The sequence below is a fragment of the Bacillus rossius genome, chromosome 1 (assembly GCF_032445375.1).
Source record: "Bacillus rossius redtenbacheri isolate Brsri chromosome 1, Brsri_v3, whole genome shotgun sequence".
Lineage (NCBI taxonomy): Eukaryota > Metazoa > Arthropoda > Insecta > Phasmatodea > Bacillidae > Bacillus > Bacillus rossius.
In genome coordinates, this window is record NC_086330.1 from 2388958 (window position 1) to 2648388 (window position 259431).

At 41.6% G+C, this 259431-nt stretch overlaps 2 protein-coding genes and 1 long non-coding RNA gene across 10 annotated transcripts; all 3 read right to left on the reverse strand.

Annotated features, from left to right (window-relative positions):
- Positions 1 to 2325: 2325 nt before the first annotated feature.
- On the reverse strand, positions 2326 to 31923 carry LOC134531152 (sulfotransferase 1B1-like). 2 transcript variants are annotated; one of them, XM_063366785.1, is made up of 8 exons: positions 31869 to 31923; positions 15135 to 15344; positions 13729 to 13828; positions 11752 to 11947; positions 9647 to 9773; positions 7942 to 8036; positions 4834 to 5017; positions 2326 to 2571 (listed from the first exon to the last, which is right to left on the reverse strand). In XM_063366785.1, the coding sequence occupies exons 2-8, from the start codon at positions 15340 to 15342 to the stop codon at positions 2465 to 2467; spliced, it is 1017 nt and encodes a 338-aa protein (XP_063222855.1). In that variant the 5' UTR covers positions 15343 to 15344; positions 31869 to 31923; the 3' UTR covers positions 2326 to 2464. The 2 variants fall into 2 exon arrangements, with proteins under 2 accessions (XP_063222855.1, XP_063222846.1); XM_063366776.1 differs by having other exon boundaries at positions 2331 to 2571; positions 11752 to 11968; positions 31869 to 31908.
- A 5001-nt stretch (positions 31924 to 36924) lies between these two features.
- On the reverse strand, positions 36925 to 238489 carry LOC134531121 (multiple C2 and transmembrane domain-containing protein). Of its 7 annotated transcripts, none has more exons than XM_063366700.1 (21): positions 238375 to 238475; positions 223601 to 223651; positions 204570 to 204745; positions 199379 to 199550; positions 197034 to 197134; positions 193639 to 193731; positions 179704 to 179812; positions 178641 to 178783; positions 170767 to 170846; positions 150156 to 150264; positions 64748 to 64896; positions 63962 to 64117; positions 62872 to 63058; positions 62299 to 62495; positions 61614 to 61827; positions 56679 to 56824; positions 51140 to 51269; positions 45305 to 45394; positions 44426 to 44532; positions 42861 to 43068; positions 36925 to 40119 (listed from the first exon to the last, which is right to left on the reverse strand). In XM_063366700.1, exons 1-21 carry the CDS (start codon positions 238388 to 238390, stop codon positions 40036 to 40038), a joined length of 2718 nt encoding a protein of 905 aa, XP_063222770.1. In that variant the 5' UTR covers positions 238391 to 238475; the 3' UTR covers positions 36925 to 40035. The 7 variants fall into 7 exon arrangements, with proteins under 7 accessions (XP_063222770.1, XP_063222764.1, XP_063222777.1 ...); XM_063366694.1 differs by having other exon boundaries at positions 197034 to 197137; XM_063366707.1 differs by lacking the exon at positions 223601 to 223651 and adding an exon at positions 205868 to 205988 and having other exon boundaries at positions 197034 to 197137; positions 238375 to 238446.
- LOC134531142 (uncharacterized) lies at positions 66652 to 78337 on the reverse strand. Its single transcript, XR_010074949.1, has 3 exons — positions 77870 to 78337; positions 77300 to 77735; positions 66652 to 66684 (listed from the first exon to the last, which is right to left on the reverse strand). It is a non-coding gene; the product is annotated as an uncharacterized LOC134531142 (long non-coding RNA).
- Positions 238490 to 259431: the final 20942 nt, after the last annotated feature.

Sequence of the window (259431 nt, forward strand, 5' to 3'; positions counted from 1 at the left end):
TCTGGTGGTTGGATGTTATGTGTAGTGTGAGTAGATTAAATACAAATTTAGTAATTTTGAGACATTTTTTCTCTGGCTATTCTGAAATCCTAGAGTGCCCCCTCCGAGGTGCACCTCTGGATCCGCCACTGCATCTGTGTGTGCAAGGTTTTTGTCGTTTACTGAGAAAAAAAACTGCTAATTTTCTTTTGTTATTAGATACACGAATAACAATTATTGCGCATACGGTTTAACGATAACTGAACGTTAGCATACAAGATGTGAATTTTAATCATGACAGTGTTCTCGGTCACATAAACAGCTATTCCAGTAGGAATGCTAAACAAAATAACACGGAGGATACGGCTTTCCTATTCACAGCCTTATCTCCATCAGTTTGCAGTCCTGTGGACACTTTCAAAGCGACCCGCTTCTGACGCCCAGGCAGCAATGGAAACCACTGAGCTAACAATGAGTAGAGTGCTCACTCGAGCTACAAAAAAAAGGGGGTTTGTCTGTAAAGTAGGTTTACAGGTGATAATTTTACGTGATAACGCCATAAGAAAACATTGATGAAAAATTGGATACTTTTTAATTTTCAAATATTATTTACAGTTTTTTTCAAATTTAATTTAAATAATTTGTTTAAATATAACCACCAACAATTAGTTATAGAAATAAACTGAAATCAAATCAATTAAAATAAATTGTTAATTTGAAATGAAAAATTGGACAAATAAATCAAATTTTTTAAATTGCTGCTTTTAAAAAGCCCGCCTTAACCTGTTTGATATTATAGAAGATTTTCTCGCACGGTAGGTTGGCCGGTTCTTGCACGCTCGGCTCAGGCGGAACGTGATGAGTCATGCTTTTTCGTGCGTGCAGCCGGTAGTTCATCGATATATAAGACGTGCGTCAAAAAAATTGGAATTATTCTACTAACGTTTCCTCCCCTCTGTAGCCATGCTCTACAACCTTTGGCGGGTCGCTGTTCGTCTTCCCTTCCAATGTGCTTGCAATGAAGCGGCACAGTAGTGGTACACCTATGACTGTTTATAATGTAGGTGAAGTCATTGGAAAAACCTTTTTCTCAGGCTTTCACTCCTCATAATATTGTGTCAGGTTTCAGAATAACAGGAATACATACATTTGATGAAAACATATTAACTGATGATGATTAAGTGAGAGCTTCAGTAACTGTCAGGCCTAATCCGACCTTACCTGCTGAAAACATGCACCCAAATCGTAAATATTTCAAGGAGGTAGTTCTGGCGATGTATATTTTCAGCCAGGAATTTCTGATAACGGAACTTTTAACATTAAGTGTTAAATATTAAACGGCTTACTTGCCAGTACAACGTGTCAGAAACACGTTTCATGGCGTACATGCTTGACGCATTACGGAGTTTATAAATAAATCAGCGTCCGATTGTGCGTCTGCAGTCTCCCTGCAGCCCCGGTCGAAGCCACGTGCTCACGTGCTCACGTGCTCACGTGCTCACGTGCTCACGTGACAGGCAGTCGCTGCTTCTTGAGAGTGCTCGTCTCGCAAGGATTCCACAAGTTCCGGGTCGCAAAAGACCACCAGATCCTCACGAAGTCGGTAAACTTATAATTTATTATTAATAAAGATTAGGAAATATTAATTTTTTGTCAATTAGTTGCAAAGCCAAAACAGTCTATCATCAATACCTTTCAATAAGTCTTCTCTATTTTATATTAAATTGGCTATGAAACCAGAGAAGCCTTCTTTTCACAGACGAGGGAGCCAAAACCCGAAGTTCATGTTTTTTCCCCCGTATCTTTAATGTAGCTATCCAAAAAAAATCAACCGTCCACAATGTTTTAAAGTATTTATAATGTAGCTAACCTAACCTAATTGACCATTAGTATCCTTTTATCAACACCGCCATATGTATTTACAATGAACAAAAAAAAAACCGAAGATGCACGATTGGACGTTTGGTTTCTCGTCTGTGAAAAGAAGGCTTCCCATGAAACCACAAATATTACTACTGTTCGAATATACAGTTATAACCCTCTACTGAAGCAGCCTCTTCAACATCTAGGGTCATTTGAATATTTTCCAATCTTTTGTTTTATATTTAAAATAGCGATGTAACATTACCTGGTGGCTTATACCAGCCTGGGGCTTAGCACAAGACTTCCTCAAGGCCGTGAAGCATCATCGTTCTCGAAGGTCAGAGAAGTTTATAAGCTCCTAACAATCATTTTCGCAACCCATACATGGGAATTACGATTAACTTGGGTGACACGAAGTTTTAATGTTTATCAATTTTTTCTAGAAAAATTTTCGTGATAGTGATACAATTTAGTATGAAGTACTTGTGTTTGATTAGTAAATAATTTTATTTCTGTAATAACATACCATATACAAATTGAATAAAAATCATACATAAGATATCATTAAAAATGTGTCATCTAAAAAAAATATATGCAAGTACACTAAAATTTAATTCTATTTTTACAAAGGAAAACGGAGATCAGTTTTTGACAAATTCTCTTTCATCCAATTCTCGGCTTCTACAACTATTTCAGGTGTGAATTCTTCTGTCCATCCGCCAGTTTTGCCTGAAACACGAATAAACATGTTACAAGAAAGATAGTAAATTTATCAAACTTTCCTTAAGATCTGAATTTTACGCCGAGACTTAAATTTTAGCATTCAATCCCATTTACTTTGAAACTACTTTTTTTTAAATTTTCAATGCTTAGGTTACAATTTTTAATACCTATTTATTAAGTGGCCGTAAGGTCTTTAGTACTATGTGGCATTTATTTTGCAACATACTGTTACGATCGCACTTGGCTGCAGTGCTTGGCGTCGCCGCACTCGTTCGGCCTGTCTGCGCCCCCTTCCACCCGCATCCTCTCCCTGGTATCTCGTGTCATACTATCTCGCGACATCCTGACCGTCGCAGCGCGCACCTGCCTCAGATCGAGTTACTTAAAGAGGCCGCACTGCGGAATAAAAGGACTCAGACATGTTTATCGGCGCGTTTTGTGGGAACCCGATGCTTGTTGCGTTTATCGGCGTTCTTTGAGCAGCCGCCGCGTCCTTCGAGGACTCACGACGCGTTTCTGGGCATTTCGACGGCGAAGGTCGCGAGATATCTCGGAGACATGCCCGATTGTTCTGGATGGGAACCCAAGGGCTATTTAAGGAGGTTGGGCCGACCTTCGAGTCAGTCAGTCAGTCAGTCGGTGACTGAGTGAGTTCTCCCGCGGCGGAGTTTCCGGGCGATAGTGCCGCGGGTGCGGCAGAGTGGCGAAGTCCTTGGACGAAGGTTCCAGGGCAGGGAGTGAGTGAGTTCAGTGGAGTCGGGAGTTTCCGAGCGATAGAGTCGCGGGCGCGGCGGAGTCCCGAGTGAAGTTGCGAGCGAGTCGTCGTGTGGGATCTCGGCGAAGGGTGTGACGGCGGCGGCGGAGTGCGGCGACGGAGTCCCGCGGCGGAGACCCACGAGGGGTGCTGCGGCGAGAGTTGCGCCGGAAGTGCGGCCCAGCGAGGTGTGTGAAACGAGTGACTGGGGAATTGATATTTATTTACCTGTAATTAATTATCTGCCAATTTAGAAGATTATTTGTAAGTGACAAGTAGTAGTAATAAATAAAACAGTGTGTGTGATAAAAATCTTTAATTGGGCTATCCTTTACGAACCCGCGGTAAATCGTAACAATACTCTACAGTTTGACAGATAAGGCATGCCAAAATCACGAACTAAGGGTGAGTGAGGTAGAGTAGGAGAGTAAGAATTAAAAAAAAAAGAATAATTAGGCATAATATAAGACACGGACAGTTCGTATTGTTAAGGCGGGGAAATCATGCGTGAGTTCTAAAATAAATTATTTATCAATATAAATAATGTGCTATTAGACTAAATACAATTACGTGCAGAGTATAGGATCCAGAACTTCAATTTCCCAAATCTCAAAGAAGTTTAGCCACGTTCCAAAATAATTCTAGAAACAGGATTCGTTGAAAATAGTTCTCAGATTTTTGCAAGTGACAGCTGGAATGTACCTAATCAGGAATGGAAACAATTGCGTATTTCTCTGAGCAGTTGCCGATGTCGAAACGATTCAATGGATATGTTTTAGAACGGGAACTATTCCGGTTCAGACACGCTATGCCCTGTGCTTGTGGGTTATTCGTTACACGTTTGCCACCCTTTCCTACCCTTGCCTACCCGGGAACACATGCGGTGCGCAGAGCTCCAGGTAAAACCACGCTATTTAAAAAAATTACTCAAGATATCCGAGTGTGGTCTGCTTACGAATAGCATTTAAGAGTTCGCTGAGGGCCGAAAAGTACTTTGATTTTGGATTAAGTTTTTAAACTGTATTTTTAGAAGAGTTAAAATGGCCAAAACGCATGTTTTCAGAGTACATTTTAGGCGTAAAACAACCGGTACAGATTCTTGAAAGCACTTAAGAGACTTGCAATACACCTTTATCTTGATTTCTCCGCAATATAATGTTACATTCACCGCTCAAATTTCACAGTTATCCTGTGACAATGAGAAGACAGCGCGCCAGTTCAGAGCCTTGCGCTTAGAGGCGATACCGCACTTAAAGCCCCAACGAACGTCGCGCTTATCATCCCGCCTCACTAACACATATACACCCCTCACAAAGCGGGACCCTTAAACAATGTTGCCTAGAGTGTTGTTTTTGTATTCAACTGAGTTCTTCGGCACTTTTCTGTCCACTATACACCAGTAAAACTCTACTTTTGATGTGCCAGTTTCTTTATTTGGCCTGGGTAGCTCTGCGTATCGGAAGTTGTTACTTGGCCGGGGAATTGGGCAATCTCGCTCCAAAGGTGGGCCGTACCTTTCCTGACGAAGTCCTGGGCATCCTGGTTGACGAGACCCACCAGGCGCTGCGAGTTGGGCTCGATGGCGGGGTTCTTCCTGAAGGTGTCTATGTGCAGGTGGGCGGCCAGGGCGGCCACCTGCTCCTCGGTCACCTGGGTGCCCAGGAAGTCGGCCACCCGCCGGATGGCCGCGCGCATGTCCTGCCACAGTCGCAGGAGTGCAGGATCTGCCAAGCCCTCCTTCTTACATCTGTGTTCCAGGGGATCTAAGGCAGTACCGATCATGGCCCAGTAATCAGTACGAATCACTGCCGCTACAGTGTTAGGAACTGTCTCTGCCATGTGCCTCGAATGTGATAGTCGCCCGAGGAAAATTACATATCATACTTTAGGCGAGCCTTATTATGCACAGGCATTGCAGGAGAAAACACTTCCAGATTAGGAAATGCAGTTTCTATCGGAGTACATCTTGTAATAAACCTGTGTTCCTGTAGACTTAGTAGGTACTTAAAAAATCAAAAAGGCCTAGAAATGTACGGGCCATGGCATACGTCAAGAAGACATGAACAGTGAACAGAGGCGGAACACAGGTAAAATACAAAGAATTTAGGTGTTAACACCCCAAAAGGTTGGTGGGTGTTAAGGTGGATCGTAATCTATAAAAATATAAATAAAACAATTAAATCTGGTTACTTCTAGATTATTTTAATGGTTAACTTATTTTATTTTGAACAAGCCAGATTTTTCATAATAGGTATGGTAGTAAATACTTTTGGTCACCACTTTAATGACTTACAAACTAGTGACAATATATATTTTTATCAAAATCCACAGGTTCAGTAAACTCAAAGTTTAGTACATTAAATTATAATAGAATTGAATTTTAACACGCGCAGGCCGGCCGCGGATACTTTGATAATTACTTTACAGATTACATTTATTTTAAAGCAAGTTGCACAAACAAGGTTTCAGAGTAATAAAATCAAAAATAAACAATTTTTCATTATTTGGATTGACAAGTACTTCTCATTACTATATTTTATACCTTTTTCTTTAATTTGTAGTTGAATAGTTCGCAAATTGTTCGTAGAGAATTTAAAACTTTAAGATTTCTTACATTGTGTCTTCCAAACATAGACTTAGCTGCATGCGAAGTGCTGACATCCGAACGGCGTGACGGGGCGGATAGCGGACTACAGTTGACAGCACGATGCGTGGAATTTAGATGGCCGAAATCAGGAACTCAGTGCGGGTAGATGTGGTTGTCTACCCATCACTGGGGATGGAAAACCCCACAAATTGTGGGGTAGGTCGGTGGTACTATCTATCCATGATGGTAGACGTCCACTAGCGCGGTTGTACGCACTTAATTCGCCAGAAAAACACTAACACTAATATGATGTTTAAACTTAAAATTGTAAGGGGATTTTCCCCTGGTCGTCGCGACTACATCCTATATTCTTTGATGTCCGACTTCTCAGTAGGAGAGACGCGGTCGCGATAGAAGTAGCGCGGCAGATGTAGGATGCTCCCTGTACCACAGTAGATTGTCGACTCTCTCTACTTGAGAGAGTCCCTTAGTTCCTGCATGGGCTCAAAACCGAAAAGGGGGAGGGGGGAAGGGGTGCTCCCTGGCGGGAGAAACTGACATTAGCATGCTTAGTTTCGATTGTGCTCGAGAGATCGCGCACAAGCCTCGTGCGTGGAGCGCAAGCATAGGCGTGGCTTGTTCCTAAAGGAGAGGAGGGGTTGACGAGGGAAGGGGCATGGTCTAGCCTCGGTCATGGTTCCTGGAAGCATAGCAGAAAACCTAAGAGGGCCAGGGGTGGCGGGGAAGTGCTTGTTTTATGCCGAGACCAGCACATCCGCTTTGCTCGCCAGGGCCTCGAGCCTGGGAAAGCGAGCTAGGCTCGCCTGACGAGGCAGGTACCCCTGCGTGAGAAACAAGGCGGAAGGCACGTCAGGCAGGGAGAGTTATCATGTCTGTTCCTGCATGCCGGTGAGATAAAATTGCCTCGGCTAGCCAACGCTGCGTGTAAGCGTCTGCATGTCTCTGTTGAGACGTTGAGACTCTCTAAAACCCACTAGTAAAGTTTTAATATGTATAGCCCTGGGTGGTATAGATGAGAAAATAAATTTTGATGAGGTACTCTAGCTTATGGGAAAGCAAAAATATTTTAATAAATAAAAGTTGAAAAATTGAGCCAATAAATTACTGATTTTCGGCTCAATCTTTTCGTATGAGTATTCCCAAAATAGCGTGACAAATGTAACTGTGTTTTGGAAATTCATGCATATGGCGTTTTGAAGCATAATATGGATTCCCCCGGCACTGTTTTAAACACACGTCATTTTTATTGTAGATTGCATACTTTTGCAGCCATCGTCTGATAAACTATGCTGGCTTTCGAAGTTGCGTAACGTCGAAGTGGTAGTGCTTACCGATGTTTCGGTCTGTACTGCAGCCGAAATCAACAGAACATACTCGCTAACACTGCCTCGCGGCTTAGCCTAGAAATCCAAGATAGTTTAACATATTTAATGTTGGTCGCTTTTCTCAGTCCTTTAAAAAATATTCCCCTGTAAATCTGAGATCACTTGAAAAGCAACCCTATAAAACCAGTTGTTGCCTAAGTAATTTGTTTTAAATAACTGAAACAAAGGTCTTTGGACCTCTAATAGGGTGAATACACACTAAATTTCATATTAAGAATTAAATAAAACTATTTTAAAGATTAAAAATGCTGTGATCAATTCGAAAATGCCATTTTAAAAATATCCAGACAATCCATGGAATATTTTTGTGAAAAAAATTCTAATCCTGTGATCACCAAGAAAGAATTAAAAAAGCAACGTACTCCTTATTTTAACAAATAAATTTTTAGAAACCATATTAAACTCATTTATGTATCTGCGTCCTAAGTTTTTATCATATTTATAATGATATGAATGTCGGCAGGAGACTTAGACATGCCCTGTGTCCTGCGACATGCAAGGATGCACTGGTCTCGCTGCAACAGCCTCAGTGAGGCAGGAGCGGCGAGGTGTATCACCGAGGGAAGTCCACACGGACCACGACTGTACCTTGCAACAGACGCTCTCTCTGGAGCTGTGCGAACACTCACCTTCACGATGTCCTCGTAGAAGAGGAACAGCATGTTGGGACTGTGCCTCTTTCCCCAGGCCTCGGTCACGTGGGCCCAGTACGGCGAGAACATCACTGCAACAGCCAGGCGCCTGCGTGCGTCACCATTCAACAACCCTCGTCAGTTACGTCACGACATGGATGTTCGTCTTATTTGCATGGTTTCAGCACCAGTATAACTGGCAAAAACACGATGCATGCGTTTGTTTAGGTCTATATTAGGAATTGAAACAGACCCAAACTGTTGTTAAAATGATTATCTGTGTAGTGACGATGCAGTAAATGTTTTAATGTGCAATTCACAACGTATCAATGGGGACTCGAAAATCAAAGTACTCTAATATTTGATGATAATCCAAAAATATCAACGATTTTCCGAATGGTACGAGTTCTTAACATTCCTTTTTGGAACATACACAGTTAAATGTTGAGCCTATAAAAGTTTTACTGTGCAAATCGCATACGCACTTTACCTCATTGTACATCGCAAAATGTTCCCACATGCGACCATAATACTAGTGGAACCGAGTGACGGACTCTTGTACTGGTCCCACGGTCCACTGGGTCACGTGCCAGTGCGCGGGAGTGAGCACGGGTGGTCCGTACATTCACAGGACACTGGCAGGCCACTCTGACCTCTTCTACCACGGTTCACAAGTACCATAGAGTGAAGTACAAGTATAGCGCGGGTGAGGCTGCGCAGCGCCACATTTTCGTGGCCAGCATCTACCGCGCCTTAAAAAGAGCGGCACAGTCGTAGACTTACAATTGTCAATATTTCGTGCCGACAAAGAAAACAGTGGGAAACAGGATTTTATCCTCTTAATAAATCAAGGTGCTGGAATTCGGGTCCTGGAAACTGGGACATCCATCATCAGAACTCTGGCCCTGCTAAGTAGCAGTGGTTGAATGTACCGGGAGAGGAAAAGAGAGCACCGCGAGTCTCCAGGAACAACGTCCACCTCGCCTCTTCCTCGCGAGGACTTGCCGGTCTCTGGAGGTCGTGCTGGCCGCGATTAGCGCAGCGTCTCGTGAACACAATGGCGACTGAGGGAAACAGGTCACAGTTGTTGGTGAACTGGTCTGCTTGTGCCGTGAGCAGAACAAAGCTACACGGAGCGAGGACATAACTGCGCTGGAATAAGGCGAAGGCGACATGATGGCAATACGAAGGACAATACAGACACGTTCCTACAGTAGAAGTTTGGAGGAGACTTGGAATGCAATCTTGGCAGGTGCTGAACAGGAACCTCAGCAACAAACACATTAGTGGATAAGATTGATGCTCACGCAATCTCAATCAAGACAGTGTGTGGATAGTTGGAAGAAAAATACTGTTGTCTGATGCAGTAAAGTACATACATTTGTGTCTGTGCGAATAATAAGAGTGAAATAGGTGAAGGTAGGGGAGTAGGTGTAAACATAGGAAGATAACTACCACTGGAGGAGAAAAAAGGTGTATTGAAGCTGGCTGTGTCGCTTAAGAGTAGAGACTCTTTTCACTGCTTTTGTCCTTATTGTCTGCGATCTGCGAGCGAGCATTCTTCGCGTGGGCCAAAAGGAATAAGGAGCCGCGATGGAGACCCGTGTCCACTGGCGGTCATTCCTTGTCAGCCACAACTTGGAGAAGAAGTTTGGCCGAAACAGTCTTACTAAATCCAAATGTCTCGACATGACTCACTCACCTAAATCTTTCTTGAAACAGTTCCAGTACTTTGGAAAATCTCCTTTGTAGCCAACCAACTCGAAGCGGCGATTGTGGTGGTAACCAGACACCACGACGTCCAGGGGATTCCTCGCCACGTACACGACCTGGATGACAGAGGAGACTCTCCCACAGCTGTGCATCTAGTTCAACACAGATCAGGAGTGATTCTTCCTGTGCCAACTAGGGTTGAAACTGGCTAATGCACCTGGGCAAAAAGTCCTTCTATATTCCCTTTATGTGCAGGAAGAAGCCCAAACCAAACAAAATAGCCACTTTTCAGGAACACTAAGATTAAAAGTGCTCTCTGCTTGTAAAAATAACAGCCCGCCTCTCTATGATCCATCTCCCTCAAAGCCTAACTTTCTGAAACTATCATTAGATAAGCCTATTGTGTTATTTTATTTGTTTTCCTCTAGGTAATGTTTTTAACACAAAAAGACTACGTTTTCTTCTTAGCGCCCTACCTCCACTGGTTTGTAAACCAATGAAAGCCCTAAACTAGAATTCTAAATCATGCTCCGATTACAATAGGAATCCAACCATTTTATTTATTCAGTAGATAATGTCAAATTCTTTTGTAACCTAATAGAAATAGAAATAGGATAACTTTGAAATATGGGAAAAACTGAAGAATGATTTAGTATTTTCCTACTTGTAGTTTATGCTGGGGAAGTAACTATTAAGGTTAAAACACTATAATCATCCAGATGTGTATTTAAAGTAATTAAAACTTATCAAGTTTAAACTGAAACAACTTAAACCCATGCTCGAGAGTGTTTGGGCGTCCTGATCGAGTGGCGTCCCAGGCAGCCCGGCCGTGTGGAGCACACCTCGCCATTATGTAGTTGGCAATATTTTACTAAACTCGCTATTTTGAAACTAGTGTTTTTAAATGCTCGCAATACAAAGGAGAAGTAATATATTTCCAAGCTTCGCTGTTATCTTCCGACGTTGATGGACAAGCTCCAGATTGCAACTGTCACGCCTCGCGAGTGGTTTCAGGTGACACAGGCGCGCAGTCAGAAGGGGAGGGACCCCCTATCTTCAAAGATAAAAACAAGCTATGTATTGAATAACACAACTATAGCAACCTAACTACATAAGGTTAAAGAGAAATTATTTTGGAGGGATTTTATTTATCCTTAGTGGGCTACGACAATGTACATCCTCGCCAATATATGTTTCAAAGTAGTCTATATGTGATTTCGGTTTGCTCACGTCTATTTGTAGGCATTGTTTTTATACAAACTTGACATGAGTGTTTAATGTATTTAGTAATATGAAATTATGACTTGTTTTAAGGAATTCTTAAATTAATTGACTTAAGAACCAAATATAAAAACAATTAAATAAAAACCAAAATATAAAAAGGTTCAGGTTTCTTTTCTCAAACCAAAAAAATATATGCTTAACTTTCTGTGTGTAAAAACCGGAGCTTTAAAGGTTCACTATTTCCCCTTAATTTAGCATGCCATTCAATTTTCTTTTAATATTCAATTATAAAGTAAACTTACTCATACTAAATGATACAATTGTTAAACCGGACCCCTCCTTCGCAAGATCCTGGCCATGTCCCTCGGTGACTTTAGTTCCACTAGGCCATGACCCTGGGGACACTAGTTACCCTAGGCCATGGCCCTGGGTGATACTAGTTACACTACACCATGGCCCTGGGTGCCACTAGTTCCACTAGGCCATGACCCTGGGGACACTAGTTACCCTAGGCCATGGCCCTGGGTGACACTAGTTACACTACACCATGGCCCTGGGTGCCACTAGTTCCACTAGGCCATGACCCTGGGGACACTAGTTACCCTAGGCCATGGCCCTGGGTGACACTAGTTACACTACACCATGGCCCTGGGTGCCACTAGTTCCACTAGGCCATGACCCTGGGGACACTAGTTACCCTAGGCCATGGCCCTGGGTGACACTATTTACACTACACCATGGCCCTGGGTGCCACTAGTTACCCTAGGCAATGGCCTGGGTGACACTAGTTACACTGGCCAGGAATGTTGAACTCATGGACGGCCACTTGCAAGCTGGTAGTCACAGCGCCGGCGCGGCATGACCCGTCACCTTGCAGCCGGCGGTCAGCAGGTCAGGCGGCAGCACGTCGAGCGGCAGGTGAGTTTTGATGAACCGGCCAGACGTGGCCTGGTCCAGCTCCTCGGTCAGTGGCCGCGACATCTGCTCCACCCTGGCCCGTCGACTCGAGTCCTGGTTCAGGTCCTGCAGGTCCTTCAACACCTCGTCGTGTATCAGCATCGGGAACCTGCCGTGCACAGCCCGTGTCCTGCCAGGACTCCGGCAACTCAGCCTCGAGCAACAACTCGGAACTAGCTGCGAGACTTCACATCTCCTCTACGACTGCACAACGACTCATCAAAGATGAACAGAAAGGAAACGAACATGGACTACAATAAAGAACCACCGTGCACTACATGGAGTGATTGCAGGAACCAATGGGAAACACGAGATCAGGATGGCCAGACGTGGCGAGTGCAATTCCTGACCACTGCACCCAGTGGTGAAGCCATGGGGGAGGGGGGGTTTAGGGGTTCAACCCCCCCCCCCCTTAATTTCTTATTTATCACTCAAACAAATTTCATATTAAAATTAATAAAGTTTTTCCCATTAAAATATTTAAATTTAAGTACCGATAACTGCTAAAATAGCACTATTTTACACCTTAAAATCCAAATTTTCCCCCGCTTTAATAAGGGGGGGGGGGGGGCATGCTTCTTAACACCCCCCATACACAAATCCAGGCTACGCCACTGACTGCACAACCTCAAACCGTAGGTTTGTCTTCTCAACTTGACGTTATAAAGAATGCCACGTTTAAGATTGATGCCGTTGTAATTCGTCTGTATTATTTTTTCACTTTGATCTGCGTATGTATAAGTACTAGTTGCTATGACCACGACAATGATATTCAAACATAACGTGTAAAGATACCGGAAGAATAATTTGAGCAGAGCTCCTGAAATTTATATAAATATAATACCGAAACAATTTATCCTGTTAATATTCTGTTATGTACAAATATTATGCAATATTTCTAGGCTCACTGACAACTTAACAAAAGTTTGTGATTATTTACTCGCAGTAACCGCATAATTATTTCTTCTAAATATGATTTCAATCAATTATTTTTGATTATCGTAAATTTTCTATGGCAAACAGCGTTAAACTACAATGGCGAATGTCTAAAAAACTTCATTACATCAAAATTTCCAATTTCATGATGAATTAAATTGGTAGTGTTTGGAACTTCTCGAATGCACTATCTAGCAATTTACTGCTACGCGTCTGATGATGAGTAGAGATATAAACTGTGACTCATACAGAGTATATGAAAAGCTACTCAAGCATGGTGATTCTGCAGTGATTGTGCTGACGCCTTGTCTAGTATGAAAGTGAAGGTGTACATCTTAGCAGTCGGACTGTAACACTCAGAAATATACCTGAATATTTGTTGTGATTTCAATTTATTGTCATATTGAAAATGCCAGTAGCAGAAACATATAAAGTATACCTAATGTGTAATAATTTTGTGTAATGCCAATATAATTTGTGATACATCAGGCAAAAATTCTGTGTGTTCAGCCATTGCATTGTAATAAAGCCAGAGCTAATATGCATAAATATTAATAGTATGTTTTCTATTATTTTCAACAGTTGCCTGTCTGCGTAGGCGAGCTATTCGCCAGTCATGAAAGGAAGCGAGTATCAAGAGAGAATGTGCAGTGTCCGGGTTACATTTCTGCTTTTGTCTGACTTGGACTTTGAAAATAAAATATTTCTGCTTTTACACATTCGTTAGTCAATCAAAAATATATTTATTTTTGTTCCTTCCGAGCTGCAACATGCTGGCAGAGGAAAAAAAAACTACGTTAAAACTGAAGCAGAGAGAAGACAGTTATTATTTACCTCTGACAAGACTTTCTGCCCATAGCTGTGCAATGAAAAGAACTTGACCTTTCCATTAATTGTAATTCTGACTGGTTCCTACTTATTGAATCTCGAGGTAAGTGGTGGTTCCGCACTCACTCTATGAACGGAAACCGGCTGTTGAGTCGAACCTCGCTGGCTGTCTTGTAGTCCAGGTTGTTCCCCAGCAGCCACACCATCTCTTGTGTCAAGGTCGTGCCTGGAAGCAGACCCTCAGCAGTCCTCTAAAGCCACATCTCCACACTAGCGTAACGAACACTTACACACAGTTGTGGCTGAGCTTCCTCGTGCAGCTCACAAAGTTCCACAAACTTTGTTAAAAATGGCTTATGCGATTTTTTATCATTAAATAGTTATAAAATACAATGCGAGGGTCGAAATGCTGTTGCACTGTGGTTACTAGGAACATAATTGACCAGACATTATCATTGATTTTCGAAATTTTCACACTGTTTTTAAAAATAAAGCATATCTTAAACTAAGTAAGTACATAAAGACTTACAATTATTTTAAAGCAGTAATTATGGACTTCAGTTTAGCAACAGAAAGTCTGTCTGTGTTACGAAAAAAACCATACTTTACCAGAATGCAATAGTAATGTGCTCACAGTGAGCAGAAAAGTTAAAGGAAAAGGGACCTCAAATATTGTAGCGAGCTCAAAGCCATTCGGATAACGACTTGATTTAAGTCACACCAAATGTTGGTTCAGAACTGTTCTGAACTTTCCAATTCGATAAAGATACATAAAAGTTTTCGTTTTTTGTTTCCTGTTATAGCAAGGGGTGTCTTATGTCGTTCTCTTGGCTCCCGTTTAGTTTTGGCAGAATTTGCAACCTAATGGGATCAGAGTGTGAACCCACTTCGGTGATGCCAATTCTGCACTACTGTGCTAGCCTAAGTTTAAACGCACGATAGACCAACACATTCCGAGTTGCTTCGGCTTGTGTGTTCACGGCAATCAGCACTAAACGTGTCCCGGGGGGGGGGGGGGGGTCGAGTAGGCAGGCCACTCACCTCTCATCTCGGCAGTCCGAGTTGTTATCCCAGTGACGTCAAGTCCCTGATCTTGACGTGATCCATATCCACATCGTCTAGTCAGTCCCTCCCCCTCCGAGGAAATTGAGGGGATGAAATTTGACATAAGCTGTGAGGTTCCTCAGACAAGGCACATACCAAACAGCCTTCAACTTTTCCCCATTAGAGGTAAAGTCAGTGGCATGGCCGACGCAGTTAGACAGCAGTTAGTTCCATCCCATTATTTGAAATTTTACACTAATAAAATTACTAAAACATAAATATAATAATATAAAAAAATATTGGGTTTATATCGCTCTTTACACCTCAATTGTCATAAACAGGATACTTGTAAGGACCACTTCTCTAATATAGTAAAGTCCTACTAGTTGTGTTGTGGTGCATTTAGCGGTTGTCCATGTTGTAGATTTAAAGACAAACAACTGCAGCTGAATACAGCTATTCTAATTGGGGCTCTGCTCCCTACGCACCTGAGCGGGGGAAGGTGACGACCCAGGTGTCGTCAGGACGGACTCTGAAGTTGTAGAAGTCGCCCGCCATGCGGCGGTACTTGCTGGGCAGCAGCCATCTGGAGCGGCCCACCTGCACGAAGCCCGTCCTCTCGCCGTGGAAGAGGTGCAGCAGCTCTCTGTTAGTAGCAGAGTCCACGTCCACTATCTGGTGCGGGAAGGCACTCATGTCTGCAACACACGCCACTCTCTCTCTACTGCTAGTAGGCAGCAGCCATCTGGAGCGGCCCACCTGCACGAAGCCGGTCCTCTCGCCGTGGAAAGGTGCAGCAGCTCTCTGTTAGTAGCAGAGTCCACGTCCACTATCTGGTGCGGGAAGGCACTCATGTCTGCAACACACGCCACTCTCTCTACTGCTGACACTCCAGACTAGTAGGCAGCAACTGACCGCGAAGGAATACCAGCGTTGGCCTGCAGGTACTACGGTTGCGACTCAGACGTCAAAACAAAATACTTCAGGATCCTCGGAATATCTCAGCTAGCTTCAAACCTTTCTGGGCTTTTCTAGAATTGTTTCAGAGGAGATGGTTACTACACGCAGGACATCCATATGCCAACCTCAATCTGTGCCTTATCGTTGTCCTGGCCTCCCGTTTGGATGTCTCATGGAGATTTCTCATGAAGTCAGAGTTCTTAATAGACTTTGCAAGGACTTCCTTCATTTACTGTCCACGAACATCGCTAGTGGATTGCCCAGGAACATCAGGTCATATCTCCTTATCCCAGCCCCCTTCCCAGTATTAAGCACGTTTTGAAAAATTTGAATTCTAATACGTGTTTTCTTTATTTGTTCAGTTATCTACGGTTTGTTATAGTTCAGCTCAATTTTATTTTCACTTAAATATATTACCAACCTCCCCCCCCCCCAAAAAAAAAGTAGGTAATTTTTTACTATTGGTGCTTCAATTTGGCTATTGGAAAATGGTGGCCATAGTGTTTTTTTAGGTAACTTGGAAACCTTCATGTGTTAGGTAACTATAATATCATAATTTGTTGATATTGCTGATATAGATCACATTGAACTTTATTTTTAATTTTTATTTTAAAAAGGTATAATAGGAAAATATTAAACAATCATCGTTATAATTTAATGGCTGTACATAGGGATATGAAATTCGGCAAAACATTCAGTAGTCAGCCACTAAGGATGAGAAAATTATAAGCATTTTGCACTGATTGTTACTATAGAAACGATGCATTGTTTTTTTTTTATTTGTCGTAGTGGGTAGCAATTGTTTAAAAACACCAGTGGTCAATCACTTGACTTAATAGGGCCTGTGTATAGCTGACTTCTGGTTCTGCCACAAATATTTAATTGTTGTAAAGGTATTTTAAGTCAAAATTAAGGGGCCCGCCTCGCGGCCGATGTTTTCGCGCTCGAGCTCAAGAGGTGTAGTTTTGCCTCCAAGCAGGGTGGCGAGTCTGAGAAACACACTGCGCAGGGTGGTGGGTCAGTCGGGGAGTGGGGGGACACAGCTCCGGCCACCTTCCTCGTCCTTCTTCCTTGACGCGACCTTGAGCGCAGCGCGGGAGGAGGGGAGGAGGAGAGAATGAGCAGGCCGTGGTGTCAGGTACGCGTAGCTGGCGACCGCTCGCTTCCCTGTCCCCAGCAATGCATCTTTTTGTTTGTATAATCTACACGCCAGGCTATCCCGAACAAGACGCACAGTATAAGCCTGTATTACGCCAATAGTTTCCCTAATTATAATGCTCTCTATTTGCTACATTTTTTTTTTTAATTTTTAACACTGCTGCATAAATAAGGGTTCATTACAGAAATTCAATTATTGCAATTTTTTAAGATCGATATAACATTACCTAAACCTACAGACCTAACAAATTACTGGTAACTGGATGATAAAATTTTTTAAATCTGCTTGAACCCATAAATGTGCCTAGTTTAATACTTTTTCCTGTCATTAAACTTTAGCGTAGATTTAACATATATAGGTTTTAAAAACTCTGTTCGAAAGGGGAATATGTTTGGGTAAAAAAGGTAAACATAATTTTTGATGAAAAATAAATTTTTAAAATTGATTTTAAAGAACTTTGAAAAAAACATTTTATCTATTTAGTTTACAACCGAATCTGGAACATAAGATTCGTACTTTGGCGTCTCTACTTCTTATACTTCAGAATTTAACTATCCAGTTATTGTTGTTGTAGGTTAGTTCCAAATATTCTTCACGTAAATTAAGCCCATTCCACATGATGCCAAATTTCTGCTATACCTTCAATTATACCCATTGGGATAAAAATAGGCATAAAAGTTTATCTAGCAGAAGAGAAGAAATAATTGGTTACTCCATACACACGATACCTAGAATACTAACAGAAAACCAGCCAATGTAGTTGCCGACAAATCAAGCTCATCAGGCTAGGATACATTGTAATGTCCATTTAACCAATTACTGAAAATATATTAAAATTTCACGTGTGTATTTAAAAAATAATGTAACCAGGTGAATGAATTTTGGTATTTAATCTTCTACGCTTCACTTGCAAAAAAGTCAGAGTCATTTAAAACTAACGAGGATGCATATTCCTTAGAATGTTTCAAAATCTACTAATATAAAATTAAAAGGATACAAGGGAACTCGTGTTTGCTAAAATGTAGTTTATTTATTATATATTCATAATTTTACATTTATAGGACAGCTCATCCAAATAATTCACAATATTAATTGTTCTATTTTTATGGTACTAGTTCCAAATGGTACCGATTCGCATATTTTATATGTACGTACATACTGATTGGTTACTAACTTATCCAACTACTTTAAAAAATTGACACTAACAATTTTCGTTAGCAAGTAAGACAAAGAAACACGCTCAGTTTAACGTAGTTGATCGCAAAGTAAACTTAAATCTGAAGTGAAGTAAAACCGTCTATCATTTTCGTTTAGGTTAAGAGTTGTGGGTTTCTATGAAGTGCTAAGTTTGTTCAGTAATAATATATGGAGATTAATTTCCTATTAAACGTAGAATATTAATTATTTGTTAAAATACTTGTATGAAATAATCAAACCAAAGGACTGAGCTATGAATTTAATATTATTATAACAATTCTATAAACAATTAAAATATATTAGTAGGTATTTGCTTTGAGCACATTTTTAAATCAGTAATATTTTATCAAAAAATAAATCAAATTATTTTTCAGTACCTAGGTTGAAAAATAGCGCACTCTAACGACGCACAACCAAGACTCTGGGAACTTTAGGAAGATATTATTTATTATTAATAGAGCAATGCAAGTGGTCTTACGTATTTCAAAAATTGAAATTACTTCTTTCTATGACTATTTAAGTTTACCAAATAAATTTCAGAGTAGTTTCAATATCATAACATTTCATTTGGCACACTTTTACGTTCCCTTATGTTTACAGTAAATATATACAGGTTTATGTTCTTACACGCGGGTCCATTATCTTGACAACATTGGCTCGTGGGTAAAGCAGAAAAAATAGAACATGTTCTAGTACGGTTTTAGCTAATATTTTCGGTATGAAAACCTTTATTCCCAGTTCCAAACCCCTTGAAAGGTTGCTGAAATGCTACCCACACGGGAGCAGGCGCACTAACAGAATTTTTTTTATGGAAACTGCTAAGGGAATGGGCATCGTAGTGGTCGCAATCGTAAATGTATATATGCATACATTTTATATGTAAATATGTGTATGCATTTACACATATATACATATAAAGTGTGTGTGCATATAAAACTAGATTTCTTATTGTTCATTTTTTTCACATGTATTGTACAACTGTGGAGTTGGTTGAAAACCAGTGATTTTAAACGATGGACCTTACAGTACAATAAGTTCAAATTAAATTTAAATCTACCAAATTTAGACCAAAGTATCACTCACTCAGATTTACTACACCTCTAATTTACGTCATAAACAGTAGGAAATCAGTCATGGCATATCTCATTTTTATCTTTCATGCTTTGCCCAAATTTATGTTTCATAAGGTATGTGGCAGTATTGTTTTGTTGTTTACTACATAATTGACACTCTACAGGTCCCATTTCTGTATAGTTCTAACTGAACTGCTACAACGACAAATATAATATGTGATTACGCTAGATAAATTGTAATTATTTCGTATGCTTTAGCCCGAATCTAAAGGAAAGGAACTTGTGTGTCACTGTCATATTAAAACTTGCTTAAGCTTTTCCTATTCAGAATTAAAGTAGTTCAATATTGCTGTATGCAAAGTTACTTGCTTACGTGATCCTCCAACATACACTGACTGAATTTCTTCATGGTACTTACAGGCATAGTTTTTTTACTGTAACAATATGTAAAGCAATTTCGGTTGCGGACAATCCATTTATACAGAGAGCCAAGATGTTAAACATCAAAAATTACAACTCGATCACAAAACATACCACTCAGTCACACTCTTCTTGATAGAGGTGCCTCACTACAGAGGTGTAAAATAGCATAGTTCGAGATTCTCAGCCTGTACCTAATTATTAAGTGCACATCGAACTCGGCATATAGACAACCTTACTTGGAAACAATAAAATAATAATTCAGAATATAAATTACAAAACATTTCACAGTATTAACTTACGTGACATAGCGTTAGCCTAACAAACACTCTCCGAGCGACTGGCTCGGCTCGCCGGGCGCAGAAATGCACGACACAGTGCAAAGCACTTAAGGTCAAAATATCTAAAGCGCATTATCTGTTTTGTAAAATGACTGGCAGAAGATAAAAGCAAAAATAATATACAGAATGAAGCACCCAGTGAAATGCATTTTTTTAAATATAAACATTAATGTTTATTTTCTTATGAATAAAGTACGATTTTTAGAAGTTGAATAATGCTATTAAGTTAGATGAAGTCATTATATTATTTTCAGCGGGAGCATTTTGAAACATTAGGCAGCGCAAAGAGACACGATATATTTGTATGCAACTTCGTCATATTTTTTGAATAGCCTACTATGTCACAATAAGTGAAAAAAATAATGGAAAGAAGAATGCAATTCGACGATATTATAAGGATGAGAATATTTTAAGAAAAATATATTAATTAAATATTTTTGACAAATACAATTTTTTTTTGTGAAGACGCATGTTGTAGATTGAAAAGAAAGGTCCATTTACAGTTTTAAAATTTTCATTAGAAAATTTTAAGTTTTCCGTACCATGAAACAACTAGGGTTGGCGTTACATTCTACATCAGCATACAGTATGTGCAAAAGATTCATCCTTGGATCGTCTTTCATCAGATACACATTCTTAAAATAATTTCATTTCTAGTGATGCATTTTAATTGCACGTTTCCTTTGAATAAGCACAGCAAGTTTAAAAAGGAATGTTGCCTCAAATTTACATATATGCGTATTACAATAATTTAACGAACGATTGTTTCGTCAATAGGCCATACACGTGTTATTATTACATTATAGGAAAGTTTCACAACAAATGCTGATAATCCTTAGATTGTTTAATATTAGTTATATAGAATACGTTATACATAAAACATGTAAAAACGACATTGTTCATGAATATCGTAAATAGAATAAACCTTATATACGACAACGGGCCGGTTTTATTAAACCTTTAAAATTGTTATTATTATGAATATCGATGTTAATGACGGTACCTAACATAAAAAAATCAATTTTAAAATTTGAGATATTTGCTAAATATTTTCATTGCAGGGTTTTAGGTAGTGAATGTTTTTTTGTATAATTCCAAAGCAAAATTAACGATTGCAGTTAGCGTAGCATCGGTAGGCAACACGTAGTTCATAGTCAGCAGTCCGGAGTCGCCAGTCAAAATTACATAACATGACCAAGGGAGTATTTGATTAAACCACATAATCGCGAAAGATTTTCTGATAGGTGAAAATATTTTGGCAGCTGGCGGTCTGGCAGTCCGAAATGAAGTTCGATGATATCCCGCTGCTCCACTGGCGACTGCTGGACTGCTGACTGTGGAACAGTTTATCTCCGACTGCCTGCTGCATGCCAGTTGTCACACTGCGGACTGCGCATTGGGAATAAGGTCCTAGACGCCGAAACGTCCGGCGTCGCCTCTTCGTAAGCAAAAGAAACTAAAAATTGAACATTTTTATCCAAATGGTTTTATTCTGCGGGCTATAATGACAAAAATCTACTCAGGCATGCAGTCCGACTGCCGGGCTCGGGTGCTTGATGAGAATGTAACGTGAGACGAGTGGAACGGTATGTGCACAGACGATAACTTTTTTCTGCAATGCGTAACACGCCAGCGCAGAGAGAGATTTAAGAGGGCGATAAAGGGCTTCATTTAGAGCTGTTTTAGTGGTCAATGCGACGGCAAGTAGAGGTCAAACCAGTTAATGCAGATGAATGAGATTTTTACACATCATTGAGGAAAGGTATAATGACTGATCCCAGTTGTCAGAATGCGGTTAATATTGTTATTAATAAGCAAAATTAATTAGTAAAAAGGTTTATATTAGCGCAAATTAGACAACTTGCAGAAAATAAAGTGATTGGAATAACAAAAAAGTAAAAACTGAACGATTTACATGTAACATTCTTTTATAGTATATGATTTTTGTAAATAATTATTTTGATACAATTGCGAATTACTCACACACGCGTAAGTCACTGCACATTCATGTTTAAGCCGAAAATTTGCCACTTCACTGTTTGGAGATAGGACACTTTTATTCCATCCCTTCAGCAAGACCCGAGAGCTGCAGATAATCCTCGCCATTAGAGTGGTCGGGTTCCTGCTGTTATCTGTCGCCTTGTTTACGAATGTGTGGAAGGGGTGTAGAGGAAGGTCTGGTTTTCGATAACACATGTCTTGTCGGGTTACTCTGTATTTCTCTTGTCATTGCATTCGCGTCCACCTCATTTACATTATTCGTATAGTATTCTTTGCACATATATATTTTATAGTACCGTTTATTTACAAATATTTAACTGTATTGTGGATATACAAGTAATAATTTTTAGTTGCTTTTAGGTTACTTGGCATACATCTTATTTTAAACCAAATAATAATATTTGTATAAAAATTAAATGAACCAAATATACCGTGGGATATTACTTTGCAAGGCATTTATTGGGGGATAAGTTTTACAGATTTTGCAGTTCCAACACTAAAAGCACAGCACAAAATACGAAAAATTACACAAAACTGTAAAGATGATTTGTAAACAAAATACATAAGTTACAATATTTTACCTCGCGGCAGGGCCGGCGCGTCCATGTAGGCGAACCAGGCAACCGCCTAGGGCGCCAAGTAGCTGGGGGCGGCGCAGCACGACACATAACAGCTCATATCATATGTTTAACGATTATTGAAACTAGTTGAAAATGGATTTTTGTAACAGTTTGGAATGTTTATATTCATATAAGTAATTATTTAAAGTCCACGGTGACCTGTTTATGATTTGTAATAAGTAAAAAAGTAAAAAAAAAAAACACAAGCTTGCTTACATTTGATTGTTGACAAAATCTTAGGCTTACGTGATGTACTGGAAAAAAAATTTTATGGTGTCCGTTGGCGGGGGAGGGGGGGGGGATTAAGGTTTTTCGCCTAGGGCGCCAATTTACCTTGCACGGCCCTGCCTCGCGGTTACATACAAATTGATAATATACATAAAAATATTACAAGTTTTCAAAGCTATCATGTTGTTTCATTACGTAGCATATAAAAGTATCTCTTGTTTGTATCCCATTTAACACTAAAATGTATTTTATATATAATGTATCACATATATAACACATGTATATTTCATGAATAGTAGTTACTGAAGTAAAAAGGTTTTTCCTTTATTACAAAATAAAATACACAATATAAACTATTCATAACGTAATTTCTTCTTGCTTTTAGCATTCTCAGATGTAGTTTCTTCAATTGACGTACTTTCTTCAGTCTTTGTGCTTTCCTTTAACCTTAAATCAAGGTAAAAAAAAACACATGTTTTTATTAATAACACTGCCTGAAGCTATACACTGAAAACGACCCATCAATACTATAAATAATTTGTGTACTTACTTATTTTTCTCTCTCCAATTTGCTAAATTTTTACCTCTATTCCGTTTTCTTCGCACAGACAAATGCAATTTACCACGAGCATTACCTTTTAAAAAACGTGCGTTTGTTTTCGCCATTTATAAACGAACATCCATTCATATATTCCGAGCTAACACAGTGACAGCAAGGAAAACTAAATCCGACTGCCTCGCAGTGCCACCCCACCCCTTTCGGTCCTTATCGTGGGACTGAGAAGTGTCGTCTATCGCGAGGGATTCAGAGCAATATCGGTCTAACGTACAATATCAGGCGCACATGTTACGCTTAAAGCAGCTGGAATTTCTAGTAGCTATTTATCCCACTCTTAAGTGACACGAGATATTAGTATAAACACAGCGTCTTTTTTTTTCTTCTTATTTTAGCGGCGGCTACACATTACACGTCTCTCAGTAACCTGTGGAATTCGTCAAGGTTGTGGCCGGCAGGGCCACATTTTTACTTGTAATTTATTTTTGTTGCTGGTCTCTAGTTTTATATGGTTTTTTATTTCACGTATTTTTACGCCTTTTTTAATTAATGTTAATTTATCTGTAAATTTTTTTAATTATATTTGTTTCTGTTAATTAGTTATACGCCGTTTGGTAGCTATCGATTATGAGTTTAAGAATATCGATTGTGTTTCACGTAAATACCACTTGGTGAGCGCCCGGCGGTTGGCTGATGACGTCAGACATTCGGCTTGCCGGGAAGAAAAAATCAGCTGGGCCGGCGGGAGAGTTGGTGCCGAGCGACCGTCGAGGACAGAGCCATGTGACGGCGCGGACCGGTATGCCGGACGGCAACGGGCGACGGAGAGTATTGGGTTGGAGGCTCCACGATGGGTGACAGGGCAAATGGATTGCCCTGTGGTACAGAAGAAATCAAGGTAAAGAGAGGCCGCGATTTTGATTTTTACCCTCGTGGTGCTGCACTGGTTTTTGGCAAACCTAGTGAACTGTGTATTTTCCCATACTAAATTTTATTTGGACGGAACTTTTATTAGCCTGTTTGGTGAAGAGGCCCATTTGTTTCACACGTTGTTCCAGTGTGGGATTTTTTAATAAGGTCGCCCGTTTGCCTGTAGTTGTAATAAAAGTATAAGTTTGGAAGAAACGAACATTTTGCAATTTGTTTTTGAGACTTTGTCTTCGGAATTTGCATACTTAAAGTTGCATTTAGCTAATATATCAGCTTGTGCAGTATAATTAAATGTATGCGATCGGTATTGGACTACATGCGCAGCCTGATGTTGGTTGGTTGGTGCGGCCATTCTACGTTTTTATGAAATCATTGGCAAGTTAATAAAGAAGTAAGACTTTGTTTGAAGCTGATGATAAATACTTCTGTGGTAACATGGTTATGTTACGTGAAGAGTTTTTGCTACATTTCCCTTAAAAATAAGATATTTTTTTTTCGATCATCGTTCACGCCTTTGTGAATTCGTACCTATGGCCCGGCGTGGCATTAGACTCTGGAGTTGGTGAGGAAGGTCAGGAAGCCAGCGCACGCCTAGGATATTAACTTTGTTTTTTTGGCAAGTCTTTAGCAACGAACATCTGAAGAAAGACTAAACCGTTGATTGAGAGTTTAAGAACTTTATTTAAATAAATTTTTTGTACTTCAGTTTTATTATTGTAAAATTTTTTTATATATTTATATATTATATTGATTGTCTTGTTTGATTTTTGGTATTAGGGCAGTCAGTATATTTTGATATTTTATAGTGGCCACGCCTCACGCCCTTATATATTTTTATACTTGTTGTTATCAGTATTTATATTTTTACGATTTTTTAAAGGTTATTGTTAGTATCGCAAATGGGGATAAGATGCTGCCATTATTAACGTCAGCTTTTGTAACTAAGCTTGTATGGTTATGTATAGTAAAAATTATTTTTGCAAATTTCTATTTTTTAATAACATACGTCCAAAGTCTTGCCTCTTGTTTGTTTAATGGTTACTCTACTATTATATCCTTTGAATTTTTTTTGGCCTGACCCCTGGGCAGTGGTGTGGGGAATTTATATTGTTTAGCTTTTTATGCCTGGTTTTAATATTTATTTTTTCCCTTCGCGCCCAGAGTGAGTCGGGGACGCAACCCCTCTTCCAATTAAGGAGGAAGAAGGGTTACAAGGTTTTACAAGTAGCAGCGGCGATAATGCAATATGATACTTTTTTTGAACCGCTCTCACGGAGTTCCGTTTGTCAACTGTGAGTCTGAGCTTAGCGAGATTGACACGTGAACGTCTCCGAACGCATACGCTTCTAACTTCTAGAACCGCACGTATGGATGGAAAAAACATAGAAGTATGTACTAATCGTGCGCCCAATAATAACATGCAACAAATGCTATTTATGACTTTTATTATTCTTGTTTGCTGTATAAAAGTTTTCAAATGTGTAGAGGTGTTCCCATTACTAAGTATCACAGTCAGCCACGGACAGCCGGCAAAATACTATTTGTTTTAATTGTGACTATAATGACAAGCTTCTATGTCCAAATTAAACTTACACTGTCTCAAATACTGCAACATTTATGCATGTTTGCACACACCGAACAGTTTGTAGCTAATTGTTTTGGGCACCAAATTCTGCTTACCAAATAAGAACCCCCTTCCCCCCCCCCCCCCCAAAAAAAAGCTTTTCTTATTCTTACGTTTATTCACCATTGCAGTTAAAAAAAAATACTTTTTTTAATGTTACGTGAAATTCTTTATTTCAACTTGACGTTTTAAAAATGGTTAAATGCATATTTTGGTTAAAAGTGTTAATTGCATATAAATGTTTACCATTAAAAATATTAATGGCCACATATAAAATAAAATTAATAAATACGTAACTAACAAAGCCATATAAAATCGATTTGAATATATCACTTATATAATGAAATATTACTTATTCCCAACGATTTGGCGTTTCCTTCCTTTAATGGTTTTGTTCTTCTTCCGAGGTGCATTCTGTCGTAACCTTGCCTTATGACCCCGCCTGCAGTCACGCTGAATTCCCATGCCGTTCGGCCTCAACACAACTAACTGTGGAATACGCGTGTACTCAGCCCGATGTGGTGTCCACAGGCCCGGCCTAGCCGGGGTGGGTATTCTAGAGGTGGGTCGAAAAGTATCAACCTGATACTTTGGCACTGATACGCGCCTGTATCAGGAACGGCAAACGAGTACACTTGAAAAGTATCAAGTACTTTAGTATCAGTTCAGAATTCGCCTGGAACAACACCACGGCCAATGTGCGCAGAACCCGATCGCAGATGACGGTCACTTGGGCGGAGCTTGTGAAAGGGGAGGGAGCAGGAACGACGAATAAGGGATAAAGAAGGGAAATAATGTAGGGGAGGAAGCGCAGGGGAAGGCGTTGAAGGAGAGGCGCAAAGCGAAATTGTTACGAGTTATTGTCCCACATCAAAGTACGCTCAGAGCGCAGTGCGTGCACAGACTCGTTCAATAATAAAACTAATGAAATTTTAATATTAAAAAGTACATTAATACAAGATATAATATTTATATTTGTGCACCTAACAGCTATGAAAATGCAAATAAATTCTCAGTTGACACTAATAACAGATGTAATCAACATTAGGACTTTTTTTTCCGAAAACAATTAGTAACTAGTGTTTTCATACATTAAAAGATTACGATTTTATAAAAAATAAAAATTAAAAAAAAACAGATATGTACATTAGTGAGCATACTATATCAATGTTTACGTTTCAAATGTTTCTTCAGATTAGTCGATGATGATTTATAACTCAGCTTTTGTTTACACAAATTACAATTAGCAAACTCATTATTTTCCGTAAAAAAATTCCACACAAATGAAGTCTTTTTCCTGCACTTATCCATTCCTTATTTCACTATAAAGATACTAACTACAAAGCATGACAGCCCGCAACAATGTACATGGTGGTGATTAATACACGGCCAGGACGAACTGCAGTGAATGTTGAACTGATTGATACTGGCTGTATCAGGCGGGCATGAGAGTAACAGAGGTAGAGAATTACCGGGCGTGATAAATAATGTATCAGATTCTCCTTCCGGTCGCACGGTCTGCGTACGCGGAGCTTTGTTGCTTCCTGGGACCGTCTGATACAGAAGTATCAGAGACTTGTAACTAGGTACATTACTGTATCAGTATCAGGTTGGAACAGATACCGAAAATTGCTGTAACAACCCACCTCTAGGGTATTCAGTTCGGGCGAGCGAAGCACAACTGAAAGAGGACGGGAAGAAGAGGCTGCGCTGAGAACCCCCTTCCTCCCGCCCTATCATCCAAAGTCAAGCGGCCGTGGTGGCGCCACATGCCAGGAAGAATATTCGTGCAGTACACGTCGTAGAAATCACGGGTTTTCTCAAAATTTTCCGTTGTGACCAAGTGCAAATTATATACGCAGCGAAAGAGAAAGGATTGGTGCACTATCCAAAAGTGGTTTTACGCAATAGTAATGAAAACTGTGAGCTTGGCGTGCCTCTGAAAATACGCTAATTAGGCTTATTCGGCATGCATTTACTAATCGACTATATGTCTGAGACATCTTAAACAACTTTAGGATCATGCCCGGTACCTTAATCTCTTTCATATCCGAAATCGGTAATCGCATGTCAAATAGTTTCGATAAAAACACTTAATTGTTAAACCTCTGCAGCTCACTTTGCACTGCATGTAGGCGGGCCCCTTAAGCAAATTTGATAAAAAATTTCTAATACATTCTTAATTTTTTTCTTAACCAGATAATTTGTTGGTTTTATGTAGCATCTTTCAGTTTTAGTTAACCTATGTTAAGACAAACAAACATTTTTAGTAATTATGTTGTACCTATTAAGTTACTTATCCCAAATAAACTTAAGGTTGACTTATATTAAGACTAAAATATGTATCATCTCAATATTAATCAAAAATATTATTATCACAGGTGTGGCACAACCAGATATCATAAAAGTAAAGAGAAACACAAGATTTAGGAGATGGAAAAATTTAGAAAATGTGTCATCAACAATTACACTAAAGATGCTCTGGCTGAAACTTTAAAACATGCAATAAGGGAAAAGTAACTGGGAGTTAAAGCAGCGAGTCGTGAGTTTGGGGTGCCAAGAGGTGCACTTCAAGATCTGCTAATGGAAGAGTTCAAGAAGGTCCGCCCAGAGTTTTGACAGAAGAAGAAATGAAACTTGTTACTTGGCTAATAAATTTAGCTAAAAGTGGTTTACCCAGAAAAAGGAAAGAGCTGTTAAATTCTGTGTGAAAAATAATCAAGGCATCAAACAGAGAAACACGTTTTAAGGACAGCAGCCCTGGGAAGTTATGGTCTACTGCATCATAAAGCGACACTCAGAATTAGTCTCGAGAACTGCTGAAAGTTTAACAAAGGGCCGTGCAATTGTTATGGAAGACTGTATAAGAACATGGTTCAGAGACTTGGAAGAAAATTTAGAAGAGTGCAATGCCAAAGATATCTTGCAGGACCTAATTCGGATACTGAATGGAGATGAAACAAGTTTTTGGTTTATGACCAAAATGTGTCAAGAGTGATAGCTTCCAAAGGGTGGAGAGATTTGTAAGAAATAAAATTAGGAAACGAAAAAGAGACTATTACTGTCCTTTTGGTTTTCACAGCCAGTGGCCAAACTCTTTTCCCAATGGTTGCATATGTGAGGCCTCTTTGTGAGGTGATTAACAGTGTTCCTGAAGAGTGGTTTTTAGGGAGAAGCGTAAGTGTCTGGATGAGAATTTTTTATTACTTAGCATAGTAAGTAAGTGGCTGGAGAGCGAAAATGTTACGAAACCCATTCTTTTGTTTGTGGATGGCCACAGGTCACATTTCACATTGGAGCTGAGTGATCATACTATATGCTTTACACCAAAAACTACCCAACCAGCAGATGTGAGTGTTTTCAAGCCACTTAAATGAGAGTGTGAACATACATCAAGGGAGTGGCAGCAGCGCCCAGAAAACACAAATACTTGCGTGACGAAGCGAATATTTTGTCCATTATTAGCAAGTATACTTGAACATCCTTCACTACGGAGTGCGTTCAGAATGGTTCCCACAAGTACTGACATTACCCTTTTGAACCAAATGTAGTAGATCACCCCAAATATGTTCAGAATCGTTGAAAAACACAATTAAATTGAGCAAATGTGACATTACCAATATGAAAGTCTTCTTAGAATCAGAAAGTTCACCAAAGTGCCATATTATAGACCAGATCACAAATGAATATGACGATGAACAATGCAACCCTATTTTGCCTTCCCAACAAAGACATGGCAAAAGGCATGAACGCTCTATAAACATATAGGAAGTCACTACAAATTCGTCAATAATATACCTACATCACAGAAATTGTAAGGCATGCTGAACCTCTGTCATCTGACATGTGACAAAACCAGAGTTTAAAGAATCCTAAACCAGCAATTCAATAGCAAAATACTTACACAAAGTGACTTAGCTCTATCACCTTTTAAGAAACACATATTTTACACAAAACCTATCAGAAATATAAAAAAAATTATCAATAAAAAAAAAAGAGCACCAATTGCTATTTCATCGATGAAATGACAATAATTTATTAAGAAGAAAGACAATTAAAAGCAGATGAACTTGATAAGAAACGAAAAAGATATGCTAACAGAGAAGATCAGAAAACTACAATTAAAAAGAGAGAAAAATATTAATGAGAATATAGACTTTGATGAACCTTGAAGTTTACCAGAGAATGTCACTATGAAGGAAAAATCAACTCCAAACATATGGAAATTTGGCAAGACTTTCGCTTATGTACAACCAGTTGGGGAAAATGAAGAGATAGACACAGGGGCGTAGCCAGGGGGGGGGGGGGTTAGGGGTTCTAACCCCCCCCCCCCCCTTAGCCATTATTTTTTTTCTTATCTGAAAGCAGGTTAGCTAAAAGCCTGGGTGTCTTACTGCTATCACCGGCCACTGCACTGGAGGGGAAGAGTAAGCGAGCCCTACCGATTCTCCTTCCCTTCCCCTACCACTGTCACGAGCAGAAGCTATAAGGTTGTGATGCCGTGACGGGTCCCAAGCTTTCAAATATCTTACACCTACTGTATTTAACCAGCGCGGTAATTACAAGCAGGTGTTGACTGGGCTTCCAAAAGTGTAGTTATCGTTGTGTGTGTATAGAATTGAGACGACGACATGGTGTCATGTAACTCTTCAAGCTAAAGCTATATGTTTCCAGGAATAGATCAGTTCTGTCGAAAACCAACCCTTTTTATTCCTTTTTTTTTTGTATTGTCGAGGTACGCGCATGATTTATGATTTTGAGTGGACGTAAACAAGGCACTTGGATTGATAAAAATATATTTAATTAATTTCTTACTTCATCACTCAAACAATTTTTTTATTAAAAAATTAATAATATTTTTACCATTACAATATTTAAAGTTAAGTACCGAAAACTGCTAAACTAGCACTATTTTACACCTTAAAATCCAATTTTTTCCCGGGGGTGGACCCCCGGACCCCCTGCTTTATTAGGGGGGGGGGAACCATGCATCTTAACCCCCCCCCCATACACAAATCCTGGCTACGCCACTGAATAGACACACCTTTATATGCATTTAACAATAATAAGCTATTTTCAATTAACTTGTGTTGAATAGTCCATTTTGTACACTCAGTACTAATATTAGCAATTCTTAACTGGATTTTTTATTTTTTTTTGTAGAATATGGACGTAATTCAAGGAGATTTTTCATCGGAAAAGTAATTCGACTTAACGACCAAAGTCCACACGATAACATTCTGGATACGTGTATGGCTTTCATTGATGAGTATCTTTTCACAAAAACGATATTGTGGGCAGACTACAAAATCCTGAAACTTATAAGGGGACTTTACAGATTTAATTTTAGCCACAAAGACATTCACTCAACCACATGTTTTACATAGGGACTCGATATTTTTCTAGATAAAAGGCAACACTGAATTAAACATATATTTAATTTTAAATAATTAGTTTTATATAATGAATAAAGCATATTTTTTGTGTCGTAGGACCTACTGAGTAAATTAGTTTGCCAGAAGAAAACACCTGTCGTGTTGCTGGACTTCTGGGTCGGTGTGGCTGATAAAGAGCCGACTGTCTGAGAACTGTTTAGTATGGAGTTTTGAGATAACTTTTTAATTTATTGAAATTCCAATAAAAAATTATCATAACATGGACATGTTGTTACGTCTTTCACTTCGACATCAATAGGACAATCTACACGCATAAGTCTTAAATTTGGTAATTTTTTTTACAAAGATGGTATATTTACTGCAAATTAATACAAATGGTCTCTCGTCCACTTTTAACATAGGCTACACATAAATGCCCAGGAAATCAATATTTTCTTGTGCGAACATTTCCAAAACTAGATATGCTTGTGAGGAAAGCATGACTGCAAGGGTCATGCACTGTGTGTTCCTTTGTGTTTTGTGAAGTGATTGTGGCCTAATTGCTTTAACTATTATAAATAGCCAATGACAGTGCAGCTCTGCCGTTCTTATTTACTTATATTTACTTCCAGGCCGCTGCCCCCAGCTCGAAGCAGAGAGTGCCTCGTGTCACGTGACCGAACCAGGTTCAATACGTGTATCAACGTCCTAATGAAAGCTTACACTTGAGCTAGTTACCTGCTTCTGCTCGATGAACCTGCAGCTCTATCCTCACTGGGTGTCTGAGCGCGGTAGGAATACCGCGACAATAAGAAGACACTAACGCCATATTACATAAAATGATAAAAGCACCGAGACAAATCTCTTAAGACTTAGGCTCCATTGTTCAAAATTTGGCTCAGGTGCGATAACCTAGCTTGACGGAGCACCTGATAATTATAGTTTATTTTTGAAAATAATTGCGGAATTAATGCTTTTATTTTATTATTGTCTGGTTATGGAAAGTGATAGTGGTTTTTCAGTCTCATACCAACAATGTTTTGCGCACTATGTAACTCAAAGCAAACTTACACCTTGAATTCGTTAACTGTGAAAAACAGCACCGTCTTCAATAAAACCAGGAGTCAAATCCCCTACGAAAGTCATTTGCAAACAAACAATACGCGTTTCAGTAACCTTTAGGAGCGAATTGATTACAGCATCCTTGCCTGACAAGCCTTGCCTGACATTGTGGAATATTCCTTCTTTCCATGCTTCGTCTCGTCAGACACATTCGTTTTATTATAACTGAACTGATACCAAAGTGTCTCAGTGGAAGGGGTCGCAACTAAGCATTTAATAGTTTTTGTTTACGGAACTTTTAAAACACTTTTCTCTAATATATATGTGTGTGTTTTTAAAGAGTGACAAACAGGTGAGATATTTATCTCTATCTATCTATCTAAAAATTATTATATATACTACTATACAAACTTATTTCTTTAACTAGCAAAGTTGAATTACATTTGTGAGTTTCAGTAAGTGGTTATGAAGACATTTAAGATGTTCCACTATTATTATTATAATTTTAGGATAATTTTTGTGCCAAAGGTAATTTAAGCATTATTTTTAATTTCTGTTCATAAAGAGGTGTTTCCGGAAAAACTAATAAATCAGCAAAAAAGTGACGATTTATGAATCAATTCACAGTCCAAACTATTACAATATTATTATAATGATATTTTATACTAAAACTATTGATAGTCATCCAACAAGGAGCTAAAAGTGTTTTTCCTCGAAAATATTCAATATAATTTCATCCCAACAAATCATTCCACCTATTTAAGCGTTTAAAAGGATTTTTTTTAAAGCCAATATTCAGTTCCTATAATCTGATTAGAGCTATTCCAAAATAATATTTCAAAATAATCTAAGTAATATTCAAATATTTAAAAAGTCTTTCAGAATTGGCTAAATTCCATATAGTTGAGGTAAAAAGAGAGTAAAATAAAAGCCAAATATTATTTTCCTGTTTCGCAACGGATCCAACTGAACTACTACAGGTAGACCATGCATGACTTAAAGGACATAAACGGGACATTCTTATTTCGAACGTCAAAGTATTTTCCGCTTACATCAGCTGTAAGTCCGTTCGGTAGTTCTCGAGACGCTGCTCAGCTTACAACTGAGTTTTTTTTCCTGTGCTCGTCAAACCAATTATTGTAGGAAGCTCTGATAGGAGACGATTTAAATATCGGTCCGAATCGAGGCATAGCCATTAAAGTTTCTTCTGTGTCTGTAGAGAATCGCTTAGCATGTTTGTAGACTTATCAACCATTACAAAGCTACCGTATGTATGTCTGGTTTTATAAACTTTAGTAAATAAACACGTAATTAAGCGAGGGATTTTTTTGGGTTTATATTCACACCTCAAAAAACGTTTTGGAATACCGCCAAAACGAGTATTCCGAGATATTCCATGTCACATTGACATAGGTAAGTTCTTCGTTAGACTATTACAACCCTGAAATTTGACAGTGTTAACTACAGGCATGCTTTGTACTCGTACACTACAGTAACATGAGTGATGCAGCAGTTGGTGCATTGTCCTATATCACCAAATGCTACAACCAGTTTGTGTTCAGCCTTGTACTGACACGCCACGTAGATGCATACAAATGCTTGATAGGTTTCCGATGATGGCTTTACTTTCGGCAAGTGTTGCAGTATCTCCAAGATAATAACTCGAACGGATTGGCCCTCTCACAGTCCCCACACCTGATACAATTGAACTTGCATGAGGCATTTTAGTCCGTCCAAACCCACCGCACAATCTTCAGTAACTTACAGAAGCTGCAATAGAGGAGCGAGACAGTTTGCCCTAAGACCAACTTGATGACCTTGACGTCGTACCGACCATGGCCTTTAAGCCCGTGCTCCGCACCGCCAGTACCGTATCCCGTTTTCGGAGCGCGCCCCTTGCCCAGCGAGCGCCCCGGGCGTGACCCCAATAGACAACAAACCTCATTAACAGTCACCGCGGCCACTGGCCTTAATTAAAATGCCCGTGACTATGATCGTGTCAGATTAGAAGAAATCCAACTAAAACAGCTCACAGTGAGACAATATGTTGATAAATTTACAGTCGCCAACTTGATGCCACAATTCAAATAATTAAATACTACTATAAAACAGTTGTTAAGCCTTAAGCACACAATTACCAGGTGCTACCTTTTAATTGAGCACCTGGAACGTGTTTTTAGCTTATAATAGAGCAAATTAAGTTAATATAAGTTTTTTGACGCCGACTCACAAAGAAGAGAAAGTTTCACTTCCTTGCGAGGCGGCCATGTCCGGCAGTCTCGAACCACTCCGCGCCGGGAACAGACGTGTGTCCGTGGGCAGCATCCAAGTTTTCTTTCTGTGGTTATTTTATTCTATACTAAATATTTAAATTCAAACCTCTTATTAATTCATAGCTACCCACGTCGACTCGGCGCGTATTTTACGGAACCGGGCCTATCCCGACCGTCTTCAACGTGATACCGCGCTGCAGATCGTATCACTCACGTAAGTGTTTCGCCGAATTTAGGAGCCCGCTCATAGAGCCCCCCCTGCACCCGTTAATGTTCGGCGTTGACCGTCTCCAGCGAGCATCGACCCGCGTCCCGCGAGACTGCCGCGGTAACCATCAGTGTCGCGTAGTGTTATGTTTTTTTTGTGTTAATTGTGTAACGGCTAGACGTCGCCAAGTGTTGGTGAGAGTGTTTTGTAGCGGGACTAGATTAAAGGTAATTCTCACCAACCCGTGTACACTAATTTTCCGGAGTCTCCCGTCCTACACACGGCCGAGCGGCCTTCACAGTCAAGGGAGAGCCATTCAGGGTAGATTCAAGCCGTGTACCTGGCGGGGCACGCGGGGGCAGAGTACCCACGACCCAACACCAACGGCCTAGCAGCCCGCTAGCCTGGCGCCCCTCCGGACAACAAGAGCACCGCGACGCCCGTAGCGCCCGTCAGGTACCCCCCGGGCCTTTCACATAGGTCGGGTGACGGCAACCTCAACCGAAGCATGCCTCACAGGGTGGAGGAACTCATCCATATGCAGGTTGGCCATACCAGTTACGTGCTGTGAAGAGAGTTACAAAGTTTTTTGTCTGGACTTAATTTCAGAAGTTGCCATTAGTTTTCCTAGTTCGGTATTAACTCATCCGTGCCCACAGAGCAATATGTAGAGATCTCACCTCAGGGTTCCTCTTCCGTTTGGCCGGGCCATCTTCCACATCGCCTTAGTGTCCTGTCCTGTCTTTGTGGCTGACGCTGGGTGGTATTTAGGCTCCACACACTCCTTAACTACACAACCACGGTTTTATTTAGCTATTATTTATTATTCACTGCCATTATCCAATTCCCGTCGCTCACTGAGCGTCCGCTGCCTTTTTCTCGACCCTGTTCCCGATACTCTCTATCCATTGCTTCGACCTCTCGAAACCAAGCTTCCATTCCGAGCTGACTTCACGGCAGATGGGCGGCGGACAGATCGCAGACAAAGAAGGCCCACGTCACTAGGTATATATTGTTAAAAATGTTTGGTTCGGAGGGAAATTAGCTTATTTTGTTAAATAGTTATTGTACGACCAAAAAATAATTGACTGCAAGAATCCAATATAAGTAGTGGTATTCATGTTATCCCAAACATTTTTTTGAGCAGTGTAGATTTTTAGCATTCAACTCATCCAAAATTATATAATTAAATATTGTTGTGACAGCTGTAACAGTCTGAATTCTCTCAGTTCGTCCCTACATCACGTAATAAGAAAATTGATATTTACACAGATTATGCACAATGAAATATATTTACCCAAAACTAAAGTTGTGTAGATTTATTTACACACAGGCTTATTCGTTCATCTATACGGAGAAGTAAAAAGTTCATAGATGAAAGAGTCACAATTTTAAAGGAGCTATTACGAAAAACATTACTTTTAAAATATATAACTGAATTATAATAATGGTAGAGGTCATATAAGTTTCTAATTACTGTCATGTTTAATGTGGATCAAACTGAAAAACTGTAATTTTTATGCTCAAGCTTTATAAATACATGTCCATTTTTTTGTCTACACATTTTAACATATTCAAAGAATGATTTTCCATAGATATTGGACAGTTAGAAGTATACAATTGACAAGCTTTTTGCTGTAGAATGTTTCAATGTGGTTGCCAAACTTGATTACTCAGCACTCCAATAATTAAAAATTTTTCATCTATGTACATACATCTGTATAATAAACCACATGAAGGAGTTTGGATTGGTGGGGGGGGGGGGGGTGGAAAAGGGGGGGGGGGGCAAGTTTCCCATGGGAAACTTTAGGTTTAAATAGGAAGCGAACAGCCCAAATTGTGGAAGTTTGCGAGCAAAGCCACTAAGGGAGATGCAGATCCCCCAATGGTTTGTTTGGGGGTGAAGCCCCCAACGAGTTAAGCGAGTGTGTGTCTATACACATACACACACAATGTTTTCTTCTGAGCATTATGCCATCACTGGATTTAGATTTGCCAATATGACTGTCAAGACCACTTGAAAAAGTAACAAAAGACTGCTAATTACATGTTGAAATTTCAGCTGACATCCCACCTCTGTACCAGGTGTATGGAAAGTAAACTGCTGTCATTCTGCTTTTCATATGAGTTGTAAGGAATACATAGCCTACCTACATGCTCAAACTTCTAAGGTATAGGTTATATCGAGTCTTTCAGTTTTAAGGAAATGAATAATGGAATAAAGGAAAAAGGAATAAATGAAATCACTGTCAAAAGGCACACAAAGACATTTAATACATGTACAAATATTTTAGGTAAAAAAATTTGTTTGAACATACATAAAAGTAGGACTCTTCAACAAGTTTATCAACATTTTTCTATATGTACACATTTATCAAGTTCTGAAACAACAGTAGGTAACAGTAGTGAATAAACAACTGGAATGTTGGAAGTGCAAACGACTTGATGTGCGTCAAAGAGATCAAATCGCAGAAACAGCAGATCACACAAGACTTAGTCATGCATCAGATGGCTGGCAGTTTAGGCCTGTGTCACACTTGCAGGAAGCTCTGTGATCTCCATGACTCAAACTACGAAGTAACAACCATTAATCGTTACAATAAGTTTAATGTACATGCGAGAAAACCATTTTCCAGGGGAAGAGGTACATATTGCAGTTTCTAGCTTGAAAAAAAGAAGGCATAAGAAGGATATTTCAAAAATGTAAACAACAAAAGGGCATACGTTTTTCTAACAGTATAATTTGGCTTAGCTGTGGATGTGTGTGGCAGTTTTTTTGAAAAGCCAAATGAAGCACGCACAATAGAAATATTGTAGTAATTAATAGTTTTATGTTTCTTATTAGGGCTGTCGTTACAAACAAAGCTAGCTCTTGCGTAAATGACCCATTAAACCTCAACCATGCTATTTTAGGGTTTATGTAAACAAGAAGACTACGCGATGATATATAAGATAACCGCAATGAAACGAATGGCATGTACCAAATAAGACGTTGTGTTATGTTCTTGAAAGTTAGATAAGATATTCTGGTAAGGCCTGGTTTTCCTTAATTGACAAGGGGAAGTTGTTCCTGGCGAACACGATAAAAACAAGCTTCCAGGAGTACTACTTCAATGACTATGGTTTGGACCACTGGAAGAAGCCAAGAAGTGCGACACTGTGTAGTGTAGAGGAACAGAACTCCTCAAGGGTCCCGAAAGAACAGACAAGGGAAGCACTATGGGAAGACAGAGAGAGGGGCTAAACTTCCGGTCCAACAACAAGAAGGCAACAGGAAATTACTCGAGGAGACAACGCTAACATAAACAACAAATGATTTTAACAATGTTTTTCACAAAACAATGACATTTAAAGACACTGGTTCTTAAACTGCTGGTATAGCCATTCAAAATTAATGCTCGTGAAATAATTCTAGAAGTATGTCCAGGTAGAGTAATTATTACAGTACTTATAGTCGATAGTCAATTTTATGCCAGTTTTAATAGTTTCTTGACACTGAGGAAAATATATTGTTTCAAAGGGCGGTAATAAATTCAAGTCGGATATTACTTGCAACCAGCAAACAACAATTGCAAAACAAAAGATTATTGTCTGTGAAATGAGAACATAAAGAGATAATGAAAGTAGCATTTCGTTGCAAATTTTAATGCAAACTTAGCACCTTTTAAATGTTTGTGAACACTTTGCCGAGAACATAGAGATACCTAATGAAAGTAGCATTTCGTTGCAAATTTTAATGCAAACTTAGCACCTTTTAAATGTTTGTGAACATCTTGCCATGTCTTAATGGCATGAATGAAACACGCTGTGCATTGTGCAGATAAGTGAGACTACTTACTGAGGAAAGAAATTGCCGTGTGGCTGACCATGCATGGCAGTTGACCCACTCCTGAGCCTTCGCCCTCTGATGCACGACTAGTTTACATCAAGAACACCACCAATAGTAAACAGCAAACGTGCTCTCTCCACAGAGGCTAGACCTACTGCACATGCTTCACTTGGTGCAACAGGAGCAGACAGGATAGAGAGGCTAGGAAATGGCTTTAGTTTACTGTAGGTTCGACAGCGCCCTCGCCTGCCTGGGCTTGTATTGTGCAGACTCACGCAGACAGAACCACTCACGATGATCACACATTTCTATAGAAAAAAGCTAAAAATGAAAAAAAAAAATTATCATAAATAATTATGAATCAAGAAATGATAAACTGGGCATGGAAAAATTAAATAACAATAGAATATGCAAATATATAATAATAAATAAAACATAAAATAGGTAAACATAAATTAAGAAACTAAAATGACTAATGCATGGTGCACTTGCGACTGACCACCAGAGAAAGATGTTAGTCCTAAGCACTATTCTACTTCCGCCCTGTTGCACCATAAGCTGTGCAGCTGGTAGCCACCCACTGCTTCCTCCCCAATAGCTGATTCGACGTACGCCACTTGCTGTGAACATATTCCAGGATGATGATCAACAACGCAAGTGAAACAGGCTTGAGGAACCTCCGCTACACCCAGTGCTGCACCTATGAGAACACTGGCCGATATCTGATGATCGTGCCTGGCATTTCTGTAGCGAATACTGATTATTGCTTCAGTACTTTCTACCCGTATAGTGCCAAAAGTGTAATTATACCGATACGAGCCTAATGTGTTTCTTATGGGGAATGGCTCGTTGGCCTGATGGCTTGGCAATCATGAATCATCGACCTTGATCGGGAGTGTCCTTCGCACAATGACCAGGCTCGGGAGCTCGACTTCAGCTTCGGTCACCTTCAGTTTGGATTTCAGCAGGTTCCCTTGCATAATGGTATTTTGGCAAAGTGCTCCCTTGGAATTGTGCGGTACACTCCAGATCAAGGCCGAAGATCCACAAATGTCAAGCCATCAAGATATTAAGCCATTGCCCCATAACAAATACATAAAGTTAGTATCAGCAGCTTAATAACACAGCTTATGCCAGCCAAAACACATATGAAGGAGGGTTGATGATCTATAATAGTTTCTATTTAAAGTCTTTAAGTTAAGATCTAAAATCAAACGATTACTCCTTGTGTTCTCAGAGAAAAATGCTTGTAAAAGACTGCAATTTTAAGGAACACATTAACATGGATCCTCTCTAAGGAGGAACACAATAAATGTTATCAAATGTGAATACTGACAAATGAGCCGATATTTACTGAGAGCTTTCATGATCGGTAATCGGTACAGTGACATCGGCGCAGCGACAACGGTGCAGCACTCTCAACTGTTATCTCGGCACAGCGACACAGCACCAAAGCAGCAAATCTGCTTGCGGCTAGGCGAGACTCCGACCCAGGTCCAGGAGTGGAAGATACCCCTGGACCATAGCCTCCCACTACGACACCTTGTGCTTCTTCTTCTGCTCACGCCGACGTTCCACGTCAGAGGTGGGGTGAGGCTTCAGCTCCCTGTAGTCCAGCTGAAACATACACCACTCCACTGAGAGCTGTCGGCTCTCACTACCTCCTGCTTCCTGCATACTTGTACTCCTGGGTGTTCAACAGCACTAACTGCACTAGCTACCTCCACTCCCTCATACACTCCCAGTAGTCCAGCTGCAATATACACCACTCCACTGAGAGCTGTCGGCTCTCGCTACTTCCTGCTTCCTGCATACTTGTACTCCTGGGTGTTCAACTGCACTAACTGCACAAGCTACCTGCACTACCTCATACACTCCCGGTAGTCCAGCTGCAATATATACCACTCCACTGAGAACTGTCGGCTCTCGCTACCTCCTGCTTCCTGCATACTTGTACTCCTGGAAGTTCAACTGCACTAACTGGACTAGCTACTTCCACTCCCTCATACACTCCTGGTAGACCTGCTGCGACATACACCACTCCACTGAGAGCTGTCGGCTCTCGCTACCTCCTGCTTCCTGCATACTTGTACTCCTGGGTGTTCAACTGCACTAACTGCACAAGCTACCTGCACTACCTCATACACTCCCGGTAGTCCAGCTGCAATATATACCACTCCACTGAGAACTGTCGGCTCTCGCTACCTCCTGCTTCCTGCATACTTGTACTCCTGGAAGTTCAACTGCACTAACTGGACTAGCTACCACCACTCCCCCATACACTCCTGGTAGACCTGCTGCAACATACACCACTCCACTGAGAGCTGTCGGCTCTCGCTACCTCCTGCTTCCTGCATACTTGTACTCCTGGGTGTTCAACTGCACTAACTGCACAAGCTACCTGCACTACCTCATACACTCCCGGTAGTCCAGCTGCAATATATACCACTCCACTGAGAACTGTCGGCTCTCGCTACCTCCTGCTTCCTGCATACTTGTACTCCTGGAAGTTCAACTGCACTAACTGCACTAGCTACCACCACTCCCCCATACACTCCTGGTAGACCTGCTGCAACATACACCACTCCACTGAGAGAAGTTGGCTCTCGCTACCTCCTGCTTCTTGCATAAACTGAGTGCTGATGGCCTTTTATGCTACCTGCATACATGCACTCCTGGTATATCAAACTGCATTGTCTGCTGTTTTCATGTACTCTCCAGAAAATATGGAACAGTTAGGGCACTCTTTATGATCTTAGAATTTTTTTTTAGTTTTATTTAGGTGGGAAGCTGTATAAAAATTGTTTTGTATATCCTCCCCAGGAAATTTCTAATTATTTCAAGCGGCGATAACCAATGTAATAATAAATAATATGTTCCAAAAATGTAGACTCGGGATGTGCCTTTTCTTAGGCCCTGTGCTCGGTTGAAATATAAAAAGTAATATGGAAGCTAATGCAAGTTAAGTCTTAGCAGTTTGAAAGTCCATAATCGCAGGACCTAGTTCTCTTTAAGGTGACAAGAACTCCACGACTGTGGCGGGCTTATAAATACTTATGTACCGACTCGGCACTCGTAAATTTGATTCACGCTGGAGGTTTTATCGAACTCATGAACCCTTACCACATGAGTGTGATGAGTTTACAATCATGGGCACTAGGTTCCCCAAGTGGGCTTGTTCAGTCTTCCAGCCTACTGCACGTTGTCACTGACAGACTGCATACAGCCCAGGGTGCGTGCCTGTGTGTCCATGAACAATGGGGAAAGAGGCGTACTGAGAAGAGATGTTTCTGCACTCGGCAGTCGCTATCTGGCCTAAATGTTCCCCATTCAGGAAAGTGAACGCAAGCAAACACCAGCAATATCTATCGCAGCAGCGGGATCCATTACGATGAAAGAATGATTTATGTATTGACACAGTCTACACATCGCACATTGTCAATACAGGAAACATCCACAAAACAGACACTGACATTTTAAAAAGTGTGCACCGACTTGAATGCGTAGTAATTCCAATGGGCCTGAATAGCGTATTTCTAAGAGTTCAATATCAATAAATCTATAAGCCTAACACTAACCATACAGTTATATGAACTACAATTGTATAAAATATTCAATATGTATAAATGAGAAAAGTCATTTATTGAAACACTTTCAACTTCCATTAGATTGTAATAATTTTCAAATTAAGAGCCCCATTTTGAAATCAAAATAAGTCCTTAGCTTGAAGTAGCTTGACTTCTGGGTTGTAGCCATATCCTAGGCAAATAATTCACCAAAATGTCGGTCGACATTGCAGTCGCCATCATCAGGGAGCAGTTAACTACAGTAGGTAACTGCTCCCTGATGATGGTGACTGCAATGTCGACCGAAACGTTGGCGAATTATTTGCCTAGGACACGGCTACAACCCAGAAGCCAAGCTACTTCAGACAATGGCCGTGAAAGTCTGGGAACATTATTAAGTCCTTAGCTTGATTCACAATATGGGTTCATTACTTTTTAGCTGTTGGTTGTAGGAAAAGAAGAAACCCTGTTTCGCCATGCTGCTTGCCCACAGCCCTTAGAAACTCCTTTTGAAAGGGAACAAAGCATCTTTGTTTATACAAAACATACGAAAATAATCATCCTTGTATAAAAAAAATGACGCGGATTTGTCCTGAACGCTGTTTGCCAGTTATTATTTTATTTAATGTTACACCCCGCACACAATGAGTACCGCTCCCTTTTGGGTGGAAGATATGGATGGACGCACTGAGAACACGACCAGGTGTTCCGTTACATCTTCAGCCGCACCGTCGGTTAACCATCAAGGTGCTACTGCCCGGTGGAGGACGGGCAGACAGGGCAGGCACTCACCAGGTCCTCGTCGTCGGGCACCCGCGACAGCAGGTCCAGCACCTCGTTGTTGGGGACGGTGTGCGGCCGCACGAGCTTACGGGCAAACTTGTTGACGCCCCACGCCATGATGAGGTAGCGCACCGAGACCAGGTACAGCACCACGGCCGTGGAGCCCAGCATCGCGATTGCCAATACGCTCAGGTACGGCACCGTGAAGTTGAACGTGCTGCAACACGGCAGCCCGACCACGTGATCCCGAGTTGGAACCAACGTGACAACTTACACTTCCCCACCTTAGAGTTCTGACCACCCTAGGCTAATTACGAGGACGCGCTCCCGCCAGGTGTGTGTGTCACGGTCGGACCTAAAAAGTAGTATATTAGTTTTGACTTTGTTTACTAGTGTGAAAATTTTAACATGGTTCATACTACCTATAAAAGTTTTCAGATCGATCTGCAAGCGAAACTAACATTGTCCTTTAATCTGCACGACCACCAACCGATTCGAGTGACAAGTCAGTGTTTGTTTTACGTGAGCTTTTTAAAATGTCCAAATTTATTGTTAAAATCAGGGAGTCCCAAGCTTTTTCAGTTCACAGCGCATTTAGTTTTAGTGTTTTGTCTCGGTCTAGTTGAAATATGTAGGGTAGATGCAATGATGCTAGATTAATAGTGCATGCGAAGACACGATTTTGCGCACCCCCCCCCCCCCCCCCCCCGATCCATGCGCCCTAGGCTGCAGCCTAATTAGCCTAAGGGTTAATCAGGCCCTGACCTTGCCAGCAGTTAACCCTGGGGAATTTGGCCAACCATTCAAGAGTCTTGACCACCAGTAGAGATTGCCAGATTAAACATAATGTACTGGACCCAAAATGTATGTGTTTGTTATAATATTGCTATATCTGCCCACACGAGCTAGAAGGAACTCAGCAAACTAAACAAGGGAGTTCAGGAATGGGAACCAAGTAAGACACAGGATCAAGTGAAGAACATATATCCAACAATACTGAAGACTGCGTAACGTTGACAAGATGTAGCCTATGAGTAAAGTGTGAGTGTGTGATGTGAAGCATCGAGTGTATCTGAGAGCAATCACAGTAATGGTGCACGTGCAGACACGAAAATGGCAACTCTGGTTTTCTATCATTATCAACCCATACAAATAATAAAGCAAAAAAAAAACTGTGAAATTAGTATCTTAATATCATTACTTCGTCAAATAAATTAACAGGTTGTAACAATGTGGGACATAAGCCTGTACCCACCTCACACGTCTTTATGCATTCTATGAAAATCTACATTAAGATACATACATGTAGTATAGAGTTTTACTTCTATTGTTATTAACAGGGGCTTTAGACAGTAGCTCCAAGATTATCACGTGTTCTGGACTCACTGGGTTACTGACACAGTTCTCGTAAATGTGAGTTATGGCGGGGTGTTGGGACCTGACTCCAGAACCTTCGCCGCATCAGCAGTCATGACCACTGAAAACCCTTCCTTCAGTGGCCGGACAAAGTTAGGCTGGATCAAAGTGTAGTTATAAAGCACTGACAGTGCGACACACTGAGTCGCAGCACTCACTTCTTCACGCTCTCCCCCAGCGAGGCAATGTAGCCAATGGCATTCTGGACACTCTGGGTGACTTCCTGGATCGCCTGCAGTCGCTCCTTCAACGACTTCTTCTCCTCCTGGAAGCACATATCGCCACGTGTGTGCGCAGTAGCCATCGAGCTGTCGCAAGACCGAAGGTACACTCATGCCCTTTCTAGAGTTAACATAAACACTGTGCCACCCTGGGATTTTATTAGACCAATTAGACCATATTTTGCAGCCATTCCATAAAAATGTATTCATGGGGGAACTCATATGTTGAAACAAAGACTAATCATAAAATATTAACTCAATTGTTAGTGTGGAAGATATCCTGCCTCATGCTAGGAGACTCAGGCATGCCCAAGACCAGACTTGAATGCAAGATCCCACACTCACAAGTAAGAGACCGGCTAGTTAGTAACAGTCAATTAGTAAGATAGCTTCCATTAATACTGACAACCAGACACTGCGCACAACCGCCTGCTACTCAGCAATCTATACAGACAGTTGTATGGGAGACGAACCTTACACAATGATGCACTGAGTTGTAAAATCTTGAGTGGGACTGGACACACTACCAAACTAGGCAAGTGTTTAAAATTTGATGTATATTTCTAGACAGAATGTTTCTCTTATAAAGCAGCGAGCACACAAAGCGACTGACAAGTATAAAATATATAAGTGCCATTGATTGATACAATTTGTGTATCGCTGTTAATCTCGACTTTAAGCTATACCATACAAGCTTTGTGTTCACGCTTTCATGTTTGCTGAGCTACGACCGTTAGGGGAAGTTACAGCTGTGTGCAGGTTGCGGCATGTCGGGGGACTCTATAGCAGCTGCAGAGTAGGAGGCAGGAGTCTCACCTTGTCCTTATCATCATCGTCGTCATCGTCGTCTCCCAGCGGTTCCTCTTCTTCCTCGTACACGCCCCACGACCCCGTCAGTGACATCACCTGCACAGCCGCCACACTCTCACTTCCCACCTCTCACTCCCTGCCCACTGCCAGCATGTCATCTGTACACCCAGATGCCTTGAAGCACTGTTCTCGTGAAACACTCGTACATGGTAATACGCTCTCCTGACAGTTACCGTCCCTCTACAATTGCACTGATTCGTACAGAAGCATGAAGAATACGCGAGCTCACTCGGTAACAAGGTATTTCTGAAGTACGTATACATATTATTTTCACTTTCACTGATGAACCACGGTTTTCTTGACCCGCTCTGGACGACCTAGAGACAGTAATGAACAAGGAGAAGAATTCTTGACCCAATCATATGAAACCCAGAACTTAGGGCCTTGGTATTTGCCAATGAGTACAATAAAATGGCTTCACTGTGCATTAGCCAATGTCAGTCTCAGGAGTACTGTCTCGAGCACTAACACACCGTGAGTAGAGATCTCTCTGAGAAGGCACAGCAGTAGCACCATGACTATGCCTCCAGAGGATCCAGGCTCGAACCCTAGGTCAGCTTTCCAATTTTCTTTTCTTCACAGTTTACAGAAATCACTACTGACTATAACTATGACTATACCATGATTATGTTGTGGTGTATTTCTGCCTGTAATGACCACAGTGTAATGAATCTGGTATGCGCACATTACTAAAAGTGACATGTGATTTGACAATGTGTAACCAATGCTGCATGCATATTTTGTTTTAAAATTCATACTTCAATAGACATATGCTTTTTTAAGTTATTATATAATAAATAGTACATAAATATTTGCAAATCATATTTAAAATTGTACACACCAAATGCTATTATTACATGTCCTGTTTACTGCACACAAGACTGTTTACAACTAGCGTTGGTACGCCAGACAACCAACATACCAAACACACACACACTGCCAACCTAACACAACCACACTGTTTGGAACAACACACAACAGTTTCCGGACAATACACAATAGTTCCCTTCCTCCTAAAATGTTACATAGTCCTGCAGTTTGATGGTCTGTCTTCTCTGGCGCTCCGAGTGTCCACGTACTGCTAACGCGGCATTTGGCTCTGCTGGAAACCCTCTAAACGGAGAAGATTCACTGGCCCGAACTGGGCTGGACCGATGTTGGTGTCTCGGGTAGTTGAGTTGCTGTACCAGATTTCCCTGGAACGCCGCCGGCAGGTGAAGAATCACTGAACGCGACTGGGCTGAGCAGCTCCCGGTCCTCCTGTTGTGACGAGGGAGCAGTGCGATGTCGTAATTGGTCAACATGCCTTCTATATTCATGGCCTTGTTCATTCCGCACTACAAAGATTCTGTTTCCTTCCCTGCCTGTGATCCATCCCACTAACCACCTGTGCCCGGCTGCGTAATTCCGAAACCACACCTCATCACCTGAGTGGAACTGTCTACTTTTCTGGGTGATAGCAGCATTTGACCACTGATGGTCATCTACCCATGAAGACGGGTGAAGTTTGGTCAAGGCAGTCTGTAATGACCTGTTCATCAACAGTTCGGCAGGTGTTTTGGTTACGTCCGCGCTAGGCGTTGTCCACAATGACAACAAAATGCGCGCCACCCGTGTTTTCCAGTTATCCTGTGTAATCTTCCTAAGCTTTTGCTTAACAGTCTGTACCATTCGCTCCGCTAAGCCATTACTGGACCGATGGTAGGGGGGAGCAAACAACATTTTGACACCATTATTCGCCAGAAACTGTTGCAACTCCTGTGACCGGAATGCTGTTACATTATCTGCTACTAGCACATCTGGAAGCCCGTGACAGCTAAATATGTCATGTAGTTCTTGTACGACCACATTGGCTGACATACTTGTGGCCCGTCGCACCTCCGGCCATTTTGAGAATGCATCCACCACAACAAGGAACTGCATTCCTTGGAACGGCCCCGCAAAATCCATATGTACCCTGCTCCATGGCTTCCCTGTTGGCAGTCAAGACCCCTCGACCTTCGGTGGGTTATTTCCACACCTCTGACACCCTTCGCAACCACCGACTGCCTCCTCAATCTGTGCATCTAATTTAGGCCACCAAAAATAGCTTCGTGCTACTGCCTTCATCCGGACCACCCCATCGTGATTCGCGTGAAGTATGGCCATCATGTCCGGTCATAACTTGAGGGGCATAACTACTCTGTTGCCCCATAGCAGACAATCCTTGTGAACCGACAATTCGTCCCACCTCACATAGTAGGGTTTCAATTCGGGCGCGCCTTTACCTGGCCATCCTGTCTTGACAAACTGTATCACGGCGGATAACACTGAATCCTTTTCTGTTTCTCTTGCTATAGCCCTGGGCTCCAGGATCAGACGAGGTAAATCTTGCAGCATCAGCACCCGTGTATCTTCCTTCAACAGCAGAACTTCTGGGGGATTTGGCACTTGAACCTCTGGGACCTGGACTGGCAATCTACTTAATGCATCCGCATGACCTATTTGAGATCCTGGCCGATATTCAAGATCGTATTCAAACATGGCCAACTGTTAACTCCACCGCAACAACCTTGGAGATAGAGACTCAGGAATGGCCTTCGTTGTATGCAGTAACCGAAGCAAGGGCTTGTGATCCATTACAATATTGAATGGTCTGCCAATAAGGTATTGCTTGAACTTTGTCACTCCGAACATTACAGATAAAGCTTCCTTATCAAGTTTTGCATAATTTCTTTCACTTCTCTGCAATGTCCTGGATCCAAATGCTATGTGTGCCTCCGAGCCATCTTCCATCTGGTGTGTCAATACTGCTCCAACTCCATAGTCCGAGGCATCACATGTCACAATCACCGGTTTATCCAAATCATAGTGTACCAACACTTGGTCAGACTGCAAAAGCTGTTTCGCCTTCTCAAAGGCTTCAACATGTCTCTCTGTCCATTTCCAACTAGCAGCATCATCCAGTAACCGATGCAGCAGTTCCAAAACTTCAGTTCAACCTTTCAAGAACTTGTCATAAAAGTTTAGCAGCCCCAAGAAAGCTTCTTGTTCTGTGGCACTGGTGCCTTATGTATGGCTTCTACTTTGCTTAGAAGGGGGTGGACCCCATTGCCATCCACCAGATGACCCAAGAAGGTAACTGCATTCACTGCAAACTGACACTTTGACCTTTTTAGTACCAACCCTGCATTTTCTAGTCTCCTCATAACTTCCTCAACGCGTACCATCAATTCCTGTTCATCCCTATCACTGACCAAAATATCGTCCAACAATACCACTGTACCAGTGACTCCGGCTAGCAACATGTCCATTAGCCGCTGCCCAAAAGGCAGTCGCCATACCCGAAACAACCCTTTCATGGTGTTAACTGTTAGTAACTCTGCCGTCACTTCATTCACTGTCACCTGCAAATAAGCCTTCTCAAGGTCAAGTTTCGTAAAAATCTGTCCACCTTCCAGCATTGCAAAGGCTTCGTTGATAGTAGGCAAGGGATAAACTTCCGCTAACGCAACATTGTTCACTGTGCTCTTATAGTCCCACACAACCTCACTGATCCATCACGTTTCACTATAGGCACCAATGGAGTTGCCCATCTGGAAAAAGCTACTGGTTCATACACACCCCGTTCCACCAGTCTATCAATCTCACAGCGAACCTTTTCCCTTAGTGCAAACGCTACCGATCGGCACTTCCTGAACACAGGTTGACTGCCGAGTTTTACCGCTAGTGACACTTTTGGTCCTCTGTACGTCCCCAGTTCATCTGTCCTGAACACTAAGGGGTATTGTTTCAACATAATATCTAACATGTTGTCATTGCAGCACACCCCAACACTATTAACCCCAACTAGTGTTATGCCTAGTGGCTCTAGCCATAAATGGCCCAACAAACTAGGGCCCTTACCTTGTACTACCAACAGTTCTAGAGGTATACTTTTCCTGGCCCTGAACTGCACCTCCACTTGTTTAGTGCCCAACACCTCCAGTGGTTCTTCCGACCAAGTACATATCACTAAATTACCCTTCATCAGGGGCGGCTCTTCTGGCCATAACCGTTTGAAAGTCTGTCTACTAATAAAAGAGTAACCTGCTCCTGTGTCAACTTCCATAGTGATTGGTTTCCCATCCAACCTAACCTCCACACACAGTGGACCACGCCTGCTTTTATCACTCATATTATACAAGGTGTACTCACCCTCATCTGTGTCAGATATCTCCCCATACACATGTTGTACCTGGTGTGCCTCCTTCCATGTCGCGCCCATTATCACCGCTCGAGGTGGCACTTGACTAATCTTTTTTGTTAGACACGCCCTTTCAATGTGACCCCGGTTATTACAAACCGTAGAGGTGTGCCAGCATTTATCGGCAGAATGACTGCCATTACAACGCCAACAAGTTCTGTTATGGGGTAACTGTGCGCCCTGCTGAGCTTTACTCCCTCCTAGTGGCTTAGTTGTTGTGCCCGCTGTGACCTTCCATACATCACCAGATGATTCCGGAATATCTTTGCCTCTCAACTCGACCAGGTCCCGCCCGGTTGCCTCTGCTGCCGTCGCAATGTCTACTGCATCCTTGAAGGTTAGTTTATCTTTGGCCAACAACGCCCGTTGTACCATGCGATCTTTAACCGCGCAGACCAAACGATCGCGCAACATGCGTTCGAGATTCGGAAAATTGCAGTGAACGCTTAATCTGCGCAGCTCAGCCACATAAACAGCAATATATTCCCCGTCGGTTTGGTCCCGCTTCAAAAACTTATACGTCTCTACAATTTCACTGGCTTTAGGTTCAAAATGGTCCATAAGCTTGCTGAGAACATCGTTAAGTGATGTAGCATCCATAGACGGTGCTAGTAACGATGTCACCAAATTGTAAGTTTCAGCACCACACACAGTAAAAAATACAGCACGTTTCGTAGCATCATCGTTAATTTTGTTTGCTACAAAATACAACTGTAGCCTTTCGCGGTACGATCTCCACGATTCCCGACCCAAATCAAACTCTCCAATTGAGCCAATTTATGCCATTTTCCCATTTCCCTGCGGAATTTAGCTGGAATATTTAATCCTCGTCGCCACTATTACATGTCCTGTTTACTGCACACAAGACTGTTTACAACTAGCATTGGTACGCCAGACAACCAACATACCAAACACACACACACTGCCAACCTAACACAACCACACTGTTTGGAACAACACACAACAGTTTCCGGACAATACACAACAGCTATTAACTTCTAAAAACTCAAAAACCCATTGCATCCTCCATGACATGTGGTTTTGAAGGTTGATGCCGAACATGTTCTACTTCGCAGCTTTAACGCTGCCTAGAAGATGGCAGACCCACGCGGAGAGTCGAGCAGCTAGACAGAGGCAGCGACACTCACCAGGTAGTTCTTGAGAAGGTCGAGCAGCCAGACAGAGACAGCACCACTCACCAGGTAGTGCTTGAGAAGGTCGAGCAGCCAGACAGAGGCAGCGACACTCACCAGGTAGTGCTTGAGAAGGTCGAGCAGCCAGACAGAGGCAGCGACACTCACCAGGTAGTGCTTGAGAAGGTCGAGCAGCTAGACAGAGGCAGCACCACTCACCAGGTAGTGCTTGAGAAGGTCGAGCAGCCAGACAGAGGCAGCGACACTCACCAGGTAGTGCTTGAGAAGGTCGAGCAGCCAGACAGAGGCAGCGACACTCACCAGGTAGTGCTTGAGAAGGTCGAGCAGCCAGACAGAGACAGCACCACTCACCAGGTAGTGCTTGAGAAGGTCGAGCAGCCAGACAGAGGCAGCGACACTCACCAGGTAGTGCTTGAGGAAGACCAGCAGCATCATGACGGGCAGCATGTACGGCTCGAAGTAGTAGCACATCAGGATGAAGAGCAGGAGCGCCACGGCACTGCGCATGGTGGACTCCCACTCGAAGCACGTCCTGCGGGTGAGAGCGCTCTCTAGAGGAGTATCCCCAAAGCACTGGGGTCACTGCTGTGTCCACACCGAGCTGTATACTCGTTCAAACTAGCATTTGGAACCATTCTCGTATCATGTCCTCACGGCATTGTGAATGTTTTTTTATTAATAATATACAGAACACTTTCCCTTTCACTCTTGTATAAATGACAAATCTCTCAACAATGCGAAGTTTGTTGTCACAACTTTACTCATTACCAATCTTGCTTACTATCCATGGCAACATTATAATAAACATACGAGATAGATGCCAAACATCCTTAAGTCAAGCATCGCCTGCGATAACATAATAAAATGTTTAATTCATTTGAAACCATTTAGGGTCGAAATAACGAAACAGCCTAATTATTTTAATGTGGATTGTGTCTGCTAATTTTTTCTCCTGTTTTAGAGTATCCTAAGGTATATTAAACATTGATAAAATCACACCACTTCACTTTGGAGAGAGATAATATTTATTGTCGCAAAACTATATTAATTGATTTTAACCCTCTTATGTGTAGTATTTAAATTATACAAAAATCCTTACTAAAAATGTAATACGATAACCCATTTGTTTTCTAGTAATGCTGAAAAACAGACAAAAAATTTTAAAATGAAACTTTGTTAAAACTGAAAGGGTCAGTAGATACAAATACTCATCAAAGCATAACGATAAGTTCAATGTTTAGGTGTGAGGTGCTGGAGGATAGTAAAACAACAGCGCAGAGTCACACAACTGTAAGATCATTCATCGGTTTCTTGTAGCCATAGTTGTAACAAACATGAATCTACTATCAGTGCGAACCTTCCTTTTCACTAGTTAATAATTTAATGGAATACTAAAAAATCTTAAGGAAATCTTATTGGTGCTAGAGTAATATAGTGCAAGATTTTAGAATATCTTATGTAAGCTAGGTTGGTTTCTGCTATCTATCTGCACATATGATCTAATTTTCCGCAGTAGGTGGAGGGTGATAGTTCCAGGACACATACAAGGGGGGGATACTTTAGGAGGTACAATTATATAACATCTAAGAGATTCGTCCATGTTCTGAAGACCATGTGGTCAAAGGCATAGTTCTTCCACACCAGAGGTCGTTCTGGGCTTTTGTGCGAAGCCATCCTTCTGGGAAAATATTTTATAGTTGAGGCGTGACCCACTCCTCAAGCCTTTAGTTAATTTATTATTATTTTCTCAAATTATTTTTGTTCCTTATTTCCTTGTGTTGTAAGAAAGTTGAATTTAATTTTGCCTTCGGTAATTTTCTCTTTGCTTTCATTTGATTAACCTGGGCACCTGTACTGTGGGATGCTACCGCTAGTACCAGGTTGGTTTTCTACATGGGCGCGGCGCGGCGCCACCATCGACTGCGAGCCTGGCTCGTGTTCAACCTGACTTCACCTCGGGGAGTCCCTCTACGGAGCAGCTTGTGACTAGACGTCAACCCGATCCAAGACATGGCGAGCCCGAGGCGAGGATGGACATCCTGCATGGTTACAGGTAAGGTGTCGGCACAATAACCTGGCTTCAGTGTGCGCATTACCTTTGTGTCACGGGCATAAACCCAGCGCCAGTTTGCTTTCCTCGTCTCATCATTATGGGAGCCCTGAAGCACTGGCATTTACGACTGTGGTTTCCTGGAGCACGTCTATTCATGAACAGAACTGTACTGCATTGATCTTGCACCGTGTAGAAAGACAGCAGTTGACTGTACGAGACGCAGAGTCACGACTTTTACTAGATCATGGTGTGACGAAAGTGCTGATAGTTTGGTTTCGTCGTCATGAATCTATCTACGGCACTTTTAGACACGGAGTTTCGAACTAGTGCCAGCAGTCTGGCCTCGTGTCCAGTGTTGTATGGAGTGTTCCCTAGTGCCAGCAGTTTGGACTCGTGTCATTTTTGCGCGTGCATCCGCCATACAGTGCCCTCCGACTATACGTCAGCAGTAATTATTCCTTGAGATGCCTTCGACGTGCCCTGTGTCAGGTGGTGCAAAGTTAGCCCTTAATCCACCACCTAGCGCCCATTCCATTTATTATTTCCTTTTTTCCGACTAGTCCTATTATTGCGATCCCTCCCTTCCAGGTACAAGGGTGGAACGACAAGTACATATTAGCGACTTGGAGTACATAGCCATTTGTGAAGATTATTATTTACTGTTGAAAATTAGTTTTGCTGAAAAAATGTTTTTCCCAAGAGCAGTAACTACTTAAAAAATGCACTGCATCTTTTATTGTAACCTAGTATTAAAACAATGTAAGCTCAGAATGAATTTGCATGATGCAAAACCCGTATTTCTACCAGACAAAACATTGCAGGAGTAGCTTGGCTTCTGGGTTGTAGCCGCGTTCTTGGCGAATAATTCACCGACGTTTCGGTAGACATTGCAGTCGCCAACATCAGAGAGCAGTTACCTACTGAGGTTCTTAACAAGTTATCTTGCCTTCATATACTCTCGCCTGAGGGGAAGGTGCTTCCTGATTGGCTGTAATGTCAACTGAAACGTCGGTGAATTATTCGCCAAGTACGCGGCTACAACCCAGAAGCCAAGCTACTTCAGACAATGGCCGTGAAAGCTCGTGAACATTAAAAACATTGCAGAGTCATATTCAAGTTAAAAAACCAGTTTTTAACAACATCTGTTAACCAAACGAAAAAAAAGTCGCATAACTGATAACATCATCGTGTTTAGTTATTCCTTTGGCGATTCCTGAAAGAGAACGTGCAGAAATAGTGAATACAGGTTGGTCGTGTGTAATGCAGGACCGTACTACGAGCTACAGCCGGCTGCGACAGTATCGGCGGACACTAGGCACACAAGCCTGAACGGGCCAGACACAACACTCGGTCTAGTGATGTCTGCTGTGGGCCGGGCAACTGGCCGAGGCAAATACTTACAGCTTTGAAAGAAAACTTGGTTCGATTCTCACATTAACTGAACGCTATCGTTAGCTGGGGCAAGGGGAAGAATCCCCAACTTATCGTTTTATATTTTAAAAAAAATGAAAGCCTATTCTGTTGTTACAGCTGACTTTTATTTCATTTCACATTGATGGGTGTTGCGAACCTGGCCTTGATGTCGCATGCATAGTCCTGATGGAAGGAACTTCATCTTTTGCTCTTCTAAATATGAATACAGCGGGTACAGGAATACTTTCTAGCAGCCAAGCAATGCCACACTAAACTATTTAACTGTGAATGTGCATCAACTTATGAGGAAAAAAAGCAAGGGTAGTACTTTCTACAAAATATATTCTATAAAATACCACCAACATACAGGGTTTGTCCTTAAAGTAATGAGGCTAGGTCTGGTAAAAAATAATTTATTCATCCGATCGGTAAATTTTGTTAAAATTCTTCAAAATAGTCTCCTTGGGCGTCGGCACACCGTTGCCAAAGTGATTCCCATGCTGCAAAGACTCCCTGGAAGTCAGCTGCCGTAACCTCTTCCAGAGACTCTGCGACAGCCCGTGGGATGGCGGAAACTTCTTCGACACGGTGACCTTAAATGATTCTCTTGAGCTTTGGGAACAGGAAGAAGTTTGGCTGGCTCACATCCGGGCTGTACGGTGGCTGCGGCAAGGTTGCAAACCCTATCTGTGCCAGGTAGGCGCTCACAGCGGAGGCGGTGTTTTTGTTCATAACTCGACACTTTTGGCACCAATTTCGCACGAACCTTCCGCATGTTCAAAATTTCAGAAATAATTTTGTGAACTGTTGTTTCGCACATGTTTAGGTCTTCAGCGATTAATCTTACACTCGAATGATGATCGTAGTCCAGGGGATGTTTTTCACCTTGGCCACATTTACATCCAAACCACCCGTTGAAGGGCGACCAGCTCACCCCATGTCATTAACTGTCTCCCGTCCATTCTCGAACTCACCGAACCACCAGGAAACCTGGTCCCTTGACAGGGCGTCCTCTTTGCAAGTCTCCTTAACATAGGCAAGCGTCTCGGAAGCGGTTTTGCCCAGGCGAAAGCAAAATTTAATCGCTTAGAGCTGCTCCAGCGAATTCTCCATTTAGGACGTTTTCTGCCGTGACAAAAACTCAAATACAGTTTGTGTTCCACGCGTGATCCTCACCGCGTCAGAGCTCGGACACGACTGTCACCAGGTCCGTGCATAGTTTAGAACCACCACCCCCCCCCCCCTCCACTATACATTCCCCTGCCGAGGAGTGGCCAGTCTCTATTACCTTACGGACAAACACTGTACAATTAAAAATTCAGTCAAACTTATCATGCAATAAAATTACGGAATGTGGGACACAATTTAAGACTTTGTTACACTAAAATGCACACTGTATTAACTATTAATCAGCTGGCATTGAGAAACTATATTAATACAACATGTGCCACTGCTATTTTAAGTTTTGATGTGTTGTCGTCAGCCGGAACAAGGTAGAGAATATAGCGATGTCTTGTGTGAACCGCGGAGTCGGTACCTCCACGGCAGTACTGGACCCGTGAGAGACAACCCTAGGCAAGGTGGCAGAGCTCCGCCGGTGCTACCGGTGCTACCGATGCTACCAGTGCTACCAGTAGGTACTACCGGTGCTACCGGTACTACCAGTGCTACCAGTGCTACCAGTACGTCTCCTGCCACACACACTCCAAGGTGCAGCCTGGACCATGTGCATGCTGCGGTGACTCGTGTACAGCCCTCGCCATCATTGCTGTTGTGTTGTCTCTACTTTCTGTCACCGCCATGTTATACACATCATGAGGATTTTTTCCTTTGTACTGTTATTTAAATTATTTTGTGATATGTCATAGTGTTGTATCAGTGTAATCATAGGTGTTTTATGTACCTTACTGGTAGTCTTTATTTTATAACATAAAATACATCATATGAATCAAAATTTGTATAGTAAATATATATTACATATATATACATTTACTGAAAAATACCAAAAGATCTTAGTGTCAATAAACTATTAATGTAATCATTCCTTTGGAAAAAAATGATATTTTGTTGTCGTTCTATATGGCAGCGAGCTAAAATGAGAACGATCTTATTTTCATGCAAATAGAATAAGCCACTTTTTTTTTTAAAAAAAAAGCACAGCAAGATTAGAACTAAGCATTTAAAGGCAATGCGGAAGTCTGAAGTGGCTAGTATCTATGTTCAGCGCTGATTTAAGTGGTTATGGCACACTAATACCTAACGCCGAGAATAGGAACTTAGTTCTCGTACATAGCCATACAAGCATACAGGACAGGTGCGACCTCTACTCATGCAGCCTCTACTACTCACTCTACCCAGTATGCTCTACGCCGCGCCGGCCAATACCCATGCGGTTATGTCTTACTTGGCTTATTGGCGATAGAACGACACTGTTATCTTCAAAGAGGAATAGACACTACCACGAGCACTACTTACTGAATGTACTTTCCCAACTCAATGAAATACATTATGATGGCTTTTAAACGCATTACATTCCTCACAAACACTTGTCTTTTGAACTTCACTTCTGTCTGCATGAACTTCTCTTCCTTGGGGTTCAGGGTTCGAATACAGGCACGGATCTGTGAACAAACAAAGCCACGTGAACAGACAGTGCCACGTGAACAGACAGTGCCATGTGAACAGACAGTGCCATGTGAACAGACAGTGCCATGTGAACAGACAGTGCCACGTGAACAGACAGTGCCACATGAACATACAGTGCCACGTGAACAGACAGTGCCACGTGAACAGACATGTACATTAGGTTCACACCTCAAGTTTACATCTATGCTCCCCCAGGCAGGTAATCCTGTTTGGGCATAATCCTGGTTAGGAGAAAGATGGATCTTTTACATGCCAGACACTGTTACCAGAGCCTAACATGGGTTCCTAGAACCGGGAAATAGATTCGCCATTTCCAATCGCGGCATGTTACTGGAGAGCGCCCAGCTAGGTCGAGAGGCTGAGGAGACCCATCCCAACTTCGGCCCCACCGAAACACCCCCAGCTCCGCCGTCCACCCCCAGACCTCCAACAGAGCCAGCCCCCTCTGAGGGATCTGAGTAGCAACGACACGGAACCATACCTCTCACATCCCTGGGACCCCTCGGTCACCCAGTTACTCATTATCCAGCTGAGGCCTATCCAACCTCTACTAGCTCAGCAGGCTAGTACCCGAGCTTAAGTAGCTCAACACTTCCACTCGTCAGCAGGGCGGGGACCCTTCGGAGTGTTCTTCAAGCATAGGAGGACCACTACCACCACGTTTCCTACTCCAATTCTGATCCTGAGCCATTAGAGGAAATCTCAGCAGGGAACTATCACAGTAAAGGATCAGTCCCATGGCACCCTTCATCTTCAGGTATAGTGCTTTCCCAGGCAGCCTCATAGCGGGAGAGCACCCCCTAATCCGGACTAGGATGTCCTTGGGTACTTCAATATCAGCATATCCCCCGCCCGAAGGTTACAGATTTGCCAGAGCTCGGGTAGGTATGGTAACACCAAACCAAGGATTGCCTTAATTACCATCCCTTAGACTATCCACCGCCCGAAGGTTACAGCTTTGCCAGAGCCCGGGTCGTCGCTGAGGTTGCATGCGAAATTGGCTCTTGTGTGGTTGTGATTCTCGAAACTTAACCTTTCTGAGCGCCAGCTCGCATGACGTCACTGGCAGGACTCAGATTTGGAGCTGAGTCAGTGACCAAGTGTTCGAGTCCCACTACAACCTTTGAGGAACCACTCTGCGTAACCATGTGACATGAAAGCATACTTTAAGGTATAATTTAATAGTTGAAGGGAGAAAGGGTACTGTCACATTATACACTTGCACGCATCATTTATAACTTTCCAACATCTTAATTTATAATTATAAGTTGCATATTATTTAGCAGAATGCCGTAAATACTTGACAACAATCACGGTGACGCCTCTGCAAGTAAAGGCCGTTATGCCTGATCGCCACCCCGCAGGGGAGAGATGTGCGAGTGGCTGAACACACTCTGTGCTGCGCAGTACATTACATCTCGACCTTCGATTTTCGCCAGTCTGATAAACGATATAAATGTTACTTGTCTTTTATGAGCCATTTCAGTAATTATTATAAGAGATAACACTTGTAGTTGCCGAAAATGCTATGCTTATTTAAAGGCTTTAATATATGTCCCACAAAACTCATAAATTTCCGCGAGGTTTCATACATGTCTCCAAAAGAAGGAGGATGTCTTTCTGCCCGCCAGAGGAAGGAGGTCTCTCCCGCCAGAGGGAGGAGGTCTCTCCCGTCAGAGGGAGGAGGTCTCTCCCGCCAGAGGAAGGAGGTCTCTCCCGCCAGAAGGAGGATGTCTCTCTCGCCAGAGGAAGGAGGTCTCTCCCGTCAGAGGGAGGATGTCTCTCTCGCCAGAGGAAGGAGGTCTCTCCCGTCAGAGGGAGGAGGTCTCTCCCGCCAGAGGAAGGAGGTCTCTCCCGCCAGAGGTAGGAGGTCTCTCCCGCCAGAGGGAGGAGGTCTCTCGAGGTCTCTCCCGTCAGAGGAAGGAGGTCTCTCCCGCCAGAGGGAGGATGTCTCTCTCGCCAGAGGGAGGAGGTCTCTCCCGCCAGAGGAACGAGGTCTCTCCCGCCAGAGGGAGGATGTCTCTCTCGCCAGAGGAAGGAGGTCTCTCCCGCCAGAGGAAGGAGGTCTCTCCCGCCAGAGGGAGGATGTCTCTCTCGCCAGAGGAAGGAGGTCTCTCCCGTCAGAGGGAGGAGGTCTCTCCCGCCAGAGGAAGGAGGTCTCTCCCGCCAGAGGTAGGAGGTCTCTCCCGCCAGAGGGAGGAGGTCTCTCCCGCCAGAGGTAGGAGGTCTCTCCCGCCAGAGGGAGGAGGTATCTCCCGCCAGAGGAAGGAGGTCTCTCCCGCCAGAGGAAGGAGGTCTCTCCCGCCAGAGGGAGGATGACTCTCTCGCCAGAGGAAGGAGGTCTCTCCCGCCAGAGGAAGGAGGTCTCTCCCGCCAGAGGGAGGATGTCTCTCTCGCCAGAGGAAGGAGGTCTCTCCCGCCAGAGGAAGGAGATCTCTCCCGCCAGAGGTAGGAGGTCTCTCCCGCCAGAGGGAGGAGGTATCTCCCGCCAGAGGGAGGAGGTATCTCCCGCCAGAGGGAGGAGGTATCTCCCGCCAGAGGAAGGAGGTCTCTCCCGCCAGAGGGAGGAGGTCTCTCCCGCCAGAGGGAGGAGGTATCTCCCGCCAGAGGGAGGAGGTATCTCCCGCCAGAGGGAGGAGGTCTCTCCCGCCAGAGGTAGGAGGTCTCTCCCGCCAGAGGGAGGAGGTATCTCCCGCCAGAGGAAGGAGGTCTCTCCCGCCAAAAGAAGGAGGTCTCTCCCGCCAAAGGGAGGATGTCTCTCTCGCCAGAGGAAGGAGGTCTCTCCCGCCAGAGGAAGGAGGTCTCTCCCGCCAGAGGGAGGATGTCTCTCTCGCCAGAGGGAGGAGGTCTCTCCCGCCAGAGGAAGGAGGTCTCTCCCGCCAGAGGTAGGAGGTCTCTCCCGCCAGAGGGAGGAGGTCTCTCCCGCCAGAGGTAGGAGGTCTCTCCCGCCAGAGGGAGGAGGTATCTCCCGCCAGAGGAAGGAGGTCTCTCCCGCCAGAGGGAGGATGTCTCTCTCGCCAGAGGAAGGAGGTCTCTCTCGCCAGAGGAAGGAGGTCTCTCCCGCCAGAGGTAGGATGTCTCTCTCGCCAGAGGGAGGAGGTCTCTCCCGCCAGAGGGAGGAGGTATCTCCCGCCAGAGGGAGGAGGTCTCTCCCGCCAGAGGGAGGATGTATCTCTCGCCAGAGGAAGGAGGTCTCTCCCGTCAGAGGGAGGAGGTCTCTCCCGCCAGAGGAAGGAGGTCTCTCCCGCCAGAGGTAGGAGGTCTCTCCCGCCAGAGGGAGGAGGTATCTCCCGCCAGAGGAAGGAGGTCTCTCCCGCCAGAGGAAGGAGGTCTCTCCCGCCAGAGGGAGGATGTCTCTCCCGCCAGAGGAAGGAGGTCTCTCCCGCCAGAGGGAGGATGTCTCTCTCGCCAGAGGAAGGAGGTCTCTCCCGTCAGAGGGAGGATGTCTCTCTCGCCAGAGGAAGGAGGTCTCTCCCGTCAGAGGGAGGAGGTCTCTCCCGCCAGAGGAAGGAGGTCTCTCCCGCCAGAGGGAGGAGGTCTCTCCCGCCAGAGGGAGGAGGTCTCTCCCGCCAGAGGTAGGAGGTCTCTCCCGCCAGAGGGAGGATGTCTCTCTCGCCAGAGGAAGGAGGTCTCTCCCGTCAGAGGGAGGAGGTCTCTCCCGCCAGAGGTAGGAGGTCTCTCCCGCCAGAGGGAATAGGTATCTCCCGCCAGAGGAAGGAGGTCTCTCCCGCCAGAGGTAGGAGGTCTCTCCCGCCAGAGGGAGGAGGTATCTCCCGCCAGAGGAAGGAGGTCTCTCCCGTCAGAGGGAGGAGGTCTCTCCCGCCAGAGGTAGGAGGTCTCTCCCGCCAGAGGAAGGAGGTCTCTCCTGTCAGAGGGAGGAGGTCTCTCCCGCCAGAGGAAGGAGGTCTCTCCCGTCAGAGGAAGGATGTCTCTCCCGTCAGAGGAAGGATGTCTCTCCCGCCAGAGGAAGGAGGTCTCTCCCGCCAGAGGTAGGAGGTCTCTCCCGCCAGAGGAAGGAGGTCTCTCCCGCCAGAGGTAGGATGTCTCTCCTGTCAGAGGGAGGATGTATTTCCCGTCAAAGGAAGGAGATCTCTCCCGCCTGAAGGAGGAGGTCACTCCCGCCAGAGGTGGAAGTTTCTTAAACTCATTTAATGAACCTACTAAAATATTATTACTAATTAATTTGTTTTAACAGTTAAAAAACTATAATTTTATGAGTGGTGTGCATTCAGAAATACATGCTCATGATTATCTCTGTACTTACATAATTACCTGTGGTAAAATAGTAAAATTATATATTACATTAATAATTATTTTATTTATACTTTTAGGGGTGCCCGACACTGACTCTTCACTAGCCTCTTGGGGTGGCGGGGTTTCTCTAGGCAAACACACACAATAAGCACGTCGCTGGCAGGAGGATTGAAATTTGCCGGCAAATTTTATATGTTGAGGGGTCGCCTTACATCAGGCTTATATGAAAAGTGGGGGTAGGGGGGTTGCCCCTGAAAGACGGCATTATGTTTCTTGAATGTCAAAGATAAATGATCACCCATTTCAGTGGTAAATGATGTTATGGACAATCAAGTATGTAAACTTCGCTGTAAATCTTTCGCGACACATGTAATACTATACCAGAAATATTAGTTAATTTAATTTTAATGTATTGAAAATCTTGGAATTACTTATCAAATCAAGCTCTAAGATGTATACAGGAGCTAGGAGTGCTGGGCAATGCATGCAGGAACTGGGGAATGCACTCACAGGGTTCCACACGACGGTCAGCTCCATGAGGATCTGCGGGCAGTTGCCCTTGGCGCGACTGCGCAGCTTCTTGTCCTTGAGCGCGTACCACTTCTTCTCGGTGTTGCGCACGCGTAGCAGCGGGATGGCCACCTTGCCCAGGAACTCCACCTTGTGGTCGCGGTCCTCGTCGTACACCGTCACCTCCAGCACCGAGTTGATGTCCTTCACGTTGCTGCGCACACGTCCCACTCGCTCAGCCAGCCGGCCCTGAGCTACCGCCAGACACACCCGAGCACACTGCCGGACACACCCGAGCACACATACAAGTAAAGAAACATTCCCAAATGTCATTTAAAGTCGGGGGCACCAACGTTTTCTTTGCCCAGAGGGGTCAGGAGTCCTGAATACGGACCTGGGTATATGTATGAGTTATTTTGATGTGAAAGTACAGATGCTTATGTAAATTTCTATAAGATGTAATTGTGAAGTTCTAATTCTTTCTTAACCGTGAGATATTTTACACCAGGAACATACTATGAATTGAAAAAAAAAATCAATTTTCGATTTTCAGTAAAATATTCCACGTGAAGTGCAAATAATATGATATTATCAATAACTGGCGACCTCCCATGGTACAGTTTCATGAAGGATGGAAGGTCGCGACTCACTGGCTGAGAACCACTCACTACAGCGGGGCACGTACAAGGTGAATATCTTCTGCCAGGACGGCATGAGTGTCTTGTACTCGGTCTGGGTCTGCAGGCGCGCGTTCACGAGCTCCAGCACGCAGAAGGGGTCTGACTTGCCCCCCAGGTCGGCCGCGGCCAGTCCCTGCGCGCGGTACACCTTCGCCGTGAGGTGGCCCACGTCGCGCAGGTTCTGGAAGGTGTTCCTCAGCGCCTGTGCACAAGCACGCTCCCTTCGCACACCTCACCAGCCACTCATGCGCCACTGGTCTCTCGCTACCCTTTCGGCTGGCTTGCATGGTGGTGGTGGTGATGCCCTTTTTGAAATTCCTAATAATGTAATGCAACAAGCCAAAAAACATTAATCCGGTATTACTTTACATTATCTTTTACTTTAATACGGTAAAATTTCCATACCTAACTTCTTATAAGCATATCGCAGTTCCGATATGTATGCACGCGTTGATTATGTACGAGATATAAATTTTAATCAACAAGAATAAGCATACATCTGTAACATTTCCCATTGCCAAGGAACCAACGTTCTTGAGCTGGTGCCAGCTAAACAGGGACTAGGCCTGGGCACTCACGTAGCGCTGCTGCAGGGCCTCCCTCTCGCGAGGGTTGTCCTCGTACGTGGTGAGGTCGGAGATGGTCTCGGAGGCCGTGGTGCCGCTGATGGTGAGCAGCAGGAAGATGGAGCCGGCACCTTCCTCCAGTTCCAGCCACAGGCGGTGCGTCTTCTCTCTCTCCAGCTGCGACAGGTCCAGCACGCACCTACAAGCACGCAGCCGCTCAACGACCACACCCTGGAAGGAGAGCCGCTGGTTCCACACTGGAAGCTGTGGCACGGGAGGAACTTACTGGCAATGCCCACCATGAGACTGACCTGCTCCACATTGTGTCAAACTTAGTTAAGGAGTATGAGTACCGAAAGAGACAGTCAGCAGAGCAAAAAGGGGCTATAAAACCCAGGGTCGTGTTAAGGGATGCCATGGTGGGAATATAACCCTCCTCCCCAAATGCTAAGAAACTTATAAAAATCTAAAAATCAATAATATTGACCAAAAAAATAATTGAAAGCAAACAGCAACCAAATGGTTCTATCCCACCTTCCCGAAACAAAATTCTGCATACGCTCCTGCTACAACCCAAAGACGTTTTGTGTTATTCAGGAAATTTTACACAACCATAACAAACAAAGGTATAAAGGTTGTGTATAAAAATAATTTTTTAACATCACAAAATATTTGCAAAAATTTTTACAGTTATTTATTTAACGAAAATGTTTCTCTTATTTGATAAAATTAAAATTAATATCTAGGTGAACAATTAGAACAGAAAAAGCTGCAGGTCAAAGAGAGAAGGAGTTACCAACCCATTAGGCCATCCTTAGCACTGTCCTTGTCCCATACAGTGACCTCCAGCTCTTAGCTCAGGTCATCGTACAGGTGCAGCTCGAACAAAGAAGTTACCTGACCATTAGGTCGTCTTTGGCACTGTCCTTGTCTCATACAGTGACCTCCAGCTCTTAGCTCAGGTCATCGTACAGGTGCAGCTCGAACAAAGAAGTTACCTGACCATTAGGTCGTCTTTGGCACGGTCCTTGTCCCACACAGTGACCTCCAGCTCTTGTTTCTGGTCATCGTACAGGTTCGGGTCAAACAGAGAAGGAGTTACCTGCCCATCAGGTCGTCCTTGGCACGGTCCTTGTCCCATACAGTGACCTCCAGCTCTTGGCTCTGGTCATCGTACAGGTGCAGGTCGAACTGCTCCAGCCAGCTGGGGTTCAGGCTCTTGTACACCACATGGCTCTTGTACTTCTCATTGCCGAGCCTGAAACATGCCTTCATAGTCAGAATATTGGCTCTCACATGTTTTTCGCTCAATTGCGACAGCAGTCACAAGTCAAAAAATTAATTAATCATTCGAAACAATATGAAATGTTTAAATTAAAAATTTGAAGGGGGAGGTAAGAATAATTATCTCTCACCACGATGTTTCGGGGTCAAACGCGAAAATTTCATAAATTGGAATGAATTTGTATAATGCGGGGATGCTAGTTTCCCCCGAAATCTATTCAATCGCTGCTTCAATTCAACTTTTCACTTCTCATTTGTCAAGGTAGTTTTAATTTCGAGTTGTGCTGTTGGCATTGTAGTCAACACAAGTTTTGCTGCACTTTGCAATCAAAATTGTCAATGCAGAAATTTGAGTCAGTTGGTGCTAAAAGCTCTGTAGAGAGACACTGATGTAATGGTTGGATGCATTTCAACAAATCTTAACACATTTAGATGTCTTGACAATTGTTTTCTCTCAGTCAACTACTTGTCCTAGTACACATTGCTAGGTGAACCATGCATAAGAAAGGCTTAAAATTGATGTTGCGCACTATAGACAGTTTCAAAATGACCAGATTAGCTACAAGTCATAATAATTAGTAGTGAAGGCCGAAGGCCACAGTACCTGAACTTGGTGTAAGGATCGCTGAAGCCGTCCACGTCCATGGGCAGCAGGTTCTTGCCCTCCACGAGCACGATGGTCACCACCGAGCTCCATATCTGGCTCTTGAGCCGGCGGTTCACGTCACTCAGCTTGGTGCTGCGCTGGAAGTACTGCAACAACACCGCCCGCTCTCTTACTGGAGCCACATGGTCTCTACTGCCCATTACACGTCACTCTGCTTGGTGCTGCGCTGGAAGTACTGCAACAACACCGCCCGCTCTCTTACTGGAGCCACATGGTCTCTACTGCCCATTACACGTCACTCTGCTTGGTGCTGCGCTGGAAGTACTGCAACAACACCGCCCGCTCTCTTACTGGAGCCACGTGGTCTCTACTGCCCATTACACGTCACTCTGCTTGGTGCTGCGCTGGAAGTACTGCAACAACACCGCCCGAGCTCTTACTGGAGCCACATGGTCTCTACTGCCCATTACACGTCACTCAGCTTGGTGCTGCGCTGGAAGTACTGCAACAACACCGCCCGCTCTCTTACTGGAGCCACATGGTCTCTACTGCCCATTACACGTCACTCAGCTTGGTGCTGCGTTGGAAGTACTGCAACAACACCGCCCGCTTCTTATTGGAGCCACATGGTCTCTACTGCCCATTACACGTCACTCAGCTTGGTGTTACGCTGGAAGTACTGCAACAAGCACCACCCGCTCTCTTACTGGAGCCACATGGTCTCTACTGCCCATTACACGTCACTCTGCTTGGTGCTGCGCTGGAAGTACTGCAACAAGCAAAACCCGCTCTCTTACTGGAGCCACGTGGTCTCTACTGCCCATTACACGTCACTCAGCTTGGTGCTGCGCTGGAAGTACTGCAACAAGCACGACCCGCTCTCTTACTGGAGCCACATAGCCTCTACTGCCCATTACACGTCACTCAGCTTGGTGTTACGCTGGAAGTACTGCAACAAGCACCCCCGCTCTCTTACTGGAGCCACATGGTCTCTACTGCCCATTACACGTCACTCAGCTTGGTGCTGCATTGGAAGTACTGCAACAACACCGCCCGCTTCTTATTGGAGTCACGTGGTCTCTACTGCCAATTACACGTCACTCAGCTTGGTGTTACGCTAGAAGTACTGCAACAAGCACCACCCGCTCTCTTACTGGAGCTACATGGTCTCTACTGCCCATTACACGTCACTCAGCTTGGTGTTACGCTGGAAGTACTGCAACAAGCACCACCCGCTCTCTTACTGGAGCCACATGGTCTCTACTGCCCATTACACGTCACTCAGCTTGGTGCTGCGCTGGAAGTACTGCAACAACACCGCCCGCTCTCTTACTGGAGCCACGTGGCCTCTACTGCCCATTACACGTCACTCTGCTTGGTGCTGCGCTGGAAGTACTGCAACAAGCACGACCCGCTCTCTTACTGGAGCCACGTGGTCTCTACTGCCCATTACACGTCACTCAGCTTGGTGCTGCGCTGGAAGTACTGCAACAAGCACGACCCGCTCTCTTACTGGAGCCACATGGCCTCTACTGCCCATTACACGTCACTCAGCTTGGTGTTACGCTGAAAGTACTGCAACAAGCACCAGCCGCTCTCTTACTGGAGCCACATGGTCTCTACTGCCCATTACACGTCACTCAGCTTGGTGCTGCGCTGGAAGTACTGCAACAAGCACGACCCGCTTTCTTACTGGAGCCACATGGTCTCTACTGCCCATTACACGTCACTCAGCTTGGTGCTGCGCTGGAAGTACTGCAACAACACCGCCCGCTCTCTTACTGGAGCCACGTGGTCTCTACTGCCCATTACACGTCACTCAGCTTGGTGCTGCGCTGGAAGTACTGCAACAAGCACGACCCGCTCTCTTACTGGAGCCACATGGTCTCTACTGCCCATTACACGTCACTCAGCTTGGTGCTGCGCTGGAAGTACTGCAACAAGCACCACCCGCTCTCTTACTGGAGCCACGTGGTCTCTACTGCCCATTACACATCACTCAACTTGGTGCTGTGCTGAAGTTTATATGCTATGGAAGAATAAAAAGACACATCAGGAACTGTGATGGACTGGTTGCACATTCATCGGGACCAAAATGTATTTTCTGCAGAAAGACTTTTGTACACATGTGAGAGGAATCATGAAATATATCACTGTTCCTTTAAAGAACCCGGGAACTCTGTGCTGTGTGCTGTATGTGGTAATCAACTGTCATGTGGAGATGCCTTGAAATTACATGCCAATGTATATAAAGAACTTGCTTTACACTCTAAGAAGACTGCAGAATTCGAGAAACGCTTGTAATATGTTATTCTTTGTACTTGTAGTAATGTAGAATTTATGTAATAAATTGTTTGTAAAAGAACTTGTAGTATTTTATCTCTTAAACATGCCAATATTATGGTAAATATGGGATATTTAATCAAATTATTTTTTTGGAATTGAACAAGGATAACAGCAAGGTCAGGAATCCATCGATTCAACCATTAAATTAATTAGTGATTTTTTTACGAATTTTTTAATATTTCCCGAATTTATAGCTAAATAATTACAGATTTTCGACAAGATGGCGAATGGCATGGTATACTATTGCGGTTAGTGGCTAAAAATTAAACTAATATGGTGACAGTGCCCTCTAGCAGATGGTGTGTGTACTACATAACACTAGCCTCCTTGTATCAATTACTGAAAACAAGATGGCAGCGGCGCCCTCTAGCAGGTGATGTGTTTTAACTAGCACTACTGGTAACTAGTATTCAAATAAAAGATGGATGCAATGAGCTCTAGCATGTGATGCTATTATTCCTTCAAATTAAAAAAAATACAAGTCAATATGTGTGTTTTTTGTATATCTTCATTAATACTCGGTATTGTAAGTGTCTCGATGGACATGCGGTCAGTGGCATATGTTTTTCAAGTCAGAGGTCTGATCTGTAATGGTTAGAACCACCATGGTTCCAATGTATGTTGTATAAAAAAAACTTCATATGTCTATGAGGACCACTATAAAATTGGCAAGGTAATGGAACATCAACCTCAAATGCCTGAGACAGAGCGATGCTGTTGCTCTCTAGGAACAATCATCAGAAACAAAGAATTCAGTATCCAAGATGGTGGCCTCCAGCAGAAGAGAAAAAAACAAGATAGTGGTCGTGATATCATCCAAGATGACCGCCTCCAGCAGACGACAAGATGGCGGACTTGTCAGAATATAAAAAGTGACAGTGAGACCAGATACAATATAGCGGACGGTACCTCAGAATTAAAGATGGCGGCCGTAACGAAATTTACAATGTTCTATAATCCAAAATGGCGACCGTAACGAAAATTCAACGATGAATTCATAAAAATTCATAAAAATTCAAGATGACGAGCATAACATAATTTGCAACATTCGGTGAGTGTGGCGTTTCGATTACGAGAAGGCAAAATTCGAGATGGTGACTGAGGTAAAGTTCCAGATCAAAGGTCAATGTAATCCAAGATGGCCGCCGTGACGTCAGCTCACCGGTCGGTCATTGACCCCCACCTCACAGCTCAGCCTGGAACCTGCGCTCGGACATACGTTTCTATACTACTTCGAAATATTTGTTTGAAATATGTATATGAAGATTTATTTCGCCAGTTATGAAGTATTCCGATGTTGAGTGTGGTTCCTCCTGTCCTCGCCAGAGAGCTGTCAGGAGCCGAGCTGAGCCGAGCTGACAGCAGCAGTACAGGGTGCACGTCAAGTTGCAGCGGCTCTGTCCGAATACACAGGGATGCCTCCACAGCGCACACATCCCTGCATCCCTTAGCAGTTGCAGCCACGGGAAGCCTTCATTTCACAGACGAGAGAGCCACACCAGAAGTTCCCCGAAGTTCATGCTCGCTTTTTTTCCCCCGTACCACAGCAGGTGTATTTATTTGGGATGTAGCTTACTCATACGTCATACGCCGTTCTATCTCATTGTGTAAACCAGTGTGGCATTAAATTTTGCGGTCGATTAGGATAGGTTAGCTGCATTATAAATAATTTAAAACATTGTGGATAGTTGGATATTAGGTAAGTATAGCTACATTAAAAATACTGTAAAATCATTTTATGGTTGCTTAGAAAATAACTTTTTAATATGTAGCTATCCAGCGCTAGGAAACCGTTTACATGATTTCACAGTATCTTTAATGTAGCTATCCTAACCAAATCAACTGTCCACAAAATTGTGTCTTTCCTTTTATGAACACCGCCATATTTATTTACAATGAACAAAAAAAACCGAAGATGCACGATCGGACGTTTGGCTCTCTCGTCTGTGAAAAGAAGGCTTGCCATGCAGCCACGATGTAAATGACCTGTTTCTAAGGGATGGATAGTATCCGAATACTTTTACTGCGAGCTCCACCTGTTTACAGTTGGTCGTACTAATGTGCACGCAGCCTTTTTGAGCTGTGTTATCAAAGTGATATCTACGAATATTCAGCAAAATGAAGAAAAAAAATTAAAACAAAATAATGTAGTGTTGATGTTATAAATGTTAGTGATGAAGAAGAAAAATTTGTTCTGGATCTGAAAATATTAAAAAATACTTATAATGGGTATTAAATACCCATATAAGTTGAAGTTGACCTTATGGTAATTTTTATTAACGTTTTTATTTGTCTCTATATGAGTTATCACTTACTCTTACAATGTTTTAAACCAATCTCATGACACAAATCCGAAGCAATATTATATACAAACAAAATGAAACGCGATCTTGAAGATAATGGATGCAGGGCCGCACTAGTGGATCCGAATGTTGCATCTCTGCAAACCTCGATTCGAGTGGATGCATGTGGGGATGCACCGGCAATTCCTTTGTGAGAAATTCGGAAGCAACCCAAAGATGGCCGCGTCGAGTACGATGCACTTCTAGTGAGTCCCCTAGCTAGTGTTCGGGTGGAGCTAGTGAGTCCTGGTTGGTCCAACTCCCGGCAGACGGGTGACGTCACAGGAGTAGTCACGTCAGGGTTAAGGGGCCCGCCTCGTCAGGGGTGTATGTGTGTCAGTGAGGCGGGATGATAAGCGCGACGCTCGCTGGTGCTTCCAGCGCGGTATAGCCTCTAAGCGCAAGTCTCTGAAATTGTCGTCACAGGATAACTGTGAAATTTGAGTGGTGACCGTAACATTATATGGCGGAGAAATTAAGCTAAAAGTGTAATGCATGTCCCTTAAGTGCTTTCAAGAATCTGTACCGATTGTTTTACGCCTAAAAATTACTCTGAAAACATGCGTTTTAGCAATTTTAACTCTTTTAAAAATACAGTTTAAAAACTTAATCCAAAATCAAAATTACTTTTCAGCCCTCAGCGAACTGTTAAATGCTTTTCGTAAGCAGGCCCCACTCGGATATCTTTTAGTAGTTTTGAAATCGCGTTCTTTTTCCTGAAGCTCTGCGCACAGTGTGTGTTTCCGGGTAGGCGGCCACTCATGTAACACATTCACATCTTGGTCAGTTCTGCGATTGAAGTATCTCTACTGGTGAAAATACCAACACTTTATTATTGAACACTCCGTATGAATCCGAACAGCGACCGGCGGTGTGTTCCGGTCCGGTGAATAACGGAATGATGGGACTCGAAGAAAAGTATTTGAGTGCCGGAGACAACTGAATCTGTTTATCACTGGTACTTCCTGCAAGAGAAAATATTATTATTTATTCAAAAATCAATGGGTATTTATGAAAAAAAAAAAAAAAAAAAAAACATACATCCATTTCAGGAGAGAGGAAAAACGAGGCCAACAATGGAGAGCATTGTTACCGTGAATTTCGTAATTCTGTTGTTCTCCAAGGACTTTCGGATGTCGAAAGTCCAGTCGGACTCTGCGGTTGCATTATTACTTTAATGTTGTACACCATGCAGGTACGTTTTTCAGCGACATTGGTTCTGGGTATCCGTAAAAAATAGTGTTCGATACGTTTTTTTTTTACCAAGAAAGTGATTGCTAATGCCCTCATCATGAATCCGTGCTTCAAATAAGTGACGTACATCGGGTTGGAGGCCTCCTCGGCCGTGTATGGTCCAGACTGCGCTGTTGACGAGGAGCAGCTGTTACAAATCACCGCTCGCGGATCCACCACGCCTCATGGAGCCGCGCCAGTTCGGGAGCTGCGCCCTCGCCCAGTGCGCTCTCGGGCGGCCGAGGGCAAGTGCGGAGTGTGCGTGCTCGGTCCCGGCCGGCTCGCGAGTCTCCACTAGGCACGTGGTTCCGTCGTCTTAGGCCCCGCCAACACCTCCCCTCCACGAGTAACAATGTGAATGTTCATTCGTTAAGAATCTGAAATCTCCGGAAGTTCTTCACCAATTGATTTGAAATTTTGACACAAAGTTGCATTCGAATACGCACGATTTTTTTTACATAGGTATGTCACGCCCGTGAGAGGTAAAAATATAGATTTTTAATATTTTCATTGCTATAATGTGACATATCTAGAGATATATAGGTATATATATGAAATATGTATATATATAATTAGAGATAGATACGGGTAGATAATATTTACATGAAGATATAGAGAGACAGAGAGATATAGTGATATACATAGAGAGGTAGGTAGAGAGAGATATATATTTAGAGGGATAGAGAATTATATATATATATATAGAGAGAGAGAGAGAGAGGTAGAGAATGAGAGAGAGAGAGAGAGAGATGTTTTGTGTACATGTACCTACTTCAAACAAATTACAAAAAAATTACCGAGGCATTGCAACGCATGTCGGGCATCAGCTAGTTTGAAATAAAATAACTTCACAAACAATTAAAATATTATAGTTCGAAGGTATTTACAAACTCACTTCTCATATCGCTGATGTCAATGCACTGGTGCCCTTTCCCGGAAGTAGGGTCGCAGGGGTACAGAGGAAGGGGGGGAGGGTGTTGCTTCCTTAGCTGCCAACCCCCTGTTGCAAAGGTCACGTCGAACAAATAGCTACCACCTAATCCGTCACTGTTCCCATGGGGCGCTGTGCGATGCTCGAAGCCGAGCGCTGTGGTAGTGTCTAGTCCCGCGCTAACAGCCACGCAATGAGTGACTGTCAAGTGGCGGTAATGAGTGATGCTTGGTGCCGCCTCGGCTTATGGCGCGCGCTTTGGCCACATCTACAACACGTTACGAAGAACTAGGGCCGTGCTTTTTTTTTCCCCCGAAAAGATTCCGAGAGCAGCTGGAAGTTGAAACACTGTAGCATCCATCGTCTGTGTTTCGTGAATAAATGAGGTTCTTCCAGATTCCAGATAACATGTCTACTGTTACAACACTTAATTGCAGTAATTCAGTGCGGAAGCAAACACGTCCTGAGTGGCTCGGTCAAAAAAAAAAAGAAGAAAAAGCAACGACTTCTCTTGCATACGGCCGCCAATCACAAGGAAGATACTGCTGGTGCAGGTATAGCTAGTTGCAGTCAAATAGGCGTTCAGATATATATATATTTTTTTTTTGCTAAAAATACCTGCCCCTACTTATCAGCCCTCAGCGAACTCTTACATATTTTCGTAAACAGACCTAGAGGTGGTCCGGGCACAGACCCGTTTATTTTTATCTCGGTGTGTGAAATAAATATACATACTCGCTGTGGTTATTTTAAAGTAAAATCATTTTATAAATAAAGCTTAGTTTGGACTTACATAACAGTTACCACGATTATACCCTGTATTTTATGGTTAAATAACATTCTAAAAAGAGTGTAGGTAAGAAATAACCATGCAATTATAATGTAGCACGTGACTGTAAAATATTTTTTTCTGGGGGGGGGGGGGAAATAGAGGGCGCGTCTCCGATCCTGGGTCCATAGGGCCCGCAATCGAATGTGGGGGTCATGAGGGGCCATTAATATTAATTAATACATATAATAATGTATACTGTGTATGTCGCACCTAAGAGTGTCAGTTGAGTGAAGAGGTGGTGAGGACAGACTCCACGGAGCGAGGTAGCGACGCCATAAGCAGGCTGGATCCCAGAATACCGACTGCTGTAAACAAGCGCAGGTCTGGCCTCGGAGCGCAACCCAGCTGCCTTCTTGCAGGCCCTGCAGACTCACTGGCGGACATTCCGCGAGACATTCCGTTCCGACAACGAAACTGATTTGTTAGTTTCGACGTGCTTTTCGACAGCCACCGATTCATCATATTGCCATCCGGGGTAGTAAGCGTGGGCGAGGCCAGAAACCGAAGTTTCTATAACTCGCCAAGTGCATAGTAACTCAGGTGCACCCCACACTGGTGTAGAATCATTTGAATCGACGGCGGGGGCGCGTGTCTTGTGGGATAGGTTTGGCACACGGGCCTGTGTGTGCGCTGGTAGGTTGTGTAATGCTATAAAAGTTACGTGTACCTAATTCGGCGGGGGAGTGAAGCTCCCCACCAGTTAGATCGGCTAACTGGCGTGATGTAGTGTCGTGTTGGTGTGCATTAGAGGCTTGTCGGTGTGCTGTAATTTCAAGTGACCTAGTTAAACACGGGTGAGGCGTGTAGTGTACTTTGGACAGCGTTCCTCTAAAATCGACCACATCTGTGTGTTGCTGCTGGGGATGATGGTCAACAATGTTTTCACACGTGCCATAATCTGTGTTACAAGAAAAAAATATTAACGTATTTGCTGCTTAGCTGCAAGAAGTTTTCGATATTATTTAAAGTGGTATATTATAATATTTTTTAAGCGGTCATTACTCCGTTGTTTATCACTTCAAGGAAAAAAAAGTTAAAAACACGTTTTGATCTAATTTTATCGCAGGCGTTGTCGGCGTTGTTATAAACATCAAGTGTGCGTATTTAGGCTACAAATATGCATGTCTATGATACAGAAATTAAGGGACTCCCAACCCCTAATTCTTCTCTTCTCAACAAATATCCAGATCCGCCTCAGTTGAAAATAAAACAGTGTTTGTACGTACCTCGCCTCCTACCACCACCTCTAACAAGATCTATTCTACAATACATCAACCTATGAGAGTAGACAGTCAAGTTAATTGCAGAAATTTATTGCGGAAGTACTTTATTTGATTAATGAATACTCGGTACGCAAAAAAAAGGTTTAGTGGTAAGAACTTGTGGCAAAACCTCCATCATTACATCTTCTGAGCCTGTGTCCTTTATTGTAGATACACACATGCGCGCCCTAGAACAGCGCACAGGAACTAACGTCCACGTGTGTATTGTGTGTACACTTTGTGTCCTCTGTGTGTATTGTGTGTCCAGTGTATGTACTGCGTGCCAATTTATTTTGTCAAATGTGCTTTAAAATATGCTTCCTTTTTTTTAGTGTGCTTCCTTTTTTGAATGTTGTTTTGACTTGTGTATTATAGTAAATGGTTCTTGTTTTGACTATCATATTATCCAATCGGTTGCGAGAATATAATCGAGTACTCAGACGACGGGACTTTCAGTTTATTACGGACTGCGACGATGTAAGAACTACCTAGTCATACAGTGCTGGCTGCAGAGGAAACCTCTATGAATGACTTTTCGCCGTCGATGGAGACTTCAAATTGCTGGTGATTTTTTAACAACTAGCGAGCGTCAGCGACGTTATTGTGAAAATAATTTCTCAAACAACAGTAGCTAATGCTCGACAACAGGAGAAGAGAGAATAATCTACCTCGCAAAACGTTTGGCTGTAAACAATGTCACGAGAAAATTTGCAAGAAATGATAAGTTGAAGACATGCAAAGGTCCTGCTGCGAGACAGAAAACAAAGGTTTCGTTCGCTACAACAACGATTGATTGATTTGCTTAAGAGTACCCAGGGAATTGGTACAACTGCAGTAACATCAGTATCCGGTTCGGGTCTGAAAGGTTCGTCTTCTTCGTCGACTAGACATCCTTGCGGCTACTGTGATATGACGTTCGCATTTTCCCATGATGCACGAAGACATGAGAGGAGTAAATCCATATGAAGAATCCATCTTATATGAAGTTTCGCTGCTATAAGTGTCATTTTTGGTTTACTTGTATTAACATTTTTAGACGAAATGCGATTTTTTTTTTAAAGGTGAAGTCCGTGTGCCTACTGTTGAACTACCTGCATAAACTTCGACTTCTCGCTTTAGATTGGAGACTTGTATGCGAACAAGTACAAAAACAGACGTTCAACAACCAATTGCGATGAGACCTGGACATGAATCTAAGCCTAAGACTGATCTTGGTGCATTATAGGTAAATTATAATGGATTCATCTAGACGAAATATGCATTTCGTGGAATGTTGAAATACTACTATTATGTAAATACATTTAGTGAGTCAATAGACATTTGTACTTTTCTTGATGATATCAAGAAGAAATAATCAACCAGCTTACAGATGAAGTAGCAACGTACGGAACTTAAAAATATAACTCGTGGTTGGACTGTGTATATGGCAAACCATATCCATTTGAAAACAAAGTGAAGAAGTGTACATTCAAGACAGTGAATACTCCCATGTATAGTTCCAACGATCTGAAGCTGTCTGTTAAACACAGTATCCAGAAACTTTTAATACTATGTAGGTAAAGGATCTTGCTGGTCTCTGTCTTCAGTAAACCGATTGTAGCTATGAATCAGTCAGTTCAAGCCAATGCAGAACTAAATGTTAATTAGATTGATAACTTTAGCTAGGATTTATGTAAAAAATTGTATTTGAAAAAAAATGTTATTATTTTTAGAACCTGTCTCTTTTATGTTAAATTGATATAGGCCTATTTAATTAAATGTATATATTTTTTGCCTTGACCAAGGATCTAACTGAGGAAGGATGTCGTTCGAATAAGTTAGTACATTAATGAGTGAATTTTTGATGATTTTTGGAATGTTTTCCGAATTTCTAGATCAAATATTATGAATTTGCAAGATGGCTGCCATTATGTCATCATTGACGTATTGGTTTTTGGTAGTATAGGAATTTAAGCATCATTTAGGATTTTTTGTTATTTTTATTGAATAAGTACTATAGCCTATTTAACCTATAGTTAACTTTTTTCTTGATCGAGCAAGGATTGAACCAAGGACAGGAATCCATCGAATCAATTAATTAATTGTCGATTTTTTAAAATGAATTTTGGAATTTTTTTCCCGAATTTATAGCTTTAAAATACAGTATTCTAAGATGGCGGCCAAGGGGGCTGACAAATGTCGGGCGCTCTGGAAATAAATAATTACTGCATTCTAAAGGATGAAAATTAAACTAATATGGCGGCAGCGCACTCTAGCAGACGAAAACAAGAAAACTGTTTTTTTTTTCTGTCGAAATAGAGAATTTTTTTCTGATTTTTTAATTTTATTTTTTGGCTGAACTATTTTTCAAAAATTGCAAATTTTGGTGGATTTTGGCGAATTTACGGAAAATTTTGGAAACTTTTGAAGTCAAGGACATGGTAAAAGGTCAAGGTCATCCAATATGGTCGCCGTAAGGTCACAATCCAAGATGGCGGACATAGGTTCAGGCTCCACATTCCTACTTCTGGGCTCAGACCGGCTATCCTATTTTACTACCGTTTATTTCATTTCCTGTCTCGACCACAGAAGATCACGTGCCACCAACACACAACACAGTGTCGGCCAGTTCTGGGACCCGTGTGTTACAAAGACACAGCTGGAAACAGCCACAGTGTCAGTGCTGATACGCCTCGACTCGCCGCAGCTGCGCCCACTTAGTCACAGTGTGGTCTTCTCGAGGAACGAGTTATTAAATCACTAAACAAAATTGGTTGTCTGCAAAGTCGGGTTACGGACGATAGTTTAACGTGACAACGTCATAACAAAACATTGATGAAATGATTGCATACTTTTAGGAATAAAATTGAATCATTTTTATTGAATTATCACTATTTTGTATGGATACAAAGAAGGAGTGAAATTAAATCTACAATTTAATTGATAAATTTACTTTTATTTGCACTCATTAATTCAAATATGTTTATTACTTTAACGAACAGATTATTTTAACTATAACTTTTATACATGTTTGCTATTTAACTTCTTGAAAAGTAGGAAACGAATGGGAGTGTTTCAAGTTTAATGTGCCTCGAAAATGTCAAATCGATGATTGTTCCAATCGAGTGGAAGAGAGATAGATGCGGCGCAAGCGTACAATGAGCGTAACGGGACACAGCGTAATGGGACAATGTGCGTAACGGGGCACTTTTTCGTGCTTGCAGCCGGCGTTCATCGATTTATTAGACGTCACGTCAAAAAAAAGTAAGTGTAATATGAATTTCAGCGTTTCCTAAATAAGCAAGAACGTAATATGGAATCTTAAGTAAGCTTTGTTTTCGTTTTGACAATAGGAAAGACCAGCAGTGCTTTATTATACAACGTTCCGTTTATCAACAGCTCAAGATTTATTTTAATTGTTTCTTGCTTTGATTGGCATTTCATAGAATATTCAAGTCTGCATTGTTAGTATTTTTCTCGTTTGTCTATAAACAGTTGAAATAGATGACACTGAGATTTTCATTGCACTTTAATGAATCAAAATTTAGCTGCATCTTCACCAAGCATAAAATATTTCGTAAAACAAAAACTAATAAATCCTAGGTTTATCCTGCCAAAATATACCTGCTGAGGTGTCTACCAAGTTGTCCACGACAGCTCACAGCGCGATACTTGAATGCCTCGCCTGCAGGAACCTCGCTTCAGGCTCCCTCATTGGTGCAAGTACCGCGCCACCGCCAAACATACCTACCAACTTAACAACACTTTAGAAGTAATACAGTGTCGTGTTTTCCATAGACATCCACACATAACCTCTATCTTACAACAAGAGGCAGCGGGACTCCTCATAGGGCCTTGGTTCGATGCTCGGATCTGGCACACGGACCACGAGGCCTGCAGTGGCTGAGGTGACAATACACTGTGTTGCGGTGTTGTCTGGCCGAGCCAACAGTCTGAGCACATTGGAGATGCCTCTAATCGTCGTTACCGCACACCTGACCCATTCCGATACGTCTTCACTCGCCAAGCACGCAACAATTGCAAACGCGTCAACAATGAGCTGTGACAATGGGAACGGAGAAGCCATAAGGGTATTGTCTTTCTCAAATGGTTGAACAATAACAGGTTGAACACTGATGAAACGCGATCCGCGTGATGCCGGGATGCGAACCAGCGACCCGGCAGGGGCCGTACCTTGTGCACGCGGTCTCCTTGCTCTCTGAGGCGCTGCACCAGGCCTTCAGGCGGACTCAGCGCCTCAGGCGCAGTGCACGCCCTCTACGTGTGTCAAGTTGGCGACCACACATTGGAATTTCAAGGTCAAAATTTGACACGAATTAGTGCTCAATTTGTGCTAATTTGTGCCGTAGAAATCAGAATTTGTGCTGCATTACGTAAAAAGTTATAGCAAATATTAAGGTGGTCGCCAACTTGACGTCAAGTTGGCGACCACCCAAAGAAAATATCAATTTTTTGGAATGAATTTTATGTCACGAATTAGTGCTCAATTTGTGCTAATTTGTGCCGTAGAAATCAGAATTTGTGCTGCATTACGTAAAAAGTTATAGCAAATATTAAGGTGGTCGCCAACTTGACGTCAAGTTGGCGACCACCCAAAGAAAATATCAATTTTTTGGAATGAATTTTATGTCACGAATTAGTGCTCAATTTGTGCTAATTTGTGCCGCAGAAATCAGAATTTGTGCTGCATTACGTACAAAGTTATAGCATATATTAAGGTGGTCGCCAACTTGACGTCAAGTTGGCGACCACCCAAGGAAAATATTAATTTTTAAGAATAAATTTTATATCACGAATTAGTGCTCAATTTGTGCTGCAAAATGCCAAAATTTTGTGCTTATCGCAACGTAAAATAAAAAGTTATAGCACTTGATATGTTTGAAGCGAATTGACAGCTGGCGACCACACATTGGAATTTCAAGGTCAAAATTTGTCACGAATTAGTGCTCAATTTGTGCTAATTTGTGCCGTAGAAATCAGAGTTTGTGCTGCATTACGTAAAAAGTTATAGCATATAGTAAGTTGGTCGCCAACTTGACGTCAAGTTGGCGACCACTTAAGGAAAATATTAATATTTTGGAATGAATTTGATATCACGAATTAGTGCTCAATTTGTGCTGCCAGATCCCAAAATTTCGAGCTTATCGCAACGTAATTTAAAAAGTTATAGCCCTTGATATGTTTGAAGCGAATTGACAGCTGGCGACCACACTTTGGAATTTCAAGGTCAAAATTTGTCACGAATTAGTGCTCAATTTGTGCTAATTTGTGCCGTAGAAATCAGAGTTTGGGCTGCATTACGTAAAAAGTTATAGCATATAGTAAGTTGGTCGCCAACTTGACGTCAAGTTGGCGACCACTTAAGGAAAATATTAATATTTTGGAATGAATTTGATATCACGAATTAGTGCTCAATTTGTGCTGCCAGATGCAAAAATTTCGAGCTTATCGCAACGTAATTTTAAAGTTATAGCCCTTGATATGTTTGAAGCGAATTGACAGCTGGCGACCACACATTGGAATTTCAAGGTCAAAATTTGTCACGAATTAGTGCTCAATTTGTGCTAATTTGTGCCGTAGAAATCAGAGTTTGTGCTGCATTACGTAAAAAATTATAGCATATAGTAAGTTGGTCGCACCACTTAAGGAAAATATTAACATTTTGGAATGAATTTGATATCACGAATTAGTGCTCAATTTGTGCTGCCAGATGCCAAAATTTCGAGCTTATCGCAACGTAATTTAAAAAGTTATAGCCCTTGATATGTTTGAAGCGAATTGACAGCTGGCGACCACACATTGGAATTTCAAGGTCAAAATTCGTCACGAATTAGTGCTCAATTTGTGCTAATTTGTGCCGTAGAAATCAGAATTTGTGCTGCATTACGTAAAAAGTTATAGCATATAGTAAGTTGGTCGCCAACTTGACGTCAAGTTGGCGACCACTTAAGGAAAATATTAATATTTTGGAATGAATTTGATATCACGAATTAGTGCTCAATTTGTGCTGCCAGATGCCAAAATTTCGAGCTTATCGCAACGTAATTTAAAAAGTTATAGCCCTTGATATGTTTGAAGCGAATTGACAGCTGGCGACCACACATTGGAATTTCAAGGTCAAAATTTGTCACGAGTTAGTGCTCCATTTGTGCTAATTTGTGCCGTAGAAATCAGAGTTTGTGCTGCATTACGTAAAAAGTTATAGCATATAGTAAGTTGGTCGCCAACTTGACGTCAAGTTGGCGACCACCCAAAGAAAATATCAATTTTTTAAAATGAATTTTATATCACGAATTAGTGCTCAATTTGTGCTGCGAGATGCCAAAATTTCGTGCTTATCGCAACGTAAACTAAAAAGTTATAGCCCTTGATATGTTTGAAGTGAATTGACAGCTGGCGACCACACATTGGAATTTCAAGGTCAAAATTTGTTACGAATTAGTGCTCCATTTGTGCTAATTTGTGCCGTAGAAATCAGAGTTTGTGCTTCATTACGTAAAAAGTTATAGCATATAGTAAGTTGGTCGCCAACTTGACGTCAAGTTGGCGACCACCCAAGGAAAATATCAATTTTTTTAAATGAATTTTATATCACGAATTAGTGCTCAATTTGTGCTGCGAGATGCCAAAATGTCGTGCTTATCGCAACGTAAACTAAAAAGTTATAGCACTTGATATGTTTGAAGCGAATTGACAGCTGGCGACCACACATTGGAATTTCAAGGTCAAAATTTGTCACGAATTAGTGCTCCATTTGTGCTAATTTGTGCCGTAGATATCAGAGTTTGTGCTGCATTACGTAAAAAGTTATAGCATATAGTAAGTTGGTCGCCAACTTGACGTCAAGTTGGCGACCACTTAAGGAAAATATTAATATTTTGGAATGAATTTGATATCACGAATTAGTGCTCAATTTGTGCTGCCAGATGCCAAAATTTCGAGCTTATCGCAACGTAATTTAAAAAGTTATAGCCCTTGATATGTTTGAAGCGAATTGACAGCTGGCGACCACACATTGGAATTTCAAGGTCAAAATTTGTCACGAATTAGTGCTCCATTTGTGCTAATTTGTGCCGTAGAAATCAGAGTTTGTGCTGCATTACGTAAAAAGTTATAGCATATAGTAAGTTGGTCGCCAACTTGACGTCAAGTTGGCGACCACCCCAGGAAAATATCAATTTTTTGGAATGAATTTTATATCACGAATTAGTGCTCAATTTGTGCTGCGAGATGCCAAAATTTTGTGCTTATCGCAACGTAAACTAAAAAGTTATAGCACTTGATATGTTTGAAGCGAATTGACAGCTGGCGACCACACATTGGAATTTCAAGGTCAAAATTTGTCACGAATTAGTGCTCCATTTGTGCTAATTTGTGCCGTAGGAATCAGAGTTTGTGCTGCATTACGTAAAAAGTTATAGCATATAGTAAGTTGGTCGCCAACTTGACGTCAAGTTGGCGACCACTTAAGAAAAATATAAATTTTTTGGAATGAATTTTATATCACGAATTAGTGCTGAATTTGTGCTGCGAGATGCCAAAATTATGAGCTTATATCACCGTAAACTAAAAAGTTATAGCCCTTAATTCGTTTTGCACATGTGTCTAGTTGGCGACCACACATTGGAATTAAATGTTCAAAATTTGTCAAAAAATAGTGCTCAATTGTGTTAATTTGTGCTGTAATTAACAGAATTTGTGCAACACTACATAAAAAGTTATAGCATATAGTATGTAACTATCCAACTTAACTTCAATTTGGCGGCACTCTTAAAAATATCAATATTCTGAAATCAATTTTATATCTCGAATTAGTGCTCAATCGTTGCTGATAATAGCAAAAATTTCATAATTTCAGCTGCATTATTTTAAACGTTATAGTGTATAGTACGTTCGTCAATTCGGGACCACCCGTTAAAAATATCAATTATTTTGTAAAAATTCAATGTAACGAGTTAGTGCTCAATTAATGCTAATCACAGCCAAAATTAAACTTAACGTAAACTTTATATACAGCAAGATTATTATAAGTTTAATTATAATTATTGTGCAAAAACAATAAGCGTATATTTGATAAAGGCCATATTCCCATTATTTTCCCACGAGTAAAACAGCTGGGTATTATGTTTTCTATGTCGGTACGAGAAGAAGAAACAACTCTGTGCTGATAGGGGTATTTGAGCTTTAGCATTGAATATATGTAACGTATAGAAGTCGCGAGCCCAGGCTAATTTTTCTGCCCGGTTTCTCAGAAGAATTGTTGTAGTTCCAAGCTCCACCGCTGCGATCGCTTCAATCGCTGGGTATCGACAGCGCACGCCCCTAGCGGTCTTAGGGCGTACTAGGTTAACCAGCCATTCACCCTCCCATATACGGGAAGCTGGTATCAGCACAGTTCGGCGACCTTGACGATAAGTATTCCTTACTGTCTTTTAGTTATGGGCAGAACGGATCTTTTGACCGAATCGGTTCTTTTGGATCAGTTCCGTGAAATGATTCGTCCAGAACGATTCGTTCATCTCGGTCAATTCGTTCTTTTCTGTGTATGGGATCTGGCTCTTTTATCAGGTGTCGTAACTCGTTCATCCTTTAGAGTATTACGTACGTGTTTTTGTATTTGAATTTGAACATTGCTTTCCGTAGCCAGTGAATCACAGTTGCGTATATGAAACAAGATTATTTATATTTTATTACTTTTTAAGTTACAAATATTAATATATAGGCTATTTACACTCTAGTGACAGTAAAGTGTTTACATGTAGACCAACACATTTAGGGAAAAAAGATAAAAATTCAATACTACTACTGTGATTCAGTATGAAGAGAAACAAATGAAGTACATTAATTAACCCAAAAATGGTAAGTGTGATCATTTGTAGTTACTTTCCCTGTTATTTTTTAATTCATACGGTTTTTTTTAGTTTTTTATTTCCAAACTTGTGTATGTGAATATGAAAAAGCAATTTTAAACCACTACTTAACAGTTGACATTTTCAGGTATAGATACTTTTCATGTTACCCTGTTTTATTTTATCAGTTATCGTTTGCTCTTGTGAACATGCGCACGTTGTGATTACTAATTCTTCAGACTCTTGACGTCATGAATCATTTCACGAACGAATCAGACCGGGCGCGTGGCCGGTTCTCTAATCTCGTTCTCTCGTTCTCTCGTTCTCTCCGCGTTTTCTTTCTTCCGAATCTTTCAAGGTACCGGCTCTCAAAGAGCCGCACAGACTGGTATTTGAGCTAAAAAGCTGGCCAAAAATATTTTTTTGTGTTTTTGTGCCCAGGTGTTAATTATTCAATTAAAAACGATTTATATCAATAAAGTTATAGTTATATACATACATATAGCCCAGTTGTTTACTCAAGCGCAAACCATATAAATTATACTGGCTACAGTCTTGATTGGGTGTATAACAAAAATATATAATGAAATAATTTTTAAGTGCAAAACTAATATATATTAAATAGACACGGGTTAACAAAAGTTACAATACAACTTTATGTATATCAATAAACTCACGATAGTTATAGTTATATAGATACTCTAGGCTGATTACTCAAGCAAAACCCATATAAATTAAACTGCTTTCATGTTTGATTGGGTGTATACCAAAAAAATTAATGAAATAATTTTAAAGTACATATATTAATAGATATTAAACAGACGCAGGTTATCAAAAGTAATAATACAACTTACAACATTTCATCATCATTATCACTATCATCAAAAGAACCGGCTGATGGTTGTAAAAAAACGAAGGCTTCCTTTTATATTGTCTGCCTTTTTCTTTTTAAGTTAGATCTAATCCCACTCAAAAATAGGTCCGAAGTTAACAAGAGCCTATTTAAAACGTCCTCATTACAATCTATTCTGGAAAATTTTCTGGAGAAGCTTTCTCTGTACTGGCGAAAATGTTTGTTCCTCGCAGCCTCTTCCGACAACTGACCAATTGGTAACAAAGCATGCGATATAATACTCGGAGCATGAGTTAATATCTTGTGGACTGTCATAGGTTGCCAGGCATAAAATTATACATAATGCTTTGCAGTATCCATTGTGTATGTACCAAATTTTTCGACATTTGTGTCGTAACCCGAAGATATCACCTCCGATATTATTTTAAATCGGAGAATCACTTCGAGATCTATCCCTGTAATGGCAGCTGCTACATTAACGTCACCGAAAAATCTACGGGATGTATTGCCGTCATTTGTATTGCCATAACCAACTTGAAGTACGTCAACCAGCAATCCCATTTTTTCCTTAAATTGTTTTTGGATTTATTCTTTGGCGACTTTTATTTTTTCTTTGTCATTTTTAGTTGTGACGTGACCTTTGTGTACTTCTGCTTTTATCTTACACGATAAATGTAAAAGGAATTCAAAGAATCGAATCTTAGCGTGCAAAATGGATAATCCGAATTTGAAAGTCTCCGGATCTTCCGTGCTTCTTATTGATAAATCATTAAAAGTTTTTGACGTGCTACCACATATATAGCAGTGTGAGTGGCTGCGTTGCACACTTTTCCGTCCACCATTGTGGGAAGTAACAAGAGTTTTATTTTTATTTTTTTGCTGATATTTGTTGCTATCAAATTTTTTGATTGATTTTCTATGTATTCAATCTCTTCGTTTGTGATGTCCTTGTTCTCTTTAATAAATCTAATTCTAATAGGCCTGCAGAATCTAGGTGACGATGGACACGGATTCTGCCAGATGACCTTTTTACCAGACATTAATCTTAAAGGCACAAGGGAACTGTCTTCATTATGTTTAATTTTTTGTTTGTATTGGCTTTGCTGAGATCCATCACATCCCCACTTAAAGACTAGCACAAAATCTTTAGTTACTTCATGACTTTAGGCATCTAATAATTGTTGTGTGATCCACCAAATCTTGCAATTTTACTTCAGCACACGTTTCACCGACAATCTTTTTTCGGGTAGCAATGTTGTTTTGCTTTTTGAACATATTTATAACAGGGGTACACATCTTTGTTAGCATGATGTGTAACTTCGTACTGACTCGTTGATAAGTTAGCTCCCACAAATATTGCCAAAGCCTCTTCCGGCGAGTGTTTTTTGGTAGTAGTACATTGACTACCAGCAGCGACTGCTTTGCGAAACTTTGTTGCTCTGGTTGGAGACTTTGTTATGTGTTTAAGTACTTTAACCACATATTTATTGCCTGCCGCACGATTACTCATTTGCGCTGCGTAAGTCAATTCATCTACAGGAACATTATTTCTAAGTTCTATTGTTTTTCGGCGCTTTGATCGATCACTTGATTCCCCGAATTATTTATTCGGTCGCCCTTTTAATAAAGGATCTGCGGCAGTAGGTAAATAAACTTCTTCATTTAACCAGTCTCGATCCTTTTCCAAGAAACGACTTTCTGTACTGTTACATGCAGTCCATTTTCGCCTGTAAACAATCTTAAAACTGTTAATGATGTTTGTCAATTCCGATAATTTCTCAGAAGGGCACTTTGTAATTTCAGCTATTTTTTTTCTAATTATTTGAGCTTTGCATCAAAGAGCCTTTCTGCACTTCCTCTTATAAGCTCGTGTAGTTGTTTTCGAGTCATAGACATCACTGAAGCCTGAGAACCTGAAAATAATCAAAAAATAAAAATAAATGAATAACCGCAATCTTATCTATTAATGGTCATTATTATTTTTTGTGAAAATTGGGGAAAACTTTTGACTTCTCAATCTGAAAATAGACATTCTGAAGTATCATAAAGTATAACTTTGAAGTAGTATAAATGAGTACAAAATGTTTAAAAACATTCACTTATGTAAAAATCACGAAACAAATTTACGTAATTTTTGTGAGGTTTGTAGAATGGCATGAACATTAAAAATAACAGTTTTAAATAAATAAAAAATGGTCAGTAAAAAGGTAAATACCTTACTCAAACACATCCATAGTAAATTATTTCACCAAAACCACTCATAACACGAAAACAACACAAAACAGTTTCGTTAGCATACTGTAATGCCGCGAACAAAGACAACCATGCCACGCGAGTGCTGGGTTCCAACTGCTTGTACAGTAGTCTGGTTAGTCCTACTGAGTTGGGGACACTGCCACATGATGTCATATTTATCTGCCTGTTTTGGGACCCAAGGCCAAAGCTAATCATTCAAGTTGACATTTTTGACTTTTGACCAGCTTTTCAGCTCAAATACCAGTCTGTGAGCCGGTTCTTTACATCGCGAACGAATCGCAAGATTTCGTTCTCTCAAAGATTCGTTCTTTTCGAACGAATCGTTCACGAACGACCCATCACTACTGGGATCACTGTATGGAGGGATTGTGTACCCTAGTAACATGAAAATTAGCTGCTAAGAACTTTGTATCAGGCCTACAGTCAGTGTTGAGTTTAAAATATTATTTAATTAAAAAGTTAAATACATACTTATTTTAACTTTATTTCGCATTGATAATTTTATAGTGCCAAACATTTTGACGGGTAAGAAATGTGCGTACACGGGCTGTCAGAATACGAGGATCAGTTCACGAGGCACATTAATGTTCCGTTTTCCAGTTAAGAATAAGGACAGGGAAGTTGTGAATTATAACTTGCCAATTTTGTTTTACATTATGTATCAGTTAGATACTGTGTAAAGAAAAAGTTGACGCGAGTATGCGAGGAAGGTCCTAATTATTTAATATGAATTAGTATAGATTTCTTTTCTTTTATATTTAAAATATCCACGTTTTAATTACTTAAAAAAACTAATTAGATTACAACAAACACATATTTTTAATTTCATCATTTTGACTAAAACCGAGTGAACGCTAGTTAATTTTCGATGTAAATTTCAATAAGCGCAAAGTTTTAGCCAAGTATTACACACGTCGTCTGTTTCACATAAAATGCATTTGTTTGGCAAGCGTTTCAAATAAAATTTTAAGATTGATTGCAAAATGTACTTAATAAATAACTAAACAATAATTATTTGTGAGTAGATAGACTGCAGCTGCATTAGTATTTTTTTGTTTATTACTTTACAATATTAAGATTATAGTAGCTTAATGATCGCTGTTAAAAAAGGTCAGGTGAAAAATTTTGCGTTTATTTACCACAGAACGTACTTTGTAAGTGGATTAGTGTAAGAAAAACATAAGTTCGAACTTTAGTTTTATACAAAAATAAAAACAAAAACGTGGTAAAAATTGGTCGACACAACCACCATAGTACTTTTTTTAAGTAGCAAAAACTGTTTAAAATGCTTAATTCTACCATTATTCTACTGTTGTTACCTAAGTTATGAACAATTTAAATTCCAAAATATTTTATTATATATACAGAAAAAAAATTAGCATGGAAGACACTAGCCCAGTCAAAGTAAATCATGTGCTCAAATTCAATCCGATGTTTATGATTTTGTGTTACAGTTGTTCAGTGGTCTGCACGGAATGTCACATCAACAGTCATGATAAATAGGAAATGATAATGTAATTGACATATTTTGGGCAAATAGATGAATCAGTACCACTTGTCGGCTATGACTGTGTAGTAAGAATCCACCATTAAGAACAAAGTCAGCGTTCTCCAAGTCCAAATTCTCCCTTGTCACATGAAACATGTACGGGGTTGCTTTCTTGGTTTTGCGTATCCCAGCTTCGTCAAAGAGAGCTAAATGAAATGGAGCCAACTCATACGGCATATACATGATCAAGTCATCCTATTTTTCTTAACTTATCGTTATCCTCTGGAAAACTAACAAATTATAAATAAATGAGCTATTACAATTGAAAGTAATAGTGTAGCTAATATTCGCCAGAGTGAGAGCTTGATCTTTTCGTGACAATACTTGATTAGAATTTTTCCAACATTACTCTGTATTGATTGCTTGCCAATTACTATAGCATTGAAAAAGGTAACTGTGGCATCCCCTACTAGTCCAGTTGCTATAGACATGATTTGTTGTGATCCAGGAAATGGTGGGTGATTATTTAGCTAAGCAGAGATCTTATATTGATCTGTGGCATCCCTACTTCTTCGAGATTGTCAGAAATCAAGTTGTTCAAAGATATAAAATGAATACCGCATAACTCTTCAATGATGAGCAGATGCAGTTGCAGTCATCCCCAAGGTCCACTCGCTCAAGAAATTATCAGTGAATCCTCGTCCTCGTGTGAGGCTCCCAACAATTTTCATGTTACAAATTTAAGTCGGTTCTTTGGTCTGTCTGACCAAACACTATCAGTTCTTTTCTTTGAGAAGTGACCCTGATATGCAACAATTTTGAATTCTGGGGTCATCATGGACTCTAGCTTAAACATGTCTTATAAAGTCAAGTGACAGCATTTGGCATACGAGAGGCACGGTTCAGAAATAAATAGGTCAGTGGCTATAGGAAAAATGTTTGAGATAAAATTTAAAAATAAAAAAATAAAAATTAAGTGAGACCATCTCAAACAATTTTGGAGATATGAAAAAAGTGAAATAATCTTTTATAGGGTTTTTAATGCTCTTTCATTTTTTATTAATAAAGTTTTCTTTTAAGGTTAATCATTTACGAGATATTTCTTTAAAAATAAAAAGAAATGCCTTTTTTCTATAATTCTTTCTAGTTTCTGACTCTACCTCACTTCCTATTCATCAGGACTTTTTGTTTTAATTCCCCTGGACACTACTAAATACGTGTAAAGTGTAACAAAAATATCAGATTTAATTCGACTACGAGCGAAATTTTAGCAAATTTTGACTGGGCTATTCCTTTATTATAACTATTGCTAGTTTTAAACTTTTAGTTCAAATTGTTTTAAGATATTGCATCGTACCCAAGAAATTTAAATATTAACATGGACGACTCGCCGCCGATCCATCACATTGCCATCCGGGGCAGTTAGTGTGTGCGAGACCAGAAACCGAAGTTTCTATAACTCGCTTAGTGCATTGTAAATCAGGTGCACCCCACACTTTTGTAGAATCACTTGGATCAACGGGCGGGGCGCGTGTCTTGTTGGATAAGTTTGGCCACGGGCCTGTGTGTGCGCTGGTATGTTGTGTAATGCTAGAAAAGTTACGTGTACCTAATTCGGCGGGGGAGAGAAGCTCCCCATCAGCTAGATCGGCTAGCTGGCGTGATGTAGTGTCGTGTTGGTGTGCAATAGAGGCTTGTCGGTGTGCTGTAATTTCAAGTGACCTAGTTAAATTCGGGTGTGGCGTGTAGTGTAAAGCTGTGCAAGCCGCTCCTATGAACCCCTGGGAACACAGAAACATGCTAGGGTAGTTAGCCCATTATTGCATGTAACAAGGTAGTTCAGGCCGTCACTCGCACAGGCATATCATCGTGTGGTCGTGTTGGTGATACGGTAAAAGAAAATACATAGATTAGTAAACAACTGGCCGCCTTAAGGACCGAACTATTGCGTTCCAATATAGTTCGGTCAAAGTTAGGCTAAACCAGTATTGCTGTAGCTAGCCCCCAGGCTGTTGTCTTCTATAACTGAAAAATAGAAAATGAAATTAATAAATGAATGTCGTCCTATTCTATTATTATTCGAGCAGAGAGATGCCCTCGTCCAGTATTTTTTGTTATTTATTTATGGACAACTCGAAGCTCTCCGGGGCTTAAATACCTTATCACCCGGTTCACCGCGCAAGCGCATTGATCAGGAGGGGGGAAGAAAGGAGAAGGGCGGCGAGAACCAAGGGAGGAGAAGGTAAGAGGGGGGGGGGTAGGACGGCGGTGGTCGTGATGTGACGTCATACGCGAAGTAAACTTCAACATTTTGTTAGTTTTTGTGTAACGTATATTTTACGTGATGCCTAAAATACGTGAACAAGTATGAACTATAAATTTTCGCGCCAAAAAAAAATTGGTTGTCTGTAAAGTCGGTTTACGGACGATAGTTTAACGTGACAACGTTATAACAAAACATTGATGAAATGATTGATCCAGAAGAAAAGGAAATATATTCGGCCTGAGACTGAGCCGTAATAGGTTTTTGCAACCAAACCATTTAGGCATTAAAAATATTATATTCTATGAGGAAGAATTTTTTTTAATTTTTCTATGTTTTGTATGATAAAATCTACCTATGCATACCTTTTATGAATAAAATTGAATCATTTTTATTCTATTATCACTATTTTGTATGGATACAAAGGAGTGAAATGAAATCTACAATTTAATTAATAAATTAACTTTTTTGCATTAATTAATTGAAATATATTTATTACTTTTGAAATGTTGCGTGCGCCGTATTTATTTTACAAGTACAAAAAAAAATTCGCAGCTGCCGGGATTCGAACCGACAATATTTGGATTGTAAATTAGCCATTCTAACCTCACGGCCACGAAGCCATGTTGAGATATCGATTACAGATAGTATAAATTTAAATCATTCCACGCACGATATTTGTTTGAATTTCTTTTAACTAGCATATTCTCTGTTGGACTCGAAATATTTACACGCTCGTGGGCTCATAACTATAATACGGTGTGTGATTTAGTTGATCAAATAATAACTCATGACAAATAATTACCAATGTCAAACTAAAGCGTGAAAAGTATCACACCAGCAATAAATATTTAGTTACACAGCTAAAACAATACTCATACAAAATTGTTTAAATATACTGATTTACACTAGTAATTAAAATAATACGTACTTGTAACAACGTCATTTCCTTGCGAATATACTCCCGAGGCGCGGTGTACAACAATAACCTTGGTTTGCCGCCACGTGCCGGCCGAGTTCTCTGTACCGTCCGCCACATACCAGAGAGATGCCACGCATGCGTACCTGCGCTGCGGAGGTGGACGGACGTGTCCCGGAGCAGCTCCTGCAGTCTCGCTTGTTTAGTTGTTGATAGCACTTCTCAGTGCTATCACAGCCGACAGCAGACAGTCTAGAAAGGTGCCTGTGTGCCTAGTGCGCACAGGCGGTAACAGTTGTAGCTGTACAGGTAAAGGTATTGACGACCGACGAACTCAGCGACACACGGGGTGTTAGAACCCCTGTAGCCTAGCCACGAACACGGCTAACTAGCCCCGGGGAGTGGTCAGTGGGTGCAACTGAGCGATTAGGACTGAGTGACATCAGCGACATGGACGAAGGCCCTTCAGGCAGTGGCGAGCAGCCAGGCTGGACCACAGTGTCCAACAAGAGGGCAAAGCGTGCCCACGGCGATAGAAGTGCGGACAACAGCGACGAGGAGGGCCCCGCCCCTACTCCCGCCCCCCAAGCGCCTTCAGCGCCAGCGACCAAGGTTCCCAAAATGAAGCCATTATTTGTGTTCCTGGATGCCGGGCATCAATATCCGAGGGTCTATCACGCCCTGAAATCAGCCCTGGCAGAGAAGTTTGTCTGCCAGAACCGCGGCCGCGATGAGCTCATGGTCCATACGGCCAATATCACGGAGTACCACCGCGCCATTAAGGCCCTTCAGGTCATCGGCGCTCAGCACTCCGTCCTGCTCCAGCGGGAGGAGACGCCCCAGAAGTTCGTGTTGCGTGGCGTGCACCGCCACACGCCCAACGACTCCCTACAGCAGGAATTCGCTGCAGCCAACTTGCCGGTACAAAACTTCTGGTTTCTTGAAAACCGGCAGAAACGCGAAAAATGTGACGTGCTCGTAATAGAGGTGCCGCAGACGTACGACGCCGAGAAAATCCGCGCCCTGACAGAATTTGCTGGCATGCAGATCCGCGTCGACGACTACCACCGCCCCTCAGGCCCTAGTCAATGCAGTGTTTGCCAGCGATTCAACCACGTCGGCAAGGGCTGTAGAGCCGCCCCAGTCTGCAGGTGGTGCAGTGGCCCGCACCGCGCCCCCGACTGCCCTCTGGCCGGGCAACAGGAACACACTGCCAGCAGTAGCACTGCGCCAACTACAAGGGCTGCAGTGCCTACAAAAAGGAAAGCCGCAGGCACCTTCCCCCCCAGGTCCGCAAAGCGCGCGAACAGCAGTCTCGCCGCGACATCCGCGAGAACAGACGAGCCGCGACACAGCCCGCGCCCCAGCAACAACCCCCACCGGGCTTCTTCGGTCCCCCAGGCCCCCAACCATGGGGCCCCCCGAGGCACCACCCGCCTCCGGGCTTCACGCAGTTCACCAACAACAGGTTCGAGGCACTGACACACCACGGTGTACCCAGCTACAACGAGCTGGACTTCCCTGTCGTCGCCAACAATCCCTGGCAGCGCAGGCCGCGACAAAAGCAGTCAACGAAAAACTGGACGGACCACAAGAAGGGCAATGGCAAACAACAGCAAAAACAACAACACCAACAACCGACCCCAGCTGCCCCAGCTGCCCCAGCTGCCCCGGCCAAGGAAAAACCCGCCGCGGCCCCGCGACGAGTGACGCCACCAGCAGCTGCCCAGACCATGGTTGTTGACACAGCCCCTGTGTCACCACCTCCCCCACCCTCACCCGCCACCGACACGCAGGTGCCACTCCTGGAGGATGTCCAATCCTTCCTCCTGAACAATAAGTCCTTAAGGGCCAACACTCAATTGCGCGGTGCCATCGGCCCACTTTGCCAACTGATGGCAATCTGGCTCGACCCAGCGAAATCCATGGCCGATAAAATCCGTGCAACCATGGATTGCGTGTGTGCGCTCGCCGACACCATCCATGGCGGCGATGAATAATGCGGCCCCGGTTCACAACACAAACCCGGCCAGTAATTTTAAGTTAAATTCCCTCCTATTCTGGAATGCACGTGGCATTAAAAATAAATTAACGGAATTAATAAACCACCTGTATACATATCAAATAAAAATAGCAGCGATAAGTGAAACGCACTTAAAACCGACTGATAGGCTAACCATTTTAAATTATGTCATCTACAGGCGCGACCGCGATGCCAGAGGCGGCGGAGTCGCCCTGGCAGTACACAACAGTATCAGGCACTCTGCCTGCCAGCTCCCCGATTTTCAAAATTTAGAAGCAATAGGTATTAATTTATCTATAAACTGTCAACAAATTAAAATAATATCAATGTATGCGATCCCTGGTAGGTCCCTCAGCGTGGCGGATCTGGACGCTCTGTATGGTGCGGCCCCGAGCTTCCTCGCTGTAGGCGACATAAACGCTAAACACAGAGTGGAACTGCAGGCGCGCTACAGCGAACGGCAGATTACTCTACACTCACCAGCTTAGTAAAAACTATCATGTACATGCTCCTTCAGAGCCAACACATGACTCTGGCAGACTAAATAGCATACCCGATATATTAGATATCGCCCTAAATAAGCGTGTCAACACGGGATTCGAACTCGAGGTTGTACACGACATGTCATCAGATCATTTCCCTGTTCACTTAATCTTCGATGACGCAACTGTAGATAAAAAAAATCCACCGCGCAAAGTTAGGGATTACAAGAACGCAGATTGCAACGATTTAAACATTACTTAATGATTAATCTCCCTGACGCGGCCGAAATTAATATTGAAAATTGTGAAAATCAAGACTCTGCGATAACTGAATTAACTGTAAAAATCCAGGAGGGTATCAGCCAGTGCATCCCTGAAAAGGAGGCTAGATTAGCGCATGACGAACTGCCAGAGTACAACCTCAGCTTGATCGCACAAAATAATCGACTGCGGCGCGAATACACGCGGCGCCGTACACAACAGACGAAACGCCGAATCAATGAACTCAAAACAGTCATATCCGACGAAATCTCAGTCTGGCGCAGCAGCCAGTGGGAAACAAAAATATCAAAACTCAAGACCCAGGACGACAGTGCCTGGGCCCTGACTAAACGAATTCTAAACAAAACGGATAAAATCCCGCCCCTACAAACAAACAACGGCGTAGTTTTTCAGCCCCAACACAAGGCACAGGCCTTCGCCGACACACTGGAAACAGCTTTCCAGCCTAATATGCAGCCCTGCGACAGGCAATTCACCGCACAAATTTACCGCGAACTTCGTGTTAAATTGCGACAGCCCACAGTCTCTGAGCCCTTGCGAACACAAGCACAAGAAATAAAGCGAGCAATCTAATCAGAAAAATGAAGCCGCGCAAAGCTCCTGGAAACGATGGCATACAAGCTGTTGTTCTTAAACAACTCACAAACGAAACACTTGAATACTTAGCGGAATGCATAAATGCAATGTTTCGATTAAATATTTTCCACTCTCAGTGGAAAGAAGCACAAGTTATAGTCTTCCACAAACCGGGTAAAGACAAAACACTACCACAAAACTACAGACCAATCAGCCTTTTAAGCACTGTGTCGAAAGTCGCAGAATGCATTATACTAAATCGTCTCAACAGATACATTTGCGATAACAACATACTGCCTAATGAACAGTTCGGCTTCCGCAGTACTCACTCAACAGTACACCAATTAGTGCGTCTCACAGAAGAGATAACAAGTGCATTTAACGCACACGATTATGTAGTCGCAACGTTTATAGATGTAGAATAAGCCTTCGACAGAGTTTTTCATGCGGGGCTGATTTGTAAACTCTATCAAACAGGATTTCCAGACTGCTACATCAAGCTAGTCGCGTCCTACCTAGCAGACAGAACATTCAGAGTATTCACAGAAGGAGCTCTATCAGACATCAAACATATACGAGCAGGAGTACCAGAAGGTAGCATCCTAGGCCCTGTCTTATTTAACATATACGTAAGCGATATGCCACGCCCCACACACCGCCTCGTCAAACTAGGCTGCTACGCAGACGATACGGTGCTGTATAGCAGGTCTCACAACCTCCAGCTAGCCACAGACAGACTACAAGTCGCACTGACCGAGTTCCAACACTGGTGCACGACCTGGCGAATCAAAGTAAATACAACTAAGTCTGAAGCAATTGTGTTTACCCGCAAACGCATTACTCCTGTCGAAAACAGGCCACACATTAGTTTGTTTGACGAAAACATCCCTCACAAAGATGTAGTCAAATATTAAGGCGTACAAATGGACAGGAAACTGCTTTGGCGCAATCACATAGACGCCAAACGAACGCAAGCGCAGGCTAGAATCAGTGCCCTATACCCAGTCATGAGTAGGCGACGCGGCAGCACAGTCAAAAATGGCTTGCTGCTTTACAAAGCCCTTATCCGCCCCATCATAACATATGCAGCCCCTGTCTGGGCAACCGCAGCTCACACACACTTGCCGAAACTACAGCGAATTCAAAACAAATGTTTTCGAATCGCTACAGACGCCCCAGTGTATTGTCCTGTAGAAGCTTTGCATCGCGAAACGGAAACGGAAACTTTGCAAGACTTTTACATTCGTACAACACAAACATTTTACGATAAATGTTTTAACAGTTTAAATCCGCATGTTTCATCACTTGGGAATTATGATCCAGACATAACACAAAAATACAAACGGTCCGAAATCAATCCTCGCGCATCGCCCCCCGTAGCGATGCGCGATTGGCCGAGCAGCCGGCCAATCACTGCTGCCTGCGGCGGCCGAGGCCGGACCCCAACTACGTGGGTGCGGACTGGTGGGAAAATTTCGCACATACACTTGTATTGCTGGCTGTTCGTCATAGATAGATTTAGTTACTAGCTTTTATCACACTAAAAATTTCGCGTTAAACATGCGAAACTCCTCCCCTGCCCCCTGAACAACACACACAATCTAGATTATAGGTGTCAAAAAAAATTAGTTTTTTTGGCATCTAGCTTTAAGTACACAACATTTTGCGTTAAACATGCGAAATCAACACACCACAACACCACCAGCGATAAGGACACACAGTGCCAATTCAAAACAGTGCGAAGCACACAGGTGAATGGTTGACCCCCTGGGGTTCTCTACCTGTTGTGTTAGTGCTGACCCTCATGTCTGATGGCACAGCTCGCCTGGCAGGCCTCACCTCCAGTGCCGGCTGTGTTCTGAAAGGCATGAGATTTTGAATTACAGCTTAAATTAATTAATTAACTTAAATTTTTCCTTCTTCGTAATTTTTGGGCTGGCTGGCAGCCTGGCGGGAAACGACTAAAGTCGCCCCCGAAACAACCAGCGCCACCCAAAACAATGCGGACAGCAATGTCCAAGCCCCCAACCCCCCCACATGGTAGACTCTTTTATACTCTGTCCAACTCATCTTCCAGATCCATCCTTCTGTTTTCCCGTAAGCCTCCTGCTTGATATTAATGCATGAAATTTTGCATCCCGCATGTCAGAGAGTAGTATATAATAGGGCAAGCTGGGACAGGCGTCAGGCGCGAGGAGCGAGGAGCCGACCGCCATATTGGATTGTGACGTCACGGCGGCCATCTTGTATGAGTGTAACGGGACACAGCGTAACGGGTCAAGTTTGACCTTGACCTTTGACCCTCAAAATCCGCCAAAATTGGGCAAAAATTGCCCAAAATTCCACAAAATTCGTCAAAATTTACATTTCTGTGAAAAAAATTCCGCCAAAAATTCTCAAAAAATTCCACAATTTAAAAATCAGGATTTCGAAAATCCTCAAAAGTCGTTTTGTCCTAGAAAGAACCCAAATTCCTAAAAGCGGCTTAAAACTCCTAAGAGCTAGCCGCTCTAAGCCGCAGAGGTCATGACCTTGAAAATTAGGATGCCATGACAGCCATTTTGAATGATGACGTCACCGTTACAATTTCCGTTACGGCCGCCATCTTTAACTTTTTTATTTATTATCCGATTTAAACGAAATTTTTTTTAAAATTTATAAAAAAATTCACTTAATAAAAATTTAATAAAATATTAATAAAAAAATTACTTTTACGACACGGAGCTCGGAGCCCTCGGTTCGAACCCGGTGAGGGCAAAAAAATAAAAATGGCGACCGATCCTTCCCCCCGTGGTGACTTTTGGCAGACTGACTCCCACCACTTTTTTTCAAAGCATATATATCGTCACCTAGTATGACATCATGTCCGCCATCTTGTCTTCGTTGCTGGAGACCACCATCTTGTTTTCGTCGGCGAGAGTGCACTGACGCCATGTTAGTTTAGTTCTTATCCGCTAGAGTGCAGTAATCATTTAGTACTGTGACACCCACCATCTTGAAATTTGGCCGCCATCTTGGAATCGTGTAATTATTTAGCTAGAAATTCGGTAAAAGTTCCAAAATTCATTAAATAAATCACTCATTAACTTACATATTGATTCGATCGATTCCTGTCCTCGGTTCGATACCCGATCGATGCAATAATGTTTAATTTTATGTAAAAAATAATAATTTCAATAAACCATGTTCAACATTCGTAAAGAGACTTTAAATCATCTACTACCATCATCCTATCAGACAACAAGACCACCATATTGGAAATTCGTAATTGTAATGCTAGAGATTCGGGAAAAAGTTCAAAAATCATTAAATAAATTTGTAATCCATATAATGATTGATTGGATCGACTTAGGTCCTTGGTTCAATCCCTGGCCGATACAAAACAACTTTAATTTAAAAAAATACTAAAAAAGTGTTAGGTTTGAGAAAATAAAAACACCACAAGTTCTTTTAAAAAAATTTTATTACATAAATTCAATACACTACTACAAGTACAAAAAAAAACACTGACAAATTACTAAAGCCTTTTGGATTCCTCGATTCAAACAGTCTTCTTATTGTACGGACTAAGCCTTTTACATGACTTTAAATGTCTATCCGATCCGGTCATCACCGCAGCCAGAGACGGACTGAAGTTCATATCACTTATATAGTCTCATTAGCCGGTACAACACATGAGTCAAATCAATAACCATGTTCATTATACGTCTCGGAGCATTTTTTATAATGACGATGTAAGCTATCGAGACGTGAAATTAGTTTATTGCACTTATTGCACTGAAATTGTATTCTTTGAACATTATAAGAACAACCGCTTCTTTCATGTCTGCGAGCATTTGAGGTGATAGTAAATGATACACCACAGTATTTGCACTGATGCGAAGTACGCTCTTCATTAATTGAAGTATTCAATGCTGATGAAACTTCAGCTAATGGTGGAACAGCACATATCGAAGTCTCCTCCAGTGTTGTCAGAGGCGTTGCCAACGGGATCTGCTCCAACATCGTCGGCGCCGACGTCATGGTTCCCGTAGTCGATGGTACATCCTCCATCGAGTACGACGTTAAAGTCGGCAAAGATGCCATCGAAGTCTCAAGAACAAGCAATTACACGTCTTATGCACCAGAAGAAACAAACTAGGTGATCCGTACACCGTCGACGTCAGTAACAAAACTGAGCGTCCTGCTGTCTAGGACTCGCTTATATACATGCACCGTATGGAATAATACGCTAGTCAAACCAAGAACATTTTACTAAAATACTAGAGTCAAAACAACATTAAAAAAATAGAAGCACCATCAAAAAAAAGGAAGCACACTTGGAAGCACCTTCAAAAAAGGAAAAAAAAATTGGAAGCACCATCAAAAAAAGGAAGCACACTTGGAAGCACCTTCAAAAAAGGAAAAAAAAAATTGGAAGCACCGACTACGAAAAGGCAGCACATTTGGAAGCACCGACTACTTAAAGGCAGCACATTTGGCAGCACCGACAACGAAAAGGCAGCACATTTGGCAGCACCGATAACGAAAAGGCAGCACATTTGGAAGCACCGACAACGCAAAGGCAGCACATTTGGAAGCACCGACTACGAAAAGGCAGCACATTTGGAAGCACCGACTACGAAAAGGCAGCACATTTGGAAGCACCGACAACGAAAAGGCAGCACATTTGGAAGCACCGACAACGAAAAGGCAGCACATTTGGAAGCACCGACTACGAAAAGGCAGCACATTTGGAAGCACCGACAACGAAAAGGCAGCACATTTGGCAGCACCGACTACGAAAAGGCAGCACATTTGGAAGCACCGACAACGAAAAGGCAGCACATTTGGCAGCACCGACTACGAAAAGGCAGCACATTTGGAAGCACCGCCTACGAAAAGGCAGCACATTTGTAAGCACCGACAACGCAAAGGCAGCACATTTGGAAGCACCGACAACGAAAAGGCAGCACATTTGGAAGCACCGCCTACGAAAAGGCAGCACATTTGGAAGCACCGACAACGAAAAGGCAGCACATTTGGAAGCACCGACAACGAAAAGGCAGCACATTTGGAAGCACCGCCTACGAAAAGGCAGCACATTTGGAAGCACCGACAACGAAAAGGCAGCACATTTGGAAGCACCGACAACGAAAAGGCAGCACATTTGGAAGCACCGACAACGAAAAGGCAGCACATTTGGAAGCACCGACAACGAAAAGGCAGCACATTTGGAAGCACCGACAACGAAAAGGCGGCACATTTGGAAGCACCGACTACGAAAAGGCAGCACATTTGGAAGCACCGACAACGAAAAGGCAGCACATTTGGCAGCACCGACAACGAAAAGACAGCACATTTGGCAGCACCGACAACGAAAAGGCAGCACATTTGGAAGCACCGACAACGCAAAGGCAGCACATTTGGAAGCTCCGACTACGAAAAGGCAGCACATTTGGAAGCACCGCCTACGAAAAGGCAGCACATTTGGAAGCACCGACAACGAAAAGGCAGCACATTTGGAAGCACCGACAACGAAAAGGCAGCACATTTGGAAGCACCGACTACGAAAAGACAGCACATTTGGAAGCACCGACAACGAAAAGGCAGCACATTTGGAAGCACCGACAACGAAAAGGCAGCACATTTGGAAGCACCATCATCGAAAAGGCAGCACATTTGGAAGCACCGACTACGAAAAGGCAGCACATTTGGAAGCACCGACTACGAAAAGACAGCACATTTGGAAGCACCGACAACGAAAAGGCAGCACATTTGGAAGCACCGACAACGAAAAGGCAGCACATTTGGAAGCACCATCATCGAAAAGGCAGCACATTTGGAAGCTCCATCAACAAAAAAAAAAAGACAACAAGGAAGCACAAGTTACGAGATCTAAGTCTTAGAAATCAGAATACAAGAAATAAAAACATTAAATTCTTATAATTTAAATTGTTTATTTTATTGCTTTACATTATACAAATGCAAGTAAAACAAGCCATTATTGTATGTAGCCAGCATTCCTCAGTTCCTTGAGTATGAAGGATATTTCTTTGATGCACGAATAGTTTCCTGCACAAAGCGAACCATGTAGAAGTCTTAACCGGTCAACCAATATGTTTGGATCTTTCCATGATGTGTAATCAATCTCTTCTACCACCATCTTCCTTGCACCTTTATAAATATTATGATCTCTGGTGTCTTCCGTTTTACCACCAACCTCAGGGTAACTTTCATGTTTGAGACGGTGATCATCACAAGCTTGATCAGATTTATTTAATATATCACGTCGTTTCCACCGTTTCGGTCTCAGGACACCGCCACATTCTTCGATCTTGGCAGCTTTAGGTGCTTCATCATAGTCTATGTCTTTGTCAACAGCCTCAGAGTCACTGTAACAATCACCGTAGAAGGAATCGTCTTCACCCAATTTTCCGTAATATTTCGATGTTGATGATGTTGAAGCGTCTTCATCGTCTTCATGCTTCCTTTTTAGGAGTCCATCATTTTTACAAAGTAGGAAAGATCTACTTGAATTCGGCTGGAATATATTCTCACTTTTCACGTTAAGGATTCTTCCATTGTCTTCATTCTTCCGTAAATCATCAACCTCCTTCAATTTAAGTTCTTTGTCGAGATCGGAAGAGCCAAGAAAATTATTGTGGTAATGCAGATCACTCTTCCTTAGGATGGTAGATTCATCGTTGTCCTCTAGCTTGTACGCAGGCTTGGCGCTACAAGTTCTTCCATGTCTTTTTAGGCTCTCTCTCCGCGTAAACGACTTGCTACATCGTACACAACTTATCATATTGCGCAGTGGATTTTTAACACAGTCATTCTTCTCGTGTTGTCTTTTATTCTTTCTCAAGATAAAATCTTTACTGCAAAACTTACACCTATGTTCTTTCGATACAGCGTCAGATCCCAAATCAGAATTCATATTAGTTACTGAGACTAATACCAGATACCAATTGAGTGTTTTAAATTAGATTCAATACTTAAATAGAAATTTTTTCATATTTCATCAGCGAGAATTAATATATCTCCTGCAAAAGTACTTTATGCATGTAGTTCTGCTTTTCAACAACAGATGTCGCCACATGTTGCTTGCAGGTAAATAATATTTAGTTCTTTTATGCGGGATGCGGGATGCTCACTAACGATCGCAAAAGAAGGATGGCTTCGCTAGACTCCAAGGAAAAGGAAGTTCGTCTTGCATGTTGGTGCTCCACAGATGTCTCATGGCATAATATTAATTTGACTGAGTAATGATATGTGTTAATTCCACCTTATAAAAATATTGCAAGTTTTGATTTAGTAGCAGAAATTATCGAATTAAATGTAACTCCAAATAAAATGACATGTCTCATTAGACAAAAAAAATCCATGCAGAGAGTGGTTTCTCAGAATAGTCAGAAACACTTGAAGAAACCACAGGAATGATTGCAAGAACACGAGAAAACCATCAAAATATTGACAAGAATATTCAGGAGCACACGGAGAAAACCACCATAATATTGACAAGAATAATCGGAAGCACACGGAGAAAACCGCCACAAGTTTTCTTTGTTATCATAAAATTACAGAAAAAAATCAAAAATAAAAAAACACAACAAATTCAAAAACTGATTCTGGCTTGGACTAGAACTCTATCTTTGCTCAACAATGAGAAGTTCACAAGCTAGCATAATCAGTTTTTGAATTTGTTGTGTTTTTTTATTTTTGATTTTTTCTGTAATTTTATGATAACAAAGAAAACTTGTGGCGGTTTTCTCCGTGTGCTTCCGATTATTCTTGTCAATATTATGGTGGTTTTCTCCGTGTGCTCCTGAATATTCTTGTCAATATTTTGATGGTTTTCTCGTGTTCTTGCAATCATTCCTGTGGTTTCTTCAAGTGTTTCTGACTATTCTGAGAAACCGCTCTCTGCATGGATTTTTTTTGTCTAATGAGACATGTCATTTTATTTGGAGTTACATTTAATTCCATAATTTCTGCTACTAAATCAAAACTTGTAATATTTTTATAAGGTGGAATTAACACATATCATTACTCAGTCAAATTAATATTATGCCATGAGACATCTGTGGAGCACCAACATGCAAGACGAACTTCCTTTTCCTTGGAGTCTAGCGAAGCCATCCTTCTTTTGCGATCGTTAGTGAGCATCCCGCACCCTGCATAAAAGAACTAAATATTATTTACCTGCAAGCAACATGTGGCGACATCTGTTGTTGAAAAGCAGAACTACATGCATAAAGTACTTTTGCAGGAGATATATTAATTCTCGCTGATGAAATATGAAAAAATTTCTATTTAAGTATTGAATCTAATTTAAAACACTCAATTGGTATCTGGTATTAGTCTCAGTAACTAATATGAATTCTGATTTGGGATCTGACGCTGTATCGAAAGAACATAGGTGTAAGTTTTGCAGTAAAGATTTTATCTTGAGAAAGAATAAAAGACAACACGAGAAGAATGACTGTGTTAAAAATCCACTGCGCAATATGATAAGTTGTGTACGATGTAGCAAGTCGTTTACGCGGAGAGAGAGCCTAAAAAGACATGGAAGAACTTGTAGCGCCAAGCCTGCGTACAAGCTAGAGGACAACGATGAATCTACCCTCCTAAGGAAGAGTGATCTGCATTACCACAATAATTTTCTTGGCTCTTCCGATCTCGACAAAGAACTTAAATTGAAGGAGGTTGATGATTTACGGAAGAATGAAGACAATGGAAGAATCCTTAACGTGAAAAGTGAGAATATATTCCAGCCGAATTCAAGTAGATCTTTCCTACTTTGTAAAAATGATGGACTCCTAAAAAAGAAGCATGAAGACGATGAAGACGCTTCAACATCATCAACATCGAAATATTACGGAAAATTGGGTGAAGACGATTCCTTCTACGGTGATTGTTACAGTGACTCTGAGGCTGTTGACAAAGACATAGACTATGATGAAGCACCTAAAGCTGCCAAGATCGAAGAATGTGGCGGTGTCCTGAGACCGAAACGGTGGAAACGACGTGATATATTAAATAAATCTGATCAAGCTTGTGATGATCACCGTCTCAAACATGAAAGTTACCCTGAGGTTGGTGGTAAAACGGAAGACACCAGAGATCATAATATTTATAAAGGTGCAAGGAAGATGGTGGTAGAAGAGTTTGATTACACATCATGGAAAGATCCAAACATATTGGTTGACCGGTTAAGACTTCTACATGGTTCGCTTTGTGCAGGAAACTATTCGTGCATCAAAGAAATATCCTTCATACTCAAGGAACTGAGGAATGCTGGCTACATACAATAATGGCTTGTTTTACTTGCATTTGTATAATGTAAAGCAATAAAATAAACAATTTAAATTATAAGAATTTAATGTTTTTATTTCTTGTATTCTGATTTCTAAGACTTAGATCTCGTAACTTGTGCTTCCTTGTTGCCTTTTTTTTTTGTTGATGGAGCTTCCAAATGTGCTGCCTTTTCGATGATGGTGCTTCCAAATGTGCTGCCTTTTCGTTGTCGGTGCTTCCAAATGTGCTGCCTTTTCGTTGTCGGTGCTTCCAAATGTGCTGTCTTTTCGTAGTCGGTGCTTCCAAATGTGCTGCCTTTTCGTAGTCGGTGCTTCCAAATGTGCTGCCTTTTCGATGATGGTGCTTCCAAATGTGCTGCCTTTTCGTTGTCGGTGCTTCCAAATGTGCTGCCTTTTCGTTGTCGGTGCTTCCAAATGTGCTGCCTTTTCGTAGTCGGTGCTTCCAAATGTGCTGCCTTTTCGTTGTCGGTGCTTCCAAATGTGCTGACTTTTCGTTGTCGGTGCTTCCAAATGTGCTGCCTTTTCGTAGGCGGTGCTTCCAAATGTGCTGCCTTTTCGTAGTCGGAGCTTCCAAATGTGCTGCCTTTGCGTTGTCGGTGCTTCCAAATGTGCTGCCTTTTCGTTGTCGGTGCTGCCAAATGTGCTGTCTTTTCGTTGTCGGTGCTGCCAAATGTGCTGCCTTTTCGTTGTCGGTGCTTCCAAATGTGCTGCCTTTTCGTAGTCGGTGCTTCCAATTTTTTTTTCCTTTTTTGAAGGTGCTTCCAAGTGTGCTTCCTTTTTTTGATGGTGCTTCCAATTTTTTTTTTTCCTTTTTTGAAGGTGCTTTTAAGTGTGCTTCCTTTTTTTTTTGATGGTGCTTCTATTTTTTTAATGTTGTTTTGACTCTAGTATTTTAGTAAAATGTTCTTGGTTTGACTAGCGTATTATTCCATACGGTGCATGTATATAAGCGAGTCCTAGACAGCAGGACGCTCAGTTTTGTTACTGACGTCGACGGTGTACGGATCACCTAGTTTGTTTCTTCTGGTGCATAAGACGTGTAATTGCTTGTTCTTGAGACTTCGATGGCATCTTTGCCGACTTTAACGTCGTACTCGATGGAGGATGTACCATCGACTACGGGAACCATGACGTCGGCGCCGACGATGTTGGAGCAGATCCCGTTGGCAACGCCTCTGACAACACTGGAGGAGACTTCGATATGTGCTGTTCCACCATTAGCTGAAGTTTCATCAGCATTGAATACTTCAATTAATGAAGAGCGTACTTCGCATCAGTGCAAATACTGTGGTGTATCATTTACTATCACCTCAAATGCTCGCAGACATGAAAGAAGCGGTTGTTCTTATAATGTTCAAAGAATACAATTTCAGTGCAATAAGTGCAATAAACTAATTTCACGTCTCGATAGCTTACATCGTCATTATAAAAAATGCTCCGAGACGTATAATGAACATGGTTATTGATTTGACTCATGTGTTGTACCGGCTAATGAGACTATATAAGTGATATGAACTTCAGTCCGTCTCTGGCTGCGGTGATGACCGGATCGGATAGACATTTAAAGTCATGTAAAAGGCTTAGTCCGTACAATAAGAAGACTGTTTGAATCGAGGAATCCAAAAGGCTTTAGTAATTTGTCAGTGTTTTTTTTTTTGTACTTGTAGTAGTGTATTGAATTTATGTAATAAAATTTTTTTAAAAGAACTTGTGGTGTTTTTATTTTCTCAAACCTAACACTTTTTTAGTATTTTTTTAAATTAAAGTTGTTTTGTATCGGCCAGGGATTGAACCAAGGACCTAAGTCGATCCAATCAATCATTATATGGATTACAAATTTATTTAATGATTTTTGAACTTTTTCCCGAATCTCTAGCATTACAATTACGAATTTCCAATATGGTGGTCTTGTTGTCTGATAGGATGATGGTAGTAGATGATTTAAAGTCTCTTTACGAATGTTGAACATGGTTTATTGAAATTATTATTTTTTACATAAAATTAAACATTATTGCATCGATCGGGTATCGAACCGAGGACAGGAATCGATCGAATCAATATGTAAGTTAATGAGTGATTTATTTAATGAATTTTGGAACTTTTCCCGAATTTCTAGCTAAATAATTACACGATTCCAAGATGGCGGCCAAATTTCAAGATGGTAGGTGTCACAGTACTAAATGATTACTGCACTCTAGCGGATAAGAACTAAACTAACATGGCGTCAGTGCACTCTCGCCGACGAAAACAAGATGGTGGTCTCCAGCAACGAAGACAAGATGGCGGACATGATGTCATACTAGGTGACGATATATATGCTTTGAAAAAAAGTGGTGGGAGTCAGTCTGCCAAAAGTCACCACGGGGGGAAGGATCGGTCGCCATTTTTATTTTTTTGCCCTCACCGGGTTCGAACCGAGGGCTCCGAGCTCCGTGTCGTAAAAGTAATTTTATTATTAATATTTTATTAAATTTTTATTAAGTGAATTTTTTTATAAATTTTAAAAAAAATTTCGTTTAAATCGGATAATAAATAAAAAAGTTAAAGATGGCGGCCGTAACGGAAATTGTAACGGTGACGTCATCATTCAAAATGGCTGTCATGGCATCCTAATTTTCAAGGTCATGACCTCTGCGGCTTAGAGCGGCTAGCTCTTAGGAGTTTTAAGCCGCTTTTAGGAATTTGGGTTCTTTCTAGGACAAAACGACTTTTGAGGATTTTCGAAATCCTGATTTTTAAATTGTGGAATTTTTTGAGAACTTTTGGCGGAATTTTTTTCACAGAAATGTAAATTTTGACGAATTTTGTGGAATTTTGGGCAATTTTTGCCCAATTTTGGCGGATTTTGAGGGTCAAAGGTCAAGGTCAAACTTGTCCCGTTACGCTGTGTCCCGTTACACTCATACAAGATGGCCGCCGTGACGTCACAATCCAATATGGCGGTCGGCTCCTCGCTCCTCGCGCCTGACGCCTGTCCCAGCTTGCCCTATTATATACTACTTCAGAGCCCAGGGTTTTCCCTGTGTCTATGCAGGTTTTACCTGGGCCCAACTTATCTAGTTTTAGCCTAGTATAGTCAGTGAGGGGAGTTAGCTATAGCGCCAATCGCTGCCATGGCTGGCCAATCCCCTCCTAGAACACGATGCATGCTACCCCTTCTGCATGGCTAATACCCTGCATGATTAGAGCGTATGGGCTTCGGCCTGAGACGCACTTTGTCTCCCTCCCTAACCCGGAACCCTCCCCAACACACTTAGATTTAATTTAGGTTAGGAAAAATAAAAAAAAAATAAAAAATCGTGGGCGGGACATCCCACTTCCATCCTAGCTACCGAGTCGTGAGCATCGTCGGAGTGCGGCCCTGCCTCCTCTCTGCGCGTCGCTTCGCCTCGTTAGCTCCGCGGACACAAGAGTTACAGCCGGCCTGAAGAGGTTATAAATCCCAAAAGGTCACCTCGAGCCTAGCCCGTTTGGGTCAGCGGCGAGTGCTCTTACACCGAGATAGCACTACAACATTTACTTCAGACTGCCCCTAGCAAACACCGAACACAGGACTCTCCCATGGCTTCCCACCCCTCCCACGACCGAGCCTCTGGACCGGCCCTGAGGGGGGTCAGCGGAATGAACGAGCAGGGACTCCCAGCTAGGTCCATGCCAGAACAAATACCGCCCGGTGCAGCCTATCCTGGCGGCAGTTTCCAGCCCGACAAGCTCAGCACATTGACTCTACTCGTTTCCTCCCAGGACAATACAGATACAACCATGGATACGGCAAACTACCCAGACTCAGACTGCGAATCTGTTGCATCTAGGTCTTCTAGGTCCTCTGTAAAATCCATCACAGTGTCAGCTGAATCGTACAGCGCATCTTTGCGGGATCGTGCAAGGTGGGAGAGGGAGCAACACGAGAAAACCCAAGACTGGCAACAGCAAACAAAAAGGCAGCGGAAACTTCCGCAGGCGACCACGGTCTCGAACTCGAACCGCTACGTGCCACTTGCTGACACAGCGCCCCCCCCCCCCCCCCCCAACGACAGGGTCAGTACTTGAGTCAGCGCCTCGCACACACAGCGCTATCACACGCGAGCCTGTGTCAGCTGCATCGACCACCCAGACAGTGACAACACAAAACACAGCAGCCACCCCTGGCATACAGGGCGTTGCAGCACAGCCTGCCACCCCGCGCGCCAAGAAAATTAACAAACATGCTCTGAGGCTGGTCATCCCCGATACCATTCTCTACAACCAGCTCGTCACTCGCGTGCGAGCCTTGGCCCCTGGCGGCGCACAAATCGCTCTTGTGCGGGAGGGACTTCAGATCGCTTGCGAGCACGAGCAGGCCTACCAACTGATCAAACTATTTCTCGACTCTGCCCCCATTCCGTACTACACGTTCAGCACGGCATCAGAGCTGCCACAAAAAGTGGTAATAAAAATGGCCAAACAAACACCCACAGCTGCTATCAAAGAGGACCTCGAGGCGCGCGGGTACTCAGTCCTCGATGTATACCAGTTCAAGGCTCGAACCACAGACCCTGTCGATCCCACTCACTCCTGGGAGGAGCCCCTTCCCCGCTTCTGTGTAACTGCAAGTAAAAATGACACACTGCCGCCACTCACGACACTATCTGTCATCTATATGACGAAAGTCGTTGTCACACAATACAAAAAACGAGTTTCTGATGTCGCCCAATGCAATAAATGCTGGCAGTTTTTGCACACCAAGAACTTCTGCCGCCTGGCGACACGATGCAAACACTGCGCCGGGCCCCACACTCACGCCGCCTGCCTAAATATTGACAAAAACCCAAATTGCGCCAATTGCAAAGGGAAAGGAATACATGAGGGAAACTCTAAACTTTGCCCAGTGTACCTCAAACATGTCCAGGCCAGACAGGATTCCGCGAACTCGCGAGCTGAAAAACTTAAGCAGTGTCCCTCAGATCACGCCAGCCAGCTTCCCACTTTTCGCAACAGTACCACCTACAAAACCAGTTCGGCCCACAGTTTATTACGCACAGGTGGCTAACAATAGTACGAAAACTGGCGATCACACCGCCCCCCCCCCCCCCCAAACACCCTGCCACTCCCCCGGGCCATCCTCTCTCGGCGACTGTGGTGGCATTCCGTCCGCACTCTCCGATCTCCAAGACCTGCTAAAATTCCTTCGCGAAACCAATTTTGCTTCCTTCATGGCACACCTAAAACCATTCATGCTCCTCGCCAATACTGTCGCTGATCCTTCCATGAAAACTCTCCTGCTGGTTCAGGCCCTGGCAACCTTCACGGGCTGCGAGTAAGGTCGTGAATTCCCTGAAATAACCGTAAATACCTACTCCTACGCCACGGGAATCCCGCACCGCGTATCAATCCACGGAAAACACCGCGGCCAGCCCGCAGAGCGGACTGAGCTGTGATTGGCTGGAGCCAAATACACACAGCCAATCAGAGCGAAGCACCGACTTCGACGAATTCTAGCCAGTTTTTTCAACTCAAAAACACGCGGTACTTCTCGCATACACAATATTAATACTTATAGTAATAAATACACAGGAATTAAAAATCCGCACGCAGTTTAAATTAATGTTAAGTCAGAAAAACTGAGCAAATAATTGGCCAGAACCAATTCCCTTTCACACCTGACGAAGCACCGACTTCGACAAACGTCCGGCCATTAATAACTAATTAAATTCCACACAAATTAATTAATTCATATATTATTTAATTAAAAATTAACTACCAAATTTTATTATTATATAGGAGACATGGTCGTATTCCACGATCACAGACTAACTTGCAACAAATAATTTCGGCTAAATGCTTAAACTCACGTACGAAAGACCCACAATATTCCAAATTACGACTGTTTTAGGGCAAATGTGCAGGAGGGTAATCCTGCACTCTCCCTCATCCTCAGTGTGCGGGGGGGGGGGGGGGGGGGGGAGAAAAACAAAAAGTAACCCGGGGGAAAATTGCCAACACTTTTCTCCTGTTAGATAACTGCTGGGAGTGTGCTCGCTACCCAGAAAAACCACTGACTGACGAGAGGGGGAGGGGCAATATTCCTCTAACCCCTCACGCACTTGTAAGATGACTAAAAGGGAGGACAAGAGCCCCTCACAGGACTTGTACCTCCCCCGCGCTGAGGGGCTTCGCCCCAGTGATGACAAGCGGCGGCGCGGCGGGAGGGACATCCCTAGTGGGACAATTTCGTGCGTGCAGCCAGCGTTCATCGATTTATTAGACGGTGTCACGTCAAAAAATTATATGTAACTCTATATATTATTGTTATCTTTATTAATCAAATTAATCAACGTTTCTATTATACGCCCATTTCCATCATTCGCTTTTAAATGCTATTTATTTAAGAAATGGAAAACTATTATTAAGAATTAGAAAAAAGATTAGCTTACAACTTTAGGCAGTATAATGTTATTGCTATTATCTTACTGTTCACTGAAGATAGTAGTAATCGCCAATGTAACGACACCGTCACGTCTTTGACAGTCGTTCTATTTTTAGTTACATTTTATCTAGAGCATCAAATACCAACAGGAATATTTCACAATGCAGTAATTTCATAAAAGGATTTTTATAAAATACCTTATTTTCTTTATAAGGAAAATAAAAATAATCTCGTGCGTGACATGCATTAACTACAATTTATTCTAACTTATAACGGATATAAATAAGCAATTTTAAAAGAGATCGGTAACATCTGATATTTTTACAATTATCTTCAAAATGGTTTGCTTTTTCATGAAGTGTACGAGAAAAAACCAAAGTAAAAAGGTTTTTGAGAAGTTACAGATTATTTTTCAATGTCATGTGTGGGACACTGAACACCCAATGTATGATTTAGAACATAAAGTGTTCTGAAATATGAAGTAAAAAATTTAAAATTCGCACTCCTAGCAAGGAAGTCAGCTATTTATTTCCTTAAAAAAAAAGAACAATGATTTTCTTTTGATAACATTTTAAGCAACATTATTATTTCAAAAGATGTAACAGAAAAACTCTTTTTACATTTTACTTTTTATAAGGAAACTGCTATTACTTTTTTAAAAATAAAATACTACATGTGTAGTGATGTGTTAATTTGTATAACTTTAACTAGCCCTTTTAAATAACACCGATGAAAACTTGGCTAACGATTTATTGTTAAGACTATCTTTCCTAGGTAGCCATCTCTATTTTCCTAAGAAATTTAAGTTTTTTGAATAGGCCTACACTTATGATCTCGCCATGCCTACATATTTATACTTCTAGTAAGTATGTAACTTACGAGGAAAGTTAACACATTCCGCTAAAGTGAAGAATAATTAAAAATTAAATAAAACGTATATGATTCAATATTTCATACTATAAAATAGTATACCTCGAATACTTGGTAAAAGGCCATGGAAAGGTTTTACAACCTTTCTTGTTAAAAAGAAGCTTTATGAGTCAAGTTCTTTTCTTTAAAATAGTAGAACGTTTAATTATACTTGTTTTTCACGCTTCTTTTGCTTTGTTTTACAGACTTGAATTTATGTAACCATATATCGTGTAAGGTATGAATAAAAGTGAATGTTTCAGAATTGAGTAAAAGTAAAAAAAATTGTTTTAAAGAAACATTAATCATGTGTTGTTCAGAATTAATTTTTTTATGTTTATGTATTTATTCATTTGAAAATAGGAAATATGAGCTTTGTACAATCATTTTAAGTGTTCATATTCATGTGATTTTTAATTTTATATGATATATAGGAATTTATAAATTTTAAGTTATCACTGTGCCACATCATTTTAATGAAGGCCACTTAAAAAAAATTAATGCCACTATGTAACTTGCTCCTATAGGTTATGAGTAGAGGCACACATATTTTGCAGAAAAATGTTTTATGCCAAGCTATTTTTCTCACCTTTATGTTTGGTACAGCAATTTTACTTCGGTTTATGTGGCGAATAATAGACGTACGGTAGAGCATTGGCTTCATTATCATTGCTCCAGTGAAGCGTGAAAAAGCACATCTCACCAACCATAGCCAGAAATAAAAGAATCTCTACAAGTTTGATATATTTTCACAGTGCCAGAACAGTAGCAAAGTAACTTGATGCACAGGATTTTTTCTCTCCACTGAATAATGTTACTTTTTGCTAAGAGTGTGTAAAGTACAGATCCGGACAGGATGAGTACATTATTTTAATGTATATATATTTATAAGTTAATATTTACACTTTTTATGTAATTACAATAGTTTTAATGTATGTCCAAAAAGTAATCACACTTTCTTAAGTCCACTATTTTTACTCTACCCACTCTACACTCAAACATATTAGGTAAACTATAGATATTTTTACAATGTGATACAATTGATTGTGCAAAACAAAGATGCCAATTTTTACATTAAAATAAAACCTCCATCAAACAGCATTGATTGGACCAATCGGTCAATTCACTGAGATATAAAAAAGTAAATAAACGAGCTTGTGTAACAAAATACAATCATGCAACGGTCTTAACAACGATCTCAGTTCACACACGTACACATTATATACATATATCACTTTAATGGTGTGAGTCTTCTTAGAGGCAGTCAAATTTTCCCGAAAGACAAAGTTCACCTGTGAATCACGTGTGTACCAGTACGAACGCTCCAACGCTCCTATGCAACTGGATCAGCGACTGCCCGTCGCTGTCGGAACTGTGGGAGCTGTAGTCTCTCAGCGCGAACGCTCCGATTACAAGCGATGTACCTGCAGGACCGGACACTGGTGATGGCGCCGGTATGGGACACTAGTGATCCAGCGTGAAAGGGCTCTTAGCGCTGTCACTAGTTTAGACCTCAGATACGCAGGAGCGGTTACAGGGTTCACTTGTGGGAAGGGCACCGGAAATTTCAATACACCATCCCAATAAAATCTGGGAATGAGACTTCATATCTATATATCTTCGTAGTCTATGTAATTTACACAGACTATGTTATTAACAGCTAAGTTATACAAACGTGCATGCATTTTCACATAAAAAAAAATATCTCATCGCTCATTAGACTGCAATAAGGTATGCCTGCACTAGCGACTGTTTCAGGGGCGAATATTCTACATAAGCATTGTAAGCAGCGCTTACAGTTTGAAAATGTCCTACATATGTGGTAATGCATTCTGAAGTGGCATCTATCAATGATAAATGCTGGAATAGCTAAAACACAGTCTGTTATCATACCGCCTCATTGACGCCTCGCTGTTTGTAATTGTTAGACCGTGGACACCCCTCCCTAACCGCACGGCATCCCTACAGGCTGGCTGAAGCCGGCCGAGCTGCCTACTCGCCCTCACCCCTCTACAGCAGCGCGACACCCCTCTGTAAGCACTTCTCCTCTTGAATACAGGCAGCTGTGAGCTCTTATTGGCCAGACCGTCACCCCCTCCCACGAATGTGCGTGCCAGAGGAAGGGCGGAGGTCCGCTCAGCTGGGCATCCCGTTACCATCCGCCTGTAAGTTGTCAACCCAGCCGTGCACGCTCTTCCTGCTTGCAGCCACTATCAGCCGACTGGAAATTCAGACACCGCTTATCGAAGCGGGGAAAGGGGAAACTCTCCTCTACGACGATCTTAGCACCATGATTGTCCTGTCAACAGCTTTCTTGTTTTAATCATGTAACGTACAGCGATTGTCAATAATTGAAACGTGGTTAAAGTGCGAGATATTATAAACGCATCAGGAACAAGGTTTAGACATTTTTTTTAATTTTATGTGGTGTTAAAAATGCATTGAAAGGGTAGAACAATTTCAGCAATATCTTGAGAAACTACGTGATAGTTTCGATGATTTCTGGTGCAAAATTGAGGATAATTTGGTAGCTTGACAGAAGATAGTCAGCCCAAAAAAAGAATAGATAGATGACATTTCGGATGACAAGAATACTTGTTACAGACGATTATATTTTGAAATCATAGACACAATTAAAGAAAAAATAAGTAAAGATTTGGTGATATTGGCAGTGTCTTCTTCATTGGTTTGCTCAATTTCATTGAGTTTTCTGTTTATTCACGATCATTTCCCGAAAAACTATTCCAGTCCTTAAAATTTTCTTATGGAAAATTCTTCGATTATGCCAGACTGAGAAGCGAACTTTCCGTGGTTTATTCTTCAAAAGAATTTCACAAGAACAGCGTGGCCGAGTTACATAAATATTTGTACTTGAATGATTTGCACGAAACTCTTCCCGATGCATAGAAACATTTGTTTGGTGTTGACGATTCCGACCACTATTTCATCTGCAGAAAGATCCTTCTGTCCTGAAGATAATAACATATACAGGTATTTCCGTAACTCTCAAGGGCAATCGAGGGTCTCAGCATTGTCTTTGTTATCAATTGAAAAAAAAAAGGTATTGTAAGACCTAACAAAAAATAATACGTTTTACGACGATGTGATCAACATGTTTGCGAAGCAGGGCCGTCGAAATCAGCTTATATATAAGTAGTGACTGAACACTTGGGTTACGTTTGGTATTTTTAGAACTAAAAACATTAGTGCATAGCTTTCCTTTCATGACACAGAGAATGAAGTACATGAGCGTCGTCCATCTTGGCGGAGCGAGTCACTACCAGTACCAGGCTCATCAAATCTGAGGGTGAGTTTAATCTACTATGGCAGGGATTTACATCCACTCGTGATAAATTAGTAAATAAACATTATAAACATTTTACTAAAACAAAATTCTCTATTCCTTAGGCATGTTGGTTTTCTGAACTGTCTCCTAGTAGTAAGTTCGTAATGATTTAGTAATTTAAGTTAAAATGGTTTAATGCATTGCTTACACATTCAATCAACCCACATATCGCCACTGGACTGTTCCCTTGTAATATTGGTAGCCGCCTGCAAGAGAAGCAACTGCCTTATTAAGGGGCCCGCCTACCTGGGCACACATACGGTGTGCAGAGCTTCAGGAAAAACAACGCGATTTCAAAACTACTCAAGATATCCGAGTGGGGCCTGTTTACGAATAGCATTTAAGAGTTCGCTGAGGCCCGAAAAGTACTTTTAAGTTCGGATTAAGTTTTTAAACTGTATTTTTAGAAGCGTTAAAATGCCTAAAACGCGTGTTTTCAGAGTAATTTTTAGGCATAAAACAATCAGTACAAATTCTTGAAAGCACTTAAGGGGCTTGCATAACACCTTTATCTTCATTTCTCCGCCATATAATGTTACGGTCACCGCTCAAATTTCATAGTTATCCTGTGACGACGAGACGAATGCGCGCCAGTTCAGAGACTTGCGCTTAGAGGCTATACCGCGCTAGAAGCACCAGCGAGCGTCGCGCTTATCATCCCGCCTCACTAACACACATACACCCCTGACGAGGCGGGGCCCTTAATGACTCACCTCTACAGACACGAATATGATTCCACGTACTGAAGACTAACAGCCTCGCCTATCTCAGTACCAACAAGCGCGGAGATCCACTGAAATGCCTCCGTAAATATAATAAAGGCAACTGATATGAATATTTATCTGATAATCATTTCCTTCTCGTAAAAGTATTTTGAATGTAGTTTCGTAATAAGTAAAATAAGTTCATGTGGCATAATAATTTTATAGATATATAATTCCAACCATTTTTGTTTCTCACGAACAACAGAATAATATTTTCTTCCGGCTAGAAGTCATTAACCTACGGCACAAGTCATAGAAGGTTTTTATGTTGATATAAGTGTATGTTGGCGGATGTTTATTGATGTGAGAAGGGTGTCGTTGCACATTTGAATGGCGCTGGAAAAATAATAGCTAAATATATTACGCACTTTGCATACATATATATGTATATAAAACAATAATGAAATAGAAAAAGCTATAAATAATTAAAGAATGAAAGATTCACTCAGTGTATATGAGTGTTTAACTCGTTTTACTTCCAAAGTAACACTAAAAAAATTTCAACCCACACAAAATATGGTGGGAAAACGAATATCAGAGTGGTTTTTTTCTACATAAAGAGCCTACAGCATCTTATATGTCAATGGCAGTTACGATGAAATAGCCGATGATCAAAACTTAATATGTTTAACATTAAAACTAACTACCAGCAATAGCCAACAAACGAAAGTCAACCGGACTTACAAACAACTGTCCACCACCATCACTGGCCACGAACATTTAGAAGTTATAACCTAACTTACAACTGTCACAAAAACAACTAATAGAAGATTAAATTTTACTGTAATGTATTCAATCTCAATCAAATTTACTTGCAGTGAATACAGGATTGCTGCCCGAATTACACAAGTACATTTAAAGAACACTGAAGTATGATAAATAATTGTGGCAAGTACTTTTCTTATATTCTCAATGGAGTTCCTTAAGGCATTCCAGTATGATTGTGTGATTAAAGGAAGTGCATAAAGATAGATAATTCGTAGGCTATATAAAATTATTAGAAAGTATATTCAATTGTCGTGTCTTTAAAGAGCGTACAATACATGTTAATCGATTTTAAGGTACGACTGACTTACAATCGTAATATCAGATAGTTATTTCTTAGCTAACAGTTGAAGAGTATGAGGAGTTAATAAAGGCATAGTTGTTTAACACCGTGAATTAATGATCTACATACAACTAATTTGAAAAAATATTTCTTTCCCTCAATTTTAAACATGAATCATCTTTAAAAACATTAAAAAAAATGTTAATGTATTTAAATTAAGAACATCTTGTATATATTTAGAAAATAATGATCGTTTTTACAACCATCCCAGAGCAGATATGATCAAATATAGAATAAATCCAATACCAACAAAATGAGCTTTATTTATGGGGCGATGTTAACACACAAGCGGCGCGCACAATAAACAAATAATATACCCTGTTATTTTGTCTATCGTGCTCTTTGTTGACGGGAAAGAAGCAGATAGCGTTTCCATAACTCTGTATTTTTCACGGGAATTTAGGGCAAGAAACGAACATCTATTCCCAGAAGCTTGGACAGCACATGTGAGTTTAAAGTGAGGGTAGAGACCCCTACAGTTATAACCTTATCTTCCAAACCGAAGTAGTTTATTGCTGCTGTCACCCCTAGCGCTGGTATCTGTAACGTTTCACATGAAACTATAAACAACCACAGTGTGGAGTTCAGGCATTCTAGCTGTACAAAAATATTTTTTCCTGACATTTTAAAGACAAAAAGGAGATTCTAAATGAGTTCCTGAACGATCAGTGGCAGACATTTTTTGTAGAAGTCAGAGAAGTGTTGTGGTGCAAACAGATAAAAGCCAACACCAAGCACAACTCCCTCAGCCTATTGAACACACGTGTGCCATGCTGCGAGATAAGAAACCTGTAAAAACGTTCAGTAACTATTTAGTGCAGCTAAATGATATGGTAATAAATAATAGTTTCAAAAACAAAAACACGCTTTATATAGAAAACCAAACTAAAAAAAAATAGAAAATATATTTTAATAAATTTGAATTACGAATAGTGTAAAATAAGATATTTTTAATGGGTGGTCACCAACTAGACGAATATAATATATGCTATAACATTTTATGTAATGCAGCACAAATTATGAAATATTGGCTTTGATCAGCAATAATTGAGCACTAGTTCTAGGCATAGGATGTTTTAAAAAAAAAAATGATAATTTAATGGGTGGTCGCCAATTTGTCGAATAAACTATATGCTATAACTTTTTATGTAACGCATCAAAAATTCTCTTTTTTACGTCAAAAATTAGCACAAATTGAGCACTAATTTAGACAATTTTGAACATTTAATTCCTATGTGTGGTCGCCAACTTGACTCATGTACAAAGAGAATTAAGGGCTATAACTTTTAGGTTTACTTGTTTACAAATCGCAAAATTTTGGTGAATGGCAGAACAAATTGAGCACTAATTCGTGACATGAAGTTCATTCAAAAAATTGGTTTTCCTTAGGTGGTGCTAACTTGACGAACATACTATACGCAATTACTTGTTATGTAATGCAGCACAAATTATGAAATTTTGGATGTGATAAGCTCTAATTGAGCACTAATTCGTAACATAGAATTATTTTAAAAACAGAAATTTTTAATGGGTGGTACCCAAATTGACGAACGTACTATATGCTATAACGTTTTATATAATGCAGCTGAAAAAATGAAATTTTGGCAATTATCAACACTTATTGAGCAAGAATTAGTGGCATAGTGTGTTTTAAAAAAAATTGATAATTTAATTGGTGGTCGCCAAATTAACGAACATACTATAGGCTATAACTTTTTATGTAATTCAGCACAAATTCTCTTTTTTACGACACAAATTAGCACAAATTGAGCACTAATTTTTGAAAAATTTTTAACTTTGAATTCCAATGTGTGGTCGCCAACATGACACATGTGCAAAACGAATTAAGGGCTATAACGTTTAGGTTTACATTGCACAAATCTCAAAATTTTGGCGTCGGGCAGCACAAATTGAGCACTAATTCGTGGCATAGAGTGTATTCAAAAAAATTGATATTTTTAATGGGTGGTCGCCAACTTGACTAACATACTATACGCAAAAACTTTTTATGTAATGGAGCACAAATTATCTTTTTTATGGCACAAAATAGCACTAATTGAGCACTAGTTTTTTACAAATTTTGAACTTTAAATTCCCATGTGTGGTCGCCAACTTGACACATGTGCAAAACGAATTAAGGGCTATAACTTTTTGGTTTACGTTGCGATAAGCTCGAAATTTTGGCATCTGGCAGCACAAATTGAGCACTAATTCGTGATAAAAATTCATTTCGAAAAATTGATATTTTAATTGGGTGGTCGCCAACTTGACGTCAAGTTGGCGACCAACTTACTATATGCTATAACTTTTTACGTAATGAAGCACAAACTCTGATTTCTACGGCACAAATTAGCACAAATGGAGCACTAATTCGTGACAAATTTTGACCTTGAAATTCCAATGTGTGGTCGCCAGCTGTCAATTCACTTCAAACATATCAAGGGCTATAACTTTTTAGTTTACTTTGCGATAAGCTCGAAATTTTGGCATCTGGCAGCATAAATTGAGCACTAATTCGTGATGTAAAATTCATTCCAAAATATTAATATTTTCCTTAAGTGGTCGCCAACTTGACGTCAAGTTGGCGACCAACTTACTATATGCTATAACTTTTTACGTAATGCAGCACAAACTCTGATTTCTACGGCACAAATTAGCACAAATGGAGCACTAATTCGTGACAAATTTTGACCTTGAAATTCCAATGTGTGGTCGCCAGCTGTCAATTCACTTCAAACATATCAAGGGCTATAACTTTTTTAATTACGTTGCGATAATCTCCAAATTTTGGCTTCTGGCAGCACAAATTGAGCACTAATTCGTGATATAAAATTCATTCCGAAAAATTGATATTTTCCTTGGGTGGTCGCCAACTTGACGTCAAGTTGGCGACCAACTTAATATATGCTATAACTTTTTACGTAATGCAGCACAAATTCTGATTTTTACGGCACAAATTAGCACAAATTGAGCACTAATTCGTGACATAAAATTCATTCCAAAAAATTTAAATATTTTCCTTGGGTGGTCGCCAACTTGACGTCAAGTTGGCGACCACCTTAATATATGCTATAACTTTTTACGTAATGCAGCACAAATTCTGATTTTTACGGCACAAATTAGCACAAATTGAGCACTAATTCGTGACAAATTTTGACCTTGAAATTCCAATGTGTGGTCGCCAGGTGTCAATTCACTTCAAACATATCAAGGGCTATAACTTTTTTAATTACGTTGCGATAAGCTCCAAATTTTGGCTTCTGGCAGCACAAATTGAGCACTAATTCGTGATATAAAATTCATTCCGAAAAATTGATATTTTCCTTGGGTGGTCGCCAACTTGACGTCAAGTTGGCGACCAACTTACTATATGCTATAACTTTTTACGTAATGCAGCACAAACTCTGATTTCTACGGCACAAATTAGCACAAATGGAGCACTAATTCGTGACAAATTTTGACCTTGAAATTCCAATGTGTGGTCGCCAGGTGTCAATTCACTTCAAACATATCAAGGGCTATAACTTTTTTAATTACGTTGCGATAAGCTCCAAATTTTGGCTTCTGGCAGCACAAATTGAGCACTAATTCGTGATATAAAATTCATTCCGAAAAATTGATATTTTCCTTGGGTGGTCGCCAACTTGACGTCAAGTTGGCGACCAACTTACTATATGCTATAACTTTTTACGTAATGCAGCACAAACTCTGATTTCTACGGCACAAATTAGCACAAATTGAGCACTAATTCGTGACAAATTTTGACCTTGAAATTCCAATGTGTGGTCGCCAGCTGTCAATTAGCTTCAAACATATCAAGGGCTATAACTTTTTAAATTACGTTGCGATAAGCTCGAAATTTTGGCATCTGGCAGCACAAATTGAGCACTAATTCGTGATATCAAATTCATTCAAAAATATTAATATTTTCCTTAAGTGGTCGCCAACTTGACGTCAAGTTGGCGACCAACTTACTATATGCTATAACTTTTTACGTAATGCAGCACAAATTCTGATTTTTACGGCACAAATTAGCACAAATTGAGCACTAATTCGTGACATAAAATTCATTCCAAAAAATTGATATTTTCCTTAAGTGGTCGCCAACTTGACGTCAATTTGGCGACCAACTTACTATATGCTATAACTTTTTACGTAATGCAGCACAAACTCTGATTTCTACGGCACAAATTAGCACAAATTGAGCACTAATTCGTGACAAATTTTGACCTTGAAATTCCAATGTGTGGTCGCCAGCTGTCAATTCGCTTCAAGCATATCAAGGGCTATAACTTTTTAAATTACGTTGCGATAAGCTCGAAATTTTGGCATCTTGCAGCACTAATTGAGCACTAATTCGTGATATAAAATTCATTCCAAAAAATTGATATTTTCATTGGGTGGTCGCCAACTTGACGTCAAGTTGGCGACCATATTACTATATGCTATAACTTTTTACATAATGCAGCACAAACTTTGATTTCTACGGCACAAAATAGCACAAATTGAGCACTAATTCGTGACAAATTTTGACCTTGAAATTCCAATGTGTGGTCGCCAGCTGTCAATTCACTTCAAACATATCAAGGGCTATAACTTTTTTAATTACGTTGCGATAAGCTCCAAATTTTGGCTTCTGGCAGCACAAATTGAGCACTAATTCGTGATATAAAATTCATTCCGAAAAATTGATATTTTCCTTGGGTGGTCGCCAACTTGACGTCAAGTTGGCGACCAACTTAAAATATATGCTATAACTTTTTACGTAATGCAGCACAAATTCTGATTTTTACGGCACAAATTAGCACAAATTGAGCACTAATTCGTGACATAAAATTCATTCCAAAAAATTGATATTTTCCTTGGGTGGTCGCCAACTTGGCGTCAAGTTGGCGACCAACTTACTATATGCTATAACTTTTTACGTAATGCAGCACAAACTCTGATTTCTACGGCACAAATTAGCACAAATGGAGCACTAATTCGTGACAAATTTTGACCTTGAAATTCCAATGTGTGGTTGCCAGCTGTCAATTCACTTCAAACATATCAAGGGCTATAACTTTTTTAATTACGTTGCGATAAGCTCCAAATTTTGGCTTCTGGCAGCACAAATTGAGCACTAATTCGTGATATAAAATTCATTCCGAAAAATTGATATTTTCCTTGGGTGGTCGCCAACTTGACGTCAAGTTGGCGACCAACTTAATATATGCTATAACTTTTTACGTAATGCAGCACAAACTCTGATTTCTACGGCACAAATTAGCACAAATTGAGCACTAATTCGTGATATAAAATTCATTCCAAAAAATTGATATTTTCATTGGGTGGTCGCCAACTTGACGTCAAGTTGGCGACCACCTTAATATTTGCTATAACTTTTTACGTAATGCAGCACAAATTCTGATTTCGACGGCACAAATTAGCACAAATTGAGCACTAATTCGTGACATAAAATTCATTCCAAAAAATTGATATTTTCTTTGGGTGGTCGCCAACTTGACGTCAAGTTGGCGACCACCTTAATATATGCTATAACTTTTTACGTAATGCAGCACAAACTCTGATTTCTACGGCACAAATTAGCACAAATGGAGCACTAATTTTTCACAAATTTTGACCTTGAAATTCCAATGTGTGGTCGCCAGCTGTCAATTCGCTTCAAACATATCAAGGGCTATAACTTTTTAGTTTACGTTGCGATAAGCTCGAATTTTTGGCTTCTGGCAGCACAAATTGAGCACTAATTCGTGACATAAAATTCATTTCAAAAAATTGATATTTTCTTTGGGTGGTCGCCAACTTGACGTCAAGTTGGCGACCACCTTAATAAATGCTATAACTTTTTACGTAATGCAGCACAAATTCTGATTTCTACGGCACAAATTAGCACAAATTGAGCACTAATTCGTGACAAATTTTGACCTTGAAATTCCAATGTGTGGTCGCCAGCTGTCAATTCACTTCAAACATATCAAGGGCTATAACTTTTTTAATTACGTTGCGATAAGCTCCAAATTTTGGCTTCTGGCAGCACAAATTGAGCACTAATTCGTGATATAAAATTCATTCCGAAAAATTGATATTTTCCTTGGGTGGTCGCCAACTTGACGTCAAGTTGGCGACCAACTTAATATATGCTATAACTTTTTACGTAATGCAGCACAAATTCTGATTTTTACGGCACAAATTAGCACAAATTGAGCACTAATTCGTGACATAAAATTCATTCCAAAAAATTGATATTTTCCTTGGGTGGTCGCCAACTTGGCGTCAAGTTGGCGACCAACTTACTATATGCTATAACTTTTTACGTAATGCAGCACAAACTCTGATTTCTACGGCACAAATTAGCACAAATGGAGCACTAATTCGTGACAAATTTTGACCTTGAAATTCCAATGTGTGGTCGCCAGGTGTCAATTCACTTCAAACATATCAAGGGCTATAACTTTTTTAATTACGTTGCGATAAGCTCCAAATTTTGGCTTCTGGCAGCACAAATTGAGCACTAATTCGTGATATAAAATTCATTCCGAAAAATTGATATTTTCCTTGGGTGGTCGCCAACTTGACGTCAAGTTGGCGACCAACTTAATATATGCTATAACTTTTTACGTAATGCAGCACAAATTCTGATTTTTACGGCACAAATTAGCACAAATTGAGCACTAATTCGTGACATAAAATTCATTCCAAAAAATTTAAATATTTTCCTTGGGTGGTCGCCAACTTGACGTCAAGTTGGCGACCACCTTAATATATGCTATAACTTTTTACGTAATGCAGCACAAATTCTGATTTTTACGGCACAAATTAGCACAAATTGAGCACTAATTCGTGACAAATTTTGACCTTGAAATTCCAATGTGTGGTCGCCAGGTGTCAATTCACTTCAAACATATCAAGGGCTATAACTTTTTTAATTACGTTGCGATAAGCTCCAAATTTTGGCTTCTGGCAGCACAAATTGAGCACTAATTCGTGATATAAAATTCATTCCGAAAAATTGATATTTTCCTTGGGTGGTCGCCAACTTGACGTCAAGTTGGCGACCAACTTACTATATGCTATAACTTTTTACGTAATGCAGCACAAACTCTGATTTCTACGGCACAAATTAGCACAAATGGAGCACTAATTCGTGACAAATTTTGACCTTGAAATTCCAATGTGTGGTCGCCAGGTGTCAATTCACTTCAAACATATCAAGGGCTATAACTTTTTTAATTACGTTGCGATAAGCTCCAAATTTTGGCTTCTGGCAGCACAAATTGAGCACTAATTCGTGATATAAAATTCATTCCAAAAAATTGTTATTTTCCTTGGGTGGTCGCCAACTTGAAATCAAGTTGGCGACCAACTTACTATATGCTATAACTTTTTACGTAATGCAGCACAAACTCTGATTTCTACGGCACAAATTAGCACAAATTGAGCACTAATTCGTGACAAATTTTGACCTTGAAATTCCAATGTGTGGTCGCCAGCTGTCAATTCGCTTCAAGCATATCAAGTGCTATAACTTTTTAGTTTACGTTGCGATAAGCACGAAATTTTGGCATCTCGCAGCACAAATTGAGCACTAATTCGTGATATAAAATTCATTCCAAAAAATTGATATTTTCCTTGGGTGGTCGCCAACTTGGCGTCAAGTTGGCGACCAACTTACTATATGCTATAACTTTTTACGTAATGCAGCACAAACTCTGATTTCTACGGCACAAATTAGCACAAATGGAGCACTAATTCGTGACAAATTTTGACCTTGAAATTCCAATGTGTGGTCGCCAGGTGTCAATTCACTTCAAACATATCAAGGGCTATAACTTTTTTAATTACGTTGCGATAAGCTCCAAATTTTGGCTTCTGGCAGCACAAATTGAGCACTAATTCGTGATATAAAATTCATTCCGAAAAATTGATATTTTCCTTGGGTGGTCGCCAACTTGACGTCAAGTTGGCGACCAACTTACTATATGCTATAACTTTTTACGTAATGCAGCACAAACTCTGATTTCTACGGCACAAATTAGCACAAATTGAGCACTAATTCGTGACAAATTTTGACCTTGAAATTCCAATGTGTGGTCGCCAGCTGTCAATTAGCTTCAAACATATCAAGGGCTATAACTTTTTAAATTACGTTGCGATAAGCTCGAAATTTTGGCATCTGGCAGCACAAATTGAGCACTAATTCGTGATATCAAATTCATTCAAAAATATTAATATTTTCCTTAAGTGGTCGCCAACTTGACGTCAAGTTGGCGACCAACTTACTATATGCTATAACTTTTTACGTAATGCAGCACAAATTCTGATTTTTACGGCACAAATTAGCACAAATTGAGCACTAATTCGTGACATAAAATTCATTCCAAAAAATTGATATTTTCCTTAAGTGGTCGCCAACTTGACGTCAATTTGGCGACCAACTTACTATATGCTATAACTTTTTACGTAATGCAGCACAAACTCTGATTTCTACGGCACAAATTAGCACAAATTGAGCACTAATTCGTGACAAATTTTGACCTTGAAATTCCAATGTGTGGTCGCCAGCTGTCAATTCGCTTCAAGCATATCAAGGGCTATAACTTTTTAAATTACGTTGCAATAAGCTCGAAATTTTGGCATCTTGCAGCACTAATTGAGCACTAATTCGTGATATAAAATTCATTCCAAAAAATTGATATTTTCATTGGGTGGTCGCCAACTTGACGTCAAGTTGGCGACCATATTACTATATGCTATAACTTTTTACATAATGCAGCACAAACTTTGATTTCTACGGCACAAAATAGCATAAATTGAGCACTAATTCGTGACAAATTTTGACCTTGAAATTCCAATGTGTGGTCGCCAGCTGTCAATTCACTTCAAACATATCAAGGGCTATAACTTTTTTAATTACGTTGCGATAAGCTCCAAATTTTGGCTTCTGGCAGCACAAATTGAGCACTAATTCGTGATATAAAATTCATTCCGAAAAATTGATATTTTCCTTGGGTGGTCGCCAACTTGACGTCAAGTTGGCGACCAACTTAAAATATATGCTATAACTTTTTACGTAATGCAGCACAAATTCTGATTTTTACGGCACAAATTAGCACAAATTGAGCACTAATTCGTGACATAAAATTCATTCCAAAAAATTGATATTTTCCTTGGGTGGTCGCCAACTTGGCGTCAAGTTGGCGACCAACTTACTATATGCTATAACTTTTTACGTAATGCAGCACAAACTCTGATTTCTACGGCACAAATTAGCACAAATGGAGCACTAATTCGTGACAAATTTTGACCTTGAAATTCCAATGTGTGGTTGCCAGCTGTCAATTCACTTCAAACATATCAAGGGCTATAACTTTTTTAATTACGTTGCGATAAGCTCCAAATTTTGGCTTCTGGCAGCACAAATTGAGCACTAATTCGTGATATAAAATTCATTCCGAAAAATTGATATTTTCCTTGGGTGGTCGCCAACTTGACGTCAAGTTGGCGACCAACTTAATATATGCTATAACTTTTTACGTAATGCAGCACAAATTCTGATTTTTACGGCACAAATTAGCACAAATTAAGCACTAATTCGTGACATAAAATTCATTCCAAAAAATTGATATTTTCCTTGGGTGGTCGCCAACTTGACGTCAAGTTGGCGACCACCTTAATATATGCTATAACTTTTTACGTAATGCAGCACAAATTCTGATTTCTACGGCACAAATTAGCACAAATTGAGCACTAATTCGTGACAAATTTTGTCCTTGAAATTCCAATGTGTGGTCGCCAGCTGTCAATTTGCTTCAAACATATCAAGGGCTATAACTTTTTAGTTTACGTTGCGATAAGCACGAAATTTTGGCATCTCGCAGCACAAATTGAGCACTAATTCGTGATATAAAATTCATTCCGAAAAATTGATATTTTCCTTGGGTGGTCGCCAACTTGACGTCAAGTTGGCGACCAACTTACTATATGCTATAACTTTTTACGTAATGCAGCACAAACTCTGATTTCTACGGCACAAATTAGCACAAATTGAGCACTAATTCGTGACAAATTTTGACCTTGAAATTCCAATGTGTGGTCGCCAGCTGTCAATTAGCTTCAAACATATCAAGGGCTATAACTTTTTAAATTACGTTGCGATAAGCTCGAAATTTTGGCATCTGGCAGCACAAATTGAGCACTAATTCGTGATATCAAATTCATTCCAAAATATTAATATTTTCCTTAAGTGGTCGCCAACATGACGTCAAGTTGGCGACCAACTTACTATATGCTATAACTTTTTACGTAATGCAGCACAAATTCTGATTTTTACGGCACAAATTAGCACAAATTGAGCACTAATTCGTGACATAAAATTCATTCCAAAAAATTGATATTTTCCTTAAGTGGTCGCCAACTTGACGTCAATTTGGCGACCAACTTACTATATGCTATAACTTTTTACGTAATGCAGCACAAACTCTGATTTCTACGGCACAAATTAGCACAAATTGAGCACTAATTCGTGACAAATTTTGACCTTGAAATTCCAATGTGTGGTCGCCAGCTGTCAATTCGCTTCAAGCATATCAAGGGCTATAACTTTTTAAATTACGTTGCGATAAGCTCGAAATTTTGGCATCTTGCAGCACTAATTGAGCACTAATTCGTGATATAAAATTCATTCCAAAAAATTGATATTTTCATTGGGTGGTCGCCAACTTGACGTCAAGTTGGCGACCAACTTACTATATGCTATAACTTTTTACGTAATGCAGCACAAACTTTGATTTCTACGGCACAAAATAGCACAAATTGAGCACTAATTCGTGACAAATTTTGACCTTGAAATTCCAATGAGTGGTCGCCAGCTGTCAATTCGCTTCAAACATATCAAGGGCTATAACTTTTTAAATTACGTTGCGATAAGCTCGAAATTTTGATATCTGGCAGCACAAATTGAGCACTAATTCGTGATATAAAATTCATTCCAAAAAATTCATATTTTCCTTGGGTGGTCGCCAACTTGACGTCAAGTTGGCGACCATCTTACTATATGCTATAACTTTTTACGTAATGCAGCACAAACTCTGATTTCTACGGCACAAATTAACACAAATTGAGCACTAATTCGTGATATAAAATTCATTCCAAAAAATTGATATTTTCATTGGGTGGTCGCCAACTTGACGTCATGTTGGCGAACACCTTAATATTTGCTATAACATTTTACGTAATGCAGCACAAATTCTGATTTCGACGGCACAAATTAGCACAAATTGAGCACTAATTCGTGACATAAAATTCATTCCAAAAAATTGATATTTTCTTTGGGTGGTCGCCAACTTGACGTCAAGTTGGCGACCACCTTAATATATGCTATAACTTTTTACGTAATGCAGCACAAACTCTGATTTCTACGGCACAAATTAGCACAAATGGAGCACTAATTTTTGACAAATTTTGACCTTGAAATTCCAATGTGTGGTCGCCAGCTGTCAATTCGCTTCAAACATATCAAGGGCTTTAACTTTTTAGTTTATGTTGCGATAAGCTCGAATTTTTGGCTTCTGGCAGCACAAATTGAGCACTAATTCGTGACATAAAATTCATTTCAAAAAATTGATATTTTCTTTGGGTGGTCGCCAACTTGACGTCAAGTTGGCGACCACCTTAATAAATGCTATAACTTTTTACGTAATGCAGCACAAATTCTGATTTCTACGGCACAAATTAGCACAAATTGAGCACTAATTCGTGACAAATTTTGACCTTGAAATTCCAATGTGTGGTCGCCAGCTGTCAATTCGCTTCAAACATATCAAGGGCTATAACTTTTTAAATTACGTTGCGATAAGCTCGAAATTTTGGCATCTCGCAGCACAAATTGAGCACTAATTCGTGATATAAAATTCATTTCAAAAAATTGATATTTTCCTTGGGTGGTCGCCAACTTGACGTCAAGTTGGCGACCAACTTACTATATGCTATAACTTTTTACGTAATGCAGCACAAACTCTGATTTCTACGGCACAAATTAGCACAAATTGAGCACTAATTCGTGACAAATTTTGACCTTGAAATTCCAATGTGTGGTCGCCAGCTGTCAATTCGCTTCAAACATATCAAGGGCTATAACTTTTTAAATTACGTTGCGATAAGCTCGAAATTTTGGCTTCTGGCAGCACAAATTGAGCACTAATTCGTGATATAAAATTCATTCCAAAAAATTGATATTTTCCTTGGGTGGTCGCCAACTTGACGTCAAGTTGGCGACCAACTTACTATATGCTATAACTTTTTACGTAATGCATAACAAACTCTGATTTCTACGGCACAAATTAGCACAAATTGAGCACTAATTCGTGATATAAAATTCATTCCAAAAAATTGATATTTTCATTGGGTGGTCGCCAACTTGACGTCAAGTTGGCGACCACCTTAATATTTGCTATAACTTTTTACGTAATGCAGCACAAATTCTGATTTCGACGGCACAAATTAGCACAAATTGAGCACTAATTCGTGACATAAAATTCATTCCAAAAAATTGATATTTTCTTTGGGTGGTCGCCAACTTGACGTCAAGTTGGCGACCACCTTAATATATGCTATAACTTTTTACGTAATGCAGCACAAACTCTGATTTCTACGGCACAAATTAGCACAAATGGAGCACTAATTTTTCACAAATTTTGACCTTGAAATTCCAATGTGTGGTCGCCAGCTGTCAATTCGCTTCAAACATATCAAGGGCTATAACTTTTTAGTTTACGTTGCGATAAGCTCGAATTTTTGGCTTCTGGCAGCACAAATTGAGCACTAATTCGTGACATAAAATTCATTCCAAAAAATTGATATTTTCCTTGGGTGGTCGCCAACTTGACGTCAAGTTGGCGACCAACTTACTATATGCTATAACTTTTTACGTAATGCAGCACAAACTCTGATTTCTACGGCACAAATTAGCACAAATTGAGCACTAATTCGTGATATAAAATTCATTCCAAAAAATTGATATTTTCATTGGGTGGTCGCCAACTTGACGTCAAGTTGGCGACCACCTTAATATTTGCTATAACTTTTTACGTAATGCAGCACAAATTCTGATTTCGACGGCACAAATTAGCACAAATTGAGCACTAATTCGTGACATAAAATTCATTCCAAAAAATTGATATTTTCTTTGGGTGGTCGCCAACTTGACGTCAAGTTGGCGACCACCTTAATATATGCTATAACTTTTTACGTAATGCAGCACAAACTCTGATTTCTACGGCACAAATTAGCACAAATGGAGCACTAATTTTTCACAAATTTTGACCTTGAAATTCCAATGTGTGGTCGCCAGCTGTCAATTCGCTTCAAACATATCAAGGGCTATAACTTTTTAGTTTACGTTGCGATAAGCTCGAATTTTTGGCTTCTGGCAGCACAAATTGAGCACTAATTCGTGACATAAAATTCATTTCAAAAAATTGATATTTTCTTTGGGTGGTCGCCAACTTGACGTCAAGTTGGCGACCACCTTAATAAATGCTATAACTTTTTACGTAATGCAGCACAAATTCTGATTTCTACGGCACAAATTAGCACAAATTGAGCACTAATTCGTGACAAATTTTGACCTTGAAATTCCAATGTGTGGTCGCCAGCTGTCAATTCACTTCAAACATATCAAGGGCTATAACTTTTTTAATTACGTTGCGATAAGCTCCAAATTTTGGCTTCTGGCAGCACAAATTGAGCACTAATTCGTGATATAAAATTCATTCCGAAAAATTGATATTTTCCTTGGGTGGTCGCCAACTTGACGTCAAGTTGGCGACCAACTTAATATATGCTATAACTTTTTACGTAATGCAGCACAAATTCTGATTTTTACGGCACAAATTAGCACAAATTGAGCACTAATTCGTGACATAAAATTCATTCCAAAAAATTTAAATATTTTCCTTGGGTGGTCGCCAACTTGACGTCAAGTTGGCGACCACCTTAATATATGCTATAACTTTTTACGTAATGCAGCACAAATTCTGATTTTTACGGCACAAATTAGCACAAATTGAGCACTAATTCGTGACAAATTTTGACCTTGAAATTCCAATGTGTGGTCGCCAGGTGTCAATTCACTTCAAACATATCAAGGGCTATAACTTTTTTAATTACGTTGCGATAAGCTCCAAATTTTGGCTTCTGGCAGCACAAATTGAGCACTAATTCGTGATATAAAATTCATTCCGAAAAATTGATATTTTCCTTGGGTGGTCGCCAACTTGACGTCAAGTTGGCGACCAACTTACTATATGCTATAACTTTTTACGTAATGCAGCACAAACTCTGATTTCTACGGCACAAATTAGCACAAATGGAGCACTAATTCGTGACAAATTTTGACCTTGAAATTCCAATGTGTGGTCGCCAGGTGTCAATTCACTTCAAACATATCAAGGGCTATAACTTTTTTAATTACGTTGCGATAAGCTCCAAATTTTGGCTTCTGGCAGCACAAATTGAGCACTAATTCGTGATATAAAATTCATTCCAAAAAATTGTTATTTTCCTTGGGTGGTCGCCAACTTGAAATCAAGTTGGCGACCAACTTACTATATGCTATAACTTTTTACGTAATGCAGCACAAACTCTGATTTCTACGGCACAAATTAGCACAAATTGAGCACTAATTCGTGACAAATTTTGACCTTGAAATTCCAATGTGTGGTCGCCAGCTGTCAATTCGCTTCAAGCATATCAAGTGCTATAACTTTTTAGTTTACGTTGCGATAAGCACGAAATTTTGGCATCTCGCAGCACAAATTGAGCACTAATTCGTGATATAAAATTCATTCCAAAAAATTGATATTTTCCTTGGGTGGTCGCCAACTTGGCGTCAAGTTGGCGACCAACTTACTATATGCTATAACTTTTTACGTAATGCAGCACAAACTCTGATTTCTACGGCACAAATTAGCACAAATGGAGCACTAATTCGTGACAAATTTTGACCTTGAAATTCCAATGTGTGGTCGCCAGGTGTCAATTCACTTCAAACATATCAAGGGCTATAACTTTTTTAATTACGTTGCGATAAGCTCCAAATTTTGGCTTCTGGCAGCACAAATTGAGCACTAATTCGTGATATAAAATTCATTCCGAAAAATTGATATTTTCCTTGGGTGGTCGCCAACTTGACGTCAAGTTGGCGACCAACTTACTATATGCTATAACTTTTTACGTAATGCAGCACAAACTCTGATTTCTACGGCACAAATTAGCACAAATTGAGCACTAATTCGTGACAAATTTTGACCTTGAAATTCCAATGTGTGGTCGCCAGCTGTCAATTAGCTTCAAACATATCAAGGGCTATAACTTTTTAAATTACGTTGCGATAAGCTCGAAATTTTGGCATCTGGCAGCACAAATTGAGCACTAATTCGTGATATCAAATTCATTCAAAAATATTAATATTTTCCTTAAGTGGTCGCCAACTTGACGTCAAGTTGGCGACCAACTAACTATATGCTATAACTTTTTACGTAATGCAGCACAAATTCTGATTTTTACGGCACAAATTAGCACAAATTGAGCACTAATTCGTGACATAAAATTCATTCCAAAAAATTGATATTTTCCTTAAGTGGTCGCCAACTTGACGTCAATTTGGCGACCAACTTACTATATGCTATAACTTTTTACGTAATGCAGCACAAACTCTGATTTCTACGGCACAAATTAGCACAAATTGAGCACTAATTCGTGACAAATTTTGACCTTGAAATTCCAATGTGTGGTCGCCAGCTGTCAATTCGCTTCAAGCATATCAAGGGCTATAACTTTTTAAATTACGTTGCGATAAGCTCGAAATTTTGGCATCTTGCAGCACTAATTGAGCACTAATTCGTGATATAAAATTCATTCCAAAAAATTGATATTTTCATTGGGTGGTCGCCAACTTGACGTCAAGTTGGCGACCATATTACTATATGCTATAACTTTTTACATAATGCAGCACAAACTTTGATTTCTACGGCACAAAATAGCACAAATTGAGCACTAATTCGTGACAAATTTTGACCTTAAAAATTCCAATGTGTGGTCGCCAGCTGTCAATTCACTTCAAACATATCAAGGGCTATAACTTTTTTAATTACGTTGCGATAAGCTCCAAATTTTGGCTTCTGGCAGCACAAATTGAGCACTAATTCGTGATATAAAATTCATTCCGAAAAATTGATATTTTCCTTGGGTGGTCGCCAACTTGACGTCAAGTTGGCGACCAACTTAAAATATATGCTATAACTTTTTACGTAATGCAGCACAAATTCTGATTTTTACGGCACAAATTAGCACAAATTGAGCACTAATTCGTGACATAAAATTCATTCCAAAAAATTGATATTTTCCTTGGGTGGTCGCCAACTTGGCGTCAAGTTGGCGACCAACTTACTATATGCTATAACTTTTTACGTAATGCAGCACAAACTCTGATTTCTACGGCACAAATTAGCACAAATGGAGCACTAATTCGTGACAAATTTTGACCTTGAAATTCCAATGTGTGGTTGCCAGCTGTCAATTCACTTCAAACATATCAAGGGCTATAACTTTTTTAATTACGTTGCGATAAGCTCCAAATTTTGGCTTCTGGCAGCACAAATTGAGCACTAATTCGTGATATAAAATTCATTCCGAAAAATTTATATTTTCCTTGGGTGGTCGCCAACTTGACGTCAAGTTGGCGACCAACTTAATATATGCTATAACTTTTTACGTAATGCAGCACAAATTCTGATTTTTACGGCACAAATTAGCACAAATTGAGCACTAATTCGTGACATAAAATTCATTCCAAAAAATTGATATTTTCCTTGGGTGGTCGCCAACTTGACGTCAAGTTGGCGACCACCTTAATATATGCTATAACTTTTTACGTAATGCAGCACAAATTCTGATTTCTACGGCACAAATTAGCACAAATTGAGCACTAATTCGTGACAAATTTTGTCCTTGAAATTCCAATGTGTGGTCGCCAGCTGTCAATTTGCTTCAAACATATCAAGGGCTATAACTTTTTAGTTTACGTTGCGATAAGCACGAAATTTTGGCATCTCGCAGCACAAATTGAGCACTAATTCGTGATATAAAATTCATTCCGAAAAATTGATATTTTCCTTGGGTGGTCGCCAACTTGACGTCAAGTGGGCGACCAACTTACTATATGCTATAACTTTTTACGTAATGCAGCACAAACTCTGATTTCTACGGCACAAATTAGCACAAATTGAGCACTAATTCGTGACAAATTTTGACCTTGAAATTCCAATGTGTGGTCGCCAGCTGTCAATTAGCTTCAAACATATCAAGGGCTATAACTTTTTAAATTACGTTGCGATAAGCTCGAAATTTTGGCATCTGGCAGCACAAATTGAGCACTAATTCGTGATATCAAATTCATTCCAAAATATTAATATTTTCCTTAAGTGGTCGCCAACATGACGTCAAGTTGGCGACCAACTTACTATATGCTATAACTTTTTACGTAATGCAACACAAATTCTGATTTTTACGGCACAAATTAGCACAAATTGAGCACTAATTCGTGACATAAAATTCATTCCAAAAAATTGATATTTTCCTTAAGTGGTCGCCAACTTGACGTCAATTTGGCGACCAACTTACTATATGCTATAACTTTTTACGTAATGCAGCACAAACTCTGATTTCTACGGCACAAATTAGCACAAATTGAGCACTAATTCGTGACAAATTTTGACCTTGAAATTCCAATGTGTGGTCGCCAGCTGTCAATTCGCTTCAAACATATCAAGGGCTATAACTTTTTAAATTACGTTGCGATAAGCTCGAAATTTTGATATCTGGCAGCACAAATTGAGCACTAATTCGTGATATAAAATTCATTCCAAAAAATTCATATTTTCCTTGGGTGGTCGCCAACTTGACGTCAAGTTGGCGACCATCTTACTATATGCTATAACTTTTTACGTAATGCAGCACAAACTCTGATTTCTACGGCACAAATTAGCACAAATTGAGCACTAATTCGTGATATAAAATTCATTCCAAAAAATTGATATTTTCATTGGGTGGTCGCCAACTTGACGTCATGTTGGCGACCACCTTAATATTTGCTATAACATTTTACGTAATGCAGCACAAATTCTGATTTCGACGGCACAAATTAGCACAAATTGAGCACTAATTCTTGACATACAATTCATTCCAAAAAATTGATATTTTCTTTGGGTGGTCGCCAACTTGACGTCAAGTTGGCGACCACCTTAATATATGCTATAACTTTTTACGTAATGCAGCACAAACTCTGATTTCTACGGCACAAATTAGCACAAATGGAGCACTAATTTTTGACAAATTTTGACCTTGAAATTCCAATGTGTGGTCGCCAGCTGTCAATTCGCTTCAAACATATCAAGGGCTTTAACTTTTTAGTTTATGTTGCGATAAGCTCGAATTTTTGGCTTCTGGCAGCACAAATTGAGCACTAATTCGTGACATAAAATTCATTTCAAAAAATTGATATTTTCTTTGGGTGGTCGCCAACTTGACGTCAAGTTGGCGACCACCTTAATAAATGCTATAACTTTTTACGTAATGCAGCACAAATTCTGATTTCTACGGCACAAATTAGCACAAATTGAGCACTAATTCGTGACAAATTTTGACCTTGAAATTCCAATGTGTGGTCGCCAGCTGTCAATTCGCTTCAAACATATCAAGGGCTATAACTTTTTAAATTACGTTGCGATAAGCTCGAAATTTTGGCATCTCGCAGCACAAATTGAGCACTAATTCGTGATATAAAATTCATTTCAAAAAATTGATATTTTCCTTGGGTGGTCGCCAACTTGACGTCAAGTTGGCGACCAACTTACTATATGCTATAACTTTTTACGTAATGCAGCACAAACTCTGATTTCTACGGCACAAATTAGCACAAATTGAGCACTAATTCGTGACAAATTTTGACCTTGAAATTCCAATGTGTGGTCGCCAGCTGTCAATTCGCTTCAAACATATCAAGGGCTATAACTTTTTAAATTACGTTGCGATAAGCTCGAAATTTTGGCTTCTGGCAGCACAAATTGAGCACTAATTCGTGATATAAAATTCATTCCAAAAAATTGATATTTTCCTTGGGTGGTCGCCAACTTGACGTCAAGTTGGCGACCAACTTACTATATGCTATAACTTTTTACGTAATGCAGCACAAACTCTGATTTCTACGGCACAAATTAGCACAAATTGAGCACTAATTCGTGATATAAAATTCATTCCAAAAAATTGATATTTTCATTGGGTGGTCGCCAACTTGACGTCAAGTTGGCGACCACCTTAATATTTGCTATAACTTTTTACGTAATGCAGCACAAATTCTGATTTCGACGGCACAAATTAGCACAAATTGAGCACTAATTCGTGACATAAAATTCATTCCAAAAAATTGATATTTTCTTTGGGTGGTCGCCAACTTGACGTCAAGTTGGCGACCACCTTAATATATGCTATAACTTTTTACGTAATGCAGCACAAACTCTGATTTCTACGGCACAAATTAGCACAAATGGAGCACTAATTTTTCACAAATTTTGACCTTGAAATTCCAATGTGTGGTCGCCAGCTGTCAATTCGCTTCAAACATATCAAGGGCTATAACTTTTTAGTTTACGTTGCGATAAGCTCGAATTTTTGGCTTCTGGCAGCACAAATTGAGCACTAATTCGTGACATAAAATTCATTTCAAAAAATTGATATTTTCTTTGGGTGGTCGCCAACTTGACGTCAAGTTGGCGACCACCTTAATAAATGCTATAACTTTTTACGTAATGCAGCACAAATTCTGATTTCTACGGCACAAATTAGCACAAATTGAGCACTAATTCGTGACAAATTTTGACCTTGAAATTCCAATGTGTGGTCGCCAACTTGACACACGTACGCCCTCTCGCCCAGCCGGGCCAGCTTGCTGCGCACCCTGCTGAGCGCCTCGGGCTCCATCCGCTGCGCCGTCACACGCCGCCCGCCATCTTGTCCGCCCGCCGTCAACACAACACGGCGGTCACGTGAGCCGCGCGCCTGCGCACTGCGGTCCCCGCGCCGCGCGCCGTACTTACCGCGCCCGCGCGCCGTAGTTACCGCGCCGCCCGCGTGCCGTAGTTACATCACGTCCCTCGGTGCGTTACAACTGGTGCAGCGTACACAAGCTGGCGTCACTTTGATCTCGCAGCACCGACAACACGCCAACGCAAGAGTTGCACAACTGTTCAAATTGATTTTATTTTTGACGTGACAACGTCTAATGAATCGATGAACGCCGGCTGCACGCACGAAAAAGTGTCCCGTTACGCGCATTGTCCCGTTACGCTGTGTCCCGTTACGTTGTGTCCCGTTACGCGCATTGTCCCGTTACGTGCATTGTCCCGTTACGCGCATTGCGCCGTTACGTTGTGTCCCGTTACGCTCATTGTACGCTTGCGCCGCATCTATCTATCTTCCACTCGATTGGAACAATCATCGATTTGACTTTTTCGAGGCACATTAAACTTGAAACACTCCCATTCGTTTCCTACTTTTCCTATCATCGTCCTATCCTTAACAGAATAACACAGATTGGAAGAAGTTAAATAGCAAACATGTATAAAAGTTATAGTTAAAATAATCTCTTCGTTAAATTAATAAACATATTTGAATTAATGAGTGCAAATGAAAGTAAATTTATCAATTAAATTGTAGATTTCATTTCACTCCTTCTTTGTATCCATACAAAATAGTGATAATTCAATTAAATTATTCAATTTTATTCATAAAAGTATGCAATAATTTCATCAATGTTTTGTTATGACGTCACGTTAAACTATCGTCCGTAAACCGACTTTACAGACAACCAATTTTTTTTTATTTTTAATATCTCCGAAGTGTCCAGAATTACAACAATGGTTATAACCACAATATATTCTTCCTGCAATATTTAATTTGAGGGTTCTACACGCTTATTTATCAAAATATCTTCAATATTGTCATCGTTCTTGTGATTAAGGCTATTTTCGGGCCGGTAAGACTATTTGGTATTCGTTATTCGGCGAGGCCAATCAGGCACTGAGCAGTCCTGTGTGATGCGTGTCAGGCAGTGACGTCTCTCACGTCGGCGAGAGCTTATTGGCGGTACAAGGACAAGTAATTGTGCCTTATGCGAGCAAGTACCCGGGTCGTGAATGTAGATTCTTTACTTTCATTCCCCACTGCTGCTTACAAACCTCGGGGTGTTCAAGGCTGCCTGTGGCAATGAGACAGTTATAATTGAAACTGACTTGATGTAAGCTTTTGGACATACGCCATTGCTAAGCACATGTATGTCTGTAGAAGAAAACTAAAAAAATACCCAAAAGACAAAAACACAAATTAAGCAAAAAATTGCTGTTGTCAACAGGATATAAACACCACATAATATTCCATAACAGGAATATGGTCAACAAACAAAGAAAAACAAAGAAAACGGGACTAACAAAACGAAAAATAAAACCACAAATGATGACAGCACAAAAATATATAACACAAAAAAATTCAGCATAACAGTTGAAACGAGACAAAAACACGACAAAACGAAAAGACGAAACAAACACAATAGTTTTTCGAAAACAGAAGCAAGTGACGTTTCGGGAACTGCTATCTGCTCCCGTCCTCAGGCAGAGACGCACATGGTACGAAAACACAGGTGCGATTTAGCAATGGCATATGTCCAAAAGCTTACATTAAGTCACGCACTCCCATTGCACAAATCTTTCAAAGATAATATAATTGAATCTGATGTTATTTAGATGAAGAAATTTTTAGCTTCCTTGTGATGCTATACGGATGATTGTCATTATTACTTTCACGCGTAAACTGAAAATATCTGTGGGAACGATTGGCCCAACTTTCTGCTTTCTTGAACTACTACACGTGACAGTCAACGGGAGGGAGGCAACGAGAGATAAGACGTCGCCACATAACGGGTCTTTCACGAATTGTAAGTTCACCGAACATAGCTCCAGCTTTTTTAAAATTAAAAAAAATTGGTTGTCTGAAAAGTCGGTTTACGGACGATAGTTTAACGTGACGTCATAACAAAAAAATATGAAATGATTGCATACTTTTATGAATAAAATCGAATCATTTTTTTTTGAATTATCATTATTTTGTATGGATACAAAGAAGGAGTGAAATTAAATCTACAATTTAATTGATAAATTTACTTTTATTTGCACTCATTAATTCAAATATGTTTATTACTTTAACGAAGAAATTATTTTAACTATAACTTTTATACATGTTTGCTATTTAACTTCTTCCAATCAGTGTTATTCTGTAAAGGATAGGACGATGATAGGAAAAGTAGGAAACGAATGGGAGTGTTTCAAGTTTAATGTGCCTCGAAAAAGTCAAATCGATGGTTGTTCCAATCGAGTGGAAGAGAGATAGATGCGGCGCAAGCGTACAATGAGCGTAACGGGACACAGCGTAACGGGAATATGTGCGTAACGGGACACTTTTTCGTGCGTGCAGCCGGCGTTCATCGATTTATTAGACGTTGTCGCGTCAGTAAAAATTTAAAAAAGTCAGCGAGTATTTCACAACTCGCCAGAGATGTGTAACATCTAACCTCGGTAAGGCGCAAGTTCATGTGTTTACATGTTGCAAATACACTTGTCTTATAATACGAAACTCCGACCTCGGACACAACATGTAACGCAGAGTTCTTTAAAATAATGCTAATTTTGTTTTCAGCTACATTTCTGGACGCGAACCACACGTAGTTTCCGCGCCCGCCGCTAGAATTCGGTATCGATATTTTAGTGCCGATATTTTGTGATATCGATAATTTGTTCCGATATTATCGAATTCGAATAAAAAAAAATTGGTTGTCTGTAAAGTCGGTTTACGGACGATAGTTTAACGTTTAACAAAACATTGATGAAATGATTGCATACTTTTATGAATAAAATTTAATCATTTTTATTTTAATAATAAAAGAATAAATACTTGAAATTATACTAGTAATCAGATTTTTGAAATGCAAGAATAATTAACCTTTATTGCCGAAATTGTTGTTGTAATAAGCAATGAAAACCACATTAACTTTTCACTTCACTTTATAAACAGTTGACGAAACAGTTCACGTGTAGATTTAAGTTGTGTGCTACCGCTGTCTTTCTTCTCCTCGGACGCATAGGCCATTCGAGTGGAAGAGAGATAGATGCGGCGCAAGCGTACAATGAGCGTAACGGGACACAGCGTAACATAACGATGTGCGTAACGGGACAATTTTTCGTGCGTGCATCCGGCGTTCATCGATTTATTAGACGTCACGTCAAAATATTTTTCAAATAAAAAAGCAATTTTATTAAAATTATCTGTCAATAAATTTGGCAGAAAAAAATAATCAAATGGTGGACAGAAGGCTTAGGAAAGATAAAATTAAGCTAAACTACTTCTGTTCAGGGGCATAGACAGGGGGGGGGGTTAGGGGTTCAAACCCCCCTCACCCCTTTAGAACCAAATCCTTAATTAAATTTCTTATTCATCACTCAAACAAATTTCATATTAAAAATTAATAAAATTTTTACCATTACAATATTTAAATTTAAGTACCGAAAACTGCTAAAATAGCTCTATTTTACACCTTAAAATCCGAATTTTCCCGGGGGAGGACCCCCGGCCACCCGGCTTTTTTACGAGGGGGGGGGGGGGGGCATGCTTCTTAACACCCCCCATACACAAATCCTGGCTACGCCACTGCTTGTGTTAGGTAATTCCTTGATATTAGCTTAGTGCTTAGATATATCAAGAACTCAATATTAACTATACTTAAACAATAATTATATTATAAGTAAAGCATGGGTAAAAGTTTGTACATCATAAGAGACCGATATATATCCAATATCGATACTTTGAAGTCGATACTTTATCGGAGATGATAACAATCAAGCGATATATCGAAAACCGATACATCTATGTGTTTGAAAGTTTTGCCATCCCACGCTGCCATTGGCTCGTGTCCTTGACTGATGTGTCACGCAACGGGTGGCACACCTGTTCCCCCAGCACGTCTCACGGGAAGCCTTCATTTCACAGACGAGAGAGCCACGCCCGAAGTTCCCCGAAGTTCATGCTCGCTTTTTTTTTACCGTACTACCACAACAGGTGTATTTATTTGGGGGGGGGGGGGGGGGGAATTCGCGGGCATTTATTCTCCAAATGCGCGGGTTTAACTTATGTCATTCTTAAAATTATTCATTAACATACATCATAAGTTAGCTACGATATAGATACTTTAAAACATTTTGGATGGTTGGTTATATTAGGTAAGTATACAGAGGTGCTCACCCTCCCCCCCCCCCCAAACACTAAGACTCACCCCCCCCCCTAACTAAATGATGCGCCCCCCCTCCTCCCCGAAATTTTTTATGCCATTTTCTAAATAATTTACTCAATAATTTTATAATATTATACTTTTTAGTATTACATTTTATCACATTTTGCATTAATTAAAACTGATTTTCTAATAATAATTTTGGTCATATCAGGTAATATTTCCATCCTGAACCGACAGATGCCAAACTGCTTTTGTTGAGGAAAGTGCGGGGTTGCCAATTTGATTTACAAGATCCCTTTCAATTATCAAAGCACCAGAAACGTATTTTTACATTAGAAGCTATAATTATGTAAATAATATATACATTTTTCTCGTCTTTTAACCACCCCGCCCCCCCCCCCCTGAAATTTTAATGACGCAGTCTGTGTCATTACCCCCCCTTGTGGGCACCCCTGAAGTATAGCTACATTAAAAATACTGTACAATCATTTTATGGTTGCTTAGCAAATAACTTTTTAGTATGTAGCTATCCAGCGCTAGGAAACCGTTTACATGATTTCAGCTATCCTAACCAAATCAACCGTCCAAAATGTTTTAAAGTATTTATAATGTAGCTAACCTAAACTAATTGACCATTAGTTATCATGAGTTGTCCAAAATAAACATTCACGGACACTCCTCTAAAAACAATTACAAATAAATACCGTTGCCTTTTTTATGGTCTTTCCTTTTATCAACACCGCCATGTTTATTTACAATGAACAAAAAAAAACCGAAGATGCACGATCGGGCGTTTGGCTCTCTCGTCTGTGAAAAGAAGGCTTCCCACGTCCCACATGTCACAAGTATCGCGTGTGCGATAATTCTCGCACGAAGCTGAGCGCCATCGACCGCTCGACGTGCCGGGACGGGCACCCTGCAATTACGCAGGGCGTGGGTGGGAGGTGTGGGCTCGTGACACCTGGCTGTGAGCTGTCCGCTTCACTTCCTCCCGCATAGCTTCCCGACATCGCAGTGCTGCCAACACACGCGCACTGTGATACTCGCTACGTTTCAAGGGGGCCTCCCTCTAAAGCCATGCTTTTTTTTTGACGTGATGACGTCTTATAAATCGATGAACGCCGGCTGCACGCACGAAAAATTGTCACGTTCCGCCTGAGCCGAGCGTGCAAGAACCAGCCAACCACCGTGCGAGAAAATCTTCTATAATATCAAACAGGTTAAGGCGGGCTTTTTAACTAATTGTTCGTGATTATATTTAAACAAATTATTTAAATTAAATTTGCAAAAACTGTATATAATATTTGAAAATTAAAAAAAAAAATGCAATTTTTCATCAATGTTTACTTCTGACGTTATCACGTAAAATTATCGTCCGTAAACCGACTTTACATACAAACTCCTCCCTCTTTTTTTCTTCTCAATAATAATGCTACTCATTAACAAGCCTAAAATAACTCAAGCGTCGCTCAATTTTTGGCCACTGAATACCTATGCCGTGTCTTTAAATACGTATTAAGAAATAAATAAAAAAACCTCAAAAATGGTGCACAGTGTAAGGACCTATCTGTCATAAGTGAATAATTCTATCTAAGTGATTAAGAATTCGAAGAAGCATTAAAAAAATTGATTTTTCAAGGATAACATTTTTACTCTTCCCTGGAGGGTATTCCTTAACCCCGTGACGCCCCAGAAACAGGTCGACCCAAAAATATATTCTTATCGAAAGGACACCACTGAAGATACTGCAGGAAGGAATACACACTGATAAAAAATGCTAAACGTCACGAGAGGAGCGAGTGTATTTTGGGTCCTTGCCGAAAACCATTTAGTTGCAGTCAGTGTCAGAAATATTTTGGTCGAAGATGTTTCTTGCATAAACATCGCAAGACCTGTACAACCAAGGAGGACTGGGCTACAACACCGAGGAAGTGGAATGAAGGTAAAATTTTGGACTATAATGATCACGAAGAATTTTAAAATACTAATGCTTAAACTACTATCACAGGTCCCACTAATTATTTAAATTTTAAAACTACCGATGAAAGTAGCATCTTTATGGGAAATAAAAAATATATTTACACCAAATTCTATTCGCCTCCGTGAAACTGCGAACAACAGAGAACGATCTGAAGCTGACCAGATCGAAGACTTTGTGATGAAACGCTGAGACCAAAACTCAGGAAACAACATGTTAAAATTAAATAATCTAATCAAGCTTGTGATGATCAATGGGCCGATGATGATAGTGACCTTAATGCTGGTGTTAAAATGGAAGACGTCAGAGATCTTTAAAATATTAATAACAAACACACAGGAAGATGACGGCAGCAGAAGAGATTGACTACTCGACATGGGAAGATCCTTATGTACTGGTGGATTATCTGGGACTGCTGCTGCCTATGCTTAGTGCAGGCAACTACTCGCCATCGACGGAGTAGCCTCCATACTCGAAGAACTGAGGGAAGCTGGCTATGTACAATAAATACTTGTTTTACTTGCATGTATTGAAAAAAAATAATTATATTTTGGATTTCAAAAGTGAGTGTTTTATTTCTAGAAATCTGATTTATAACTAAAACTGAGTTCTCGTAATACCACTTCTAACTTGAAAATGAAAAAATCATCACTAATGACTAACAACATTGAGAGTAATAATAAAGTCATTCCAGCAATCGGGGCAAGTACAATTGAAATCAGTTGGAGCCAATCGTAGTTAGAGAAGTTGGAGCCAATCGTAGTTGGAGCAGTTGGAGTCAATCGTAGTTAGAGAAGTTGGAGCCAATCGTAGTTGGAGTGGTTGGAGCCAATAGTAGTTGGAGCAGTTGGAGCCAATCGTAGTTAGAGCAATTGGATGTTTGGAGTATTGGAGCAGTTACAGCTTTGGAGCATTTGGAGCATTTGGAGCTTTGGATAACTTGGAGCATTTGGAGCCTTGGAGTTCGTGGGAGATGTTGGAGCTCTTGGAGCTGACGGAGCAATTGGAGCATTGGAGCACTTGGAGTACTTGGAACAGTTGGAGAACCTGAGCAATTGGAGTTTTGGAGCACTTGGAGCAGTTTGGTGCACGTTCATCCTTTTCGCTGATTGTGCATCGTCAAGTCTGTAGTCAGGTTATGATTAGCCTCACGGCTCGGAGACGTGTGGTCTATATGTTTGACATCTTACTGGAACTGTTTGAAATGTATGTTAAGTATCGAAAATAAGGCATCTTGGCTACTAACTATACGTACCTGACCACCAAATGGATGTGGCTGGTCACGATCGAATGAATCAGTAAATTAATGAACACTTTTTTAAATGAATTTTGTATATTTTCCAGAATTTCTAGCTAAACAATTACAATACTTAAAGATTGCATCCCAGATGGCCGACATGATAGCGGGCGCCTTGGCAATAAATACTAGTGTACTCGATCATTTAAACATTAAACCAATATGGCGGCAGTGTACTCTGGCAGACGATGTATTATGTGACATTCCTTTTATCGAGTACTTAAAACAAGACGGCGGCAGTTCTTTTGCAGAATATGTGTGTACTGTGTGACAAAAGTGCTCCTGGCAGCAAGTACTAAAAATAAAGATAGGGCCTCCAGCAGAAGAAAACAAAATGGCGGCTATGGTGTCATAATCCAAGATGGTGGCCTCCAGCAAACAAAAACATGATTGCGGCCATGATGTCATAATCTAAGATGGCGGCCTCCAGCAGACGAAAACAAGATGGCTGACATGACATCAAAATTTAAAATGGCAATTATAACGAAAAGTGCAACATGCACTCTATTTCCAGATGGCAAAACCCAAGATGCGGAATCCTACATGGCGGACACAAGATGGCCACCAGGGTCAAGATTTAGAATCAAGGCCAAGGTCATCCAATATGGCCGCCATGACATCACAATCCAAGATGGCGGACTTTGGCCCCAGCTCCATGCTTCGGCTCCAAGCACCAGAGCGGCTGGTATATACTACTCGTGATGTCATCGCTTCCCGCCACTGGGTAGGTCAGAGCATCCACAACACTCATCCAGTCCCGACCAACCCGAAACCAAGCATATTCATAAATACAAAAATGTCGCAGTAATAACAGCGACATGTCGGGGCTTGTCCTCCCGGGGGGAGCTGAATTTTTGCCCCTTGGAAGGGCAGCCCTTCAGGTTTTTTCTGACAGTGGTTAGGTTAGGTTAGGTTAGGTCACTTTACAAACTAACCACTGTCAGAAAAACCCTAAAGGGCTGCCCATCCAAGGGGCAACAATTCAGACAACCTTTCAAAAACACTACTGTCAGAAAAATCCTGATGGGTTGCCCTTCCAAGGGGCAAGTTTTCAGAATTATTTAAACACTTAAACATGTTTTCAGAAATTATATGGGCTGCCCTTCCAGTCGCTGTACAAACAAACCATTGCCAGAAAAATCCTGAAAGGCTGCCCTTCCAAGGGGCAGCATTTCAGTCACCCCGTCCTCCCCAGTGGAAGCAGGCTTCAGAACTGAGGCTCTTACTCATCTATCATCCCTAAGGGGCCCGCCTAGTCAGGTGTGTGTGTGTGTATGTGTGTGTGTGTGTGTGTGTGTGTGTGTGTGTGTGTGCTAGTGCTGGTGCTTCTAGCGCGGTATCGCCTCTAAACGCAAAGTTCCTAACTAGCGCACAGTCTTCTCGTCGTGAACAGGACACAGTGACATTTGAGCAGTTAACGTAACATCATATGGCGGAGAAACGAAGATAAAATTGTAATGCAAGTCCCTTAAAGTGCTTTCAAGAACTTGTACAAGGTCTTTCATGCCTTAAAAAATAGTCATAAAAATAAAATTTAAAAAACGAAATACGAAAAACATAACTACTCATCTGGACTCAGCACACGCTTTCGTAAACAGACACAACTCGTGTTTATCTGGAGTGGTTTACTAATCCCGTGTGGTACTTCACGAAGCTCTGCACGCCGTATGCGTGCCCGTGTGGGCGGGGCTTTGAGGCAAGTCATGGCTGAACCGGGTCGTTACCACAACGCCGAATGTCAAAATTGACCACAACGCCGACAGCTAGAAAACTGCTGTGTACCACAACGCCGAAATAACCACTGAATGAATTTGTGTGTGTTTCTTAAATGTACCTTAACGCCGAAATACCACAATCAAACCTAACCTAACCTAGCGCAATATAACCTAACCTAACTTAACCTAGCCTATCCTAATCTAGCCTAACCTAACCTAGTCCAACCTAACCTAGTCTAACCTAACCTAGTCTAACCTAACCTAGTCTAACCTAACCTAGTCTAACCTAACCTAACATTTGTGGCAGTCCTGCAATGACATTTTTCTGCGTTTGTGTATTTCGGCGTTGTGGTAATTCGGCGTTGTGGTACACAGCAGTTTTCTAGCTGTCGGCGTAGTGGTATTTCGGCGTTGTGGTGCGTCCCCGGATGAACCTCTACGACGGGGGAGTTATTGGAGTGTCTGCACGGAACACCGAGTAAACTCATTGGCTGATTGCGACGTCCGCCGTGTTTCCCCCGCGCAGGCTCTGTCACTCCGGAGGTGACGGCGCACAGACCCGGGGAGCGCTGGAGGATGGACGATGCGGCAATGAACAAGAACTACAGAGGAGGTTCGAGTGCCTGGCCTCCCGGCGAGCTGCCAGAGGCCATCTGCCCGCCTCTGCGCCGGTATCGATTGACCTGGCGACCCCTGATGGGGTCACGGGGGCGCAGCCTCCCGCAAGGATCCCCCCCCCTTCCCCTCGACTCCCCTCACGGCATCACAACACAGCGAGGCTGAGAACACTCGAGTAGATAAGTACTGTGGACACATGCGGCCTGAACACCCAAGTAGGTAGATATTTTGAACACATAAGAACTGAACACTCACGTACGTGCGGACTTTGGACACACGCGGACTAGACACTCAAATAGGTACGTATTTTGTAAACACGAGCTCCTTTCCAAATAAACATCTGGACAGCTCTATAGAACTCACAGGCAAGTGTGGCCTAAACATAACTAACATGTCAAGGTGATAACTATACGATTTGACTTTAAACAACATCAAAACATGTTTGATTCATTTAAAAGGTTTTTTTTTTGGACCACTGCAGTACACTGGTGCGAATGCCATACACTTTAAAAAAAATTTCGTGAACTTACAAATTTGGCGTTAGTGTATTTTCACATTTTTGTCGTGTAATTTTTTTAAAAAAAAGGGGGGGGGGGGGTTTGTCTGTAAAGTCGGTTTACGGACGATATTTTTACGTGATAACGTCATAAGAAAACATTGATGGAAAATTGCATACTTTTTAATTTTCAAATATTATTTACAGTTTTTGCTAATTTATTATAAATAATCTGTTTAAATATAATCACGAACAATTAGTTTAAAAAGCCCGCCTTATTCTGTTTGATATTATAGAAGATTTTTCTCGTACGGTGGTTGGCCGGTTCTTGCACGCTCGGCTCAGGTGGAACGTGACAATTTTTCGTGCGTGCAGCCGGCGTTCGTCGATTAATAAGAAGTTATCACGTCAAAAACATAACAGCATGTTTGATTCATTTAAAAGTTTTTTTTGACCACTGCTGAATGCAATACACTATGAAAAAAAAAGTGAATTTACAAATTTGGCGTTAGTGTATTTTCACATTTTTATCGTGTGATTTAAAAAAAAACATACATACATTTTGTGTATTTTTACACCCTCTTTAAACAAAATTACTACTTGATCGTGTAGTTTTGCACCAAACGTAGTTTGATATTCTAAAAACTCAACAGTGGTGTAAGAATGCACAGTTGCCGTATAAATCAATGATTGTTTTGAAGGTTTGACACCCACACAGTCACATGACAAATGTAATATTGCAGACGAAACCAACGACAAGATGGACAACACAGCGACAGCAGAGAGACGAACAGGCGAGCCCAGGAACTTGTCTGAACAGACATTCCGGCCACCACAGCGACGACAGCAGAGAGACGAACAGAAGAGCCCAGGAACTTGTTTGAACAGACATTCCGGCCACCACAGCGACGACAGCAGAGAGACGAACAGGCGAGCCCAGGAACTTGTCTGAACAGACATTCCGGCCACCACAGCGACGACAGCAGAGAGACGAACAGGAGAGCCCAGGAACTTGTTTGAACAGACATTCCGGCCACCACAGCGACGACAGCAGAGAGACGAACAGGCGAGCCCAGGAACTTGTTTGAACAGACATTCCGGCCACCACAGCGACGACAGCAGAGAGACGAACAGGCGAGCCCAGGAACTTGTCTGAACAGACATTCCGGCCACCACAGCGACGACAGCAGAGAGACGAACAGGAGAGCCCAGGAACTTGTTTGAACAGACATTCCGGCCACCACAGCGACGACAGCAGAGAGACGAACAGGCGAGCCCAGGAACTTTTTTGAACAGACATTCCGGCCACCACAGCGACGACAGCAGAGAGACGAACAGGCGAGCCCAGGAACTTGTCTGAACAGACATTCCGGCCACCACAGCGACGACAGCAGAGAGACGAACAGGAGAGCCCAGGAACTTGTCTGAACAGACATTCCGGCCACCACAGCGACGACAGCAGAGAGACGAACAGGCGAGCCCAGGAACTTGTTTGAACAGACATTCCGGCCACCACAGCGACGACAGCAGAGAGACGAACAGGCGAGCCCAGGAACTTGTCTGAACAGACATTCCGGCCACCACAGCGACGACAGCAGAGAGACGAACAGGAGAGCCCAGGAACTTGTCTGAACAGACATTCCGGCCACCACAGCGACGACAGCAGAGAGACGAACAGGCGAGCCCAGGAACTTGTTTGAACAGACATTCCGGCCACCACAGCGACGACAGCAGAGAGACGAACAGGCGAGCCCAGGAACTTGTTTGAACAGACATTCCGGCCACCACAGCGACGACAGCAGAGAGACGAACAGGCGAGCCCAGGAACTTGTTTGAACAGACATTCCGGCCACCACAGCGACGACAGCACAGACGAACATGGCGACGTTTCCAAAACTGATATCTGTTCCCGTCCTCGTGCACAGACAGGCGGTTACAGGTGGTTTACATACCATGGCCCCTCAATGACATATGTACAAAAAATATTTTTTTGACGTGACAACGTCTAATAAATCGATGAACGCCGGCTGCACGCACGAAAAAGTATCCCGTAACGCACTTTGTCCCGTTACGCTGTGTCCCGTTACGCCCATTGTACGCTTGCGCCGCATCTATCTCTCTCCCACTCGATTGGAACAACCATCGATTTCACTTTTTCGAGGCACATTAAACTTGTAACACTCCCATTCGTTTCCTAGTTTTCCTATCATCGTCCTATCCTTTACAGAACAACACAGATTGGAAGAAGTTAAATAGCAAACATGTATAAAAGTTACAGTTAAAATAATCTCTTCGTTAAATTAATAAACATATTTGAATTAATGAGTGCAAATAAAAGTAAATACATCAATTAAATTGTAGATTTCATTTCACTCCTACTTTGTATCCATACGAAATAGTGATAATTCAATAAAAATAATTCAATTTTATTCATAAAAGTATGCAATCATTTCATCAATGTTTTGTTATGAGATTGTCTCGTTAAACTGTCGTTCGTAAACCGACTTTACAGACAACCAATTTTTTTTACATCCATCTACTCCATTTCAAGTATCATTCAAAGAACATGCTTCATTCATGACACATCTGAAGTGAATGTTCACTATCAAGTCATTAGCATTTACACACATAAAATAACAAGTTGAGGTATTCAGTGGTTACATGCTGAGTCATTTTTAGTTAATGAAATAACTATAATAACATCTTACAAATATATTATGTATGTTTCAGCACATTCAAAATTTGAATAAATGTTGTTACAAGTGGGAAAACAGATCCGAAATGGGTATCACAATTAATTATTTGCAGTTTTATTTATCAGCTAATATTTGCACTGTAAATTACATTAGAGCAATTTAGATGTCTGGACACAAATTAATAACAGTTTCGACAGTCCGCTGTTCGCACTCCGCGCTGCAGCTCGCCTCGACTGTGGCTCTCTCTGCAGGTCGTCTCTCGCCGCGTGTCTCTGTCCAACCACACCGCCTCGTGCTGCACGGCCTGAACTGAGCTTGTTGCTCCTTGCTTGTTGCTAGCCATCTCCACTTCACTGCTCTCTTCGCCACCAGCCCCTCATACACCCGGCAAGTTCCGCCCTGAAAGGCCTCGTGGACCTCCGGTCGAGTCATCGCAATCCCCGATTCAACACTCACTCGAAGCAACCAGAACACCGGCGTCCTAGTTACGCCTCTCTTCACGCCCGCCTGTCTCTGGGAACGCGCCGAACTGGACATATCTATGGCAGCCATAGTAGATGCTGCTCTCTTGGATTCTCTTTTCGTCCGCTCGAGTAGGCTAGTGTCGATAGTCATCGCGCTTCATTCGTTACCCGCTAGAGTGAGCACGTGCCGATAATCAGATCGTCAGTTATCAAAGAGTCCACCTGCATATTAAAAATCCATAATTATCAACCAAAACTGTGACAGTAATTCAGGCCGAACGACATGCTGCATCTGCGACGCAGAAGTGTCACCGGGTAACGAGAGAGGCTACATCTGCTGCGGGAGATGGATGTCTGGTGAGGCTGTACAGCCCGCGATGGAGGGAAGGCAGGAGGCCTAAACGTCGAGTAGCATGGGGACACCCAGGAGGAGATGTGTTACCTGTTAGGGACGAACGGGTTCAAGGAGGGAGCAATATTACGAACACGAGAGACCAGACCGCGATGCCAGGTTCGAAGCTGGCTGGCAGCCTTGCACGGCCACTGACGTAAGGCGTGCCACGCGCGCCTGGCCGGATGACAAGGGTCGCCGCTACCCCTTCCCCCCTCCGATACCCATGTATCATCCTGCTTCGGTGCCGTTATCTATCGCTGAGTGGCCTTGGGAATTCCGCGGGCCGCCGCGTGAAGTGGCGTGGATTGACGCCGCCCTTCTGGACTGTTCGGGCGTAAGGGCGGCCCGGGATGACGCAATTTTCAAGGATTGTTGGATGAGGAGATTCGCCTGGCATGGAAGCATTCTACACTATAGAGGCTGTGCCAGACTGTCACCTGGTCCTTGTACTCAGGGGAGCGAGCAGTAGTGAGACAACACCTGGTCCTTGTCCTCAGGGGAGAAAGCAGTAGTGGGACAACGCCTGGTCCTTGTCCTCAGGAGAGCGAGCAGAGTGAGACATGCACTACGAGGCAGGACTCACCTGGTCCTTGTCCTCTTGCGACCGCGGGTACAAGGTCACGTTCAGCAGGATCTCCCCCAGGTACTCCACCTTGCCCGGGTCTCTCAGGGACAAAGTCACATCAGTGGGTCTGCCGGCATCACAAACACACTCTGCTATACCATGCAGGCAATTGTGGCTAAAATATTCAAACACTAAACACAATTCATTACTCCTACAATATCAAGAATGTTTTCATCCTAATATATTGTTCAGTATATGTTATTTATACATTAATAATAGCTTGAGGATTTCATTTTTTGAAGCATGTTTTTTTTTTCAGCTTCAGCTACACAAGCACCAAAAATTCCCACCGTTGTAATTAATGTAAGCAGAGATCTTAGAGTCTATAATACCTACTTGGGTACTTTTATCGTGATGATAAATGTCGAGCTATTGCTGTTAGAAACATAATCATACATAGAATAGACCTAGTTATCACACGCGGGTCATTTAATCGCTACTAGAGGAATTAGCTCTCATTACACCTCGCCACCGCACTTCTTTACATGGATATTTTGTGATTTAAGAGTAAAGAACCCAAATGCTCTAACACTGCAAACCACTCCTGGCCACCATCAATGTTGACAGTTGTGTGCCTGGTGATGGTAACAGGTCACAGTTCCCGGAAAGTCGCAACTGTTTCGATAGAAGAAGCCAACTGTTATCGCTTGAGTTGTCTACAACGAACCCTGAGTCCAAGTCCTCTTGCAGAGCACCAAGAAAACTCAATCCTCACATCAACTCACATCCCTGGTCCAGCTGGGAAGCCTTGCTCAGCTTTGATGTTCCGCTATCATCTCCGGAGCTGTTGTGCTCACGGCACCAGCCTGTTCCCGTGAGAGGCTTTCTGAGGACTGTGATTACCTGGGTACAATTACAGCCATGTTTGTTTTGTGAAAATTGGTTTTAACTCATAAAAGAGTGTCTATTATGTATTAATTAAGATAGTTTTTTTTTTTAAAAAAAACTTAAGTGTCGGCCAGGCTCTATTGTATGTGGTTCTTGGTTAGGGTTTTTGGGAAAAGGTACACTCTGTTGTGGATGTTGTTCTTTGGCGAGTGATGACGCGCTGTGATGTCAGTGGCGGCAGTGGAGCCAACTGACCTGACCTGTGTGCCGGAGTGGGCGGTTGCCCTCGAGCGTGGATGGTCAGTTGCACATAATGGCGGCTCGGGTCATCGGCTGGAAGAAAGCATGGCTTTGGAGCTGAACCATGGTCCCAAATTCTGGACAGGGATTGATATTCGTGAGGTGTGCGTTGATGGTTATTATTACCATCGGACTACCGTGGAGGGTAATGGGCTGTAGTCCAAAAGACGACCAGGTGGTATCTTTCAAGTGCGCAAAGTCGAATGGGGAATCGTGGAACTATGCGTCACACCGGCAATCTATGCTGGCGCGTGAGGGATGCAAGAAGCAACTCCTTGTGCGGCTTCAGCTACGACGAAGAGCAGCGATCAACTAGGTGGTTAAACTACTTCTTGGATGATTGAGTGTGGAACCTTGTAGAAGAAGTGTTTCTTTAGCGAGAAGATCCTGGCTTAAGGCAAAAGTATAGAAGTCACAGGATTCTGGATAGCTTAGTAATTTGTTTGTGGCCACTATGAGTGTAACCAACGTGAACCTAAGTTTAAGACTGTTGGTTTTAACCACCGCTTGGAACTATTGACTTTTAACATGAGTAGCAATGTAGGGAGGCCAGAGATTATTAGGCAAATACTATAATAGGTTATAATATGTTTACTAGAAAAATCAAATAAGAAATAAATACACTTCCAGAAATATTAATTATTAAACCAAAAAAGGAGATGTGCTAGATAAACGAAATTCGGGAGGCACGTTTACACATGTGAAAGATGATGCCTATTCAAATTTGCGTGTTAGTCGACGAAGAGTTTTGCTAGCAGCGCCACTAATGACTTTGCAAAGCAAGTTTTCTTTAAATACGCCATGTAAACTTTGTGGCTGTTAATCAAAATCCGGTGTTGATATTGAGAGGTATACTGAGACAAACATGCCTTTAAGAAGATGAAGAAGGCAGTATCAGCAACTTACTGAGTTTGAACAAGTTCGTGAGTAGTATACAAATGTATTTCCTGAAACAGGCTTCCAGGCTGTGGTGCTGTGTGTCCTTTCCGCCATCTTGGATTTTGACGTCACGGCGGCCATCTTGGTTGACCTTGACCTTGACCTTTGACCTTGACCTTGGATTTGATCCTCAAAACTTGCCAAATTTGGGCAAAAATTGCCCAAAATTCCTCAAAAATCGCCAAAATTCCCATTTCTGTGAAAAAAAATTCCACCAAAAATTCTCAAAAAATTCCACAAATTAAAAATTTCTCTTTTCGAGGGAAAAATTTCCCGTTTCGAGGGAAAAATTCCCGTTTTTAATCCTTAAAAATCCCAGCGACTAGAAATTCCTAAAAGCGGCTTAAAACTCCTAAGAGCTAGCCGCTCTAAGCCGTCGAGGTCATGACTTTGAAAACTAGGATTATGACCGCCATTTTGAAAGATGACGTCACCGTTGCAGTTTCCGTTACGCCCGCCATCTTGAAAATCCGCAATTTTTATGTTAGAAAATCGGGAAAATTTTTAAAAATCATTAAAAAAATTATTTGATCGAATTAAAAAAAAATATTAAAAACCACTGTTGCAGTTATCTTTACGGTCGCCATCTTGGATTATATAAATGTTGCATATTTCGTTACACCCGCCATCTTGGTTGAGTACCATGTCATTCTTACACTTTACGTTACGACCACCATATTGGATCCTATTAATGTTGCAATTATCGTTATGGTCGCCAACTTTAAATTTAGTCACCATCTTGAAATTTAGACGCCATCTTGGAAATCCGTAATTTTTATGTTAGAAAATCGGGAAAAATTCCAAAATTCATCAAAAAAAATAACTTAATAGAATTCTGAGTGATTATATCGATGTACGTCCTTGGTTCGACACCGGTGAGGGCAAAAAATAAAAAAAAATCAGATCCTTCCTCCACAGAAGCCACCTACAGACTGACCTACCACCACCAATAACTAGGTATTTACCATCAGCTGGTATGACGTCATGTCCGCCATCTTGTCTTTATCCGCTGGAGGGATCCATCTTGTTTTCGTCTGCTAGAGTGTGCTGGAGTCATGTTAGTATAATGTTCTGTTCACCATAACTTTGACCTTGACCTTGGCCTTTGACCTTGACCTTGAACTTTGACCTTGACCTTGAAAATTGACCTTGGCCTTTGACCTTGATCTTGAACTTTGACCTTGACCTTGAAATTTGACCTTGACCTTGATGTCCATCACGGATCCGTCATTTTATGTTCAGTACATGTTACCAGGAGCTACCACATGCTAGTGGTCATTGCCACCATCATGTTTTCGTCTGCTGGAGGAATCCATATTGTGTGTACTCGTCTTACAATCATGATAATTTTTTAATAACATGCTACAGTGCAGTAATCATTTATTATTACTGAGGTGCCCGACATCTTGAAATTCGGCCGACATCTTGAAATCATGTAATTATTTAGTTAGAAATGCGGTAAAAATTCCAATAGTCTCCGAAAAAATCAATTATTAATTTACAAATTGAATCGATGGATCCCTGTCCACGGTTCGATTCTTGACCAGAGACAGTTGTAACTAATTATTAAATAAATGTTAGGATCTGTTTTCCATTACCTTTCGCGGAGTTAATTAATCATTCACTCTACGAAAAAAAAAAAAAACTCAAGTCAATATACCGGACCAACGAATTAAATCAGTGCCGATTAGCCTATTATGAAAGTCTAATTTTTCAATAATCTGAATAACATATAAACCGTTCATGTACAAAGCCACACATATAGACCAATTGTCTTCAGTCCATGAGAACGAGTCATGTCATTATCAGACGTATAGGCTAGTCATTTCAGGACCACATGACCTTCGTAATCCATCGTGACATTTTTATACATTCTAAAGGACCAAGTGACCTTAAAAAATATTTTAGTAACACCAAGAGGTGATAAACTAGTATATATTCAATCACTACATTTTGTACTACGCGCAATCAACAAAAAAGGAAGCACCAACAACGAAAAGACAGCACCACCAACGAAAAGGAAGCACATTTGGAAGCTCCAACAAAGAAAAGGCAGCACCGCCAACGAAAAGGAAGCACATTTGGAAGCACCGACAAAGAAAAGACAGCACCGACAACGAAAAGGAAGCACATTTGGAAGCACTGACAACGAAAAGGCAGCACCGACAACGAAAAGGAAGCACATTTGGAAGCACTGACAACGAAAAGGTAGCACCGTCAACGAAAAGGAAGCACATTTGGAAGCACTGACAACGAAAAGGCAGCACCGACAACGAAAAGGATGCACATTTGGAAGCACCAACAAAGAAAAGGCAGCACCGCCAACGAAAAGGAAGCACATTTGGAAGCACCGACAAAGAAAAGACAGCACCGACAACGAAAAGGAAGCACATTTGGAAGCACCGTCAACGAAAAGGCAGCACCGACAACGAAAAGGAAGCACATTTGGAAGCACTGACAACGAAAAGGCAGCACCGACAACGAAAAGGAAGCACATTTGGAAGCACTGACAACGAAAAGGCAGCACCGACAACGAAAAGGAAGCACATTTGGAAGCACCGTCAACGAAAAGGCAGCACTGACAACGAAAAGGCAGCACCGACAACGAAAAGGAAGCACATTTGGAAGCACTGACAACGAAAAGGCAGCACCGACAACGAAAAGGAAGCACATTTGGAAGCACTGACAACGAAAAGGCAGCACCGACAACGAAAAGGAAGCACATTTGGAAGCACCGACAAAGAAAAGGCAGCACCGCCAACGAAAAGGAAGCACATTTGGAAGCACCGACAAAGAAAAGACAGCACTGACAACGAAAAGGAAGCACATTTGGAAGCACCGTCAACGAAAAGGCAGCACCGACAACGAAAAGGAAGCACATTTGGAAGCACTGACAACGAAAAGGCAGCACCGACAACGAAAAGGAAGCACATTTGGAAGCACTGACAACGAAAAGGCAGCACCGACAACGAAAAGGAAACACATTTGGAAGCACCGACAAAGAAAAGGCAGCACCGCCAACGAAAAGGAAGCACATTTGGAAGCACCGACAAAGAAAAGACAGCACTGACAACGAAAAGGAAGCACATTTGGAAGCACCGTCAACGAAAAGGCAGCACCGACAACGAAAAGGAAGCACATTTGGAAGCACTGACAACGAAAAGGCAGCACCGACAACGAAAAGGAAGCACATTTGGAAGCACTGACAACGAAAAGGCAGCACCGACAACGAAAAGGAAGCACATTTGGAAGCACTGACAACGAAAAGGCAGCACCGACAACGAAAAGGAAGCACATTTGGAAGCACCGACAAAGAAAAGGCAGCACCGCCAACGAAAAGGAAGCACATTTGGAAGCACCGACAAAGAAAAGACAGCACTGACAACGAAAAGGAAGCACATTTGGAAGCACCGTCAACGAAAAGGCAGCACCGACAACGAAAAGGAAGCACATTTGGAAGCACTGACAACGAAAAGGCAGCACCGACAACGAAAAGGAAGCACATTTGGAAGCACTGACAACGAAAAGGCAGCACCGACAACAAAAAGGAAGCACATTTGGAAGCACTGACAACGAAAAGGCAGCACCGACAACGAAAAGGAAGCACATTTGGAAGCACCGACAAAGAAAAAGGCAGCACCACCAACGAAAAGGAAGCACATTTGGAAGCATCGACAAAGAAAAGGCAGCACTGACAACGAAAAGGAAGCACATTTGGAAGCACTGACAACGAAAAGGCAGCACCGACAACGAAAAGGAAGCACATTTGGAAGCACTGACAACGAAAAGGCAGCACCGTCAACGAAAAGGAAGCACATTTGGAAGCACCGTCAAAGAAACACCATCCTCAGGGTAACTTTCATTATCGAGACAATGATCATCACAACCTTGATCCGATTTATTTAATATATCACGTTGTTTCCATCGTTTTGGTCTCAGACCGCCATCACAGTCTTCGATCTTGCCTACTTTAGGTGCTTCAGTACAGTACTCAATCAGGTCAGCCTCAGATGTGCCACCACAATCTTCAATCATGCCAGCTTCAGATGATTCATCAAAGTCTTCGACCTTGTAAGCTTCAGGTGGTTCTCCATCTTTCACATTTTCATGGAGACGACTAGATATTGGAGTAAATATATTTTCATTTCTAATGTGGTTACAACTTCCTTCGCTTGTTTTAAATTATAAATTATTATCTTGCTCTAGATCAGTAATTTTAGCATTAGCTTTTTCGCCTTCGTTCCTCTTCCACGATGTTGTAGCCCAGTCTTCGTTATCTTTATTCATCTTAATTGTACAGGTCTTGTAATGTCTATCCAAGTAATATCTTCTACCAAAGGATTTCTGACACTGTCTGCAATGATATGGTTTTTGACAAGGACCCAAATTACACTTGCTTCTCTCATGTCGTTTAACATTCTTTCTCAAGGTAAACACCTTGCTACAGTATCTAAAGTGATGTCGTTTTGATACAGCAACTAATCCCGAATCAGGATTCATATTAGTTACTGAGACTAATGCCAGACGCAAACAAAGAGTTTTAAATTAGATATATTACTTAAATAGAATTTTTTAATTATTTCATCAGCGAGAATTAATTTATCTCATTCAAAGGTACTTGTTACGAGTAGTTCTGCTTTTCAACAACAGATGTCGCCACATGTTACTTGCAGTTAAATAATATTTAGTTCTTTTATGCGGGATGCGGGATGCTCACTAACGATCACAAAAGAAGGATGGTTTCGCTAGACACCAAGGAGAAGGAATTTCGTCTTGTACGTTAAAGCTTCACAGAAGTCTCATGATATATTATTTGACCGAGTAATGTTTTTTTTTTGTTTCCACCTGATAAAATCCTTCATGCACAGATGAACTTCTCATCTGTAACCAGAAGCACTCGGAGAATACCATCAGATGTCTAGTAAGGAATAATCAGAAGCACTAAGAGAAAACCATAAAAAGTATTGACAAGAATAATCGGGAGCACACGGAGAAAACCACCACAAATTTTCTTTGATATCATAAAATAACAAAAAAAAAATTAATAAAAAATTTAAAATGAAAACAAAAAAAAAATACAAAATTAAATACAAAAAATACATAATATTCTGGCTTGTACTAGAACTATATCTTTGCTCAACAATGAGAAGTTCACAAGCTAGCAGAATCTGTTTATGTATTTTTTGTATTTAATTTTGTATTTTTTTTTTGTTTTCATTTTAAATTTTTTATTAATTTTTTTTTTGTTATTTTATGATATCAAAGAAAATTTGTGGTGGTTTTCTCCGTGTGCTCCCGATTATTCTTGTCAATACTTTTTATGGTTTTCTCTTAGTGCTTCTGATTATTCCTTACTAGACATCTGATGGTATTCTCCGAGTGCTTCTGGTTACAGATGAGAAGTTCATCTGTGCATGAAGGATTTTATCAGGTGGAAACAAAAAAAAACATTACTCGGTCAAATAATATATCATGAGACTTCTGTGAAGCTTTAACGTACAAGACGAAATTCCTTCTCCTTGGTGTCTAGCGAAGCCATCCTTCTTTTGTGATCGTTAGTGAGCATCCCGCATCCCGCATAAAAGAACTAAATATTATTTAACTGCAAGTAACATGTGGCGACATCTGTTGTTGAAAAGCAGAACTACTTGCAACAAGTACCTTTGAATGAGATAAATTAATTCTCGCTGATGAAATAATTAAAAAATTCTATTTAAGTAATATATCTAATTTAAAACTCTTTGTTTGCGTCTGGCATTAGTCTCAGTAACTAATATGAATCCTGATTCGGGATTAGTTGCTGTATCAAAACGACATCACTGTAGATACTGTAGCAAGGTGTTTACCTTGAGAAAGAATGTTAAACGACATGAGAGAAGCAAGTGTAATTTGGGTCCTTGTCAAAAACCATATCATTGCAGACAGTGTCAGAAATCCTTTGGTAGAAGATATTACTTGGATAGACATTACAAGACCTGTACAATTAAGATGAATAAAGATAACGAAGACTGGGCTACAACATCGTGGAAGAGGAACGAAGGCGAAAAAGCTAATGCTAAAATTACTGATCTAGAGCAAGATAATAATTTATAATTTAAAACAAGCGAAGGAAGTTGTAACCACATTAGAAATGAAAATATATTTACTCCAATATCTAGTCGTCTCCATGAAAATGTGAAAGATGGAGAACCACCTGAAGCTTACAAGGTTGAAGACTTTGATGAATCATCTGAAGCTGGCATGATTGAAGATTGTGGTGGCACATCTGAGGCTGACCTGATTGAGTACTGTACTGAAGCACCTAAAGTAGGCAAGATCGAAGACTGTGATGGCGGTCTGAGACCAAAACGATGGAAACAACGTGATATATTAAATAAATCGGATCAAGGTTGTGATGATCATTGTCTCGATAATGAAAGTTACCCTGAGGATGGTGTTTCTTTGACGGTGCTTCCAAATGTGCTTCCTTTTCGTTGACGGTGCTGCCTTTTCGTTGTCAGTGCTTCCAAATGTGCTTCCTTTTCGTTGTCGGTGCTGCCTTTTCGTTGTCAGTGCTTCCAAATGTGCTTCCTTTTCGTTGTCAGTGCTGCCATTTCTTTGTCGATGCTTCCAAATGTGCTTCCTTTTCGTTGGCGGTGCTGCCTTTTTCTTTGTCGGTGCTTCCAAATGTGCTTCCTTTTCGTTGTCGGTGCTGCCTTTTCGTTGTTAGTGCTTCCAAATGTGCTTCCTTTTTGTTGTCGGTGCTGACTTTTCGTTGTCAGTGCTTCCAAATGTGCTTCCTTTTCGTTGTCGGTGCTGCCTTTTCGTTGTCAGTGCTTCCAAATGTGCTTCCTTTTCGTTGTCGGTGCTGCCTTTTCGTTGACGGTGCTTCCAAATGTGCTTCCTTTTCGTTGTCAGTGCTGTCTTTTCTTTGTCGGTGCTTCCAAATGTGCTTCCTTTTCGTTGGCGGTGCTGCCTTTTCTTTGTCGGTGCTTCCAAATGTGCTTCCTTTTCGTTGTCTGTGCTGCCTTTTCGTTGTCAGTGCTTCCAAATGTGCTTCCTTTTCGTTGTCGGTGCTGCCTTTTCGTTGTCAGTGCTTCCAAATGTGCTTCCTTTTCGTTGTCGGTGCTGCCTTTTCGTTGTCAGTGCTTCCAAATGTGCTTCCTTTTCGTTGTCGGTGCTGCCTTTTCGTTGACGGTGCTTCCAAATGTGCTTCCTTTTCGTTGTCAGTGCTGTCTTTTCTTTGTCGGTGCTTCCAAATGTGCTTCCTTTTCATTGGCGGTGCTGCCTTTTCTTTGTCGGTGCTTCCAAATGTGTTTCCTTTTCGTTGTCGGTGCTGCCTTTTCGTTGTCAGTGCTTCCAAATGTGCTTCCTTTTCGTTGTCGGTGCTGCCTTTTCGTTGTCAGTGCTTCCAAATGTGCTTCCTTTTCGTTGTCGGTGCTGCCTTTTCGTTGAAGGTGCTTCCAAATGTGCTTCCTTTTCGTTGTCAGTGCTGTCTTTTCTTTGTCGGTGCTTCCAAATGTGCTTCCTTTTCGTTGGCGGTGCTGCCTTTTCTTTGTCGGTGCTTCCAAATGTGCTTCCTTTTCGTTGTCGGTGCTGCCTTTTCGTTGTCAGTGCTTCCAAATGTGCTTCCTTTTCGTTGTCGGTGCTGCCTTTTCGTTGTCAGTGCTTCCAAATGTGCATCCTTTTCGTTGTCGGTGCTGCCTTTTCGTTGACGGTGCTTCCAAATGTGCTTCCTTTTCGTTGTCAGTGCTGTCTTTTCTTTGTCGGTGCTTCCAAATGTGCTTCCTTTTCGATGGCGGTGCTGCCTTTTCTTTGTCGGTGCTTCCAAATGTGTTTCCTTTTCGTTGTCGGTGCTGCCTTTTCGTTGTCAGTGCTTCCAAATGTGCTTCCTTTTCGTTGTCGGTGCTGCCTTTTCGTTGTCAGTGCTTCCAAATGTGCTTCCTTTTCGTTGTCGGTGCTGCCTTTTCGTTGACGGTGCTTCCAAATGTGCTTCCTTTTCGTTGTCGGTGCTGTCTTTTCTTTGTCGGTGCTTCCAAATGTGCTTCCTTTTCGTTGGCGGTGCTGCCTTTTCTTTGTTGGTGCTTCCAAATGTGCTTCCTTTTCGTTGTCGGTGCTGCCTTTTCGTTGTCAGTGCTTCCAAATGTGCTTCCTTTTCGTTGACGGTGCTACCTTTTCGTTGTCAGTGCTTCCAAATGTGCTTCCTTTTCGTTGTCGGTGCTGCCTTTTCGTTGTCAGTGCTTCCAAATGTGCTTCCTTTTCGTTGTCGGTGCTGTCTTTTCTTTGTCGGTGCTTCCAAATGTGCTTCCTTTTCGTTGGCGGTGCTGCCTTTTCTTTGTTGGAGCTTCCAAATGTGCTTCCTTTTCGTTGGTGGTGCTGTCTTTTCGTTGTTGGTGCTTCCTTTTTTGTTGATTGCGCGTAGTACAAAATGTAGTGATTGAATATATACTAGTTTATCACCTCTTGGTGTTACTAAAATATTTTTTAAGGTCACTTGGTCCTTTAGAATTGTGGCCGGCAGGGCCACATTTTTACTTGTAATTTATTTTTGTTGCTGGTCTCTAGTTTTATATGGTTTTTTATTTCACGTATTTTTACGCCTTTTTTAATTAATGTTAATTTATCTGTAAATTTTTTTAATTATATTTGTTTCTGTTAATTAGTTATACGCCGTTTGGTAGCTATCGATTATGAGTTTAAGAATATCGATTGTGTTTCACGTAAATACCACTTGGTGAGCGCCCGGCGGTTGGCTGATGACGTCAGACATTCGGCTTGCCGGGAAGAAAAAAATCAGCTGGGGCGAGCGGAGTTGGTGCCGAGCGACCGTCGAGGACAGAGCCATGTGACGGCGCGGACTGGTGTGCCGGACGGCAACGGGCGGCGAAGAGTATAGGGGTGGAGGCTCCACGCTGGGTGACAGGGCAATGGTTTGCCCTGTGATACTGGACTTATCAAGGTAAAGAGAGGCCGCGATTTTGATTTTTACCCTCGTGGTGCTGCACTGGTTTTTGGCAAACCTAGTGAACTGTGTATTTTCCCATACTAAATTTTATTTGGACGGAACTTTTATTAGCCAGTTTGGTGAAGAGGCCCATTTGTTTCACACGTTGTTCCAGTGTGGGATTTTTTAAAAAGGTCGCCCGTTTGCCTATAGTTGCAATAAAAGTATAAGTTTGGAAGAAACGAACATTTTGCAATTTGTTTTTGAGACTTTGTCATCGGAATTTGCATACGTAAAGTTGGCATTTAGCTAATATATCAGCTTGTGCAGTATTATTAAATGTATGCGATCGGTATTGGACTACATGCGCAGCCTGATGTTGGTTGGTGCGGCCATTCTACGTTTTTATAAAATCACTGGCAAGTTAATAAAGAAGTAAGACTTTGTTTGAAGCTGATGATAAATACTTCTGTGGTAACATGGTTATGTTACGTGAAGAGTTTTTGCTACATTTCCCTTAAAAATAAGATAATTTTTTTTTGATCATCGTTCACGCCTTTGTGAATTCGTACCTATGGCCCGGCGTGGCATTAGACTCTGGAGTTGGTGAGGAAGGTCAGGAAGCCAGCGCACGCCTAGGATATTAACTTTGTTTTTTTTTTGGCAAGTCTTTAGCAACGAACATCTGAAGAGAGACTAAACCGTTGATTGAGAGTTTAAGAACTTTATTTAAATAAATTGTTTGTACTTCAGTATTATTTTTGTAGATTTTTTATATATTTGTATTGATTGTCTTGTTTGATTTTTGGTATTAGGGCAGTCAGTAAATTTTGATATTTTATAGTGGCCACGCCTCACGCCCTTATATATTTTTATACTTGTTGTTATCAGTATTTATATTTTTACGATTTTTTAAAGGTTATTGTTAGTATCGCAAATGGGGATAAGATGCTGCCATTATTAACGTCAGCTTTTGTAACTAAGCTTGTATGGTTATGTATAGTAAAAATTATTTTTGCAAATTTCTATTTTTTAATAACATACGTCCAAAGTCTTGCCTCTTGTTTGTTTAATGGTTACTCTACTATTATATCCTTTGAATTTTTTGGCCTGACCCCTGGGCAGTGGTGTGGGGAATTTATATTGTTTAGCTTTTTATGCCTGGTTTTAATATTTATTTTTTCCCTTCGCGCCCAGAGTGAGTCGGGGACGCAACCCCTCTTCCAATTAAGGAGGAAGAAGGGTTACAACCTGCGCAACTCTGCTTGGCAGAGACTTTGGACTTTTGCGATTTTGCTGACTTTTTTGATTTTTTTAATAATGGCAGTTTCTTGGATTTATAAACTTCCCAAAGAACAGGTTTACGCTAATTTGCAAGCAGCGGGAGTAGAGAGTGGTCTGGAGGATGACATTGATACCTTACGCAGGAAATTAAGTACCCACATTAAAGAAGGGAGGAAAAAACCTGTTGAGGAAAATGTGGAGAATTCGGAGATCAGCCAAGTAAATTCATTGAATACTGCTATGCAAAGTAAATTACTTTTCAAAGAACTGGATAGGTTGCCATCTTTATGTTCCGGTGGGCCAAGAGATTTAATAAAGTTTTGCTTGGGAGTAGATAGTTTGAAAACTAATTGTTGTTTACAAAATGAGCAAGAATTTTTAAGGTGTATTTCGACTAAATGTAGCGGGATCGCTAGAGACGTGATTACGTCAGGTATAAATAAGTCTGTTGGATGGTCGGTAGTGAAAGAGAATTTGTGGGAATATTTGTGCCCTAAGAGGGTGAAGGACGATCTAATTAAGGAATTGATTTTCCGTTTTCAACGGGAAAATGAAAGCACCTTAGAATTTATACAGGATATTAGAAATCACGTTAATGTATTTGGTCTGCAGTTAGATGATCACCGTTTTGTAGCTATTATTTTGGAAAATCTAAATCCTGCCATCAGACACGAATGCGCATTTATTGGCAGACCTAATAGTGTGGAGGAACTCAACACTTGGGCTATCCAGGTAGATAATATTTTTTACGCTAAATGTGAATTCGATAAGTGTAAAGGCAAAATCAATTTTAAACCGGTTTGTTTTAAAACGCCGGGTAATGAAAAAATTGATAAGACTTGTTTTAAGTGTAATAAGGTAGGGCATTTTGCTAAGGATTGCTCGGTTTCGGAGGTTAATAAATTTGTTTGTGGTTTTTGTGGCAAATATGGTCATTTAGAAAAATTTTGCTTTAAAAAGAAACCGGAGCAGGAAAGACACAAGACATGTTTTAGGTGTGGCAGCATGGACCATTTGATAAAAAAATGTAATCGCAAGAAAAAATTAGTTTGTGGTTTTTGTAATAAAGATGGTCATAATAGCGGGAAATGTAATTTCCGTAAGGAAGTTAAGAAATATCGATTTAACAATAAGCATAGTTTGGCGGTCATTCAGGCAAAAAGAGGTTTATGTGTCAAAGTTTGGTTGTATGATCGTGAGATAGAAGCTTTACTTGATACGGGGGCTAGTTGTAGTTTCATCCAGCAGAAATTTTTGAGTAATTTGGTGCGCGATCATAAATTTTTGAAAACTAAGATCGTAAGTAGTCAAGGCATTAATGTGGCCATGGCGGACGGGCAAAAGGTTCAGGTAAAGGTAAAAGTATTTTTACATTTTAAATTGGAACATTTATCTTGGACACGTGAATTCTGGGTAATGCCCGATTTGATCCATGAAGTAGTTTTGGGAATGGATTTTTTAAATGATAGTAAGGCTATAATAGTGTGCGGCGAGAAAGTAATGAGGTTCGATTTTAATGATAAAATTAAGATAAAATTGTGGGAGAATAAAAAAAAAAGAAAGGTGGTTTGTGGTGGTATCGAAGGGTTAGAGCAAAGGTTGGGTGAGAAGGAAAAATTGCAGATACAGCAATTAAGCGAGGAATATAAGGATGTTATTACTACTAAAATTGGCAAATGTACGCTAATGCCATACAAGATCGTGCTGGTAGATGAAACCCCTATTAAATGTGTGCCGTATCAATGTGCCCCGCCTAAAATGAAAGCCTTTCGAGAAATTATTAATGATTTACTTGATAATAAGGTAATAGTCCCTTCTAAATCCAATTTTGCCTCACCTGCCTTTTTAGTAGATAAGAAAAATAAGGGCAAATATCGTTTGGTCCTTGACTATCGCCTCCTTAATGACAGGGTAAAACTAGATCCGTTTCCCATGCCTAAAGTTGAAATTGTTTTGCAATATTTGGGAAAAGCCAAGTTTTTTACGGTGCTTGATTTGAACTCGGCGTTTCATCAATGTGAATTAGAAGCAAGTAGTCAGAAATTTACCGGGTTTGTCACTCCTTGGGGGCACTTTGAATGGACTAGAGTGCCTTTTGGGGTGAATTTTGGGGCCCAATGTTTGTCACGAATTTTAGGGCACATATTACAAGAATATCAGTATAAATTTGTAATAAGTTTCTTGGATGATATTTGTGTTTTTTCAAATAGTTTTGAAGAACATATAGAACATATAAGAAAAGTACTTGAGAAACTAAAGGGAGCCGGCTTTACCGTAAATCCGGAAAAAATAGTTTGGGCCCGTAGCGAGATAAAATTTTTAGGATACATAATCCGAGAAGGTGAATTGGTCATGGACCAAGATAAGATAAACCCCATAGTTAATTTCCCGGCCCCCCGTAATGTTAAGGGAGTGATGCGCTTTTTAGGAATGCTTGGTTATTTTTCCCGTTTTATACCGAATTACGCTAACCTATGCGCGCCTTTAAATAATTTGAAAAGGAAAGATGTTAAGTTTGTATGGGGGGAAGAGGAAGAACAGGCCTTTAGGAATTTAAAGAAAGCCATAGCTCAACCCCCCATTTTAATACTTCCGGATTTTGAGCAAAAATTTATTGTGCAAGTGGACGCTTCGGGAGTAGGTCTGGGGGCGGTTTTGTTGCAAGAACGTGAGGGAGGTTTAAAACCGGTTATGTATGCTAGTAAATCCCTAAATAAGCACGAGTTAAAATACAGTGTATATGAGAAGGAAGCATTAGCGTGCATATTTGCGTTGGAGAGATTTGAGAGTTTTCTTGAACATGAGAAATTTGAATTATGGACTGACAACCAGGCTTTGACATGGCTTTTTTCCCACCCGCGGCAACTAGGGAAAATAGGGCGGTGGATCATGCGGTTGACGCGTTTTCGTTTTGACCTCAAACATATGAAAGGACAGGATAATGTAGTGGCCGATGCCTTATCGCGCATGTTTGATGAACATGAGTTTCAGTGTAAAGACGAAATGAGAACTGAAGACAAGGAAGAATGTAACATCCTGAGGGAATTCCCTCAAGGATTTATTGATTTGCGCGAAATACAAAAAGAGGATCCTGAGACTAAAGATTTAATAACGCGTTTGGGACAGGATACTACTATAGACTTAGGAATGAAAGACGGGCTTTTGTGTTGGATGAAAGATGGAGAACATAAAGTTTTTGTTCCTAAGGGGGTAAGGAAAATGATAATGCGGTATTACCATGATTCTAATATAGGCGCGCATGGCGGAATCGAAAAAACTATAGATAAAATCTCTAAAGAATTTTTTTGGCCAGGTTTGAAAAAAGACGTAAAAGATCATGTTTTAAGCTGTGAAGATTGCCAGCGCGCTAAGCAATCTAGACATAGTAAGATAGGTAAATACTCTGTTGAAGCTCTGACTAGACCTTGGGAAAGGGTTTATTTGGACATTTTTGGGCCCCTACCTAGATCATTAGGGGGGAATAATTGCTTACTTATAGCGGTAGATGGTTTTTCTAAATTTTGTTTTTTTTTGCCTTTGCGTAATATGAAAAGCGAGAATATTATTAAGGCTTTAGAAACTAAAGTGTGGGGTTTGTTTGGTAGCCCGGAGCAAGTAGTATCAGATAATGCTACATATTTTAAGAGTAAGTGTTTTGAAGTGATGTGTTTAGATTGGGGTATAAAACATATTACTACCAGCCCCTATTATCCCAACCCTAATTTGGTTGAAAGGGTGAATAAAAATGTCAAAGTGGCCCTCACGATTTTTCATCAACGTAACCAACGGAAGTGGGACAGTGTTATCCACGTATTAAATTTAGCTTTTAACATGACCATACACAGTGGTACTAAATTCACACCATCGGAAATTTTTTTGGGAAGAAATGTACCCCATCCTTTACTAAATTGTTGGGGTTTGCGTCCAGCCCTTTTGGAAACCCGAAGCCCCCGTTTGTTGGAAAAAATGTGGGAAGAAGCAGCCGAAAATCTGCAAAAGGTTAGAAAGAAAATGAGTAAGTTTTATAATAAGGGGCGAGTGGTAATGTATTTAAAATTGGTGATGAAGTGCTATGCAGGCAATTTGTTTTGAGTGACAAAGTAGGGTATCAGAGCTCTAAGTTAGAGAATAAGTATGATGGACCGTATAAGATTGTAAAGATTTTAGGGCCGGTTACTGTCTTGTTGGAAGAAGTTGAAAGAAATAATAAGGTAAAAAAGGCCCATGTTAGTCATTTGAAAATGTTTGTAAGGCGGAGTTCCTAAAATGAATGTGGATGACCCTTTTAGGGTGAATATGGCTAAATATTTTTATTTTTATTTTATTTGGAACTTACTCTGGTATGTTTTTTTTTTTTATAATTTGTAGTTGTGGTTATTTTTAAAATTTTCTTTGCTGTTTAAATTTTTTTTTTGTTCAAGGCGGAGGTTGTGGCCGGCAGGGCCACATTTTTACTTGTAATTTATTTTTGTTGCTGGTCTCTAGTTTTATATGGTTTTTTATTTCACGTATTTTTACGCCTTTTTTAATTAATGTTAATTTATCTGTAAATTTTTTTAATTATATTTGTTTCTGTTAATTAGTTATACGCCGTTTGGTAGCTATCGATTATGAGTTTAAGAATATCGATTGTGTTTCACGTAAATACCACTTGGTGAGCGCCCGGCGGTTGGCTGATGACGTCAGACATTCGGCTTGCCGGGAAGAAAAAAATCAGCTGGGGCGAGCGGAGTTGGTGCCGAGCGACCGTCGAGGACAGAGCCATGTGACGGCGCGGACTGGTGTGCCGGACGGCAACGGGCGGCGAAGAGTATAGGGGTGGAGGCTCCACGCTGGGTGACAGGGCAATGGTTTGCCCTGTGATACTGGACTTATCAAGGTAAAGAGAGGCCGCGATTTTGATTTTTACCCTCGTGGTGCTGCACTGGTTTTTGGCAAACCTAGTGAACTGTGTATTTTCCCATACTAAATTTTATTTGGACGGAACTTTTATTAGCCAGTTTGGTGAAGAGGCCCATTTGTTTCACACGTTGTTCCAGTGTGGGATTTTTTAAAAAGGTCGCCCGTTTGCCTATAGTTGCAATAAAAGTATAAGTTTGGAAGAAACGAACATTTTGCAATTTGTTTTTGAGACTTTGTCATCGGAATTTGCATACGTAAAGTTGGCATTTAGCTAATATATCAGCTTGTGCAGTATTATTAAATGTATGCGATCGGTATTGGACTACATGCGCAGCCTGATGTTGGTTGGTGCGGCCATTCTACGTTTTTATAAAATCACTGGCAAGTTAATAAAGAAGTAAGACTTTGTTTGAAGCTGATGATAAATACTTCTGTGGTAACATGGTTATGTTACGTGAAGAGTTTTTGCTACATTTCCCTTAAAAATAAGATAATTTTTTTTTGATCATCGTTCACGCCTTTGTGAATTCGTACCTATGGCCCGGCGTGGCATTAGACTCTGGAGTTGGTGAGGAAGGTCAGGAAGCCAGCGCACGCCTAGGATATTAACTTTGTTTTTTTTTTGGCAAGTCTTTAGCGACGAACATCTGAAGAGAGACTAAACCGTTGATTGAGAGTTTAAGAACTTTATTTAAATAAATTGTTTGTACTTCAGTATTATTTTTGTAGATTTTTTATATATTTGTATTGATTGTCTTGTTTGATTTTTGGTATTAGGGCAGTCAGTAAATTTTGATATTTTATAGTGGCCACGCCTCACGCCCTTATATATTTTTATACTTGTTGTTATCAGTATTTATATTTTTACGATTTTTTAAAGGTTATTGTTAGTATCGCAAATGGGGATAAGATGCTGCCATTATTAACGTCAGCTTTTGTAACTAAGCTTGTATGGTTATGTATAGTAAAAATTATTTTTGCAAATTTCTATTTTTTAATAACATACGTCCAAAGTCTTGCCTCTTGTTTGTTTAATGGTTACTCTACTATTATATCCTTTGAATTTTTTGGCCTGACCCCTGGGCAGTGGTGTGGGGAATTTATATTGTTTAGCTTTTTATGCCTGGTTTTAATATTTATTTTTTCCCTTCGCGCCCAGAGTGAGTCGGGGACGCAACCCCTCTTCCAATTAAGGAGGAAGAAGGGTTACAGAATGTATAAAAATGTCACGATGGATTACGAAGGTCATGTGGTCCTGAAATGACTAGCCTATACGTCTGATAATGACATGACTCGTTCTCATGGACTGAAGACAATTGGTCTATATGTGTGGCTTTGTACATGAACGGTTTATATGTTATTCAGATTATTGAAAAATTAGACTTTCATAATAGGCTAATCGGCACTGATTTAATTCGTTGGTCCGGTATATTGACTTGAGTTTTTTTTTTTCGTAGAGTGAATGATTAATTAACTCCGCGAAAGGTAATGGAAAACAGATCCTAACATTTATTTAATAATTAGTTACAACTGTCTCTGGTCAAGAATCGAACCGTGGACAGGGATCCATCGATTCAATTTGTAAATTAATAATTGATTTTTTCGGAGACTATTGGAATTTTTACCGCATTTCTAACTAAATAATTGCATGATTTCAAGATGTCGGCCGAATTTCAAGATGTCGGGCACCTCAGTAATAATAAATGATTACTGCACTGTAGCATGTTATTAAAAAATTATCATGATTGTAAGACGAGTACACACAATATGGATTCCTCCAGCAGACGAAAACATGATGGTGGCAATGACCACTAGCATGTGGTAGCTCCTGGTAACATGTACTGAACATAAAATGACGGATCCGTGATGGACATCAAGGTCAAGGTCAAATTTCAAGGTCAAGGTCAAAGTTCAAGATCAAGGTCAAAGGCCAAGGTCAATTTTCAAGGTCAAGGTCAAAGTTCAAGGTCAAGGTCAAAGGCCAAGGTCAAGGTCAAAGTTATGGTGAACAGAACATTATACTAACATGACTCCAGCACACTCTAGCAGACGAAAACAAGATGGATCCCTCCAGCGGATAAAGACAAGATGGCGGACATGACGTCATACCAGCTGATGGTAAATACCTAGTTATTGGTGGTGGTAGGTCAGTCTGTAGGTGGCTTCTGTGGAGGAAGGATCTGATTTTTTTTTATTTTTTGCCCTCACCGGTGTCGAACCAAGGACGTACATCGATATAATCACTCAGAATTCTATTAAGTTATTTTTTTTGATGAATTTTGGAATTTTTCCCGATTTTCTAACATAAAAATTACGGATTTCCAAGATGGCGTCTAAATTTCAAGATGGTGACTAAATTTAAAGATGGCGACCATAACGATAATTGCAACATTAATAGGATCCAATATGGTGGTCGTAACGTAAAGTGTAAGAATGACATGGTACTCAACCAAGATGGCGGGTGTAACGAAATATGCAACATTTATATAATCCAAGATGGCGACCGTAAAGATAACTGCAACAGTGGTTTTTAATATTTTTTTTAATTCGATCAAATAATTTTTTTAATGATTTTTAAAAATTTTCCCGATTTTCTAACATAAAAATTGCGGATTTTCAAGATGGCGGGCGTAACGGAAACTGCAACGGTGACGTCATCTTTCAAAATGGCGGTCATAATCCTAGTTTTCAAAGTCATGACCTCGACGGCTTAGAGCGGCTAGCTCTTAGGAGTTTTAAGCCGCTTTTAGGAATTTCTAGTCGCTGGGATTTTTAAGGATTAAAAACGGGAATTTTTCCCTCGAAACGGGAAATTTTTCCCTCGAAAAGAGAAATTTTTAATTTGTGGAATTTTTTGAGAATTTTTGGTGGAATTTTTTTTCACAGAAATGGGAATTTTGGCGATTTTTGAGGAATTTTGGGCAATTTTTGCCCAAATTTGGCAAGTTTTGAGGATCAAATCCAAGGTCAAGGTCAAAGGTCAAGGTCAAGGTCAACCAAGATGGCCGCCGTGACGTCAAAATCCAAGATGGCGGAAAGGACACACAGCACCACAGCCTGGAAGCCTGTTTCAGGAAATACATTTGTATACTACTTTCGTGTAATGTGGCTACGAGAAGGGCTTTGTTTTGTTTTGTTTTTCTTCCCGATATTGCAGAAATACTTGGCAGGGATGTATCTACAGTGTATCGGGTGTTGACAACAATGGTCAAGAGAAAGCACTGACTCATGAAGAATGGGGTCCGGCTGCACATGGGCCACTACAGAGAGGGAAGATCACCGTATTCGCTGCATGACTGTGATGGATCGTGCTGCATCTGCAGCAGTCACTAGAGCTTCAGTTGGCACCAATAAACATCTTTAGCGGCACCCGATCTTGCACGCAGCACTTACTTGCCCAGCTCGAACTTGGTGAGGTCCAGGTACGCTGAGCCCATGAAGTCATCCTGCAGTCCCCAGTCGTAGTCGAACACCTGCAAGCAACACAAGCAACTCGCAGCTCGCAAACCAAATAGTATATTTTACAGTATCACTAACATGGCTTAGACTTCATGAAAGACCTTAACTACACGTCCTACTTGTGTTGATAAACTTTATATATTCAGGATCCTCTGCGCATCTGGGTAAAATATTTCACTTCCTAAATTGCAGTCACAATATCGGTACTCATTCTATGAGTAACCTTTTCTTCTTGATTCCTATGCATCATTATAGCCGTGTTCCAAACCAAGCTAAACCAAACCAATAAGGCAAAAAAGGCAACAAAGGCAACAAATTTCACACTCAACTTACAGTAGGTCTGTTTTGAAAAACTTTAAAAAAAAACATTGAAATGGATGTGACTTGGTTCATTTTATTTCTGTAATGCAATTTCAGGTAGGTGTGTGTGTGTGGTACAAATTTTGTGTGTTAAGTTAAAAAGTTATAAACCAATAATTAAATGATGAATAGATTTTTTAATGCCTAAAGTAATCAAATATTTAGCTATGTTGAAGTAGCGCAGTGCCAATGATCAGATATCCAGAAATATTAAAATATTCAAGTTAACTAAATTGGCAAATGTAATTATGCCATAATAAAAGTCTGATAGTGCTTTTCTCCAGAAGTAATTGTTTGCAGTATCCTTACATAAAAAATATAATTAAGAATTTTTATTATTAGTTTTTATGGAGCTTCTTACTGTTTAATGAATATATAATGCAAGTACTGGTATATCTATCAATGGTGTTAAAATAATTGATCAAAATGTACCCTTATAGTTAAAAGTGCTACACATATCATACGTTACCATGGTTTAAGATAGTGAACTTAATTGACATAGTTGTCTGGCGCTTCAGCCAATTGTGTTTCAAAGGTTAGCATAGCCAAGGAAGAGAATCAGATAGATAATAGGAAACTAGCCAGTCAGGGAAAGGAAACATGTGGTTTCTGATAAAAAATTATTACTACATTCCAATCAATCATAACAACAGAGCAGTTTAATATTCTTGTATACTGACTGCTCGTTCATTTTATTGCAAACAATACAGACACATGAAACAATCTGTCTCCAGCAAGGAAACTCGTCTATCTAGTCAGAATACCTATAGCTACCACAGATCAGAAAGCATTAAGAATATTTGTCAATAATGAGTTACACTAATGAAGTACATATGACATGGCTTACTTCTGCAACCTAGTGTTCCCAAATGTCTGGTACAGACTTCAATAGACAAACAAATTAACTGGCTCCATTACTAAATATTTGAATACTTCTAATAGCATTTCAGTCAATGTTCAAAAATTAAATATATTAATAATTAAATTAAATAACAACATATACTATCTAAAATACTCCGGCAAATTTTTGCAACCATCATATCGCCCATAAATAATTCAACTATATTATTAACATATTATTCAGTGAGGGACACGTTTGTCAATGGTTTGCTTAATGGAAAGAACTACTGCCACGCAAACAATACAATTGGCTGAGCATATAAATTCAAGATAAAGGAAAAATCTGCAATATGACTGCCACAGTCTCGGACAATGATAGGTTGATGACTGAAGGTAATTACTAACATATCATAATAAATACAGATAGTTAGCACATGTAGCCACTGTCTTCTCACAGTGGTAGCCGAACATGAACTTGGGAAACATAATGTTTGGATATCAAGGACACTTGCACGACAAAAATATTGCACTAATTCACTGAAAAGTCGAAATTTCAACTCCAATGTTTAATGCTATGAAAATAATTGATGAAAACCACATTCCTAAAATGTATGATGGGTATGAAAACTGAAAGTCAAACGAGAAATTCAATAGCAGGGTTTAAAGTCAATTCATATTAATAATACTCGTATAAATACTACAGACGGCAGCTGCTGCCCTCATAAAACTTCAAGTGTTTGAGCTCTAGTGGAACTTCAGTCACAAGAAAGATGAAGAGTTATCGTCAAGCCTAGGAGCCAGTTGGACAGGGCACTGCTCATGCCAGTAAGACGCGCCAGAGGAAGAATTACAAGAAGCCGAGAAACAAACACTGCCCTTGTGTTTGAGTGGGAAACTATTAAAATTGGCAGAGACAAGACAGCTGTGCCAGAAGTTACACTGGCTTGTGGACAAGCTGTTAAATCAAAAGCTATTTTATTCACAGACCCCAGAATGTCTCAAGATAGGTCATTAAACCCACATGGAATGATTGCTCATTTCGAAGATAAATTTATATTGAATAATTTAAAATTATATATCACTATTAATGGGTTTCTAATGTTATGACTTCAATGACATCAAATTTATGATAATCTGAACTCTTCAACAATATTTATGCTTGGTAGAATTATAAAGGTCTTAGCTCATGATATTCTGGTAATAATAACAAGGATTTAATATGTAGTCACCATTAAAAGTGTACCCCTTTTCTCGGGGTACTGTTTTACTAGAAAATTAAAAGGAAGTTTATATTATAGTTTTCCTTTAGTATAGTTTATATTGAGTATTGGTGTTATCCGTACGGCGGTATTTTTGAAATGTTGGTAACGTTTTTCAGCGCTAGTGTCGCCTGGGAGCACCTGGTAACAGTTAGTTTGAATATCATTAAATAATTGTGTTTATTAGCTATAGTTATAATGTAGTTATAAATTTGCATTTGTATAAAAGTATTTTAATTATTAATGCGACAGAGCAAAGTTGGACAAATTGTGATCGGGGTAAAATTTAACAATTCACGAGCACGGCGCGCATGCGCGCGAGGGACAGACTTTTTTCCCCTCCCTTGGTTGAAGGAGGAGAGGGGAATGGCAGGCGATCAGCTGTTATGTACGACGGGCCGTGGAGTGTGATTCGGTTCGCGCCAGGGGCCTCGCTAAAAATGATTTTTGCGAGTGTGGGGCCGGCTTGGGCAGCAAATAACTCGTTGATATGTGTGTGGAAGAGTAGCTGTATAGCTGGTGAAGATGATAGCCGCTGTTCTATCGCGGCGGAACGAGGCTCCTTGCGGCTGGTATAGCCGTCAGCACCGACTGGCCTGAGGACCAGTGGGGTTTAGCGAGGATTCGCTAATCCAACGGAGACGCCGAGCCGATACGTGAGTGACTTCCCTTGTGATTCCCCTTGTGCCACGGAGTTATACTGCAAGAGATTGGTGGCAGAAATAATTACATCGAGCCTGAGAGTGTCATTTTACATCGGAGGTCTGGTTCCGCCAGTTACATGTAACAATTTTCGGATATGGACACGTGAAGTAAATAATTGATAAAATTCAAATGGTAGAGACTCGCGTTGAACGTTTTAAGGGTACCTGTCCCCCGAACACTTGAGCACGTCGCGTAACCAGGAAGGCCTTTACTAACTGGAACTTGGTTTATTTGAGATTTTAAATAAATATAAAGTGTCTTGGTAACTGATGTTAAGATTAGGGTATTTTTATATTTCCTTATCATGTGTTGGGTATGAATATATATATATAGTTTATAGCATCGGGCCCGATTTAATTAATAGGTACCGGCGAATGCTTATATTTTTTTTATGCTTGTAATAGTTTGATGTCAGACTTTCAGATAAATAAATACTGTCTTGTCGTATTTGCCGCAAAAGTTGTGCTTTCTCAAGCAAATTCCTTTCTTTTGTTGTTTAAATTAAGCCCTGATATTTTCTATACCCGCGTTGAATGCCGAGAGGTTTGGGTGAACTGTGTGTCGTAACTTATTTTGCTGATATGTCGGATGGCGATACACTATACCAGGTAATTCCCGGCAATTTTACGCGGTTCACGACGCTCCCTAGGGGCTTGCGGGGGCGTCAAATGCGCCACTCTGCTACTGGGATTTGCTTGTGGCTAAGCATAGCGGTTGTGATTAGTATTGGCGTAATTTCAATGATGCATGTGAGCTGGATCTACAAGCTGACTAAGCCCGAGTTATTAAGCAATGTTCAAGCGGCGGGCCTAGCCGTAAACGCCGAGGTGGGTATTGACGAGTTACGAAAAACGTTTTCCGAATTCTTGAAGGAAAGAGAGGTAGGAGTTATTTCAGCGGAAGGGATATCGAGGTCTACAGCTGGGATTCACGGGAAAATAGACCTGTTAGGTCAAATAGAAAAAAAGGTGATTTTGGACAGCATTAAAGGTTTGCCAGTGTTGCATGAGGGGGACCCCAGTAAGTTAATACCCTTTTGTAGTGAGGTGGATAAAATGGTTGAAGTCGAACTTTTTGAAGACCAAAGCTATTTGATAAAATGCCTAGCAGGGAGGTGTTCGGGAGTGGCCCGAAACGTTTTGAGTCAGTGTGCAGTGGAAAATAGCAGTTGGGAAAGAACGAAGAAATTATTGTGGGAAAATATGTGCCCCCGTCGAGTTAAACTACGTCTTGAAAAAGAGCATGTGTACCGGTTCCAAAAAGCTCACGAGAGCATGGTAGAATTTGTGCAGAATGTGAGTAGCATGAGTAAAGTTTTTGGTCTCGGGTTAAGCGAGGGAGATATGGTGCAAATAGTAGTAGAAAACATGCGCCCCGAGGTGAGGAGGGAGTGTGCGTTTGTAGGAAAACCAAAGGGCACTGGGAAATTATTTACGTGGGCAGTTGAAATTGATAATTTATGGTGTGCTAAGAGAGATTTTGAACGCATGGGTGGTAGTAGGCTTCCAAACCAATATGTTAAGGGCTTGGAGGAAGGGGGGCAGAAAGGGCCTAGGAGCTGTTTTAGGTGTGGGAAACCGGGTCACTTTAAAGCAGAATGCCCGGAAAAGGGAAGGGGGTTAGTATGCGATTACTGTGGGAGGAGAGGTCATGAAAAAAGGTCTTGTTTCAAAGCCCGCGAGGAAGAAGAAAAAAAGGGACAGGAATAAGGCGTAAGGTACATACTGTACGGTTTCGCCATTAACAAGTAGTTTTCTAATTTATTAGGCTTTAGTCTTGTTAGTAATTATATATTAGAGATTGTAAAGAGTGCTCAAATAGTTGTATTGTACGCGCCGTACGTTTTTGTTATTTATAAGTTTTTGGTAATTTTTTTTTTGGTGCGTTAATTTTGGGGTAGGTTTAGTTTAGCTTTCGGAGTGAGGTACCACTCTATTCAGTGTGTGTTCTATCATGTCTCTTGACTCGTGCTTTTGAGAAATTTTCCGCAATCTGTTTGTGATTCTAAGGCTGTGATTTATTTCCTTCTATATGTGTTTAAATGTTTTATTCTATGTTTTTATTGGTACCTACCCAAAGAAATTGTTATTACCTTAATTTTTTGGGGGGGATATTGTACCCCTTTTCTCGGGGTACTGTTTTACTAGAAAATTAAAAGGAAGTTTATATTATAGTTTTCCTTTAGTATAGTTTATATTGAGTATTGGTGTTATCCGTACGGCGGTATTTTTGAAATGTTGGTAACGTTTTTCAGCGCTAGTGTCGCCTGGGAGCACCTGGTAACAGTTAGTTTGAATATCATTAAATAATTGTGTTTATTAGCTATAGTTATAATGTAGTTATAAATTTGCATTTGTATAAAAGTATTTTAATTATTAATGCGACAGAGCAAAGTTGGACAAATTGTGATCGGGGTAAAATTTAACAATTCACGAGCACGGCGCGCATGCGCGCGAGGGACAGACTTTTTTCCCCTCCCTTGGTTGAAGGAGGAGAGGGGAATGGCAGGCGATCAGCTGTTATGTACGACGGGCCGTGGAGTGTGATTCGGTTCGCGCCAGGGGCCTCGCTAAAAATGATTTTTGCGAGTGTGGGGCCGGCTTGGGCAGCAAATAACTCGTTGATATGTGTGTGGAAGAGTAGCTGTATAGCTGGTGAAGATGATAGCCGCTGTTCTATCGCGGCGGAACGAGGCTCCTTGCGGCTGGTATAGCCGTCAGCACCGACTGGCCTGAGGACCAGTGGGGTTTAGCGAGGATTCGCTAATCCAACGGAGACGCCGAGCCGATACGTGAGTGACTTCCCTTGTGATTCCCCTTGTGCCACGGAGTTATACTGCAAGAGATTGGTGGCAGAAATAATTACATCGAGCCTGAGAGTGTCATTTTACATCGGAGGTCTGGTTCCGCCAGTTACATGTAACAATTTTCGGATATGGACACGTGAAGTAAATAATTGATAAAATTCAAATGGTAGAGACTCGCGTTGAACGTTTTAAGGGTACCTGTCCCCCGAACACTTGAGCACGTCGCGTAACCAGGAAGGCCTTTACTAACTGGAACTTGGTTTATTTGAGATTTTAAATAAATATAAAGTGTCTTGGTAACTGATGTTAAGATTAGGGTATTTTTATATTTCCTTATCATGTGTTGGGTATGAATATATATATATAGTTTATAGCATCGGGCCCGATTTAATTAATAGGTACCGGCGAATGCTTATATTTTTTTTATGCTTGTAATAGTTTGATGTCAGACTTTCAGATAAATAAATATTGTCTTGTCGTATTTGCCGCAAAAGTTGTGCTTTCTCAAGCAAATTCCTTTCTTTTGTTGTTTAAATTAAGCCCTGATATTTTCTATACCCGCGTTGAATGCCGAGAGGTTTGGGTGAACTGTGTGCCGTAACTTATTTTGCTGATATGTCGGATGGCGATACACTATACCAGGTAATTCCCGGCAATTTTACGCGGTTCACGACGCTCCCTAGGGGCTTGCGGGGGCGTCAAAAGGTAACTGATTAGTTATTACTACAAATGGCATAAAAGGTTTACTGGTCAAGAATGATAATTTTTTACATGGATCCAAAGATAGTTACAAGCATGGCAGAGTCATTTAATGTAATAAGACATTGGCAGTTCTTCAGAAGAAGAGCTGCAGAAGATTAAATTGCTGGATTTACTGGCATGTGCTCCCATAATTGGCTGAATCCACCAAACCGAGCCCTCTAGAGCCATAGAGGTCTCATAACAGATGGTGTTTGAGGAGGACCTACAATGAGAGGCTGAGATGATCCATCCCAGCATCATTGACACCCACTCCCTCTTAACCGTTCGGCTAAACTGTGGTTGACTCAAGGAAATCCCCATCCTACATGTATCACCAGGAGCTTAACCAAGACTCTCACATCTCTGGGACCCCTCAGAAAACCCAGTGTGACTGTGATCTGGCAGAAGTGCATCCAACCTGTACTAGTTTCCCAGGCTAGTACCGGAGCTGTTTCGCCCCTCACCATGTCTACCCTTCAACGGGAAGGGGACCCCTCAGGACGTGCTCTAATCGATCAGAGCACACCAGTGCGAGTCCTCACCACGCGACTGGTATAGAAAACCTCAGAGGGGAATTCCTGTATAAAAACTGTCGCCCTGCACTACTTCCCATATTTTACATGCACATGCGGGCTTTTACAGTCTGTTAGCCCGTAGGTTAGCACAGTAACTGCCACAGTTCAGGATGCAGGAGACACCTCGGGGACTGGTCCTGTAGAGGAAAGCCCCTTGGATACTCCAACGGCTATGGTGCCCCAGAGCTTACAGCCTTCTATCGTGCCCGGGTCCTCTGTTTCCACTGCAGAATCCATACCCATTCCCATTACTACATAGGTTCTTCACGCTGAGCCAATGCCTTTGGAACCCAACAGCCTGATGGCCCGGCAATTCTGACAAACAAGGTTTCCGAATCAACTGCTGTTGCCCGCAGAGAGGGCTATTCCACCTCCTCAGATACCTCTTTACAACATCTTAAAAAGACACTGACAATGAAAACTATGGATCATTACTTTAAAAGGTCATGATCAATAAGGAAAGGTTTACACTCTCGTACTGCAGCGCCAGCACACCTCAGCGCCGGCGGCCATGGCACGCACCTTGATGTGCACGGGCATGAAGGGGTCCTCGATGGGCAGCAGGAAGGTCTCGTCCCACACTGGGTTCAGGTCCCGGTAGATCGTCTTGGACTTGTACAGCAGGCGCCCGCCCACCTTGAACTTCACGTACGGGTCGCTGGTCCCTGCAATCATACACATCCTAGCTACGTCTACATCCCCAGCTACAGTACATCCCCAGCTTCATGTACTTCCCCAGCTACATGTACAGCCCCAACTACAGTGCATCCTCAGCTACATGTTCATCCCCAGCTTCATGTACATCCCCAGATACATTTTGGACCAGAATCCCCTCGCTCCTTCTACTCTTTTCAAATGCCTGCTCCCCAGTCAACTGGGGTCACTGCACTGATTAGCATTTGTGATTGCTCATTACGTGGAAAAGTGATAATTAGAAAACAAAAATGTGCTCTGTGCCTCGTCAGTTACTGCAGAAGCTGAAAGTGCAGTATCTTGCTAAAGTAGCCTAGGAAACGCCCAAACCTACTTATGAAAGTATATCGAAAAGGCTTATATCGTAGACTCATAGAAATCGTTCGTGCAATCAAGTATCTGGTCTCAAAACCAGAGTAGAAATTTGGACTGGGGTGCAAGCAGGTTGTCCAAAGGCAGAACTCTCGACATCGTTTTCACACAACTTATATCTATTGTAGTTTGGCAGCGTGTAAACAACAGACGGGGGAAAATATAGAAAATACTTTAATGACAGATTTAATTCAGACACAATTAATGCCTAAACACTTGCTGAAAAAAAACAGTAATGTTCGTCGGAGTGAGTTGATATACTTTCAAACTATTTCTTGTTCTGCTGTTAATGATAATTTTTAAATAAATTTGAACACATTACATTTTGTAATTTCTTCTTACAACTATGTAATGGTTTAGAAGTGTATCAACCTGTAAGCATCTCGATATGTACCAACTGTTAACTATTGATGTAACAACGAGTTACTGCTGACTACATCAGTTATGTTACTATATGAACAATGATAATTCCACATTAGAGAACTTGACACGAAGCGTAGTGAGAGAATGGCGTATCTACCACTCTTGTCGCGAGCCACCAAGTCCAGGCCGCGCCTCAGATGCACCCTCAGCTGGAAGAAGGAATGCTGCCGTAGCGAGGACTCCCTGTGGCGTGACATCTCGTCCACCTGCAACACACTGCAACAACTCACAACACTACGACACCTGCTTTGCTGAAGTGCAGCCCTCAGCCACTCATTGTTCCAGGTAAACCTTAAAGCAGATAAAGGAATGCGACTATAAATGACTTTGTGTGTTGTGACGTATCACTATGGTTCAATGACCTGTAGGATGAACTCCATAGTTCTAAGTACACTCTGTCAAATGTCACCCACTCATTGGTTGCTGTCTTGTGAGACGTCCCAAAGTAGCAGCCTGTGATTCGATACAGCTTTGGCCAGGTGTTTCTAATTGGCCCAGAGTCATCCAGGTGAGTTGTGAGCCAATAGCAGAGGCAGCACTGAGGTATAACTATTTGTATTTTAGCATATCACGAAATAAATTCGCGAATTTTTCTGGTCTCTACGTATCACTCATTTGCTACATTACCCAACTACTATCAACAATGTGCCACCTGTATTTATTTCCAGCCTAACATTATCTTTCCCTTGAAACTTGTGCTACTTACACGGACTATAAGTCTTTTTGCACCCATCCTTTCTGTGCCTGCTCCCTGATAGGTTGACTAGAATTGTGAAATGACCTGACTTCCCTGAGGTTCCGGACTGATATCTGTGTAGCACTGCCAGCTAATACCCGGTTGATCACCAAACAACGCGATGACCTGGTACTAGTGTGTGCCTCAACCACTCTAACGAGATACTCAATCCTCAGATAACACCCTCGTTCAGGCCAGAGTGCCGCAACCAGCTTGCTGACTCTTCAGAACAATACAACTGTGTCGCCACTCGCCACACTAATTTTACTTATATATTCAAAAAATCCAACCACGATATCTACTTTGTTTGAAGCGACCCAAACAGATCAACTCTTACTTCCCAGATCCCTTGGTGCTTGTGAGCTTCCTTGGCCTAGTCATTGAGACTGGTGAGCCCGCTACAGCTTGACTTACACATGGTGTCGCCACGTCTTCGTCACGTCGGCCATAACATGGAAGCTCCAGAACAAACACAGTCTTCTAGTACTTCGCTATGCCAGGCCTCGCATTCCCAGTCAAGAGAGTTTTCCACACTGACACCCGACATTTTTTTTTTTTTTGGAAATCAATGTTTCGTGAGCTCTGTAGTACAAATTCATCGGCAACCAGCTTAAATCAGATGTATCAGCTGGCAACCGAGGATACTAGACGAACAGACATGCGGCCATCAGTCGTGAGGCGACTCGAGGCAGAGTCACTCCGACGACAAGGCTGACAACAAGGCAGACAAGGCTTACAAGGCCGACGACAAGGCAGACAAGGCCGACGACAAGGTAAGGTCGACAACAATGCCGACAGCAGCCTTGCTGCCTGTGAGCCCCCAGAGGCCTCAGCTGCAGCAGCTGGCGGGGTCGCTGCCCCGAGCTGCCACGGCACACTGTCACCAGCTGCGAGACCACGTCACACCGCTCCTGTCCCTCCAGCATCGCCAGCATCGCACTGCGCACACGTCTCGTGCCATCACGTCCTTGCTTCACGACATCACGATGGGGCCATGTTTCCACCTGGTGTCTGTACATCTGGAACTCCTTTGTGCTTATCGTGTGCTGAGAGCTTCCAATACATCTGGTCCCTGCTGTGGTAGTCAGAATTGAGAATTTCAGCTCAAAATGTTTTATTTTAAGAAATTAGTAATTATTTATTTTACAAGAAAGGTTAATACTTGGGACTGTTACAACATTAAAATAAACTTATTACTAAATACACAGTTATTTGTTTTAATTTCCAAGGATCTCGGAGGGAAATGGAGGGGTGGGGGGTGTGGGAGGGAGGGAAGACCTGATCAGTGTCCTGAAACTTTAAAAGCCAGACCAATATTCACCCAATCCGAACAATTAGAAAATATTAAATATTATATTAAATATTAAACAATATGAGCATTAAACAATATTAAATAATATGAGCACAGAAAAGGCATTGGAAAAATTATTTAACTCAAGTGTTTCATCCAAACAAATTATAAAATACAATTTAAATATTGTATTTATTTATATAATATGTATTAAAGTACCCATTGAATAAAAGTTTCCGAGTAATTCTTGCATGTGAAATCTTTAAGTACCTACGTGTTTAGCAATGGCAAGGTTGGAGGAATACAAATATTAAAAAGTCCAAAACTTCGGCTGTGAAACTGTGAAATATCACGCCGGTTTCTATTAAGGGTCGGCCTCACAACCATGTTGCTTTTTTTCTCTCTTCATTTTCTCGTCATTACTAATATTAAAGGCTGGTCCTGTAAATCCAACATGATAGGCCTACCTCTCTTACATTTTTTGTTCTGTCTCGAATATTTTCAAAAGATTTTCTCTAAGGGTAACGTAAATTGGGTAACGTAAATTGTGTAACAAGTCACGCAAGTGATAGTAATTATGAACTCTTGTGCAACCTTTTACACACATTATATTACACTTATTAGTAGTATAGGATAGCCGGTCCGAGATCAGGCGCCAGGCGGTGGTGCTTGGTGCCGACTCCGCCATATTGGATTGTGACGTCACGGCGGCAAAAATTCCTCAAAATTCCTCAAAAATGCCTCAAAATGACTCAAAATTTCCCGTTTTCGAGGGAAAAATTCCCGTTTCGAGGAAAAATTAGGATTTCAAAAAACCACAAATGTCTTTTGCCTTAGAAAGAACACCAATTCCTAAAATAGGCTTAAGCATCCTTAACTCAAGCCTCAGTTAAGCCATTTCTAGGAATAAGGATACCATGACCTTTGACCTTGACCCCGGCGGCCATCTTGGATTGTGACGTCACGGCGGCCATCTTGGATCCGCCATTTTGGATGACGTCATTGTGTTTTCTCGAACATTCAGGCGACGTGTTTTCCGCCATTTTGAATGATGACGTCACCGCTGCAATTTCCGTTACGCCCGCCATCTTTAAATTTACTATCCAATTTTAATGAAATAGAAAATTTTTTAAAATTTATAAAAAAAATCAATTAATAAAATTTTAATAAAAAATATTTAAAAAACATACGTTAACGACACGGAGCTCGGAGTCCTCGGTTCGAACCCGGTGAGGGTGAAAAAAAATAAAAATGGCGACCGATCCTTCCACCACGGAAGTCACCTACAGACTAACCTACCACCACCAATAACAAGGTCAACTAGTATGATGTCATGTCCGCCATCTTGTCTTCGTCTGCTGGTAGCCATCATCATCTTGTTATCGTCGGCGAGAGTGCGCTGACGCCATGTTAGTTTAATTCTTATCCGCTAGAGTGCAGTTATCATTTATTATTGCTGTGTCACCCGCCATCTTGTCATTTGGCCGCCATCTCGGAATCGTGTAATTATTTAGCTAGAAATTCGGGAAAAATTCCAAAATTCATTAAATAAATCACTAATTAATTTACAGATTGATTCGATCAGTTCCAGTCCTTGGTTCGATACCCGATCGATGCAATAATGTTTAATCTTATGTAAACAAAATAATTTAAATAAACCATGTTCAACATTCGTAAAGAGACTCTAAATCCTCTACGACCACCATCCTATCAGACATCAAGACCACCACATTGGAAATGTGTAATTTTAATGCTAGAGATCCGGGAAAAAGTTCAGAAATCATTAAATAAATTTCCAATCAATGTACTGATTAATTAGATCGACTAAGGTCCTTGATACGATCTAGGATGATGCAAAAAAAATTAAATATAACATCAATTTAACATAAATGTAACAGGTTCGAGGAATTAAACACCGTAAGTTCTTTTACAAACATAATATTTATTACATAATTTCTATTCTACTACAGGATCACTTACGAAAGCCAGCAATCTTATAATCATTTAGTTCCGCAGCGGTGTGAAATGACTAATTCTTAGCTCCAATCGGTTTATACTAGACAGAGTCCAGCCAGAACCTTTACAGACATAGTCCACCTCTTCTTGACAGAGTTTCTGGATACCGTTTTTAACAGTTTGCTTCACATCGTTAGAACTGTAAATTACTGCAGCCGATGTCTTGAATGCACACTTCTTCACTTTGTCATCGAACGGATATGGCTTTCCATATATACAGTCCAACCACAAGTTATATTTCAAAGGTCCGTTTGTTGCTACATCATCAGTAAGCTGATTGATTATCTTCTGTCTGATATCGTCAAGAAAATTACAACTGTCCTTCGACTCACCGAACGTATTTAGATAATAGTAGTCTTTCAACATTCCACGAAATGCAGACTGCGCCAAGTAGAAGCCATTTCGTTCACTTGTAATGCTCCGAACACAGTCTTAGGTTTAGTTCCATGTTCAGACGTCATAACAATCGGTTGCTGGGCATCTGTTTTTTTGGTTGTACACTTTCGTGTCTCCAATCTAAAGCGAGGAGTCGAAATGTCGGCAGGTAGTTCAGCAGTAGGAGCACAGACTCCACCTTTACATTTTTTCGCATGATGTCGCAAACTATCGATTCGAGTAAACCATTCATGACAATCATCACATCGAAACTTTATACGAGAAGGATTCTTTTTGCATTTGCTCCGCTCATGTCTTCGTGCATCATGGAAAAATGCGAACGACGTATCACAGTAGCTGCAAGGATACCGTGCTGATGTAGACGAACCTTTCAGACCCGATCCAGATATGGACGTTGCAACAGTAGTACCATTTCCAGGCATACTCTTATGAACATCGATGCATCGCTGTTGCACCGAAACCTTTACTTTCTGCCGCACAGCAGGACCTTTACATGCCTTCATGTGCGTTTTCATATTATCTTTTCTGGCAAACTGCTTATGACATTTCTCACAAACAAATATTTTACGATATAGGTTCATGATACATTCGCTCCTCTCGTGTCGCCGAGCATTGCTGTTGTTTGAGAAAATCTTGTCGCAGTAACAGCACCGATGTTCGCTAGTTGTCAAATCAGCATCCATTGAAGTCTCCATCGAGGTCGTATCGTCGATCGTCGTGGTTTCCTGTACATCCAGCTCAGTAGTTATTAAGCTATCTTCTGCTGGTGGTATCACATCTATTGAAATCTCCTCCAATGTTGACGTCATCGTCGTTGCCAACGAGATCTGCTCCACCATTGTCGTCGCTGACGTCAAGGTTCCCGTAGACGATGGTACAACGTCCATCGAGTTCGACGTTAAAGTCGGTAAAGATGCCATCGAGTTCTCAAGAACAGGTAATTACGTGACTTATGCACCAGATGAAATAATCTAGGTGATCCTTACACCGTCGACGACAGTAACAAACTAACCGACCTGCTGTCTAGGACTCGCTTATATACATGCACCGGATGGAATAATACGCTAGTCAAATCAAGAATCATTTACAATAATACTAGAGTCAAAACAACATAAAAAATAGAAGGACCAACAACGAAAAGGCAGCACATTCGGAAGCACCGACAACGAAAAGGCAGCACATTTGGAAGCACCGACAACGAAAAGGCAGCACATTTGGAAGCACCGACAACGAAAAGGCAGCACATTTGGAAGCACCGACAACGAAAAGGCAGCACATTTGGAAGCACCGACAACGAAAAGGCAGCACATTTGGAAGCACCGACAACGAAAAGGCAGCACCGACAACGAAAAGGCAGCACATTTGGAAGCACCGACAACGAAAAGGCAGCACCGACAACGAAAAGGCAGCACATTTGGAAGCACCGACAACGAAAAGGCAGCACCGACAACGAAAAGGCAGCACATTTGGAAGCACCGACAAAGAAAAGGCAGCACCGACAACGAAAAGGCAGCACATTTGGAAGCACCGACAACGAAAAGGCCGCACCGCCAACGAAAAGGAAGCACATTTGGAAGCACCGACAACGAAAAGGTCGCACCGCCAACGAAAAGGAAGCACATTTGGAAGCACCGACAACGAAAAGGAAGCACCATCAACGAAAAGGCCGCACCGCCAACGAAAAGGAAGCACATTTGGAAGCACCGACAACGAAAAGGCAGCACCGCCAACGAAAAGGAAGCACATTTGGAAGCACCGACAAAGAAAAGGCAGCACCGCCAACGAAAAGGAAGCACATTTGGAAGCACCGACAACGAAAAGGCAGCACCATCGACGAAAAGGAAGCACATTAATTTGTCATTGACTCCAATATTCATTGGCTCCAATATTCATTAGCTCCAATATTCATTGGCTCCAATATTCATTGACTCCAATATCCATGAGCTTCGATATCAATTGGCTCGAATTGCTCCAAAAGGTTCCATCAGCCTTTTGGCTCCAACAGTTTTTTGGCTCCGATAGTCATTGGCTCCAATAGTCTTTGGCTACAATATTCATTGGCTCCAATAATCATTGACTGCAATATTTATTGGTTCCAATATTCATTGGTTCCAATATTCATTGGCTCCAATATTCATTGGCTCCAATATTCAATGGCTCCAATATTCATTGACTCCAATATTCATTGGCTCCATCAGTCATTGACAACTACAGTCTTTTGGTCCCAAAAGTCTTTTGGCTCCAAATATATTAGGCTAGAATTCTTCGAGTCTAAGAGACTATGAGACCACATGGTTACAGAACTACGTGACTACGAATCTTCAAGTTTACGAGACTGCGAGGCTACAGAGCTACGAAGCCTCTAGTACACAGGTTTATGTGACTGCGAGGATACAGGACTACCAGTCTGCATGAGTACTTGACTACGAAGCTACTCGTCTACAAGGCTACAATTACAGCATCTGTTTTCGTCAGAATTTTCTCTTTTGCTCCAACTGCACCACCAGCATTATGTTATAAGATTACAAGGCCGCCTGCTTACGTAGCTTCAAGTCTACGAGGATACTTGGATACGTAGCTTCAATTCTACGAGGTCCTAAGACTTCATGACTACGCGACTTCGAGCCATGAGGTTACGAGATTACGTGACTACGAATCTTCATGTTTACGAGACTGAGAGGCTACAGAGCTACGAAGCCTCTAGAAAACGAGTTTACGTGACTGCGTGGATACAGGAATACAAGTCTGCATGAGTTCTTGACTACGAAGCTACTCGTCTGCAAGGCTCCAATTGACACATCTGTCTTCGATGGAATTTTCTCTTTTGCTACATCTACACCATCAGCATTATGTTATAAGATTACAAAGCTACTTGCTTACGTAGCTTCAAGTCTACGAGGCTCCAATACATCATGACTACGAGACTACGAACCATGAGGTTACGAGACTATGCGATTGCAAGTCTTCAAGGTTACGTCATCGCGAGGCTATAGGACTACGAAGCTTCCAGAACGCATGGTTACGAGAATGCATGACTAATTGACCGCATGGCTACGAAACTTTATGTCTCTAACTGACTACAATAGCACTATTCAGTGGTGAGAGTTAATTTATTTCATGCAAAGGTACTTGCTGCAAGCAGTTCCGCTTTTCAACATCAGATGACGTCATGTTTTGCTTGCAGGTAAAATAATATTTATTTATTTTATGCGGGATGCGGGTTGTTCACTATCGGTCGCATAAGAAGAATGGCATCGATAGTCTTCAAGGAGAAGGAAGTTCGTCCTTCCTGCTAGTGCTTCTCAGATTTCTCACGGTCCGCCATCTTGGATTGCGACGTCACGGCTGCCATCTTGGATGGGTGTGACTTTGACCTTTGACCGAAACCGCAGGAATGATCGCAAGCACACGGATTAACCATCATAATATTGATAAGAATAATCAGGAGCACACGGAGAAAACCATCATAATATTGGCAAGAATAATCAGGAGCACACGGAGAAAAACGACACATGTTTTCTTTGATATCATAAAATTACAGGAAAAAAATATTAAAAAATAAAAAAAAAATTAATAAAAAAATTTAAAATAAAAACAAAAAATACATAAACTGATTCTGCTAGCTTGTAAACTTATCATTGTTGAGCAAAGATAGAGTTCTAGTACAAGCCAGAATTTTATGTATTTTTTGTTTTTATTTTAAATTTTTTTATTAATTTTTTTTTATTTTTAAATATTTTTTTCCTGTAATTTTATGATATCAAAGAAAACATGTGTCGTTTTTCTCCGTGTGCTCCTGATTATTCTTGCCAATATTATGATGGTTTTCTCCGTGTGCTCCTGATTATTCTTATCAATATTATGATGGTTAATCCGTGTGCTTGCGATCATTCCTGCGGTTTCGGTCAAAGGTCAAAGTCACACCCATCCAAGATGGCAGCCGTGACGTCGCAATCCAAGATGGCGGACCGTGAGAAATCTGAGAAGCACTAGCAGGAAGGAATAACTTCCTTCTCCTTGAAGACTATCGATGCCATTCTTCTTATGCGACCGATAGTGAACAACCCGCATCCCGCATAAAATAAATAAATATTATTTTACCTGCAAGCAAAACATGACGTCATCTGATGTTGAAAAGCGGAACTGCTTGCAGCAAGTACCTTTGCATGAAATAAATTAACTCTCACCACTGAATAGTGCTATTGTAGTCAGTTAGAGACATAAAGTTTCGTAGCCATGCGGTCAATTAGTCATGCATTCTCGTAACCATGCGTTCTGGAAGCTTCGTAGTCCTATAGCCTCGCGATGACGTAACCTTGAAGACTTGCAATCGCATAGTCTCGTAACCTCATGGTTCGTAGTCTCGTAGTCATGATGTATTGGAGCCTCGTAGACTTGAAGCTACGTAAGCAAGTAGCTTTGTAATCTTATAACATAATGCTGATGGTGTAGATGTAGCAAAAGAGAAAATTCCATCGAAGACAGATGTGTCAATTGGAGCCTTGCAGACGAGTAGCTTCGTAGTCAAGAACTCATGCAGACTTGTATTCCTGTATCCACGCAGTCACGTAAACTCGTTTTCTAGAGGCTTCGTAGCTCTGTAGCCTCTCAGTCTCGTAAACATGAAGATTCGTAGTCACGTAATCTCGTAACCTCATGGCTCGAAGTCGCGTAGTCATGAAGTCTTAGGACCTCGTAGAATTGAAGCTACGTATCCAAGTATCCTCGTAGACTTGAAGCTACGTAAGCAGGCGGCCTTGTAATCTTATAACATAATGCTGGTGGTGCAGTTGGAGCAAAAGAGAAAATTCTGACGAAAACAGATGCTGTAATTGTAGCCTTGTAGACGAGTAGCTTCGTAGTCAAGTACTCATGCAGACTGGTAGTCCTGTATCCTCGCAGTCACATAAACCTGTGTACTAGAGGCTTCGTAGCTCTGTAGCCTCGCAGTCTCGTAAACTTGAAGATTCGTAGTCACGTAGTTCTGTAACCATGTGGTCTCATAGTCTCTTAGACTCGAAGAATTCTAGCCTAATATATTTGGAGCCAAAAGACTTTTGGGACCAAAAGACTGTAGTTGTCAATGACTGATGGAGCCAATGAATATTGGAGTCAATGAATATTGGAGCCATTGAATATTGGAGCCAATGAATATTGGAGCCAATGAATATTGGAACCAATGAATATTGGAACAAATGAATATTGCAGTCAATGATTATTGGAGCCAATGAATATTGTAGCCAAAGACTATTGGAGCCAATGACTATCGGAGCCAAAAACTGTTGGAGCCAAAAGGCTGATGGAACCTTTTGGAGCAATTCGAGCCAATTGATATTGGAGCTCATGGATATTGGAGTCAATGAATATTGGAGCCAATGAATATTGGAGCTAATGAATATTGGAGCCAATGAATATTGGAGTCAATGACAAATTAATGTGCTTCCTTTTCGTCGATGGTGCTGCCTTTTCGTTGTCGGTGCTTCCAAATGTGCTTCCTTTTCGTTGGCGGTGCTGCCTTTTCTTTGTCGGTGCTTCCAAATGTGCTTCCTTTTCGTTGGCGGTGCTGCCTTTTCGTTGTCGGTGCTTCCAAATGTGCTTCCTTTTCGTTGGCGGTGCGGCCTTTTCGTTGATGGTGCTTCCTTTTCGTTGTCGGTGCTTCCAAATGTGCTTCCTTTTCGTTGGCGGTGCGACCTTTTCGTTGTCGGTGCTTCCAAATGTGCTTCCTTTTCGTTGGCGGTGCGGCCTTTTCGTTGTCGGTGCTTCCAAATATGCTGCCTTTTCGTTGTCGGTGCTGCCTTTTCTTTGTCGGTGCTTCCAAATGTGCTGCCTTTTCGTTGTCGGTGCTGCCTTTTCGTTGTCGGTGCTTCCAAATGTGCTGCCTTTTCGTTGTCGGTGCTGCCTTTTCGTTGTCGGTGCTTCCAAATGTGCTGCCTTTTCGTTGTCGGTGCTGCCTTTTCGTTGTCGGTGCTTCCAAATGTGCTGCCTTTTCGTTGTCGGTGCTTCCAAATGTGCTGCCTTTTCGTTGTCGGTGCTTCCAAATGTGCTGCCTTTTCGTTGTCGGTGCTTCCAAATGTGCTGCCTTTTCGTTGTCGGTGCTTCCAAATGTGCTGCCTTTTCGTTGTCGGTGCTGCCTTTTCGTTGTCGGTGCTTCCAAATGTGCTGCCTTTTCGTTGTCGGTGCTTCCAAATGTGCTGCCTTTTCGTTGTCGGTGCTTCCGAATGTGCTGCCTTTTCGTTGTTGGTCCTTCTATTTTTTATGTTGTTTTGACTCTAGTATTATTGTAAATGATTCTTGATTTGACTAGCGTATTATTCCATCCGGTGCATGTATATAAGCGAGTCCTAGACAGCAGGTCGGTTAGTTTGTTACTGTCGTCGACGGTGTAAGGATCACCTAGATTATTTCATCTGGTGCATAAGTCACGTAATTACCTGTTCTTGAGAACTCGATGGCATCTTTACCGACTTTAACGTCGAACTCGATGGACGTTGTACCATCGTCTACGGGAACCTTGACGTCAGCGACGACAATGGTGGAGCAGATCTCGTTGGCAACGACGATGACGTCAACATTGGAGGAGATTTCAATAGATGTGATACCACCAGCAGAAGATAGCTTAATAACTACTGAGCTGGATGTACAGGAAACCACGACGATCGACGATACGACCTCGATGGAGACTTCAATGGATGCTGATTTGACAACTAGCGAACATCGGTGCTGTTACTGCGACAAGATTTTCTCAAACAACAGCAATGCTCGGCGACACGAGAGGAGCGAATGTGTCATGAACCTATATCGTAAAATATTTGTTTGTGAGAAATGTCATAAGCAGTTTGCCAGAAAAGATAATATGAAAACGCACATGAAGGCATGTAAAGGTCCTACTGTGCGGCAGAAAGTAAAGGTTTCGGTGCAACAGCGATGCATCGATGTTCATAAGAGTATGCCTGGAAATGGTACTACTGTTGCAACGTCCATATCTGGATCGGGTCTGAAAGGTTCGTCTACATCAGCACGGTATCCTTGCAGCTACTGTGATACGTCGTTCGCATTTTTCCATGATGCACGAAGACATGAGCGGAGCAAATGCAAAAAGAATCCTTCTCGTATAAAGTTTCGATGTGATGATTGTCATGAATGGTTTACTCGAATCGATAGTTTGCGACATCATGCGAAAAAATGTAAAGGTGGAGTCTGTGCTCCTACTGCTGAACTACCAGCCGACATTTCGACTCCTCGCTTTAGATTGGAGACACGAAAGTGTACAACCAAAAAAACAGATGCCCAGCAACCGATTGTTATGACGTCTGAACATGGAACTAAACCTAAGACTGTGTTCGGAGCATTACAAGTGAACGAAATGGCTTCTACTTGGCGCAGTCTGCATTTCGTGGAATGTTGAAAGACTACTATTATCTAAATACGTTCGGTGAGTCGAAGGACAGTTGTAATTTTCTTGACGATATCAGACAGAAGATAATCAATCAGCTTACTGATGATGTAGCAACAAACGGACCTTTGAAATATAACTTGTGGTTGGACTGTATATATGGAAAGCCATATCCGTTCGATGACAAAGTGAAGAAGTGTGCATTCAAGACATCGGCTGCAGTAATTTACAGTTCTAACGATGTGAAGCAAACTGTTAAAAACGGTATCCAGAAACTCTGTCAAGAAGAGGTGGACTATGTCTGTAAAGGTTCTGGCTGGACTCTGTCTAGTATAAACCGATTGGAGCTAAGAATTAGTCATTTCACACCGCTGCGGAACTAAATGATTATAAGATTGCTGGCTTTCGTAAGTGATCCTGTAGTAGAATAGAAATTATGTAATAAATATTATGTTTGTAAAAGAACTTACGGTGTTTAATTCCTCGAACCTGTTACTTTTATGTTAAATTGATGTTATATTTAATTTTTTTTGCATCATCCTAGATCGTATCAAGGACCTTAGTCGATCTAATTAATCAGTACATTGATTGGAAATTTATTTAATGATTTCTGAACTTTTTCCCGGATCTCTAGCATTAAAATTACACATTTCCAATGTGGTGGTCTTGATGTCTGATAGGATGGTGGTCGTAGAGGATTTAGAGTCTCTTTACGAATGTTGAACATGGTTTATTTAAATTATTTTGTTTACATAAGATTAAACATTATTGCATCGATCGGGTATCGAACCAAGGACTGGAACTGATCGAATCAATCTGTAAATTAATTAGTGATTTATTTAATGAATTTTGGAATTTTTCCCGAATTTCTAGCTAAATAATTACACGATTCCGAGATGGCGGCCAAATGACAAGATGGCGGGTGACACAGCAATAATAAATGATAACTGCACTCTAGCGGATAAGAATTAAACTAACATGGCGTCAGCGCACTCTCGCCGACGATAACAAGATGATGATGGCTACCAGCAGACGAAGACAAGATGGCGGACATGACATCATACTAGTTGACCTTGTTATTGGTGGTGGTAGGTTAGTCTGTAGGTGACTTCCGTGGTGGAAGGATCGGTCGCCATTTTTATTTTTTTTCACCCTCACCGGGTTCGAACCGAGGACTCCGAGCTCCGTGTCGTTAACGTATGTTTTTTAAATATTTTTTATTAAAATTTTATTAATTGAATTTTTTTATAAATTTTAAAAAATTTTCTATTTCATTAAAATTGGATAGTAAATTTAAAGATGGCGGGCGTAACGGAAATTGCAACGGTGACGTCATCATTCAAAATGGCGGAAAACACGTCGCCTGAATGTTCGAGAAAACACAATGACGTCATCCAAAATGGCGGATCCAAGATGGCCGCCGTGACGTCACAATCCAAGATGGCCGCCGGGGTCAAGGTCAAAGGTCATGGTATCCTTATTCCTAGAAATGGCTTAACTGAGGCTTGAGTTAAGGATGCTTAAGCCTATTTTAGGAATTGGTGTTCTTTCTAAGGCAAAAGACATTTGTGGTTTTTTGAAATCCTAATTTTTCCTCGAAACGGGAATTTTTCCCTCGAAAACGGGAAATTTTGAGTCATTTTGAGGCATTTTTGAGGAATTTTGAGGAATTTTTGCCGCCGTGACGTCACAATCCAATATGGCGGAGTCGGCACCAAGCACCACCGCCTGGCGCCTGATCTCGGACCGGCTATCCTATATACTACTCTTATTGAATATCTGTTAAAATATTTGTGACAGAACATCAGTTTACTGAAAGAAGTAGCCCTTCAAATAAAGTAAACCTATGAAAAATATTATTAACTTTCCGTGTGAGATCGAGTCTTAAGAATGCAAAAATTTTTCCAGAACTCAACACTGAAATGCATTGTGGGAGCCATTGTATGACGAAGTAATACAACTGATTTGCATACCAAACCAAACATTGCGTGTTCATTTTTATAGCGTATAAAACCGCGATAGTAGCAGCGTGGACAAAATAAATTAAAACAAAACACTGTAGCGCATACAAAATTATAAAAAGCTTAAATGTCTTGAGTTCTTTTCTAGAGTGAAGGAAGAAACTTGTAGTGCCGTATTGACGACGTAACACGCAAGTGCCGGTGACACACCTGGACCTGGGGCAGGGGTACCAACTCACCGGGACGCACGGCTCCGTGGAGGCACAGTCCGGCGCTGCCAACCTCGACACACTCGCCTCGTCTGGCTGCCTACTGCCACGCGCTTCTCCACTCTGCGCGGACAAACATAGCCAACAAAACAAAACAAAACATAAAACATGCATAAGTCAACCAAACGGAGAATGCGTCATGCAGCAGTTGAGGAAAACAGAGCAGGCGCTGCACAAATATAAAAAGAAAACTGACGGTTTCAAATTTTAAAAGCAGGTGTTAGTAGGCTCATAAAAAAAATGGGGTGTGGCTGTGTCATGGACACGGCCGTGTGTTGTACGTTACAGGTAATATTTTCTATACAAAATATAAAATACGCTATTTTTATTTTAACACCACATATATATTCACTGTAAAAATTTTACACTAATGTTTTATGTATGCAATAGATAGATTTTGACGAGAGCCGACGATTGAAACCTAAACGAACGTCGTAGCTTCTCCGAGTCAAAAGTTATACTAAATGTAAATCTCGAAACGCAGCAAAATGACCTCAAAATGGCGGTGCTTCCCCCTCCACCGCGCGTGATGCGTCACAGTCCTCAGCGTAACGAATTCTCTTATCCTTTAGCTTTCCAGTGGTGTATTTAATTTTGGATGGAGATGATAGATATGTAGCTGCAACACCAAACTGTATACCCCGATTTTGTTATCATTCGTTTTTTGAATTGCCTCCCACTATGGAAGCAATTTGAAAGACGTATTCACGCCAAACGTTGGCGAATAACAAATTTCCAAACTGTATAATATAGTGTTTTGTGTTGAGGTTAAAGAGATGTTTGCCAATGCGCTAGTTGGCAGTGAGTAGTTGTACGACACTCGTCTCCATCTGACTGTGCTTTTATGAAATTGTTGATGCGTTATCTCTATCAATATTCGGTATGACTTTATATGTTTGAAAATCTGCGAGTCCAATACACCATTCTTCATCTAACTCCAGAGGTGTGAAATCAACCACTCGTAGCATCGAACTATGACCTGTCAACGTCAAGGTAAGTGTTATAAAGATGACTGTTAATTTATCATTATTGCATACGTCTTATATATATATATATAGTTACGAACGTGAACCAGGCCGCGACACGTGCAGGTGCACAGCTGGCTGAAATCATGCGGCCGCCGCAACATGAGACGTTCCGCGCGCACCTGGGTCGCCGCTTCCCCTCCCTCCAGCCCTCAGCCCCCCGCGCGGCGCTGTTAGCTTAACATCCGAGAGCCGCCGACACGTGTTTCGAGAGATTTCTGCCGTCGGGTCGGCGCGGAATGACGCGTCTGGCCCCAGCCGCGCTCGTGAATTCTAGAAGGACGCCTGGGCTGATATATAAGCCGAGGACGCCGGCCTCAAGAGTCAGTAGGAGTTCAGTCGGAAGTTCTCCCGCGGCGGAGTTTCCGGGCGATAGAGCGGCGAGGTCCCTGGAAGAAGGTTCCAGGACTGAGAGTTCAATTTCGGGCGATAGTGTCACGGGCGCGGCGGAGTTCCGAGCGAAGAGTCAAGCGGGTCCTCGGCGAAGGGAGGTGCGACGGCGGCGGCGGAGTGCGGCGACAGAGATCCACGAGGCATGCCGCGGCGAGAGTTGCGCCAGAGGTGCGGCCCAGTGAGGTGTGCGGTGTGTAAAAACGAGTGACTGGGGAAGCAACATTTTTGGATGCAATTAATTATTTGGCAATTTTTTTTAGATTATTTGTTAATGAAGTAAATAGTGGCAATAAATAAAACTGTATAGTGGTGATAAAATCTTTTGATTGGGCTATCCTTTACGAACCCGATCGCAATTATATATATATTAGTCAAAACGAGAAGGAACACGTGAGTGCAATTTGTTTGGTTAGGCGACTGCTAGTTGTCGTTATTGTAGTGCAGCGTAGTCCCACCAAGGTAACGACGTAGTTCTGAAAGTGGTCTCAAATTACCGAAACTGTTATAGTACTCGACCCTGGAGCACAGAACCTGTGGCTCAAAAGGCAGATTATTTAATAGCTAAGAGTCCTGCACTGATTTTTTTTTGTTTTTACCTGTTGGAAATATTATGCATGGCTAGGGTACAAGTATGAATGTGTCTGCTTTTACAGAATGTCGCCAGCCCCATGTGACTCTTCAAGCAGGAAGTTTGTTGCCCACGCACTACGCAGTACGCGTGAATCGCGAATAGGATCTTTATTGCATTCTGCTGTATGGTATATCATCTCAGGCCATCCAATTGTGACAAAGCAAGAGTTCTGCTGAGTTTTCTGGACCAACCAAACTGTTCGGGTGCAGAACTTGTACCTGTATTCGAAGTCGTTATAACAGCTAAAGTACCAGCGCTTGGCTACGATTCTACGCTCGGTAGAAGGCCTGGAGAATTTTCCATGTACTGACAATGCAGATGTGGTGCCTCCTAGTGAAGCAACAGCCGATACTGTGTTTGTGTACGACGACGTCTTGTGTGAGAAGCAGAGCCTGATTCATATAGTACCTTTCCATGGAAATATGTGCAAAAGTAGACGGCATTTAACTGTGTCAGACGTACCGCAGAATGCCTAAACATGTATTGTGTGCAATGCAAAAATCACCGTGCCGTTTCGTTTGGACTAACCTAATTTAGACCATTCCTACGACGAAAACATGAACACCGACATAACGTTCCAGAATATTCACAGATATTTTTTTGCTCTTTGTGCTAGAAAAACGAGCATGGGCTCCTAGTTATCGTCAAGGACTGGCCTCTATGTAAGGACAGGCACTGGTAATGTTTCTATCAGCTTCGATGCACCGCGTGTTAGACATGAATTATGCTACGTAAGAAAATATGATTCGGTAAAATCCATAAATAGTTTGCCGATACCACAAGTTTTGCGCATTCTCAATTCAAGAAACAAAACAAGATTGCTAATTCAGATATGCGAAGTCCCGTCCATAAAAAGTACAAGACATGTTGCAGATGCGGACTGGTTGGACACTTTTCCTACGAGAATGACAATAAAAGTAAAACATTTCTGAAGGTAATCCGGATGAGCATAAAACATCCAAAAGTCATTTACATCAATAGCAACAAATAAGGACTGAATGTGATTCTCTGGCTCCATGTATTCCACAAACAGGTCCGTAAGTCAACTTCTGGTACTTTATATTTCGTTCATCAACCTAACATCGAGTACCGCAGGTGTATATGTGTAGAGGTGTATATTTGTAGAGGTGTAGAGGTGTAGAGCTGTGACGGCGATCGTGCAGCCAGGTGATGCCCCAAATGTGTGTCTGAGCAGGAAAGTGCCTGTGATACCTGACCAGGCCAGTGGTTGGTGGTGCACGAGGAGCTACTCGGCCAGGAGGGGGACAGGTGGTGGCTGGCCAGCTACTCACCGGTGAGTACGAGGAGCTACTCACCAGTGGGGACGGGTTGTGGGGGGTGGAGGCCGATGATCTCGCCCTCAGCAGCGGCGAGTCCCCCTGCCGGCACTCCGTGGAGGGCCTGCGCACTGGCGAGTCTGCTGCAACACAGGCGCGACACTGCCTTCACTAGCATCACTGCCCTCTCTGCCATCACTGCCATCACTGCCGTCACTGCCTTCACTAGCATCACTGCCTCACTGCCCTCGTGCATCTAGCAGAGGGGAGAGGTGGAAGTTATGTATTTGTTGACCTGAACATCTCGCCTGCAGTTAAGTTAGTATATACAGAAACAACATAAGACAACCAAAGTTAAAGGAACTTAGATAAAAGTCGACAACGATATATGGTAATAAAGATTCTAGCATAGTTTACAGAGATTTAGAATAGTCATGGAAGCCGACCAGGATAGACACACTGGGATTCGAGCCCTGGTGTAGTGTGTTACCACTGCGCTGCCTCACTCCATTCCGACACTACAGTATGCCTAAGACTTCTTGGCGTTCCTCAAGGCTGGGATCGAACCAAGACCCTAGGAGTGGGATTGTTCTGTGATATCAGCCACCAAGGATCAGTCCTGACGTCGAGTGCCTGACTCGCACGTCACTCACCATCGCGCGTAGGGTGGTAGGCACCAGTGGAGGTGCCAATCCTCAATCTGCAAGAAGTGATTAGTGCTGGTGGGTTGGTACTGAAGCAGGTCACAACAATTGGAGGTGTCAAGTTTGCAGGGTGTAAGTAGAGGTATCAGAGTGGTTCTGGGACACTCTGAGAGGAGGCAGACACCTTACTGCTGGTAGTAAGTAGAGGTATCAAAGTGGTTCTGGCACAATCTGAGAGGAGGCAGCTACCTTACTGCTGGTAGTAAGTAGAGATATCAGAGTGGTTCTGGCACTCTCTGAGAGGAGGCAGCTACATTACTGCTGGTAGTAAGTAGAGGTATCAGAGTGGTTCTGGAACACTCTGAGAGGAGGCAGCTACCTTACTGCTGGTAGTAAGTAGAGGTATAGTGCTGATCTAGCACATCGCACATGTTGGGCGTTACCGCACTGCAGGTGGTGTCTAAAAAAATACTGTATGATCAGGGTTGCAGTGATAAGTAATCAACAGTGGTATGAGGTTGATTCTGGTGCACAGAAAAAATATACCAGGTGTCATGCTACATTTAGTGAGTAGAGGTACGAGGACCATTCGGATGCATCATGTGAAGAAGCAGTTACCAAGCTGCAGATTGTAAGTAGAGGAATCAGGCTGATGAATCGCGCATGTTAGGATTGAGCATGACCATATATCAGGCAGTTGCTAGGAGGCTATGTGGTCATAGCTGCAGTGCAACTGGTAGTAAGTAGAGGAATTATAACGGTTCTGGCACAGCAAGAATATAGAGGTTATTGTGTTGCAGGTAGTGAGTAGAGGTTACAGTGCGATCCTCGTGCATATCAAGGAAATAGAAGTAGTCTTGCTGCAGGAGTGAGTAGAAGTATCAGCTTGGTTCTGGCACAATGTATTAGGAACAAGTTTCCGTGCTGCGATGGAAGCAGGTGTATCAAGGCTTTTCTGGCAGAGCATGAGCAGAAAGTTACTGTTATGCAGGCGGTGACTGGGAGACTGTTTGCCCAGGGTTTCAGTGCTGCAGATTGTAAGTAGAGGACTGAGGACTGTTCTGGTGAACAGCACATGCAGGGGGTTACCGTTCTGCAGGCCTGTGACTGGGAGACTGCGTGGCTGGGGTCGCAGTGCTGCAGGTTGTAAGTAGAGGATTGAGGACTGTTCTGGTGCACAGCACATGCAGGGGGTTACCGTTCTGCAGGCCTGTGACTAGGAGACTGCGTGGGTGGGGTCGCAGTGCTGCAGGTTGTAAGAAGAGGATTGAGGACTGTTCTGGTGCACAGCACATGCAGGGGGTTACCGTTCTGCAGGCCTGTGACTAGGAGACTGCGTGGCTTGGGTCGCAGTGCTGAAAGTTGTTATTAGAGGATTGAGGACTGTTCTGGTGCACAGCACATGCAGGGGGTTATCGTTCTGCAGGCCTGTGACTAGGAGACTGCGTGGCTGGGGTCGCAGTGCTGAAAGTTGTTATTAGAGGATTGAGGACTGTTCTGGTGCACAGCACATGCAGGGGGTTACCGTTCTGCAGGCGGTGACTGGAGACTGTGTGGCTGGTGTCGCAGTGCTGCAGGTTGTAAGTAGAGGACTGAGGACTGTTCTGGTGCACAGCACATGCAGGGGGTTACCGTTCTGCAGGCGGTGACTGGGAGACTGCGTGGCTGGGGTCACAGTGCTGCAGGTTGTAAGAAGAGGATTGAGGACTGTTCTGGTGCACAGCACATGCAGGGGGTTACCGTTCTGCAGGCGGTGACTGGGAGACTGCGTGGCTGGGGTCGCAGTGCTGCTGTGCTCGGAGGAGTTGTCGGCGGCATAGTCTGTTGCGCTGTCCACTGCCCCCTCCATCTCGATGGTTTTCCTCCAGCCTCGTGTCCGGTCCTTGCTGCGACTACGTGCTGCCCATCGAACCTGCACGTACACAGTCACTGCTAGCACTCCCACCACTAGGGCCTCTTTTTGCATTATGCTTACACACACAGACTAGGTTTGTTATCCCTCGATGAAACATTTGACACCTTAAACATTTTAATGTGTTGCCCTTGTCTTGTATTGTTTAAAAAATTATTTTTTTACACATTACATGTAGTTAATTATTTTCTATGTTTTAAAAATGGTTTGAGGACACTAGCTAACTTTCAAAACTGTTTTAATTTATAACTGTGTTTTCCTAATTGTAAAATGTTCAATGAATTTAGTTAAAGGCATTTTGAAAAAAGTTCGAAACATTATTGAAAACGATATTGCAAATATAAAATATTCAAGGCAGCCACACTTCAGCCTTGAAGAATGTGACTCTAATGCCAACCTTAACATCTGTATACTTTTCAACTTTCACCTTAAACAATGTCCGAAATTTTAAGGGTTTTTTTTGTATGTAAGATTTTTCAGGATAAAGAAGAGTCAACCATACAATTTTTTACATCCATTTGCATTAAACGAAAGCTGATTTTTTTACAGTAATATAAAGACAATAACATATCCTAAAAGTCTATGAATAGTTGAAGTTTTAATACCAACAAATTTTTTTGAAATAATCTGTGTTCATTTTATTGACATGTTTGTGTTAAGGAAAACATGAAAATCTATTACATATCTGTGTTGCTCTAATACATTTTAATTTTATATTTTAAATATTTTAATGCCCTAGTACAAATACTTCAACACAACAAATCAACCTGCATTGATCAATGATCTGGTACTATTAACATATTTTTATAATAATATATTTATCTCTATAAGAATTTTACTTTTTATCCCGTCACAATGTCACGTGGAAGAAGATTACACAGTTTAAGAAGAAATAATAACTTATTTTGATATAATACAACTATTAGAATGAATCTGTTAATATCTACCAAAGTGTAATTATTATATCGATAATGTTTCTGCCATTTTTCAAATTGCATCTCGAGAACATTACTTTATATTAAAAAGAATTGATGGATTCGTATTTATTCCAACCAGTTTTCAAAGTGTTATCATGACTGGATCTCATTTCGATCTGATCGCGAGTGTTTCATATCAAGGAATTATGCTATCATCACTGATAGATCTCATTTTCAAAAATGGTTTGCTTTTTCTTACCTAGTCCACTGAATCTATTTTCTACAATACACACTTTTATTTTACCGCCAAGAACCATATGCTCGCTAGCTGAGACCACAAAGTTATCACATCGAGAAACTGCACTCCCTTGCATAGGGCTACAATTTACTACACCCTAATTATCCATGTAAAATAGTTAGAAATGGTTTGAAAACCCATGGGAAATTAATAATTACGTTTCTGCATAGATAACCACAGAAAGTTCGTGGTTCCAGTGACCTCGATGGTGCTGTTTTTTTTCTTGAACCTAAGTGAAAATGTGAAAATGAGATTAGATAATTCAGTTGCTGGTGGTTTGTAACTAGTTCAGACAGCAAGAGAAAGTTCCCATACATATGTGCCCAAGTCCAGGACAAAAAAAAAATTCAAGCATTTGGAATTTAATTTGGTTGATGAACTCACAAAATTTCCGAGTCTTTAGTCATGCAAAACTTTTTGCTTCACAGAGCTTTCTACGAATGAATGTGACTTTCTATTTTGAAAGCATTTTTCAATCCGCAAAGGAAATTACACATTTTGAATGTGTGTGGATAATTACTCACTTGCGACATCTTGTCTGCTGGCTCGGTTACCATGGTGTCGCTTGGTCGACAGCTCACGGTCGCATTTATTGATCGCAGACTAATTTGAGTGGCGCGAGGTGTTGGCACACGCCAGGAACTGTTCGTGACCTGCGACTACATGTGTCAACATGCAATGCATCGCTCTGACCCAACACTGAGCTCTGTCAAGCGAACATTCTCGCTCCTGCTACCGCACGGCATCTCGATACAGTCATCGCATAGCTTGACAGTTTCTCTGTCCTCTGTCACCCCAGCCTTTGTTTACAGTTCTGTAAATTAGCCTTATCATTACTGTGTCAATATCCATCAGTGTGGTTCTAATTTACACAACTGTCTGTAGCACAAAGTTTCATAGTGTACTATTCTATGGAATTTTTAGATGTTCACATTTAGTGTTGAAGTGGCTCCCACCCCAGGAATGCAACAAGGCCCTAAAGAACGAAGGAGGAACACCAGAAATCTTGACCTAGAAGCTCTCCGAAAGTCTCTTTCACAAAGCTGGTCAACCCTTAAATTCCACCAGGCTCCCAACACCAGAAGTGAGACGGAAAGAATGCTGTTGACAACGATGAAGGCCATCACCACCTCTTGTGATGCCTCTATGCCATGATAAAAAAAAACTGTGGCCTACACAGACCGGCATACTGGTGGACGCCAGAAATTGCAGCACTCCAGAATAGATGTCACGAACTTCGCCGTCGAGCAACAAGAGCCACAAAATGCACCCCTGACCTAGCCATATACTCAAGCGAGTACAAGAAGGCCAAAAAGGACTTAAACCTAACTATCAAGGCAAGTAAAGCGACAATGTGGAAAGAAATCTGCAATGACCTTGAGAAGGATATATGGGGCAAAGCCTACCAAATTGTCGTCAAAAAACTCGGAAATTCTGCACCAGAAACACCAAAAAAACCGCCATAATGGACGACATTGTAGTGGAGCTGTTTCCCAAACACCCGATGCGAGGAAAAAGGCACTTTACCAACAATGTTGAAGTTACACCTTTCACACCCAAGGAACTGCAAGATGCAGCGAAGTCCCTCAAACCAGGAAAGTTACCCGGCCCCGATGGCATCCCAATGTCGGTGATGAAGATCATAGCCCAGGAATTTCTGGACCTATGCTTGATAGCCTACAATGTATGCCTTGCAGCCGGCACGTTTGTCACTATTTGGAAATGGCAGAGACTGGTCCTCTTGGAAAAAGGGAAAGGAACCCCCTTAACGCCTTCGTCGTTCCGACCTCTCTGCATGCTAGATATCGCCGGAAAACTGTTCGAAAAACTAATACAAGCGAGACTCCAAAATTACATCGACCATGTCGGTGACTTTGCCGAAAATCAACATGGCTTCCGAAAATTCCGATCGACGATTCGCACAATTAAGAAGATCACAGGGATTATAACCGAAGCGTGGTCTGGTAACCTTCAATCGCGCAAAGTCTGCATCCTCCTCACGCTTGACGTGAAGAACGCCTTCACAGCACAAAATGGGACGACATAACGGACACACTGGAGCATCGGTCAAAGATAAAAAAGGAGAACTTGGCCATAGTCGACGGTTATCTCGATGCAAGAACGCTAATCGTGAAAACCACAGAAGGCTCACAGGAGTATCAGACGACAGCTGCGTACCACAAGGCTCAGTCATGGGCCCCGACCTATGGAATGCAGATTATGATGAATTACTGGAGATTCCCCTACAGAAGCAAGTACAGCTAACGGGTTTTTCTGGCGACGTCGCGGCCACAATAGTGGCGGAAAGCGTTGAGGAGATGAACTACTGGTCCAGTCGACCATTGATGCCATCCAGGCCTGGCTTGAGGAACACTGTCTAAAACTAGCTAAACATAAAACAGAGACAGTTGTGTTGACGTGCCAGAAATGTTTCCCAAAACCATTCAACGTGGACATTGGCGAGACAACACTGACATCAACAAGAGCGCGGGCTACCTGGGAGTGGTGATAAATGAAAAGCTGTCCTTTCGAGATCACCTTGAAAGTGCACGCACTAAAGATAGCAAAATGGTATCGAGCCTATCAAAAATCATGACCAACACAATGAGCCCACGAAACAAAATGAGAAGAGTTCTTCTCGAAGCAGTTCACTCAATCCTACTCTATGGAGCGGAAGTATGGGCAGATATTCTCAAGCAGAAGACCTATCGGTAGCAGCAGTACAACGGCGTGGAGCCCTCAGGGTGACCTGCGCCTATCGCACGGTCTCCGAAGCTGCCGTACTAGTTATAGCAGGGGTTGCGCATATCGAATACTAGCATTTAAGAAGGTGAAACTCTATGACATCAAAGCTATCAGCGACAACACAAAGGAAGCTAGAGAAAAACTGAAGGCGTAAATGCTGGAATAATGGGAAGACAGATGAAAGACCTGCGACAAGGGCAAATGGACAGCTCGCCTGATCCCGAACATCAATACCTGGATCGACCGAAATCACAGTGAGACAGATTTCTTCCTGACTCAACTGTTGACAGGCCATGGCTCATTCAACGCATACCTACACAAATTGGGCCCACACCGCACTCCGATGTGCAAGTATTACCCAGACAAAACTGATGATGCTGAGCACATGTTTTTCGAGTATGAACGATGGAGGAACCACAGAGCTAACACCGAAGCAACAATAGGCAAGACTCTCAATCCTGCGAACCTAGTGAACCTTATGACACAAAGAGAAGAAAACTGGAATGAAATCGCTGCCTATGTGCGGTGCATTCTCAAGGGAAAAGTATCTGAGAGAGAGAGAGACCAGCGAAACAGGAGCGGACATCGTTTGATGCAACACGGACTGGGTTGATATAATGCTAACGCGGTTCTGGCCCAGTCACCCTTACAATACTTACGAGGGAAGTGGAGAGGAAGGTTTTTAGTGGGTGGAAATCCCACACTACGACCATCATGTATCATCCCTCAAGGCGGTGTCTTTGAAAGATTTTCCCTCTTCTATATAAAAAAAGATGTTTGATTATGAGAGATGTTAAAAAAAATGATATTTATTAGTGAAAGTTACTAAATGAAGTGTGCTCTATATTAGACATGCACAACCGCTGTCAGATGACGGCAGGGTTGTTTTTTTCAGTATATCATGGTGTCCATGGTGTCAGTATTTAATTGTGATAAATAAATACTTGGTCATTTTACATTGTACTCAGAAAATAGCATCCAGCCGTGTTAATAGATCTGGTGGACAATGTGGGTGTGTGTGACCAGAGGGAGAATCGCAGTTGCTTCGCAGGGTGTGACCTTGAGCGTGCTGAAGAAGCCGGGCATCTTGTGCATGCTGGAGGAGGACATGGCGGGGCCCGGACTGCCGCTGGCACCCGAGCTCTGCTGCTGGCTGCTCAGCTCGGTGGCGGACTTGGAGAAGTGTCGGGCGAGGGGCACCTCGTCGGCGTCCAGGTTCAACCTGGAGCGCTCCCCTGCAACCACCCACCACACAGTTTTCTCGTCGGCATCCAGGTTCAACCTGGAGCGCTCCCATGCAACCACCCACCACACAGTCTCCTCGCGTACCTGCATGTCACTATTTCAGCTCTGAATACTGATGGCGCATGTAGTAGATAAACATTGCATCAACATTCATACGAGTCAACAAAAATAATGACTTTCAGAACACAAACAATAACTGCAGAACTTAAAAATAAACTAACCTCGGAATAAAAATGAACTCCTAGCAGTCAAATAATCATTGTGTCATGGCATAAATTAGATTTTAAATATAAAAAAATTACATTTAGAGTTGATATAGGTTGGAACAATAGAGCATTTAGCGTTTGTGATTAGTTTCTGCCTCGTCACTTTTTGGCTGTGTTGTGTTTCTGATGGCTTTCTGTTTTTTCTTTCTATTATGGCAGCTATTTTGTGGCTTTCTGTACTGGGCTTCTGTGTTCCTAGTTGTTTCTCTCCCTGCTATGTTGTACCAGGGCGCTCGGCAGGTCGTCGTATAGTGTGGCCGAGTGGAGCAACACTTATCAAAAAGATAATTGGTAGGCGATTGATCGAGCCTAGTATCGCTTAGTATTTCTTGTTTGTTGTGTCTTTGCCACTCTCGATGTTTTGTATTCAAGTGTTCTCCGAGGTATGCGGATCGGTGGGACTTGGACTGAGGAAAATCAGCTGAGCAGTTCGTAAGAATAATGAGGTCACTAGCACGCAGAGCTTTAGCGAGGGCTCAGGTATACAGTTTATTTTTTTAAGAGTTAGTATAAGTTAAATAGCAACGATTAATGAAAGATGACGCGACTAAGTATCATACTGTTTTTTTTTAAACTTAAAGGTTCTAACGATTAAAGGGACGAACACCAGGGCTACAAACAATCACACAGAGGTTTTTTCTGAAGACATGCATGGCTTATAAACTGCTCAACATGTGAGTGGTGTTTGTTTATGAGTATAATTAAAGACAATGTTAAGGTTGTATTTGTATCTTTTTTTAATTCACTTGCATGCAGTTACAGGTAAGAAGATAAGTAGTATAGTTTGGGGGCTCTGGTGATAGGGAACAGGGTGTGGATTAAGGAAGGGGTCTAAGACCGGCTGACCTCTGACATCACGGTGGTCATCATGGCGGATGATCTTGACCATTGACCTTGAATTTTGACCTTGACCTTCGACCAGTCACCACCTTGGATTCCGCCATCTTGACATCAAGCGCCCGAATCCCTGAAAGTTGCAATTTTTGTTACATTCGCCACCTTGAATTCTAATAACATGTCCACCACCTTGAATATGATGTCACAGCCATTTCTGATGTCATGTCCACCACCTTGTTTTCGTCTGCTGGAGGCCGAAATCATGGATTTTGTCGTTTTTGTTTTTCGTGTTTGTTCTTAAAGAGTGCCAGCATCGCTCTGTCTCACACACATAAGGTCGATGTTTCACAACCTACTGGAACTGTTATGGTCATTATCAACATATTAAATTTAATTGTTTATACAAAATACATTGGAAGCAATGTGATTTGAACCATCACAGCTCTGACATCTGGGTAGGAAAACATAAGCCTTTAACCGCACGGCCATCGAGTCAATCACCAGACCGAGAAACAAAAAAGGTATATAAGAAAACACACATATTCGGACATGTAATTTATTTTTAATTTGAAGGAATAATAAATATCATCACCTGTTCGAAACAGAGCCACCACATTTATTTTTTCAAAAAATTCTACCAGGAAGCTAGTAACACACATCACTTGCTAGAGAGCACTGCCGCCTTCTTGTTTTCGGTCATCAATACAGAGAGCGCTAGTGTCACGTAGTACATATTCCATCTGCTAGAGTTTGTTGCCGCCATATTAGTTTAATCCTTAACCACTAGAGAGCAGTATTATTTATTAACAGACAGTCAACTGTCACTGTATCCACTTTCTTCTCTGTCGTCTTGGCTGCCATATTGAAAACCCGTAATTATTTAGCTAAAAATACTGAAATAATTCCATAATTCATCAAAAAAATCACCCATTAAAATAATGAATGATTCAATTTATTCCCAGTCTATCAGCCTCCAGTAAGCTGATGTTGACACATTGTCCCCCATATTGTAAATTCGTAATAATGAACATAAAAATGCGGAAAAATTCTAATAATCATAAAAAATAGCTTATTAATGTAAGATTACCTCCATTGATTTCCGTCCTTGGTTTGATTCTTGGCCAGTAATAAAAGTTACTAAAGATTCAAATATATTTTACGATTCTTGTCCCATTACCTTTCGTAGGGTTTATTAATCATTCTCTCTACGAAAAAGACTCTATACCTATCCTACGAAATAAATATGTTTTCGCTGTCCCTACCATGTAAGTCTAAATTTTCGATACTTGGAATACGTTTCAACCAGGTCTTGTAAAATGTTAGGCGTAGAGAATAAGCATCTCCGAACCAAGAGGTATTTTTCTATGATACTCGACGAACAATTGAAACAGGCCATGTCCAAGTCAGACACTTAGACCAGACATCTCCGTACCACGAGACCAATCATGACCTGAGTACAGACTTAACGATCCACAATCAATGAAAAAGAAGCAAATTTTGAAGCGCAATCGGAAGCACAATAAAAAAGGAAGAACAATCAACGAAAAGAAAGCACAATTAGAAGCACAATCAACGAAAATGAAGCACAATCGGAACCACAATCAACGAAAAGGAAGCACATTTGGAAGCACATTCGACGGAAAATCGCAGGAGCACTTTCAAGAAAAGGAAGCACATTCGTAAAAAAAAACACGTTAAGAAGCACAATAAAAAAAGGATCATATCAAAAGTAAAGGACACGCATCCGTACGTAAATTCGACATAGTAGAATAGGATCTCGTCGCAGGGATACGATCTCTTCGCAAGGAACCGATCTCGAAACAGTAGGATGTCTACGTAGATTTAACGGAAAGGATGTACATTTTCACGAACATTCACCCCGTAGGATGCGATCGTCAATTTACGATAGGCTACCATGTCTCCAGCTGTCTTTGGCACCAAATGTTATTGGCTCTAAAAAGATTTGGCTCAAACAGTTTTTAGCTCCAAATGTCATTGGCTCTAAATTATTTGGCTTCAAAAGTCATTGACTCCAAAAGAAATCGGCTTCAAAAGTCTTTGGCTCCAAAAGTCTTAAGCTTCAAAAGTATTTGGCTCCAAATGCCACTGGCTCCAAAAGTCATCGGCTGTCTTGGGCCTAACTGCTCCAGCAACATTTGGCTACAATGCTAATTGGCTACGAAGCTACACGACTACGAGGCTACGAGACTACGAGACTAAGAGACTACGAGGCTACATGGAAACAGACTACGAGACTACAGGGCTACATGCATCTTGGCTACGAAGCTACAACTCTATAAGACTACAAGTCTGCAAGGCTAAGAGGCTACATGGTAACAAAGGCTACGAGGCTACAGGACTACAAGACTACAAGACTTCAAGACTACAAGGCTACGAGGATAAGAGTCTACAAGGCTGCATTTGGCTACAGTAACTCCATTCAGCAGCGAGAGTTAACATATCTCATGCAAATTCTCGCAACAGTTGGCGCCACATGCTGTGCTGTACAGACACTCGCTTGTTCGTGTGGGATGCGAGATGCTCTCTCACGATCCCAGGAGGAGGACTTCGCTAGAACTCAAGGACAAGGAAGTTCGTCTTGCATGATAGTGAATCTCAGCCGTCTTAAGGCATATTATTTGACTGAGTAATGATTATTTTTGTTTAAATTCCACCTGATAAAATCATTGTTAAGTGTTGATTTAGTAACATAAATCGCTAATTACATGTAACTCTGAATAAAATTGCATGTCTCATTAAGTAAAAATTTTTCATGCAGATATTTATTTCACAGAAATAACCAGAAGCACGGGGAGAAACCAACAGAAGCATCACCACGAATGCCCAAAATAATTAGGATAAAACAAAAAAATATATTGGCAGAAATAATCAGGTGCACATGGAGAAAAATAACACATATTTTTCTAGTTAAGATCAGTGAATCACAAAAAAAAATATAAAAAAATGATTACAAAATATTCTGGCTTATGCCAGAACTCTATCATTGCTGAACATAGGAGAAGTTCACAAGCTGGCAAAAGTTGTTTTCTTTATTTTATTGTGATTCATTGATATTGATTTAAGAAAACGTGCGTTAGTTTTCTCTGTGTGCTTCTAATTATTCCTGCTAATATATTGTTGGTTTCCAGAACCGACTAGAGTAGCCCCACACCCGAAAAGTCTAGAAAGGCGGCACCTATTCACGCCACTCCGTGCGGCGGCGCGCGGAATTCCCAAGGCCGCTCAGCTATAGATAACAGCGCCGAGGAAGGATGATTCCCGGGGAATGGAGGGGGAAGCGACGACCCTTGTAATCCGGTCAGGCACACGTGGCATGCCTTACGTCAGTGGATGGCGTAACGCCAGTGGCCGTGCAGGGCAGCCAACCAGCTCCAAGCATGGCGCGTGTCGCGGTCCTGTCTGCGTTCGTAACAGTATTTTGTATAAAAAAATTCAATTTAATATGTTGATAAGGTCCATAACAGCTCTGGTAGGTCATTGAACATCTATATTATGTGCAGAGCGATGCTGGTGCTCTCTAGGAACAAACACCAATAACAAAGATAAAGGAATAAAGAAAGAAAAAAATTAAAAAAGAATAAAGATAAATGATAAAGAAAGAAAAATTAAAAGGCGGTCCTGACATCATCCAAGATGGCGGCCTCCGGCAGATGAATACCAGATGGCGGACATGACGTCAGAATCTAAATTGGCTTGACATCAGATCCAAGTTGGTGGGCATGTTATTAGAATTCAAGATGGTGAACTTAATGAAAATTGCAACATTTATGTGTTGGGGTGCTCGATGTCAAGATGGCGGAATCGATGATGGCGACTGGGGTTCGAAGGTCAAGATCAAGGTCAAAGTTCAAATTGAAAGTCAAATGTCACGGTTAAATGTCAAAATGCAACATCAAGCTCGATTTCAAAGGTCGTGGTCATTCAAGATGACCGCCGTGACGTCAGAGGTCGGTCGGTCACTACCCCCCCCCCCCCTTAATCCACACCCTGGACACTGGCGCCGGAGCCCCCTAACTATACTACTTGGGTACGTTGCGAGATAGTTCGGTGTGTATGAATGAACGATAGGAGACACTGGATAGAACCCTGTATCGCACGTGCAGTCTGATTGTACCAGGTCCCAATGATTGTAATCCTTCTCTCTCCCTCCGTACTGGGTATTGATCACGTACCTCCCAGGTGTGAGAAGGGCTTCAGGGTCAGCTCTGACCTGTGACGTCACGGCGACGCGCGCCTGCAACACTTGACACTCTCCCAGAAGGAAGCTGGTAGCCAGTCAGATTTTTGACGTAACATCGTCTAATAAATAAATGAACGCCGGCTGCACGCACGAAAAAGTGTCCCGTTACGCACATTGTCCCGTTACGCTGTGTCCCGTTACGCACATTGTACGCTTGCGCCGCATCTATCTCTCTTCCACTCGATTGGAACAACCATCGATTTGACTTTTTCGAGGCACATTAAACTTGAAACACTCCCATTCGTTTCCTACTTTTCCTATCATCGTCCTATTCTTAACAGAACAACACAGATTGGAAGAAGTTAAATAGCAAACATGTATAAAAGTTATAGTTAAAATCATCTCTTCGTTAAAGTAATAAACATATTTGAATTAATGAGTGCAAATAAAAGTAAATTTATCAATTAAATTGTAGATTTCATTTCACTCCTTCTTTGTATCAATACAAAACAGGGATAATTCAATAAAAATGATTCAATTTTATTCATAAAAGTATGCAATCATTTCATCAATGTTTTGTTATGACGTTGTCACGTTAAACTATCGTCCGTAAACCGACTTTACAGACAACCAATTTTTCCCCCTCCATTTGTCTTCGAGCCGAAAAGTGTCAAGGCCCCCGCCTACCCGGGCACACACACGGTGCGCAGAGCTTCAGGAAAAACAACGCGATTTCAAAACTACTCATGATATCCGAGTGGGGTCCGCTTACGAAAAGCATTTTAGAGTTCGCTGAGGGCCGAAAAGTACTTTGATTTTGGATTAAATTTTTATACAATTTACATAACTGTGTTTCATAAAACCTGTCAGCTTTAAACTTTTATGAAACAGCTATATGTCAAATTGTCATACATTTATACATATTTGTCGTGACATATGTGTAGACTTGTCAAATTTTATGAAACGAACATATGTCGAATTGTAAATACCTATGTCTGACAGAAAATCTCCGAAAATCGAAAAAAATAAACATATGTAACATGCTCTTTTTGTCTCTCGCGACAACTTTTCGTAACAAAAGAAGCAATTTCATTAATACACCTTGCTTCTATTTACAATAGTTTAGCCGGTATAGCTACAATGAGTAGCTATACCTAAAAATTATTCACATGAAAAACATGCCTCTGTGTTCATACCTAACCTATTAATAATCTGGTACACATACAATATGTACTTACAGTCGTTCTCTTGCGCCAGTTTTGCCATGTAGTATCCCTAAGATACTTCCAATCCCTTGTAAAGGTTCCGATGGCTTTCGCTTTTTCAGTTACGCGTTTCCATGTGTCCATTTTCTGTTCATGTGTCAATCTGCATGAAAATCTTCCAAACAACACCTCCTTTTCCTCACGAATGAGGTTTAAAATACTTATCTTATCCACACTGTTCATTGTACTGTATGTGTGAAGGTTATATAAATGTCGCATAAATATTTTACTGCTTACTTTGTTGCGGTACAAATCGATTTTTCTTGAAATGCAGAGGTATGGCAGGGTTCGATTATCGCACGCACCACTTGAAAGCCAACTAATGTTTTGACATACACGTGGCCGCGGCGATTGTTTTTGGCCATATCACTCAAAAAAAAATTTTGACCTACAATTAACTGTCACATACGGTTCGAGTTTATGAGACAGTTGTTTTTAATTGTAGCTATTTAAGATTCTTTGCCTGTCAACCTCTTTTTATATGAAACGTACACTTGTAATTACAAATTGACATATTTGTACATTTTGACATAATTGTCGCATATGTCATGCCTGTAGTTTTATGAAATAGGGCGCAGGCCTGTCTCCTGAGGCGGCGCCGGCGTCCCGACGCCCTCATTACCGCCCGCTAATTGGCGCGGCCACGCACACACGCACGCACGCAGCCGGCCAGATTACAGGCAAGGGTGTGGCTTCCACACGAGCCGGCATGTTGTTACAACAGCAGCGTCAGGGCTTCCAACAACATACCTGCGTACCTGTGTGCTCGGAGCCTGGATCTCAGGGGTCGGGGGTTCAAATCCCCACCTCGAGCATCGGCGTTTATATAGTTTTTATTATAATTTATTAGTAGAGACCGGAAAAATTCGCGAATTCATTTAGCGATAGGCTAAAATACAAATAGTTATACCTCAGTGCTGCCTCTGCTATTGGCTCACAACTCACCTGGATGACTCTGGGCCAATGAGAAACGCCCGAGCAAAGCTTTATCGAATCACAGGCTGCTACGTTGGGACGTTTCACAAGACAGCAGCCAATGAGTGGGTGGCATTTGACCGAGTGTACGTAGAACTATGGAGTTCATCCTACAGGTCATTGAACCCGCGAATTTTTCCGGTCCCTATTTATTAGTTACTGAGCCATTTCAAACTAAGCCTGCACTAAAATAAATGAAGTTCCTTAGTCGTAGACAACCTCATGAAAATATACCAGACTCCAGGATTACTGCTGTTTCGTTTCATGGCCTTGCTCTATATAGCCCTTCAAAGGAATAATTCAAATCAATTCTGCCACACTTACAATATTAGAACATTAATAATTAATAGTACACTTACTTAAGTGCATAGCTATTTCAAAGCAATAGATTTAAATTAATAAATGGAAGGATTAAAAAGATGGCCAGCAATGCTACAATCAGAATTTAATAACACGAATCAAAAATATTTTGCACAAAATTTTAGTTATAAATTAATAAATATTGTTTACTCAAATTCAAATGATAATGCAAATTTACCTATTGAATATTATTTTGGAATATAATGGGTTTTTTAATGGCAGAATTCTTAAGTTAATAAAACATTACATTTCAATTTTTAATCTATTATTAATTATTTCTTTTGGAATTTTCGGAATAGGAAGAAGGGAGAGTTGCTTAACTCTGGGATGCCTAACCAAGCGCCGAAATTGCTGCAGTCCCGGATGTACACTGCCTTCCTCGCCGCTGATTGGCGCGTGTGGCGCCACTGAAGCACCACTCAGGTTGTCTCTGGCGATAAGGTCGTCTCCATAATATCACGGCCGGGATGTTTAAGGAGAACATAATTTCCAAAACATCGCAATCAGCTTCTGCATTCAGAACTCTGTCAAATGGTTTATTCAGCCTCAATTTTCAAAATTAGCTATATTCAATCTGAATCATTCCAACATTGCCTAAAAAACTTTGCACTCAGTTACTTTCAATGTGCAGGCATGCACTCGCGCAGTAGCATATGGTAGGTATCCCTAAACTGCTCGGCCATGTTACATCGCTAACCCTCCAAGAGGCAAGTCTTCAAGACTCGACCAGGAGAGACCACAAGCATCGCACCGCAGTGGGATGGCGCTATCTCGGAGTCGCGCCGGGAACTGACCGCCCACACTGAGATCTGCTCATGGACAGGGGGGAGGGGGGAGTGGTCTGATCTCCCCCGCGCCGTCTGCCGGGAATCGATAGGCGCGTCTAGAGGAGCAAGGGGCGGCAGAGTCTGGTCCGACCTACCAGCCTGCAGGTCCGAGCAGGTCCCAGCAGGTATGTGCAGGTATGTGCAGGTATGTGCAGGTCCGAGCAGGTCCGAGCAGGTCCCAGCAGGTATGTGCAGGTCCAAGAAAGGTCCTAGCAGGTATGTGCAGCTATGTGCAGGTCCGAGCAGGTATGTGCAGGTATGTGCAGGTTCGAGCAGGTATGTGCAGCTATGTGCAGGTCCGAGCAGGTATGTGCAGGTCCAAGAAAGGTCCTAGCAGGTATTTGCAGGTTCGAGCAGGTATGTGCAGCTATGTGCAGGTCCGAGCAGGTATGTGCAGGTCCAAGAAAGGTCCTAGCAGGTATGTGCAGGTTCGAGCAGGTATGTGCAGCTATGTGCAGGTCCGAGCAGGTCCCAGCAGGTATGTGCAGGTATGTGCCTGTCTGTGCAGGTATTTGCAGGTCCGAGCAGGTCGCAGCAGGTCCCAGCAGGTGTGTGGAGGTCCAAGAAAGGTCCTAACAGGTATGTGCAGGTTCGAGCAGGTATGTGCAGGTTCGAGCAGGTATGTGCAGGTTCGAGCAGGTGTGTGCAGGTCTGTGCAGGTTCGAGCAGGTATGTGCAGGTTCGAGCAGGTGTGTGCAGGTCTGTGCAGGTGTGTGCAGGTCCGAGCGCTTCCTGCTGGTCCATGAACACAGTCGCCCATGTGGGAGAGGCTCTGGGCAGAGATCGACAATACGGCTCCAGTGCAGTTCTGGAGGGACAGAAGCTGGAGTTGATATAGCGCCTTTATTGACCCACGAGCATGAATAGAAAGGGTGCTGATCCTGGAGTGTTGTGGCATGACATAATTCCTGGCTGGAGCATTGTTGTCGACTGTAGCGAGAGTGCTTGAAGCGTTTGAAACTGCCTGTGAGTAAACACAGTTTGTTTTTTCTCGAGATACACACTACATTCAGATATTAATGTAATTATTTGTCGATGAGAAATAATATATTTTACAACAGTAGTTATTTTATGTCGTCATCCTAGATTTCACACATAAGATGACTGCATTGTCGCTTATTCCTTGTTTGGCAGAAAATTTTCCAGACAAAAGCAATGCTAAAGAAATGAAAGTTTGTACTCATACTCGCACAATATAGGCCTACTGCTAGATTTTTCCTTAAATTTAAACTTAATAATGGAAGTAGGCCTGGTATTCAGACATGATGGCTCCTCGCTTCTGTTGGATAAATGTCGATACTATATCTCTTTAGCCTAATCATACCGACATTGTGACTTGCACAGAGAAAACCATAGGCCGGAATTTGACGAGAGAGAAATGTGAGTAAACTAACTCAGTATCGGATCGAACCTAAAAGATTTTATTTTTCTTAGAAATTTAAGAGGAAACAGATTTAAGGTTTGTTCCTTTTTCACGAAAGTTAATTTCTCTTTGGAGTGGAATTAAATAAAATGTTCTAGAAGGCTACCTTTGTAGGTGTAAACATTTTGTTGCATAATATACCAAAGTTCTGTAACAAGTTTGGATACTTCAAAATAGTTTTAATACTTCAGTTATTATTTAATTGAAGTGATGGAGAGAAAAAAGCAGTCTTCAATGTTATTTAGTTTTAATAATTTAATTGGTGATAATTTTAAGGGTTCAAAATACTTTACTTTATTTATTTAATCACTTTAATTTTAGTCTCCTGTTTGTCTTCTTTGAGAGTCGTTTGGGAAAAATCGGTCAGCAAGGGTGATCACGGCATTGTTCTGTAGAGATGGACAGTAAGATACTGACATATCGGAAGTCCCGTGCCATTTCCCAGGAGTCCACAACATGTCCACTCGTGGGTGTGTTTACTGGCCACGTCCTGAGATACTGCAGACAGCTCGGAGCTGCTGTTCTCGTCGGAGGACATCTGTGTCGCGGCAGATGCAGCCACGGCGTGGCGCGTGTTTGCACAGCTGCAGCTGCAGACCAGGCGGCCCACTGCACGGCCCACTGGAGCGGGTGCCAGGAACCCTCGTGTGGCCATGCGGGCCCCGCTAGGTCTGGTGAAAGCCGACAGGTGATAGGCGGACCGGCACGGCTCGCTTATCGGCCATTGGCCGCGCCGAGGGCTCGTGTCGTGGTTGGTCGGACTCGCAAACACCATGTGCGGAGAGAGCTGTCACTAGAGACCGGAAAAAATTCGCGAATTCATTTCGCGATAGGCTAAAAAACAAATAGTTATATCTCAGTGCTGCCTCTGCTTTTGGCTCAAAAACTCACCTGGATGTCTCTGGGCCAATGAGAAAAACCCAAACCTAAGCCTTTATCGAATCACAGGCTTCTACGTTGGGACGTCTCACAAGACAGCAGCCAATGAGTGGGTCACATTTGACCGAGTGTACGAAGAACTATGGAGTTCATCCTACAGGTCATTGAACCCGCAAATTTTTTTTCCGGTCCCTAGCTGTCACTATGTCAGAGCCCCGCCAACCAGAGCACACACACACACATATGCACATGGTAGGCGGGGCTTCAGGAATGAAACACGCGATTAGAGCGGTGTCTGTTTACGAGAATCATTTAAGAATACAGGGGGGGGGGGGGGGCAGACGAGTAGTTCTGTTTCCGTGTTTACTTCCTAAATTACATTTTTAGAAGACTTAAAATAGACAAAAGACATATTTTCAGGATATTTGTAGGCATGAAACACCCGGTACAGATTCTCGAAATCTGTGTGTCTATTGCGTGCCCAGTGTGTCCATCGATGTCCAGTGTGTTTATTGCATTTCTATTTTGCGTCCATTGAATGTGCAGTGTGTGTCGTTTCGGGGACGCACCACAACGCCGAACGTACAATAACGCCAAAAACCATAACGCCGAATGCCAAATTGACTAAAAGGCCGACAGCTAGAAAACTGTTGTGTACCACAACGCAGAATTACCACAACGCAGAATTACCACAACGCCGAAAAATGTCATTGCAGGACTGCCACAAAGGTTAGGTTAGGTAAGGTTAGGTTAGGTTAGGTTAGGTTAGGTTAGGCTAGGTTAGGTTAGTATAGGTTAGGTTAAATTGTGGTATTTCGGCGTTAAGATACATTTAACATTTTTCGGCGTTACTGTATTTCGGCGTTGTGGTACACAGCAGTTTTCTAGCTGTCGGCGTTGCGGTCAATTTGGCATTCGGTGTTATGGTATTCGGCGTTATTGTACGTTCGGCGTTGTGGTATTTCGGCGTTGTGGTAACGACCCTGTCGTTTCGTTAAATGTGGGTAGTCGAGTCTTTAGTCGGCTCTAGATATTAACTAGTTCAAAACCTCTTAGTCTCGATAAAACAATTTTCAGAAATTCTTGGTTCTTTAGTAAACATAAATCATGTTCTGTTTGTCTGTTTGTTTGTAGTTGTCCTATTAATCGATACTGTAGGTGTGTCAGTTCGGAGACTGTCTTGCTGCTTGAAGCATGTAACAACATTCGATAAAGAAGGCCTCTTGGTCTGAAGACACTAGGTCTATACGCCTAGGACATGGTTGGAAGGTATTCCAAGTATCTAAAAATTAGACTGCCATGGTAGGCGCAGCGAAAACGTATTTATTTCGTTGGTCAGGTATCTTGTAAATAATCGTTCTTCGTAGAGAGAATGATTAATTAACTCCACGAAAGGTAATGGGAAACAGAATGTAGAATTTATTTTAAGCTAAAGTTACTATTATCACTGGCCGAGAATCGAACCAAGAACTGTAATCGATCGAATCAAACTCTATTTCAATAAGCGATTTTTTGAAGATTTTTAGAATATTTTCAGAATTTCTTCATTAATTTTTATGAATTTACAATATATCTTAAATTGCTTACTGGTGGATGGTAGCTGAGGAATTTTAGCCTATTTTTGGACTTTTTTCCATGTTTTGTTAAATAAGAGTTTTTTTTACCTGAAATTATATTTTTTGCATCGATCAAGTATCGAATTAAGGACAGGAATAGATTGAATCAATCAGTAAATTAATAAGTGATTATTTGATTAATTTTAGAAATATTTCTGAATTTCTAGCTAGATAATTACAGATTTCCAAGACGGCGGCGAAGATGGCCGACAATATGGCGGATGCTACAGTAATACATACTGCTGCACTCTAGCGGGTAAACGTTAAACTAATATGGCAGCAGCGCACTCTGCAGACGACGAGTGTATTATATGACACTAGTGCTCCTGGTATTGAATACTGGAAACAAGCTGGAGGGAGCACTCTCAAGTAGACGATGTGTGCACTACGTGACACTACGCTTCTATTTACAAGTACAGAAAATAAATATGGCTGCCTCCAGCAGACAAAAACAAGATGGCGGATCGAAGATGACGGATGTGTCGTCATACTGGCCGGCAATATATGCATTGGTATAAGTGTTGGGAGGTCAGTCTGTCGGTGGGTTCAATGGAGGAAGGATTCGTCACCATTTTTTTTTTGCTCTCACCAGACACAAACCGACATGACATAAATGACTTCATGACATAAATGCATTCTTTAATAAAAAAAATTTATTAACACTGTATTTAAATAATTTTTTATAAATTTGAAAAAAAATTCCCGCTATTCTAGCACCATAATTAAACAATTTGCAAGATGGCGGACATAACGAAGATTGCAACAGTTATGTCATAATTCAAAATGGCTGAAAACAAAATGGCGGAATGTTATTTATTAAAATTTTACTATAGGCCTATATAAATTGTTATTAATATTTTAAAAAAATTCCAATTTTTTTTCGATAATTATGGATTTTCAAGATGGCATCCGTAAAGAAAATTTCAACGATGACTACATAATTCCAAATGGCGAAAATTTCAATAATCCAAAATGTCCGAAAACAAAATGGCAGATTTGATATCATAATCCAAGATGTCGGAATATAAGATGGCGGAATCCAAGATGGCGGAAGCCAAGATGGCGGACTGGGTCAAGGTCGAGGTCAAAGTTCAAGGTTAAGGTCATCAAAGAAGGCCGCCCAGACATCACAATCCAAGATGGCTGACGGCCACCACATACCATGCACTGGCAACAGGCGCAGAAGGAACTATTATATACTAATGCGTGTACTATAAATATATATAAGGGTTACGCCAACATGCGAGCGGTCTGGGGCTACAGGATGTACCGGCTACAGGATGCCCCAGCACTAGGGCACACGACCACTTACATACTCCAGCTACAGGATGCCCCGGCTACATGGTGTTACGGCTACAGGGTGCCCCGGAAACAGCGTGCCCATACTACAGAATGCCCCGGCTACATTGTGCCCCGGCTACAGGGTGCCCCGGCTACAGGGTGCCCCGGCTACATGGTGCCGCTGCCACAGGGTGTCGCGAGCAGAGGTTCCCTCGCCGTGACGTCACCGCGCAGGGCCGGCCTCGTGAATGGAGCGCCAGAGAGCGCGCTAATCAATACCTCGCACCTTGACTACTGCGGCCACGCCACCGCGCCCCGCGTGGACAGGGGGAGGGGGAGGAGAGAGGCGGCACCAGGCCGGACACACTCCTCGTGCCGGGGACTAGTGGCCCGACCCAGAGGGCGTGTCGCGAGGTCACGTGTCACGTGTCTGCGAGCTGCGGGTCTCGACAGCACACCGCCCCTGATGCCCTGACGAGGCGGGGCGGCTCCATCAGTGCTGGTGAGTAGAGCTAGTGCCCGTTCTACCACAACCTGGGGAACTCATAACTAGAGACCCGGAAAATTCGCGGGTTCATTTATTGAAATGACACAATTCAAATAATCATACCTTCGTGCTGCTTCTGCCATTGGTGCACTGTTAATCTGGAGGACTGAGGGCCAATTAGAGACCCTCACTCATAGAAGTGTCGAATCACAGGCCACCCAGTCGAGACGACTCACAAGTCAGCAGCCTATGAACAGTTGGCATTTGCCCCGAGTGTGTAGAGGATAGTGGAGTCTATCCTGGAGGTCATTCAACCCGCGAATTTTTCCGATCTCTACTCATAACACTACTTTATTGCTCCTCTCTTCTACGCTCTGCTACTCTCTGCTCCAGTCTGCTACTCGCTGGCCCGCAAGTCTCGGCGAGTGGAGGAGGACCACAGCTCGGCTGGCGGACAAGTGCGGCGCAGACTCTCGGCGGCACAGACACGTGACGCGAGCGAGGCGTGGGGCGCAGACAGGCGCGCACAGAGGTCGCGACCCGCGCATCGCTCTGTGCCGCTGGTGTCCGTGGCGCAGACAGCTCCGAGCGGAGGGTCCGTGTGGCGTCTCGTACCACTCGCAGCCCAGCTAGCTCACCGGTGCAGCACGAGTGGCAGACATCAACAAATAGAGACCGGAAAAATTCGCGGGTTCAGTGACCTCCAGGATAGACTCCACTATCCTCTACACACTCGGGCTAATGCCAACTGTTCATTGGCTGTTGACTTGTGAGTCGTCTCGACTGGGCAGCCTGTGATTCGACACTTCTATGAGTGAGGGTCTCTAATTGGCCCTCAGTCCTCCAGATAAACAGTGAAACAATGGCAGAAGCAGCACTAAGATATAATTATTTGAATTGTAGCATTTCACGAAATGAATCCGCGAATTTTTCAGGTCTCTAGCAATAAACTATTACTATTGAAATTAAAAGTTTTTTTTGTTTGTAGAGATTCTGTAGCATCAGCCGTGTTCCGTGATTGGCAGACGAGTTCTGAACGGCCCGGGAGAAAACAGCTATCGCGGGCGGACCTTGTTGCAGTCTAGTGAGGTCAGATAGTTTCTCTTCAAGTACCTGCCTGTTTATTAGAGAGGTTGAGTCCCTCGTCTCGCGCGATACGCCCTAGCGATCGTGAGTAGCTCAGTGAGTAGCTCCGCGAGTATCTTAGCGATTAGATCAGCGAGTAGCTCAATGAATAGCTCAGCTAGTAGCTCTGCGAGTATCTTAGTGATTAGATCAGCGAGTAGCTCAAAAATAAATGACATACCTAATATATTACATTTCCAGGTGCGAAGCCTTAGCAACCAACACAACCTCAGGAAACTGCAGTAAAAAACAAACACATTTTTCCGGGACGTAAAGTACCCTATGCCCTATTCCACGACCCAAAGTAAGTATATGCCAAAGGTTATGGAAATTGGTTCAGTGGTAGCAAACAAACACACAAACTTTCGCATTTATATAACTAAATAAACTTAAAGAAATACAAAATTACTATCCATAGCAACTTCAACTGTAGGTAATAAACATCTCTATATTTTCATAACAGGAATTCTTTATGTTATTACGCATCGTGGTAGGGGTTTGTTTTATATCATTTAAAGTCTTTTGGCTTTGAGTAAAACATAAATGCTATAAATAATTATTAGTTATATAATACAACTAACATTATAAGGTTAAAACAAACTAATTAGATTAAAAATAATAATAAAAAGTTTATGCATACGGAAATAATAAATTAATTATATTTTCTTGTATTAATTTCAAAGCTTAAAATAACCGTAGTAAATTTGAAAGAGAATTAAAAATGACGATAGCCCAAAAAAAACTTTTTTTGTTGTATTTTTTGTGTTGATTTTACCTATATGCATATTAAGCACAAAGAAATTATTCGTTTGTATATTTCTCCCTACATACAAACAATATTGTGAAACGGAACCATTCTGGCAGTTTCTGTAGTACTTTTGTTTTGTCTTCTTGGTGAGTTCCAACCGTCCTGCATTAAGCTACAAACAACACACATACACGCAGTGTTAACGACAAACAGTGCAGCCACCTGTGTGGGCTAATGAACACTTCTGGTCAGTTCCAGACCGTCTGTCCACTCTGCACTCGCCACTGCTACTGTCGCAAAGACTAGCAGCTGTTCCGCACACGACGTGAGAGGCGGGTTTTTACAAACGAAAATACGGCCACGATAAACACTTGAGGAATTTTGCAAATGAACTCCCCTCAGCTCTCAGCCAGCTCAATTCAACGATAAATTAAAAAAAAATTGGTTGTCTGTAAAGTCGGTTTACGGACGATAGTTTAACGTGACAACGTCATAACAAAACATTGATGAAATGATTGCATACTTTTATGAATAAAATTGAATCATTTTTATTTTAATAATAAAAGAATAAATACTTCAAATTATACTAGTAATAAGATTTTTAAAATGCAAGAATAATTAACATTTATTGCCGAAATTATTGTTGTAATAAGCAATGAAAACCACATTAACTTTTCACTTCACTTTATAAACAGTCGACGAAATAGTTCACGTGTAGATGACTTGTAATTAATTTTAAAAACTGGTGTTTAGCTATAAAGTTTAAATATAATTATGAACAAGTTTTCATATAAATAAAACGTAATCAAATATCTATCATCAATTATATGAATCACCGTAATTTTTTAGTCAATTGTAACATAACCTATTATTACTGCACTCGCCGACAGCGCAACGGAACACAGTAACGGAACACAGCGTAACGGAACAATGTGCGTAACGGGACACTTTTTCGTGCGTGCAGCCGGCGTTCATAGATTTATTAGACGCTGTCACTTCAAAATGAGCGAATAACTAGCAATAGAACAGTTCTATGATAGGTTTTAAAGTAGCAATTATTTAACATCAGTAGCTGTGATAGAATTATTCTAATACAGAATCATATAAATCATAATTTATAAAAGTTATACGTGTTACAGGAATTGATATGACATAGTAGGTACTCCCAACTGTCGCTAAATTAACAATATGTTTTTTTCTTGGTGTGGGGTGAACGCAAGGCAGTATATTATTTGAAACATTCTTGAATTGCGAAGATTCATTTGAAACAACTTCAAGGACATATACCATTGCTGGGTCACACTGGATGTCTTAGAAAAACATCAAGAATGGAAAACAAAAATGAGTACACACACACGCGCGGAGAACTAACCAATATTAGCTGATGTCAACTGTTAAATGTCTAGACAACACAGAGAATAATAACAATAATAATAATAATTACAGCAGTGACAAAAAAAAATCTCTTGGCCAACACGGACAAACACATGAACTCAACTATAATATCAAACAGGTATACTGGCAACACAATGACTTCACAGCGACTCACAAACGAACCCAGCGGTGAAGCTGGACATATATTGTAATCAAAACGACGACAGCGCCGAACATGGTAGACTTTGTAAGAAAAAGCGTTGTGACGATTCGCGGAAACTGACATCTGCTCCCGTAAATTTACTGTCCTTGATGCAGCTGTCTTGTCGTTGTGAGCCCATTGTGTTACTCTGTGCTGTCTAGGTATTTAACGTGTGACATGTTCTCCGTATGTCTGTACTCATTTTTTTTTTTTCATTCTTGATGTTTTTCTAAGGATCCAATGTAAACCAGCAATGGTATACGTGCATATATTTTTTGACGTGATAACGTCTTATAAATCGATGAACGCTGGCTGCACGCACGAAAACATTGTCACGTTCCGCCTGAGCCGAGCGCGCCAGAACCGGCCAACCACCGTGCGAGAAAATCTTCTATAATATCAAACAGGTAGAGGCGGGCATTTTAACTAATTGTTCGTGATTATATTTAAACAAATTATTTAAATTAAATTTGCAAAAACTGTACATAATGTTTGAAAATTAAAAAGTATGCAATTTTTCATCAATGGTTTCTTATGACTTTATCACGTAAAATTATCGTCCGTAAATCCGAATTTACAGACAAACCCCCCTCCCCTTTTTTTCTAAACCATAAAGTATCGCAGAAACGTTAAATAATTAAAAGTTTATTTGAAAGTGTTGATGCCGGTACTAACACACTACAACCACCCAGCCACAGCACGCCATGTTGCAATGCGATTGGGGCGTAACTGCCTCTAGACACGGAGCTGCTGTAGCTAATTTGCTTCCAGTCTGAATCGTTGTGTTTCAGGCAGTGTCTCAGTTGTACTGCAGGGAGGGAAGCAACACAAGTGCTCATGTACACGCGAATGCACTAGACTCGCTCCTATTGGCCGTGCTGTGCGAGGCATGCGGCTCGTGGGACAGGGGGAGTGCCGAAGTGACGTCACGACATGCGGGTCCAGGGGTGCACAGTGCAGTGTGGGGCGGGCCACTCACCCATCGTCAGCCTGCGGATAAGAGCTTTCAGTTTACCACGAGCTGTCGCCACTGCAAACAACACAAAACACCAGTCAGCTGCAGGAAGGAGGCGCCATTACAACAGAGGAGATGTGCGTGCTGCCGCGGCTATAGGCGTGTCCCTCCCCTCCACCTCTGTCCATTGGCCGCTGGTGCTCCAATCACAGCCGCTGGTGAGTGGGGATCCCCTACCACCTCTGCCCATTGGCCGCTGGTGCTCCAATCACAGCCGCTGGGAGTGGGGATCCCGTACCACCTCTGTCCATTGGCCACTCGCGGTCCAATCACAGTATTTGGTGGTAGGGATCCCTACCACCTCAGACCATTGGCCACTCGCGGTCCAATCACAGCCGCTGGTGAGTGGGGATCCCCTACCACCACTGACCATTGGCCCCTCACGGTCCAATCACAGCTACTAATGGTTGTGTTGGTTGTGTCACATATATTTAAAAATCTGTAATTATATTTTAGAAGGTTAAAAAATACTGTTGTACTGTATGGTTTTTGCTACTTTTATATTTTTGTATTTGTCACTGCAATACAAAGCAAAAAAAATTTTTACCAAAATGCTTTTAGCAATAATACAAAGAATTATACTAAAACAGTGTTCTCAATTCTTGCCAACACTAAAAAATTTAAAGTTACATGTAACATATCCGAGTTTATCCCTTGATCCTGATGGCATAATCCTGTAGGCCTATACATTAAGTTCTTTCTACTCTTCGAATTCAAGTTAAATTAAAAAAAAAGTCCAACTTAGATTCAATGCAGCTCGATTATTCAAGCGAAAATTAACAATTTTAAATTTCATAATTGTGAAAATGCGCAAGCGAATTGATATTGTCCCATTATCATAAAGGCAATTCTTATATAATTAATTAAGTTTTCAACATATAACACCACAAAATATTGGTAAGAAAAACGATTACAAAACAAAGTGCAAGAAATTTCAAAGGCTTCCACGCTGTCGTGTGCACAATCAAAATGTTGATAAAGTTAAATACAAAAATTTCGCTGGTCGAAGCAGCCCCATTAAGAGTAATCATTACATTAAAAAAAAAAAAAAATTAAGTTCAAAAAATAAAATTTTCAGTATAAAAGCACAAATATGTACTTTTGCACGCACGTTAGTTGTTATTCTTATTTGGCATAGTAAAATAAATCATATAGTTTACAAAAAAACTATAGAGATATTGCAGCGTTTGTCATGTTAAAGAAAACCAACAAAGGGGCAAATATCTATGAAGTCCTGTTTTTCTAACACAATTTTCTTGGCTAATAATTTGTAAGTAATCCTTTAGAAAATCTACTTTCATATATACTGTGTAAGCTGGTTTCAGGTAAAATTTAAAAAAAAAGTACCTACTTTTAGTTGTAGCTATGTAAATGAGCATATTTTGATCACTTTTTTAATTCATTCGTTTGCATTTAAAGTCGTATACATTGAGTTTGAACTCAGCTGATCGAAATGAACATGCACGGTGTACTTTATCTGTTTAATCTGTGTTGCACGGTGCGCGAGCAATTTGTTTAATGGTAAAATTTCACCCTCAACGCGCCTTAAGATGTATAACTTGAAGCAAGCTACACAGCCAAACCCAGTGAAGTGGTGGAAAGCCAAACCATAATTCAGACATGTACATAGGTTCACACCTCAAAATTGCATCAATACTCCCCCAGGCAGGTAATCCCGTTAGGGCGTAGTCCCGGTTAGGAGAAAGATGGATCTTTTACATGCCAGACACTTTCCAGAGCCTGACATGGGTTCCTAGAACCGGGAAATAGATTCGCCATTTCCAATCGCGGCATGTTACTGGAGAGCGCCCAGCTAGGTCGAGAGGTTGAGGAGACCAATCCCAACTTCGGCCCCACCGAAACATCCCCAGCTCCGCCGTCCACCCCCAGACCTCCAATAGAGCCAGCCCCCTCTAAGGGATCTGAGTAGCAGCGACACGGAACCATACCTCTCACATCCCTGGGACCCCTCGGTCACCCAGTTACTCGTGATCCAGCTGAGGCCTATCCAACCTCTACTAGCTCAGCAGGCTAGTACCCGAGCTTAAGTAGCTCAACACTTCCACTCGTCAACAGGGCGGGGACCCTTCGGAGTGTTCTCCAAGCATAGGAGGACCACTACCACCACGTTTTCCTACTCCAATCCTGATCCTGAGCCATTAGAGGAAATCTCAGCAGGGAACTATCACAGTAAAGGATCAGTCCCATGGCACCCTTCATCTTCAGGTATAGTGCTTTCCCAGGCAGCCTCATAGCGGGAGAGCACCCCCTAATCCGGACTAGGATGTCCTTGGGTACTTCAATATCAGCATATCCCCCGCCCGAAGGTTACAGATTTGCCAGAGCCCGGGTAGGTATGGTAACACCAAACCAAGGATTGCCTTAATTACCATCCCTTAGACTATCCACCGCCCGAAGGTTACAGCTTTGCCAGAGCCCGGGTGCCCGGACAGGGAGCGAAACCCCGCCACGCTACCGCCCTTCGCTATTCCATATGCATCCTGGATTCTTCACGTTGAATCCTATGCTTTGAGACACCACCTAGGGTTTGGGGGTCCAAAACCCCCCGGTGGACTTTCTGCAGAAGCAAGTCGTAGTCACCTACCCACAGCTTACTAATCCACCAGAATTCCCGTTTCGACATACCGAGGAAGTCTGAGGAGTGGGCAGCCCCGGCATTTCCCATATTTGTTTAAACACTGGCGCCACGAGAAGGCTATGGGTTGCCGTAAGCGGGAGAGGCTATATATTCGCATCGCACGCCCTTTTTGGATCTTGCAGAGAGCTTCACTCAGATACTAGAGCCGACTACAACTCCGACACTTCATAGGTCCGCTCTTCATCCCACAAGGTTGACGGGAAACCCTGTGGGACGCAAGACCCTTAAGCCAGCTTAAGCCATAATTCAGACAACACAACCTACAGGGTATTACGTGAACTTATCTCAACTACACTGCCTACCGCCCACACAAGTTGTTTTGGGCCGAAGCCCGGCCTAGCCTCACCACCTCCACCTCCTAGGACTGAACCCGTTAGGGTATTCCAGGAGCACTAACTTTTCTTCTTTCCATCCTGATGTCACCAGGTCTTAATGGCATCAGGATGTTTGGCCTCAGATGTTCATATGCCATGGTTTTGAATGGTTGAGCACCATTCGTTCGCCTCAACCAGAAACAACTTATCCATTCTGTTTAAGCCGCCGTGCCTGCAGCCAGAATATAGCTTTGTCAGTATTATAATAAAATCCATTGTCAGTTTGCATCCATGCGGTATTAAAAACACGACGGCTGATGTTAAAAACTCTACAGTCACTCCGCGTGGGATCTCTTGCATGCCATTGCTCCGGGATGGTTTCCAGTACCTGGGGCAACGAACATGCAAGGGCACTGATCCCACCGCCTTTCTGGGTTTTCTGTCTGTTCCTTCTTTGACTGCTGTCCTTTGCCACTCCTTTCCTTCTTGCTGTCTCTCCAGCCCACTCCGTCACCTGCTGTCTTGTTCCCTTCCTTGTTCGTTCTTGTTCTTTCTTCCTTTGTCAAATCCTTAAAATTTTGTCCATTGGTAAAATTTTGGTCTGAGATGTTAAAAATCCTCTGGATCTTGATGAGCATCCCATAAAATATCTCAAGTCTTCTTTTAAAATATCCAAAATTTTCGTTTTGATCTAAAATTCTTTTAAAATGGTGTCCAATCTTAAAATCTCCTTCTCCTCTGTTCTTATTCTTTTTCTTCTTTGTCTCTCTTCGGGTGTTCTGGTCACGTCCGTGCTCGTGTTTGTTGTAAGCTTGTCTGCTGCACGCCTTATTGTCTTTTGACCAATTTATACTCATAAAATGGTCTTGTATGATCGAACACGAAACGACCATAAGTCATAGCAGCTTGCTTCTTGATTTCCTCGAAATCGATGGGTATTCCGAGTCTTTCGAAGTTGGTGCGCAGCAGGGATCTCAGCTCGTCCAAATCCAAGGGGATGTTGTTCCTTGCGAGGAGATGTCTATCCACTATTTCCATATTTGGAAAGTTGATCATCCTCCCTCCATCCATACTGCGCACCAACACAGCTATTGCTGCCTGTTGGATTTTTGGTTCGTCCAGTCTAGCCAATCTCATGTCATACTCGAACTTCGAGTAGATCATGGGAGGATCTTGTCCAGCTCCAACATGGGAGTGTACCTCAGGTAATTCCTCTTCTAGCTGAATAGAAGGTACTGATCCGTTTGCATATTCTGCAATGTCCTTTTGTATCTTCAGATGTGTTATGAGCTCTTTCTCCTGGGGCACACTCTCATCTAGAGTGGCTATCTGTTTATTGTAGTCGTGCGTTGCTTTCCTTGTCTGGTCCCGTATGATCTTTTCTATGGAGTTAATTACTCTGCCTTCGCGTACGAAGCACATAGGTCTCCATGTGCATGGCCAATTTGATTTACTGCCCATTTTGGTTATTTAGAGCACCTTCTGCTTCCAACCATTTATCAAAGTGCTCTAGTCGTTTGCATACATCGTGTATGTAGTTGTTCCATACTTCATAACCTGTTTCGCACTGTAACATTCCTGCCATATCCTCGAGCCTTAGTGACAGTTCTTCTGCCAGTCTTCTGTACCTCTCCCTGATGTCGTCGATCTTTCTACACTCATATATAATATGAGCTGCAGTATCTTGTACCTCACACGTGACACATTGGTTACTGGGAACCAAATTCCTTTCCCAGAGTTTTGCCTTGAAGTTCCCGTGTCCGGTGAGAAACTGCACTGTGTAATGGTCTGGTGTTATCCATTTCTTTTTCAGTCTTTCTCTGACATCAGGGAAGAAGACATATGTGAAGCGACCTTTGCTGGAGCGATCCCATCGTAGCTGCCATTCATCAAGCGTTATCTGTCTAGCTATCCACTTATCTTCTGATGTTACTGTTCCTCTTGCAGCTAGCAGAGCGAGTTGTCCTCTCTCCTTTACCTTGAGATCTATTGGTATTACTCCTGCAACAACTTGCAGCGCTTCCGTAGAAGTGGTACGATATGCCTTGGTCATAGTTAGAAGGGCTGCTCGTTGTGCCCCTTCTAGTACCCGTTTTCTATGTGCAAGTTCTGCTTCGTAATACCAAGTAGCTGCAGCGTAGCAAACTACTCCCAAGAAAACTCCAGCATAGATCGTTCTTAGGGTTTCAAATATAAGGCCCCAGTTGGCAGGTGCTACAGCACGCAGTTTGTGAAAGAGCAATATGGCCTTGTCACTTGTCTTTTAAATGTGTGTTGTATACCGTCCACGTGTATCGATGTGAACACCAAGGTATTTCAGCGCCGAAACTGCTTTAACTGGTCTGCCCTGGTATCTGACGACTGGTGGTCTTGCCGTACTTAGTGATCCTTTCAACATGATGGCCTCCATTTTCTGTGGTGCGATTTTGAGTTTACAATTGCTTGTCCACGTACTTACAATATTTAGTGCCTCTTCTGCCCTCTCTTCTATGATCCTTCTTGAGTTGCCTGGTATCAGTAGTAATCCATCGTCTGCGTACCCATAGATACTACATCCCTCCGGCAATTCTGTGCTTAAAATTTCATCAAAGAGGATGTTCCATAGCAGCGGTCCAAGAACCGATCCCTGGGGACACCCCTTTGTTAGCACCTTTTCCTTGCTGTTATCTCCAATGGCACATTGACAAGTACGATCAGCGAAGAAAGCCTTTATTGCTTTATAGATATTCTTTGGACAGCCAAGCTCTTTGAGTCGCCACAAAATCTGGGGCCACCAAGCATTGTCAAACGCACCAGCGATATCAATTGTGACAGCAAGTACATACTGTGCGTCACTGCTGTTAACTTCCTTTATCACATCCAATATTGCAAGTTCCGTGCTCTTTCCCTTTCGAAAACCGTACTGGTGTTCACTGATACCGTGGACGGTCATCAGGAAATCATTGAGTCTATTGTACAATAACTTCTCGTACACTTTGCCCAGAATTGGGAGCATGGTTAGCGGTCTGTAGGAGCTCAACTCTCCAGGATCTTTCCCATTACCTTTATATAATATTTTCAAGATCCCTCTTTTCCATTCCTTTGGAAAGATTCCACTTGCCAGCGCATTATTATATAGTTCAAGTAGAACTATTTTCAGTCTGTCGAATACTCGCCATATAATCTCAGTCGTGATTTGATCATGACCAGGAGCTTTTTTGGGCTTTAGATGCTTGACAATCCACTTCAGCTCTTCCATTGTGAATTGGGGTGTATCCAATGTGTCTGGTAGATCTTCTGCCACTCTTCTTTTTCTATCATGTTCAAAAGTATCTTGTAGTGGATTATCATCGGGCAGAAGCCCGTTGACAATGATTTCCAGGTTTTCCTGTATACTGGCAGTTTGTACTCCATTGATTATAAGTCCCGGTAACTCAATTGGACTTTTTATCTTTCCAGCACACATTTTATACACCAAGCCCCATGGATCTTGATTTCCTTTTTCACTAACTAGCTGTTCCCAGGAGCGTATTTTCGCTAGCTTAACAGCTTTGGTATATGTTTTCCTTTTCTGGCGGTATTCATTTAGCAGTTCCATTCTTAACAATGGATCTCTTTGCGCTTTCATCCTCTTTCTTAGTCCTTTGACTTTTCTTCTCATGTTTTCAAGCTCCACATTCCACCAACCATGTCCGCCTCTCGTTTTGTTGTTCAGTTTTTCCATATGCTTGTCGCATATTCCGATTATTAGTTCTTTTATCTTTATTGAATCTTGTTCAGGATTGCCTGTTTTCTGTTCATTATATTCATCCAGAAGAGTCAAAAGATCTTCATCAAACCTCTTCCAATTGACTCTCTTGCATCCGTAACGAACATTTTCCATGTTTGTTTTCTGTTGTTCTTTCTTGCCATGAATTTCGTATGTTATTAGGCGATGGTCACTCGTGATTTCGTCTACTACAGTCCAATCGACTATATGATCTCTCGTTTTGTGATCTGTCACTGTTATATCCAGATAAGATTCGCTTTCGCAGGCAGGCGAGATGTATGTTGCCATTGTGCCAGGGACGTTAACAGTCCAGAGATCTTCAGCTGTTAGGTATTGTGAAACCAGATCTCCTTTGTTGTCATTGAAATGTGATCCCCACATTTCTGACTTTGCGTTTACATCAGCGCCAATAATTTTCCTTTCATGCCGTGCGAATTCGAGGATATTATCCCAGTGCCTCAGATGTATCTCCGTATCATCTGAAAATTGAAAGTACGAGGACACGAGTATTAAATTCCATGGTTGCATTTCAACCTTTATGCAAGTATGATGTTCGTTACTTATTTTGGGTAACAGCAGAATATCCAAATTTGGATTTCTTACCCATAATGCTGCTTGCAGGAAGTCCCCTACAGCATAGAGCCTTGGAGGGATGTCCAAGACTTTCCCTCTTACCGTATAAGGCTCCTGGATGAATACAATGTCCAGATTCTTTTCTGCTGCATACCTGACAATTTCACAAGAGGCGACAGCAGACCTCTGCAGGTTTATCTGTCCAATTCTGAGCAAACAAGATGTTTTATTCATAGTTGGTCCTGTCGAGTTCCCTGGACAGGGCCTTCTGGTACTCAGGGCAGTCAAAAGAGTCTACACGATGGTTAAAGTCCCGCTTGGCCTTCTTGCAGTTCGCACATTTTTCACCTTTATCCTTCTCCTTGCACTCAGCAAATTTATGACCCGGATCTCCACATGCAGAGCATACAAGCTGTCCACGGCACTTAGCTGCTGTGTGGCCGTAAGCTTGGCATTTATAACACCTTGTTGCCACAATATAGTCCTTAACTCTGCAGGATGAAAATCCTATATAAATCCTTTCTTTGTCCATCATGAGGTTCCTTATTTTGGAACTTACCTCTAAGACTATGTGGACCTTTTCTTTGTTTTCTTTGGGTCCCTTCCTGAGTCGGATGGTTGACTCACGAATAAAGGTGTCTTTACTTATCTCGGCCTCTCTGAAATTTTGTACGTGTATAGACTCAATCAGATCGTCCCTGTCCAGGTCTCGAGGGACATCGTACAATATCACTTTTGGACCTCTGCCCTTCGGGGTTTCAAACCTGAGACCCAGGGCCTTTAATCTCTCAGCGTTCCTTATCTTTTCAATTGAGCCGGCATCTTCAGCCTCAATTACTACACCTCCCTTTGCGATTTTTCGTAGTCCCTTAACATGCAGTTGGTTCTTGATGGGATCTACATTTTTCATGAGCTTGGATTTCGTCTCCTCACTATTCTGCTCACTATTCTCCTCACTACCGCCCACACAGCACGCCACTCACGCCGCTACTCCCGCCGCTACTCACGCCGCTACTCACGCCGCTACTCACGTCGCTACTCACGCCACTACTCACGCCGCTACTCACGCCGCTACTCACGTCGCACTGTCAATATGGAGAGCGGGAGTCCAGAAGGAGGTTGAATCTAGGAACGCGAGCCCTTGGACTACACTTTATCGTGCCATTATTTTTATCTGGGATCGTTTCATCTGTTGTTCCGCTACGCAATATTTAGTTTTGTGATATGTAGATGGTTCTGTCTGCAGAAATGTGCTGTTTGTAAAAGTCAGGCAAATATTCATAATTAACACATGACTATATCCATCGAGGTCACTATGGTACACGTCCTAGAAGTCCTTTTCTGGTTTTCCACAGGTGAGTAACACGTACAAAATGCTTCTATAACATAATTTTCAAAGTACATATGTCTTCATAAAAATCTGTAATTAGCAAATAACTAACAATTTATCATGGCAGGTAAAGCCAAATCTTAAAACTTTAAATTTTTAAAAATTACGGGAAACACGTGTTCCCCCTGTCACGGAAATTTTATTCTAACACTCCATAATAGTGAACATGGGGTCTCAATCATTACGAAGATGCAATTTGATATGTATCAACTGTTTCCAGCTTACAATTTTCAGGAAGAAATCATTCACTCCGAAAGGTGGACGACTGCAAATGAAAAATAGAAGCTTTAGACCTCTGATTCCACATCGAGCGTATTGAATATATTTTATTTAAAGTCCTGGCCAAATATTTCCAACATCCGAGATGGCAGGGTTAGTTCTAATATAAGAGGCTTCTTCATAGCAGGGCGAAGAGATCTATTGCTCGCTCGAGGAATCTACCTGCTTTAATCTAGGATGTGGCGCCCAGATTTAAGCACTGAGCATTACCACCGTACCCACTTCTCCCTATGACAATCCATGAGTCAATATTCGCCGCAGTTATGGGCAAGCCTAAAGTTAACTAATACTTAGGCATGGTGTGTTCGTATTTGTAAGACTTCTTGGATTTTCAGCGAAGACAATAAACGAAGCGGTTCTGGTTAATGTCTACCCCATTTCAGAGTCCACGTCAGGACAAAATTTGTGATTTGTGCATAATTATTATTTGTCTAGATTTTCTAAGCCTGGCGGACTTGGGTCAGTAATTATCTAGTATTTTTACAGAGCTGAACCCAAAAATATTCAGCACAACAGTTGAAACGAGACAAAACACGACAAAACGAAAAGACGAAACAAACACAATAGTTTTCTAAAACAGAAACAAGCATGCCCTACAGGTCTGACTCGTCATGAGGTGCGGTGGTTGGGGCAGTGAGCAGCAGTCGTGGCGCAGACTCGCTGGCGGGCACAGAGCACAGCCTCGCTGGCGGGCGCAGAGCACAGCCTCGGTGGTGCGAGGTGCCAGGGTCGATAGCTCTATCCCAGCCCCGGGCGCGACTCCATCCATCAGCGCCAAGTGGGCTCGAGCCATGCGTGACACCAGAGAGACGAGCTGGTAGGCGGTCACCAGACCCAGAAGCCACCAGCTGAGCTGGACATCCAGCATGGACACTGAGCTGGAGAGCTGCTCAACTCGTCTCTGTGAGAACCACCGGTCCACCAGTGTGCTCGTCTCGTCTCGCCCGCTGAACGCTCACGGAGGATCTATCACCACGTCTCAGGACCTTGGAATTCCGGTAGTTCGAGCTTCTTTTTGAAGTTATACTTTTTTAGGCGCGTTATAGAAAATGATGAGAGTGAATTTGTACGATGCATACGCACCATACAACGAAAATTTCACAGGAACCCACGTGTATGAACTTCGACCCATACATAAACTTATTGGTGTGTCAAATGAGTAGTATATATCGGTCTTTCCTGCTACAGGTTCCAGGCTGTAGAAGGGGGAGCCGGTCCTCCATCTTTGATTGTGATGTCACAGCAACCATCTTGGATTACCTTGACCTTGACCTTTAAACTTAACCATGACACCGACGGCTATTTTGGAACCGCAATTTGGTTTTCCGCCATTTTGATTTTAGAACATTCCATTATCTTGAAATTGAATGCCCCACTCTCTAACATTGCACTTTTCGCTATGCACGCCACCTTGGATGTGAATAATGTCATCGACACAAAATTTTGTTATGGCCGCCATCTTGAAATTCTATCATTTTTAAGCTAGAAAATCGGGGAACATTTTAAAATATACAAAAATGTACTTATTTAAGTTTTTATAGCAGAATTTATAAAAAAGGTCAGTCTGCTGGTGGCTTACATGGATGAAGGATCCATCGCCATTTTTAATCAAATGTCCTCATTGGGTTCAAACCCAGTACCTCTTCTAAATTTTACTATCAAAATTTAATCAAGTTAATTTTTTTTATAAATTTTAAAAATTTTCCCAATTTTCTAGCTTTAAAATTACTGATTTTCCATATGGTGGCCATAAAGAATTTTTTAACGATGATGTCATTCACATATAAGGTGTAAGCGTAACGAAAAGTGCAACATTAGAGGATGGGCATCCATTCCCAAGTTGGCGGAATGTTCTAGAATTTAAAATGGCTTAAAAACAAAATTGCAGATTCCAAGATGGTGTAAAACCAAATGGCGGGTCCAAAATGTCCGCCAGTGTCAAGGTCATCCAAGATGGCTGCTTTGACATCACAATCCAAGATGGTGGACCAGCTCCACACTCCACAGCCTGGAAACTGTAGCAGGACATACCAATATATACTACTCAAATTAACTTTATGACAGTGAAACTACGTAACTTGCAATATATTTGGTAAAATAAAATAGTTATAGTAAAGAGTAATTTCAGTTTTCAAAAAACTTAATTTTTACTGATATTACACCACGTACAATAGATATTCTCCTTACAATCTTCTTTCAGAATTTGTAGGGCAGTGATTATAGTGCGCGGTTAATTAAAGTGAAGTGGTTCTAAACACATCGGTGGGAACGTCTCTGTTAATTTTTTTAATTACAGATTACTGGATTTCACAAATTGTGCTTTAAGTAAATATATTATTACGTTTTATTTGTTTATCGTATTGATATAATATTGTTAGATAGTACGTAGCAGTCCATATTTTCATTATTTCATACTAGGGAGGCCTATAACCTCTATTTTTATTTGAAGTAATATTAAATTAATTAGGTTTATATGATTTATGGGTAGTAAAAAATGAAACACTATAATAGTATCGCTATCATTTATAAGTTTATAATATATAGTCATCTAATGTGTGCGGTAATTATAAAATATTAATTTAAACCTTTTTCAAGTGTTGTTCAATGTTATTTATACAAGTAGAGTTTATATTCCCGTATCTTAAAATTATTTACATTATAAATTATTAATAATTAAAATTAATAAATTAGAATAATCATTCAGCATATTTATTATTTTTATTATTTATTAAAATTAATCTCATTATTTTATTAAATTAAAAATTAATTGTATGCACATGTTTACATTAATATTGAATACTGAGTACCTATTTATGTGATCAATTTTTGTTACAGTAAATTTCAAATTATTTCAGTGTCACAAATTCAAATATAACTTCTAACGCGCGTACATAAGTACACACGCATTTTTTAATACGAATTTTACAATTCTAACGTTACAGTCCCGGAACCTTCGCCATTTTTAATATGTTGATAAGCTAGGTTAAAATTATATCAACTTTACTTAAATAAATTCCAAACACGTTAACAAGTGATCACTATCATATTGTTTTAACGTAAAAAAAGATCGGTTCTGTAAGCAATTTAATGTTTTTGCAGTAACGCATAGAAACATTTGAAAGTTAATAATTGTACATTTAACAGCTAATAATGCAAAAAGAAAATGTATACAGCAAGAATATAATTAGACATGTGTGAGCCTCTGCAGCCAAAACCACACACCGCAGACGAATGGTGATTGTGTGTGGTGATAGCCCCGACTCTTCCATCGTGCTCTATGGCGGTTGCGAGGCGACAGCTATACATGTGTGGAGCATTGGACATGCTTCGGTTGATCTTTCATAAGAAGAAGTGTACGAATACAACCTATTTGGGTATGAACTAGACAACAAAACATCTTATGTAGTGTATAACAATGTATTTTAATAAAATTATTTAGAATATGAAAGATATTTGTGTATGCTTACTATGTAAAAGATTTATGTACAAAAATTAATAAACAAACTAAAAAAAAGAAAATCTTTTAACACGTGTATTTTATTTTTAAAAAAACTTGTATTAGATATAAATAATTAAATGCTCGACCAAAAAATACCAGCGAAGCGGGTACTTACAGCTAGTATGTAAGTGTGTGTGTTTGTGTGTGTGTATATGTATATATATACACATATACATATACACATAAGTTTTATGAAAGTACATCCACTAACCCAGTTTAAAAGTTTAACACTGTTTAACTTAAATTTAATTTAAAGCCTTGGAACGATACTAACCCCTTTAAATATTAATTTATGGAGAATTGATGAAATTTTATAATTTATTTGTTCTGCGAGTAGGTGTTAGGTCTGTAATTTCTTTACATAATATTCCAATTTCTGAGAAGAGATCGGATAAATGTTGTGGATCTCCATTTCGTGGATGTTCGGTAACTTTGTTAACGTTTAACGCTTCAATTAGAAGTTGAAATAGCATTGGCTGGTTCTAATTAGAGGCATGGACGCCGACTTTTCACTCTCTCCTTCCCTTCCCCCATAATTGTCCACGGGAATTAAATAATTTGCCATGTAAAAAAAACCAATGACCCTCGACTTTCTTTCCCCTCCCTAATAATTACCGTAAGTTTCGGCTGCGGTTGCAGTAAAAAGAACATAGTCTACTTACGACCGGGAACATTATCTGGGAAATCATGTTACCTGCACACTACCACACAACTTCTTAGCCATTTATAGTAAACAATAATGTTAAGTTAGAACGAAATAACCTTGCCAAAATTACTGTTATGATATATATATATATATATATATATATATATATATATATGTAAAGAATTTTAATTACGATTGTAGGTATCTGATATGATGTAAGGAAAATACAAACTTTTCTGAAAATAGAAAAAAAATTTAGGGCAGTTGAACGTCCTCAGGATGACAGGAACCAAATCTTGAGATAAGTTCTGACAGTAGAACTTACACTTGTTTGGACTCCATATAGCAACTACGAGCATAGACTACTATAGCACATAAACAATCTGTCTGAAAACAGGGCTTAGAGCAGAAGTAAGCACGAACTTACGCGGAATTTCTTTCTTTTTTTTGGGGGGGGGGGGGGGTTGGTAAATGGGAGGGGGGGAGGTAGAACCACTTTCCTTGCGGTTTGCGTTCAAATTCTTGTCTTTTGTTGGTGGGAAATATATATATTTTAGGGTTCCCCCTCCCCTTGCGTTGGCCCTTGCAAGTAAGACATTGTAAGTGTTGCTAGAAGGGCTGGGGAGAGGGGGGGGAGCAACTCCCAGCTGTCCAAATATGCGTTTTGAGCCACGCAATCATCTCCACGTGCAGAAGCTCAAATAATTTAATAAACTACAGACTGACGTAGTTTGCGAATTCAGAACGGCAACAGGCTAGTAAGAATTGAAATTGTTGCAGCTTTGTGCTGCTTCTCCGATTGGTGTGCAGCCCCTGTAACACTCCTGCCACAAGCAGCCAATGAGCAGACGAGAGTGACCGACAGGCTAGCCCTCGTTTCCTGTAGCTCTTGCTCATCACATACTTGGCTGTGATGCTGCTAAGCCAGGCAAGTACTAGTCAGTGAAGCTGGAACAACATGAGATGCCGCCCGCCTGGTCAGGAGTGTGGTGCTTCTAGCGCGGTGTCTCCTCTGGACTGACGCGCAGTCTTCTCGTCGTGCATTGAGCGGTGACCGTAGCAATATATGACGAAGAAGTTGGTATAAAAGGTGTAATGTATGTCCCTTGGGTGCTTTCACGAATCTGTACCGGTTTTTTTTTTTCACGCCTAAAGAGGCAAGCATTCATCTCCTGAAACCACAGTCAATCGCCCGGCCTCGGCGCATTCTTTGTGCTTCTCGCAAGCAGACGGCGCTCGGACATCATGTCGCGTGGAGCCACGGCCTCGAGGTCCGACCAGGTGTGTGACGTGAACAGGTGGGAGCACCCCACGTCTCCGACAAGCGCCCGGTCCGTCTGCAAGAGCAGCACCGCGAGGCCTGCACTGACCTGCACTCTGGCGGTCGCAACAAGTAGCGTGACCCGCCTGACAGGCGCTGCGACCAACCAACAGACGTGTCTTTCACGTGACGGCCCGGCGTGGTCGAGTGCCAGACTGCTATTACTGCCGCGATGTTGCCGCCTCTCTGCGCCGCACGGTCACGTGACACTCGGCCATGCAACAGCGCGCCGCTGAGCGCCAGTGCGGACACAGCGGCAACAACGGGCAGGAAGCAGTGAAGGACAGAGGCCGGCAGCAGTGCACTCACCAGTGGCGGGGTCCATGCCTCAGCTAGGCGGGCCGCATCGCGCCGTGGACTCCGCCTGTCCGCCAGCCGGTCGCCGGCTCTGCGGTGTCGCTGTATCGACCGGCGCGCGGCGTCTGGGGGGCGGGGCCTGCGCGCGCATGCGCGTCACTGCCTGCGGTGCCTCGCGCCGTAACCGCGGCACGCGCGCCGGAACTACGGCACGCGCGCCGGAACTACGGCACGCGAGCTGGCTAATGACGCCTCGTGCTTCGTCGTGAAGGTCGCGGCGTGTGGTGGTTAGAGGTTAAGGCTGAAGCGCACTCGACCTTCCCATTTTTCCTTCACCAACTTCTGGATTAGCCTTTGCCAACCTTTCATTTATATTTATCTACCTACTTATTTACTTGTTCAGATTCAGACATCGAGATCACAAATAGGTACTGTTTACGCGAACAATGTTTTTAACTTTTTATTTTCTAAGTAGGCTTAGGGCCTCTACTTGTTTGCATTTTCTTCGGAAGTAGATGTTCTACTATGTTAAATTTTGTTATACTAACAGCAAATAGCAATTTTAAAAATCACGAGAACTAATAGAAACCAATAATGGGGCCTGAAAAAGCGATTTAGGGGCCACGACAGACGGAATTTATCACTGGCCGCAAGACACATTCTAGGGAGCACTGATGTTTTCACCTTAGATACTACAGTGCAGTTTCTGCTAGCCTATCAGCTATCCTAACAACAATGGTCCGGAACTTTCGGGCGGGGGTCAATACCGTATGGACAGCTGGCAACTCTTTACCTGGGAAGCTGAGTGATTTGTAGAGCACTTGTATAGTCAACAAGGGCTGAGTAAGGGACAGTAAGCATTGCAAAACTTTATAAAAACAATTCAATTTAAGTCTACATAATTCCTTTGTACAAAACTAATATCAACTAATATCAGACCATTTCACACATATTTCGGATTATGCTAGGGGCATCAGTAACAAGAAAATAAGTTCGAAACGAATTCTTTTAGAGTTTACATTATATTGTTAGAAACACGGAGCTGGCTGGCTGGCACCGTCCGTTGACGTAAGTCATGCCACGCGTGCCTGGCCGGATTACAAGGGTCCTCCTACCGCTTCCCCTGCGCCTACCCTAGCGCCGGGGATGACGCGACTCGTCACAGCCTATCTCGTCCCTTCGAGAAGCACGCCACGGGTATATAAGCGGCGACGCTGGCCTCCGTGGGAGTTCCGGGAGTCCGGAGAGTTCCGTAAGTGGAGGGAAGTGCGGCGTCGGCGAAGATGATGACGAGAAGTGCGTCGGGATCGAGAGAGTGCGACCGAGTGGCAAAAAACTGCGTGTGTGAGGACAGAAGCGAGGTAAGGAGCGAACCACTGTCGAAACCTAGGAGTGCGAACTGTGGAACTTGACAGACATCGAGTGACTTGACGATAAAACATTTTTAAGTTCCAGGAATTGCTGATCGGAAGATAAGTACAATTTTTTGTTAGTAATATAAATATTGGTAATTAATAAAACTGTAATAAAACTTAATTAGACTATCCATTAAGAACCCAGTTCCCCCACATTATACTCGTAACAATATTTTTAAGTTGCTTTATGTTGGAAATTCCTTTCTGAGTTTACAAGAATCCGCCCCACTGCAGTCAATCAACGAGACCAAGGCTGTCGGGCGCATCGCGATGTTGCAGAGGTCGTAGCGGTGGGAGGAGGGCAGACGTCATCGCTTCTCCGAGACGAGGAGCAAGGTCAGTGAGGAATGCCGACTGCTTCTCGCTCTGTGGAGCGTAGGGACTTCTGGCGGTTACACGGCGCTCTACTTCCACGCCACCGCGACGACGGAACCAGCGTGGTTTAGTTACTTTCTATCAAACTACTTCCAGTTGATCAGAAACTGACCCATAGTTACTGCATACCATCAAACCTGATAGATTGTAGCTATAAATGTTGTATAAGCCCACATACTTCTCCCGGTTGGTGAAGAACTTGCATAATGAACTTGTAGTGCATGACAGCAAGCGACCACCCTGCTGCGACTCCTGACTTGGTGCGATTGGTGCTGTCAGCTCTCAGTGTCGCTCTGAGCTGACAGGTGGGACTGTCACTGCCACGATGCCTCATAGGCGTGTTTCAGCAAGTGCAGATTCCTGCTGGCCAAGACTGAGCGCCGTACTCATCTGCATCGCGAAATATGGTTTTCTTAAGATGAAAAAAATTTAACACCAATTCCGTTAAGAGGCTTAACTTATACGGACGATCAAAGGTTGAAAATAAACAACACGCAACCGAAACATTTAAATGTAATTCTTTGTAAAAGTATGTGTTCCAACGAGGGTAAAGTCCTTCCTCTACGTCATCAGCTCTTATCCCCGCCTGCCCGCCAGCCCAGCTCAGGCCTCGGCAGGAGTGTGACTGCGCGCCTCTAGAGGAAGCCCCGCACTACCGCCAACATTCATACCACATAAATGGAAGATACAAAAAAAATTAGAATAAAATCAATCAAAATTTCCATTTTCCAGGTACTTTAATTGGTACTGTTACGAAGACAGGACCGTGACACGCGCCAGGTTCGGAGCTGGCTGGCGGCCCTGCACGGCCACTGGCGTCACGCACCGTGTTACGTGCGTGCACTGACGTAAGGTCACGCGTGCCTGGCCGCGGGTTACAAGGGTCGTCGCTAACCCCTCCCCCCTCCACAGCCCGCGCATAGTCCTGCCCCGGCGCTGTTATCCATCGCTGAGTGGCCTTGGGAATTCCGCGGACCGCCGCGCGGAGTGGCGTAAATGAACACCACCTTTCTCGTTGTTTCGGGGGTCGGGTCGGCCCGGGATGACGCGACTCGTCGCAGCCGCTCTCGTCGGTTCGAGAAGGACGCCTCGGGTACTTACGCAGCGACGCCAGCCTCCGCGAGAGTTCCGAGCGAGTTCCGAGAGTTCCAAGAGTTCCGCGAGTGAAGGGAAGTGCGACATCAGCGAAGAGGGTGAGAGACCCCCTGAGAGTGGCGCGACGCGGAGCAACAGGACCGTGAGAGTGCGACTGAGTGGCGCGAGACTGTGTGTGTGGACAGGCGCGAGGAGAGGGGCGAACCACTGTTGAGCCCAGCTCCAGTGAGGAGTGCGAACTGTGGAACTTGACAGACATTGAGTGACCTGAGGATAAACATTTTTAATTGCCATGGATGGGTGATCGGACATTTTAAGTACAATTATATAATTTTAATATAAATATTAGTCATTAATAAAACAGTAAAAAAACTTATTTGGGCAATACCTTACGATCCCAGTTCTAATTGGATGACACTGCACTATTAACCCGCTTTCTTTTCAGTTTGTTTGTCTGTTCGTTACAAATTTGTTTTCTTTTACTTAGCAAAACCTCCGGACTCGTGGCATTAGACTACGAGCAGAACAGTGCAGTATTGCGGGATGCATAACGCAGTACCCGCAGGCGGTGTCTATATCACGCACACAGGGTTGGGAGAAATATCCGCCATACGGTCATATAGAAAGGTCAGGCAACTTCCTATCTTTCTCCTTGGCGAGACCAGTCCGCTTAGCAAAGCTCACGGCAACTAGCGAACTAGCGGCGCTGATAACAGTTTAGTTTAGAACTTTGTCAATATATGACATTGCAATGAATTTGACACGCACTGTCGTTTGATGCGTCCGTCATGGCTTGTATCCTTGTCTATTGCAAACGCCCCTCATTTATAGTTTTAAAACTTAGAAGAATTTTTTATAGGTATTTAAAATTCACAATCACAAATTTTCATTACAATCTGTATGGGGTTAGATATAAAACCATATACTTAAACTGTACTAAAAATTAAAAAAAAAAAATTGATTTTAAAATTTTACATTTTACACGCACAAGACCAAAAAGCAGAAAAAAATTAATTTTTTTTTTACTTTTTAAAACGGACTTAAAAGTATAATTTAATTTACCCATAAAGATTCATTACCCATTTACATTCATAGATACAGATTGTCCTAACAATTGCGATTGTTGATTTTTAATACCTATGAATTAACTTGAAAGTTTTTAAACGAAAAACGTAGATGCGCATGCAATAGAAAATTTATGGATGGATTGTTCACTTACAGTTTTATAGCCTTGAAAATGATATAAACTGTGTGATTTCTCGACAGCTACTCCATTCATTCCTTACTATTATCGATCTCATGCCCCACACTTTTAGTTCTACATATTAAAAGTTAATTCGTAGATGTTAAAAATCAACAAACTATCACAAGTTTTTAGGAAAATCTGAATGGGATTATAAATCTTTACGGGCCTAGGATAATTTATTTTACTTTGTAGTTCTTAAAAACCTTTTTATTATTAATTTAATTATTATTTTGTTTAGCTTCGCTGTCTCAGTGCACAGTGTAGGCTACATACTTCAATAGCAATTCAAAAACAAAGAGACTGCCCCTCACTACGTGGTAGTGGGGGAAAAGGGGACCAGGGGGGAATAATGGCCTATATCCCGGTAACCGCTCTTGCTGCACTCAGCTACATGTTCTGTAAGGGCACCTCAATCTGCAATCAATAAACGCCTTTCTTTTGATATTAATTATTTTACAAAGTTTCCAGTGTCGCTCATTTGTGATTGATTACACCACGTGCATTGTGAATACCGGTACTCATTCTAAACATAGTCTTAAGTAGGGCCATGCATATTTCGCGAAAAGATTCCGAGATTAGTTATAAGTTTAAAAAAACTGTAGCATCGTCTGTGTTTCGTGATTGGGTGAATTTCTTTCAGGTTCATGTCGATTGTTACAACACCAATCACAGTAATTCAGTGGGAAGCAAACGCGTCCTGATTGGCTCGGTCAAACAAGGCAACGACTTCTCTCGCAGACGGCCGCCAATCACAAGGGAGAAACCACTGGTAAGGGTATACCATGTTGCAGTCTAATAGGCGTTCAGATTTATTCGCGAAAAATGCCTGCCCCTAGTCTTGAGTTACTCGTCATCCCTCTAAAAGATGTTTTGGGTCTGCCCCGACTCGCAGCCACGTGTGAGGTGGCAAACTGTCTGCGCCAATGTGGCAGACCTGGCTCGGTGGTTGGCAGGCCTGAGCCCCTACCACACACGTGCGCCTGGACGCGACCACGGCTCTTGCTGGCGCGGCATCAAGGCAGCGGGCCTCCTCGCTGGCAGGTCGTCATGGCGACAGCCCACGTGACACTTCAGGACTGCCGGGACTGCGCCCCTCACGACCTGGCCAGAGCGCTGGTCGACACAGCCACTGCTCCAGGGGAGTTACAGTAGATAGGACGAACTGAATCCTTAAAAATTGGATCATACCGTGTTTCACAAACATCGGGAAAAATAGATTACAAGTTTTGATCTCTTTAGTTTATTACATGTCCAGTTGTTATTAATTCGTGTTAATCTAAGTTGCTGTTACAGTATTAGAAATTACTTATATTCTAATTATAACTATTTTCTTGTGATGCCATTGTTGTATTTGGCTGTAATTTATTCGTTGTCAAGTTGCAAAGAAATGGTATGATCGCAAGGGTTTTGTTTACAAATTTAAGCGAACGATCATTACTATGGAAGTGGCGCCTCCCCCTTTACTTACTCTATGCACCGCTCAGTGCTCTGCTTTACGTTACAGTTACGTGGTAGGTGAGAATTTTAGAAAAAATATCAACCCCTTAAGATGACTTTTAGCACATTCCCAACATCCTGAATTACTTATTTCTTTTAATCTCTACAGTATATTCGTTGCGGGATGATGATAATGTGAAAAAAAAGAACGACAATGTTTGAGAGTTATGTCTTTAATAAATAAAGACATGTGCAGAACAATATAATGGCGGCGAGGTAAACCGGTACCTACAGTACCTACAGACGCGATGCTCGCAGTGTGTATAAACGACAGTTGTGCGGTTAAGGTGTGGTCGAAGCCATGTTGCTTTTTTCAATTCTTTGGCGAATTCATTCCGGGACGAGACACGTGGCGAACATATTCAGAACGCCTACAGTTCTATGTGGCGGCTAACCGTGTAAGGGATCAGTATGTAACACAGCTGCGGCGCTTACCTGTGCATTGTAATTTCCCAGATCTCGAGAGGATGTTACGGGATCAGCTGTGTGTCGTGTGCGGGATAAGATGCTGCAACATGCCCTCCCTGCCAAACCTTAGTTAACTTTTAAGGATGCGATGGATATGGCCATTGCAGATGAAATGACTGGACGTAATATGTAGGACATAATGGGTAGTGTGTAAGACGTTTCGGAAGCATTACGTACAGTGACAGTAAGTGGGAATAAGGCGGTGCACCAGTTAGGCAAAGGGCAAGGGACAAGGAAACTGACACCCGAGGGAATGAGTTGCTGGAGATGTAATGGTAAACACTACTCAGACCAGTGTTGCCATAACCGCACCATTTGTAATTTTTGTTCTAAGCAAGGTCAATTGGAACGGGCTTGCGTTGCAAATAAGGGACTGATGAAAACAAAGAAAGACATGCAAAGATAGCATGATCGAAATGGCACAAGTAAATTGGGTCGAGATGGCACAAGTAAAACTTATAAAATGTCTGATTGTGTGGAGCCAGAAGATTTGGAAGTCACCTATTTACAATCTGCATAGGACCACAGCAAATGTGAAGCCAAAACATCCAATGCTGATAAAGCTCACATTAAATCATAAAGTACATATGATGGAAATTGACTCTGGTGCAGGCCACACTATCATTAATTGGGATACATACAAGCAGTTATGGCCTGAAAATGAATGAAACAAAACTGGTGCTACAGACAAGGTCGAAGGAGAAGCTGAGAGTATTAGGGTCGTTAGAAGCAGAGGTCAAAACAAGTAATACTGAAGCCAAACTGCCACTGCTGGTTGCTGAAGGACGAGGACCGAGTTTGTTGAGGAGAAATTAGTTGGCGCCATTAGGTATATATGTCCGAGGTATTCATGCTGTTACACAAGATGAGGTATGTAAAATGTTAAACCAACATCCACAAGTGTTTGATAATGCAGAGTTAGGCCACCATGTAGGGTATCTAGTGATTATGGAGTTACAGCCAGATGTAAAGCCGGTATTCAAGAAACATCGTGTTGTGGTCTTCGCGTTACAGGTCAGAGTGGGTGAAGAAATTGATATGTTAATGGAAAAATAGGTTTGTGAACCTATAACACATTCTGTGTGGGCCATTGTACCAATCCATAAATCATCTGTGGTGACTACAAATGCACTATGAATAATGTTTGTAAAACTAGTATTTATCCACTTCCCACAATAAAAATGAAGTGTTTGCTAACCTAACGGATGGGACTATATTTAAAAAATTTGGACTTTGAGGATGAATATTTGCAGCTTCAGTTGTTGAGGCAACCTCAAAGGTGCTGACAGTGAATACAATGTAGAGGCTGTATTACATGTCCTGTTTACTGCACACAAGACTGTTTACAACTAGCGTGGTGCGCCAAACAACCAACATACCTACACACACACACACACTGCCCACCTAACACAACCACACTGTTTGGAACAACACACAACAGTTTCCGGACAATACACAACAGGCTGTTTAGGGTGAAACGGCTACCATTCGGGGTTAGTAGTGGTCCAGCAATTTTTGGCGACAAATGGAGATGATGTTGGCTGGAATAGCTGGGTGGTGGTATTGTTGGATGATATTTTAGTTACTGGAAGAAATGCAGAGGAACACTGGCCGGAATTACATGATATCTTCTGGGTAGATAAGGCAGGTCTGCAACTGAAAAAGTCAAAATGCAGGTTTGCTGTACACAGTGTGGTGTTTTTAGGGTACAGAAATGATTAAGGAGGTATGCATCCATCAGAGGTGAAGATCGAGGCAATCCACAAGACTCCAGAACAGACATCTTGTAAAGAGCTTCAGTCCCCATTTACTGCTTATTGGATCATGGGACCCAATGAAATGAACCAATGAACATAGTGAGGCATCCAGTAAAGAAAAAGCACTGTTGCAGTCGGATGTGGTGTTGACACACTACGTATGATCCACAAAAGCCTCTCATCCTCACCTGTGATGCTTCTGAATATGGAGTGGATGCATTTTTGGCCCCTATAATAGAAGAAGGCTATGAAGCTTAACTATTTTGTTCAGATCGCGAACTTTCCATAAGGAGGAAAGAAACTACTCACAACTCGATAAACAAGCGCTAGCTATTACGATTGAAGTCACGAAATTCCACCAGTATGTAACATCAAAACCATTTACTATTAAGAGTAACCATAAACCCATACTATGTATTTTGTAATACACTAAGCAAAATCCAGACATACTGTGTCCCTTGCTGTTGCGTTGGAGTTTGTGGCTAGCCATGTATTACTACCAGCTAGTTCCCAAGACACAGTCCTAAATTGGCCATGCTGATGCAATAAACTGGTTGATTACACAGCCAAAGATGTTTAAAATTATAATAGTGGGTGATGTCATAACCCTAAGAGCAGCAACATAGCAGAAAGCTTCAGCATCACGACAAAGTATGTTGCTGCTAGGAGCTTTTCCCGGCGAGCTTCTACGGCCCGTCGACACCCTGAGAGGACCATCAATGGTGTTAGATCCATCATCACACAGCTGGTTGCTGCCAAGGGCTTGTCCAAGGAAAATTCTATGCCCTTTCGACAACCTGAGAGGACCATCAATGGTGATTGATCCACCATCATGAGGCATGTTGCTGCCAGATGCTTGTCCAGGTGAGCTACTATACCACGTCGACACCATGAGAGGACCATAAAACTGATAAATAGATCCAGTATCACGAACGATGTTGCTGCCAGTGGCTTGTCCAGTCGAAATTCTATGCCCCATCAACACCATGAAAGGACCATTAATGGTGATAGATCCATCATCATGAGGCATATTGCTGCCAGAGGCTTGTCCAGGCGAGCTTCCACACCCCGTCGACATCCTGAGTGGACCATAAATGGTGATAGAACCAGCAACACACAGCATGTTGCTGCCAGAGGCTTGTCCAGGCGAGATTCTACGCCCCATCGACACCCTGAGAAGACCATCAATGGTGACAGATCCAGTATCACGAAGCATGTTGCTGGCAGTGGCTTGTCTAGTCGAGCTTCATTGTCCCATCGACACCCTGAGAGGACCATCAATGCTGATTGAACCACCATCATGAGAAATGTTGCTGCCAGAGGCTTGTCCAGGTGAGCTTCTATGCCTCGTCGACACCCTGAGAGAACCATCAATGGTGATAGATTCATCATCACGAAGCATGTTGCTGCCAGAGGCTAGTCCAGGTGAGCTTCTAGGACTCGTCGACACCCTAAGAGGACCATAAATGGTGATAGATCCAGTATCACGAGGCATGTTGCTGCCAGTAACATGTCCAGACGAGCTTCTATGCCCCGTCGACACCCTGAGAGGACCGTCAATGGTGATTGATCCAGCATCATAAGGCATGTACCTGCCTGAGGCTTGTCAATGTGAGCTTCTATGCCTCATCGAAACCCTGAGAGGACCATCAATGGTGATAGATCCATCATGAGGCATGTTGCTGCCAGAGGCTTTCCAGGTGAGCTTATAAGCCTCGTCGACACCCTAATATGACCATAAATGGTGATTGATCCACCATCATGAGGCCTATTGCTGCCAGAGGCTTGTTCAGGACACCTTTTATGCCTCGTCGACACCCTAAGAGGTCCATCAATGGTGCAAGATCCATCATCACGAGGCATGTTGCTGCCAGAGGCTAGTTAGGTGAGCTTCTATGCCCCGTCGACATCCTGAGAGGACCATCAATGGTGATAGATCCATCATCACGAGGCATGTTGCTGCCAGTGGCTTGTCCAGTCGAGCTTCTATGTCCCATCGACACCGTGACAGGACAGAAAATGGTGATTGATCCACTATCATTAGGCATGTAGCTGCCAGATGCTTGTCCAGGCGAGCTTCCTCGCCCCGTCGACATCCTGAGAGGATCATCAATGGTGATAGATCCATGATCATGAGGCATGTTGCTGCCAGAGGCTTGTCCAGGTGAGCTTCTATGCCTCGTCGACACCCTGAAAGGACCATCAATGGTGATAGATCCATCATCACAAGGCATGTTGCTGCCAGAGGCTTGTCCAGGGGAGCTTCCTCGCCCGTCGACACCTTAAGAGGACCATCAATGGTGATAGATCTATCACGAAGAATGTTGCTACCAGAGGCTAGTCCAGGCAAGGTTCTACAACCCCGTAACACCCTGAGAGGACCACCAATGGTTAAAGATCCAGTATCACGAAGCTTGTAGCTGCCAGTAGCTTGTCAATTCGAGCTTCTACGGCCCATCCACACCCTGAAAGGACCATCTTGGGGATAGATCCATCATCATGAAGCATGTTGCTGCTAGCTGCCTGGCCAGGCGAGATTCTATGCCCCGTCGACACCCTGAGAGGACCATCAATGGTGAATGATCCAGCATCACGAAGCATGTTGCTGCCAGATGCTTGTCGAGGCGAGCTTTAATGCCCCATCGACACCCTGAGAGGACCATCAATGCAGAATGATCCAGCATCACCAAGCATGTTTCTGCCAGAGGCTAGTCCAGACGAACTTCCACGCCCTGTCGACACCCTGAGAGGACCATCAATGGTGAATGATCCAGCAATACGAAGCATGTTGCTGCCCTAGGCTTATACAGGCGATATGCTACACCCCGTCGACACCCTGAGAGGACCATCAATAGGTATAAATCCAGCAATACGAGGCATGTTGCTGCCAGTTGCTTGTCTAGGCGAGCTTCTACGCCCCATCGACACCCTGAGAGGAGCATCAATGGTGATAGATTCATCATCATGAAGCATTTTGCTGCCAGAGGATAGTCCAGGCGAGCTTTTACGACCCGTCGACACCCTGCGGGACAATCAATTATGAATATTCCAGCATCCTGGAGCATGTTGCTGCCAGATGCTTGTTCAGGCGAGCTTCTATGCCCCATCGACACCCTGAGAGGACCATCAATGGTGAATGATCCATTATCTTGAAGCATGTTGCTGCCCGATGCATATCTATGTGAGCTTCTATGCCCCGTCAAAACCCTGAGATGACCATCAATTGTGATAGATCCAGCATCACGAGGCATGTTGCAGCCAGAGCCTTCTCCAGGTGAGCTTCTACGCCCCATCAACACCCTGAGAGGACCATCAATGGTGAATGCACCCTGAAAGGACCATCAATGGTGATTGATCCAACTCACAAGGCATGTTGCTGCCAGATGCTTGTCCAGGCGATCTTATACGCTCCGTCCACACCCTGAAAGGACCATCAATGTTGAATGATTCAGCATTACGAGGCATGTTGCTGGTAGATGTTTGTCCAGGCGAGCTTCTCCCCCCTTTCAACACCCTGAGAGGACCATCAATGGTGATAGATCCAACACGCAGCTGGTTGCTGCCAGAAGCTTGTCCATGGAAAGATTCTATGTCACATCGACACCCTGAGAGGTCCATAAATGGTGATTGATCCACCATCATGAGGCATGTTGCTGCCTTAGGCTTGTCCAGGGGAGCTTCTATGCTTCGTCGACACCTTGAGAGAACCATCAATGGTGATAGATCCAGTATAGCAAGGCATGTGCTGCCAGGGGCTTGTCCAGTCGAGCTTCTAAGCACCGTCCACACCCTGAAATAACCATCAATGCAGAATTGTCCAGCATCACCAAGCATGTTTCTGCCAGAGGCTAGTCCAGACGAACTTCCACGCCCTGTCGACACCCTGAGAGGACCATCAATGGTGAATGATCCAGCAATAAGAAGCATGTTGCTGCCCTAGGCTTATACAGGCGATATGTTACACCCCGTCGACACCCTGAGAGGACCATCAATAGGTATAAATCCAGCAATACGAGGCATGTTGCTGCCAGTTGCTTGTCCAGGCGAGCTTCTACGCCCCATCGACACCCTGAGAGGAGCATCAATGGTGATAGATTCATCATCATGAAGCATTTTGCTGCCAGAGGATAGTCCAGGCGAGCTTTTACGACCCGTCGACACCCTGAGGGACAATCAATTATGAATATTCCAGCATCCTGGAGCATGTTGCTGCCAGATGCTTGTTCAGGCGAGCTTCTATGCCCCATCGACACCCTGAGAGGACCATCAATGGTGAATGATCCATTATCTTGTAGCATGTTGCTGCCAGATGCATATCTATGTGAGCTACTATGCCCCGTCGACACCCTGAGATGACCATCAATTGTGATAGATCCAGCATCACGAGGCATGTTGCAGCCAGAGCCTTCTCCAGGTGAGCTTCTACACCCCATCAACACCCTGAGAGGACCATCAATGGTGAATGCACCCTGAAAGGACCATCAATGGTGATTGATCCAACTCACAAGGCATTTTGCTGCTAGATGCTTGTCCAGGCGATCTTCTACGCTCCGTCCACACCCTGAAAGGACCATCAATGTTGAATGATTCAGCATCACGAGGCATGTTGCTGGTAGATGTTTGTCCAGGCGAGCTTCTCCCCCCTTTCAACACCCTGAGAGGACCATCAATGGTGATAGATCCAACACGCAGCTGATTGCTGTCAGAAGCTTGTCCATGGAAAGCTTCTATGTCACATCGACACCCTGAGAGGACCATAAATGGTGATTGATCCACCATCATGAGGCATGTTGCTGCCTTAGGCTTGTCCAGGGGAGCTTCTATGCTTCGTCGACACCTTGAGAGAACCATCAATGGTGATAGATCCAGTATAGCAAGGCATGTTGCTGCCAGGGGCTTGTCCAGTCGAGCTTCTAAGCACCGTCCACACCCTGAAATAACCATCAATGGTGATAGATCCATCATCATGAAGCATGTTCTGCCAGATGCCTGTCCAGGCGAGCTTGTATGCCCCATCGACACCTTGAAAGGACCATCAATGGTGAATGATCTATCATCACAAAGCATGTTGCTGCCAGATGCTTGTCCAGGCGAGCTTCTACGCCCTGTCAACACACTGAGAGTACCATCAATGGTGAAATATCTATCATCACGCAGCTGATTGCTGCCAGAGGCTTACCAGGTGCGCTTATATGCCTCGTCGACACCCTAATATGTCCATCAATGGTGAATGATCTAGCATCACAAAGCATGTTGCTGCCAGATGCCTGTCCAGGCAAGTTTCTATGCCCCGTCGACACCCTGAGAGGACCATCAATGCAGAATGATCCAGCATCACGAAGCATGTTTCTGCCAGAGGCTTATCCAGGCGATCTGTTACACCCTGTCGTCACCCTGAGTGGACCATCAATGTTGATAAATCAAGCATCACGAGGCATGTTGCTTCAAGAGCCTTGTCCAGGTGAGCATCTACGCCCCGTCAACACCCTGACTGGACCATCAATGGTGAATGATCCATCATCACGAAGCATGTTGCTGCCAGAGGCTTGTTCAGGCGAGCTTCTACACCCATTCGACACCTTGAGTGGACCATCAATGGTGATAGATCCAGCATCACGAGGCATGTTGCTGCCAGAGGCTTGTCCAGGTGAGCTCTATGCCTCGTCGACACTCTGAGAGGACCATCAATGGTGATAGATCCATCATCATGAAGCATGTTGCTGCCAGATGCCTGTCCAGGCGTGTTTCTATGCCCCGTCGACACCCTGAAAGGACCATCAATGGTGAATGATACAGCATCACAAAGCATGTTGCTGCCTGATGCCCTGTCGACACCATGAGAGGACCATCAATGGTGAATGATCCAGCATCACGAAGCATGTTGCAGCCAGAGGCTTATCCAGGCGATCTGTTACACCCTGAGAGGACAATCAATGGTGATATATCCAGCATCACGAGGCATGTTGCTTCAAGAGCCTTGTCCAGGTGAGCATCTACGCCCGTCAACACCCTGAGAGGACCATCAATGGTGAATGATCCAGCATCACGAAGCATTTTGCTGCCAGAGGCTAGTCAAGGCGAGCTTCTATGCCTCGTCGACACTCTGAGAGGACCATCAATGGTGATAGATCCATCATGAAGCATGTTGCTGCCAGATGCCCTTCCAAGCGAGTTTCTATGCCCCGTCGACACCCTGAAAGGACAATCAATGGTGAATGATACAGCATCACAAAGCATGTTGCTATCAGATGCCCCGTCGACATCCTGAGAGGACCATCAATTCGGAATGATCCAGCATCACGAAGCATGTTTTTGCCAGAGGCCTATCCAGGCGATCTGTTACGCCCCGTCAACACCCTGAGTGGATCATCAATGGTGAATGATCCAGCATCACGAGGCATGTTGTTTCCACAGCCTTGTACACGGGATCTTCTACGCCCCATCCACTCTCTGAGAGGGCCAGCATTGCTGTTAGCTCTAGCATCACGCTTAAGTTAGAAACTGTTAGCCAAGACTGCTACAATATTATATACATAACTCATTACATTTATATTGTTATTTTTTTTATTCAATACGAAAACTTTTTAAAAAAATTATTTTTAAATATGTTTTATTTTTATTTTATTATAAAATATATATTTTTTAAATTTTGATTTTAAAGTGTATTTTATTAGTTAACTTCATAGTCTTTTTAACTACGTATATTAAGATTTATGTTATAACTTTCTAGGTATTATCATTATATATATTTTTTATTTTTAATATGTATTTTTATCAATTTTTTTAAGGTATTAACAATAATGATATGTCTCAACACCTCAATATATTTTTCCTGAAGCTGGCTGAAACCTCCTTTGATAGCTTACAAATCCCTGAGCCAGTTTACTATGGTACTAGGATACGTTATTTTAATTCTCATGAAAGCTGCTTCAGAGACAGGTTTGGGCTTCACTCAGCAGGCAAGGCTCAGCCCACACAGGCCCCGAGACTTGCGGCGGGCGCAGGACTGAAGCCAACACTCCAGCACAGGGCTGTGTCGACACGCGTCGAACAGCACAATACATCGCCGAGAGAGCATTACTAAGGCTAGGCTTCATGGTTCGTACCTTCTTGTGCAATCAAAAATTAACTTTTTAGGTACCCCTTTACTCCATCGCCTTCACCACTATTAAGATGTAGAAAACCATTTGTAATTTCACAAATCCCTCAAGAAAATAATAATGTTAAATAGTTAAAGCACAAAAGTTGATATCGTTCGTTAGCTTAATTCTTACAGAGAATTATCTGTGGAACACACATTTAACCCAAGCATAGTGTCCATCTGAAATTTGTAACCCTAACATTTACTTTGTTTACTAATAATATTTACTTTAGAAGTTAAAGTAAGACAGTCAAACATGTCTTTTTAGTTTAAAGGTGAGATACAAAATACGAAAAACAAATTCAAGTGTTTTTTATACACAAAATGTAATAACTTGGCCCAAAATTTAACCAATTGGCCTAGGCATGCACAAATTGTTGTTTGTTACCACGTGAGAAACATAAAAACATTTAAATACCCACATTTATCCATTATTTGTGCGTAATCAGTCTTTATCAATAATGATATTTTAAGTATGCCTGGTACCCTTATTTAATTAAAGATAAATTAATAAATTTTTAAGGATTATAAAGGAGACATATGAAATCTGTAGGAAGAGAGTGCAACATATATGTAACACTCTGGGCTTGGAAGCAACATTATAAGAATATCTATGTGTCTACACAAGTTCTTGACTTGTTAGTTGAAGGCATATAATGAACTGAAATTACTGTAAACATGACAAGAGTTATCTTCAAGAATGTTGCTAATTACTTATCAGCACATAATTTTTTTACTGTTCTTCATGTTTATCACACAAATTAATTATATGTTACCTTCGAATCATTTTTTACACATAACTGCAATGCTAATGATAGACTTTGATTTTTCTTTCAAAAGATCTTAAACAACTAATTATGAACAAATTATGTGCCATTTTGAGACGAATAAAAGTATGTACAATTAAAACTTGAAGAAGCACAGCTACGGGCGAGACAGAACACACACCCTTATCTGTGTGCAGAGCAGCTGGTCCTGACAGCTGTAGGGACTCGTAGTTCCCTGCTCCACTGTGTGCCTCTCCGAACATCGATTAAAATTCTATGGAATCAGATAAAATAATTAGCAGCTGCATGATTTCCTACTGATCTGATTTGCAGCAAAGCAAACTTTGTTTGTGCTCTCTAAGAGCTGCATCATGTGCCGTCAGCTGCGATAGTCACGAGCCAAACTACTCACTTGGAGGTTATCGCTATTATAAGATGATTAATTACCTCGTGACTTTAAAACTGCAATGACAACGTTACGTTAAATACTAATTTAACAATGTACTTTACTCTCTCTTCTGTCTCAACAGGGACATAAAACGCTGTTGTCAATAAGGAACTCGCTCGCTGCATCATATGTAGTCACTGAATAAAGTTTTGAGTCACCATTTGAATACGAAAAAATTGCGAGTGTTTCTGGCATTTTCAAGAATTGTTGTGTACGCCCAAATAATTTATGACTTGCACTGCTCAGCATTAAAATATACACACCATTAATGCTAAAGAACACACTGGAACATTCTTAATTGTTTCACAGATTAATGTAACGCTCCACTCAGAGATTCACGTCAATGTATGGCCCATAAAGAGGAAGGAAGACCGCTTCTGCACTAGGGGTGGTTTTCTTTGCCACATCAAGCAAATGCTGGCAAAGCTCTCCAAACACCTTGATCAAATACAATTTTTTTGGACGTAGGCCATTGCAGGTTTGCGCTGTTTGTCATGGGAGAAAAAAACTCAAGAATGCAAAATAAGAAATAAAAATGACAAAATAAACCCACGAAGAACAAGCCTAAATCAGCGGACGTTGAACAGATGGACCCCAACAGGTAGGTACTATTATGATTAACAAGAAGACGACAGCACAGACAATGCAGGTTTCCTACAGAAGCAATGTTTCGGGAATTGGAATCTGTTCCTTTATCAGGCACAGACTGATCAGCCTAGCGCATCACTTATCACTCGCTAACTTCACAAATCCAGAGTACCTTAAAATATTTTTCTAAACTTCACTAACATACTCTGGCCACATTTTCGTTAGCTACCTTTTATGTTCACGACATTTCAACAACTCCAATTATTTTCCTTTCCACACAGAGCCATGCTCCCCACAAACACCAGTTTGTAGAGACGTCACGACTGCCAGTGATCTGTCTTGTGATTCACCAGACAGTGGCGGCTTACTGTGTACTTCAAGCAACCAGGCTGGACTTACCACAAACAATACTTAACAATACTTACGTGAACTATATCTTGGAATCTCACTTTGCTACGCCAAAATGCTCTGCCACGTACAACGAGTGTGAAAAGTACATACACACATTTTTACACAGCTCAAAGTATGACTATCCTCGTACCTTCACAAACAGTCTCTCAGCACTGAGTTATTTGGCAGGAGTTCATTGTTCAACAGCTACTTAATGTCTCACTGAATTATAATAAAATTAGTGTCTGAAGTCACATCTCAGATTGCTACTAAAAAAAATCATTAATGTACAATATTAATAACATTCAGCCCCATATTAACTACATAAATAAAAATTCATATTTGTACAAATTGTACTATAGCACAATGAGAACACAATACAATGAATGATATTACAAATACTTACAATGGTTGAAATACAAGTACTCACATGGTGAACATTTATAAAACTCTGATATTTACATGACCCTGCGCTGTTCCGGGTAAAACAGTCTCTAGTGTCTCAAGGTCGTCCTGTGTCTCCGACACACGACCACATCTTGTTGCATCGCGACAGGGACCGTTTGGTGCCAGCTGCGGTGGTGGCAACACTGCTGCATCACTCGCCACTTCGGCAACAGACGGACCGGGACAGCTCGTATCAGAACACACACTGCACATCTCTTAGCACTGAAATGCACGAGTGAAACTGGTCAGGTCCGCGACACAGACTCTGTGCAGCCGAGCGCAGAGACAACGCGACATGGCTCGAGGCTTGCTGAGGGTCGCATCCACCCGGGCCACGTCGCCACAGGAGTGCGAACACAACCAACCTCTACCGCGTCGCTCCGAGACTGCTCAGCAAACACAAAGTGATGTGTGATCAATATTCATATCGGTGGATACTGATATTTTCTCGTAATATATTAATTGTGGTGTGTGCGTGTAGGGCTGCCACACAATCCATATTTTGATAACAAAATGTGTTCCAATATTTAAAATCACAATAAAATTTTACAAAAAAATTTAATAGTCAGTCATTAAAAAACATTTAAACTTAAGGCTCAACAGTATGTGCCAGTTTAGATTTTTGGGTTTTAGCTAGTTCTGCATTATCGTAGTTACGTCGCACACCTCGCCAGCAAGTGGAAACACAGTGACCGAGCATGATGCAACACAGCAAGAAAAAAAACATTACATATTAAAAAATTGCCTGATTTTCAACAAATAGCAGAGGATATGTAACAAAATACTGCAGAAAAATATAATCAGCAATACTTGAATTGTGAAACATCTGCAAGAGTTGACCTTAAACCAAAATAATAACATGAAACTGCAATAGTCCAATCTGGCATTCAATGGCAAGCCTTGATCAGAAACTTTGAGGAAGTCGCGCAACATGAAATGTTATAAAATAAAATTTAAAAAATACAAAAAAGCTACATTTGTAAACGTACATAAACATACCGATGAAGCGTGACTGAAAAAATGTATCTACTCTGCTTTTTGCAAGTTACAAGCAATTTGTAACCCAAAAATGATAATAAATAACAGTGTTGACAGTAAACAAGTCAATCTATTGCAAAAACAATTATAAACACTTTCTCAATAACTGGAAAATAGTTCACATGATACGTATGGATAAGTTTACATACAACAATGCAAATTCAAGGGCATTCACCAGTAGAGGAGTACGTAGTGAGTATCAGAAAATACACTTTACAATAACATTTTTCAAAAATTTGCTACCGATAAAAACAACATTTTAAAATATATTTCCTGATCATGAGTAGGCAAACAGTTAATTCTAGTCCAAGGAAATTAGAACAATTCTTGAATTGTTCAAAATAGACAAAATAAATAAGGGTTTTGAATCATTAAAAGGTTACTGCAATATTTCATTATTCTGCCAGTAATCTGTGAACAATATGAAGTCATGCACATTTAAAATCAAGGAGTTTATCAAACGAAGATGAATTATAAGATATTTTAGTTACAACATAATAAGCAAACCTTTGTTTATGAGCTATGAATGAAAATGTGACAAAATATAATTAGCTTTACAGGGAATTACAACCGACACAGGAGGGAAACAGATACAGTTTGTGAATGAGATAGCGTGAACCTTGGTGTGCCTCCGTGCCCGGCAGTGCACACGCTGCGCACACCCCACGCACACGGACCGAGAGAAGCCTCGAGCGTGGAGGTCACAGAGTCTCGACACTCACGGCATCCAGGGACCGCCCCTGGCCCCTCTCCGGTCTCAGTCCTACCAACCACCGGACACTACGGAGCACCAACACTCTACACAAACATCAAAATGGTCAGGCAAAAATCAACTATGGTATTCAGTACATTTTATCACAGTTCACCTATCTACAACTACAGTGAAAACTTGCAATAAGCACAGATACTACCAACAAAATGGCCACTCAAGAAATTTGCTGCACAAAATCCTCCGTCGTTTGTTTGCACAGCCACTGAACCTTGGTGAACATACTCAAACAGCAGATTACACTAATATCCAATACACTCTGTTGGTAACCTCTTTAGAGACATCCATTTTCACAACTCGGCAACTCGGCAACTCGGCACGTGAGCCGGCACTGCACACGTCTCTGTGGTTGCTGTTGGAGTGCGTGGCTCGTCTCCGAGGAACACGACCGTCCGTAACGGCATGCGGTCAAAATTTAATAACTGCTGTGGTTCACACAGGCCCAAATGCATAAAAGTAGATAACTACAACCATGTCTCAGCATCTCACGAAAAACTGTAATTAAAATGTTAGTCTCGGAGATCGGTCACTACAGTGACTTCTCTACTAGCTGCTCTACTAGCATTCACTTGTTTGAGTGAACTCAGAACTCACTACCCAAACAAGAAGTCAAAGTGAAGAGAGGCAATAATAACATTCAAGTTGCATTCTGATGGGGCTTTTTTTTAGGAATATACTATACTTGCATAAGTTCGCACACATATTCACATTCATTTATGCTAACCGAGGTGTAATGTGGATACTGGGACAACTATTCACAAAGGTTTCATCACATTTAAAAAAAATTAAAAAAAGTTTTAATGTCATAAAAACATGAAGTTTCACATCTAGAATGAAGATTGCAAGCCATAAAATTCTTGTTTTTATTCTCACCACAGAAACACAACATGAGAAAGGAACACATTGTTCCCGCAGCATGACGGGGTCACTGCGCGGGGGAGTGGAGTGTCGACTCAGGTTCGCAGCCCCCCACCGACCCCCACCGAGTCCCACCGAGTCCGCTCGCAGCAACACTGCTGCTTGAAAGCATACTAAAAAAAACTGAAAAAAAAAATTAACATTGCATATTTTATAAAGATAATTCAATTAAGTCTCTAAATTTTCCTTTGTACAAAAATCACATCACCTAACAACAGACCATTTCACACACTTCAGATTACTTTAGGAGCATTGGTAACGAGAAAATAAAAGATTAATATTCAACTGAATATGACTGGCGAATTCTTTTTGAGTTTATATTATATTTTTTAAGTTGTCTTCTGTTAGAGATGACTCTTCCAAGTTTACAAAAATCTGCAACAACACAGCCAATCAAATGGATCAAAGCTGCTTTGTCATATTACAATGACGTTGACAGCCAATATTAAACCCACACCGAGATTTAATATATTTTTAAATATCTCTTACAACAGTATGCCACACCGCTAACTTAAATGTTACATCTAAAAAAAAATGCAGTTAAGTAACAATGCTAAAATTGAGTGATTTAAGACTTTCGGGATTGTTGACATCGACGTCGTTAAGTCATTGAGTGATGAGACAAAAATACAATATTAACAGAGTGAATGGGTGAGAGAAACACAAGTGCTGAGAGAAAACCAACTGGATCACAGCAACGTCCACCACAT

Bases quoted from the DNA above. Each gene is read 5' to 3' on its own strand.
- LOC134531121 (XM_063366694.1), bottom strand. The intron at 179,813-193,638 runs GTGAGTTGGTAC...AGTGTGTTGCAG, and splicing joins CCACGGAGCCGTGCGTCCCG to GTGGACGAGATGTCACGCCA. The intron at 51,270-56,678 runs GTAAGTAGTGCT...TCTCACCCGCAG, and splicing joins GAGTTGGGAAAGTACATTCA to GACGTGCTTCGAGTGGGAGT.
- LOC134531152 (XM_063366776.1), bottom strand. From the start codon at position 15,342: ATGAGTGCCTTCCCGCACCAGATAGTGGACGTGGACTCTGCTACTAAC. The intron at 13,829-15,134 runs GTGCGTAGGGAG...GTCTGCTTCCAG, and splicing joins CGTCACCTTCCCCCGCTCAG to GCACGACCTTGACACAAGAG. The intron at 2,572-4,833 runs GTACGGCCCACC...TTCGTGTTTCAG, and splicing joins CCAGGACTTCGTCAGGAAAG to GCAAAACTGGCGGATGGACA.